The sequence below is a fragment of the Grampus griseus genome, assembly GCF_964374135.1.
Source record: "Grampus griseus genome assembly, chromosome: 11".
NCBI classification, from domain to species: Eukaryota; Metazoa; Chordata; class Mammalia; order Artiodactyla; family Delphinidae; genus Grampus; species Grampus griseus.
The window spans coordinates 97,122,322-97,384,256 of NC_139005.1; the positions used below are offsets into that span (position 1 = coordinate 97,122,322).

The following is a 261,935-nucleotide window of genomic DNA, read 5'->3' on the forward strand; positions in this document are numbered from 1 at the left end:
GCTGCCGTGCCCACAGCCGAGGGAGGCTGAATGGTTCACAGTCGTGCTGCCATGTCCCTGGGTGCCAGTCGGCGGCCCCCACGGGAAGGTGGCACAGAGACAGAGATGGGCTTCGGTTCCGGCAGCTCCACCCAGGGCGGGCTTCTTTTTCTTCTTTAAATTAGGACTGGGAGGTTGGGCTGTCTCTGATGGACAGAGAACCAGCAGGGCCTCGTTGGGGTGAGGCCAGTGAGGCAGGATTAGCACGTGCAGGGTCAGATTCTGCCTTTATTTAAAATTTGGATATTTTGTTCATCATAGATTTTTTTTCCTGCATTAATTTTGATTTTTTAAAACATTGCATTAAAATAGTATCATTTATCTCCATCTATGAGCTTTTTGGCGCCCCTTAAGTTGTACACTTGAGAGGAGGGCCCTGCTCACCTCCCCTTAGTCTCAGGCCTGGGACCAGCATTTAATGAGCCCTTTGCAGATATGATCTCATTTCCAGCAGTCTTGCAACGTGGGTACTGCTGTCTCCTTTTGGAGATGAGGAGATTGAGATCAGAGAGGTGAGGTAACCTGCCTGAGGGTGCACAGCTCAAAAGAGGCAGAGGCAGGATTTGAACCTTGGTCTCTGGCTTCACAGCCCCTGCTCTCCCACCACTCAGAGCTCCTGCCCTACGAGGCACTGCACGGTCCAAGGCTCTTTTTTTTATTAAGGGTCCTATTCAGCACCTGTCTGGTTCATTTCTCATGGAGAGCCCCTGGAGTCTTGGAGGACCCTGTTCTCTGTGCCCAGGATCCCAGGAGACCATGATTCCTTTCCTACTCAAGTGGGGCTCCCCATGGGGCGAGGGGCACCATCCGGGGAGCCCAGTAGCAGCACCACGTTGGCCGAGGCCGGCTTTGCTCCGCAGGGTGCAGGGTTTCAGGAATCCTTTTTGGCCCAAGTGGTTCCTGGTAGCCGGGGATGTTTACAGGGTCTCTGGGGACACCTCTGACGCACGGCATGTGTGTGAATGCGTGGGGGGAGAGGACTCCAGGCCCTTTCAGTAACCTCTACTGAATTTCTATGCGGACCAAGAACTATAAACTTAAAAAAAAAAATGTTTTTTTTTCCTAAGGTACCTTCAGAATATGGTGTATTTTTATGTGGAAAATAAAAGTTATGAAGGCAGCTGTTACTTTAAAAGAAAATTCATTAAAAGTCCTTGAGGTATGAAAGATGATGGCATGCTCCTCAATCATTTCGGCATAACTTGATTGTGGCTGTAATTTTTTTGTCAAGCATGTCAGACAATAAAGTCTTTGTAAAAAGAAGGAGAAGTCCTCCGGGTGCCTCTTCCTCTGTGTCTCTGGGTGTCGTGTGGGGCATGTAGGGGAGGAGTGGCGTCCTCCCGGCCAAGTCCTGAGTCCTGGACTGAGTTCAGAGGCCAAAGACCTTCCGTGTGCCAATAACTGGCATCCTTCTGCTTGCTCCAGCTTCCCTCAGGGGTGGCTGGCACGTGCAGTTCTGTGCCTTGTTGTGTTCAAATTGCCGGAGCACCTCGTCCCCCCAAAACAGAATATCTCGAAATGGCCTTAGCTCTGGCCTCTTCTCGGAGCAGCAAGTTCCAATCCAGCCCTTGTCCAACTAAGGGTCCTGGTTTTGCCCAAGAAAAATACTGGCAGGTATAACAACTCCAGTTCCAAAGCTCCCTGTGCTGTAGCAGTTCTGCCATTTTCATCCATCCATCAACCCATCGATCTATCCACTCATCCATCTGCCCAACTGTTCACTTACGCATTGATCAATCTGTTGATCCGTCCATCCATCCAACCACCATCCCTCCAGCCACCATCCATCCATCCATCCACTCACCCACCCCTCCAGCCAGCCCACAAACATTCACTGAGCACCTCTCCTGGACCTGGCTTGGAACAGGGATGTGGCAGTGGTGGTAGTGATAGATTTAGGAGGTAGGGGCGTGGGGAGACAAGGATGGTAATGGGTGTTGGCTGCCCGTCATGGAGGAGGCACATGGGGCAGGAAGAACAGGTTGGAGGAAGGGTGTTGAATTCTGTTTGGGATTCATGAGCTGGAGGTGCCCTTGGGATATGCAGGGGGAGGTATCCAGTGGCCGGGGACGGTGGTGGGGGGGGGGTGATAAATGGGCCTGCAGGGGAGGAGCCTCTCTGGAGACCTATATTTGTGGGTCATAACCAGAGCCATGGGGCTGGGGGAGCAGGCTGAGGGAGCCTGTGATGGCGTCAGCCCTCAATGACCTTCTCCTGTCCTCAGACTGGCCCACCTGTAATACGACCTTCCAAAGAGTTCCCCTCCACCAGAGCCTCACAGGTGCCTACAACGACCGGTCCTGGGCCTTGGGTCCCCGTCCATAGCCGGTGGAGAGGAGCTGCTCTATTTGAGGCACCCCTTCTGCTGCTCTAGGCCATTGTGTACCTGAGCAGGGGTCCCGGGCAGGGGCAGGGACGCACCGTGGCTGCTGCCGCCTCTGGTAGTGCTGTCACACTGCAAGCGCTGCTTAAGCGCCTGGTACCCGCTCTGCTGACAGGCGGCAGCTGCTAAGCTCTGAGCCGTGTGCTCCTGCTGCCTTCAGTGTAGACGGGCTCTGATGTGTCCGGGGTTTCCACAGTGGTGCAGGTGGTTCAGCACTCTGGCCTCACTCATGCTTTACAGCCATCTTTCCCCAGGTGCCCCCGTGGCCCGATGGGACGATACAGGATGTGTCCCTGGTGACGCTCCTTTTGTCCCTGGGAGCCCGGTGGGCAAATCCAGCGAGCTGCCTCTGCTCCCTCTGCCTCCGCCCTTATGGGGAGCTCGTTCTCAGGGAGCCCAGCCCCCAGCTGCTTTTTCTTGCAGTTCAGCTTCCATGAAGCTGGGCCTTGAACCTCCACCGAGACCAAGTTGCCAGGCCTTTTTCTTCCAGGAGACCCCTGCTGCACCCTCCTGAATAAGCTAGGAGAGGTGACAAGCTCTGTGGACCCAGGCTTCATCCAGTGCTCTCCCCTAACGCCACCCACAGCTCCTAGCTGGGCCCAATCCTGCCTGGCCAGCTGGGGGTCTCGTCACGGAAGATCTTAGACCCTCCAGGGGGCCCTCAGCCCCACCCTCCCCTTGAAGGCATGGGCTGCGAAGTCTTCCAAGATGTGAGAATTAGGCCCTGCTGTCTGGAAGCTCGAGGAGTACATTGGAAGGCTCATCTGATCCCAGGAAAGAAGCCGAACCCTTCAGCTGTTACATGCTTGGGGTCCAGTGAGCGGCAGACACAGTCAGGCTTGAGGGCCCCAAGGAAGATCAAACCCAGTGTGCAGGGGAGATCAGGGAAAACCTCCTGAGAGGGAGCCTGGCTGGGCCCTGAACAACAGGAAATGATTTCCCTCTTTAAAAAAAAACTTTTTATTTTGAAATAATTTTAGATTTACAAAGAGCTGTAAAGAGGGTACAGAGAGTGCCCACACACCCTTCACTGAGTTTCCCCTAATGTTAACATCTTATATTCCTATGTTACATTTATCAAAACTAAGAGATTAGCAGTGATATAAGACTATTAGATCTTCATTTGGATTTTTTTAAAATAAATTTATTTATTCATTTGGTTGTGTTTGGTCTTCGTGGCTGCACGCGGGCTTTCTCTAGCTCCGGCGAGCGGGGGCTACTCTTCATTGCGGTGCGCGGGCTTCTCATTGCGGTGGCTTCTCTTGTTGTGGAGCACGGGCTCCAGGCACATGGGCTTCAGTAGTTGTGGCACGCGGGCTCAGTAGTTGTGGTGCACGGGCTTAGTTGCTCCGCGGCATGTGGGATCTTCCCGGCCCAGGGCTCGAACCCGTGTTCCCTGCTTTGGCAGGTGGATTCTTAACCACTGCGCCACCAGGGAAGCCCCTGGATCTTTTTCATTAACGTCCCGTCCACGAGACCATGTTGCATTTAGTCATCGTTCTTCCTTAGCCCCCTGTGGTCGGCGATATTTTCCCCGCCTTTCCTCAATTTTCATGACCTTGAAAGTTTTGAAGAATACTGACTATTTTGTAGACCGCCCCTCAAGTTGGGTTTGTCTGATGATTTCTCATGATTTGTCTGGGGTTATGTGCGGAGGTGATGTGTCCTTCTCGAGGCATCGTATCTGGGGTAACATGAGACCACCGTGACTTACCACTGTGGCTGTTAATCTTGATTGCATGGTTACGGGATTTCTGCCAGGTTTCTCCACTATAAAGATACCAGTTTTCCTTTTCCATACTCAGTTTGTTAGAAACGAGTCACTAGCCCAGCTCACACTCAGGAGAGGGGGATGAAGCATCCAAGAACGTGGACGCATGATAAGATCACCACAGTAATTAGCACCTATTTGGGGGAGACATTCCGAGGCTATGCAAGCCTCCTAACGTTTTGCCCACTAATTTTAGCATCCATCCGTGGACCTTGCTTGGATCAATGGTTACCGTGGTGTTCTCACAATGATTTTCTATTTCTTTTTCCCTCCTACATTTATTATTTGGAATTGTTCTGTAAGGGAGATTTGTCCCTTCTCTGTCATTTATTTATTTACAGCAGCATGGGTATTCTTTAGGTTAGAATCTCATGCTAGCATTTATTTCATTGGTCAAATTGTTCTAACTTTGTCCATTTGGGAGCCCTTTCGAATTGGCTCCTGTGTTCTTTGGACATATTCCTATTTTTTTGTTTGTTCGTTTCACTCTCTTGCTTTCTGCTCCAGGCTCACCTTGTGTTTCTCTCACCCCAGTGCTAGCATCAGCCATTTCCCCATAGAGTTCTGGCTCCTTTTATTTAGAAACTAAGATCTGGATTGTAGATGGACTGGTTGCTACTCTCACTATTTCTAGACCCTCTTAGTGGCCAGAGCTAGGAAATATTTGTAGTATACTAATCCATGTATACATACACTTATCTACCCCTGCCTCTGTATCCTTCCGTCCATCCATCCAGCTATCAGCTATTTATCTTAAAATAAGCATTAGTTCATACTGACAGCCTCCCCTCTGACGCTAAACCAACAATGCAGAATTTACTCTTGCCTTGCTGCCTTGCCCATTTGTAACTTTTTTCTTTGACAATCAGAGCCTGGTTCCCATATCTACAATCAGTTTAGGTATTTGTTTGACCCTAGGATACCTACAAAGCACATAGTCTCAGAACTGCAGATCTGTACCCCTGTAAGAAACATCGTTACCAACCAGAGAACAGGGTTCATGTGCAATCTTTTTGTCTTTAGCTTTACGGTCTAAACTCTGCTTTCCAAGGTTAAACTGGTCAGCTCCTTTCCCCCCACCTAATCAGTGAGGTTTTGTCATATACCTGCAATACAATTAGATCCTTTAGTCACAGTCTGCATTCCATCCTGAGACTCCCTGACACACTGATTGGCTGTTTCAAGTTTGCATACAATAGAGTTCACTCTTTGTAACGTACAGTTCTATGGGTTTTGACAAATACTTAGAGTTATGTATCCACCACACCAGTACGCTAGGGAATAGTTCCGTCACCTGAAAAATTCCTTTATTTGGCCCCTTTTTAATCACACCGTTTTCCAAAATAGCTGTATGCTTTTGTAATCTGACGGGCAGTAAATGAGTATTCCTGTTGGTCCGCATCCTCACCGGAATTTGGTATTGTCAATTTAAAAATTTTAACCAAATCTAAAAAAAGGCTACAAATGAATCTAGCTACAAAACAGAAATAGAGTTACAGATGTAGAAAATAAACTATGGTTACCTGGGGTTAAGGGGGAGGGAAGGGATAAATTGGAAGATTGGGGTTGACACATACACACTACTATATATAAAATAGATAACTAATAAGGACCTACTGTATAGCACAGGGAACTCTACTCAATACCTGTAATGGCCTATATGGGGAAAGAATCTAAAAGACAGTGGATATATGTATATGTATAACAGATTCACTTTGCTGTACACCTGAAACTAGCACAACATTGTAAATCAACTATACCCCACCCCCAATTTTTGTTTAATTTAAAAATTTTTAACCATTTGAGTATTGTTATATCTCATTGTGGTTTTAATTTCCATTTCCCTGATGACTAATAATGTGGAACATCTTTTTATATGTTTATTTGCCATATTTCTTTTGAGAAGCACCTGTTCAGATCTTTTGTGCAGCAGCTGTTCAGATCTTTTGTGCCCTTCTTTAAAAACTAGGTTGTTTTCTTTCTTGTTTTTGAATTTTGAAGTTCTTTAGGCACTGGATACAAGTCCTTAATTGAATACGTGATTTGCAAATCTTTTCTTCCAGTCTGTAGGTTGTCTTTTTATTCTCTTAACAGTTTCTCAGAGCAAAAGTTTTTAATTTTCATAAAGTCCAGTTTATCGATTTTTTCTTTTATAGATTGTGTTTTTGGTGTAGCACATCGACAAACCCAAGGTCATGCAGATTTTCTCTGACGTTTTCTCATAGAAGTTTTGTTTACATTTGGGTCTATAATGCATTTTGAGTTAATTTCTGTGTAAGGTGTGAGGTATGTGACAGTTTCATGTTTTTTCAAATGGACACTATGTTTCCATGAAATTGCCTTTGCACATTTGTCAAAAATCAGTTGAGTATGTTTGTGTGGGTTTATTTCTGGTCTGTGATTTTGTCAAAATCATATTCTCCTGATTACTATAATTTTATGGGTAAATCTTGAAGTTGGGTAGTATGGGTGCTTCAATTTTGTTCTTTTTCACAGTTGTTTTGGCTAATTTAGCTCCTTTACATTTTCATATATAAATATATATATATTTCTTTTCTTTTAATAGATCTTTATTGGAGTATAATTGCTTCACAATACCGTGTTAGTTTCTGTTGCACAACAAAGCGAATCAGCCGTATGCATACACGTGTCCCCATATCCCCTCCCTCTTAGCCTCCCTCCCACCCTCCCTATCCCACCCCTCTAGGTCATCAGAAAGCACCGAGCCGATCTCCCTGTGCTATGCTGCTGCTTCCCACCAGCCAACTATTTTACATTCGGTAGTGTATATATGTCGATGCTACTCTCACTTTGCCCCAGCTTCGCCCTCCCACCCCGTGTCCTCAAGTCCATTTTCTATGTCTACCTCTTTATTCCTGCCTTGCAGCTAGGTTCATCAGTGCCATTTTTTTTTTAGATTCCATATACACGCGTTTGCATACGGTATTTGTTTTTCTCTTTCTGACTTACTTCACTCTGTATGACAGACTTTAGGCCCATCAACCTCACTACAAATAACTCAATTTCATTTCTTTTTATGGCTGAGTAATATTCCATTGTATATATGTGCCACATCTTCTTTACCCATTCATCTGTCAATGGACATTTAGGTTGGTTCCATGTCCTGGCTATTGTAAATAGTGCTGCAATGAACATTGTGGTGCATGTCTCTTTTTGAATTATGGTTTTCTCAGGGTATATGCCCAGTATGGGGATTGCTGGGTCATATGGTAGTTCTATTTTTAGTTTTTTAAGGCACCTCCATACTGTTTTCCATAGTGGTTGTATCAATTTACATTCCCACCAACAGTGCAAGAGGGTTCCCTTTTCTCCACACCCCTTCCAGCATTTATTGTTTCTAGCTTTTTTGATGATGGCCATTCTGACTGGTGTGAGGTGATACCTCATTGTAGTTCTGATTTGCATTTCTCTAATAATTAGTGATGTTGAGCATCTTTTCATGTGTCTCTTGGCTATTTGTTTGTCTTCCTTGGTGAAATGTCTATTTAGGTCTTCCGCCCATTTTTAAACTATATATATATATATATTTTTTTGATATTGAGCTCCATGAGCTGTTTGTATATTTTGGAGATTAATCCTTTGTCAGTTGCTTCATTGGAAAATATTTTCTCCCATTCTGAGGGCTGTCTTTTTTTCTTGTTTATGGTTTCCTTTGCTGTGCAAAAGCTTTTCAGTTTAATTAAGTCCCATTTGTTTATTTTTGCTTTTATTTCTGTTACTCTAGGAGGTGGGTCAAAAAAGATCTTGCTGTGGTTTATGTCAAAGAGTGTTTTTCCTATGTTTTCCTCTAAAAGTTTTATAGTGTCTGGTCTTACATTTAAGTCTTTAATCCATTTGGAGTTTATTTTTGTGTATGGTGTTAGGTAGTGTTCTAATTTCATTCTTTTACATGTAGCTGTCCAGTTTTCCCAACACCACTTATTGAAGAGGCTGTATTTCCTTCATTGTATGTTCTTGCCTCCTTTGTTGTAAATTAGGTGGCCATATGTGCATGGGTTTATCTCTGGGCATTCTATTCTGCACCATTGATCTGTATTGCTGTTTTTGTGCTGTACCATACTGTCTTGATTGCTGTAGCTTTGTAGTATAGTCTGAAGTCAGGGAGCCTTATTCTTTCAGCTCCGTTTTTCTCTCTCAAGATTGCTTTTGCTATTCAGGGTCTTTTGTGTTTCCATACAGATTGTAAGACTTTTTTGTTCTAATTCTGTGAAGACTGCCATTGGTAGTTTGATAGGGATTGCAGTGAATCTGTAGATTGCTTTGGGTAGTATAGTCATTTTCACAATATTGATTCTTCCAATCCAAGAACATGGTATATTTCTCCATCTGTTTATGTCATCCTTGATTTCTTTCATCAGTGTTTTATAGTTTTCTGAGTTCAAGTCTTTAGCCTCCTTAGGCAGGTTTATTCCTAGGTATTTTATTCTTTTTGTTGCAATGATAAATGGGAGTATTTCCTTAATTTCTTCTTCTGATTTTTCATTGTTGGTGTATACAAATGCCAGAGACTTCTGTGCATTAATTTTGTATTCTACAACCTTACCAAATTCACTGATTAGTTCTAGTAGTTTTCTGGTGGCATCTTTATGATTTTCTATGTATAGTATCATGTCATCAGCAAATAGTGACATTTTTACTTCTTCTTTTCCAATTTGTATTCCTTTTATTTCTTTTTCTTCCCTGATTGCTGTGGCCAGGACTTCAAAAACTATGTTGAATAAGAGTGACCAGAGTGGACATCCTTGTCTTTTTCCTGATCCTAGTGGAAATGCTTTCAGTTTTTCACTATTGAGTATGATGCTTGCTGTGGGTTTGTCATTTATGGCCTTTATTATGTTGAGGTAGGTTCGCTTTATGCCCATTTTCTGGAGAGTTTTTATCATAAATTGGTGTTGAATTTTGTCAAAAGCTTTTTCTGTATCTATTGAGATGATCATATGGTTTTTATTCCTTAATTTGTTAATGTGGTGTATCACATTGATTGATTTGCATATATTGAAGAATCCTTGCATCCCTGGGATAAATCTCACTTGATCATGGTGTATGATCCTTTTAATGTGCTGTTGGATTCTGTTTGCTAGTATTTTCTTCAGGATTTTTGCATCTATGTTCTTCAGTGATATTGGTCTAAAATTATCTTTGTGATATCTTTTTCTGGTTTTGGTAGTGTGATGGTGGCTTTGTAGAATGAATTTGGGAGTGTTTCTCCCTCTGCAATTTTTGGAAGACTCTGAGAAGGATTGGTGTTAGCTCTTCTCTAAATGTTTGGTAGAATCTGCCTGTGAAGCCATCTGGTCCTGGACTTTTGTTTATTGGAAGATTTTAAATTACAGTTTCAATTTCATTACTTGTGATAGGTCTGTTTATATTTTCTAATTCTTCCTGGTTCAGTCTTGGAAAATTGTACCTTTCCAAGAATTTGTCCATTTCTTTGTGGTTGTCCATTTTATTGGCATATAGTTGTTTGTAGTAGTCTCTTATAATCCTTTGTATTTCTGCAGTGTCAGTTGTGATTTCTCCTCTTTCATTTCTAATTTTATTGATTTGCATCCTCTCCCTTTTTTTCTTGATGAGTCTGGCTAAGGGTTTATCAGTTTTGTTTATCTTCTCAAAGAACCAGCTTTTAGTTTTTATTGATCTTTGCTATTGTTTTCTTCATTTCTATTTCATTTATTTCTCCTCTGATCTTTATGATTTCTTTCCTTCTACTGACTTTGGGTTTTCTTTGTTCTTCTTTCTCTAGTTTTTTTAAGTGTAGGGTTAAATTGTTTATTTGAGATTTTTCTTGTTTCTTGAGGTGAGATTGAATTACTATAAACTTTCCTCTTAGAACTGCTTTTGCTGCATCCCATAGGTTTTGGGTCGTCGTGTTTTCATTGTCATTTGTTTCTATGTATTTTTTATTTCTTCTTTGATTTCTTCAGTGATGTCTTGGTTATTTAGTAGCACACTCTTTAGCCTCCACGTATTTGTGTTTTTTTACAGTTTTTTTCCTGTAATTGATTTCCACTCTCATAGCTTTGTGGTCAGAAAAGATGCTTGATATGATTTCAATTTTCTTAAATTTTCTGAGGCTTGATTTGTGACCCAAGATGTGATCTATCCTGGAGAATGTTCCATGTGCACTTGAGAAGAAAGTGTATTCTGCCACTTTTGGGTGGAATGTTCTATAAATATCAATTAGATCTATCTGGTCTATTGTGTCATTTAAAGCTTGTGTTTCTTTATTTATTTTCTGTTTGGATGATCTGTCCATTGGTGTAAGTGGGGTGTTAAAGTCCCCTGCTATTATTGTGTTACTGTCGAGTTCTCCTTTCATGGTTGTTAGCATTTACCTTATGTACTGAGGTGCTCCTATGTTGGGTGCATAAACATTTATAATTGTTATATCTTCTTGGATTGATCCTTTGATCATTATGTAGTGTCACTCCTTATCTCTTGTAACAGTCTTTATTTAAAGTCTATTTTATCTGATACGAGTATTACTACTCCAGCTTTCGATTTCCATTTGCATGGAATATCTTTTTCCATCCCTTCACTTTCAGTCTGTATGTGTCCCTAGGTCTGAAGTGGGTCTCTTGTAGACAGCATATATATGGGTCTTGTTTTTGTATCCATACAGCCAGTCTGTGTTTTTTGGTTGGGGCACTTAATCCATTTACATTCAAGGTTATTATCAATATGTATGTTCCTATTACCATTTTCTTAATTGTTTTGGGTTTGTTTTGGTGGATCTTTTTTTTCTCTTGTGTTTCCCTGCTTAGAGAAGTTTCTTTAGCATTTGTTGTAAAACTGGTTTGGTGGTGCTGAATTCTCTTAGCTTCTGCTTGTCTCAAAAGCTTTTGACTTCTCCATCGTATCTGAATGAGATCCTTGCTAGGTAGAGTAATCTTGGTTGTAGATTCTTCTCTTTTGTCACTTTAAGTATATCCTGCCACTGCCTTCTGGCCTGTAGAGTTTCCACTGAAAAATCAGCTGATAACCTTATGGGATTCCTTTGTATGTTATTTTTGTTTTTCCCTTGCTGCTTTTAATAATTTTTCTTTGAATTTAATATTTGTTAGTTTGATTAATGTGTGTCTTGCTGTGTTTTTTCTAGGGTTTATCCTGTATGGGACTCTCTGTGCTTCCTGGACTTGGGTGACTATTTCCTTTCCCATGTTAGGGAAGTTTTCAACTATAATCTCTTCAAATACTTTCTCAGACCCTTTCTTTTTCTCTTCTTCTTCTGGGACCCCTATAATTTGAATGTTGATGCATTTAGTGTTGTCCCAGAGGTCTCTGGGATTGTTTTCAGTTCTTTTCATTCTTTTTTCTTTATTCTGCTCCTTGGCAGTTATTTCCACCATTTTGTCTTCCAGCTCACTTATTCGTTCTTCTGCCTCCGTTATTCTATTATTAATTCCTTCTAGTGTATTTTTCATTTCAGTTATTGTGCTGTTCATCTCTGTTTGTTTGTTCTTTAGTTCTTCCAGATCTTTGTTAAACATTTCTTGTATTTTCTCAATCCGTGCTTCCATTCTATTTCTGAGATTCTGGATCATCTTTACTATCATTACTCTGAATTATTTTTCAGGTAGATTGCCTATTTCCTCTTCATTTATTTGGTCTTGTAGGTTTTTACCTTGCTCCTTCATCTGTGATATATTTTTTTGCCATCTTATTTATTTATTTATTTTTATGAGTGGGATTGTGTTCCTGTTTTACTGTTTGTTTGGTCTGAGGCTTCCAACACTGGAGTTTGTAGGCTGTTGGGTAGAGCTGGGTCTTGGTGTTGAGATGAGGAACTCTGTGAGACCTCACTCCAATGAATATTCCCTGGGGTCTGAGATCCTTGTTAGTCCAATGGTTCAGACTCGGAGCTCCCATCACAGGAGCTTCCGCCCAAACCCACGCTCGCAAATCAAGATCCCACAAGCCACGTGGGGTGGCAAAAAAAAAAAACAACAATAAAAATTTAAAAATAATATTAGACTAGGAAACTAACAGATATGTTAGAAAGAATGTAAAAATAAAAACATACATGAATCAACAACCGGAAGGTACATCAGTACCACAACAGTAAAAATGAGGAAGAGGGAAAAGGGGAAAAAAAAAAAAAAGGAGGGGGGAAAAGACCTTGGCTGTGGAGGGCAGGGTCTAAGCAAGGGTGAGGTTTGGGCAGTGGGCAGGGCCAATGCTCAGGACCCACAGGGCCGGAAAAGGCCCTGGGGGCTGTGGGGGGTGGCGCTTAGACTCAAGGAACAGAAGGGGCCCAGGTGTGCCCCCCACCCCTGGCCTCAGAGGGCAGAGCACCTCACCTGGGAGCCCAGCAGGCTTCCTGTGTCCAAATGGGCGGGGCAATCACCCTCTGCTTCTCTCCTGCTCCTCCTGCAGGGCCCCTCCCACAGGGCTCCTCCCACCTGTCTCCTCTGATCTCCCCAGTCTCCCTCCTATGCCCCCAGGACCCACACAGCCTGGAGGGGGCTTGGAGGGCAGGGGATCGGCCTGGGAGCTCAGCAGGCTCCCCATGCCCGAGTGGGCAGGACAATGGCCCTCTGCTCCTCTCGTGCTCTTCCTGGAGAGTCCCTCCCACCTGCCTCTCCTGATCTCCCCGGCCTCAGGGGTGCCAATGTTGTCTGGCTTCCACTTCTCCTCCCCCCTTGGTCCCCCTACATCCTACCCGTTCACTGTGGGGTTCCTCCCATCTACTTGGGGGTTAGAGTCCCCACTAGCAGCCAGCAGGCACCCTAGTTGTGAGGAGACTAACTCCTTGTCTTCCCACACCGCCGTCTTGACTCCATCCCTCATATATATTTTTGGACTGACTTGACGTATAAATCTTGCTGAGATTTTGATTGGGATTGCATAGGATCTACAGATCAAACTGGAGAGAAGAGATATTTTAACAACACTGAGTCTCACAATTCATGAAAACCATTTATCTCTCCATTTATTTAGATTTTTGATTTCCTTCATTTATGTTTTGCAGTTTTCATCATACAGATCCTATATACATTTTGTTAGATTTTTATCTAAGTACTTAATGGGGGGATATTATAAATAGTACTGTTTTTTAAACTTCATGTTTTGATTGTTCACTGTGGGTACATAGGCATATAATTAACTTTTGTGTACTGACCTTGTCACTCACTTAGTTAGCTTATTTAGCTTGTTGGTGAGTTCTTTGGAATTTAACCATGTCATCTGCAAATAGAGACAACTTCATTTCTTCCTTCCCATTTTTATTTTTCTTACCTTATTGCACTGGTTAGGACTTGTGGTATGATGTTGAATAAAAGTGATGAGAGAGGACATTCTTGCCTTTCTCCTGATCTTAGGGGAAAACATTCAGTTTCTCACCATTCACTGTAATTTTAGCTATAATATTTTGTAAATGTTTCTTATTCAGTTAATGAAGTTCCTTCCTGTTCCTAGTTTGCTAAGAGTTTTTTTATGAAATAGTGCTGAATTTTGTCAAATGCTTTTTCTGCATCTACTAAGATGATCATATGTTTAAAATGATAGGTATATGTGTGGACTTTATCCTCCTTGGAGTTCATTGAACTTCTTGGATATGCAGATTCATGTTTTTCTTCAAATTTGGGAAATTTTTGGCTATTGTTTCTCCAAATATTCTTTCTGCCCCTTTCTCTCTATCCTCTCCTTCTGGGACTTCCATTGTGTGTATGATACCCTACAAATCTTTGAGGCTCTGTTCATTTATCTTCTTCAAGAAAGAATTTTGTTCTTCCTTTATTTATTTATTTATTTCTGTTCTTCAGACTGGATAATCTCAATTCACTCATATTCAAGTTTTCTAATTCTTTCTTCTGCATCTTCTTTCTTTTTTTTTTTTTTTTTTTTGCGGTACGCGGGCCTCTCACTGCTGTGGCCTCTCCCATTGCGGAGCACAGGCTCCGGACGCGCAGGCTCAGCGGCCATGGCTCACGGGCCCAGCCGCTCCACGGCACGTGGGATCCTCCCGGACCGGGGCACGAACCCGCGTCCCCCGCATCGGCAGGCGGACCCTCAAGCACTGTGCCACCAGGGAAGCCCTCTTCTGCATCTTCAAATTTGCTGTTAAGTTCTTCTAGTGAATGTTAAATTTCAGTTAAACTTTTCAAACTCTGGAATTTCTTTTTGGTTCTTTTTAATACTTTTGATCTGCTTATTTAATACTTTTAATATCCTCTATTTGGTGAGATATTGTTCTTGTACTTTATTTTTGTTCTTTACACATGGGTTCCTTTGGATATTTGAATATATTTAAAATAGCTGATTTAAAGTTTTTGTCTACTAAGTCCAATATTTGGGCTTCCTCTGGGGCAGTTTTTATTGATTACCTTTTTTCCCCTGTGTATGGGCCATACTTTCATGTTTCTTTGTATGTCTTATAATTTTTTGTTAAACACTGGTCATTTAAAATAATGTACTATAGCAACTTTGGAAATAAGATTCTCCTCCTTCAAAGGTTTACTGTTGTTGCTGCTTATTGTAGTTGTTTATTTATTGACTTCTCTGAAATAATTCTGTAAAGTTTGTATTCTTTGTCATGTGTGGCCACTGAAATCTTTTCTCAGGTAGCTTAATGGTTAGCTAATTATTAGGCAGAGATTTCCTTAAACACTTGGAACCAGTAAATCTCCCAATCTGCTGCTGAGCTCTGTGTGCATTTTGAATCATGCCTTCAACACTCAGGTAGGCAGTTGACAACTTTGCTTTAGCCTTGATTTCCTGCTTGTGCAGAGCCTTAAGGTCAGCTAGAGATGACAGCTTAGGGCTTTCTCATGTCTTTTCTGAGCAAGCACACATCCCTGGGCATGTGCCCAGCCCTACGCACATACATGGCCTTCTAGATTCCCAGGAATATCTCGGGAACTTTCCAAACCCTCTTATTCCTCAGCTTTTCCTTTTAAGCGTTCTGTGTAGTCTATTGGTTACCCCAGCTGTTATCTACTGCCTCAAGCAGCCGCAAAGTTAAAACATTTGTGTGTAATTTTTTTTTGACAAACGTCCCCTCCCCTACTCTGGGGGAAATGTTTTATCATACCTGTAACTGTGCAGTCTCTGAGTCAGTTCATGTACAGACAGTCTTGCAAATGAGGTCTTCCAGGGAATCACTAGGCAGGTCAAATAATGATAATTCTTTGGGAATGAGGCTTTGAAAGAGGTCCAGCTCTATTTTGCTCCCTCCCGTGACTGCCACTCTGCACTGAGAAAGCTGTTATTTCTCAAGGCTACTGTGGAGCTGGAGGTGGCTGATTGGGCTAGGGCAAGTTAAAATGCCACAAAGCTTGCTGTCCTTGCTAGGTTTCAGCTGCTTTTCTTGAATAAATGTTCCTTGGGTTCTTGCAAATCTTCGGTTAAGTTCTAGAATTCTGAAAAAGTTGATTCTAACAATTTGGAGGAGAGACGTGTCAGAGGTTCTTATTCTTCTAATTTCGCCTCTATGATTCCATCTTATCTCCTGTATTGACTTATTAACTTTTGAAAGTATATATAACTTTTAAAACTCTCCCTCCCTCTCTCCCTCTCTCTCTCTCATATGCATATGAGAATCTTATGTATATAAAGGAATCTTGCCTGGTCCAATAAGCTTCTTTTCTCTGTAGTTTAGGGTCTTTCACTAATTTTGGAAAATTCTCATCCATTATTTATTCAAATATTTCTTCTGCCCCATGTTCTCTTTCTTCTTCTTAGTTTCCAATTATGTATATGTTAGGCCATTTTATATTGTCCCACATCTTTCTGATATTTTGTTATTTTTCCCATTCGTTCCTTCTCTTTGCATTTCAATTGGGGTACATGTTATTAATCTATCTTCAAGGTCACTCATTCTTTCCTTGATTGTGTAAGTCTACTGATGCGTCTGTCAAAGGCAATCATTATCTTTGTTACTGTTTTTCATTTCTAAGATTTCAATTTGATTCTTCCAGTTTCCACCTCTCTGCTGAAACTTCCTGTCTGATTATATGTGTTGTCTACTTTTTCTGCTAGAGCTTTAACATACAAAGTTATTATTTTAAATTTCTTTTCTGATAGTTTAAAATCTGTGCCAAATCTGAGTCTCATTCTTTTTTTTTTTTTTTTTTTGCAGTACGTGGGCCTCTCACCATTGTGGCCTCTCCCGTTGTGGAGCACAGGCTCCGGACGCACAGGCCCAGCGGCCATGGCTCACGGATCCAGCTGCTCCGCGGCATGTGGGATCCTCCTGGACCGGGAAACGAACCCGTGTCCCCTGCGTCGGCAGGTGGACTCTCAACCACTGCGCCACCAGGGAAGCCCCTGAGTCTCATTCTGATGACTGCTTCGTCTCTTCACTGTTTATTTTTTTTCTTTTAATTGCTCTTTGGTATGCCTCATAATTTTTTATTGAAAGCTGGACAGTTGTATAGCAGAGGTCAGCAAACTTTTTCTGTAGAAGGTCAGACGGAAAATATTTTAGGCTTTGTGGGCTACATACAGTCTGTCGATTCTTGTCCTTCTTGCTCTTATTCTCTTTCTCCTCCTCCAACCTTTTAAAAATGTGAAAATCATTCTTAGCTCATAGACTGTATGAAAATAAGCCACAGGCCCTATTTGGTCCACTGGTTGTGATTTGCTAACCTCTGATACAATAGAACAGTAGATGCTGAGGTAAGTATTCTTTACGCTTGGAGAAGACTATGTCTTTCTTTCTGTTAGGACTTTAGTGTGGGGCTTGGGTTGATCTTGTCAGGAGTTGGGCTGCATTGAATTTTGCTCGCAGCTTGCCTTTGGGTCTTCCTTTGTGCTGCTCCCTGGAGCGATGGGCTCCTGTGGCTCTCCTAGCTGTTTCACCTTTCATTTTATTTGATGATTGTTGGTGTGGTGGTAGAGGATGGTGTGGGGTCTTCTCTGAGGTTCTGATTCGGCCTTGCAGACTGTGAGCCTTCATGAGTGCCCTGCCCCTCCTGCAGATGTAATACAGGGCTTAGCATATATTTCTGCCCCCCTCCACCTCCAGGAGTAGAGCTTGTTCTGCCCCCTCGCCTGCAGTGGGTTCTGGCCGGTGCCCTCAGACTAGGGTTTGCTGTCCTTTTCTCTGCATAGCGAGCTTTCTGCTCCCTTCGAGGGATGGGGAGATGGGTTCTGGCAGAGTTTCAGCAGTGGCTGCTGGTACCCTCTTCCGGCCACACCGCTGCGGGGACAGGGACAGAGGAAGCTTTCTCTGGATCCTCCCTGATCTCTGTGAGCACCTGGTGAGGTTCCCGGAGGATGCAAACTCCTCTGTGTCAGAGCCCCCAGAGCCTTCACATTCTCAGGCTAGCCCACATTTGGTTTTGAGCAATCTGTTAAAAATGTCCAGCTGAATCCTCTTACTGGCTTATACGGTATGCTGTGATGTCTATCCCAGGTAAGTAAATGCTTGGGTCTTGTTTCTCCCTGCAGGCACCTGTCTATCTCTAGACTTTAGCTCCATTCTCAGGTGGGTTTAAGAAAAGCTGTTAACTTGCATTTTGTCCAGCTTTTCTCTTCTCATACAGGTGGGAGTGACGCTCTTTCCAGCTCTCTGCATCTCAAAGCCCAAAACCACAGGTGCTTCTCAAACCTCTGTTGTGTCACGCTTGCTAACAGCTCATTGTCCAAAACAAGTCACGTGGCTGAGTGTGGGTTCAAGGACTGGGGAAATAGACATTAGTTAGTAACAGGAACTTCAAGGTCAAAAGCAAGGGACATGGATACATGACGGGGAGACAAATAGGGCCATTTGCTTTAATATGAGTTCTACTGGGGTGGAAAAATGGGCACTCAGTTCTTTCAACACAGTAGGATCCAGAAGGGCTGTTGCTCCCCGCTGGGCCTGGCTCTGGGAAGGGTGCCCACCTGAAGACACCGGATCGGGATACAAGGACCCAGGAAAGAGGAGAGGGAGGGGACGGGTGGTCCCGGCTGGGAGCACGGTACTGCCTTTGGGAAATGGCCCAGCCCTCTTGGCCTCCCGGCATTGACTCTGAGGGCACTCAGCTGAAACCCTCCCTCAACCCCTTGCTGAAATTCTGTCCCGAAGTCCAGCTCTAGGTGTAGGGCCAGGGCTCTTCGGGTTCCCATACCTAGGGCTCCCCCCACCAGCCCTGACCGCCTCTCTTTTGATTGTCTCTGACCTACCTTGTTGGGGGTTCTAGGAGACAGGTTTGTGTTTGACTCGTGGGGCTGGGCACAGACCGACTGGAGGACGAGCCCGAGGGAAGCGGGGTTATCTTCATTTTGCAGATGCAGAAATGGAGGCTCAGCCAGAGAGGGAAGTTGCACAGGGGCCAGGGGATGAACAGGGGGCAGCTGGACACCCTGATCCTCAGTCCAGCCCTGCTCTCTTGACTCAAGCTTGAAAGGGCCAGGCATTGGGAAAGCAGCTGCCCCACCTCTTCTGGGGTTAAGGGAGAGGGTGGCTAACAGCTCACTCGCCTGCAACCCTCAGCTCGGAAGCTCTAACTCCGAGAGAAAAGCCCACTGCAGAGCCAAACTCTTTCCACATGTGGTCCTCACAATGTCCTCTGAGAGGGGGTTGTGATTGCCCATTTTACAGATGTAGAAAGTGAGACTCAGAGGGGTGAAATGACCTGGCTGAGTGTCATGGTAGAGCTGGAACTGGAACCCCATCTCACTGACACCAAAACTACTCTGAGAATGTTTCAGGAGGGCTGGTGGCCAGTTGTGACCCCACTGAGTCCCGCTTCTGTGCCAGGATGAGCCACTTGCCTCTTGAGCCCCTTCTTGACCTGGAGGCCCCCTAAGTCCCTCAACGGCAGACCCACAGGCTGCTGAACAGCATCAGACAAAATGCGCAGCTCAGCCTGGGGAAGTCAGGAAGGCTTCCTGTAAGAGGCAGCTCCGCACTGAGTTTTTGGGTTTTTTAAAATTAATTACTTACTTAAGTTTTGCTGTGTTGGGTCTTCGTTTCTGTGCGAGGGCTTTCTCTAGTTGTGGCAAGCGGGGGCCACTCTTCATCACGGTGCGCGGGCCTCTCACTACTGCGGCCTCTTTTGTTGCGGAGCACAGGCTCCAGACGCGCAGGCTCGGTAGTTGTGGCTCACGGGCCCAGCTGCCCCGCGGCATGTGGGATCTTCCCAGACCAGGGCTCGAACCCATGTCCCCTGCATTGGCAGGCAGATTCTCAACCACTGCGCCACCAGGGAAGCCCTGCACTGAGTTTTGAAGGACAAGTTAGCATTCCTTGAGGAGCAGGTGCACAGTGTGAGCGGCATCTCAAGAAGGTTGAAGCCAGGCACACGGGGTGGGGGCTGGGCACACGGGGTGGGGCCCCGAATGCCGGGGCAGGGGCACAAAGGAAGGGCATCCTCCCACCCCCGCCCCTTAGAAAGAAGAGCTGCTGGGGCTGAGGGCGTTCCTGTTCCACAGCACCGACTTGGGGCCAGCAGGGACCACGGCCCCTCCCTCCCTCCTCCCTGAACTCAGGCTGCCCTCAGGGCAACCCCTCCCCCTTCACACACGCCCCCCCCCCCGCCCCCCGCAGTGGGCATCTTCATCCTCTGAGCCTCCTCCAGGGCCCCCAGGTTCTCTGGGATCTGGGGGCCTCCGCAGTCCTGGCCCAGCTAGACCTCCTCAGCCTGGTCCCCGATGCCCCCTGCCGGGCTGCGGGGTGCCTGGCTGAGGGGCAGGAAGCAAGGAGCCATGTCCTCACTCCTCAGGCACCCCAGAGGGCGTCCTTCCCTCCTCCACCTGGGCCTCAGGGTCTCCATCTCTCCACTGGGGACGGAGACCCCACCCGGCCCGCTGGAGTGGCTGTGCAGCCAGCAGGGCTCACAGGAGATCAGCTCTGGTCTGGCTTCCTAAGAGCTCCCGTGGTCTCCGGTTGAACATTTGACTCCTTCCCTGGTCAGCAGCCGTGTCTGTGTCCCGTGGGAGCAGGGAAAGGAGGAGGCGTGGCCATGGCAGTGACAACAGGAAAGGGAAGGAGAAGCCAAGGCCGCTGCCCAGGCCCTGGGGAACCCGCCCTCCAGTGGCTGGGGCCGCGGCGGGCGCTGGCCGGGCGTCCCTCTGAGGGACATGAGGTCCGCTGGCCGCGTGTTGCTTGTGTGTTGCTCAGGGTGACAGTGGAGGCTCCTTGCCCCCACCCCTCCCTGACAGCCCGGGGTCACACAGCTCAGGGGCAGCTCTCTTGCCTGCCTCTTCTGTTCCTTCCAGAACTTTCCAGGAGGCAGCAAACTGTCTCCCTTCCATCTTCTTCGTGATGGGTGGAAAGGACTGCGGCAATTGAAAACTTCTCTCAGCTTGTCACACCCTGCTGTGTCCAAGCAAGAGTCCCTCCCGCAATGGGCGCTGGTGGGTGGCTCCAATCAGCGGTCAGCTCAGCCGGGCCCTGGAAAGGCTGAGCCCCCAAAGAACACATGGGGCCTGACGCAGATGCCGGCCGCTCCTCCGTGACGTCAGGCTCCGTGACGAGAGGCGGCCCTGTGGACAAGCCCAGCAGGGGCACAGATGTGACCCAGGTGTAGGAAGTGCTGTGGCGGCCCTGAGGCACCCAGCAAGCTCTTGTGAATAAAACCTTCAGAAAGTCTGAGTTTTGAAGTTTATCATTGGTGGTTCCTTTAAAGCCTCAAGCATCATTCTTGCAGAGACTAACATTTTAATTTGCTCAAACTAACGAGGGTCCCGAGGCTCAGCGGGGCAGCCCCGAGGCCCTCTGGAAGGCCACTGCTGACGCTAGAGCCCAGCGCTGGGCCTGGGATGACCTCGGAAAGACGCAGGCCGGGCGTGGGTGTGGGCTCTGTTTTGGGGACACTCTGGAAGTTCGTGAGACAGCCCGATGATAGATTTTACTAGTCTCGGGGACAGGCCCTGCGGTCCCCGTCTGTCCATGCTGGGCTCGCAGAGCTGGCCCCCTACTGAAGGAAGGCGTGGAGGAAGTCGTTGTAGGAGATTTTTGAAGACAGCGTCTTGTCATAATACTCCAGGATGTGGAAGAACTCCTCCTCGGAGAGGTTGATGCCGTACTGCCTCAGGACCTGCAGAAGAGACGGGGATCCCCCGCTGGTCTCGGAGCCCCTCAAGGAAGCATGTGCCCACCTCTCCTCCCGCCCCGAGCCTGGACCGCCCACCTCCAGAGTTGCCCCCAGCAGCTCTCTCTCCCGCTTCCCTTCTCCCCACCCCTCTTCTTTGCCCACCCCCCGCCCCCCTCCAACAGGGCAGCTCCGTCCAGCAACACGGGTGCGGGACACGAAGACCCCTGGACTTCCCTTCAGATGGGAGCCGCTGGGGTTCCCTACCCCTAGCCGGCCCTCCCACAATCGCCTCCCCGAAGGGTAGTGAGGCTGGTCTACATGGAGGATGAGGAGGATGGACGGAGAGGAGGGGACTGGAGGGGAGACCTGGCCACAGGGCCTTAGCTAGGGGGGCCTCGGGGTGCGGCCCACCCGGGGAGGAGGGCAGGCCCGCAGGTGCAGGGTGCAGGGAGTCGTTATGACCCAACAGTAATACAGCCCAAGGCAGAGCCTGCTATTGCCCAACCAATACTGATTGCCCTTTCCCCTTCTGTTATCAGAATCCTGATTTTCAGGCTGCTGGGATCCACCTAAAAAAGGCGACATTTCTTAGCTTCTCTTATAGCTAGGTATGTTCTGGCCAGTTAAAACTAACTGAGAATGTTATGCGGGACTTCTGGGAAGTCTCTAAAGAAGAAGGGCGTGCCCTCTTTCTCTCTCTTCTGCTGCCTGGAATGTGAAAGTGATGCTGGGGCTTTAGCAGCCATCTTGGACCATGAGGCGACCTTGAGGCAGGAAGTCAGGTGTTGAGGAGAGCAGAAAAAAATACAGATGTCCCCGATGACTGTCCGGCCACCACGCCAGCTCTGGACTTCCTACCTCTGAGATTCTTTTATGTGAGAGAGAAATAAACTTCTACCATGTTTAAGGTGCTGTTATTTTTTTTTCACCTCTGTTATGTGCAACTGAGACAAATTTTAATAGATAGATAACCTATTAGATAAAGATTAGGTTATACATTCCCCATCTATGTTCTGTGTTATAATTTGTTTCTCAGAGGGGGCTAGAAAGTGGGGCTAGAAGAGCCCGACGTTCCTCTGGGGCCGGCAGGACAGGCCCGGGACCATGGGGCTGAGGTCAGCTGGCCTGGCTATGGGGCTGATGGGCTGAGAGCAGAAAAGGCGACTGAGCCTGGGTGTCCAGAGGGTCCCAGCACCCATCTGGTCTCGGGCTCTGGCTCTGCTGAGGGCATCGTCTCCGTTTCTATTGCCCTCTCCCTGCTGTCATCCACCCCGAATTCCTGGGAAGTTACCTGAAGACGAGGAGACTAACAGAAGCTCACCCGCTTCCTTCCCTTCTCTGGCTGAGAATTTTACTTGCCCCCAAAGTAAAGACAAATGCTGTGAGCTGGCTGCCACTGTGGGGCACGGAGGCCCCGGCCCAGCGACAGGCCTGGCCCCCACCCACCGTGCGCGGCACTGGGGCTCTAGGGGGCCCCTCGCCCTCCAGCGCCTTGCACGAGGCCCTTGAGAATGCAGCCCCGCCAGGCCCTCCAACTGCGGTTCATCTTCCTACATTATTATTTAAGAAAAGCTTTTTTACTTAAACTTTTTTCTAGCTGCTGAGCACAGATAAGTCTAAGGAATACATTTTTTGTAAGTGCCTTTTGAGGCCATAACCCCTTGTCTCTGTGATGTCCTGACTGAGTTTTCTTCCTGGCTGTAATATTTGATTTTTAATCTAATGCTCTAGACCTCAATGATTTTCTGAACCTCAGTGGCCGGGGTGGGGATGCAGAGAGGAGAGGAGAGGGGGGTCAAGAAACTGCCAATCCGAGGAGTTCTACGTTATTCTGAACGCGGGAGTTTTAAGTCCCCCTCGAGGGCGGCCGCTTCTTTCCTCTGGGAGAAGCGCTCCCAAGGTTCTGCAGGGTAAAGCCAAGCGAAGAGGTTCTGCTCCAGAGGGGCGGCTGCGGCGGGCGAGGCGCTCCCTCCAGACCACCTTCCTCCGTGGATGCTGGACTTGCGCGGGGCAGGAAAGGCACCAGGGTTCAGGCTCTGTCGGGAGAGCTGCTTACCAAACCGTGTGGTGCGCGGTGGGCAGCCCCTCCACGTGAGGGCGGCTGCGGGAGAGGGGAGGGCCGACCCCGGGGCTCCTGCGAGGCAGGGCTGGGGTCTGTGGGCCCTGAGTCGCACACCTGGGACCCCGCCTCGGTCCCCCGATGCTGTCATTCTGCTCTGTGACCCTGCCGGCTCCCCCCATAAAGACCTGGGACGGGGGCTGGGGAGGAGGCCTGGCCTGGCGCGGGGTGGAGTGCAGCCAGGGCTCCGCGAGACGCAGCAGCTGTCGTGCTGCCCCGAGGGCAGCGGCACTCAGGTGTTGGCACCGGGACGTCCCTGCAGGGTTCTAGAAACCTTCAGGGAGGAGAGCCTGGGGTCTGCAGCACAGGGACACGTGCACTCGGCCCTTGACAACCTGGGGGAAGTGGGGAAGTGAGGTCTGGGACAGCTGCCCACACCCGGGCCTTCCGCTGGGGGCCGGCGGATCCTTTCTGGAGGTTTTCTGGCCATGGGCCTTTGGCAACTGCTTCCTGGTCAGAGGTCACAGCCGCACAAGAGCTGTGCTCACCATCCTGAAATCAGCCACGCTTAAAAGCCCCGTCCTTCCCTCGTCGTAGGCCTTGAGTGTGCGCAGCATCGGCCTCCAGCAGCGCACAATTTGGGGTTGAATCCGCAGCAGAGCGGCGTAAAAGGAAGAAGTCTCAGCACCGCATTCTTTCTGGGAAAAGAACCAAAAACCAAGAGGAGGTAAGAAAGGAGCTTTCGGATGGGAAGGATGGAGCGGACAGGCCATGGCCCGAAGGGAGGGAGGAGGGCTGCCAGCTCCTGTCGTCTCGGCCCCCTGCTCACTCCCCACCCCACGCTCCCAGCTAGGATGGAGTCAGCAAGCGCACATTTCAAGTCTATGTGTGGGCTGATCACAAACAGCATCGCCTGCGCGCCTCCTTCCGCTCCTCCCCCACCCTGGGAGGAAGGTAGGTCTCCACAGCCCCATTTCCTGGATTGGGAAATGGAGGCTCAGGGAGGCTCCGCTTGACACCAACACCTGCCAGGCTGCCTCCCGGGGAGCCCCTCCCCACGTACTTGAGGGGAGAGACAGGCAGATAACCGGCCAATTTCAAAACAGTCTGAGGGAAAAAAAAGAGATTCAGCTGGGGTCTTCTAGTACGTTCTTAAAATGAACAGAGTTTTTTAAAAAAATCACAAGGTTGTAATTATATCTAGTAATTAGATAGTACACTACCCTACGATTATTTCATTTAGATGCTATTTATTAGATTGGAAACAAGATATTTTAGCACGTTTTAGCCCCAAAGCACATCTGAATATCACAGAGGTGGACTTTAGGCAGTCATGTGTAACACATTTGGGGGAAGTTTAGTTTAGTTTTTTTTTTTTGCGGTACACAGGCCTCTCACTGTTGTGGCCTCTCCCGTTGCGGAGCACAGGCTCCGGACACGCAGGCTCAGTGGCCATGGCTCACGGGCCCAGCCGCTCCGCGGCATGTGGGATCTTCCCGGACCGGGGCACGAACCCGCGTCCCCTGCATCGGCAGGCGGACTCCCAACCACTGCGCCACCAGGGAAGCCCCGGGAAAGTTTAATTTTTAACATGGCACTACATGAAACAAATTAGCACAAAGTTAAACTGCTTTCAATTTTTGTATCATTTAGCACCTATGATAGAAACCAGATACCCTATAGCTTCGTTAGCTGCCAATTTATCCAATCAGCTGGTCGGCATGCACGGAAGAGAAGGGATTGTATGCGCACTTGCCCTTCCCACACCCAAGCTTGGCCTGAGAAAGGGTTTCCCATCCCAGCCCTGTACACCAACCCCTCCAGAAGTCCTCTAGGAGAGCCCCCCAAAGCAAAGTCCCAGCTCCCTCCCACAGAGGGTGTCTCTGCTGTCAAAGCTGCAGAAAGCCCCCAAAGCACTAGAAAAGGCAACGGCCCTTTCAGCTACTCTGCCGGCAGACAGTTGGCACGGTGGGGCCTGGACAGCCTGCAGACGGGACGGGGACTGGCACGGGGACCAGAAGGGGCAGGAGCAGGGCAGGCCCTGGCCACACTCTCTCCTGGGAAAGGCGCCCGGGGAGTCTCACCTCCTTGTCAGTCATGCCCAGGATGCAAGACAGGACTAGCCTAAGCCGCAGAGCGCAGGCTGTGGGCACGTCTGGGTGAAAGCCCGGAGCTGGGGGGCGAGGCAGCGGCACACGGAGGCGAGCGGGGACATCTGCCCGGGGGCTCAGCACGCCTCCCCTCATTTACAGAAGGGGGAGCTGAGGCCCGAGAGGTGGAGGAGGGCCAGAGCTGGGGGGGCCTTGAAGGCTGTGTGGTCTCCAGCTATGTTCCTGTGTCCCCTGACGACCCACCAAGGACAGTGTTTTCTCCACTAACAGAAAAGCTGAGCTAGAGAAAGAATTGTCTTAAGGTTAAGTTTTACTTCCTTAACTTGGCCTAAGCCTTTGCTTGGCTAAACTAGAAACTATGCTAAGATGGGGCCCGATTTAGCACAAAATGACAAATTCGGCTGCATGGAAAGTTCTGCGATGGAATCCACTGTTTGCTGGGCTAAGCCGCCAGCAGTCTTAAGCCGCCACCTATGCTGTCAGGTCTGCCCCACACCTCTGGTCCCCGCAGCTGAGTCCTACAGCAGCTGGTTTCAGCTGTGTTTGCTCCCAGGTCGACAAGGCCGGTTGTACTTGTTTAATTCAATGTAACTGAATTCAGCGTTATAGGTGATGGAATATGAGTGTGAAAAAGGCTTGTTCTACTTCATGCTGTGGAAAGACTCGAGAAAGGTGAGTCCGTGAACAGCGTGGCTGAAGTGGGTGTGGGTGAGAATCATAAAATGACAAACGATTAAGAAAAAAGGTAAAAATCTAGGGCACAGGCCCTCCAGTTGCCATTTAAGCATCTTTAGGGTCTCATTCCTCTTCAAGGAAACGAGAAGAGAACGGTAGACATGCATCACGGGTGTAGTTTACGCAAGAAAGAGAAAGGGTCTGCGACTGGCCGCCCACACCAGGAGCAAGGCCAGCCCGTCTCAGACAGTTGAGGAGTGAACCGGCGGTGATGCGTAAGTTACAGGCGCTTCCCTTTGCTGTGGTCCCACCCCACCTGCCTCTCCAGTGAACTGACCGAGACCCCCCGCTCCTGGTGGCCGTGTGAGCCGCTGACACTCTCCCCGACGCTCGCCACACAGAGGTGCCCGCGGGCACGTGCCACCCAGCCAGTTTGAGAACCTGGGATCCAGGCTGCTGGTTCCCAGTCTGGGGTCTCCAGGCCCTTATGGGGCCACCATTTGTATGAAGTGAGACAATGGGATGTAGGCGGAACTGAGAAAAATGAAGGAAGCCCGTTCAGCCCCAGCCCCACCCCTTTCCTCTGGACGATCCACGTACCATTTTAGTCGCCTTCTGCAGTTTCATTCTCTGCATCAGCGAGGTTTCCTTTGCTTTTAACAGGAGGACGTAGCTCTGAATGAAGTTACAATAAGCAAACCTCCCATTGTTCTTTAAGTCGTACTTGTCGATGAGCTGCCGGCACTCATCTCTGTTTACGTCCAGGTTGAATTTCTCCACGAGAGCTAAAGGCAAACATGTCAGTTCAGTTGGTGGCAGTCGGTTCACTCATTCATTTGATCACGCCTTCATTCACTCACTCATCACTGGCTGAGACGCCCTGTGCCTGCTTCACAGGCTCATGGTTGGTGGCCGGACAGATATGGAAACACACAGGCATGCGACGAGGTAAGTGCGGCAAGGAGGGAGGGGACCCGCGTCCTGCTGGGCCCCCTCGGTCCAGGCTTTGCCTGCCGGCCTGGCTTTGCACGGTCACCGTCACTGTGGTCACGGCAGTACGGACACGACACCGTGGGGCTTACGAACGCAGGCGGGGAGAAGGCAGAGGGATGGTCCCAGCAGACGGGAGTCGGGGCAGAGCCGGGCAGGAGGGGAGAAGGGAAGGTTCCATGTGCTGGGGTTGAGTCCGGCAGGGGCCCGACTGGGGGTCAGGGATTCAGACTTGGCCCCCGAGCAAGCATTTTCCAACTGTGCTTCCGAGATACGCTCCCAAGGGTCTCCCAGGCTACACCAATTTATGCATTTTGAGTTTTCACCTTAATGATCTGAAATGTGTATTCTGGAACACATGGACCTCCCGGAAGAGACAACCGCCACGCGATTTGAGGGTTTGTGTCTGGCTTTCTGACTAGGGTCACGTCGATGCCCCACTGGGGAGTCCTCCTGGCTGCCCTGAGGTGGCAATGTCAGGAGTCAACACCCCCTTGCTTTGCACTCATACATGTGCTCAGTCTTTTACTAGGTATACAGCCGAAGCTTCCTTTGGAATCACGACGCGTAATTGGAAGAGAGGTAGGATAAGGATTTTAGTTTAAGGTGAATGAGCTGAGACTTCCACTGGACATCACGAAGGCAACAAGGTTTCTGGGAGTGGAACACTGTGCTGCATTAACTGTAGAGGTTAGTGAGGAAAACCAGTGGATGTGGGATTTATAGACATGATGTCTTCAAACCAGCGCAGCCCAGAAGACGCTGCTGTGCTTGTGCAAACAGGTGTCTTTGCCTTTGCACAGAGGAAAGCAGTAGGAGGGCACGGTGCACCCAGGACATGGGCGGGGGGACCCAAGGGAATGGCCACTAGATGCCTTGGAGGTTCCAACTTGCAGAAGGCCATCCAACACGTATAGAAAATACAGAATGACTTCTGAAAATTAATCAGTGTGTTTCTTTTTTTCAGAGCACTGAACTTTGGATGCACTGTCAGAGCCGTGGATGGGGTGCTTACGGGAGTTCACGGTTAAAAAGAAAAACAGTGATGATGGTGATGATGATGAAGAACCGCAAGTTAGGGTTCATCACGCTCAAAATCAAAAGAATTAACTAAAAAGCAAGGGGGACGCCAACGTGCATTGAAACCCACACTGGTGATTTCGTTTCAGCGAGACATGTCACATCAAATCAATGTCACATCGTTTAATTATAACTGATTTCAAATTTTTATATTTAACTCATAAGAGTTTTTTTAGGGGGGGGCGAGGTAGGAGCTGTTCACTTAAAGAGTTTACACCATAGAAGTAGTTTATGTTGATATAGGAGGTTCTCAGGAAAAACGCTTTCCTTTAAAAGGGGTCCATATATTAAAGACGGCGGGGGTGGGGGATGGGCTGAGGGGGCTTTTAAGCAGAGGAGTGACCTGGCCAGGTTTTCCTGTAATGTGAAAGGTTGTGTAAACAGTATGCAACAATTAGTGGGAGTGTACGTCTAACTGGTCTTATTTCAAGACTACCCAAGTGCTACACGGCGAAAATCGAATCAATAGGGCAGAGCTGGGTCCCCAGCTGTCCCCTGCGCCCCGCCCATGTCCCACCTCCCTCAGCTCTCCAAGTCTGTCACCATTTACAACCTGCCCAGAGACCACAACCCCCCCACTGCGGTTTCGCGTGCTGACCTGATCGGGAAGGTGTGGACCTGCCTGCTAGGGGCTGAGGCGTTAGGAGTCCTTGTCCCCCATACTGGGGGTTTATCGAGGTGCTCCCCGCCGGGCCCCTGTTGTGTCACTCCCCTGCCGCCACCATGAGGAGTGGACTTGTGCTGGGAGATGACCCTGTATCCCCAGGGGGAAAGGGAACGGGACGCACCCTGGAACTCCGTGGCGGGGATCTCGCCCTGCTTGTTGGCGTCCCTCTCCTGGCACTCTCGCAGGAACTCGCGCCAGCAGCCCTGGATCTTCTTCCGCAGCTTATTCTCCACGGGCTCGCAGTTCTGCAGCGGCGGGGTCGTGCTCGCGGGGGTCTAGCAAGATAGAAAACCGTCTTGTAACCTGAGATTCCACATGGAAGTAATAAGAGAAACTCACAGATAGGACTCAGGCGCACAATTTCACAGGCAGCATTTTTTTCAGAAATAAAATGAAAAACAAAACAAAAACGGTAATGTTACCATTTTAACAGAAATAGGTTTGGAAACAAATATATAGCCGGCCCTTTCTGGCTTCTGGAGGCCTCCACATTCCTTGACCCGTGGCCCCGTCCCTCACCTTCAAAGCTGCAACGCCGGGTGGGTCTCCCCCAGACTGCATCTCTCCAGTATGACCCTTCTGCCTCTGTGTCCCCAGTGACCGGCCCGTGTGATTACCTCGGGCCCTCGGACACTCCGGGACAATCTTGTCTTGCAGTCAGCCGATTAGCAACTTTAACTCCCTCTGCAACCTTGACTGCCCCTCGCCATGTAAGGTACACATGACAGGCTCCGGGGACTGAGGCGTGGATGCCTTCGGGATGCTTCATTCTGCTCCATACACCCTCTTTAACTCACTCAATACTTTCCTTACATGTTCACTACTCTTGCCCATCACCCCCAAGGCCGTAAACTCCACAAGGGCAGGGACCTGTGTTCATTCTCCGCACGTACTAGGCGTGCGATAAACACGTGTTGACTGAAGGCCCAAGGAATGAATGAGCGCTCACCGTGCACGAGGCTCGGCGGTGGGCGTGCGCCTGTGCCCGCCGGCATCCCCTCAACAACCCTCCCCTGGAGACACCGTCAAGCTTCTTGCAGAGGAAGGGGAGCCTCGGCGAGGCTGAGCCCCTCTCCCCATCCCAGGCCAGGGCGGCTCGGCCCAGGTCCAGGGCCGTGCGGTCAGACAGGCCTGGGTTTGAAATCAGCTCTCTCTGTGTCTAACAAGCGACCTGAACTCACGAGGACCCTTCTTAGAGCCTCGTATCTTCAACCGTAAAACGGGCATGACAATACTTACCTTGCGGGTCCTGTGGCCCACGGCGGGGCTGTCCGGCCCGGGGCATCTGCGTTCGTCCGAGATGATGCCCTCCGTGTGGCTGACATGCCGCCCCCGCCCCCAAGGTCCCTCCCTGCTCTGAACCCTCTTTACTCTTCCCTCCCACACCCCCGTGCCCACAGCTACCTCCCCTCCCAGGCAGGTGACTGAGAGGACCCACCAGTGGCTCTCCTCTGAGCCCCCCGCCCCAGGCTCACCCTGGCCACCTTCTCGGTCACCCACACCCTGTGGGGACACTAGGACCCCAGCCCCGGCGGGACGTGGACCCAGTTAGATGCTGCGAGACGGGAACTCACGCAGGGGTGACTCCGCGGTTTGGACCCTGCTTTCAGGTCTCGAGTGGGCGACGACCCTGCAGACCTGCTTCTCTCTGAGACCTCGGGGACGCCGCACCCTCTCTGCGCCTTGGCCGAGGCGCCCGGGGCCGGCGGCGGGGCCGCCTTCCCCGAGCTGAAGCTCCTGAGGAAGTCCAGGTATTGCAGCCTTCCCTTGGCGTCGACGGGCATCTGGTCCCAGAGCCTATCAAACTGGCAAAGAAGCAGAGGTCATCTCCCAGGGTTAGTGGCAAACCCTCAGACGTGGGGAAGAAGCCAGCGAAGAGGCGCTCTCCTCCGCAGGGGTCCAGGGCCCACGTCAAATGAAAAATTGAAAAAAGAAAAACGCCCATCCGGCTGCGGCTTCCCGGGAAAGCAGACGCGGGAGGATCGTGGGTGGCTTCTGCAGGACACTTTTTAATTGAATTGGGCCCTTAGCGAGCACGTTAAGGCCATTAAGTCTTGTGAGTGGTCACAGAGACTGAGCTGCAGGACAGAAGAATGTTTTAGGAGAAAATGCAAATCAAGCCGCAGCCCACCTCGCTCAGGGAGCCCAGCCAGGCTCCTTCCTGCTCCTCGAAGGCCCCCTGAGCCCTGCGAACAACGCACAGGTGCTGCAGCCCTCAGCCGCCGCAGTTTTTCTCACCCTCAGGGCAAACAATGTCTTCTCGCAAGATGAAAAGGGAGGCATCTGGAGAACAGCAGAAGTTTACGGTTTTGTGTCGGTGCCGTGTGATGTCACGGGCTGGGTCAGGGCCACACGCGGCCCGGCAGGGATGTTGCAAAATGACTCAATGCCAAGTGAGCCGCCCTTGATGACTCGGGGGCTGTTCAGGGGGCCGAGAAGATGGCAATTTACTTCCAATTTGCTTTTCCACAGCCCCCGAGGCCCAGTGCAGCGGCCTCTCCACCCCTGAGGCCATGGGAGGGATGTTCCTACCCTGTGCCTGAACTTGGTCAGGAACCGGCTTGGCCTGTGGGCTCCACTGGGGTTTTCCAGAAGCATATTAAAAGGGACCACGTCCGGCTCTACTTGAAATTCTGGAAATGAAGTACTGAGGGGTGAGAAAGAGAGGGAGAATATTCCAGGCCCTGAGAAGGGAAAACGGCTTAGTTTGGGACAACATTCTTGATGTGTTTTAGCTTTTATTTCGAAATCATTATAGATTTGCAGGAAGTTGCAAGAATGGTACAGAGAGGTCCTCAGGGACCCTCCACCCAACTTCCCTCCAAGGTTACATCTTACGTAACAACTTCATGTGTGTGTGTGTATAGTTCAGTGTCATTTATCACACCTGTAGTTTTATGTTGCTTTAATTTTGATCAATGAGGGAAAAGTACTCGGGGGAGTGGAAGTGAGGGTCCCTGAGAAAGTGCTCACATGGGCTCAGACAGGCCACAGCATCATCACCAAGGGCAGTAACCCCCGCACCGGTCTCCTCCAGAGAAGTTTTCCAGAACCACTGGGCAGACCGGAGCCTCTTCTCTCCCTTCTGGCATCCTGATGAAACCACCCATGAGGGGACACCTAGCCTGGCTGAGAGACTCCCCGAAGGATCCTCTGAGCTTCATCTTTGAATGCCAACCATCTTGCAAAGGTGCTAGCACACAGTAGGTGCTCAATACATGTTTCTTTTTTTAATGGCTGAAGATCCGTATCACATGATAAGACTGATCAGACAATGGGAAGACCCTTTAGAAATGAAGAGGGATTGGAGGCAAGGGCTAAACCGTGTTCCGATCACAACTCTCAGGAAGGGCTTTAAGGAACAAAGATGTGGCTTAAAAGAGGGTGGGCTGCTGGTGGGCTCTCATGCTCTCGTATCTTAGCAAGACTTGGGAGGCAAGTGGGAGGAAGGCCATGTGATTAAGGACAGATACAAAGGATGGGCATGAATGCTTCAGGAGGCAGTGAAGAGCTGAAGCATGGAAACGAGGACGCCTGCAGAACGGCCACGGACAACAAAAGGGGCTCGTTCTCAGGCAGGTGAGGCAGGCGCCCACCACCTTCCTAATGAAAGCCTGTGAGGCAAGCGGGGTCAAGGTAGGACCGCGCAAACCCTATTCTTATCCTATTTTAACTAAAGGGGCTTCAACGGGCAGAATACACATTGCTAGGACGGGCCTGGGCGGGTGGGGAAGTGGAGGCCCACGTGTGGCTCTTCAGCCCTGATGGGTTACAGCCCAGGACACTGATGCAGCCTGGAGATGCAGCACAGGATGGTGGCTGGTGTGGGCTGTGGGGACAGGAGGGGCATCAGAAGACTGGAAATGGGTACCACAGAAGTAGACTCTGGAAACTTATGGGCCTGTGAACTGGACGTGAGACCCGGGTAAAATTCCTGTGGTTTGTGAAGGAACTGAAAGGCAAGTTCATTGCATGTCAGCAAGTTTCCAGGTCACGGGGCAGAATGCACGCCTGCTGAAAGGTCCCCTGGAAACGCAGAGTAGCAGACAACTACCTTCTAACTACTTAAAAATTCACCACTTCGGGTTCCACCTCTGCTTGTGATGTGGAAAGCGGCAAGCGAACGCCACTCCCATTCTACCAAGAAAAAGCCAAATACCTACAAACTCAGAACTTTTCCTGAGCCCATGAGACAGTTGAGGTTGCAGGAGCCGAGGGGACTGGACTCCACGGAGCCCCGAGGCTCCAAGGAGAGCCCGACGCGCCAGCTCTCATGCCTGGTGGGGCTCAGGAGGAAGTGCGAGGGCGGGAAGAAATCAGCCGAGATGTTAGCAAATTCCTAAAGGCCAAGCTGGGCTGGCGCTCAGGCTAGAAGAGCTGGGAGTCACGGGCACAGGGAACGCTCACACTCACAAGCTCTCCTCTGCAGCCTTTGCCACTGCTCCCAAGAGGCACGTGAAGCCACTGGTGGGGGATGGACCGGAAACACGGCCCGCTTCTCCAGACCCTCCTCTACTGAGGAGCAAAGCCATGGGCGGAGCCATAGCAAACCCACTCAAGCCCGGGGGCCCTGGGCAATCTTCTGCTGGAGGGATCTGACGCTGGGGAGGAGTAGCAACAACAAAATTCAAATGTAGCTCAATTACCCACCAGACTGATTCAACAACGCTCCCACACTCATAGCCTGACAGAGAAGAGGTGCGCCCATTTCCGGGCATAAATACCACTGATGCCACCATCTCTACTATTCTTCTTCGCACTACGTCTGGCATTCAGTTTTTTAAAAATCTTGAGACATACAAACAAAAGAAAAACCGACCCATTGCCAGGAGATACAGCTATCGACAGACAAGAGTCAGATATGAGCCCACTGTGGGGACTGTCAGACAGGAGCATTAAAACAACTGTGGCTAATACGTTAATGGATCTAGTAGAAAAGGTACCCAACATGCATGACCAGATGGGGAGTTTCAGCAGAGAGGTGCAAACTATTTTTTTAAAATGCATTGTCCCTCTAAAGAAGATATACAGATGGCCAACAAACACATGAAAGGATGCTCAACATCACTAATCATTAGAGAAATGCAGAACAAAACTACAGTGAGGTACCACCTCACACCAGTCAGAATGGCCATCATCAAAAAAGTCTACAAACAATAAATGCTGGAGAGGGTGTGGAGAAAAGCGAACCCTCCTGCACTGTTGGTGGGAATGTAAATTGATACAGCCACTATGGAGAACAGTTTGGAGGTGCCTTAAAAAACTAAAAATAGAACTACCACATGACCCAGTAATCCCACTACTGGGCATATACCCTGAGAAAACCATAATTCAAAAAGAGTCATGTACCACAGTGTTCATTGCAGCTCTATTTACAATAGCCAAGACATGGAAGCAACCTAAGCGTCCATCGACAGATGAGTGGATAAAGAAGATGTGGCATATATATACAATGGAATATTACTCAGCCATAAAAAGAAATGAAATTGAGTTATTTGTAGTGAGGTGGATGGACCTAGAGTCTGTCATACAGAGTGAAGTAAGTCAGAAAGAGAAAAACAAATACCGTATACTAACACATATATATGGAATCTTAAAAAAAAAAAAAAAAAGGTTCTCAGGAGCCTAGGGGCAGGAAAGGAATAAAGACACAGACGTAGAGAATGGACTTGAGGACACAGACAGGGGGAAGGGTAAGCTGGGACGAAGTGAGAGAGTGGCATGGACATATATACACTACCAAATGTAAAACCGATAGCTAGTGGGAAGCAGCCGCATAGCACAGGGAGATCAGCTCAGTGCTTTGTGACCGCCTGGAGGGGTGGGATAGGGAGGGTGGGAGGGAGGCGCAAGAGGGAGGAGATATGGGGATATATGTATATGTATAGCTGATTCACTTTGTTATACAGCAGAAACTAACACACCATTGTAAAGCAGTTATACTCCAATAAAGATGTAAAAATAAATAAATAAAATGCATTGTCCTTATTCAAACACAACAGGGAAATCGGATTAAACAGAAATGGAGAAGAAACCCATGGCATTCGAGGCATGGTATGATGCAGGTGGAGGGCGGTACTCTCTCAGGAACAGGGACAAGAGGCCCCCATGTGAGATGGGCAGTTAGAACCAAGCCATCACCCACTACCTGACGTAGAAACTGGAACTGGCCTGTGCTGCTAGTGTCCACAGTCACTGAGGACAAAAGCCTAGAGGCCAAGGCAGGAGGAGTCCAGTCCCTAGGACCAGGCCCAGACAACTGTAGGACCACCCGGCGGTGGCGACCACGCTGAGGAGACCCGCCTGGGCGAGCTGCGTGGGGAGCATTTGGGACTTATCTGAACAGCCCGGCTGGCTCCTCTCTCCTCACTCACTCCTACCTCACCCCTTGTCTCAGAGCAGCATTCTGGTAAAAAGGAAGTGGTATGAGTAGCTCAGCCCCTGCCTTTCTTCCCACTGGGATCGGGGCCCTGCAGAAAGCATGTGATAATTAGCAGATGTCGCATCAACACCGAGAGATGCTGGAAGGCAACTGAGAAACCGCTTGAAAGGGTCAGGGAGAGAAAACTTGGACCTAGAATTCTATCCCCAGCCAAACTATCTTTTGAGGACGAGGGTGAAACAGTGAAGCTCTCGGGCTTCCTCTCCCCTGAAAGAGCAAGTAAAGATGTACTTGAGCAAAAAAGAAAGTGAACAGGAAGGAGAGCGGGACAGAAGGTGTGACTGTGGACAATGGACCAGTGAGGCGCCCCACGCCCACCCTCCCCTCCCCCCTGCCCCCCACAGCACCCCATCCACGGCTCCTTTGGCTTCCCCATCCTCTACTCCCCTTCTCACGCTTCCACCCACATCCATTAGCAAATTCTGCTGCTTCCAACTCTGAAACGCATTCATGATCCAACCTCCGCTGTTCCCAGCCATCACCTGACCCAGGTCTTTAATCAGATGTTGCCTTCTCAGGGGCCTCCCCTGACCGCCCTACTCACAACACACCCTCCCAATTCCCTAGCACTGCCCTCTTCCCTGCTTTTCTTTTGGCCTAGAGCAATTGTCACCATCCAACATACACATATTTTGTTCACTGTCTGCCAGCCCCTCAGGGAACACAGACCCCACGGGCAGGGTGTGTCTCTGGTGTCCACTAGCCGCTGGCAGCATCACCATCTAAGCAGCGTGCCCACTGCGCCTGCTTCGAGGATGCTGCCTCTGCCTGCATTGCTCTCTCCCGTCTTCTCTCAGAGGCAACGCCCACATTCCAGCATTGTGTCCTCAGGGAAATAGCCCTGACCCCTCGGTCCAGGTCAGCCCCCAGCTCTGCTCTCCCAGCACGCTGCACGTCCCTTTGCACCAGAGAGCGGTGTGCAGTTACAGAAATAATGTACCGCAGGTGTTTAACCTCTCTCTACCCTCCCAGGATGCAGACTCAACGGAGGCAGGGAGCAGGCCCGCCTTGGTTCCCTCGGACCTAACATCACCACTCTGAGCTCAGAGGGCCCCCAATAAGTGAAGGAGTGGACGCGTGCACTCACGGTGCAGCCAACACAGGAAGCTCTGTGCCCAAGAACACGCAAGGTGTCCCAAGGGCTCAGCCAGATGATGGAGAGCTCAAGGTGGAGACAGGAAGCTCTGTGCCCACGAACATGCAAGGTTGTCCCAAGGGCTCAGTCAGATGATGGAGAGCTCAAGGTGGGGGGGCGGGGAGGGCAAAGCGGGGCGTGGCCAGCTCCAGCAGGTAAAGGTGCGGTCAGAAAAGGCTTCGCTTGGCTCGAAGTGAGTCTGGAAGAGGGAGTCGGTGTGGCCAGATACAAGGGGGCGGGAGAAGGGGCAGGCAGGGACTGCACGGGCAAAGATGGGGAAGGCAGAACAGCAGCCTGGGCAGAGCGGAGGGCACCTGGGTCAGCCTGGGGAGCACTGTCCCATTTCAGAGGGAAGGACATTGAAGCTCAGAGAGGTTGAATAATTCTCCAAGGTCACACAGCTGGACGGGTGCAGAAGCAGGGTCGAAACCCAAGTCTGCCTGCATTTTTCTCTCTTCCTGAAGCTGTCTGTTTTAGAAATATCACATCTGGAATGCTCAGCAATGTTTGCTGGTTACTTCTCCTAATATAGCTGCACAATCAAAGTCCTCATGCGGTCGCTATGGACTGACCTAAGTCGTCTCACCAGGACAGGTTCTCCCCATGGGATCTCTATCTTAAGCCAGATCCAGGTGGACCCAGTTCCACAGGCTTTTATAACACGCTTTATGCAGAGCCATGAAGACCTGTCAGTGTCTGGCTGCATCTGCTCTGAAAGTCGCTCTCCTTTTCTGAAAGGTTAATTGTGCCAAAAGGTTTCCAAAGATGTGGCGCTTCCCTACTTACGGAGCTCTGTAAGCCAAGAAAGCTGGCCCCTCAGATTCACGATGATCGGAATTTTAGAGATAAGTCTTTAGAATGTAGATAAACGAAGTCATGGAATCTGTACCTGAAAACTGTTTAACGTGGTCGGAACTGTCCCAGTATCTCGGGTGAACTCTTCCCCATGATGGCATGAGGGGTCTAGACATGTCAAGAGTGCAAATGACTTCTGTGTCTTACTGTGCCAGACACTGTGCCATCCAACCAAGAAGGTCGCTGGCTAAGCAACTCATGCAAGGAGAAAGCAAGTGGATCTCTGGGGCTTTTGTTTTCTGTTTACTAGCCTGTATCTAGAAGCATCCTTCCCAAATATAGCACAATTTCTGTTAATCATCACCCAACTTAAACCACGGTACTCATGCCAGACTTTGATGTTCTCAATGGTGCAGACTGTCTTTGAGATGTCCGTGTATTTTTAGAAAGCAGCATTCAAAAGTAAGTGCTTGATTTTTTTGCAGGGGGTGGGGGGTGGGGGGTGCTGTCTGTGACGGGAATGGTGAAGCTTTCTTAGTGGGCAATTAGAATCAAATTCTCTGTTATGAATGCCAGATATGCCGGCATGTCATTAATTTATACCTATAATTAGAGTAAAATTTTGCTCATTTAGATGGAATGAAAAATCTTTATTACTAAAATCTTTATTACTAAAAATCTTTATTACCAACCTTTATTAGTTGGCCCCATAGAATAATAAATGCAACTGTACTAATTTTAAAGGCTTCCATCCATTTGTAGTGATGGAGAGAAGTATTGATATTTGCAAATACAGAGCTCACTTGGCTTGGAGGCTCTGTGGGACAGAACTGTTTGGAGATAGGGCATTGTTTTTGCTTAGCAGAAATGATCATAATGCCTAAAAAAGGTGATATTTTAGGAAAGTGAAATCTGATGTTCATATTACTAATATCTTTAACAAATTCATTCTTTAGGGCAGTGAGTTCAGAGGCCTAAGTAGGGATGGAGGGTGGACGTGATGATCACCCCTCCCCGTGAATACTTCCAGTCCTTACCCTAAAACTCTGACAATGTGAGACTTGAGTTTGGAGTGACCCAGCTCTGGAGGGGAAAGAATGACATTTCCACACGGGGAGCTGTAGGAAGCCCCCTGGGCTGGGCCTGAGCAGAGCCAGGAGGAAGAGGGGAGGCGGGGCTGCTTTTGTGAGTATTTTGGAGTTCCTTTCTCATCTGAACTATTCTCTGGGAATGGATGGGGCATCAATTCACCTGAGAACTGAAGAGGGATGGTAGCAGTGCATTTTCTGGGAAGAAGGGAAATCTGCTTCTGGGACTGGATCAGTGGTGCTTTGTTATCGGCTGTTCAGCCCCTGGACTGCTGGGATGGGGATGGGAACGTGGACACTGTCCGCTCACTGGGACATGCTGAGCACCTGCTCTGTGCCAGGCTCCGTTTCAGTGCTGGGGGCACAGTGAGGACCAAGCAGCCAGGGCTCCGCTCCCCACTGCGGACGTTCAGTGAGATTATCGGCTGATGCCAGTGACCAAGGCAGGCCCCTGGAACGCCGTCCTGCTGGGAGGTGCTCTTGCCCTAGGAAAGCCACGAAGGGCCAAAGAGGCCAGGGCAGCAGGTTGCTAGAGCTCTGAGCTAAAAAGAGCCAAGCTCAGTCCTTGGGGAAGAGACCGCAGAGAAACTCTCGTGAGGGATCTGTGATGGGCAAGAGGCCCTCAGAGAGGGTGGCCTGTGTCCAGCCTGTGGACAGTGGAGAGGCCCACTGGGGGTGGGCGTGTCACCAGCATGCTTGGGGCGGTAGCTCCAGAGCATCCAGAAACGCCGGCAGCAGAACCAGGGAGAGGCCGGGAGCCGCGAGGTGGTGGGAGCGTCAGAGCAGCCTACCGGCTCTACATCCGCCCTTAGCCCCGCACTCCCAGCTCAGATGTGGGGAGACACTGGCCCCCTCTTAGGATCACTTAAGCCCAGGAATGATCTGGGGAAGGAGGAAGAAGGACAGTGGTAGCTGGAGCCGAGTTTAATTTGATTTTAAAAATAAAAGTGATATCATTTGCACCCTGATTGAAATGGTGCGATTCGTCCCTGTTACATAAACAGAAAGCTCCATGAGTCTCCAGTAAGATTTAAAACTAAATAACAACAAAAAACGTTCAAGTATTTAAAAAACTAGAGAACAGTCTTAAACTCTTTACGCATCGCTTAGGAGGCGAAACGAAATGCGTTTCTTACTTGCTCATCCGTCAGAACTTGGACGTGGCGAGTCCAAATGGACCGGAACTCGTCCCTGGAGACGGTATTGGTCCGCATGGTGTCGAAGTTCTCAAACTCCTGGGCGATCGTGTTGTAGTGGAAGGTCACAGCTTTGTGGAGCCGGGCCAGGACCTCTTGGTTTGCCATTTCCTTGGGAGATACGGGCGGCGGGCCTTTGGGCATCTTCTCAGCCCACTCAGCAGCAGCCTGGGCAAAACAGAATGGAAAATTGATCCATTTAATAAGTAAAGAATCATCTTGGCTCCGCGTGCCTCAGCCAGGGCACGTCCTGGGAGGTCCAGCTTAGTGAGGAAGATGAAGAGGCAGGAGACAGTGTGACCCAGAGGCCCGACTGCAGGGGCAGATCTGGCGGAAGGGGAAGCCTGGGCTGACCTGCCACGGAGGAGAAGCAGAGCATGTCGGCCCCCGTGGGGCAGGGCAAGGGGCCGGGCCAGGCCTGGGGAGGGCGCACCTCTTCCCCTCGTCCCTTCACTCGTTCAGCCTGTCCTCTGGTTTGTGTAACAAGCACGCGGTGAGTGTCTGCTCTGAGCGGTAAGGGAATCAACAGGGATGTGGATCCAGACTGCTTTCATTTTCCGAACCTCAGTTTGATTAATTTACACTGCCAGCAGTTGGAATGTGAAAGGCGGTTTTGGATGGCTGCTACCGCATTGTGCTGCAGCACCGCTGTCGGCTAAGTGTCCCTTTGGGTCTGAAACTTTGAGACCCGCAGGGATTTGATCCTGATGAGCGCAGGTTCCTGCAGTTGGAGGCTGTGGGGACAACGGAGCCGCCCGCTGGCCTGAAGCCCGTTCAGCACCCCTCGTAGGGCAAGGACAGCCGGGTGTTGGGAGGTGCTTTCAGGGCCTGGGGGCGCTGTCCAGGGTGCTGAGAATCCCCGAGGAGGGACAGGCCCTGTCTGCACCCCAGGACAGCTTTCTGCGGGGAGGAGTGAGCCACGAGGAAAGAGGAGCAGAGGAAGGATCTTTTTACTGGATGTTTAGGCTGACGTGCTGGCAAAGGGCTCGTGGCCAGGTGAGCTGCAGGGGCCTTCAGCCCACGTTCAGCATCTCAGTGTGCATCGGCTGACGATCCGTGTGGTGGACAGACCACAGGAAGAGCAGGGAAGTTCCTTAGTGACCATCGGCAGCCCTGGAAATGACAAGGGCCTCTGTCTATCCTGGGCACTAAGGAGACTGGAGCTGGAAGGGCGAAGCCGGGGTGGGGGGCGGCTGAGTCCCCAGCCTCCTGCGAGGGCAGTGAACAGGGCCAGGGCTGCAGCCCTGATGTGCCTCTACTTGCTGCAATTAGGAAAAGGCCCCGAAGCTACACCTGTGGTCACTGCATCAGCAGGTCGGCTCCTGGAGTATGAGGACGGGATGGAGCCCCGGGGTGGGAGGGGAGACCGGGCTCCGTGAGAACCCAGGGGTAGCGGAGGCATGCATGCTGCCCCCGTACCAGAGTGGATTCTCAGATACACTGGGTTTCTCCACATCAAAACCCTTCATGACTGTTAGCTAGGATAACAGTTCTTTCAAAGCACCAGCACTTTACCAGATGATCGATCTAATCCCCCCAGCCTGTATTAAAACTTGGTCATGATTCAGGTTCAGCAATTCCATAGCAATATAGGTACTATATGCTACTATCCTTCAGGACAGAGTATAACGTTACTTTATGAAATTGTATCAAACACAAGATGCTGCTGGGAATATCCCCCAAAACGTGAACATACACACGCTCAGACCACAGCCCACCACATCCTTGACCACCCACAGGTTAACAGAGGCTTTTAAACATGTCCATTTGGAGCCATCTGTAAAGCGAATGAACGCCTTTCTTTCTTCATTCTAGAAAAAAAGTGATGTTACAGACACAGCTTACACTTGTTCAAACAGTTGAAAATGCACCCCCTGTATCTAGGTAGGAGGGCCTTTCCCTAAACATCGCAAGGGGTGTTGGTGCTCAGAGAGTACAGGGACCTTTTCTGGATGGAGACTCAGTCTCGAAGTCCATCCTTACACTTGTCACACCTTTGGGGCCTGAGGAGGACGCACCCCAGGTGAACATAACTGGAAGAAGCACAGGTGGTCGTGTCCCGCAGGGGAAGGCGGGTCCCCGGTCTGAGGCCAGACTCTGCCTCTAACCGGCTATGCGACCCCGCAAGCCACTTAACCATGCTTCCCTCAGTTTCCTTATCTTTCCAGGAGGAATCAAGGCTCCCCCGAGACGGTGTGTGTGACTGCTCTTTGAAAGCGTTAACACACAAAACGAATCGGAAACACTACTATTTTAACAACAGATATGGAAGAATTCTAACAAAGTAGGATGGGCAACCTTAAGTTAATATGCTTTAAACTCTGGAGGAAATTGAATCATTTTCGAGCAAAATATAGATTACTAAATTTAACTTAAGTAATAGGAAAGCCTGAATAGACAGGTAACCACCAAAGAAATTTAAAAAGCTCTTAAAAGATCTACCATCTATCAGTAAAAAGGGGTCAAGCCTAGATAATTTTTACATTAGTCAAATTATTCCAGATATATATAGTATTCCAGTTCATTTTATGTTACCCTAATACAAAAGTGTGATAAAGAAAACACTTGGAAAGAAAAATATAAGCCAATCCAGTTTATGGATATAAATGCAAATACATCAAAAAAAGAAAACTTTAGGAATATTTAGTGCCATATTTTAAAAGGGCCTACCAAGATCAATTAGGGTTTATTCCAAGAATAAGAATCCGTCAAGAATTAGCAAAACTTCAATTCCTTATATTAGCAAAGGTCACATATCAACAGATGGCAAAATGGCATTTAACAAAATTCGGCAGTCGTTCCTGACTAAATGGTATAGAATAGAACAGAACAAATAAACTACATGGAAATAAAATGAACATCCTAAACACAAGAATATTAACAGACACTATCTGCAAATATGTTACATGGGTGAAACACTGAAGCACTTCCATTAAAGTCAGAAACAAGACAGGCATGCTCACTGTCAGTTCTGCTAGTCACATTTTTAGAGGTTCCAGCTTTTGAAATAAGACAAGATGAAATAAACAGTATAAATGTTGAAAAACAAGATTTATCATTATTCGGGATACGATTTTACAACTAGAAAATCTCAAGGCAATGAGGAAAGTGGCTGGATTCAAGTAAAAAATACCAAAAAAAAAATACTTCTTTTTTAAACAGTAAATATAACTAGTTAGAAATTGCATTGTGAAAAAAAATCCACATTCACATTAATGACAAAGCTACTGAATACCTTGGGATAGATTACATCTGAAAGGCATAAGACCTATACAAAGAAAGCCATACACATTCTACTGAAGGTTATTAAAGCAAGACTGGAATGAAAAGAGACACATACTATGTTCCTGGATGTGAAGACTCTACTTCCAAAGGTAAAACCTTTCTCAAATTATAAATCAATAAAACTCTAGTAAAAATCTCAATGGCTTGGGATTGACATATACACACTAATATGCATAAAATGGATAACTAATGAGAACCTGCTGTATAAAAAAATAAATAAAATTTAAAAATTAAAAAAAAAGAAAAAATATCTCAGTGGATATTTGGGGGACTCATTAGACATAGATATTAAAGTTGGTAAAGAAAAAGAAATATGTGAGATTTGCCATGGAATTTTTGGAAACGGCTAGCAATGATGTTTTTGAGCCACCAGATATAAAAACACCATAAACTTGATATAATCAGAATAATAGAATCAGAAGAGCTAGGCCCAGAATATACAAATAAATCAGTGGACACGGCTGGCTGACTCCAAGATAACCTTGGGGGAGAGAGGCCCTCCCAAGCGAAACAGAACATCCGAGTTTCACAAAGGAAAATTCTTTCTTCTTTCGAGTCATCAGCTTCAAAACACAGTCCTTCTGAGGTCCCCAGCTCAGCAAATGGAAATGGTCCCAGTGGCTCAGAATAGAGTCCTCTGTGACAGATCTTTCTATCACTCATACCCAAACCACCCGCAAATCCCAGGGGCTCTGCTCCCAGTGCATACCTGGAAGCTGACCGCTCTACCCTCACCCCCTGGTCCAGGCTGCCATCGTCTTGCACGGATTATTGCATCAGCCTCCCTGTTTCCACTCTCAGTCTTTTAAAGTACACACACACGTGTCAGCACTTGTTCTCTGGATGGAGGGGTAAGGGAGGGCAGAGCCATAATCAAAAAGCCATAGTCATTTTCCCCTGAGGACGATCTCTTTAAAGGGCAAATCAGGTCAAGCACAACTCTCAAACGGCTTCCCATGTTGCTCAGAGTAACAGGCAGGGTGTCACAATGGCTTGCCCACGACTCCCTCTGACCTCACTCTGTGAGAGCCTCCTGCTGTGCTTCATTCACAGCAACCTCCTTCCTGCCTCAGGGCCTTTGCACTTGCTCTTCTCGCCCTTCTCTCAGGGTTTTTATCACGTTCCCGAGCCGAACTCCAGATTCTCTCTCGCGTTCCCTGCTCATTTCCATCCCACGTATGACTCTCTGATCCACCTCATATTTACCCTAATTGTCTTTCTCATCCCGACAGAAAATAAACTTCAAGGCAAGTCTAGTCTTTTGTGCACTGCTGAATTCCTGAGTGCTTAGAAGAACCTGGCACACAGCGGGACCTTGCTATTTGTTCAAAGAAAGAGTGGATAAACAGTGTCTCCACACAGCCAATCAAATGAATGATTGCTCTGGGCAGCCACCCTGGGTCTTCTGTTAGAAAACTCTGACCTGGGGGCTTCCCTGGTGGCGTGGTGGTTAAGAGTCCGCCTGCCGATGCAGGGGACACGGGTTCGATGCAGGGGACGGGTTCGTGCCCCAGTCCGGGAGGATCCTACATGCCGCGGAGCGGCTGGGCCCGTGAGCCATGGCCGCTGAGCCTGCGCATCCGGAGCCTATGCTCCGCAACGGGAAAGGCCACAACAGTGAGAGGCTCGCGTACCGCAAAAAAACAAAAAACAAAAAACAAAAAACTCTGACCTGGTCATGCTGCAAAAAAAATGGAAAAGAAAATAAGATTCCACTTTTTTCTTCTAAGAAATGCAAATTTCTTGATTGACAATATCAGTGCTGGAAAAGGGGGAATAAGGTATCTGGAGACATAAAAGTGCCTATCCTTTGACTTGGTACCTACCCTTTGAAGACTTTCCTTGAGGAAATAAACATGGAATTATCATTACAGTATTATTTACGGAATTCACAAAATTAAAAAAAAATTAGCAACACTTTAGATGTCTAAAGTAGGAGAATGGTTAAATAAAACACGATATTTCTAGAAGATGGATGACAGTGCAGCTATTTTGAATGTTTCAAGAAATAGTTTAACAATATGGTAAAATGTTTGCAGTGCACTAAGTGGAAAGGGGCCACAAAAGGGTCCAAATGATCACACGAGCACACACACATGCACACACGTGTATATATACACACCCCAGTACTAACGCTTGTTCTCTGGATGAGGAATAAGCGAGGGCAGAGCCAGGCAGAGGACTGGGTGGGGCTCCCAAGCCGGGAGTCTTGCCTGCCCCACGGGTCACGGTCCTGAGGCTGCAGGGCCGGGATAGCCTGCTTGTGAGCGACGTGGAGGAACGGCTGGTCGGGGAGCCCTGCTCGGTGTGACTGCCCTGGATGTGAATCTGCCCCCTCTCCACCTGCGCAGGGATCAGAGTGACACCCGGGTCACACTGAATCCCAGAGCCCTGGGGGGAGGGCGAGCATCTCTGCGGGGCGTGTGACACACGCACATGCGACGCACTTACAGAGGATGAACACTCAACGCACGCCCGAGATGACTGTATTGAGCCATCCACAGACACCCCTGGAATGTCTGCTGTGTGCCAGGCTCCTCGTTAGATGCTGGGGAGACAGAGGTAACAAGTAATCCTTAAGTAGTCTTGCCTGGGTGGGGTCTGGGGGGGAAGAGAGATGAGGGCCAGTCTCACAGGTGAGCAGAGGTTATAACGGGTCGTGTGCTCTTGACACAACTGATGGAAACAGCCTCCAGAGGAGGAAACCGCTGAGCCAGGAGGTGAAGGAGGTACAGGTGCAAATCCTTGAACACTGGCACCCGGGGTGCTATTATCCTTACTCGACAAGCTGGCGGGAAGTTCAGGAGAGCAGCGCCGGCTTCCTGCACCACCAGCGTTTTCCTCAACATCCCCAAAGCCACAGCCAGAGGCCAGGCTGTGGACACCGAGAGGGAGGGGACTATGTTTGTCACAAAGGTGGTTTCGCTGCCAGTTAGAGATATTCTTTTGCCGCTTGCAAAGATAATTATTGCATGTTCACTGTAGAAAACTACAAACAGGGCACAAATTGAAAACAAAGATCACTCATTACCCCGCCCCCAGCAGCACCACGGCCATCGCCTTTGTGCACAAGGGACCAGCCCTTGACCAGAAGGTCCCCAGGCCCCAGGGGACGCAGCCGCGCTGCTCCCCACCCCGTGCCACCCGGAGAAGCCTCTGGCCTCTGGAGGGTAGGGCCTCCCGGCTCTCCCATCAAGGGCAGTTGGGCTCGAGGCTGTTAGGCGCCCACATTCTGGTTCCCATCCTGCTCTCTGCAGAGCCGCTCAGCCACCACCGCCAGCCTAGCTCTGAGTGACTGGAGACGCCAGGGAAGAACAGATGGCTCCTGGTCTGGCGCTTTTGTGTCCCCAGCACTTCTCACGTGATCGTTATATCTGAATGGGGAAAAATAGTGCTTTTTCTATAACTAGAAGAAATGTTTCTCCTAATCAGAAAAGACACCACTATCTTCAGATGCAAATGTCACTTTCCAAAACTAACTACGCTTTACATAAAAGGTCCCCTCAGGATAGGAATCACAGCTGCAAGATGGAGAGGCGCCCACTTCCATCCCCACTATTCTTTGGAGCAGGAGACGCTGGGCCTGCGTCCTCAGCGCTCCTCCCCGCAGCCCCCCATCTGACAACTGCGCACACCGGTGACTTTTCAAATGAAAAAAGAAAAAAACAAAGCAGACTCTTATGCACTACGGGTCTGACGCAGTTAGAGAATGATTTACATGTTTTGAAGGTATCTTCTCGCATTTATTCAAGGGTATTCATGGAACCTTGTTTTACTAAACAATTGTCCCTCTTGATGTCGCAGAGAAGTACAGGTCGCCTGTCCCAAAAGGAAGATTCCTGGTCCCCTTTGTGACGACACGACAGTGTTGGTGAAATACATAAAAGAAATAACGTCCCAACATATGGAGCACACAGTCATCAAAGAGCTGACTAATAACACCTCAATTTTATGGAGTTTTTCTCAGGCTCAAACGTAGCCACGTATGTCATTTAGTAAAAAGCAAGCTTTACAGTGTAATCCAGGGGTTCTGAATCCTGCCATTGCTTGGACTCACCCAAGAGGCCGCCCCAACCAGTGGGGGGTCAGAGGGAAGAAGCCCGCGTGGGAGGGGCCCGGGGGGAGGTCTGTGCAGAACTCACCCTGAGCCCACCCCTTCTGCCCCAGCTCAGGGCTCCTCGCGCCCCACAGCCCAGTGTCTCTGAGGCCGCCTTCCGCCCAGACTGGGCTGTCTCCCAGCGCGCACAGTGCCGGCTGATGAACTGGGGGAGCCCTGCAGGCACAGAGCTGGGACCCCCAGCCTGTGTCCCGTCCTCCTGGCGGCTCAGGCCAGATCCACCACCATTCTGCGCCTGACACCAAACGTGAAGAAGGGGCAGACCCACCCGGCCTCGAGAGCACAGCCAGGGAGCAGCAACCCAAGTTCCGCCTGACTGGGACCCAGCAGAAGTCGACCAGGGGCCAGACTGGTCAAGTGGAGGGGCCGGGCCTGGAGGGCGAGGACAGCTCGCCATCAGCTGAGGGCTTTGGGGCTGCTCAGGGCTGAATGGAGCTCAGTTCTGCTCTTTCTTGTGACCTCAGGCAAGACGCACTCCCCTCTGCCTCACTTTCCTCATGAGAATAAAACCCGAACCGTCTCAAAGGTCAGGCCTGGGATCTCAACAAGAAAACCCTCGCAGTGCTTCGCCCAGTGCCCGGCAAACATGGGCGGCCGTTCTTGCTGTTCCTGCCGGTTGTTTTAATAGACATCTTTGCCTGAGTCAAGAGCTCGGGCAGAGCTGGGCTGAGTCCTGGTTCCTGGCCCACGCCGGCTCTATGGTGGGTCATCAGAGGGCAGAGGCATGTGGCGCCCGTTGTTGCCTGCAGGTCAAGCCAGCCTGCTGGGGAGGGAAGCCAGGTCTGAGACGTGGTCACGCACCTCGAGAAGGGCCCTCCGCAGGACCCGGGCTCCTGACCGGCTGCTTCGGGCCCTGCAGGCGGAGCCGAGGCTTAGATTCAGGACAGCTAGGCTAGAGCCCTGCCATCTTCTGGCTGCATCTCAAGCAGTCACCTCACTTCCCTGGGCCAAGGTTCTCAGTCTGTAAGGTCGTGACAGCCACACCAGTCAGAGGGAGCTGCCCGCAAGAATCATCCCAGGAGACAGGGGACAAACAGGGAGCATCCTGTCCTCTCAGGAAGGCACTGCACCGACCTGTCCCCCACAAAGATGAATTAACCCATCTCTGCTGCAGGGAACTCATATTTGAAAGGGGTTGGGGGATCCCCAAGTAAGAAACTTGTGACCCCAACCCAGAGCTGAGAGAGTGAGCCCAGGGCAAGAACAAGCCAGAGAGGGCAGGGCGCCCCAGGGGGTTCACTGACCCTGGAATTCTGTTAGCTCATATTCAGTTTTATTGTACTCTTGTTTCAACAGCTCTGTTACGGGAATGCTTCCATAACAGAGCCTTCTAGTGTCCTGTCAATAAGTTATGTCCAGCCACGTTCTTGGCTGACTTATAAAATCAATTTTCCATGAAATCGTATCCTAAGCAACTTCTCTAGGTAACCTGGAGGAGAGAACGTGGTAGGGAAGGGGTGGAGGGGTGGGCTGAGCTGTCAGATGATCTGGTAGGGCTGGGGACAGAGACACGCCATGTATCTGTTTGCTGGTGGCATGCTGCATTCTAGGCCCATTTCCTCAACTCCCCTGTCTCCACATCCTTTGCCATGGGACACTGGGGTTCCTCCCACTGAAGAGCTGAGAATATTTCCCTATCCTGTGGCTTTGGATTCAGCCATATGACTGCTTTGGCCAAGGGAACGTTAGCAGGTACAACGTGACCAAAGAATTAAAAAGTGCTTGTGTGATCTGCAAGCCTTCCTGTGTCTGTCGTGCTGCCTTGAGAGGAGCCCACGTGACTTCGCTCTGGTCCAAGAAGCAGAGATATCCCAGTCAGGCCACCAGAGCCGAGCCAGCCCAGATCAGCCAGCCCACAAGCAAAAGCCAAACGAATGCTCACAGTCCTGGAGGTTCCGTGGTTGTTTGTTACACGGCGATAGCTGACCACTTCAGTTCTGAATTTCTAGTTAGTGAGAAATAAAAGGTACTGAGCTCAGAGTACAGAGACGAGAAGGTGGCTTTTTGGCTGTCAGTGTTCCTTGACGATGGGCACTTTGCAAAGGGACTTTGTGATACCCCTCCTGTGGGTGTCCAAGGTGGCAGTCACCTGGCTGGGACAACATGGTTTAGCAAGGTCCATTCCAGCTGTCAGATTAGAAACATGTTAGTATATCAGTCTAACTATTACGAAGGTTATAATTAGCTAATCAGACTGCATGATTCTTCCACTAAGTTTTGTTCTGAATACTTAGGGATTCGATTATACAGTTTTTCCCATGATTCCTTACAGGAGGAAGAAAAAACAATCCCAAAACTTCATACAGAATAAGAATACAGCAGGTAGCAAAAACTCCTAATTAGAAATACTCAGTAATGAATTCCTCTACTTCCTTTTAAAGAACAGTATAATTACTTCTAAGAATTGAAAAATTGCTTCATTTGATCAAATATTTTGATTAGCAAAGAAATTAATTGCACTGTATCTTCATTTGTATTTACAGTGAATTAATGAATGCTAAAAATAACAACAGCAGCAAAACTGCCTGTCAAAAAAAAAGATAAAACATTAAAAAAAATCCAGTTGAGAATAAAGTGAAAGCTCTGTGTGCAGACGTGCTGCTACAGATGCCTCCCGCCGGATCAAGGAACCAACTTTTGCGACTCCCAGAGCCCAGCACGCGAGGCCAAGGGTAGACGCTCGTCTGTCGGGAGGTCTGGAGGTCTTAGTGATCGATGAATTGGCCTCAGCGATCCAGTATGCTGTTTGCAGATTCAAAAGGGTGACACCAGAACTGCAGGCACAACCCAAGTTTCCCGGTGGCGTGACCGCTGCCCACACTGGGATCTCTGACCACGGAGGGATTCTTTCTAGGCAATGCATGAAGGCAGATCTGGAGATTCCAGGTTCCTTTTCCTTTGGAAAGGCTACAGTCAAGTCAAGCGTCAAGTCAACTGAACCAAGGCTAACTGACACCCAGTCCTGGTGGCCGTCCTTCCCTGTGTCTCCTTCACCCAGGCGCTGGGCTGGGGCGTTGCAGAAGTTTCTCTAATCCTCTCATTGCCCTTCGAGGCAGCCATGGTTCTCCCTATTTCTAGACAAAGTAAGTGGGTCAGGACTCGGCCCAGTCCCCAGGCTATTCCCCTGTGAGCTGATGACTTCAGAGCTGTGCTCTCCCATCCTTCCATGATCCCAGCCCCACCACACGCACAAGTACAGAGCCCACCCAAGAGAGGAATATGCGAATTCATCAGCACTGACTGAGGGCCTACCGCGTGCCAGGCTCCATGCCAGGCACGGGCAATAGAGCAGTGAACGGCAGAGACAAACCCCTGCCTTGGAGAAGCTGATGCTTTGAGATGCCCATGGAGGCAAGCATGGGGGAGACCCACCCTAACAGCCCTGCCCCTTGGCCTCCCTCGCAGATCCTCTGCCCCCGGCCTCTCAGCCCACCTGACCCATGCTCTAGCCATGCCCGAAGTACACGTTTCCCATCTTGGGTCTCTGCACATGCTGTCCTTATGCCCGGGAAGCCTGGTCTCCCGGTGTCCAGACACGGTGTAAGCTCATCAGAGAGCTGATTATGCCGTCTCTGCCCCTGACCATGCAGACTTAGGTCCTCCCCCTTCGGCTCTCCGAGCTGACTCCCACCATACAGCTCGACCTTCACAATGGATCCATCCGACACCTCTGCACACACCCCGTGCACAAATCCTTTGGTAGCACGAAACTGCCACAAAATGCTGAGAAGTAGAGGAAACATTTAAGCTATGCCTTCAACCCTTTAATGTTCAAGAAACTCATGGCTGAATTCATGTATGAAACTATGAGACGAATTCTTCCACGCAAATAAATTACACACCGTATAATCACATCATTACTAAATATTATACAATAACCACGCACTCACTGAAGTAGGATAGAATAAAAACTAATAATGCAAACATTTGGTGTTTGCTATGTTCGGTACCATGCAAAGCTCTTTCTGCATTAACTCGCTTCATCCAAACACCAATCCTGTGGGGGGGACACTCGAGACAGCTCCCACTGACAGTAGGAAGCTGAGAGCAGGGGCCTGGCTCTGGTCTGAACTCTAATCCCAGCTCTGGCACTTCTAGCTGTGTGATCAGGAACGGATGCTGTGACCTCTCTGTTCCTCGGTCTCCCGATCCTTAAAAGGGATCTTAGGAGGGTTAGCTGAGTTAATTTAGGTAAAGTGCCTAGAACAGGGCCTGGCTCACAGCACGTGCCCAATGCGTACTAGCCACCGTTTGGATGTTGGTGACTGACTGTGGGTGACAAGAAGATGACGGTAACTGGCTGGGCAACATCACTAGGTAGGCCAGGGTCTGGCACACGCTGTCACACATGTGCTGAATGTGGGAAGGTAAGATTCTCCCAGTCAAACGGGGCAGCTAAAGCCAGAACGTGAGAGCTCACCTCCAAGCGAGACATGTAGGTATGTGGTAACAATCAAGAAACTGGTGCTGTCTGCAGCCTGGATTTGCTCTGCGAGGCTTGTTCGGAACAATGACTTCTTGGATTGACTCCTGGCTTCCTGATATGGTCATGACCTCGTAGAATCAACGGTACAGCTCAACTCTGATGTTTAATTGACCCAAACACTGGCAATTGAATTAGACTGCAAATCAGACTGCCATGGCCCTGGAGGGGGTCTGCGGGGATGGGCTGTGTCACAGTCCGCTTATTTTGAACATGTAGAGAGCCTGTACGTGAATACCCTATACATGAATACCCTATACATGAATACCCTATACATGAATACCCTCATGTATTCCCACTGAGGGTAGGAATCAAGAGAGATCGCCAGCCCAGATTCGAGGCAAGTGCTGGCGAAAGCATCTGGAGAATGCGAGAGTGAGTGACAAATACAAGGTGGGACATCGGAGGAGCTGTACAGCATTCCCCAGAGACGGGCTGAGGCCCGGCCCTGCTGGCGCTGTACAGGGGTCAGGTGGAAGCAAGCCTGGCACGGCCCCCTTTGCTTTTCTGCAAGAGGCGTGGAAACCAGGTGGCCAAGCCCTGTCCTAATTCTGGCAGGGGCCCATCTGGCAGCTGCTAGAGAGGTAGGTGCCCAGTCCCTCGACTGTCCACACCCCTGGAGGCTGGGGAAGACGGGGGGACCTTCTACTCCTTCTGACTGGAGGCTCCAGATCCAGATGGGGCCCAGGATGCATGGGTGCCTCGACGCGCTCAGATTTGGGAGAAGCGTGTTAACCTCACGAGAACGGCGACGCGTCATGCTGGCTGTGGTCAGGTACCTTGAGCAGGTTGGCCCCTAACTGCTCCTCCGGTGTGATGATGTCATTTTCATACAAGGCGGTGGTTGACAATATTCCTTTTCCTTTAGCTCAGGCACGGCGGGCCCAGCAGCCCCTCACCCTGCACTGTCACCAAGGCCACCGCAAGTGTCCAAGCGGCCTGTGTCATCCCTCCCACCCTGCCATCTACTCAACCGTCTCCAGGACAGCAGGTAGTAATTATCCCATTGGCAAGTGGAAAGTGAGTGAAATTTAGGGGAAACATTCAAAAATCACCGAAACTGTATCAAGAGGACTTAGCCTTTCTCGCCATCAGAGGCAAGAGTAAATAACGGGGATGACATTTCTCAATAATTTCCTTAATTTATTTCCAGTAACCTTCGAGGCTTTTCCTGAAAAGGAAACGTCCCCATTCTTTATAATGTTCATTAAAAATACATGGACACCATTATGTTTACAATAAAAAGAAAGATAAATCAAAGCAGCACTGTTGGCAACTAATATAAATGTAATGTTCATAAAAGATTACAAACATTTTGATGTGCTTTACGGTCCCTTGTTCAATGGAAAACTACAATCTTAAATTCTCTCTCGGAAAAAAATCATCTTCAAGTTACTCAACATCTCACTGGATGACTTTAAAGACAATATATTATAAACACGAGGTAAGGACAGATCTCATTGGCTCTGTGTTAGCTAGAATGGGACAAAATAATTACTCTGCATTGAATAAGGATGCGTTTTGTTAAAAAAATTCCATTATTTCCATGATAATAAAGTAGAAAGATTTTATATGGGTTTCTACCATGTCTTTTAAAAATTCTATTTCTGCTCTGAGCATTATTTTATATTCACGGAAGACACTGAAATTGCACTTTAAGACTTAAAAGAAATGTTAAACAGCAATGATTTCTAAAAACAAGTAGTGATACTCTATACAGTTTGCACGTAGCATTTTGAATGTAAAATGTTTTTCCCAGAAGTGAAAAAGAGGTATTTGCTGAGGGCAGACATTCAGATAATGTTTTCACCTCGTTTGTGAGAATCTTATGAAAAAGGTGTTACTGCTGACGTCCAGAGCTTGTCTTGTTTTTTCTTTTTTACTCTTCAACCAAGGCTCTGGTAGCATTTCAGTTTTAATACCTCGTTCCTCTTCTTTTGTGCCACCTGAGCTAGTGTTTCTTGTCCTGACTCGGGTGTGATGCTCCCGGTGGCACCAGGCATGCCCTTTGCTCCTGTCTGCAGAGCCTGACGGAGTCTCGTCGTCCACAGCTCCCCGGGCTCCAGGCCGAGCTCGGTGTCCCAAGAGTGACGTGCGGCCCACGCGCTGAGCCGACGGTGCGCGGTTGATCTGCGCCAGCCCGTGACCCCCACTTTGAGAAACGCTTCAGTGGGGCAGCGGAAAGAGCCAGCAGCCAAAAAGCCAGGGCCGAGCCACACGCCAGGGCCGATCCGCACGCCAGGATCTGAAAGTAACGCGGCACCTGTTCTGAAAGCAGCCGAGATGCTTTTCCCCTGCTGTGCGTGATGGACACGCGAGACACAGAGCAATACGAGTTTTGGGGGGCAGACTTAGCGGTGCACCCCGACTGAGAACCGGATCATGAGCAGGGCTAAAATCGTCATCTTTGTGCGCTCCATCTCCTCAAGCCTTACGGGACTCCTTAGCTACCTTTCCAGCTGTCCCTGTTCCAAGAACGGATTCGGTTTGGCTGGCGATTATTCACAGCAAACTTCCTTTGCGAGAAGAGGTCCCGACTGCCTTAATTACATTTTGGTAATCTCCTTTTAATTACTTGCCACCATGCATCCCCTAGAGGAAGGGATGGCTGATGTATTTAATGAGCTCGAGGAGGAGGCATTAACTCTTCCTATTGTTTGTGACTTCTTTTCCTTCTATTAAGAACATCAGCTCAGGACTAAACTTCCGGAACCATCACTATGTACACGGTCACGGCTCTCACACAGCCACTTTGCCATCTCAGCCTCCCTTGAGGAAGCTGACCCAGGTCCCTGCTCAGAAGTCTTAAGGAGTCTCCTGCCGCTCAGAGAAAGGGACCTGAACTCCGGAGCGAGGGACGCAGGGCCCCGGTGGTCGGCCCCTGCTGCCCTCCTCCCTCTTCAAAAAAACGGGGCAGAAGAAACCCCCAATGCACCCTGAACAGTATGGTCGCCCCACACTGAGTCTTCACACCCCACATCCTTTCAAGCTGGAAGTCCCAACCTCAACTTGTCCTTCCGGTAAAGGCACCTCTGCTCAAGCACTGGCTTCTCAGCAGGACTTCCCACCCCCAGGCCGGTGTGGGGCTGATGCCACTTAGTCCCAAGCACCCACTGCACACGGACAGCGAAAGCGGGGGGTGAGGGCAAACAGTGGGCCAGTCTGTGCCACCTCTGAGTCCCCGCTGCCCCGCCAGCCTCCATGTCCCCTCCTGTCTCGAAACACATCTCCCACCGTCATTCACGTTGCAATTAATCCTAGAACCTCCTTGCAAGGACGTTCAGCAAAGTGCTTCCAGAGGCAAAGGGGGCTTTGCGAAGAAATCAGGTAGGACGAATGTCAGGGGAAGCGCGTGGCAACGTTTGAAGCTTTGGAGACGTTCGCCCCTGGTTCCGGGAACTCAAGGGTCGGCAGAGATGCTCAGAGTGACCGTGAGTGAGGACGAGCCGCGTCCTCTGCCTGCAGGCTGCGTGACCTCTGGACACAGCCTGTCAAGATTCAGCGTGGCCAGTGGAGTCCTCCAGTGGGAGCCGCTGGAAGGGTTTGGGCACGTACTTATAGGTGCTCGGCAAGGACACTCTACAGTAATTAGAACTCGGAACACTGGAAGTCGCTTCAAGACCAAAGACGGGGCATCGGCGAAGCCAATGAAGCTGATTGCTGACCCAGGACACCTGTCTTCCTGCTCCCTTCCCCATTCAAAGGCCCAAAGCCTGGGCCACTCCTGACTCATTCTCTTACCTTCCCCTTTCCAAATGTATCCAGAAGCAGCCACGCCAGCAGCATCCCTCCCCAGGGTGCTCCCGCCTCCCTACTGGCTCTGGGCGCCCCCGGGCGCCCTCCCCGAGCCTTCCCCACCTGGTGTCCACCGTGACTTCTCTAAAATGTTAGTTGGTCATGGTCACGACGCTCCTCTCCCCACACCTTCCCTGGGTCTCCATGTTATTCAGAGTCGAAGTGAGCTACAGGGCTGCCCCCCTCATCCGTCCCTCCTGCCCACCCAGGCAGCCACACCTCAAGCCCCGAGGGCTCCCTCCTGCTGGGTCTCTGCAGGGTTGTGCTCCGACAGCCCCTCCCTAGAGGTCACTGAGTCCCTCCCTGCCCTCCGCTGGGTCTCAGCTCAGATGTCCGCTTCTCACCAGGCTACCCTTCTGTCTGGGTTTATTTTATCCCACAGCACATACTGGCTTCTGACATCTGGTACGTATTCTCATTTCTCGTCCGTCTCCCTCGCTAGAACGCAGGCCCCTGGCTGACCTCAGGACCTGCTCAGTGCTGGGTACACAGCGGGCGCACAGGAAATGCTGGCTGATGGACAGAGTGACTGGGATGGTACACATCCACCCCACTTTGTCTCTAAAGCAAAGTGATTTGCGTTAGAGACAAATCACTGACGTGGAAATGCCCGCGATATCACAGGAAGTGAAAAGGCAGCTCCAGAGGGACATGCAGGGGTCCCAGAGGAGGAGCTGGGCAGCTGGGGTGGGAAAGCCGAGCCCTCTCTCCTATTTGGGGGTGGTTAGGGAATGGAGGGGAGGGGAGGTGCTGAGAGACAGGAAGGTGCAGCTGGAGAAACAACAGGGGCTTACAGTGGCTGCCTTTGGGAAGCAGGACTGCGGTGAACAGTTGATCAAGTGATCTCTGCTTTTAAATCTTTTGCAACAATTCAATTTTATTTCTATATGGGCATATATTACTTTGATACAAATAATAAACGTTTGTTTAAAAAAGAGTCTTGGGACTTCCCTGGTGGTGCAGTGGTTAAGAATCCGCCTGCCAGTGCAGGGGACATGGGGTCGATTCCTGGTCGGGGAAGATCCCGCAGGCCACGCAGCAATTAAACCCGTGCGCCACAACTACTAAGCCTGCGCGCCTAGAGCCCGTGCTCCGCGACGAAGAGTAGCCCCCATTCACCACAACTAGAGAAAGCCCGCGCACAGCAACGAAGACCCAACGCAGCCAAAACATAAATAAATTAATTAAAATTAATAAAAAATAATAAAATAAAATTTTAAAGTTCAAAGAAAAATAAATTTAAAAATATTAAAGAGTCTTTTAAGAGTTGTGAGAATCCCCAACCACCCCCTAATTCAGCAGCATATACTCTCTGTCCTTGACCTCACCCCCAAAGGATATCTGTATAAAAAAGAGGATTAGAGATAAATATACCAACATGTTAACACTGTTCGTCCCTAGGGCTGACTTTAATTCTCTCCTTCAAAATGACTGGTATATTCCTAATCATGTAAAATGGACACAAATTACTTCTACAAATATTAGCTTAAACCATATGAAATTGTCAATATTCAATCATTTAGGACTCTAAAAATGGTGATTTCATATGATTCAACCTAATAGAAAAAATTATTTTTTAAAAATGGGGCTGCTTTCAAGATCAATAAAAGTATTCCTATCCTTTGAGCCCAGTTATTTTATTTCTTGGATTCTTTCTTTAGGAAGAAGGTCCAAAATGTGTACATAGACTTGCATACAAAGTGTTCATGGCCCAGCAAATTACAGTGGCGGAAGCTGGAAAAAAAACAAAACGCTTAAAAATAAGGAGTTGATGGAATGTTATGCAGACATTTTAACTCATGTTTGGAAGAACTTTAAGTGACTTGGTGGAATTTAATGTTAAAGGAAAAACAGCAAGATACATGATTATATCTAAAATGTTATCTCCACTATGTAAAAACATGCATTACATCTGTACACTCACGTTCATGGCGGCATTATTCACAGTACCGTAGCTAAAACGTGGAAGCAACCCAAGTGTTCACTGGATAGGATAGAAATAGATGTATCCATAGATCAATGGATACACAAAACATGGTCTATCCATACAGTGGAGTATTATGAGACTTAAAAAGGAAGGAAGTTCTGACCGTGCTACAAGAGGATAAACCCTGAAGACATTACGCTCAGTAAAATAAGCCAGACGCAAAAGGACAAGTACCGCAGGTTTCACTCGTCTGAGGCACCTGGAGTCGTCAAATTCCTAGAGAAAGTAGAACGGGGGGTGCCAGGGGCTGGGGGAGGGGGGTTGGGGAGTTAGTGCTTAATGGGGACAGGGTTTCAGTTTTGCAAGACGAAGAGAGTTCTGCAGGTGGAGGGTGGTGATGATTACACAGCAACGTGAATGGACTTCATGCCACTGAGCTGTGCATTAACTTAAAAAGGGTTAAGATGGCAAACTTTATGGTTTGGGGGTAAATGCATTAAAAATAGACGAAGAAGCTCTCCGAGGCAGCGTGGCCCTTGGGAAGAAGACAGCTCTGAAGCTGAACTGCCTGTTTTCCACTCCAGCTGCGGAGGCGGGTACCTGACTTTGGGACCCACGTGTTCCACCTGTATCCCCTCCCTCATCCGGGCAGCAAACCAGGTGAGCAAATGCCAGGGGGAGGGCCCAGAGCTCAGCAGGTCTCACTAAACCGTATGGAGGTTGTTCCTGTCATCACGCCATCATCACAGGGTTAAACGACTATCTTCTTTTTTCTACACTTTCCTGTATTTTCCAAATTTTTCACAATATGTATTTCTTTTAAAATCAGAAAAAAAGTATAATTCACATAAAAATAGTGACAGTCACCACAGACAAAGAGAAAAGACAAGTCACAGACCAGGAGAAGACACTTGCAACGCCCATACCAACACAGGAGTGGAATCCTTTCAGACGAGGGAGCCTGGATGGCTGATAACATTTGAAAGCCTTGGCAGAAATGAAACTCCCGATAACACCAAGGGCTCCGGGATGCGGCGCGTCAGCAGCCCTCCCACGTGGCTGGCGGGAGCGTGCGCTGACTGACAGGTGCAGCCACCGTGGCGGTGTCTGTGGAGTTCAACTTGTGCCCCCGCCCCCTCCCGCAGCCGTTCCACGCAGAGTGACCCCGAGTGTGCAAAGGACACAGTCACAGAAGGCTGACCGTGCCCTGCTCGTAACGGAGAAAACCGCAAACCGCCTGTATGCCATTAGCAGGAGGACGACGACTGAACGGAGTTTGTTCATTCAATAGAATATATTCATTTATCATTTAATTGGCTAATTTTATGGCAGCTTGAGCGAGTGAACTAAAGCCAACGTAGCAACACGGACCAATCTTAAATTCACGATATTAAGCGAGAAAAACACAAGTGCCGAAGACAGAATTGGGTACAATATCATATATATAAAGTTTTGAAACAGGCAACAAAATAGTATATTTTGTTAGGAAATGTCCATCTAAATGGCAGAGATGAAAATGCTCACACGCCCCAGAGGAGACGGCACAGCCTTCAGAGACCTGGAGTCGGGAGCCAGGCTTCTGGGGCCACAAGCCAGCTCTACTGCCACCTTCGGGGTGACTGTGGGCAATGACTTGCGTGTGCCCCAGTCCTCGTCTATAAGATGGGATATTACTAGCATGTGCCTCGTAGTGATAGCAAAAGAATTAGACCCGTTAATATCTATATAGGACTAAGAATGGTGCCTTGCCCTCAGGAAGCACTATATTGAGTTTGCTGCTGTTATTATTACTACAATGAGTCTCAGACCTTAAAAACGCTCATGCCATTTGCTCTAGCAATCTCGTTTCCAAGAACGTAGCCCAGATCAAGGATTTATGAACTCGGGTGTTCACTATATACAAAAGTGTGCAGTTGGAAATGACGCCAGTGTCCAGCTACAGGAGGACAGTTAAATACATTTCAGCACAAGCCTGTTGTGACTTAGCTGCTGCACTATGTTTGGATTTTTCCTATTTGCTTTCATCTCCCTTTCCATGGCGGCAGGTACACCTGTGTGTCCATTCTCACTCAGCACAGAATGGTGACCAAAGAGATCCAAGTTGGCTGAAACTAGATTGTAATTGGCGCTAATGCTGTAGGTCCAGTTACATTTAGAAATGGAGAAACAGCCTAAGAAGGAACAGCTCGTGCTGCCAGAGAAGTGGTCCCGGGAAGGAACGAGAGCCCTGTGGCCAGCCACCCACCCTCCTCCAGGAAGCCCTCTTAGACTTCCCCCAGGACTCTACTAACTCCATGATTACCCCTACCTCAGGCTTGGCTGACACATGGCCCAGGGCCTGACACATAGTGGGTCCTCAACAAATGTCTCCCAAGTGGGTCCCAATTCCCCCATTGCTGGTTCAGGGCCTGACGTGTAGTGGCCTCACTTCTCTCGACACTAGGTCATCTACAGGGATCTAAGATTCTTAGAACTCATTAAAACGACCAGACAAAAGCAGGCTCTCCTAAACTTCTTTGAAAATAAACAAAATAATAGAATAGAATAGAATAACTTTCTAATGAATTAAAGGATACGTATTTACCTTCTAACACTACGTAGAATTTATATCAATTTTTCATTTAGAATGAGCTAATTAACTGAGGTGATGGCCAATTTATCTGTTGTGGTTTTAATCAATTATCTATTTTGCAAACACTAATTTTAGCCCATTTTCAAAAAGAAATGCTTATGTGCTGCATACATTCTTACCTCCTCAAGGTAACTGTTGAAGTTCTGGAGAAAATATTTCCAATTTATATACGGGGTGAGATGAATTCTTAGTTTTCTCAAAAAATAATGATACTGGGTATCTGTTAGTTTGTAACAAAAATCCTTAAGAACTTGTCCAAAATCCGAAGCCTTTACAAACCCAGTGTCCTCTTTATCCAGTGCAGAAAATGCCTACAATTAAAAAAAAAAAGGCAGATGTTACTGTCAAGTGAATATTTCAAAAATATTTTTCTTAAGTATTGCTTTTCTGAATGCAAATGAAATCAAGTGAACGTGAGTCCCCTGCAGATTCTAAATTACTAAATAACGCACGAGGACTGAAGACAGACAGGTAGGATGTGCACCCCGTCTGAGAGTTGACGTGTCGTTGAGGAAACTCGCCTTAGTCCCTCCTCTTTGGATACGAAGACGAAGAGGTGTGAAAGAGGAGCCCCGGTCCTCGCAGGTCCCGAGGAGGCTCCGAGGCACGAAGGCACTTGCCCGAGGTCTCTGCATCATTAAATTCTACTCCCCAGTGAATCACCTGTGAGTGAGAAGCTCAGGTGCTACCCCACTGCGTCCAGGTGTGGGGCAGGGGTCTCACGATAGGAGCCTGACGTGGGAAGCGGCCAGGAGGAGGAGTGAGGGACTGCCCCATCCCACCCACACCCCAGGGCATGAACACCGAGGCTCTGTCCTTTATGGTGGGGGAGACTCCCCTGCCCGCGCCTGTGCAGAGGGGCTGGGGCAGCCGGCGCCAGCCCAGCAGTAAAGCAGTCAAACCGAACTGCAAACATTTGCTATAAAAAGAAAGCACATTTTTCCCCATCTGTTGAAACAAAATCATTCATTTCTATTGCACTAGAAAATCCACATCAAGGGGTAAGTTAAGATCTTAGTTTTTTAAGAAAGAATTTAACGTGCCTGCAGACCCAAGCCCAAATTCCCTTGCGGTTAATTCTCACTCAGGACTAACGGGGCACACCCCACCCGTCCACAAGGTGTTATACAGGTAACCAAGTTAACCTTAATACTGTCTGGCTTCAAGCTTTCATTAGCCTGTGTAGATACGACACAGCCAGGTACAGTGGGAAACCTCTGGCTGCACAGCCAGGTGGTAGACTCTGAACCCTGGCTGTGTCGCCCACCATAAACCCTTAACCTCTCTGAGCTTAACTTCATCGGTATAAAAAGAGGGACAACAGAACTCGTGTTGGTCCAAGTTTTACTATGGCAACCTGAAGACGCACCTGTCCAGGTACCCGGCGCACAGTGGATCTCGGCATATGTTCAGGAGAATGGCGGTCAACATGAAGGGAGCTGACCGAGCATTCTGTTCCGAGGGCGTTAGAAGGTGCTGCGGTGCCGCAAGGCTCAGTGGACCTAAGGGCTGAGCTGGGGTCCGGCTCGCTGTGGCCACGGGACCTGCACTTCCCTGGGGCTGTGTGGCTTCCCCGTGTGTCAGTCCAGCCTGACAAGCCACGGGGTGGGTGGAAGAATCGAATATGCCAAGGCTTAGGGATCTATAAAACTCTACATAAATATGAGGTATTGCTGTGTCATTTCAGAAACAAGACGCTGCATTGAGACGTGTCTCCAGTGACACAAGGAGCTGCATCATGTGTCTGGTACCCTTTCGGACAGCCATCCTCAGACATCGTCATTCCCTCCTCGCCCCGCTGCCCCAAATGCCCTCCCCCTCCAGGCCACCTGCCAGCCTCTTGGCCAGAGAATCTCACTCTCTTGCTTAAAACCTCGTCTCCTAAGGAGTATTTCTCAGAAATGAGAACCGTGGTTCCTCCCACAGGTTCTATGGACCTCAGTCTGAGAAACATCCCGATAGATGTGACGTGGTACCACCCTAAACTGGAACGGGGCAGAGCCAGCCTGCGCATGGATGTATCTGGCCCGCACGGTGCTTTTGACGAATCTGAAGCAGTGCTGACATTTAGAAGTCAGGAGGCTTCACAGCTTCTCAGGAAAAATACAAAGATCTAGCAGAGCGGGGACCATGTTTCAGCTCAGCAGCAGTCGGCAGGGGCTGGGGAGGAGCTGCACTCTACACAGGGCTGTGCCTCTGGCCTGCTGTGGCCGCGGCCTGGCCCCTTCATCACTTTTGTACTTCTGGTCCCTGTGCCCATCCGAGTTTGCAGTCCTCACGCGGTGACCACTGGGCCAGGACAACCTGGTGTCGAAAGGGGTACAGATGGTCTTTCTAGATGGCCTGCAATGTGTTCATACTAATTTTTCTTTGATCTTTAGATAGTCATTAAAATAAAGACACAGAAAAAAAAATAAAAAATAGAAAAAAATAAAGACACAGATACGCTAAATCCTCACAGAGAATTCCTGCATGCAAACAATGTCTGCTGTCGGGAGGAAGGCCAGGCTCGCTGGCATTCCAGAACGTTCACGAGCTGGCTGGGCTGCCCTGCCTTTCTCCTTGTCTCCCACTGAACCTTGGACTGCAGGGCCCAGCTTGCCTCCCGGTGCTGAGAGGATGCAGGCCTTCAGCGAGGTGGGCCTCGGTGTCAGCGTGGGGCTGAGGGTCTGCATGTGGCAGACACAGAGGCAACCCTGCTGGGACTGTGCTGTCTGGACAGCACGCGCCCAGCATCACCCGGGAGGCCCTGTGTTCACCGTCTCATTAGGCTGCAAGGCCTGTCCTCTGCACACAGCGTCTCTCTTCCCATGGCTGCTGCAGGGGGAACTCACGTGGGGACCCGCAAAGGGGACCAGCACCCGGTGGGGAGCGCGGCCCGAGCACTGTCTTCCGAGGATGGGCCCCGCAGTGCCATGCCCACGTACACCGGGTCTCGGCACGCCCCCCCGGGGTCACACAGACGTCAGCCTAAATGTCAGTGTACTCGGGGGACCCCGTTCTTACACCCCCTGCCCTGGGCTCCCAGTCACGGTGAGGCTTTGTGCCACTGCCTGGCCCCGGCCAACATCTTCAAGGCCACCTGGCGTCACTCATTCCCCACTGGCCCGGGCTGCCCTGAGGCCTCTGTCCTCTGCCCTCTGCCCAGAACCCCTTGCCCTCGCCGCAGACCCAGCCTTTGCTAAACACCGAGCACTTTCGTCTCACAGAACACATGCTGGGCACGCTCGCGGTAGCTCTGTACAGAGCAAAAGCGGACACACGTTTCCTCCAGTGAACAATCTGTTCCCGACCAACCATCGAGTTCTGATGCCCCAAGGAGAGTGGCGAGAGGCGGAGGGGCCCAGGATGAGGGGCAGGGCTGGAGCTGGTTTTAGGAATTGGCGTGAACCCCAGAACTTCAGTTTCCACAGTAAAAAGCATGTGCTTTCTCTCATACCGTTGACAAAGCCGGACTGGAGGAGGCAACGACCTCCTGGACGTTCTTCAGAACCTCCTCTGGACTTAGGGTCGCAAAATTGATCGGCACGCTCTCCTCCTTCTCTTGTGGCTGAGGTTTTGTCGGCTTGCTATTCTCCACTGCTCTCAAGAAGTCGAGGTAATTGATGGAATTACCATGCCAGCTGATTCCCCAACTTGTCCCAAAAGAAAGAAAACAATATATTAATTTAGAAAAACCCACTTATTCATTCAACAAACACTTGCTGAGCACAGAACAGTGTGGAGAACATGAATAATGTTGAGACATGGTTCCCTGGCCTGTAGGTGCACGCACACCGGTCAGCTATGCTATTAGACGAGCACACACGAAGACTGCAGTCTAAGGGCACAGGGGACGGGCTATGACAGGAGAGAGCGCGGGGCCACTGCCGGCTGGGGGGGCCACAGACTGTCCTGCCCTGAAGCGCTGAGACTTGAAGGCTGGACGGTGGGCTCATGGGCTTGAAGAGCAGAGGATGGAGGAGGAGGCCTGGCGGAGGAACCTGGCCCCGTGGCGGAGTCAGAAGAAGGTGCTTCAGCAGGGTCGTGACATGGGCAGAGTCGGGTCCTGGGGAAATACCTGTGATGGTGATGGCAGAGCTGGTCTGGGGGCAGGACTGTGGGGTCGGCGGGGGGGCCTGCGCTGCGGAATGGGAATCTGACAACAAGGGAAGTACAATAAAGACAGTGAAAAGGAAAAGAGGAACTGAGTAAAATAGATGCTAAATCCTTTTTCAAGAATGGTTGAAATTATGCTGTCAAGCTGAAAGCACTCAAAACATATTTTTACAAAACCGACATCGTTTAGTATTTTCTCAGTTAGAAATTCCATCTGGGTGTGTGTCTCTGTGTCTCAACAAGGACATCCACGCAGAAAAAGAGCACTCCGACACAGAAGAAAATACCTTTACCTTCTACAAGAATACATCGCGAGAGCAAATCCACGTTTCGTGAGAATATAGAGCATATTTATGAAACATGTAAAATAACTCCAAATAAAGCTTAATTGCATTCAAAGTTCACATCTCTGTAGCTTAGATTCCCTGAGGATTGCTGGCACCTTGACCCCTGAACTTTCTTTCATCAGGATGGAGCGTGTGTCAAAGAACAGCTTGGAACGTCGGGAAGCCGGAGAGGAAAGTTTCCAGCGACTCGGGTATCTGCTCCTAGAGAGAACAAGCCAAGGGTTGTGCTTCTCCAGCCCACAGCTGCAGAGCTGCCATCCACAGGCCCCGCGTTGCTGGCTTACACGACGGAGACACGGAGGAAAAGGATAATCAGCTCTATTTCATCAGCAGGATAAATTGCCAACTTGGTATTAAAATTTAGTAATAAAATCAAATGCATATGCTAATCTCAGTATTATTTAGAAAAGTCTATTTTGGATCTAGGAAAGAACAATCTACATATAATTACAAATAACAGAGATGTTTATCATCAAGAGGTCTTTGAGAAGAAACAAGCGGCTGAGCGACGGATCCTTATTAAGGTTTTGATTCGTAAAAAAGTTGATCACCCCACTGACAGGTGGACTACAGAAATTCCACAGCCCTTGTGTCGTTGCTTATAAAAGTATCGAGCCTAACTACGTTTTAACAAGACTCTCTTGTAATCATTTAGTTAATTATTTATCTGGTGCTATTTTTCCATGGTTTATTCACTGAATGCATTTGAATTCTTGTTCAGCTGGAAACAGATTTAGTGAGAGGAGACCATGTTTAAGGAAGAAAAGAACATACAGGCATTTGAGGATGAAACGGTCCTCTTTCCCCTATACACCCATTCACACACACACAACACACTCACATACACACTCATACACTTGCACACACTCACACATACACATACACACACACAGACAACGGGGCACTGTCCTTCAAAGCTTTACGGGAAAATGATTTTCTCCCGAGGAGTCTATGTTCAGGCGAGCTAACAATGTGTGTGAAGGAAAATAAAACATAGTTTCAGACAAAGAACTGAGAAAATTTATTTCCTGTTCCCCCACTTTCTTAGGAAATTACTCCAGGAAGTACTCCAGCAAAATAAGAATGTAAATTAATAAATAAAAAGATGTGGGATATAAGAAACAGGGGATCCAGCCCTGGAGAATAGTGGGGACAGCCCAGGACACTCTTGGGTGACAGACCTGGAATGGGAGAGTGGGGAGCGAGGCTCTAGGATGGAGGACAGCAGGAGAAAAATGGAGAGAACAGAAAGTGGTGCAGAATTCCGGGGAAAGCTGAAGGTTGACGATGTTGAACTTCACCCGAGCCCCGTGTTCAGAAAACAGCAATGGTTAAAGAGATCACCCTACTCTCTATGTCCTTGGAAGCAGCTTACAGTGAAGAACTGCCTTTCCCCAAATGGCTTAGAAAAGATGCAGGGGTACCCCCAGGTTTGCCTACAAAAAGGTGGACACAGAGGCCCGGGGATAGTGCCACTGAGAAGAAAGCTAATTTTCATTCATTACCCGGACACTGAATATTATGAATTATGAATATGTACATAGTCATAATTATGAAATGCCGTTTAATGGTTTTTGAGTTTTATAATCAAGCAATGAACCAAGCAGAGAGGACCTGGTTGTGGCTGTAGGACATTTAGAAGTTAAATTTAACTAGCTCTTCCAAAGGAAAACTGTAGCTGACAAAAGATGGGACATGGAGAGGGAAAGTGATAGGAAGGGGGGGAGCTCTGACACTTGGAAGTGTCCCTTTCATCTTCACAATAAGAAAGAAGCTGAACAAACTGAAAACCAATGGTTTTTCTTGGTCCCATCAGAAAATTGAGGTCACAGGGCAAAACGTCACCCCAAAATCTGGAGAGATGGGTGAACATAGAGAATTACAGCCAAGATCTGCTCTTCCTGGAGCAAAGGCCTTTGGAGCTGGTAGGAACACTTAAGTGGTAACTTGAGCAATGGTGGAGGCTGTGTGTGGACTAGTGTGAGGCTGAGAAACCCCTGGGGGCCCAGTCTTAGGGACCCCTACGTTCATGGGCTTTACCGTCAAGAACCCCACGAGGTTATCACAGTGGAAATCTGAAGATGGTCTCCTCTTGGCTCTAGCCGGGGAGGGAATAATAATCCTTAGGAAGTATGCCCAGAGGCTTCGGCGCGATAATTTTCCACGGGAAAAGAATTTACCAGAGCCTTAGCCCATCCGGGGGAAAGTAAGAGAGCCAACTCCAGCACACTCTAGACTTCCTGTCTCATCTGAGGGAGAAAAAAAAGCTAAGAAACATCTCTGAAGGTTGCAGCCCAGGGACTCAAGCCCACTGAAAGACTGAGATTTCATCATAAGAGTACAGAATCTTTCCCCTCCCTCATACCTTACCACCACATCAAGCCAGCTCCAGCATAACAACAGTGGGTTACAAAGGAAAGAGCTGCAAACACAGACTCTATTTAAGGAGGAGTTCCCAGGGAAGCCTAAGGAAACAGGAGGGACAAAAACAAGGACACTCTGGGAAATCCAAGCCCTTGGCACTGACAGCTACAGCAGCACTAAACACAGCCCACCTCCTGCCCGAATTAACATACAACCTCACGTGAAACGCTTGCTTACCTCAGTTCCTATTACCCAGCGTGTCATGTCTGGCTTTCAACAACAATACAGCTGCAAGGCATGCTAAAAGGCAAGAAGAAACACAGTCTGAAGAGACAGCAAAGCAAGCATGGGAACCAGTCTCAGACATGATGTAGTTTGGAATTATCAGACAGGGAATTTAAAATGACCAACTATGATTAAATTGTAAAGGAGTCCAATGGCAAAAGTGGACAACACATACAACAAATGGCTGATGTAAGCAGGGATGGGTACTCCTTCTTAGGAATCAAAGGGAATCCTGGAAATGAAAAACCGCGTAACAGAAATGAAGAATGTGTTTTAATGGGCTCATCGGTAGACTGGACATGGTTGAGGAAAATATCAGTGAGCTTGAAGTATGTCAATAAGAAAATTCCTGAATTGAAATGCAAAGAGAAAAAAAGAGTGGAAAAAAAAAAACCCCAGAGCAGAACATCCAAGAACTGTGGGACAGTTTCAAAAGTGGAACATACTCATAATTGGAATACCAGAAGGAGAAAAAGAAAGAATCAGAAAAAAACATTTGACGTAATAACGGCCGAGAATTTTCCAAAATTAATAATAGACACAAGGCACATTTCCAGGAAGCTCAGAGAACACCACGCAGAAAAATACCAAAAACTACACCCACTTATATCATACTCAAACTGCTGAAAACCAAAGACAAAGAGAAAATCTTGAAAGAAGCCAGAGAGGGGGGAAAGCATGTACAGAGGAAAAAAGATAAGAATTCCATGGGGCTTCTCATCAGACATCATGCAAGCAAGAAGAGAGTGGACTGAAATATTCAGAGTGTGGAAAGGAAAAAATCACCAACCTAGAATTCTATAACCAGTGAAATTATCCTTCAAAAGTGAAGGAGAAATAAATACCTTCTCCGACAAACAATCACCGAGGGAATTCATCACCACAGCCACCCTGCCCCTCAAAACATGCTAGAACACATTCTTCTGAGAGAAGGAAAATCAGACGGGTCAGAAACGTGTATCTACCTAAAGGAAGAAAGAGCATAAGAGAAGGAATAAATGAAGGTAAAATAGTATCTTTTATTCTTCTTATTCTTAGTTGATCTAATAGATCATTGTTCAAAGTAACAACAATGTATTGGGTGACTACAGCAAATGGAAAAGTGACATGAGTAAGAGCAATGTTACAGGGGACAGGAGAGAGGATTCAGGAACACTTAGTTTGAAATAAGGCGCCTGCACCTCCCGTGAAGTAGTAATGTGTTACTTGACAGTGGACTTAGGCTAGTTGTTCATGTGCACTGCAAACCCTAGAGCAACCGCTAACATTTTTTAAAGGGAGGGGAGGGGTGCTAGTATCCTCACCTCACAAAGAGAGGAACATAAGACCCATGCACTTAGTCATCGAACTTCCAGCCAGCACAGCTAAGGGACACCGCAAGTCAGAAACTGCATACAAAAGCAGTCCGAGGAGGACCAATCAACTCTGAGTTATTTGGGTTTAAAATTATAAGAGGATAGGACTTGCAGTTAAAGTGGCTTGAACGCACGTAACTAGCTCCGTTCCTTCTAAAGTGACAGAAGAAGGCGTTTTTAAAAGGTGTCAGACAGTGGTTCTTGGGATGCTCTAGTCCAGCAGCATCAGCATCACCCAGGGCCTCGTTGGAAATGCAGATTCCCAGGGCTGCTAAGTCAGAGAGCCCGAGGGAGGGGCCCAGCAAGCCAAGTTTCTGATGCTGGCTGGAGTTTGCAGGACACCAGCAGAAAACACGAAGGATGGAGAGAAAGTGGAAGAAGACAACAGCTGCTGGGAATTTGATGGATGAGGGAGAACAGACGCGTCAGCTTCAAGAAATCTCCTGGAACCAACAGAAGGAACACGGAAGGGTATCCAATACACCCTGCAAACCCTCAGAGCCTCCAGAAGTGGGCTCCAGGTACACCTAGACGTAGGAATGAAACTGAGGTTAAAAGAGAAGGATTGGCTAAAAGCCTGTGTGGGACGCAATTCGACCCCGTGCCCCTCCTCAGACTCCCCAGGCTGGGTGCCTGGCCCCCACCCGCCCACCACACACAGTGGAGGACCTGGAGGGGTGTTCTCTGCAGATGGTAAGTGTTTGTCACAGTTCAAAACAGGGAGGGTTCTTAATGAAAAGAGGGGAGTTAAGTGAAAGCTTTTATACTGACTCTTAGTTTCCTGTGACTCTATAACACGATGCCACGAAGTGGGTGACTTTAAACAGCACACATCTATTCTCTTACTGTTCTGGACACCAGAAGTTGGAAATCAGCTTCCCTGGGCAGAAATCACAGTGTCAGCTGGGCTGTGCTCCCCCGAGAGGCTCTAGAGGATAATCTGTTCTTTGCCTCTTCCAGCTTCCGGTGGCGGCTGGCGATCCTTGGCTTGTGGCCACATTGCTCCAATTTCTCCCTCTGTGGTCACTTCTGGGTGAAATCTCTCCCTGACTCCCTCTTATAAGGACACTTGTGATCACACTGGGCCCACCCATATAACCCAGGATCACCTCCCCTTCTCAAGTTCCTTAACTTAATCACATCCATAAAGTCTCTTTCCATATAAGGTGACGTTCACAGGTTCCAGGAATTAGGACTTAAATATCTTTGGGGGCATTATTCGGTTTATCATGCTGACTGTTGAAACTTCCAGCCTTCTGTTCCCAGTCAGCTCCCAGAGTGCTGGCAGCAGGAGACCAACAAGTCTTCTCTGGTTGGGTTGCCAGGTTTAGAAAAACAAAGAAACAAACAGAAGCCTAGAAGGATACTCAATTAAATTAGAATTTCAGATAAACAAAAATAATTTTTAGTATAAATATGTACCAAATATCGCATGGCACACACTTACACTAAAAAAAATATTGTTTATCTGGAATTCAAATTTAAATGGCCACTCTATGTCTTATCCGGCAACCCTAATCCCTGGGAAATCTGACCAGCCCAAAAGAAAAGTTTTAAAGGTTCTGACATTGGGAGTCTTCCAAGGAAACTACCTGCCAGATTACCCTGCCAGATTACCCTGCCAAAGCGGTTCAAACTGAAGTTGACTAGCTCTCCCCATCTGCGCAGAACTTTTAATCTATCTCTTAGTATCTCATTCTTAATAGGAGCATATTTTTGAGGAAAATGTCTAACATGGAAGAGAGCAGAAAAAAGCAACACTGAGGAGAGACTTCTCAAGTGAAGAAAACTTTAAAAAAATCTATTCTAAATATCTTCAGAGACATGAACTAGTATATCCATGAAACAAGAACAGGACGCTATAGAAAAGGAATATTCTGAGAATAAAAACAAGTTCTGGCAATTTAAAATATGATAAGTATGATTAGCAGAGACAAAAATCTCAAAAGAAGGGTTGCGAACTAAAACTGAGGAGGTCTCCCAGAAGGTGGAGCAAGAAGAAAAAGAGATGGAGGACAGGGAAGGTTTAAAATATAAGGAGACACTTTGGGTGGCTCACTAATCAGTAACAACAGGAGGCTCAGAAAGAAACAAACAGGAGAGGAACTCTTTAATGAAGTAAATCAAGAAAATTTCTGAGAGTTGAAGAACATGAAAAGGGACGTCCAAGAAGACGAAGCTGACAGATCAGCTGAGGTGTCTGAACATACTGGAAAGAGACTTCAAACGCTGGGGTGAGTTGGGGGTTTAATTAGTGATAAGAACTACATGGAAACTGAGCAAACAGAAAAAATTATTATTAACTCCAGGGCAAACAGCATGTTCTACGGGAAAAGAAAAGTGATCAGCTCGTCACAGTAATAGAAAGCCTGAATATTGAACTACACCAAACTGCGACACAGCAATATGGGGGGACAATGGGGTAAGTTTGCGTGTGTCTCCACGGGGTGGTGGAGGCTGCGGGGTGAGGTGGTTGGTGGTTATGTGATGGGTGAAAAAGAGTTCAATCTGCATCTTCCTGGTAGGAAGTTGATAGACACTGCCTAGAAGTGAAAAATCAAGAAGTAGCTGTATAAGTTTGTCACTTAGAAGTACTGAGTTAAGTACCAAAAGATATGAATTAAAGCATTGGAAGTTATTGACTCTGGGCAGGAGATGGGGAAGATGGCAGGGCAGGGGGCTGCTGTTTTTAATAAGCCTTGCAGGACGACTTGACTCCTGCCCAAGTGCATGAATAACGTGGGTGAAATGAAAATAACGTTAAAAAAGGATGTTAATGCTGCTGAGACGCACCAGGAAAAGTTACGGATTTGTCAAGTTGCTTTCTTTTTGCTTTGAGTTGACTCAAACCCATTAGAACGTAGCCCAGCCAGAGGAGTATTTGAAGATTCATTCTTTTTTTTTTTTTTTAAATGGAGGTCACATTGGTTTATAGTACTATATAAGTTTTATGAGTACAACATTACAGTTCTACTTCTGTACACAGATAGAGACTGAGTTTTTGGTGGCATGGAGGTTATTTCAATGCCAAAAGGCTGTTTGAGCGGACGGGAAAAGAAGAAATTCACGAAAGCAATGCGACACCCTGATTTTCAGTGCTGTTAGAAACGTATTGCCTCACCATAGAAAACCTGGTGAGAAGATCGGCCAGCTCCTCTGCCTTCAGAGAACAGCCGCACTCCTGCAGCGACTTCTGCATCTTGCATAAGGATATGTAGCCATTTTTGGATTTATCTAGTTTGGTGAGTGCTTTGCTGATATCTTTTTTTTTTTTTTTTTTTTTTTTTGCGGTACGCGGGTCTCTTACTGCTGTGGCCTCTCCCGCCGTGGAGCACAGGCTCCGGACACGCAGGCCCAGCGGCCATGGCTCACGGGCCCAGCCGCTCCGCGGCATGTGGGATCCTCCCAGACCAGGGCACGAACCCGCGTCCCCTGCATCAGCAGGCGGACTCCCAACCACTGCGCCACCAGAGAAGCCCCTTTGCTGATATCTTGATAGTGGTCCTTAAGCTTATCCCTGAAAGAGAATGCATTTGAGACACACACTAAAACCGGGAAAACAAATAATTTCTTTAAAGCAAGAGTTCCATGATCATTCTAATGTGATGAGTTGATGCTTCATCTGACAACGAATTTTGAAGATGCTTTGCAGCCTTGATGTAACATTTACATTGAAAGGTATTCTGGAAAAAAATAATAAGCATTTTTATCATTACCATTTTATTATTATTATCATTAGCAAAACTATGTTAGAGAAATTACAACCTTGTCTTTTTACTAGAATGGGTACTTTAAAAATGGAACCAAACATTTAAAAATACAGTGATATTACAGACACGGGAAATACACCTCCATCCTCTTGCTGCAGACTCGTTGAGCACCTATCACGTGCCAGGTACTGCTCTAGGTGTCAGGATACACCTAGTGAATGAGAGAGGCCTCCCTAGAAGAATCTACATTCTCCCTGGGGCAAGGCCAACGATAAACAGGGGACAACAGTGCCCTGCACAGCGGGTCAGGGGTTAGCTGAGCACCCACAAGCGGGGCTGAGAATGCCCATGGTAGGGGGCGCTGCAATTCCCAGTAGGGGGTGCAGGGGGACCTCACTGGGGAAGGTGACACTTGAGCAGAGATGGCAGGGAGGTCAAGGACCCAGTGGGGATTTACCCCTGGAAGACCTCTCTGGGCCCAGGGACAGCCAGCGCCAAGGCCCTGAGGCAGGAATGCAGGAGCAGGAGCCAAGGAGGGCAGAGAGTCTAGTCAGTGAGTGCTGATGGGGGCGGGGGTCCAGGTCCTTTGTTCTTAAGAAGCACAGCCCATAATTTGCGTGTCTGAGTTGGGAAACCAGAAGCTGTTATGTCTTCATGTACCTTCTCCCATTTATTTTTCTCAACAGCCCTACAAGGGAGGAGGGTAATTATCATCCCCGTTTTATAGGAAGAAGACAGTGCCGGCCTGTGCGGCGTCCGGGCTCAGCCAGCTCTCCCCTGCTGGGACAGAGGCAGCGTCCGACTGTAACTCCTGATCGTGTTCGAGGGCTGATTTTCTTAGGAATGTGTTCAAGTTTCTGATTCAGTCTTTCAGGAAAATTCTTCCCAGACTTAAAAAAAATTATTGATAAGGGAATAAAAAAGTGTGGACATTTTTAGGAATAAACAGTCTTACACCTGACCTACAGGGGGTGAGTTATATTCCATGAACTCGTTCATCCAGGCCCCAGGAAGCTCGTCCTACCACACTGAGCACTGTGTCCGTCTGACTTGAGCTCGGCTGTGAGGTTCCTACTCAGGGAAAAGGATATGCCAGAAACTCCAAACACGAACTCTTTGCTGGTAATCGTCTACCACCTCCGATGTGTATTTGTGGATACATGTCCACAAACTGTTCCTTGAGTGCCTGGAAGAAATCATCCATGGCAACAGAGAAGTCGGAAATCAGAAGAGGGGAAGCGGAGGGAATACTTGGGGGGAGAGGGAGGCTTGGACCCTGAAGCTACGTGGGTCACCGTCTCCCTCCCCTGCTGGCCTCCGGGTCCGAGCTGGCTGGTGTGAGTCTTCGAGAAGCTGATACAAATGAGCTGCAGTAACCGTCCGGGGAATGTATCCCAAGGGGAGCAACACCCTGGATTCCCTCACAGGTGTACTTTGAATTCCGTCCCATCCTACAACATGATTACTCGTGATCACAACTATTATATTCCACTTAATCCTTCAAAATGAAAGTAAATGAAGGTATAAAAAAAATCAAAACTTTTTTTGAGATACATATTTTTAGAAAATTGAGGCGTTCAGTATTTCTTGGACTGGTTTCCAGGCAGTAATTATTTCCCTCGCAGGGTAAATATGTGCTCAGAATAAGTGAGGATTCGGAGCTCTGATCACGCCACGCTGCCAGGCAGAACCCACGTCAGCCCACACAGTGTCTGGTCCCTGGTCTGGACCACGAGACAGAAGCCCGAAGAGGGCAGTGGCACGGCCGGTGGACGGCCGCAGAGTCCCTCACACACAGCCCGGCCGGCACGCTGGAGAGAACCCTGTGCAGCCCGGCTGGGTTTGCTCCTGTGTCTCGCAATTTGCATTTGAGAACAGCCGGCTGAGCTTCCGCGGCTAGTTCACTATTGCTGGTCTGACTCTGGAAAATAAATAGGGGTTTCGAAAAGGATTCTTCTGAATTTTTAAAATGTATTCAGGCCATTGCAAACAAAATTAAACCTCTTAGATTTAAGAGGCAAACATAAAATTTCAGTCACTTGAATGAACACGACTCCTGTTTCTTAATCTTATCAAAGCTTCAGTATAAATGAGGAGGTTAAAAGTCCTGGAAACACTGCATCTGATGGGTTATCTGGAAGACCCACTGACACCAAAATTGAAAAGTGGGCCATCCTGAAGGGCAAAGTGACTTGACAATTTCGGAATCTGACATCTTTGAGGAAACAGAAGCCCGTCATGAATTTTTACGCATTGGGCTTGATTTCTTTGGTAAGAGAGCGTGATGGTGGGAGGGGACCGGGTGAGTGTGAATCAGTTTTCGGAGCTTGATGATCTGAAACGCTTCGTCCAGTGGCACGTAGTTCTCCCAGCTACAGATCCACGATCGCACAATAAACAGAAACAAGAAGAGAAAGACCATGCGGACGATGCTGAGGATGTGAGATCCCTCCCAGAGCCTCGTTACTCACAAGTGGCAGGAGAGAGGGAAGGGGAGACACGTGTGGGTAATGAGGCCAGCCCTGTCTGGGAAAGATAAATTCCACGTTTTCGTTACTTTTATGGCATATTTGATATTTATACCAATCTTGCGCATATTTTTACTTGAAATTTCACCAACTCCATTCTCTGCCTTCGGGCTTTATAACTCAGTAACTTAGACATAATTCAGGGGTGTGTTCAAACTGCCCTTCTCTTAAACCCCATTCAGCCATTGCATTTCGTCCCTGTGTCCTTGGAGTGCTTCTTTCCTCTGGGGATTCGTTAGTAACAGCTCATTCACTCATTCAGAGATGATGGGGACAGAGAGGTGAAGTGACAGACGGGAGATGGACAGACACACAGATGAGAGTGCCAGGGAGGTAAGCCTCTGGAGCAGGGAGCAGGGTCCCAGGCCTGGGGAGTGCTGGTGGGCGGCCACCCAGGACCGAGACTGATTGAGAAAGTCTGTCCCATCCCTTTAGGGTCACATCAAATGCAGCAACATTTTCTCCTATGTTCCTTTTTTTTTTGAGGCATAATTGACATATAACATATTAGTTTCAGGTACACAACATAATGATTTGATATCTGTATACACTGTAGGATGTATAGTGACCGTCCATCACCATCCGTAGGATGAGAACTTTTAAGATTTACCTTCTTAGCGCCTTTCAAATACGCAGTACAGTATTCCTAACGATAGTCACCTTGCTGTGCATCACACCCCCAGGACCTATTTCTATCCTAATGGAAGTTGTGCTTTTTGACCCACTTCACCCACTTTGGCATCCCATGCTACCCTCACCTCTGGCAACTGCCAATCTGTTTTCTGTATCTATGAGCTTGGGTTTTTTTTTTTTTTTTAAAGATTCCACATGTAAGTGAGATCATATGGTTTTTGTCTTTCTTTGTCTGACTTATTTCACTTGGCATAATGCCCTCAAGGTCCAGCTGTGTTATCGCAAATAGCAATATTTCATTCTTTTTTATGGCCGAATAATATTCCATTGTATATGTATGTACCACATTTTCTTTATCCATTGTTTTAGAATTTTAAAATACGGCATTAGTGACTAGTTTCATTAGTGACTACTTTTAAACTTTGAAAGGAATCACGCGCAGTCCCACCATCCAAATACAACACGATACCTTCTGTACAGCATCTTGTGGACAGGCACGTACATTTGGTGTAGCTCCAATCATGGTATACAGACTGTTTATTTATTTATTTTGGCTACACCACGGGACACTCGGGATCTTAGTTCCCCAACCAGGGATCGAATCCGAGCCCCCTGCAGTGGAAGCGTGGAGTCCTAACCACTGGACCGGCAGGGAAGTCCCTATACAGACTGTTTAAAACTTCATTGCCAATTAGCCTTCTATCAGACATTCCCACAGTGTCTGAGGCGATGGTTGAAACTGGCATACACCACCTCATATTCCTTGGGGCCACGCTCTGTAAGCCAGGCCCTCATCTGGGATGGATTTTTTTTTTTTTTTTGCGGTACGCGGGCCTCTCACTGCTGTGGCCCCTCCCACCGCAGAGCACAGTCTCCAGACGCGCAGGCCCAGCGGCCACGGCCCACGGGCACCAGTCGCTCTGCGGCATGCGGGATCCTCCAGGACCGGGGTACGAACCCGTGTCCCCTGCATTGGCAGGCGGACCCTCAACCACTGCGCCACCAGGGAAGCCGACAGGTGTCCTTTTGTTGCTGCTGTTGAAAACACACTGCAAGTCATACCTTCCACCTGCTAAACTCCTGGCCTCTTCCGCATTATTTCTTTGGGATAAAGTCCCCAAAGTTGAACTGCTGAGTTAAAGAATGTGTCTGTTCCTTCATTCATTCGCTGGACAAATACTCACTGGGTGCCTACTAGGCGTCAAGCACTGCTCTGAACCGGGTAGAGACAGCATGTCCTCGTGGAACCTGCATTCTACTTGCCCAGAGGAGGGGCCAGGGGCTTAGGCTAGTAAACACCTCAAAGGTTCAGTTCTCAAGGGTGACCTGAGAGTGTGACTGGGTAGGGTGGCGTAGGCTTATAGCTCTTTAACTCCTTTGTAGCTTTGTGACTTAGCGCCGATTTCTAGAATCTACAGCAGTGAACCAGTATTACAATTTCACGGCAGCTTTGCCAGCACCGGGAGGTACCACTTCAGAACAAACAGTGCTGCAAGGGTCAACGAGGAACGGACGCCGGCCCCCGGGCCGTGTGCTCACAGACTCACCCGGCCGGCACGGCCCTCTCCGTGCTCTGCTCCTTCATCTCTTCTTGCACCTGCTGTGGCTTCGTGAAATGACCCATGAAGTTGAAATAATCCTCTGCGTAGGGCTGATGAATAGCCGCTGAAGAGTTAACCCCCAATTTCTGTAAAACTTCTTGGTAAGTAATGTGCCCTCTTCCCTCGGTGTCGTACCTTTAAAGACAAACAAACAAAACTCTCACCAGTGCGAAGTGCTCAGGGCTTTAACACCGTCTGCACTCCGTCTGCCTGGCTCCTCACACCCCGTGTACTCTGCAGGCCTGCAGCACCGGCCTCCCCGGGGGTCAGGAACGCAGGATCCTGAGCCTCACCCCAGACCTGAGCTGGACCTGCTCGTAACAAGACCCTCAGGCGATCCACAGGCTCATCAATCAACAGGAAGGTCACCTCACACAAGGTGATCTTGGACCACCCCAAGAGAGCAACCGGATTCATCCTCTGTCATTCTGTTAGAAATCCGATTGTGACCACGGAAAATTAAAACCAACCCTTCCTTAATTCAACGGTCTTTTATTGAGCACCTACATGTAAGAGGAACTATGCTAAGGTTCAGAAGAAAATCCGTCAAAAAGCATATTCAGGGGCTTCCCTCGTGGTGCAGTGGTTGGGAGTCCACCTGCCGATGCAGGGGACGCGGGTTCGTGCCCCGGTCCGGGAAGATCCCACGTGCCGCGGAGCGGCTGGGCCCGTGAGCCATGGCCGCTGAGCCTGCGCGTCCGGAGCCTGTGCTCCGCAACGGGAGAGGCCATGGCGGTGACAGGCCCGCATACCGCAAAAAAAAAAAAAAAAAAAAAAAGCATATTCAATCTTAAAACTCAAATAAATGAATGCCACTTGATTCCAATTCCCCATTTCCTCTTTGAAGAGATGCCAATTACACACAACCAATGAGAGAGACTAGTAAGGAAAACAAGATAAGAATTATGTTATGTACCTTTTATGTCATTTTCTATTATTGGGATTTTTCTAAATTGTAATTCATTTTAAAAAAGGCATAATGGAGGGTTTTTATCTCCCAACATCATTCAAATAGAATAGAATTACTTCAATAAAAATTTTTAAGGCAAATTGCCAATTTTCTTTAAAGAAAAGAAGCATTTATTTTCACGGAAAGATCTCGGTCCTCCTCTAACCGATAAAAATGGCATTTCCGGCGGTGCTTTTCCCAGATGAACTCAGCGTTCCGAGGGCTGAGGCGGTATTTGCACAATGTCTGGGGCTTCACGCTGCATCCGGCTGCTGTCGGTGCCTGTGGGACGGAGCCAGGCGCCCTGGGCTCTCCTGTGTGAAGCAGGGCCCCCTCTGCTCTCCGCCGCCGGCCAGATGCTGCAGGACCACACGCTGGCCGCCGCCCCAGCACTGGGTCCCCTGCGACCCTCCCAACTGAGTAACGATGAGGAGAACGGATTTATTTACCCGACTTTCCTGTCCTCAAGGGCTGGGGTGCTGGGTGGAGGACGAGGGGTGAGAAGTTCCCGAGGCCCCCCTGCCCACCCCTCCCCCTGCGGCCCCCCTGGGCCTCGCGTCTCACCTCCGCCTGCCTCCCAGCATCCAGGCCTGCTTTCATCAGGGACTCCGTCCTAGAAGGTGAGGAGAGTCCCCTCCTGCGACGGAGGGGCAGGGAGGGCAGCGATGTCTGAGCCGCCAGCTCACCGGCCTCGAGTCGCCGGCCAGGTCCCGCCACCCGCCCGGGCTCGGTTTCCTCGCCTGGCCTGCAGCACGGAGGGGGAGGGCACTCTGAGACCTGCTGGCTGGAATCATGCCCCCAGTGGCGTCGTTGTTACTAAGGGTTTGGGAAGCCCTCCCAGACCTTTCCAGGCGTCTGTTATTAGTACGACCTTAGTGCCTGCAACCCCCAAAAGTACCATTCTACCTTTATTCAGTGAATTTTCCTTCTAAAACAAAACAAAGCGACCCACCCACCAGAGGAAGCCCGAGGCTTGTAGTGGCTTTATGTGCCAGGCGGCATGAAGGGCCAGTGCCTCTAGCAAGTGGCTTCTCCTACTGCTGGTGACGGGACAGCTGCAGGAAGGAGAGTCTAGTTCTCCATCAGTGCACCTGGGAAGGGGAGGGTTGCCATTTCTTGAGCTCCTAGGGCGATCCCAGGGCCGTGGGTCTTTCCCTGAGCTGCATCAGGCCTGTGACCAGCCTGATGCCACCAGAGTGCTGCTGTGATGCAACTCTATAAAGACACCCCTAGAAGAAAGCTCCCCAAGGGGGCTCCCCACCCCTACAGGGGGCTCCTGAGAGAACGTGCACAGACCACCCGCCTGACAAGCAAGGCCTGGCCAGCAGGCACCTCTTCTGGGACCTCTCTCTCGTCCTGAGGCAAAAGCACTGTGTCTCTGCCTCCCCTGGATCCCTGTAGCCTGTGGTGAGGACCGGGGAGCGGGGTGAGCGCGGGTGGAGGCTGGGACCAGGGCCTGGTGTTTGCCGCTGCCATTCGCCACCCAAAGGCTCAACCACATCCCACCTCTGCTTCCCCCGCTTCAGTCCAGGTCTTCCCTCCCTGCTTGACGGTGGGTTTCTCGAGGAGAGACCATGCCTCGTTTATCCTGATGGGCGAACCCACAGTTCCCAGCAACATGCCTCGCAAAACTTCCTTATCGATACCTGGTTGCTGAGCAATGAACGTGAAGGGCACGTGTCCCTAAGGAAGGCCTGCCATCCCCGCGGGCAACGCTCACGAGATTCCCAACAACAAATTCTCAATCGTGACACTTGAACTGAATGGAGAGACACTTCTTAATTACTTCATTAATAAAGATCATAAACATTCTATTCACATCTCCAAGGAACAGAAGACCAGATTGCACAACTGCAACTAAAATATTGTTATGAATGTGAATAATAAGAGAGTTAATTCAGCTTACATAACCTCACCCTTCATCATATAATCCTTTGTGTCACATTAAAAAAAATCAACTTGCCTGTAAAGGTTGAATTTTAAAAGGGTTCGGCAACAGATGTGCCAAGAAAAATGTGCGCATAAACAGAGGACCCATAAAAACTGGCATTTGCATACGGCAATGGCCACTAATTTATGACATAATCAGATTACTCTGCCCATCTATTGTACACACAGCAATTTGGTTGTACACATGATCTGAATATGTTCACATCGATTGCTGTGCTGTGAAAGTCTTACCCTTTCATGCTCAGTTTAGCACTTGATTCTTACATAAATGACAGAAGAATCTTCCAGCACCATTGACCCCAGATTTAGAGGGTCTGGTGCAAGCCCTACTGACGACCCAGGCCTGCAGCAGAGGGAGACGTGGCCCTTACGCAGCTTGGACTGAGGGATTCTCTCGGGGACCACCATCTGTGAGGGTGGTCCGATGGCTCAGAGAGCTGCCCTTCAGAGCACACAATGTCCAGCTGCCCAAGGGGGCAGTGCCCAATGGCACATTCAGCCAGTCCTGGTGGAGCCACAGATGAGACACCATGGGCTCCATCCCCATCCAGGGCCACAATCCCGCCCTTACGCTCCCCAATAAGCGGCGGTCTGGCCTTGGATGAAGCCACGCCAGAGATGGGAAACCCGCTCCTTCAGGGACTGCCCAGTGGAGTTCTAGACGACGTTAGTCACGAAGGCGTCCTTTATGCGGAGCTAAGGGCCTGTCCATTTAGTCCCTCCACGTGCAGCTCTTCTAACTCATCCCCGACCATCACGTCCCATTCGATCCTCTCTTTCCTGAACTGTTCCTTCAACCTTTTCAAATCCTTTCCCACCCAGAGGCTCTCCTGGTCCAGGTGTTCCACCAGCAAGGCACAGGGTAGGTTCTCTCTAGACACTGCGTTGGTTGAGGCAACAGAGATGACCCAGCTTCATGTTAACCGACAGTCATATGTCTTCCCGTGGGCCGATGCACATGACACCGGGACTTTTTAATAGTCTTTGCCTTTTATATTGGAATACTAACATACAATTACCTACCCAAACAAGAAATGTGCATAAATTGGGCATTAATTATCTCCCGAACATTCTGCCAGGTCTGCGTGATCAGCTGGTTGCACACGACCGGCATCTATACGCAAGTTTCCCAGGCTGCTGCTGTCCTACCTGAGTCGTCTGTGCATTTTTATAATACACTGGCTTCATAGTTTTTCAGCAAAGTTGGTTTTAGATCTAAAATAGTGGAGTTCTACCCAATGGAACGAGGCTACAGAAGGGGCTCAGGACACTGAGCGCCCCCGAAGGGTGTGTCCCCCAGGGCTCTGTGCCCTGGTCCTGGGGTGCCCTGTGCCCGGCAGGCTCTGGGTCTCAGGCTCTTCTGATGGAAGCGGCATCCTTCCTCTTCCATCCCAGGGACCTCCCACTCCCCTGGCTCTGGGCCTCTCTGCTCACTAGGACCCCCTTTCCCCACCTCTGGCGAATGACTGTTTCTTAAGACTCAACTCAGGCATCGCACCTCCTGGGGGTCTCTCTCTGAACACCCCCAGCCCGGGCTGCCCAGCCTCTCCCTCCTGGCACGCAGCTGCTGTCTTCCCGGCCGAGTTGCGAGCAACCTGAGGGTGGAGGCTTCCTTCATCTCTGGAGCCCCAGAATATAGCACAGGGCTTGCAACTTAGAAAGTTTCAAGAAAATCCTGCTCAATGATTGCTCCGATGAATGAATGGATGGCTGGATGCACTTTCATCTTGTAATTTATTCTCTGCAGTCTCTCCAAACCAAGCGCGTTGCTCCTGAAATCTTGTGCTGAAAGATCCTGCCTGGCTTGTTACCCGGTTTCCTTTCCCAGCGGCCTCCTTCAGCCTTGACGGTTGTGGACCTTTAACCCTCAGTGAGCCAGGCTCGCTTAACATGCACGTGCTCCCCACTCTGTCCGCCCCTGTGCAGTTAGCTGGGGCCACGGGCTGTGGGCAGAAGTGTGTCCTTCTGGGCCGAAGCCCGCCGAAGCCCGTGTGCGGTCCTGTGCTCTGCAGGTCCCGGGGGACCCTGCTGAGGGATGAGGCCACAACTGGAAGCCAGATCCCGAGTCACCACTTGGAAGAGAACCGTCCAGAAGAACCGCTAGACATGCTAGACTTCGTGTGAATAAGAACTAAGCACGCATGTGCCAGGTCACTGAGATGTGGGAGTTAATGCACTAATTTACTTCCAGCGTAAACGAGACCTGCCAGGCTAACCCGGAGCTCTGAAAGCGTGAGCTTCACAGGTGCTTCGTAAATGTCGAGTGAACAATGGATGCTGACAATTTCTTGTCTATATTCTCCCTATTTTCTAATCTGTGTTTTCGAAAGAGCTGAACGTTATTTTCCTACTCACTTCCAGCTACCCAGTTTTGGGGGGGGGGCTTTCCTCGTCTCACTAGCAGACCCCGGGAGCTGGCAGAGTGTCACGTTGGCCCCAGCTGCTCCCTGCCTTGCCGGGGGTCCCTGTCACTCCCGCCGGGTGGGAGAATGCCTCTCCCCCTGTACGGGCGACTGCAGGAGGCTCCTGGTGCCTGCGCAGCCTGGCGCGGGCCACCACCTTGCTGCCTAGCCCTCCTGCTTCGTAGGGCAGGCGGGGACTTGGAGGGAGTGGACCAGGGTAAGTCAGGGTCAGCAAACGCTGAGCCATTGAGAGGAGCAGGCCAGGAGGTGGAATGAGGGTGAGGACGGCTAACCGAGATCATGGAAACGCCTAGAAAATGGATGAAAAAAACCACACCACCAAGTCTATCCTCTCTGCTGAGTGGGGTACGGCTGCTTTCTTGCTGTTGTCTTTTCTTTTCCTTTATGCTTCTCCGGATTTTCTGAGTCTTCTAAAATGAGTGTGCATTAATATTGTAATCAGAAAATAATTTCAAATCTATATGATCTTTTTGCTACTAATTTTTATGCTTATCTATGCCACGTACCCTCTTTATATCATTTGGTCCCCATTGCCATCCCACTGAAGAGATTACTGAAGCTCAGAGAAGGTGAGCCACTGGCCCAAGGTCACACAGCTCAGTCTGGGCGCCATGGGTCAGGGTGCAGGCCCCCTCAGAGCACAGCCCCTCAGCTGCGGGTTCACTTCCTAAATCTCTCTCACACCTGTCACTTCCGTCCCAGTCCTCCAGGCACCACCCAGGGAAGACAGCCCTGAATTCACCTCTGTGCCTCCCTCCCCGTCTCTGGCAATTCATCCTCCTCCCCGTGGCCAGAGTGATCTTTCTGGAACGTGGACCTGCCTCCCTCTTTCCCCACTAAACAGTTGGCCTTCAGGATGGGGTCCCCACCTCGCCCTGCCCTTCATGATGTGGTTCAGCTGATGTGCAGCCTCCCCTTCTGCCTGGCCACCCAGGTGACCCCGCAGCCCTGGAATGTGACACACCCTTTGCCCTTTGGCTGGACGTTCATCTGGTGGCTCTCGACCCCGCGCTTGCCCTTTGCACATCTTCCCAGCTGCCCCCCGGCTGCGCCCAGGGAGCTGTGCCCTTGGAGGTGGGAAGAGGGCAGGGCCAGGCTGTTCCCAGGGGACCTGCTGTCATGGACCCGTAGCTCCGGCTCAGCACAGCAGTCGAGGTTCCCGCAAATTCCGAGACAGCATCAGGAGTGGAGGCAATTTCCTGGTCTCCAAATAATACCGCCTCCCCTTTGCCCTGCAGTCGCTGGTGGGGAGCAGCTCCCTTATCTCTGTGTAACCTCCCCCGCTTGCTCTTCCAGCCCGGGGCGCAGCAGCCTCCCGGCCTCTGGGTAGCAGCGCAATCCCCTTGCAGACTTCTGGTCTCCCCAGCCTCCCTTGCAGGGGTGCAGCCATCGAGGGATTCTGGCCAAAAGAATTTGGGCAAAGTGACGGCCATGTTCCCAGGCCTGGTCCTTACAAAGCTGACCAGAGGGTCCTCTGTGCTCTGTTCCCTTCTCTGCTGGCAGACACATAAGATCCAGGGGTGGTGGGACTCCTGGTCCCTGAATGACTGTGAACACAGCTCCCCAACACCCACACTACATTTTGACATCATTATGGGGCAAGCCCCTGGGATGCTGGCCTTGTTTGTTACCGCAGCCAGCCTACCCTGATCCATACACCACTTGAGCTAACTCAGCAGGGCAGAGTGAGGCACAGAGAAGTTAAGTAACTTGACAGGGGCCACACAGCTATGAGGGGTGGAGGCATATCTGGCTGCAGAGCTCTCAACCACTCACCATCCATGGCAAACAGCCGGCTAAACAAAAGTAGATGAAATTCTCATCTCAAACAGTTTTCAGCACAGGGTAGATATTTGTGTATTTAATCATGTTAATACGTGTATAAAGAAACTTTAGCCAAAAGCAACAGTGAGTGTCTCCCTCCCATGAACATGGAACCTTGCTCTGTCCCCCATCGGGAAGAGGGTTAAGCGTGCTCTCCTTCCTCACGGGGACACCTGACTCCTACACCCCTCATTCTTGCAGCTCGCCCCGTCCCTCCCTGATGGAGACCACAGTCTCCCAAGGCCCACACCCCACCAACCCCTTTTCTGAACGGCTTCCTGACTAGTCTTCCTAAAGCATGGCTTGACCCACATCACATTTTGTCGTTTCCGAATGACTCGTTACTACTCTGCCAGAAAGGGAGGACTGCGGCCAGGTGATCAGCCTCGCCTTTCCTTCCTCAGCCTGGAGCCCAGGCACTGCTTGGAGAATGCCTCACCCGTCCTCCTGGCCCGTGGGTCAGGCAGCCCTCCTTCCCCATCTGGACCTTTGGAACAATTTCAGCTTCTCTCCCACCATGACAGCCTCCTGCTCTTCCACGGCCCCCAGCACCCCTACTTTTGTCTCCCTTTCTGCTCGACATGTCCCTCCTCTGGCATTTATAACAGGCGACTCTGCACCCTGGTATTGGGGTGAATGCTTCCTGCCCCCTGACAGCTCCCCGAGCATCAGGACCACACAGTCACCTCCACATCATCCACAGGTCTACATGGTGAGAGCTCCATGCATTTGGCCGCTGCACCCCATCTTCTGATTACTCAGATGGACCCACTCATCTAGTCCCTCAAAAGAGAAAACGGGCAGGGAGACCAAATTGTCCCTGAGTTGGAACTGACCTAAAACAAAACAAAACAAAACAAAAAAGAAACCAAGGATTTTGTAAGAACTTCAAGTTGCTTTTCTAAATTAGACACAAAACAGCCTAATTCTAAACTCGGCCAACATTGCAGCTTTCCCCTTTGAACAGATGAAAAGCTGAAATACTACACGGACTGCTCCATGGGCTTGCCTCTGAGAGGACATGCAATACTGGGGTACGATCCTGCAGGGATGCAAGTGGCAGCTAACATATAATGAAGAAGGAAGTAATTCAAAGACAGAGCTGGAACTTGGAAATGGACCGCATTGTCAGTGCACCTTGAAACTTAAACATCTACACAGGGAATGTTGTAACTGGGGGCCTGGTTCAAAAACAGCTAAACCTAAAGCACATTTTGAAAAATGTAGTCAACGTTAGGTACAATTTTCAGTTTAAGACACTCTTGGGAAACCACTCCAAGGTACCAAAACTTTGGTGATTTTCTTCCAGCAAATTACTGATCTATAAAACAGTTGTGCAACATTGATTTCCATCTTTAGGTGATGGGGAGAGACCGCTTTTCCCTTTACCCATTGCAGATCTGTCTGCTGAGCTACTTGTATTAGAGTTAAGTCTTTGGGGAGGGACTTAGTTCTCTGAAACAGTAAAAGGATGTGGTTGAACTCCCGGTTCCTTGGAAATGCGAAACTCTCAAGTCTAGTATTTAATACTGGTGACAAGTGTTTACCTGGCTCCCCATGTTCCTGAAGGCCAGCCTGTTGGCCAAGGCTTCTTTCTACAGGGGAACAGGACAGATACAACCGCAGGAAAACCACTCCTGGTCCCACCTGACCCCTGAGGAGTGACGAAAGCCGGTGCTGAATTTGGCCATCCGGAATGAAAAGCCAGTCTTCAGACATCACTCACCTCATCCAAAGCTTCTCACATTCTCTGGGTGTGAGGGGAATATCAAAGCCATACAGCGCGTTCTTTACATCCCGTCGTCGAAGAATGCCGTTGCCCTCATTGTCGGTTTCGATAAAATTCTACAATATTCCAAGGCGGCATTTAGTAACATGCATAATTGCTCAGACAGTAAACAAGCTTTTCAATAGTCAGTATCTGGAACAAGCTAAGACATTTTTCTCCCATTCCTCCTGCTTAAAAACCTTTTAATCTATGTCCTAGATACCCTCCAGATTCCTCTAAAGAAGGTGATCGAGCAAAACACGAACAAGTGTTAACACCTAGGAGGGGCTTATTTCTGGGTAATGAGTGGTCTCAGGTGTGTGGCTTGGATTCTTCTCTGACCAACAACTTGGGATCAAACACTGTTAGAAATAAGAGTCAACCAGAGCCTGGGAAATGAGGCGTAGCCCACACTGCTGAGGTTATCACAACTGGGGACCAAACACTGTTAGAGATAAGAGTCAAGCAGAGCCTGGGGAGTGAGGCGCAGCCCACACTGCTGAGGTCATCATCTCCACGATGCAGCGAAGTTGGCTGCCCGGCTGTCTGTCAGAGGGGAAATGAGGGACGTGAGACTCTGGTTGTTGTGACAAGATGGTATGGTACCATTTTAATATCCCCGAGGGGTGCAAAAGGCATCTGGGGATTTGTCACCACAGACTAGAAGAGCAGGTAGCACAGGGCGTTCCACTGTGTCTTAAATTGTTTCCGAACAATAGCTCATTCGCTCCTCCTTCTAATACACTGTGAGGGAGACACAGTGGGTCCATCTCCCAAGTCCTCTGCGAGCATCATACCTAATGGTGAAACCACGAAACATTCCCTGTAACATCAGGAACCAGGCAAGAATATCTCTATCGCCCTCTATTCATCATTGTACTGGAGGTGCCCGCCAGTGTAGTTAGGCAAGTTAAAATTGTTAAAAGGTGTAAAAATAGGGCAGGGAGAAATACAATTGTCATTTATTCACAAATGACATGACTGTATATATAAGAATACAAGGAATCCATAAATAAATTATTACACTAAGAGGCTTTGGCAAGAAATCTGGATTCTATATCAATACATAAAATTATCCACATTTTTATATCTCAGACATGGAAAATGAATTTAAAAAATAACATTTACAGTAGCATCAAAAATAGAAAGTTTGAGGAATAAATCTTATAAATGATTGTAAGACTTCTACACAGGAGTGTCTAAAACTTTTTTGAAAGAAGTCAGACAGGGAAAGACAGATACTGTATGGCTTCACTTCAATGTGGCAACTAAAAAATACAAATGAACAAACAGAACAAAACAGGAACAGAGTTATAGATGCAAAGAACAAACAGGTGGTTACCAGAGAAGAGGGGGCTGGGAGGAGGAAAGAAATAGGTGAGGGCGATTAAGCGGTACAAACTTCCAGTTGCAAAATAAATGAGTCACAGGTATGAAAGCTACAGTGTGGGGAATACAGTCAATAACTAAGTAATATCTTTGTGGTGACACATCATAACTAGACTTATCCTGGTGATCATTGTGAAATGAACAGAAGAAAAATCACTATGTTGTGTAACAGGAACTAACATAGTGTTTTAGGTCAATTATACTCTAAAAACAAAGAAACAAGCATACAAACAATTCATAGAAAAAGAGATCAGATTTGTGATTACCAAAAGCAAGGGGTGCGGGGAGGGGGAATTGGATGAAGGTGGTCAACAGGTACTACAAACTTCCGGTTCTAAGATAAATAAGTACTAGGGATGTAATGTACAACATGATAAACATCATGAATACAGCTGAATATAATGAACACAGCTGTACGTATAACATATATATAATATATAACACATCTGTATGTTATATACGAAAGTTAAGAGACTAAAACCTAAGAATTCTCATCACACACATTTTTTTCTATTTCTTTAATTTCATATTTATATGAGATGATACATGTTCACTAAACTTATTGTGATAATCATTTCACAATATACGTAAGTCAAATCATTACGCCATACACCTTAAACTTGTATGGTGCTGTTTGTCAATTATATCTCAATAAACTGGAAGAAAAATTAAATTAAAAATTTTTTTAAAGGGTGAAGACTGAACACAAACTGAGAGAAGATATCTGCATCACTTACCACTTACAAAAATCTACTGGCCAAACCAAAGTAAGCGTTCCCACTGACCAAGGAAAGAAAGACAGACGAGCCAGTGTGAAAACTGTAAAAAAGTCTCAAGCAGGCACTTCGCAGATAAAGAAAACTGACTAATGAATAAACAAATGAAAAAATGCCCAATTTCATTAGTAAGCAACAAATGCTAATTAAAACAGCAACGAGTTACTGCTACACATCCACTGGAGGGGAAGAAAGTAAGACGTCTGAGAGTCCCAACAGAGCCCTGTGACCCACAGTGTCGAAAATATTTACTGTCTTGCCCTTCACAGAAAAAGCGTAGCTCCCTGGTCTAAGATACTGTTAACATTCTATTCCTTCATCTGGATGGTGGTTACATGGTGGCGTACAATCTGGGATACACGGTGACTACACCGTGTATTTAAACTACACATATACATTATACATATAATACATATATATTATAAAACATGTATGTTAAATGTGCATATATACATACATATTACATATACATAGTTACATATATATATTATTTTTATATTCCACTGTAGCGTCACAAATTAAAAAACAATTAAGCTTAAAAAAGTTAGGCCTGGGGCTTCCCTGGTGGCGCAGTGGTTGAGAGTCCGCTTGCCGATGCAGGAGACACGGGTTAGTGTCCTGGTCTGGGAAGATCCCACATGCCGCGGAGCAGCTGGGCCCGTGAGCCATGGCCGCTGAGCCTGTGCGTCCGGAGCCCGTGCTCTGCAACGGGAGAGGCCACGGCAGTGAGAGGCCCGCGTACCGCAAAAAAAAAAAAAAAAAAAAAAAAAAAAGGTTTGCTGAAGAAACCAATGAACTTATTTTCCAAAAACACCTAAATAGCAATGAGCATATTAAGCTGCCCCCAAATGGGACGACTCCTGTGTACTTCTGAGAATGCAGCTGGAGGTGTCCCCAGCAGCGCATGGGGGAGCGGAGAGCCCCGTGACTCTGTGTGAAAGTCACTAGATGACTAAACGCTGAATCCTTGTTCAAGTTCAAACACGGTTTTACTGGAGAATACATCGTTTTGGATATTAGCAGGTCCTGTTTGGCAAATTCCCAACAGAAATGCGGCAGAAGGGAGACTCCACACCTTTGGTCACCTTCACCATCTCTAAATGCTGGGACCCAGAAGTGAAGAGCTGGGATGGGTGCACCGAGTGAGAACAGCCGTCTCATCTTCAGTTGGTCCGGTGGGAATACTGCTGATCTTATTTAGGTATTAAACTTTCTGCCGGTTTAGAATTCAGAACTAATTCCTTCAGTGCTTTAGTTAAAATAAACTGAGAGAGTGGCAGAGATGTCCACATGCGCAGGATCGTTTAGTCCTGTGGGGGCCAGTGAGGTGACACGATGCTTGATTCTGGACAAAGCGCGTCCTCTCCCCGCCAGGCTCAGTCCTAGAAGAGCTGGAGGAGGTCTCTGCCCCATAGACGCAAGGCTCCTGGTTTAGCAGCACAGCACCCTGGGGTCCCCAGGCCTCCTCCACACATAGTTTGGGGTCCCGCACGACATCAAGGATGAAGGTGGCTACGAGAGGCCATGGAATCGAGGTGGAGTGAGAGTCCACACTGACGGGGAGGACGTCACCCAGCCAGGAGGCCGGGACAGGAGAGGAGGGGGCCCTGCAGAGTGTCGTGGTGCCAGGGGTGGAGGCGTTTCAGGAAGGATGGACTGAACAAGGCAGAAACAAAGGCCTCCACGGCTTCTGGCCACTCCCAGAGGTCTGCTCCTTCCAGCGCCCATCTGCTTTGTTAATAATCTGTCACCTCCCTGGTTCGTGAGCTCCACCAGGCAGGAGCAGACAGGCCTTGGTTACCACTGAACCTGGCGCACAAACCCCTGCGCAGTGAGTCTGTGCTAAGTCAAAGCGGGGTCGGATGAAGCTGCGAAGGGCCCTGGCCGTGGCCCTCAGGAGTCCCTGGAGTCAGACCACAGGGCGGGGCTGCTCCCATGAGGGGAAGGAGGGCAGGGCAGCTGAGAGGGGAGGCACGCTGGGGAGAAGGGGCTTTTTCTTAAATAGGCTTGAGGGAGTTTGAAGGCCAGAGAGAAGCAGGGATGGGGCGGGCACGCGGTAAGGCGGTCAGGTGGCCAGCTCTGCCCCCCCCAGCGCTGGCGCTGCTGTGGCCTGTGTGGCCGCTGCTTGCAATCCAGAGCTTGCCCTGCACTCCGCGACCCGAAGACTGCTCTGGAAGGGGCCTCGATCTGTGCGACCCAAAGGACTGCTCTGGAAGGCTGGCCCGGCCTCGATCTGTGCGACCCAAACGACTGCTCTGGAAGGCCGGCCGGCCTCGATCTGTGCGACCCGAAGGACTGCTCTGGAAGGCTGGCCCGGCCTCGATCTGTGCGACCCAAAGGACTGCTCTGGAAGGCTGGCCCGGCCTCGATCTGTGCGACCCGAAGGACTGCTCTGGAAGGCTGGCCGGCCTCGATCTGTGCGACCCGAAGGACTGCTCTGGAAGGCTGGCCCGGCCTCAATCTGTGCGACCCGAAGGACTGCTCTGGAAGGCCGGCCGGCCTCGATCTGTGCGACCCGAAGGACTGCTCTGGAAGGCTGGCCCGGCCTCGATCTGTGCGACCCAAAGGACTGCTCTGGAAGGCTGGCCCGGCCTCGATCTGTGCGACCCAAAGGACTGCTCTGGAAGGCTGGCCGGCCTCGATCTGTGCGACCCGAAGGACTGCTCTGGAAGGCTGGCCCGGCCTCGATCTGTGCGACCCAAAGGACTGCTCTGGAAGGCTGGCCCGGCCTCGATCTGTGCGACCCGAAGGACTGCTCTGGAAGGCTGGCCGGCCTCGATCTGTGCGACCCAAAGGACTGCTGTGGAAGGCTGGCCGGCCTCGATCTGTGCGACCCGAAGGACTGCTCTGGAAGGCTGGCCGGCCTCGATCTGTGCGACCCGAAGGACTGCTCTGGAAGGCTGGCCTCGATCTGTGCGACCCGAAGGACTGCTCTGGAAGGCCGGCCGGCCTCGATCTGTGCGACCCAAAGGACTGCTCTGGAAGGCTGGCCCGGCCTCGATCAGTGTGATTTGCCGGCCTGGGCTGGCACAGTCAAGGCTGTGAGGCAGCCCGGGTGCTTAACAGGACTTAAAAGCGGGACTTCTCATCGGGCACAGGCCAAGACAGAGCAAACATAGATAGAAAATGACCACATGAAACAAAGTGGAGACATTCTTCAGAATAGTGTGAAAATACTTCCGTAATGCAGGATACAAATACTTTTTTAAATGAAGTTTTTGTGTCCTTGTTGCATTGAGAAGTGGTGACCCCATATCCTAGACCTCAGGATGACCCACGCTTGCATTTCAGATCTACTGTCCTGCAGGTACAGCTGCCATTGTTAAGAGTATGTTTCCCATCTTGACACCATCATCACAGTTTACACAATTGCACATGGAGGGTATTCACCTTCAAACTATGCTTTCTATAATTTTAGCAAGACAGGAAGAAATACCTCTTTAAAAAGCATGTTTATAACTGTGTAAAAACAAGAATGATAGCATCTTACATTTTTCATTTAAATTTTTAACTCATATCAAACCTGAGATAAAGCCAGCAATTTCAGTCCATGTAACTCTTAAAATTACTTATTTTTCTAAAGATCAATTGACCTTGAATTTGAGAATTTATTTTGAAAAAGTATTTTACGAAGAAAAGGAGTCCCTAAATTGCTATACAAAGTTGCTTTGCCATCTTAGCGACTGGATGGAAAATAGCTCCCTCATCACAACGATCCTGGAACATTGAAATCGATTCCCTTTCCTTTTAAGGAAATAATCATTTTCTTACCTTAGACAAGTCTGACCATCTGGTTTTTGCTTTGGTAACAAGATACTGATGAGCCTGTTCACAAGCTAGTTCTGAATCTGCAACCTTCTGTTTTGGTCTTAAAAGAAAAAAAAAAAAGAATCTGTTTAAATTTAATGGACTCATTAATCTCCCAAGGGATTCTCCTACCCCGGTTTGTTTCACAGATAGCATTAAAGTCTGCTATTTCACATCTGGTCTAACTTAATTCTTAAAATACAGTCTTATTTCCCCAGCTGCATGGTAGGGAAATCTTAAATTTTAGGAGTACTTGCTTATTTCCAGATAAATGCTGTTCAACTTTTCCTGCAGTTCACAAAACAAAAAGGGCTCATTTATTCCCAGAGGGATAAAAAACACACTATAACATTGTCTTCAGATGAAGACAACTAAAGACTTTTATTTCTGAACGTACATGTTGGCGTGATCACGCAGACCAAAGCTAACAGTCCAGGAACACTGTGGGAACGTGACCTACAGACTCAGTCTCAGCTCATGTTCAAAGGTTAGGTCTATGGGATGTAAAATGATCAAAACTCTGTTTAGTCACAGAACGATGGGCGCCAAGGACACTTTAAAAAAAGACTGTGGCTAGGCCTCCACGGGGCGCAGTGAAGACTGTGGCTGAAGGAGTTTGGGGTGCCCTGGATTCTTCCAATCACTAAAACAAATTAGGGGCGCGTGAAACCCTGTAAAACCCTTTGCCACTGCTTTCTCCGCGGTCGCCTTGCTCGGAACCACGCTTGCGCACAGGCACGTGGGTGATCAGTGCATCTTGCCTGAGGGTGAGTAAGGGGGACACCTGAGCGAGGCCCCACAGGGACCCTCACAGGAACTTCCCCTCAAGGGAACCTGGAAAACCAGGGTAGGGACAGCACACAAGCCCCATGTCGCCCTTTTAAAGAAGTGGCGTTATTCATGCTCCAGCAGGTGAGCTGCTCGTAAGGAAAAAAATCTAAAGTCAACCAGGAGGCCGCCAGTTGAGAAAATGCAACAGTCAAAGGTTTATGTGATCCCCAAAGACGCGGCTTTGTAGCTGACCCTTTGTATGTGATGCCACGTGGGGAGCACTGTGGTTTTAGGGTAATCGTGGCCTCCACAAGCTCTGTGACCAGTCAGGCTGGAACTACCGAATCTGGGTTTTCACAGCAGTGCTGGCATTGCCACCCCAGTTTGCAAAAGGGGATGCTGTGGTTTAGAGGGGAGAAATCGCCTGCCAAAATTGCACAGCCAGTACCGGGAATCCTGGCACTGAAACTCAGGGCCCTCCCATGCCAGAGGAAAGCCTTTCTCACCGTTGTCATTCCGTCTGAAGCTACAGTTTTGGTGGCCCCTCTACCTTCACTCCTCAGAGGAAAGGATCCATTAAATATTACATTTCACAGAGGTGAGGGCCGCCCATGGTTTTTACACGCGCAGGATCTTCTTTTCACTTAACATGTCTATTTCAATTCAACCGGAGCAGTTCTGCTGAGCACCACTGAGTGCCAGGCACTGTGTGAGGTCCTGGGGAAGGTGAAGCCTGCAGCGTCCCAGAGAAGGCCCTCCTGGAACATTGCACTACTGTCCTACATTTTAAAAGCAGACAGCAGGACACAGCACTGCAACCAACAAGTTAAGCAGTAATCATTGCTCTTCACGTGGCTTCTCCTTTAAATTCTTCCTAAGAAACTCTGCTGCTGGTCTCAGCTATCCTGGACCCCTCCTCAGGTCCCCTGATGACTGACAGTGCTCCGTACGCACTGATCACCAACAACACCGTGGCCCTCGTTACCCCAGAAGCCCACACTGTGCTGTTGACCCATGTGTCACACGGAAAGGGTCTTATTCAGACCAGGGCTTCTTTGGTGATTTACATAAACTTTGACTCCTGTGGTTCGGCAAACAAAAATTCTTGCATTTCCTCAGTGGGCAGGTGCTGAGGACCCGCTGCAGCTGGGCGGGGTCTTCTCCCTCTTCCCATGTCGCTGCTGAAATGGACCAGATGAGGTCATGCCCACTTTCATTTTCTCTCCTGGCAGATGCCAGCTTGTGGGGAACACAGGTGAACTATGGTGGCACACCTCCCCTGACTGAGACCCCCCCAAATACACACAGTCTTTAAATTCTCCAGTTGCTTCTATATTACCAAGTCCGGGGTCTCTGCTGGCTTAACGTGTGATGCTGTTAACCATCGCCCCCTCTCTAGTCACCGTCATGATGCTGCTCTTTAAATGACACCATGGGTTGGAACACCCACCACCTGGCAAACGTGTGCCCTCAGTGAGTGACTCTCCCTCTCTGCCTGCCCCCTCGACCACTCCTCTCTCCTTCCACCCCAAAGCTTATGTACTCTTCTGAGAGGTCATCCCCGCTCCTGTCCCCAGCTACCACCTGGATGCTGTTTGCCCACACTTCCGTGCCATGAGCACGGTAACCTCACGTGCTTCCAACTGTCTACCGGACTTCACAGAATCATGGACTTTCAAGGGTGGAAAAGGATCCAAAGATGAAGCAGTCTAATCTTCTATCGTTACTTTACCACTAAGGTTTTGGAAGGTTGGGTGGATTATGTTGCATTTTCACAACTATTGTTTAAAAGGACTGTAGGTCCTCACGAGGCCTATTCCCCTGCCTTCACCGTTAGGTGCCTCATAAATCCTGTCTGAACCCAGAGGACGCACCTGGGCTTCCCTCAGAAGGATGGAGATCCTGAGAGGCGTGTTCTGTCTCTGCAGAGTCAACTCACTCTCAAGCTGATCTCACTGTCCAGACACATGTCCAAGCAGCCTCCCTACCCAATTCCTTTTCCAGGCTATGAGGTTGCATTATTTTTCTTAGTGACTCGTGCTCAAACCAGGAGCTCCTACCTGTTTCCCATTCATTTCTCCTCTGTACCATTTTATATCCTTGTCTCCTCTAGAGAGATTGGAAGGTTTTTCTGTGGCCTTTTCCAGAAGTTACTTATTTTCTCTCCTATTGTCTGCCTCTTTAGATCTTGACAATCAGTCAGATCCAGCCTTCCTATCAGCCAGACTGTCAGTCACAAATACATACAACGTGCTGCTCTAAGTCCTACAAACACAATGCTGAGCATGGTGAACAGAACCCACGTCCTCAAGGAGCTCATCCTGTGATGGCAGGAATGTGCAGCAAACACATGGAAAAATAAGTGAATCAGATAACTTCAGCTACTGAATGTGACTGAGAATGATGGACCAGGGCGGGGTCCGGGGCACTTCAGCCAAGAAGACCAGAGAGCAGGGACTCCTTGAGGCATGAGTGATGACCCAGTTAAGATGCAGTAGACACACATACTTACTTCATCCTGTCTTCCACTGGTTACAACCAAAAACTCTAGACAGAATACAAAAAGCAACTCTCTGAAGAGACAGTAAAAAGTAAATAATAGGAGGCTTATGGAGAGGGAAATCAAACCTTGAAGAACGACTTACCTCATGGTGAGGTTCATGGGCTTTTTTCCTCCCATATTTCCAACTTAAGGGCTGCTTAAAGGCAGTCCTAATTCTGGAACTGTGCAGTGGATATGGACAGAAAAATCTCCAAAAGAAAGTCTGTTTTTCTGACCGAAGAACTAGGAAGGTGAGCCCCTGAAGTACAAAGAGCATGGGGGAATCCCCCCTTTCTTGTCTCTTTTTACTGTCTCATTCCTGATCTGGGGCAAGCCCAGTTACAAAAGTGCACTTCTATGGTGGTGCCAGCAATAGTATTGGCCAAGTAGGTGCCCACGACTGAAATTCTTCTCCCAACCAGAGGAGATGGTAAAAGGCGTCCCTGTGCTCAAGGAGGATTGGAGAAATCCACATGACCTTCTCTTTCTCGTGTTTATCTCACCATGTTGGCCTGGAGGGGGCCCCAGTCAAGAGAAGCACTCAGTAGCACAGAATGGCTAACACCTAAGATTGTCCAACCAGAAGAACAAAAAAGGGGTCCCTGAGTGCTGGAGAGTGTGGGGAGAAATCATAGAGAGAGCTAGAAAAAGGGACGCCCAAATGAATGAAGGAAGTTCCAGGTTCACCTGTGATGTGCACATGTGTGAAACTAACCCAGAGCAGCACAGTGAAAGCTTTGAGAACTTTACTACAGCGTAGTTAAGACTGTCTCCTGCGTGCTGCACTCATGGGCTCAGCTGATAGAGCTACAATGGCTTTGAAAACTGAACCGATGTTGAAACCACAGAAGGCAGGTCAGGACTTGCACTCTGAAACTAAATGGATTGATTGCCTGCCTAAAAAAGATCAATCAGTCAACGCATTACCAAGGATGTTAACAGGACCAGAGTGTCACAAACAACATTAAAAATGTCCATGACACAGCCCAAAATTACCCAATATACAGAGGACCAGGAAAATCCCAACAATTTTCAAGATAAAAGACAGCAAGCACCAACTCCAAGATGACCCAGATGTTGAAATTATCATATTTTAAAGCAGTTATTATAACCATGAAGTAAGAGTACACATTCTTAAAATAAATGGAAAGACCAGTTCTGAGCAAAGAAATTGCAGTCAAAAAAAAAGAACCAAGTGGAAACTTTAGAACTGGAAAAAACAACAACTGAAATAAAATTTTCACTGGATTGGCTCAAGGACAGAATGGAGATGACAGAGGAGTGAGTCAGTGAACTTGAAAATAGATGACTAGAAATAATCGAATCTGATCAACAGAGGAAAAAGAAAGAATATATCTCCAAGGACTATGATAGAGAGACCTGTGATACAAAAACAAAAGGTCTAACACCCATGTCACTGGAGTACTGAAAGGAGAAGAGAAAAAGATTGGTACAGAAAAAAATTTAAAACTTCAGGAAATAATAGCTGAAACCTGCCCAAATTTGATGGAAAAACAAATTTACAGATTCAGGAAGTTCAGCAAACCTCAAAAAAGATAAACTCAAAGAAAATCATGCTCAAACACATCATACTAAAACTACTGAAAACCAAAGCTAAAGAAAAACTCTTGAAAGCGACCTGAGACAAATGACACATTACAGAGAGAAAACCACTTGAATGACCGAGATTTCTCCTCACAAACTGTGGAGGCCAGAAGACAATGGAACAAGATTTTTAAAGTGTTATAACAAAAGAATTGTCTACCCATAATTCTATATCCAGAAAAAAAAACTGTTAGGAATGAAGGAGCAATAAAGATATGCTCAATGAAGGAAAACTATGATAACTTGTCTCCAGTAGACATGCTAAAAGAAGTTCTTCAGGGGAAGGAAGATGACAGCAGAGTGAGACACTTTTGAGCTTGAGAAATAAAAGAAGAGAAGCAGAAATGGTAAATACAAAAATACTTTTTCTCAGAGTTTCAAAACACATGAAGCATAAATTGATAAAAATGGAAGGAGAAATAGACAGATGCAAAATTATTGGTGGTGACATCAACACTCCTCTCTCAGTAATTGATAGAACAAATAGAAAATAAGCGAGAACCTAAACACTATAACCAACTTGATCTTATTGACATTTATAGAACCCTCCACCCAACAACAGGCCAATATACATTCTTTTCAAGATACATGGAATGTTCACCAAGACAGGTGATTTCTAGGGTCATAAAATGAACCTTACCAAATTTAAAAGAATTAAAATCATACAAAGTATGTTATCTAAACTGAACAGAATTAAACTAGAAATCAATAACAGAAAGATAGTTGGAAACCATGGAAATATTTTGAAAAAAAAAACATACTTCTAAATAATCCGAGGTTTCAAGAAACTGTCTAAAGGGAAATTAGAAAATATTTTGAACTGAATGAAAATAAACACTATAACATATCCAAATTTGTGAAATGCAGCTAAATCAGTGCCTACAAGGAACCTGATAGCATTAAGGGCTCATATAGAAAAGAAAGAATTCAAATAAAAAATCTGAGTTTTCAGCTTAAGAAAATATAAAAGGAGGGCAAACTACAGTTGATCCTTGCACAACACAGGTTTGGACTGCAGGGGTCCACTTATATGCTGATTTTTTTCAATAAATATATTGGAAAATTTTTTGTAGATTTGTGACAATTTGAAAAAAATTCACAGATTAACCACATAGCCTAGAAATATTGAAAAAAATTAAGAAAAAGATATGTCATGAATGTATAAAATATAATATACGTAGATACTAGTGTATCCTTACATAGGCATAAGGTGAGTGATATTTAATATAAAATTAATATGTTAGTTTTCTTCCTGTTTTATAACTTTGCTTTCAAAGAATTATATTACCGTACAGTGTGCTTCTCTCTCTCTCTCGTATTGGAGAAATTGTGTATCAGCCTATCATCACAGGCAAATGGGTTTTTTTTAGAGTAACGATTCCAATACTATATTATGAATATGATTGGAATACTGTATGCTATAAAAATTTTATGATTCATTCTTTACTGTATAGGCCAGGCTACCATGAAGCAATTATATCGATTACACCACACTCCCATAAAGCAATAATACTGCTGCTTCTTTGTTAACAATGCATGCATCATTATACCTCTAAACAAATATGAATTTCTTTTTCACATTATCTTTCCAGTTTTGATGTCCAGAGTTACACACCAAAATGTATGACGCCTGCAGTGTTTTGTACCATATGAGACAATATTGATATGGGTACTGACAGACAGATGATTTATCTTGTAAAAGACAATGTAAACTTACAGTATTGATAAATACAGTACTATAAATGTATTTTCTCTCATGACCTTTTTTTTAACATCTTTATTGGAGTACAATTGCTTTACAATGGTGTGTTAGTTTCTGCTTTATAACAAAGTGAATCAGCTATACATATACATATATCCCCATATCCCCTCCCTCTTGCGTCTCCCTCCCACCCTCCCTATCCCACCCCTCTAGGTGGTCACAAAGCACTGAGCTGATCTCCCTGTGCTATGTGGCTGCTTCCCACTACCTATCTATTTTACATTTGGCAGTATATATAAGTTTCTTATGACTTTCTTAATAACATTTTCTTTTCTCTAGCTTGCTTTATTGTAAGAATACAGTATGTAATACATATAACATACAAACTATGTGTTGATTGACTTTATGTTATTGGTAAGCTTCCAGTCAACAGTAAGCTGTTAGTAGTTAAGTTTGGGGGGAGTCAAAAGCTATACACAGATTTTTGACTGTGCAGGGGGTTGGCGCCCCTAACCCCTGTGTTGTTCAAGGATCAACTGTATACTTAAAGCAAGAAGAAAGGAGAAAATAGTAAAGAATAGAAATCAATGAAATCGAAACAGAAAAACAATAGAGAAAAAGAAATGAAACATAAAGCTGGTTCTTTGAAAATATCAATAAAATTGATGAACCTTCAGCTAAATGAATCAAGAACAAATGAGAGAAGACATCAACTACCAATACAAGAAATGAAAAAAGGGACATCACTAAAGACCCCACAGATATTAAAAGAATAGTAAGGGAATACTATGAACAACTTCATTTTTATGAATTTAACAACTTAGATGAAACGGACCAATAGTTTAAAAGACAAAAATTACTAAAACTCGGTCAAGAAGCAATAGAAACCCTGAATGATTCTATAACTATTAAAGTAATTAGATTTGTGGTTAAAATTCTTCTGACAAAGGAAACTCCAGGACCTGATGATTTCACTGGTGAATTTTATCAAATATTTAAAGAAGAAATAGTGATTCTGTATGATCGAGAAAATAGAAGAGTGGCATCATGACTTTTATTCTTTCTTAGAGGTCTTCCAAAAAAGAACAAAAAATGTATTTATTTTCTTTATGAAATAAAACTCCTATCTTGCAATTACCATGTGGGTCCATTGAAACCTCTTAGAATATGATAGATCATGGGATCTTAGTGATCTTGATTTAATCATACTAGATCTATTTCATTATTCTAAGAAATATTCAATCATTGCTCATTAATTATTTCCAGCTATGCTAAAAAAAAGGAGACTAAATAATAAGAAGAAAACAAAAAATGATGGCATCTCCTAGCAGGATGATACAATATTGAAATGAATCACCACTATTACATCATCCTTCAGTTTTCTGATTGCACTGCTCAAAGTGTAACAGCATCTTTCAAGAAGATAGAAAGAAGACAGTGACACCATCCTTGTCGTCTTATGTTAGCTTTCACTGAATGTAGTTGAAAATTGAGAATTCTTATTTCATGCGCAAGTGGCAAAGGGAAGAAAACTGAGATCAGGAAATGTTTCACAATTATTAGATGAACCAGAAGATGATGGTGAACTTGATCATATAAGCCAAATCTCTTGATGACTGAGTAAGTGATACGTGTCTAAGAACAACAAGGAAATTTGTTATTTTCATTTAGTTAGTCATTCATCAGGAACGACTGGATCGTACAATGTTTTGTGACAAGAAGCTGACCATCTAATTCTGCTAAAAGGACACTTGACAGTATTCTTTCATCTCTGATGATGTACATGTACCAAAATGTACTTGATGTGGGTTGTCAGTAGATAAATGGACAAGGCCCGTGTGTTTTAAACGAGGGAATAGATTGGGAGGGAATAGATGGTGTAAATGAAACAGGTCATTGGACCAATCACTCTGACTGGTATTTACACATTTAAAAATGATGTGCAGTTATGAAGCAAACGAAATGGTCTTCCTCTCTTTAACAAAATTATGAACCTTCGAAGTTTTCAGAAGTAGTGCATTTTGATGATGCAGGTGGAAAGTGAAGGCCCGGAAGGCAGAGGGGCCCCACTGAGAGGGCAGGATGGCTTCCAATAAGGCAAGGCATCTAGGTTTGGCTGGTGGAGAGTGAGGCTGGGGAGGGTGAAAGAGGCTGAGCTCTCCAGGCAGAGGAAGGGGCCCCTCCCCAGAGGCATCCTGGGTTCCAATCTCTGTCCACCGCCCCATCACCTGGGTCCTTTTGGACAAGTCAGTAACTTTTCTCTAGGCCCCAATTCCTTCAACTGCAAAGGCAGGAGGTGATGCCTCCTTAAAGGGCTGTGGGGTATGGAAAGATGTACCTTCATGAAACACAGGTATGGGGTCCGGCCATGGGAAGGCTTGGCTTTCTAAAGCTGTGCCTTGGTTGGGGTCTCAAAGCTCACTCTCCACCAGACCCTTGGAGCCCCAGCTGGGCCTCCCGGGAGCCCACCGCTTCCTCTACATCCATCCTCTACTCTGGGGCTGCTGAAGGATGTTTCTACGGCACGATGTGACCCACACACTCCACGGCATAAAATCCTCTCCTGCCTACTGACCAAGCCTGGCACTCGAGCCCCGTCACATCTGGCCCTCCTGCATCTCGAGGCCTCCTCTCCCACTGTGCATGCCACTTCTGAATACGCATCCTCTCCCCATTCCCTCAATGTGCTCCACACTCCCACCTCTGTGGTTTTGCAAATGCTGTTCCCTGGCCTTGAACCACGGTCTGGTAACCTGCACCAGACGAACTCCTACTCACACCTCAAGACCCAACTGAAATGTCCTGCTTTTTCTGTGCACCTCAAGCAGGCTTAGCCTCTTGCCTCCCTGTGGCACTTCAGACATCCTTCTATTTCTTTATTTTTGTACGTGCCGCAGTTCAGCCCCGAGCCCCTCAAAGGGAGTGTTCATCTCATCCATCTTTGTACCTCTGAGTCCTGGGGCGACACTGAGCACACAGCAGACCCTCAGTAAATGTGTGATGAATGAACAAATAATACAACTAAGAAGGTGGAATCATTTGGATGGGAAGATTGCACTTTGTGGTTGAAATTTTCCATATCCATTCTGCATACATTCTCCAGAAAGTTCCTTCTGAAGGATATTTTTGTGCTTTGTTTTACCATTAAGCAATCAAGTCTCATATTAAAGCTCCTCATAAATGGAGCAATTGGAAGCAGGTGTTCAACTCACGTGTGACATGATCGTTTCACTTAGAAAGAGACTACCGTCGTTTTCTTTCTCACTGGCTTTTTAAGTATAGACAAAATAAAACCAGCAAATTCAGAGGGAAAAACTAAAGTGCAAGATCAGAGGGCCTCTGCAGCCTAGCCAAGTGCCACAAAGTCTGGCTCAGTGACAGGGGCTTCTGGGGGTTCCCCCTTCCAGGGGTTGCCCTTGCCGGGTGGAAGGGGCACTTGCCTATAGCGCCTGGGGGCTGGGAGTACCTCAAGGGCAGAAGGATCCAGTGGACGCCACTACTGCGTTGTATCACTGTAGCAGCAAATGCAGTGGATGGTAACGTTTCAAAAAATATTAATAGTGTACTTATAATAATTGGTAAAGGAGTGGCTGAATGGCTACTTCATTCATGCCTGTCAACAGATCTCAATGGAGAGCAGACTGTGACACGTCCCGGTAAGATGGGAACCCACTACCGCTTCAAGGAGCAGATGCTCTTACTGAGAGAAGCCAAGGAGTCAAATGGAGTCACAGCTCAGCTGGACGCAGAGATTTTCCTGCCGTGAGTGAGGCCAGCATTGGGTGGCCGGGGGTCTGGTGGGGAGCACTGCCTAGGAAAGGGCTGGAAGGGGTCCTCGCACCTCCCAAAGCAGCTGGCACAGCTGAGCCCAAATTTATAAAAAGAAAACTATACAAGTATATGTGTGTGTTTATGCACATAGAAAAAAGACTGAAATGACACTCAGTATCCATCAGTTACCATAAGGTGTTCTGTGCTTCCCCAGTTCACACCTACTGCCCAGGTTAACGTCTCAGGCCTGGAGGAAGTCCACGTGTTCTCCTGACAAGCACCGCACCTCCCTCTGCATACGGTGTCCCCAAATGTCTTGGAAGGCTGAGCAACACGTGTATATATCTGACCCAAGGCTCATAAAAAGAAAAACAGATATGCATATATTTATGTGCAAAGCAACAAGACCAGGATGATACACTTTGAAATACCAAAATGACGCTCACAGGTGCTTAGATCAGGTGTATCTTCTAACCTGTATCTGCATTTTCTAGTCTTTCTATACTGTGTAATTCTGAATGTGATTTTTCTTGAACTAAGGAAAAGGCAAAATAAACAGCTCCTGGGGGGCAGCTCCATCATCTGCACCCGTGCGTGGACACGGCGTTAATGCTGGCCCATGCTGCTCTCCTACCTCATGAGTCTCTGAGGCGCGGTGTCTTCTATTCTGAACGGTCTCTTCTCACACAAATTTCGAAATTCATGGAAATTTAACGTGACGCTGAGCCTCAAGCCAAGAAGGCCCAGGAATCGCTCGAAATCCTCGTCCTTCAGGTTGAAGACCAGGTGCTGCAGCTGATGAAGGTCGTGCATGGTGACGATGCCATCCCTGTCCGTGTCCATCTTAAAGAAGGCCGCGTAGGGCTCCTAGAGTCAAAAACGCAGCGTCAAAGCCTGTCCCCCAGAACCTGACGTCATCCCCCCACCCCTGCCCCCCGCGCTGTGGACTCATCTCCAAAGTGAGGAAGGAACCGTGTTTCGACTTGGCATCTTGGAGATCTCACTGCTCCAGGAATATCCTTGCCATGATTTGCTCTCCCCGGGAAATGATGAACTATGTCCTCAGGTACCCTCTTTTAATGCAAAGAGTTCAGGAAAAGGGACAAGAAAGGTGTTTCTTTCCCTTCTGCTCCCTCGGCTTCTGGGACCGGTACTTCTAGTACCAGAAGTAAGAATGAGTACGCTGGAGCTTTCCAGGACATATAAAAATCTTGCCCTCAAGTTTTTATATCACTTTCATAATGTCTGGCAACTTCTGTCCACGGGAAAGCCAGTGCTGTGCTGACCTCACCCTGAGTTGCCGCCCAGAGGCTGGGCCCTGTTTTGATGCCTGTGCTGAAGGCCCCGCCTGAAATCTGCCTCTGTGTCTGCAGGTCGTGCTGCACGAGCGCGGTGATTCCCATTTGACAGATGGGGAAACAGAGGCCTGCAGGGAACCTGTGCTCGAGGCCAGGCTGCACAGCTCAGGGCACACACTGGAGGCGGGCTGCTTAGTTTCAAAGCTCAGCTCTGCTGGCTACTAGCAGAGTGACCAAGGGCAAGAGACTTAACGCTGCCAGGCTTCTCATGTGTAACGGGATCCGGGGTGGTTGTGAGGATTGAATGTGCTAACGAGGTGAAGCACTTAGGAGGTGACTGACAGGTTTCCTAAGCGCTCTAAAATGTTGTTACTATTACTGCTGCCCGAGGTCGGACAGCAAGTGCCCGGCAGCGGGATCTGAAGCAGGTCTGTCCGGGCCAACACCCTGCGGCCCCCGCCAACGCCCCTGTCTCAGGCTAGGAGAGCTGCAGCTGCTGTGGTCGCAGAACCCCTGTTGCCATCAGCCCCTGAGGCAGTCCCACCCACGGATCTCTCTGGGTACTTCCGAGGCCCCGCCTGTACCTTCACGTCCCAGGACCCTCCACAGAGGTCATGTAAGGCAAGCCCTGCCGTGACTCGAGTGTCCACTTCAAACCTTCTGGGATTTTGTGGCAAGATCTATCTGTACTCACTCACTTCTTCTTTCACCAAAAATTACTCAGCACTGACACATGCAATCACGGCACTAAATACGGTGGGAACCGACTTCAAGGGCTGCCCCTACCTCTCAGAGACGCCACTGTCCAGCGGCCTCTTCTCCAGGAGCACAGCCGGCAGGGGCTGCAGGCCCACCTCTGTGCTGCTGATTCCCTCCACGTCACAGCTCCAAGCCCTCGCACACCTCCAAATCCCCGTCTCCAAAGGCTGTGAGGTGACTCCCCTTGGATGTCAAAACAAGCAAGGCCGAAATCAAACTCCTGGCCCACGCGAGACCCAGCTCGTCCCCCATGTCCTTCCCGCTCGTCCTCCGGGTCCTTCCCGTTCGTCCTCCGGGTCCTTCCCGCTCGTCCTCCGGGTCCTTCCAGCTCGTCCTCCGGGTCCTTCCAGCTCGTCCTCCGGGTCCTTCCAGCTCGTCCTCCGGGTCTTTCCCGCTCGTCCTCCGGGTCCTTCCAGCTCGTCCTCCGGGTCCTTCCCGCTCGTCCTCCGGGTCCTTCCAGCTCGTCCACCGGGTGCTTCCAACTCGTCCTCCGGGTCCTTCCAGCTCGTCCTCCGGGTCCTTCTAGCTCGTCCTCCGGGTCCTTCCAGCTCATCCTCCGGGTCCTTCACAGCTCGTCCTCCGGGTCCTTCCAGCTCGTCCTCCGGGTCCTTCCCGCTCGTCCTCCGGGTCCTTCCCGCTCGTCCTCCGGGTCCTTCCAGCTCGTCCTCCTGGTCCTTCCCGCTCGTCCTCCGGGTCCCTCACAGCTCGTCCTCCGGGTCCTTCCCGCTCGTCCTCCGGGTCCTTCCCGCTCGTCCTCCGGGTCCTTCCAGCTCGTCCTCCTGGTCCTTCCCGCTCGTCCTCCGGGTCCCTCACAGCTCGTCCTCCGGGTCCTTCTAGCTCGTCCCCCATGTCCTTCCAGCTCGTCCTCCGGGTCCTTCCCGCTCGTCCTCCGGGTCCCTCACAGCTCGTCCTCCGGGTCCTTCCCGCTCATCCTCCGGGTCCTTCACAGCTCGTCCTCCGGGTCCTTCTAGCTCGTCCTCCGGGTCCTTCCCGCTCGTCCTCCGGGTCCTTCCCGCTCATCCTCCGGGTCCTTCACAGCTCGTCCTCCGGGTCCTTCTAGCTCGTCCTCCGGGTCCTTCCCGCTCGTCCTCCGGGTCCTTCCAGCTCGTCCTCCGGGTCCTTCCAGCTCGTCCTCCGGGTCCTTCCAGCTCGTCCTCCGGGTCCTTCCAGCTCGTCCACCGGGTGCTTCCCGCTCGTCCTCCGGGTCCTTCCCGCTCGTCCTCCGGGTCCCTCACAGCTCGTCCTCCGGGTCTTTCCAGCTCGTCCTCCGGGTCCTTCCAGCTCGTCCTCCGGGTCCCTCACAGCTCGTCCTCAGGGTCCTTCTAGCTCGTCCTCAGGGTCCTTCTAGCTCGTCCTCCGGGTCCCTCACAGCTCGTCCTCCGGGTCCTTCCCGCTCGTCCTCCGGGTCCTTCCCGCTCGTCCACCGGGTCCTTCCCGCTCGTCCACCGGGTCTTTCCAGCTCGTCCTCCGGGTCCTTCCAGCTCGTCCTCCGGGTCCCTCACAGCTCGTCCTCAGGGTCCTTCTAGCTCGTCCTCAGGGTCCTTCTAGCTCGTCCTCCGGGTCCCTCACAGCTCGTCCTCCGGGTCCTTCCCGCTCGTCCTCCGGGTCCTTCCCGCTCGTCCACCGGGTCCTTCCCGCTCGTCCACCGGGTGCTTCCAGCTCGTCCTCCGGGTCCTTCCAGCTCGTCCTCCGGGTCCTTCCCGCTCGTCCTCCGGGTCCTTCCAGCTCGTCCTCCAGGTCCTTCTAGCTCGTCCTCTGGGTCCTTCCAGCTCGTCCTCCGGGTCCTTCCAGCTCGTCCTCCGGGTCCTTCCCGCTCGTCCTCCGGGTCCCTCACAGCTCGTCCTCCGGGTCCTTCCCGCTCGTCCTCCAGGTCCTTCCCGCTCATCCTCCGGGTCCTTCACAGCTCGTCCTCCGGGTCCTTCCAGCTCGTCCTCCGGGTCCTTCCCGCTCGTCCTCCGGGTCCTTCCCGCTCGTCCTCCGGGTCCCTCACAGCTCGTCCTCCGGGTCCTTGCCGCTCGTCCTCCGAGTCCCTCCCAGCTCGTCCTCTGGGTGCTTCCCGCTCGTCCTCCGAGTCCCTCCCAGCTTGTCCTCCGGGTCCTTCCAGCTCAAGAAGTGGCAGCGTCTTCCTTCTGTTGCTCAGACCGCAAACCTAGGGAGCGTCCCCGGATCCTCCCTTTGCCTCACACCCTGCATCCAATCTGCCCACACAGCCATGGGTTCAGAGCTTCACTTCTCCCACTTCCACTGCCTCCACCCGGACCCAAGGCTCCTGGGCTTCCCGGCTCCCACCCTCGCCCAGCCCCCTATTCTCACAGCAGCCAGTGATACCTGCACAGCTCAACCCAGTGCACGTCACTCCTCTGCTCCACCCACGGCACTCGGGGTCCAATCCTCAATCCTGACTGTGGCCCCAGCCCCCTACCCCTCTGCCCTCATCTCCTCCCCGCTCACCCTTGCTGGGTTTTTTTTGGGGGGGTGGTGCACAACTCTGTCAGGTACACGACTTTGATCTTCTTGGGGTCAAACTTGGGCAGCATGGTGGAGGCGGCTGGTGTCAGATGAACCCGGATTCGGGGCAACTGAAGAAAGTTGCACCTTGGCCCCCCCGAGCCGAGAGCCGGAAGCTACTTGCTGCTGTTGGAACATGCCAAGCCTGCCTCCGGCACTCCAGGGATTCTCCACCAGACCTGCTGGGCCTTTGGTCTCTGCCCGAATGCCACCTCTCCAGGGAGGCATTTCCTGTCCCCTCTGTCCAAGGGCACCACCCTGATGGGTCTCCGGCCTCTCACCCTGCTTTATTTTTCTTCCTAGCCCGTTTCACCACCTGACTCTCTGGAGACTCACGTGCTGTCTGCTCCACCTCTAAAGGTAAACGTGGGCTCTGATCCATTCCTCGTGACAGCTCCAGTCCAGAGAGCAGTGCTTAGGAAACACCCGTGGAGTGAGGCTGGGTACGAACGATGCAGCAACTATTTCCTGGGTACCTATGATGCACGAAGCACCCTGCTAGGTGCAGGGACGTACTGATAACTGGCCCCTGACATCAAGGTTCTCCGTCCAGTAGGGAAGAAAGATGTGTAAGCAAATGACAGCGAGTCAGCGTGATAAGTGCAGCAAAAGGCGGGGGGAGAAGTGCTCTGACGCAGCCCTAATTGCTGGACTACAGGAACAATCTAGATGCCATGGAAACCCATATTTATAATCTTCACAAATTTAAAACATTTACTCATTCCCTGAATCTCAGTCTTTGACTTCCCAGCATGAAGACTCCTAATTTTATTGGAGCCAATACATGTTGGAGTGAAAAGGATATTATTTCAATTCCTGGCTACGACAGTTACTAGGTATGTGGCTTCGGGGAAGTCTCTCCCCATCTCTGACCCTCCGTTTCTTCATCTATAAAATGGGAACGCTAGCGCCTACTTGATAGGCTAGTTGTGGGGACTGAAACAACTGAGGCCGTGTAGGTTCACTGCCTGGCATGTAAAGTGAATTCTCTTATGCATTTAACAAATACCTATTTGCATGGTACGCACCGTGGTAGCCAGTTGTGTTATCGTGCCTTGACGTCTCATGGAATTACAAGTCCCCCACATTGCATGCCGGAAGGTGAGTGGACAGCAGCAGACCTCCCAGCAGGTCTGAAGGGCCGGAGGGAGGACTAAGAACTTAAGAAGGACCAGCGCTTTGGTAGGAGTTAGCTGGTCACAGAGAGAGGAGTGACAATCCAGGCAAAGGAGTAGGATGTGCAAGGCCAGGAAGGGGAGGCTGGGTGCTGGCCGTAGTGTGACGGGAGGAGAAGGGGGGTCGAGAGGGGCCAGAGACAGGCTGCAGACCAGACAGGCAGGACCCGGGCTCATCCTAAGAGAAAGGGGACACTCTGACCAGAGCTGCGTGTTGGGATCACCCTGCAAGGTCAGGTGTCCAGGACAGACTGTGAAGTGAAAAATGCAGCGGCAGAAGCATATGTATAGGAGACCCTATTTGTGTGGGGACTTTGATCCTGCTTGTTTTTTTAAAATAAACATGACTTCACAGACATGCACCTGAACCTGCACGGACGCTGTCTAGAGGGTGAGGTTGAAGGTGAACCCACAAGGGCCACAGGAACCTGTCCCCAGGTCATGTCCCCAGGTCACGCAGGGGGTCTCTGTGCCTGCTTTCCTCACCATAGTCAGGGACGGGGGACGCCCCTTGTTTGGTCACAATGAATTATCTCCTTCGACTGTTCGTGGTCTTTGGCCTGGGCTATGAGGTTGAGGCTGCCTTGCTCAACTGTGCTGTTGCCCGTAAACCTAACTGTGCTGAGATGGACTCATCTGGCTACAAAATCGCTGGGCAGACAACAGCGGCAGCAGGATTAATAGCATTTTCAACTAATACAAAATCGTTTCTTCATTATTGATGGACAGAGAGATTCAAGAATTTCTCATGAATAGGAGCTCAATAAAAGAAATAAAGTGACGGTACCTTCCCACTCAACAATCAATACACAGTCTTTGGGACTTCCCTGGTGTCGCAGTGGTTAAGAATCTGCCTGCCAGTGCAGGGGACATAGGTTTGATCTCTGCTCCGGGAAGATCCCACATGCCGCAGAGCAATTAAGCCCGTGCACCTCAACTACTGAGCCTGCGCTCTAGAGCCCGTGCACCACAACGACTGAAGCCCGCGCGCCTAGAGCCCATGCTTTGCAACAAGAGAAGCCACCGCAATGAGAAGCCCGTGCGCCGCAATGAAGAGTAGCCCCCGCTCTCTGCAACTAGAGAAAGCCCACGCGCAGCAACGAAGACCCAACGCAGCCAAAAATAATAAATAAATAAAATGAATAAATTTATTAAAAAAAAATAGACACACTCCTTGTCCCGTTTACATATACACGTGAGGGCAACGAGCAGCCCCCCAGGGAACCTGGATATAACCAGCACCCGAGTCTGTATCACGCAAACCCTGGCAATTAGGGGTTCACGTCTTTGTCTTATCTACTAGGTTATAAGTTCTTTGCAGGATGGGTGGGTGTTGGTGAACGTTTTTAGTTAACTATTTAAAATAAAGACCATCTTAGGAAATACGGGCCATCTGAGTGCCGTAACCAAGCTACACTGATAATTAACGTAGCAAGGCGGTGGCGCCAGCAGGGAGCTTGGCCTCCCCGCGTCCCCAGGGGAAAGGAGAGTTGGGAGGAGACAGGCGAGGAGGGGCCAGAGCAAGGGGCCTGGGCTGCCATGGGTGAGGCCGCAGGACAAAGGCAGCAGCGGGCGATGGCCACCCGGCCCTGCTAACCAGCACGGAGGGGCTGCTGCCCCCGTGCCTCTGCTTCCCCTTCTGCCCTCTCTCCCTCCCGCCAGGCTCTCCACCCCGTAAACGACGCCCGCCTGCTCCGTGCTCTTCTCCGCTGGGCATCACATTGGATGAAATAATGAGGACTAACCCTCCCCCTATCTGCTTACGGTGACCATATGTTTTCAAACCAAGAATTAGGACGTACAGTCTGATAGCTGGACCGAATAGTCAAAGTCAGAACCATGCCGCAAATCTGAGCTAGACAGTCATCATAAGTATATATTTTAAAATGGGAGCTCAGTAATAACCAAAATGAATCTCCAATTGGCAGTCCACGCGGGGAAGATGTTTCAAGCACAGCAAACTCTGGATGCCCTGCCCCTGGGGGCTGGCTCCACCCACAGGGTGCTCCCCACCTCTCCTCCCCTGGGCTCACTGGATTTTCAGCTACTGAGGTGTTTGCCCCTGCACACCCTGGGGTCTCCACACCCTGGCGAGGACACATTCTAACTCCCTCGTGCCCTCTGCCCCATTTCGTAGCTAATGTGGTCGATTTATCAATTTTCCTTCCCACTTTAATGACCCTCTTTTACTTCTCAACACAAAAACATTTGAGGTCATTCCTGCCTCTGTGTTTGAATGGCTGCTCTTTCTCCTGTCTTATCCATTACAGCTTCTGCATGCAAACCATGCCTCGGTCACACAGACCTGGGAGCTTTTCCCTAAAGCACATGACCTGTCTGCCACCCGCCTTAAGCAAGCCCACTCTTCTATTTTTCACTCCCTTCTTTTTCTGGCCAGCACATGCTGAGGGTTTAAGATTAGGTTCAGGGGTCACCTCCTCCAGGAAGCCCTCCTTAATGGGTTTCTTCCCCTGTGCTCCCATAGCACAGTACCGGTCCCTCTACGGCAGCCAATCATGATGTGTCGAATTGTCTGTTGACCATCTGTGTCTTGGGCTGGACTGAGCTCCCTGAACAGGGCTCCCATATTTCAGCCCTAGCTTTTAGCCGAGAGTCCAGCTTATGACATGTAAGTGCACAATGCTTGTTTGGTGAGTGCAGGAGTAGAGTAGATGGAATGCCTGAAAGCATCCTGAATTCACTGTAATTTGGGTTGTTATGCCCCTTCCCACCCCTCCCTGTCTTGTGAGGAGGGTCTCCTTACTTCTCCAAGGCCTTTGAGGGGCAGAAGGCAGACCCAGCAAAGTGTCAGCAGGGAAGGGCCTCGGGGAGGGGAGGGCATCGCAGAGTTAAGCCCTGTCCCGGGAAGGGGAGAAAAGGCAAGCCCGAGTCTGCGGACGGAGCGCTCTGTGTCCCGACGAGCAGGACGTGCTGGGGCCGCAGGGCTCACACCCGCTACTGCAGCTGAATGGCTGCGAGCGAGGAGAGGGTAGGAGGGGTGTCTGGAGAAGCCAAGCGGCACGGAGGTCATGATTTACCCGGAAGGATTCCTTCAGTCTCCGGGGGAACTGTCTCAGGCACTCTTCAGCAGTTATAAAGTAGCCGTCCAAGTTCCCTTTGGAAAGAACTGGAGTCTGAGATGAACTCACTTCTGGCCCGTTCATCTTAGGATCTGAAACAACGACATCAATCAGGGGACTTCCCTTAGTGGCGAGCACGGCTCTTTATTTCTATGTCAACACTTGACTTCTTCGGTCCCCAGGCCTGTTAGAACACTATACAGTACTACAACCCCGCGGACTGAACCTAGCATGAACTCTCTTATGGTCTTAGACATGTCCCCGTCACCACGAGAAGAACCTGTTCTCCAGACCACCAGGGCCATGCTCCTGCCCAGCACGTTTCCTGTCTGGCTCCTCTGTCCGTCCTCCAGGGCAGGGACCACATCTTGCCCATCTCTCCATTCCCAGAGGCAGAGAATGAGGATTCCTGCCTGTTCTGTTTCCTAGAATCAGGTCCTAAACACAGGAAAGTGTAATTCAGTCATGAGGCAGGTCCTGACCTCCTCTGTGCTAGAGGTCTCTGGACAAGTCCTGGTCTTTTCAACAACCCTAAGAGGTAGTCTCTTCTTGAGCCCAGTTTACACACAAGGAAACCTATTCTTATGCCCATTCTCCAGATAAGGACATGGAGGCTCGCCTCCCCAAGGTCACGGGGCTCACAGACTTCACAGCTAAGCCAGGCCCCTCGGGTTCCAGAACCCAGCTGGTTGATTACTGCATTAGGCCCTCTCTCTCTCTTAAAACGGAGGAAGGAGGTGTAACCTCCACCTCAAAACCAACCCATTTCCATCAGGTTGTGACACTTTGAGTGTGGCCTTGTCTAAAGCCAGGCTACAACCTGGGACTTGGTTTTGGACGTGAATCTCTGCACATGTCACACCCACAGCCCCCCTGCCCCCCACATGGTCTGCAGGATGGGCAGCGGGCAGGGCGTCTGGAGCTTGTGGGCATCCTTGAGTCCAGCCCAGAACCTGGCCTCTGCCTTACCCCCACCTGGGCCTGGAGTGGCCTCCCTGGGCTTCGCTATGCCTGGCAGATAACACGCCCCCCCCCACCCCGCTGCTTGATCCCCTCTGCCGTGTCCATCCCCAACCCCCCAACGGCCTGGAGCCGCCATCTTCCCCCACCCTCAGCATCTGGCCATATGTTGGGGGGACTGATGGAGGGCAGAGAGGGGGAAGGAGGGTAGGGAGGAAGCTGCTGAGTGCAGTGCTCGCTCTGTGACAGGCTCACCACCCTGGGACCTCAAGCGAGTGACCACTCACCCTGGGCTCCAATGTCCTCACCTCAGCGACGGATGCACCCGGGCATCGGAAGCACTCGCTAAAATAAACGGGGGTTCCTCCAAGAAAGTCAAAACACGTAGCCAAAGAAAGTGTCAAAATCTTAAATTCCATGGCTTCCGTGTTGTCTTTTTGGGGGGTGTGGGACCCCTCTCCCTTAGGATCGGCAAATGAAATCGGTGGGGGGGGGCGGTGGTGTTGGATGGGTCCCAGTGGCCAGCTTCTCTAGCGAGGCCCGCCGCACCGTCCAGTCATCTCCCAGGCTAACCCCGGGGAAGACGGCAAAATGCAAATAGGGCTCTGGGTTCCGCCCCATCCAGCCTGCAGTGCATTGATATATCCATGGAGTCATGCATATATATGTGTGATTTCTGCAGCTTTTCCAGAGGGCTTATTTGTCTACCTAAACTTCAGTAAGGGTGGAGACAAGGGAGGGGAGAGACGACAGAGCCAGGAAGCGGGAGGCTGGGTGCTGGTCATCCGCCTGCCTGGCGTGCGGCCGGGAGAGCAGATTACAGAGCAGGTGGCGAAGGGGAGGCCCCGCCTCCAGCCCGGACTCCACGGTGCCCAACAATCTCCTGACAACCATGTGGGTCCGGGACGGGGCTGGGGCAGGAGGGGAGGGGCGGTGGCCGGGTGATCCTGGGCGGGTCACTGGATCTTTCAGCACCTCTGCTCCCTTATCTGCAAAAAGCGAGGAGGAACATTTGCCTTGCTGGTGCGTGGGTGTCACTAATCACAGATGACCAGCATCTATGCTTAGGAGGAGAACCTTAAAGGACACGAGGTGTGACTGGAGAAGCACAGGCTTGGGAGTAAATTGTAGAAACCATTTGGGCTCCTACTATTTGCACGAGGCTCTGTCCGACAAAATTCTGCACTCACGGTGCGGCTGAGTGAAAAAAAAAAAGGCCAAAACACAAAGAAAAAGTTTTTTTTAAATGTCTGTTTCAGTCTTAGGACTCACACACCGTTTCAACATCTTAGCTCACACTACTTCAACCCCAGCAGCCTAGTGGCACCACTCGGAAAGACCGGCAGGGCCACGGGTGGGAGACAGGTTTGCACTTGGCCATCAGCTACCTTCAAATCCTGTTGCAAAATCAAGATAACTCATCCCTTCTTTCTTATATCCTAATTTTGCAGTCAGCAGAGCATACTGATCGTCATCTATCGGCATTCTGTTATCTTCCAGGACCTGACAAGGAAGACAAGCTAGGGGAGAGGCCGTTAGGTGGTCCCGGGGTCCCTGCCAGCTGAGCCCCTCCAGGCCTGCGGCAGGCTCACCACCATGGCCCCTGTGCTCCAGCCTGTGACTGTTACTTGTCTGCCTCCACCCAAGGCCTCCCTGCGGGCGAGGCCCAGTGTCCTGGGGTTGGGGCCCAGTGCCAGGCTTGTCTGTTGAGTGAATGAGTGAACAAAGAGACGGGCGGGTGGCCGGCCTGGCTTTGGTCGGTCGGCACGGCAGGCACTCGGGGCCGCAAGCGTCGCTGCAGACCTTTTCCCTGGCCACGCCGTCCAGGTCTTCAGATTCACACTTGCTGTGACAGCAGTGGCTTTCAAGGCTCATAAGTGAGATTTATATTCACATATATCCTCGGAAACATGAACAAGATAAAGCAAGGCGGCTTGAGGAGGGAAAACTAGAATTTTGATCGAAGTCTCATGATGGTCCACAGTTTAAACAGTAAGTTACTATGTTTTTTTGCAGGGGGATCCATGGACACCCCTTTTTTCCTCTCCTGGTGTGATCCACTCACTGAAAGTTATCTGTGATCCCTTCATTCCAGTGCACATAACCTACTTTTTTTTTTTTTTTTGCGGTACGCGGGCCTCTCATTGCTGTGGCCTCTCCCATTGCGGAGCACAGGCTCCGGACGCGCAGGCTCAGCGGCCATGGCTCACGGGCCCAGCCGCTCCGCGGCATGTGGGATCTTCACGGACCGGGGCACGAACCCGCGCTCCCTGCATCGGCAGGCGGACTCCCGACCACTGCGCCACCAGGGAAGCCCCACATAACCTACTTTTTACCAACGGTTTCTACTTTGTGTGAATAGAAAATTCACACCCCTGGTGGGCAGGGGGTGGGAAGCAACTGAGGAAACACACTTCCCTACATTGCAAACTGAAGTAGAATCATCTAGATGACTCTTCCCAGGAGACGACACCTTCCTAGGAGAAACTGATGAGGTGGGCTGTTTGAAGGGCACGTGATGCTGGCATCCCTTTGCCAGCAGTCAGTTAGTCAACAACCTGGGCAGAGCTGCCTGCCTGGAGGTGAACCTCCCGGAAGGGATGCTGAGGGGAAGAGAGGTGGGACCAAAGACAGCACCCCTGCTGTTCTCACGGTATTCACGATTTAAATGAGAAAACATGGCTGTCCTTCCAGAAAAGGATACTGAATCACAATTCAAAATGTGTCCATGCATCTAAGGGCCAAAGACACCCAGGAAGACTGGATTCTCCCAAGACAGATGCAAGAAAGCTGTGTGGGACAGCCAAGTCTGGAGATGGGTTAGAAGAAAGGCTGTGCCTGAGTGTTGGGGAACACACAGATCAGCCATTAACACGGGGATGATCAGGGGTTGTGATGGCACAGGGAGCCAGAGTAAGTTAGACAGCAGAGGAATAGCGGGGTTAGCACCACACTGACTGCATTCTGTGCAGGAAGCTGAATAGGGGAAAGGGAGCAGGAGAATGGGATGAGATAGTACCCATCACCACCACCACCACCATCATCACCAACCGTCATCACCATCCTCACCACCACCACCATCATCATCACCACCACCACCATCATCATCACCACCACCATCATCATCACCACCATCACCATCATCACCACCACCACCATCATCATCACCACCACCACCATCATCACCACCACCATCATCATCACCACCATCATCACCATCATCATCAGCACCTTCGTCATCACCACCATCATCACCAACCGTCATCATCATCATCACCATCACCACCATCATTACCATCATCACCATCGCATCATCATCACCACCATCACTCACCATCATCATCATCACCACCATCACCATCATCATCACCATCATCACCAACCATCATAACCATCATCACCATCATCATCACCACCATCATAACCATCAACATCATCATCACCATCAACATCATCATCATCACCACCATTACCATCATCTTCATCATCACCACCATCACCACCATCATCACAATCATCACCAACCATCATCATCATCATCATCATCACCGCCATTACCATCATCATCACCATCATCACCATCACCATCATCATCACCAACCATCATAACCATCATCATCATCATCATCACCGCCATTACCATCATCATCACCATCATCACCATCACCATCATCACCATCATCACCACCATCACCATCATCACCACCATCATAACCATCATCATCATCATCATCACTGCCATCACCATCATCATCATCACCACCATTACCATCATCATCATCATCATCATGTAGCAGTGCCTATGCCTATTACATGCCAGACATTGTGCTGAGATCTTTACAGCTATTAACGTCTCATTTAATCCTTGTCATAAGCCATGAGAAAAGCACTCTTACTAACTCCATTTTAAAGATGTGGAAACTGAGGCTATGAGAGCTGCCCCAGTCACATGATTAGAAAGTGACAGACCTGGGGTTCCAACCCAGTTCCTCTTAACCCCTATGATGAACTCCACTGTTGGAATAAGGTCACTGGGGCCCAGGCAAAGAACAGGGCAGGCGGAAATGGATAGGAAATGACCGTAGGAAGTGTGGGAGGTGCTCCTCCATGGCGCGCTGGCACTCTCACATGTATCCGAACAGGCCACACAGGCAAAGGCTAATCTGGGTCTCGACAGAACACCTTGAGATGCCCTTGGGACACCAGTGGGTGGGAGGCCTCTAAGAAGTGGCTATGAGGCCACCTCCCACATTCCCTTATGCCCCGGGAGCAGAGGAGAAACTTCTGGGAAGCTGTCAGGAGACAGTTTCTCCTCTGCTCCCTGGGGTCTGACAGGACAGGTGGAGCCTTGTGCCCCGGCCTCTGCAGACTAGGTCTGCAGAATATAAACCTACTTAGCAGCAACAGGGTACCCACAGCAGCAGTAGAGCCATCAGCCCCTGCTTTGGTGCCGCCATTTCTGGCGTGTGGGCTAGGACCAGGGAGCTGGCACCCCTGGCCACCTATGTCAGTAATGAGCTGAATGTGACAGCAGCTCACTGTCTTGCCCGCCCAGTCGGTCGGGCACTGGCCTTGGCTTGTCTTGTATGTGTGGTGAAGCAAACAAGCTGCAGAATGCGCTCGGTGCGGGATTGGTAGCTGAGCAAAAGGGAGGGTGATGCAGGTGCTGCGGTGCTGCCGGGGGCTCGGTGGAGGTGGGGAGCGGCGCTGGATTCCAAGGCTGCCCCAGGGGCCCGCCTGGGGACCTGGGCAGGAGTGCGTGGCTGGGAATTCTGGAGGCTCTGCGCCATCTGCAAACACAGCCAGCCCGTCCCGCTCTGTGCAGGAGCCTGTCCCAGCTCGGGATGGAGCAAAAGCCTTCAGGCAGACTGCCGTGGCCCACGCACAGGCACCCAAGCAGCAGTGGGGCTCTGAAACGGATAGATCGGTGGCTTTCTTTGAAAAATTACTTTATATTTTGAAAACAATTATACATGAATTATTCATTGCAAATTCCTCCTGCTCAGTCCTTTCATAAAAACATATGTAATAAATAGTAAGAAAATGTCTGTAGGCAAATGTTTCACAGCCTGGAGGGAGCACTGAGAAGCACGGGGGAGGCTGGGCATGCCTTAGGCAGCCTGTCCGGAGGTTGCAGGCGTGCCATCCCCTGTGGGCACAGAGCACCACCAAGGATACAATGCCCGGGAGCGCAGTCCCCTGACAGGCACTAAGCATGTCACATACATCAGTGTGCCTCCTGCCCCCACCTCGCACCACTCATTCCTAGGATGAAAAGGGCAGCGAATCAGCTACACTTATCACAACCTTGGAGGCAATTTACAATACAATGTAAGGCGAATCTGCAACATTTATAAAACAGATTTTCAAGTGTTTAACCATTCAAGTTTTGTCCTTTGGTCTTTTCTAGGAGGCATTTCCCTAAGAAAGATCCTCAAAGAATAACAAACTGTGACCTGGCATATTCTGATTCACCAAACTGTCACTTCCACCATTCCCGGGACATCACTTAGATCGTAGACTGATTCTTCCACATTAGGCCACACCATTTCACGGAGTTGTTGCTGGGCTCTCTCTGTGAAGGCAGGTGCTCCCCGGTAGGTGCCCAGTAACTGGAAGTTGAGTGAGTGATTCAGTCTTTCCAAGTCCAGCTCCTGCAAAGCACCTCGTGCTTTGGGGATATATCCACCAGTCTCTATGTGAGTAATACTTGTTTGCTATGCCTCTGACATCATTTTTGTGGTAGTTTATCTAGGGAGTATAACACACACCCTTAACTTTTAACAGTCTATTTAGTAATACTGAACCACGTCACCTGAAATGTAGGAACCTTGCAACCATGTAGATTCGTACCCTGCCCCTGTCCTTTAAGCTGTAATTGTAGGTTTTTTGACATCTACATATATTCTAAACCCCACAAGACAATGTTAAAATGGTCGCTTTAAGCACTCACATGCACTTTTTAAAATTAATTAATGAACTAATTAATTTTTGGCTGCGTTGGGTCTTTGTTGCTGCACGCGGGCTCCCTCTAGTTGTGGTGAGTGGGGACTACTCTTCGTGGCAGTGCACGGGCTTCTCATTGCAATGGCTTCTCTTGTTGCGGAGTACGGGCTCTAGGCGCACGGGTTTCAGTAGTTGCAGCACGCGGGCTCAGTAGTTGTGACTCGCAGGTTCTAGAGCGCAGGCTCAGTAGTTGTGGCACACGGGCTTAGTTGCTCCACGGCATGTGGGATCTTCCCGGACCAGGGCTCGAACCCGTGTCCCCTGCATTGGCAGGTGGACTCAACCACTGCACCACGAGGGAAGCCCTTAAATGCATTTTAATTAAGAAGAAAATAACCTTTTATATTTAATTGGATAGTTACCATTTCCAATGTTCTTTATTCCTTCAGGATCATCTGAGTCTCCATCTAGTATCAAATTCCTTCCCTTCCTTTAGCATATCTTATAGTGAAGATCTGTTTGCAAGGACTTATCTATGTTTTCTTTTAATCTGAAAATATCTTTATTTCACCTTTATTCTTAAAGGAGACTTTTGCTGGATGTGAGAGGTTTTTGTCTGTTTTTGTTTCTGCTTTCCTTTCAGGATGGTAAAGTTTCTGTCCCACTGTCCTCTGGCCTCCATCGTCTCTGATAAGGTGATGGTAATTCAAATAATTGTTCCCCTTTTAATGTGTCATTATTCACATGCTGCTTTAAGATTTCTCTCTTTGATTTTGGTTTTCAGTTTATCTATGACTTTTCTTTGTATTTATCCAACTGTGGGTTTTCTGCATTTCTCAAATTTATACATGTAAAGGTTTCACCAAAAATTGGGAAATTTCAGCCATTATTTCTTCACATATGTCTTCTTCCCTGGTCTTCCTTTCCTTCTGTGACTCCAATTATACCTATGCTAGACCTTTGATGTTGTTCCACATGTCCCTGAGGCAACTGTTCTATTGTGTTTTTTTACCTTTTCCTTTCTCTTCTTCAGTTTGTGTAACTTCTGTTGATCTATCTTCAAGCTCACTGACTCTTCCTTTTGTCATCTCCATTCTGTGGTTCAGCCCTTCTGGTGAATTTTTATTTAGGATATTCTTTTTTTCTTCAGTTCTAGAATTTCCATTTGGTTTTTTTCAAAAATTCTATTTCTCTGCTGAGATTTCCTATATTATCATTCATTATGAGTATACTTTCTTTTGCATCACTGAGCATAGTTATAATAGTTACTTTAAAGACTTCGAGTGCTAATTCTAACATCTGGATCATCTTAGAGTCTTTTCTCTTGAGAAAGGTCACGTTTTCCTATTTCTCCATATGTTGATACATTTGGATAGTATCTTGGACGTTATGAATGTTATGGTGTGGAGATTCTGGGTTCTGTTACATTTTGTTTATTTGTTTGAGTAGGCAGTAGACTTGGTTGGATTCTGTCTGCTGGGCAGCGGTTTAAATCTCAGTTTGGTTCTTTTATCCTTAGCCAGGCTCCTTTCAGTCTGCCCCACTCTTGTTTCATTCAGGGTCAGCCAGAGATTTGGGCAGAATTTATAAACAGAATTTGGAGCATCCACTCTCTGGCTCTGTCCTTTACAGAAATCCCCCTTTACTTCCCAATGGCCTTAGTCACTCGAATCTCTCTCTGCTCTCTGGTTCTTCAGGCTGGAAAGACTGCTGGTTTCCTATCAGTGTTTTATCTACCTTATGTGGCACCAACTTTAGCCTTCACTCAGGTGAAAAGCTGAAAACAATGGGAACATTTCCCCATGCTATTCCCGTTTCCATGGGAACATTCCCCATGCTATTCCCGTTTCCATGGGAATACTCCCCCATGCTATTCCCGTTTCCATGGGAACATTTCCCCATGCTCTTCCCACTTCCAAGAGTTGACTCCTCTCTGGAATCTGTTTGCTTAGCTTCATCCTCCACAGCCTTCAGGTACTTGATTATTTATTTACTAACTTGTTTCACATCGCCCAGTGTTTATAGTTGACGTTTCTGGGAAAGTTGGTCTGGTAGGAGCTTATTCAGCCACACAGGAAGCAGAACTCCCTGTAACGCTTGCTTGCATGCTGTAGCAAGCGCGTCCTTAAATCACAGCTGTCACCAGCTCAGGGAAAGCCTTCCCAGTCCTTAGAGACAAAACTCTTTTTTGAGCGTCCACAGCCCCTCTGCTTGCTTCTATCATAAACAGTTGCTCATATGGGACCTACCACATGGCAAGCACCTGACAAACTGCCGGTGGATAGAGAAATTAGCAGCACTTCTTTTTCACCTCTGTACCCCAAAAGTACCCAGTAGATGCTCAACAAATGCTGAACGAGAAGAAGAGGGGGGATGTCAGTGTAAGGGAACCCTGGACACTCGCCCAACTCCTACGGCATGAGGATGAATCTTGAGTCTGACGTGAGAAAGTCCATGTGAGGCAGATAAGCGTGCAAAGTGGTCATCCAGCCTTGGCTAGGAAGTAGTTAGACTATCAAGAATATCGTGAGGCAGGACAAGAAGACGTTGTCCTGTGAGACGTACAAAAGGAAGCAGGAGGAAAGGGAGTCGGGCGAGGAACTGTGAAGTTGAACTTGTCCTTGAGGCCTGACCTACAGATGCTTCACACTCGGGTACTTCACTGCTTTGGTGCTGGATCAGCCATGATATCTTTATTGTTCTCCCCTTAATACTATATTTAGTAACATTCTCTTTTGAAAATGTCAGTCTGCCTCGGTTAAGGGGAACCAAGGAAAAGACTCATGTTTATACACAAGCCAGAGGTTTAAGGGACACGGCCCAAGGAGAAGGTAGAATTCACGTGCACAAAATCTGGAGACGGCTTTCTTAGCCATTCCTCCCTACCTGGAGATTCTCTAACCTAAGTTATTTGTGATAAAACCAAAGAGAGTTCTGGGCTTTCTTTTTAATAAGTAATATTACTTGTATTTCTTCACATACCCATTCATAGTCAAAATGAAACAGGCAAAAAAAGTCTTCTCAAGAATTTCAGACTTACTCCATCTCTCCACCCTCCATCCCCCATCCCAGTGATTCCTGCTCTTCCAGGTCCTCTCCCACTACTAGCTGCCACAGTCGTCCAGAATGTAGAAATAATCAGAGAATTCAATCAAGACTATCTGGTCACATGCAAACCTGGTACTAGGGATGAGAGTACCATGGCTGCAAGAGAACACGGAACTCTCAAAACAGATTTGTACTTGAATAGAGAGTTGAAATTCTTTTAGCAAATGCTTCCTAGAATATTCAGACACACACATCTGATTGTCCATGTGGCCCCAGCAAGACAGAGTGTTCAAAGCTGATGCAAACCTACATGAGAGGCAAACATGATGCTGTCACCTGCACAGGTCGCAGTGTATTTAGTTTGAGATGCTGTTGCCTGTTATGAGTGCAGTTAAAGCAACGGGATTTCCTTTTTGTTTCTTAAGGGGCAGGAGGACTGTGGAGAATGAAATGGATGTTCAAAGGAGGTGGAGCATCTTAGATAAAAGCCCCTTGCTTGAGAACACTGATGGTGGCCGGGGGCAGGGGGGGCACTGTTCCGGAGACAGTGGCTCAGAATTGAGAGTTAAAGCTGGTGAGCATCTCAAGCACAGAGTCCCAGCATTAATGGCCTAATGACAAGGGCCAGAGCTGACTTCAGAGCAGTGAACATGGACTCCCGGAAGTAATAGAAGCTTTGCAAGTGTCACTGAGAACGAGAACTTGACTGAAGAGCTACTAGGTGTCAGCCACGGTACACATTATCTCATTTAAACGTCGCAACAACTCCTCAACGGAAATATGACTAAGTCCATCTTACAAATGAGAAGACCAAAGTTTAGGAAGGCTAAATAAACCAACAGTTTGCTAGAAAGACCCAGCTGTAAGCAGTGGAGCAAAGGTTTGAACACGTGTCATCCTGTCTCAGCAGTGGGGGAGCCTGGCGCATTGGTTGCAACATTTACAGAGTCACCCACAGATGAGGAGCCTGAAGCCCAGAGTCACTGGCACCTGTCCCCAAGGACATGCTTGAGCACAGAGACACTCAAATAACTCCACTGGGGGTACTGCCAAGGGATGCTTGGTAGCCAATGACAACAGCCCAGCACTGGTGGCTGAGTCTGGACTCACAGTTGAGGCTCAGACTCTACAAGCAATGGACAGCCACACACTGGGAGGTGAATCACTCCCCACTCCAATGAGCTGCCCGGCAGTCTGCAGAGGACACAGTTCAGACCGGGTTTGGGTGCTCCCCAAGCCTTTGTGGACCACATGTTTGGAACAGAGCGACACCAGGGACAGAGACTCTGAGTCAGCTATCACATAACGACCATCCAAAATTTGGTGGCCGACAACAAAACAAACATTTATTCTTGCCCTAGTGGATCTGCAGGTCAAGTGCAGTTTGGCTGATATAAGATGGCTAGATGTTTCTGATTCAGGCTGCAGGTCGGGTTTAGGCCTGTTTCACACGCATTCATTCTGGGGACCAAACTGAAAGGACAGCAGCTGCCCTGGGCAAGCTCTTCTAATAGCCCATCACTGGAGCCCAAGGCCAAGCCAGACCACACAAGCAGATTTAAGGTTGATGCTCAGGTCACATCTGCCACACTCCGTGTCCAACATCACTGGGTAAGGGAAGCATCCCCTGAGGTGGTGAACAACGGAGAGGGAGGATAATGAAGAGACAGTGATGGGTGGTAGGTGCATGAGCTCTGAGCTCCTTTCCAGCTCTTTGAGTCTATGGGATTCTGTAAGTTTGGTGGCAATGCTGTGACCTCTAGAAAGATACCATGACCACAATCCAACCACTCCCCCAAATCTAGAAATGTCTAATCCATAGGCTAGATCTATCCAGTCCACCTGATCTAGTTCCACCCAGTCCATGGGTGATGGTGCTGAACCACATTTCCAAAAACAATCCGTCCTCCAACCATACTGCCCAACTCTGGACCTTCAAGACAGACTGATGGTTTGGTAACAAACAGGAAGTTGTAAAACAGTAGGGTTTTTCTCTTCTTTTTTGCTGCAGGCATGATGATGACAAAACAACGACAATGATGATTTGGTTTAGTGGGTTTTTTTTTTTAATATATTATCCCTGTAGAACACAACAAGACTAAACTTGTGTTTAGATGGCTCAGAATGACAAAATGCTGAGCCTAAATGCAGCCTTCAGAAACTGTGCAATGAGAATAAAAGGCCAGGTGACCTGACAGCCTTCAGTGTCAAGGGGAATCCCAGGGGTGACCTGCAAATCGACCAGACATGTCTGACCTTGGAGGCAAATACCCAGAACCTAGTGCACTTCTGCACACATGTAAAATCTTAGCATATTCCACGGGCAGATGAAACCAGTACTTCAGTAACAAATCGTGAAGATTGCAGATGAAAGCAGACAAGCCAGTCCTCCTTCAGAGGAGGCTGTTCTCAAGTCCTGGAATCACATCTGTTGTTCAAAGGGCAGGTGGAGACAAACCACGGGCCCAAAGCCAAGCATAAGGTCAGGTGCGGCAGGAGAAGCTACCACTGAGCAGCCGGCCACCCTCTGCTCTGTGCGCGTCTTTCTCTCTCTCTTCTCGATTACAAAAGCAGATATGTTTTCAATATATAAACTTAATGCAAGTCCAATTATGACCCTAATAATGTATTTGGGGGTAATGCAATAAAGCTTATATGTGAAAATATAAATCTGGCCTGAGAGTAGCCAAGAAAATTTAAAAAGGAAGAAAAATAAGGAACGATCTGCTTTACTAAACTAAAAAAAAAAAAAAAATTACATTGATATAGAAAAAGATGTATAGATAAGTGTAACAAAATGGGAATTTTCAGATGTACACCCTACTATAATGAGAATTTCACAAATGACAAAGGAAAATATAGAAGAGCCCATCTTACACAATTAATTCCATACAGATTAAGCATTCACATTTAAAAAATAAAGCAGTAAAAATTCTTGCAATAAAGTCTAGATTATCTGCAAAATATGACAGAGAGCTGGGTGCAGGGTGGGGGGCGTGGGGTGGGGAGAAGAATGAAACTTTATTAACCAAGACTTCAAGCCTAGAATTTATTTAAAAAAAAAAAAGAAAAGAGGAAGAAAGGATAGAAGATATTGGGTTGTACAAAATCTTAAAACATTTTAATGGCAAAAGATATAATAAAACAAAAAGGCAAATGATAGATTGTAAAATATATCTGTAGTGCAGAAGACGAAGGGTTAATAAATCGTTAGTTAATTCAAGGTATATTGAGGGACACCGATATGCCAGGCACTATTCAAGCTACAGGAATACGAGAGCGAACAAAACAGCGAAGTTCCTGGCCTCTGGTGCCAGGCCCTACCGAAAGGGTTCACGCATTGGACTGAGTTGATTGTGTCTCCCCAAAAGATATGCTGAAGTCTTAACCCAGGCTCCTGGGAATGTGACCTTTCATGAAAACAAGGTCTTTGCAGACGTAATCAAGTTAAGTTGAGGTCACGCTGGATTGGGTGGGGGCACTAGATCCAATGACTGGAGTCCTATAAGAAGAGGGAAACCTGGACACAGACACAGGGAGAGGAGAACATCAGGCGAAGACACAGAGGCAGAAGGGAGAGGCCAGAGAGCAGAGTGGTGGCAGCTAGCAAGCCAAGGAACGCCGCCAAGGATTGCCAGCAACCGCCAGAAGCTGGAACAGGCAAGGAAGAGTCCTCCTGTGCAACCGTCGCAGGGAGGACTCTGCTGACACCTTGCCTTCAGGCTCCTGGCCTCCAGAACTGTGAGAGAAGAGATCTCTGCTGTTTAAACCACCCAGTTGGTGGGAATTTGTTACAAATTCCTAGGAAATTAATACACTCAGCTTAATCAGCTCATTTAATCCTTATAACAATCCTACGGTATAGCTACTAAAACGATCTCCATTTAGGGATACGGAAACCGAGGCACAGAGAGGTTTGCCCAAGGTCACATAGTTGTTAAGGAACGGAGCTGGGATTTGAACCCTGGCAGCCTGGCTCAGAGTGGGCATTTTAAACCACAGTTCTACAATGCTTCAAAATTGATGGGCTCATTCAAAAAATATCGAACGCTTGTTTTGTGCTGGGTCCTGTTTTAGAGGCTGGGGACAGGGCAGAGAATAAAAAAGACACAGATAACTGCCCTTGTAGATGTACACCTCAGGGAGGGAGGGAGGGCTGCAGGGAAGCAGTGCCCCTGGGAAAGAACCAGGCTGGAGTTGATGCAAATGGAACAGTGTCAGAGAAGAGCTGTGGCAGCTGGGAGGGGAAAGGCTGAGGTCAGGTTAAGGGATACAGAGCCATATGGGGAGAAAGTCCCCGCGGTGACAATCTAGAGGATGGGGGTAAAGTGGGAGGCCCGGGCTTCTTAGGAAGACAGGGATAAATAATTATGTCTAAACCTCTTATAAGTTAACAAGAAGGCAAAGGATGTAAATAGGCACTTGCAAAAGAACAAATTCTCATGGCAAAAAACGAAACAAAACATACGCTCACTAGTCAGGGAAATAAATGCAAATGAAATTTAAACTGAGGTATCATTTTAAAACTATCAGAGCAGCAAAAATTAAAAAGAGCTATAATGCTACATAACAGGGGTTAGAGAAAAAGATACTCTCACACACAGCTGTTAGAAATATGAAATTCTGTATTTTTTTTTTTAAAAAGCACACAGACAACATGTGTTAACATTAAAAAATATATTATCTTAGACCAAGCACCTACTCCTGGGAATCCTTTCCATAGAGATGAAAGCATCCGTATGTAGAGATACATAAAGAACAATTGTTTAAAGAGGAAAAATAAAAGAGAAAAAGAAGTGAATGCCCATCAAAAAGGGAAGGGCTGGTGTTCAGCTTGCAGACCTTTGCTTCTACTGAGAAAAAACAGAAAAGCCAGATAAAATACAGCAAAACATCTGTTTGACATATAGATAGCTGCTGAGACAACCAGGACTCAAAGGGACACAAGTCTGAGCAAAGAGGGACCTCAGTACTCAGAGGAAAAGTAGGTCATGGACCCATTCTGGGAGCAGGGCCAGGGCTCAGGACGGGGGCTGCTGGCCCAGGCAGACAGTCACTACCAGCTGATAGAGACACAAGTGGCACTCATGGGGCCACAAAGACCAAAATTAGAGACTTGAATGGTCAGGTTCCTGGCAAGAAGGGAAAACAGAGAACCAACGACGACACTGCCAGTTTTTCCCTGATACTTGCTGAATTCAGAAGCCATGTGGGGCAGAAGACTGAGGAATCAAGGCAGAAAGACCAGAAAAGCTGAAGAGATTTTTTTTTTTTTTTGGTCACCTTTTTGGGTCCTGAGGAAACTAAGGTTAGATGGAGTTCAGGACTTCTCAGGGGTGATGGCTCAGAAAATAACCCACACTCTGAGTTAAAAACTTTGATGACTATACCCTAAAAAGGAGTTTAAAAAAAAAAAAAAGGCAATTGGAGCCTTGAAAAACTGCAATCCAGCCTCAAATTGATTCATTCCCTAACTGGATTAAGGGCATCAGTCCCCAGTCCATCTGACAAGCAAAGGAAAGGGTGACCCATTATCTAGAGCCTCTCAATTTTCTTAACACAATATCTGACATTCAATGAAAATCTGTCCAGCATGCCAAGAGCCGGGACCATGTGACCCTAAATCAAGGGGAAAAACAGACAATAGAAAAAGTTCTACAGGTGATCCCAATACTGGAGTTAGCAGGAAAAAGATTTTAAATGGCTATAAATACGTTTTTAAAAATTCAGGAATATTCTGAGACAACAAAAGTAAAGACACAGGTATGGAATATATTTTAAACCAAATGAACATCCCAGAACTGAAAAAAATACTAAAATTAAGAACTATATGAATAAAACCACAGATTGGAAAAAGCAGAACAGAGGATTAATGAACTGGAAGACAGGTCAATGGGACTGAAGCACTGAGAGAGAAATAGTGGAAAATACATAAAAGAATGAAAGAGACCCATGGGATATTGTGACCAGGACTAACATACACAATTGGAATCCAAGAGTAACAGAGAGAACGGGGCATAAGCAAAAGGAGAAGAGATAATGGCTGAGAATTTTTCACAAAAATTTTTGATGAAACACAACAACTTACAGATTCAAGAAGAACTGTAAACCCCAGCAGGATGCATACAAAGACAAGCACCCTTAGACACATTTCTAAAATGGATGAAATCCAAAGACAAAGGGAAAATCTCAGAAGGTTGTAGAGAAAAAAAGACACACTACATTCAAACAAGCAACAATAAGACTGGTGGTTTATTTAACAGCAGAGCTGACAGAAGCCAGGAGACAATGCAGTGATATCTTTAAAATGCTGGGAGAAGATAACTGCCAACGTAAAATGCTACTCCCAGCTAAAACATCTTCACAAAGTAAGAGTGGAATTCTGCTTTCAGGTTCAACATGTAAAGAGCTTTGAAGTAATCACATCCATCCTTACAACAAGAAAAAAGCTGAACAAATGAAAAATCAATGGCTTTTCTTAGAAGCATCAGAGAAATTTGAAATCTAGAGGGACAGATGTACACAGAGAATCATGGCCAACATCAGCTTACCTGGAGCAGAAACCACTGTGGCCACAAACTGGAAGGAACACTTGAGTGGTGATTCTGACAAAGTGCTGGAAGCTGAGTGAGGATTAGCTTGAGAATGAGAAACTCCTGGGGGCCCAGTCTCAGAGGTGGGCACACTTTCCTGGATTTTACCACCAGGTTCACAAGGTGAACATTCTAAGGAAGATCCCCTGTGTGTCAGACAAATTACAGAAAAAGTAGAAGGAAATAAGTAGAAGAAAAGAAATAATTTTCCAAGACTGAACCAGGAAGAAATAGAAAATATAAACAGACCAATCAGGAGCACTGAAATTGAGACTGTGATTAAAAATCTTCCAACAAACAGAAGCCCAGGACCAGATGGCTTCACAGGTGAATTCTATCAAACATTTAGAGAAGAGCTAACACCTATCCTTCTCAAACTCTTCCAAAATATAGCAGAGGGAGGAACACTCCCAAACTCATTCTACGAGGCCACCATCACCCTGATAACAAAACCAGACAAAGATGTCACAAAAAAAGAAAACTATAGGCCAATATCACTGATGAACACAGATACAAAAATTCTCAACAAAATACTAGCAAACAGAATCCAACAACACATTAAAAGGATCATACACCATGATCAAGTGGGATTTATCCCAGGGATGCAAGGATTCTTCAATATACGCAAATCAATCAATGTGATACACCATATTAACAAATTGAAGAAGAAAAACCATATGATCATCTCAATAGATGCAGAAAAAGCTTTCGACAAAATTCAACACCCATTTATGATAAAAACCCTCCAGAAAGTGGGCGTAGGGGAAAACTACCTCAACATAATAAAGGCCATATACAACAAACCCACAGCAAACATCATTCTCAATGGTGAAAAACTGAAAGCATTTCCTCTAAGATCAGGAACAAGACAAGGTTGTCCACTCTCACCACTATTATTCAACATAGTTTTGGAAGTTTTGGCCACAGCAATCAGAGAAGAAAAAGAAATAAAAGGAATACAAATTGGAAAAGAAGTAGAACTGTCACTGTTTGCAGATTACATGATACTATACATAGAGAATCCTAAAGATGCTACCAGAAAACTACAAGAGCTAATCAATGAAGTTGGTAAAGTAGCAGGATACAAAATTAATGCACAGAAATCTCTTGCATTCCTATACAGTAATGATGAAAAATCTGAAAGAGAAATTAAGGAAACACTCCCATTTACCACTGCAACAAAAAGAATAAAATACCTAGGAATAAACCTACCTAAGGAGACAAAAGACCTGTATGCAGAAAACTATAAGACACTGATGAAAGAAATTAAAGGTGATACAAACAGATGGAGTACCATGTTCTTGGATGGGAAGAATCAACATTGTGAAAATGACTATACTGCCCAAAGCAATCTACAGATTCAATGCAATCCCTATCAAATTACCAATGGCATTTTTCACAGAACTAGAACAAAAATTTCACAATTTGTATGGAAACACAAAAGACCCCGAATAGCCAAAGCAATCTTGAGAAAGAAAAATGGAGCTGGAGGAATCAGGCTCCTGGACCTCAGACTATACTACAAAGCTACAGTAATCAAGACAGTATGGTACTGGCACAAAAACAGAAATATAGCTCAATGGAACAGGATAGAAAGCCCAGAGATAAACCCATGCATATATGGTCACCTTATTTCGATAAAGGAGGCAAGAATATACAATGGAGAAAAGACAGCCTCTTCAATAAGTGGTGCTGGAACAACTGGGCAGCTACATGTAAAAGAATGAAATTAGAACACTCCCTAACACCATACACAAAAATAAGCTCAAAGTGGATTAAGGACCTAAATGTAAGGCCAGACACTTTATAAAACTCTTAGAGGAAAACATAGGCAGAACACTCTATCACATATAACACAGCAAGATCTTTTTTGACCCACCTCCTAAAGAAATGGAAATAAAAACAAAAATAAACAAATGGGACTTAATGAAACTTAAAAGCTTTTGCACAGCAAAGGAAACCCTAAACAAGACGAAAAGACAATCCTCAGAATGGGAGAAAATATTTGCAAATGAAGCAACTGACAAAGGATTAATCTCCAAAATTTACAAGCAGCTCATGCAGCTCAATAACAAAAAAACAAACAACCCAATCCAAAAATGGGCAGAAGACCTAAACAGACATTTCTCCAAAGAAGATATACAGATTGCCAACAAACACATGAAAGGATGCTCAACATCACTAATCATTAGAGAAATGCAAATCAAAACTACAATGAGGTATCACCTCACACCAGTCAGAAATGCCATCATCAAAAAATCTACAAACAATAAATGCTGGAGAGGATGTGGAGAAAAGGGAACCCTCTTGCACTGTTGGTGGGAATGTAAATTGATACAGCCACTATGGAGAACATTATGGAGGTTCCTTAAAAAACTAAAAATAGAACTACCATACAACCCAACAATCCCACTACTGGGCATATACCCTGAGAAAACCATAATTCAAAAGAGTCATGTAACACAATGTTCAATGCAGCACTATTTACAATAGCCAGGACATGGAAGCAACTTAAGTATCCACTGACAGATGAATGGGTAAAGAAGATGTGGCACATATATACAATGGAATATTATTCAGCCATAAAAAGAAATGAAATTCAGTTATTTGCAGTGAGGTGGATGGACCCAGAGTCTGTCGTACAGAGTGAAGTAAGTCAGAAAGAGAAAAACAAATACTGTATGCTAATACATATATATGGAATCTAAAAAAAACAAAAAAAATGGTTCTGATGAACCTAGGGGCAGGACAGGAATAAAGACACAGACGTAGAGAATGGACTTGAGGACACGGGGAGGAGGAAGGGTAAGCTGGGACGAAATGAGAGAGTGGCATGGACACATATACACTACCAAATGTAAAATAGATAGCTAGTGGGAAGCAGCTGCATAGCACAGGGAGATCAGCTCGGTGCTTTGTGACCACCTAGAGGGGTGGGATAGGGAGGGTGGGAGGGAGATGCAAGAGGGAGGAGATATGGGGATATATGTATATGTATAGCTGATTCATTTTGTGAATTAGCAGAAACTAACACACCATTGTAAAGCAATTATACTCCAATAAAGATGTTAAAAAAAAGAAATAATGAAGATAAGAGCAGAAAACAATGAACTAAAACATGGACAAACAATATAAAATAATCAATGAAACCACAGCTTATTTGATAAACAGAGAAATAAAAGTGATGTCTCTAGTTAGACTATTCAAGGAGCAAAGAGAAAAGATTAAAAATCACCAATATCAGGAGTGAAAACGAATACATTATTGAGGATCATATAGACATTTGAAGGAAAATGAGGCATGAGTCCATACTGATATAAAGAAATAATTGAATAAATTCATAAATGGGAGAGAAGAGACAAGTCTCCCTTGCAGAAGAATTCCAAATAATTTATGTAGATATCCTGCCCTTAAAGAGGTGGAGCATAATAATTCCCCACTCCTTAACTGTGGGCTGTACATAGTGACTTTTTTTTCCAAAGAGTGCAGTATGGAAAAAGAGAAAGAGGAAAACAAAAAATTAAGTTTATAGAGGAGAAGCCTGACAAACACACCTCAGCCAGGTGATCGAGGTCAACATCAACAGTATAAGTCATGTTGACAGCCTCTGCCTGATGTGATGTGATGAGAAGGGCACTTTATCTCTGTGGTCTTCCTCCCCAAAGCATCGCTCCAGTCTAATCATGAGAAAAATATCAGACAAATCCCGATAGAGGTACATTCTACAAAATATCTGAGCAGTACTCCTCAAAACTGTCAAGGTCGCCAAAAGCAAGGAAAGTCTGAGAAATTGTCACAGCCAGGAGGAGCCTACAGAGACATGATGATGAAATGTAATGTGGGATCCTGAATGGAATCCTGGACAGAAAAACGATGTGACGTTAAAACTAAGGAAATCTGAATAAACTATGGAAACCCAGAGAGTTAGTTGCCAGTACATTTGCGTTAAAAGAAGGACAAAGGGTAAGTCTTCAGGCAGAGTAAAAATTAGTCCAGGTGCAAATACACAAAAATGTAAGATAGAAAGAATGACAACAAGGGTAAATATGTAGATACATATGACATCTTATTTACCATAAAAAAATAGTCTTGTGGGATTTAGCATAGATGTAGAATTTAAATGCATGACAAAAATAATGTAAAAGATAGAAAGGGATAAATGAAATGAAGGTATTTTTATATCTAGCATTGCTAGAGAAGTGGTAAACATAATTTCTATTTAACTACATACAGTATGAGAAGGATGCATGTTGCAATCTCCAGGGCAGCCTCTAAAGACTGACGGAGGAATGTATTCACCAATAAGCTGATAGAGGGGGAAAAGAGAATGGTAGGAATAGTTAAATAATCTAAAAGAAGGCAGAAAGGACAGAAAAAGAAAGGTCATGAGACAGCTGGTAAAAAAGAATTAAGATGATAGAATTGAGATGATAAAATCAACTATATCAGTAATTAAATATAAAATGGACTGAATACTCCAAGTAGAAGACTAAGACTGTCACACTTTATCTTTCAAAATATCAGCTATATCCTGTCCACATGAGACTTAATTTAAATATAAGTACCCAGAAAGTCTGAAGTAAAAAGATAGAAATAGATATACTATGCTAACGCAAATCAAAAGAAAGTTGAAGTAACTATATTATTATCAGACAAAAATAGACTTGAAGGGAAGAAGCATTACTCTGTATCAAGAAGGCATGTCATATGAAAAGGAGACAATTCACAGGAAGTTTCAGCATTTCTAAGTCTATGTGTACCCGATAACTTAGCTTCAACGTGAATAAGGCAACAATCCACAGAATTAAAAAGAATCTCACTAGACAAATCCACAGTCAGATGATAGACTTCAACACACTTCTCTCAACAGCTAATGGGATGAGCAGGCAAAACTGTGATAAGAATATAGAAGTTCTGAAAAACACAATGAATACAATCAACCTCATATACATACTTAGAAAACTAAAGGTCCATGATGGAGTACACGTTCTTTTCAAGTGCTTCTGGAACATTTACCAAAATTGTCTCTATGTTGGGTCATAATCCAAGCCTCAATATATTTTGAAGGATCAGTTGAAGTCATTTAGACTTCACAATGGAATCAACTTCAAAATCAGTAATAAGAGGTAAACTAGAAAATCCCAACTGTTTAGAAATTAAACAGTAAGCCATTGGAAAAAAGAAGAAATCACAAGGGAAATTATAAAATATTTTGAACTGAATGACAATGAAAATATGATAAACTGAAACTTGTATGATGTGGCTAAGCCTGCACCTAAAGGGCAATGGATAGCCATCAATTCATACATTAGAGAACTAAAGGCTGAAAAGCAATGATCTAACATTGTATCTCAAGAAATTAGAAAAAGAAAAGCAAATTAAATCCCAGTCAGGTAGAAGGAGGAAAACAATGGAGGTAACAGCAGAAATAAAGAAATATAAAACAAATACACAAGAGAAAAATAACAATAAAAGTAAAGTTGTTACTTTGAAAAGACAAAAATGACAGACCTCAACTTCTGCTTTTGGATAGGATGCAGTAATTCACAGCAAGCAAATATTCCCAATGAAAACAACGAGAAAAGCTCAATCAATTAAAAATAATAAAAAGGCATCAGAAAGCCATGAGAGACATGAGGTTTAAAGAGACCAAAATTCCAAGGTGGGAAGGACCGACCCTTCAGAGGCAAACCGAGGCTATGCAATTGCATTTTCCCTGGGAACAGCTGATGATTCTGGGAGTGGACTTTGGACTGAGAAATAGGCTTGGGCCCGGCAGAGGGCCACTCCAGCAGAGCTAGTTATGTGGTGCTGGAGTGGCAAACTTGGAGATGTGAGGGGACAGGCTTAAAGCATGACTGGTTTCCCTTTCTGGACATGTGCTGACCTCTGGAACTGCTCAGGGCTGGAGTCTAAGGACCTAAACTGAAAACTTTTAAAAGCAAGATGCAAGTTCCCACACAGTGGTACTTAGGAGACAAAGGCACACCTGGGAGGAAGGCCATGAGAACACAAAGGCAAAAACGAAGCCCTAGAGGTATGGTCAACTGACATTGAGGGTCTGCAACTGCCCCTGCCCTGGAGGAACTGGCCAGCTTGGGTGCAGCCAGAGGCCGAGAGAGTCCAGTTTTAGCCTCTGGCCGAGGGTTGTTGCCGGAAGATGCAGAAATAAATATAGACTTTTGATGGCTGTGTGGAGCTTGGACCAACAAAAATGAAGACGTGAGGGACCTCGAACACACAACTGGTCACCTCCTTAAGACATCTGCAAGATTAGGACGCTGTAAGGAACAGCTGTGAGATGCTCAAGGGTGTCTGTGGGGCTTGGTTTACATCGGGGTCCCTGTCCCTAGGTGAGTAAGACTGCGTGGGATTAGGAACTGATGGTAGAGGGTGGGGAAGGTGCCAGTTCCCCAGATGTGTGAGTTTGACCAGCACCCAGAGGGCATAAGGTGGTCTGCTGGAGGGAGGAAGGAAAGCTCACCTCCTACGAGGCAAGGTGAGATGCCCTTGCCTTCAAGCAGGTGCAGAAGCAAGGGGCTGAGGCTGCTAAGGGCCTGGGATGCTGGGCTGGGCCACTACAGACTCCTGCTTCCCTTACCCACGTCTCAGGGGCTCTGTTTGTGTTAGCTGATGAGCTCTGCAGCCCGTGTCTGTCTCCAGAGGCCTCTGCTGGGATGCCAGAAATAGGACTAAGAATAACAGTGAGCTAAACAATGTTCAGTGTATTTACTGAGTATGAAGAATAACAGTTTCCCATTAGGAACAGCCAATTACAGGGAACTGGAATTGTAAAGCTGCCCTCAAATTCCTGATGAATGGAACAGTTTAGTTAGTCTAATTACACAATTAGGCTAATCTTGACTTATGTGTCCTTGGGTGTTTAGTCATTTTATGTTTCCCATGGGTCACTAGTCCCAAGCAATGAAACTCCTGCTTTATCCATGTTCCCCATGTGGCTTAGTCCTATTCCAAGTATGCAACAGGCACCCTCAAAATGTTTACTGAGGGGAAGGATAGCAGAGACTGTTGTACTTGCCTGCCTAATACATATTCTCTCCTTCTCCCATGGGGACAGAACCTTGCTTTTTCTGTAGTGTGCCCAGCCAAAAAATTATATATATATATATATATTTGTATTTATACTATTTCCCATTCTTCTCTATAGATCAGTATGGCCATATAACACAGTCCTGGTCAATAAAATACAGGTGGAAGCTTACAATACATTACAATAAAATGTAAGTGGGAGGAGCTTCCAAGAAAGCCCATTAAAAAGGAAAGACTTCTATGGCTCAAGCCTTTTGCCCTTCCCTTTTCCCTTTCTTTATGCCTGAAACATGTGTGTGATGGCTGGTGTTCCAGCAGCTATCTTGCATACTTGAGGATAAGACCGGAAGAGTAAAAAGCTAGAAGCAACCTGGGTCTCTGAAGACACTGTAGAGCTGCTGCACTGGCCCAATACCAACAACCTCTGGACTCGTTGTTATAGGAAAAAAAACAGCTACTTTTTCAATTTAAGCCACTGTTTTGGGGGTTTGCTGCTAATTCGTCAAATGAAGGACAGGGAAAGGGGAAGAGAAGGTATCTACAGAAGGAATATAAAGATTCCAGATTACCTTAAAACTCAAAAACAGTTTTCTTGCCACATTACCAGTTCTTGACTCATTATTTAAATAAACTGACACATTTAAAAATGCGTGATAGTCACAGGCTTTGCAGTGCAGTGGTCAGAGCAGTGAACTGGGAGAGGGGGATTTCCTGGGAGAAAGAATATGTGTTACAGGGTTGTTGTGAATGCTGGTTTAATGTATGATGCAAAGTACGCAGGCCAGGTCTAGTACAGTTCCAGAAATTCCTTTCCCCTCCACCAGTGGGAATTGTACACTTAACCATGAAAAGCACATTGAGTTCATGAAAACCCCAACTGAGTTCATGAAAACCCCACTCCTCTGTCAGGGCTGTCAACTCAGTGTGGTGTCCCTGGTTACCCCACACTAACCAGAAACTCTGAGATCTCTTACACTCAAGAGAGAAAAAGGGGAAAGATCAATTATTAGTTAACCAATAGAATTTGTATAGCAGACAAAAACTTCCTGACCATGGGGGTGAAAACCAGTAACGGGGTCTCAGCAACGGCAATGCAGGGACTTGTGGACTCACTGGCCTGGAAGCCCGTGCCGGGCTCTGGATTCCATTCTTACGGCTCTCCCTCATACAGCCTGTGTAGCCAATCGCTTCCCGCCCCCGCCACAGGGAAGGCGATGGCTGGTGAGAATAAATAATTAGCACTTCTCATTTAGAGTGCAAGGTATGCAGGCCAACGGCCAAGCGGTGCCTATGTTCAAACGATGAACAAGTGCATGGACACAGAATTGGGCGAGCGGGTACATGGGACTTAGATCTTCACTCCCAATTCCCCGGGCATGAAACCCTGCAGCCACGGCAGTACTAACTGGTGAGATAGAGATTTGGGAGAACAGAAGGGCAAGAACGTTGCCTCTCCACAACCGAAATGGTAGGAAGAAGTGAAGGGGCATTGTTATTGAAAGCAAAGTCCTTCCCACCAAACTCTGAGGCTAGATCCAACCTCAAAGCTGCCATCAATTATACCCAGCTAGCCTGAATTACACCCACCAAGCCGGTGTCACACCTAGCAAGGGTCTGAGGCTGATACAGACCAGCGTGGATTCAAATCCAAGTGCCTGAATGGCTTACCAGCTGAACAACGCTGAGCCACGATCTTAACTCCTAAGCTTTGGTCTCCTCATCTGTGAAATGAGCATAGTGTGATCTATACCTCACGGGGCTCCTACGAGGATTATAAATGAAGTATGTGAAGCAACTTCCCCAGTGCCTGTACGTTGGTGGGTCAGCGAATGCTGCGTGTAGTGAGCGCCAGCACCATGAGCATCACTGTTCCCACGATGGTTGGTGTTACCATGGTTGGCGTTATCATGGTTGGCGTTACCAAGGTTGGCGTTATCGTGGTTGGCGTTATCGTGGTTGGCGTTACCGTGGTTGGCGTTATCATGGTTGGCGTTACCGTGGTTGGCGTTATCGTGGTTGGCGTTACCGTGGTTGGCGTTATCGTGGTTGGTGTTACCATGGTTGGCATTGCCATGGTTGGCGTTATCGTGGTTGGTGTTACCATGGTTGGCGTTATCATGGTTGGCGTTACCAAGGTTGGCGTTACCGTGGTTGGCGTTATCGTGGTTGGCGTTATCATGGTTGGCGTTGCCATCCTGGCTATTATTACTGCTGTTATTACCATTGTGGAAGTATCGTCATCATTTATACTTAAAGCTCTCTAAAGGAGGCGGCTTCAAAGGTTTCCTTTTGCCACTGAAGTTGGAAACCTTTAGCCTCTGGATGCCCTGCTTTACGTCTAATCTAAATTCTTGTTTCTTTCTACAGTAGAAGTCCATGATTTTTCCAGCTCTGACTTCACCAATAGTAGAGTCACTCTGATCTATAAATACTTTATTTAACAATGAAAACATTTATACAATGCTTTGAGGTTATCAGCTTATAGAGTTGAAATCTGGGTCCCTAGTAGACTGTTTATAATCACCCCACGGTTACTGATCTTCAAGTTAAATGGTTGGTCACGACAGGATGTTTCCAAAGGTTAAACCTACCAAGTCACTAGAAGGGAAACCAGTAGACTATTTGCCTAACTGTGTTCACAGGGAACTGACTGTTAGTCTCTTGAAATGACAACAAACGTCTTCCCCTGCATATCGGTCCTCTAGTGGCTTCTGTTTCCTTTCCCCACCACTGGCACATCTCGGGAAAGCCAGGAAACAGGGAGGCACCACCATGAAGCAAGGGCAGAACGACCATTCCTGTGGCTGCCCCTCAGGTCGGCTGGAATGCAGACAGTCAGGGGGCAGAGAAGGGAGCTAGGGTGGGTTTGCCACAGAGAGGTACAGGAACCAGCTTCATGTTCAGGGATTCCAACGGGCTTCTGAAACACCTGCTTCCCTCACTCCTTAGGTTGCCACCTGAGTCCATTCAGGGCCTGCTGGGGATTCTAGTTACTCAAGTTCATCAAGTGCATCCGTTCATTCAGCAAACGCCTGCCGGGCCCTACTATGTGCCAGACACTTGGGATGCATCACTGTCCAAAAGAGATAACGATGTCTACCTTTGGAGCATGCGTCTTAATGGAGGAGGACAAGCAAACAAGCAAAATAAAGAAAGGAACTAAAGAACTGTAAGTACAACGTGGGTGGCAGCTGGTGACAGCGCCGTGAAAAGAGAGAGAGGGTAAAGGAGGCCACGGGGGTGGAGGTCAGGCCGTGCTCACCACGGGGACGTCCGGCTCGGACCAAGGCTGGCAGGCGGTGAGGGGAGAGCAGGAGGCCGGTGTGGCTGCAGCGTACGGACAAGGGGGGCGGTGAGAGTTGGGGTCAGAGAGGTGATGGGTGGCTGGGTCGTGGGCCTTCTAGGACTCCGGTTTTTATACGAGTGATGGGGGGAGCCATTGGAGGGTCCCGAGCAGGCGTGGCCCGCTCTCACTGACTTGTTGGAGGGTCCCCCGGGGGGCTGAGCTGCGACTAAGCTGTAGCGAGCAAGGCAGGAGCAGGGGAGGGCGGGGGGGGGGGGGGGCGCTGTAACAGCCCGGGAGAGGGCGGCTGGCTGGGAGCGGGGCTGGCGAGCAGGTGCTGTATCCTGGGGCGAGTTCAAGGGGCCGAGAGGCACGGGTGATGCACTGGACGTGGGTGTGAGAGAAAGAGGACAGTCAGGGAGGACTCCGAGACTCCAGGCCTGAACCACTGGCGAAGAGGCTGCCCCAGGCTGAGAACGGAGCGGCTGCTGGCCGAACTTTCGGGAGAGTGCTCTGGGGCAGGAACTAGCCACGTGAACGAGGGAGCCCCTGGCTCATCGACGGCCGACGAAGCCTAAGGTGGAAACCGCTCGGCTCAGCTGACGGACCTAAAGGTGCTCTCAGGTGAGCAGGTGAGAAGCTGGCCTCAGAGTCGCGGGTGTCAGTCCCAGCTTTGCTGCCACCTACGGCCCTTCTCGAAGGCAGCCGCTTTCCCCCTCTGGAAAGTCAGAGGCAGACGGGTTGATGCCTGATTTCCTGTGAACCTGTGAACTGACTCTGTGAATCAAGACCGCTGAGCGCCGTGGTCATTCGAGACTGTTGTGAGTCGGGGCCAGGACCGCTGCCAGGTGGCTCGGGGCTTGAGTCTAGGACCAGGCGCCCTGGGAGAGTTCCATGATTCCCGTCCATTTAGCACCCTAACCCCACTGAAGTTGCCCCCATCGGAGTTAGCAGTGACTAATTATCAGCCCTGGTCCCCCAAACCGAAATCTAGGAACCATCCTTGAGTCTTTCCTCTCCCTTACCCATTACCCCCCTTTCTCCTCACCATGCCCCGTATGCTCGCAAACATCAGATCCTCCACTTGGTGTATTTTGTGTGGGGAAGGGGAGGTCTGGACTGTTTCGACAGCCATCTAATCCCATCCCTGTGCCTCCAGCCGGCTCCCTCATCCATCCATCCTCCACGCGGCCGCCGTCAGGAGGCTTGGAAATGAGATAGGAAAGAGGCTAATACAGCGCCTGGCATGGGGGCAGGCGCTAGATAATTGCAGCTACTAATATAATTGTTCTCTTCTTGGAAATACATTTCACTGCCTTCTTCTAAATTTGTCCACACGGACACTGCTACCTATTAGCTGCAATGCTCCTCTTAAAAATAGCTGAAGATGATTAGCTAGAGGGACCGTAATAGGAATTTTAAGCAATCATTTAAATTAGTTCCTGAGAAGTCTACGCAGAACCCTTCAAACGGAGTCCTTTCTGGCAGAACCTCGCCAGTTCCCACAAGCACATGCAAATCAGCACTCTGAGCCTCGCATTTTCCCTGCCAGGATTTTTCCCCACTTTCTGCAGGAACAAACCACAGCTCTGTTATCACAGCATGGCGGGGACCCCTTGCTGGCAGGGATGGGGGCCCGAGCAGCTTTGCTCCCGCCTGCATGCTGCCCCACCACACGCAGGGAGACAGGTACTCAGCGGATGGCCAAAGAATGCAACAATGAACGCTGCGCTTGGAAAGTTTAACTATCAAAAGCCGGCCACATCCACAACAAAAGCATGCTCTGAGAAAGTTGCCAAAGACATTTTTGGCCAGAAGAATCCTTTTCAATTGTTGAAAGATGCCTAGAAATGAATCTGCTTTGCCCTGGAATAAAGCCTTAATGAAAACACTTAATGTCTATCCTTTAAAGCATGTTCGTATAAGAAAACGGCTGAACTTCTTCAGGAAAGGAGGAAACATAGAAACACAAAGAAACCCATTCTCCTACCTTCTTGAAGTCATGCACATTCATCTTGCCATCAGGCTCCTTGCTGAAGTCCAGAAATCGTTTTCTGAATGCTGGGTACGGCTGCCGTATACAGTTTTTGAGTTTTTCAATAAGCACATCCTTTGTCATATTCTCGGTCACAGCACTCTTACTCTCAGTGGGCTTGGCTCTAAAATCACAAGCAGGCACACAGATGCAGCAACACACTTCCTGTAGACCTCACCCATGTACGCTTCAACCCAGGACAACAAGGGGGTTTACCATCCCCTTTTCACAAAGGAGGAAAGAGATGCTGAGGTCGATGGAGTGACCTGGGGACTTCTTACACACCCATGGCTTGCACGTTCAGAGACAGGCCAGCAGCACTGTGTCAGGTAAAGCTCTGCCTGAGATGCCAGCACGTGGCAGCAGGCCAGGGTGGGGAGCTTCAGAGAAGGGGCTGCTGTCATCCTTGTGCTAAGATTTTCAGCTGTGCTTTGAGCTGGCTGAATGTGGTGTGTGACTGGGAAGACATGGCCGAAAAAAGATATTTTTGTGAACTGGGAAAATGAAAAGTCAGAGCCTATTATAGGCCTTACATTAAATAGGCTGTTTTGTGGTAACTAGATCAAAGAGGCCATCAAACAGCCGTGGGAAGGCAGGGACGTCCACAGTTAAACCAAGCTGATTCACAAAATCAACTTAATTTAAAAAAGACAGATCTTACGTGATGTGCTCTGGGTCTGAGCATGAGAATGTACGTGTCATCGAAGGATAATTATTCTTCAGCTCTCCAGAAGTCTCCTGGACCCCGTTTTGACAACCATGAGACAGTCCTGGAGAACAGAGTTCTCCTCCTTTCCTGCTGCTTCTGTCGGCTTTAGGAGCTCTCCAGGAATGCCCACATTTTATGAAATGCTTAATTGCTATTACTTCTTTCACTGGTTTTTAGGAGGCAGACATATCTCATCAGAGAATATTTAACCTTTCTCTTAAAATACCATCTTTCTGCCCATTCATAAAGCAGGTACTACTGAAGTGCCCAGATATTCAAATTTCATTAGCATGGCATTAAAATATTCCCATTGCTCTACACTTAAGAAGTTTTTAAAGGGGATATGACAACGTGAAGCTGGCTGAATAGTTCTACATTGTACCTCTCCTTATGGATTTTTTATAAGCTATGAACAAGCAAGTTAAAATAATATCTTTTCATTAGATGAAACCTATATTTTTCAAAATGAAGAAGAGCTCGAATATTCATCAGTCTGACTTTTAATAGATTTACTAAGTATGTTTTTTGTTACAATTCAGTTCGGCAATCATTTAAATAATTCTATCATTCATGTTAGAAAATGTTAACCAGTTTAACGAGTATATTTTGCAATAAATATTTAACAGTGGTAAGGAATCTAAGTTTCTGGAGAAGAATAAGTGTGAACGCAGGTACGTAATAGTTGAGAGGCAGGCGGGTTCTCTGGGAGTTGAAAGTCCTGGGTCCTTCCCGCAGGATGAGCACCATGCTTGTGAATAACCCGAGGTAAGTCCCCAAATCTCTTAGGTCTCAGTGCTTTCAATTCTAGAATTAATAGGTCAATGCAGTAATTCCTAAGATCTCTGCTGCTTGCTCTAAAACCCCCTGACTTTAATCACTGTTTTTACAGTTTGCCATCTTTCTTATTTAGATCATAAAATATTTAAATACTCAGTCAACAAATATTTATTAACTATCTACACTGCAATAGGCACAGTGGGGTTTTGTTTGTTTGTTTTGTTTTGTTTTGTGGTACACGGGCCTCTCACTGCTGTGGCCTCTCCCGTTGCGGAGCACAGGCTCCGGACGCGCAGGCTCAGCGGCCATGGCTCACGGGCCCAGCCGCTCCGCGGCATGTGTGATCTTCCCGGACCGGGACACGAACCCGCGTCCCCTGCATCGGCAGGCGGACTCCCAACCACTGTGCCACCAGGGAAGCCTGGCACAGTGGTTTTAATGAACACTTTCATTTTGCTTTATTTTACGTCTCAGAAAGATCTGGCTGCTGCCGCTCCCCTTTTTGAAGATGTTCATTTAACAGCTGATCCTTTGGAACAGGAACTGGAGAGACAGTGGGTGGGCCATTAATTCCTAGGCATGCCAAAAGTTTCTTGTAAAGGATTCTTCCTGAAGCAATATCCTGAAACTTATTGCAGAGTCTGAATTTCAAAACTAATTAGAACACACCCATTAGAATGGGGAAAAGAAGACTGACCCTACCAAGTGCCACAAAGGTTGAGGGTCACTATGACCCTCCCCCACTGCTGGTGGGATGCAAAATGCTGCAGCCACTTTGGAAGATGCTTTGGCAACTGAATAGCCACTCACCAGAGGAACCAGCTGTTCCAGCCCTAGGCGCTTAGCCGAAAGAATAAAAACGTACGTCTACACAGAGACCTGTAATACATGTGGCTTTATCTGTAATAGAAAAAACTGGAAACAAACCAAATGTCCATCAACAGGTGAATGGATCCACAAAGTGGGGTAAGGCCATGAAACAGAATTTTACTCGGCAACGACCAAGAACCACACAACAACGTGAGTGAACCACAAAATCATTACGCTTGGTGAATAAGGCCTAACAAAAAAAGAGAACATCTTGTAGCCTTCCATTTATAGAAGATCCTAGAAGATGCAAAGTCATCTGTAGTGACATGGTGCTAGGTGGGTGGAAGAGAGGAAATGCAAAAGGGCACAAGAAAGCTTCAGGGGGAATGGAAAAGTTCGGTATCTGGATTGACAGCGTGTGATGGGTTCACAGAGATATATACACATGATGGATTTCCTCAAATTGTATTATTTAAATATGAGTAGTTTATTGTCTGTAAGAATACTGCAATAAAGATATAATAAATGTAAAATAAAGAAAAAATTTCGTGAGAAATTTGGTATGGAATTATGGAAGTACTTTATTGGAATTTGGGGATATGCAAATATTTGAGAAAAACATAGGAAACCACTAATATGGCAGGATCTTTTTCTTTTCCAACATTTTGTTTGTTAATATTTTTCTAATCATAAACGTTGTACGTGCTCATTGTTGCAAACTTGGTAAAGGCTGAGACCCAAGAAAAAATTCCACAGATCCGTTAAAATGCACAAGGCTTAGAGCACAGTAGGTGTGGGCGTGAGCCCTGGATTCTGCCTCCCGGGGTCTGGATATCGGCTCCATGACTGAAGGCGCGATTCACGAGGTCTGGTCCGCGGACACTTCCCCGGCACAGTGAGGCCACGACTCTTTTCACATGAATACACGCTGTCATTTGTCTCTTCCGCCCTGAGTCTCTGGTGCGTGTACAGCGGACCTTCCAGAGGCTGCAAGGCATGTGATCATTCCTTGCTCCGACCGCTGGTGGAGTGTGTGCTCGTGTGGGCTGTGCTCACTAACATGGTCTGAAGCTGCAGAATCGTGTAGGGTTTCCATGAGGAGCTGGAGTGAGCTTTCAGAGCTCAGCTCAGCTTTTTTTTCTTTTTTTTTTTACATCTTTATTGGAGTATAGTTGCTTTACAATGGTGTGTCAGTTTCTGCTTTATAACAAAGTGAATCAGTTATACATATGTTCCCATACCTCCTCCCTCCTGCATCTCCCTCCCCCCCACCCTCCCTATCCCACCCCTCCAGGTGGTCACAAAGCACCGAGCTGATCTCCCTGTGCTATGCGGCTGCTTCCCACTAGCTATCTGTCTTACGCTTGGTAGTGTGTATGTGTCCACGCCACTCTCTCGCCTCGTCCCGGCTTACCCTTCCCCCTCCCCGTGTCCTCAAGTCCGTGCTCTAGGAGGCCTGCGTCTTTATCAGATCAGCTTCTTTACAGCACTTTACTAGCTCCTTATGAGCTCGTGTTGTTTATCCCTGCTCTAATTTCTGTAACCTCTTTATTATCCAATAAATCCTTATTTTGAAATCCCGAAGTTTTTCCTGAGCCTACAGGGGAACACAGTAGTAAGTGCACTCTCATCTTCTGCAATGACAGGTTAAATGCCTCACTTTAGCTTCTCATACAGTACGTACTGGTAGACACACTTCATACAACAGAAACCCTCTGAGGTCCTCGATAACTTTTAGGAGCATCAAAGGGTCGAGAAGCTCTGACCTGGGGCACGTGACCCTTCCTATGCTTCAGTCTCCTTGTCTATAAAATGCACATAATGAAAGTCCCCACCTCAGAGGATTACTGTACTGTAAAAATTCCATAAGAGGATCCACGTAAAGCTGTTAGCACTGGGCTGGCCTGCTGCATGTATCTGTGCTCAATAAACCACAGCTGGGATGCCAGGATCACAATATCATGATGACATGCATGTAGCCAGCGGGCAGAGCATGAGCTCCAAACTACGCTTTGCTCAGTAAGTACCAGCAACTGTTATAATTGCTTCAGTAATACTCTGTGATGAGCACTGTGTTAAGTATTATAGCCACAACTGTGAGAAAACCAAAGCAATGCCCGCCTCATGGAGCTGCAAGAGGCTGGGAAAACGCTCATTCTGAACCGAGGGAACAGATCACCGAAAAGCCCAGAGGCAACAGAGAGCCTGGTGTTCTCAAGAAATAGGAAGCCAGTCAGCCCAGCTGAGCTGGGACCTGCAGGAACAGCCGCCGCACACGAGAGCTTCCCACGGGCTTGAGACTGGCTGAGAGGCTTCATGCCTATTACCTCATTCGGTCCTGACCACAACTCTCTAAGTAACATTTGCAGGAGGGGAGAGGCTCAGAACTTGCTGAGTTCACAGCTAGCTCGGGCCGAGCTGGGGTTTGAACCCAGGCAGTTTGGCTGCAGAGCCCGAGCTCTGGGGAGGCTTTTTTCTTTTTTCTAATTAATTAATTTATTTTATTTATTTACTTTTGGCTGCGTTGGGTCTTCGTTGCTGCATGCGAGCTTTCTCTAGTTGCGGCGAGTGGGGGCTACTCTTTGTTGCGGTGCGTGCGCTTCTCATTGCGGTGGCTTCTCTTGTTGCAGAGCACGGGCTCTAGGCGTGCGGGCTTCAGTAGTTGTGGCACTCAGGCTCAGTAGTTGTGGCACGTGGGCTCAGCAGTTGTGGCACGTGGGCTCAGCAGTTTTGGCACACGGCTTTAGTTGCTCCACGGCATGTGGGATCTTCCCGGACCAGGTCTCAAACCCGTGTCCCCTGCATTGGCAGGCGGATTCTTAACCACTGAGCCACCAGGGAAGCCTCTCTGGAGAGGTTTGAGGATCCTGGCAGGCTGGGAAGCCACGCTCTGTTAAAGCATCTGGTATTTCCCTAATGGCAAGAGGACACCCAAATGCTTCAAGCAGGGTTTTAACGTGATTGTCTTTGCAGTTTAGACAAAGACTGGCTACGTAATGGAGAAGAGAATACAGGGGCTTCCATCTCAAATATCCAATTGCCCGTGCAACCAGTTCACTTAAGTTCGCTCATTCATTCATTCATTCATTCCGTCGCTTGACACTTAAGATGCCCTGTCCATGAGCCGGGTACGGTTCCACTGCTAGGTACCGGGACTTTGGGAGTGAAGAGACAAAGTCCCTGTGCTTTACATCCTTGGTGGGTGGCACAGGTAATAAACATCAACAAATGACAAGAGCCATGAAAAATGGAGCCGGGTGACACGTAGAGAGTACCTGGGAGGTGGGGTGGAGGGGAGGTGGAGAAGAAGGTGAATAGAGTGACCTGTCACTCTGGGTGGTGGGGTGTCACCAATCTCCTCTCCAGGTTAACATGTCCAAAATGGAACTTCTGATTGTCAGCCCTGAAACTCCCCCAGCTCAGGTGACAATCCTGAGTACCCAGATGCTCAAGCCGGAAGCTGGGGCTCATCCTCGCTTCCTTCCCACCCCACCCCAATGCACGCCCCTGGCCGTCCAAACGCACCCTGAACCTCCACGTGAGCTCACGGTGTGTATTCGTAGGAGAAATGCAGAGATAAAGGGTAGCTCCATCGGTGGGGGTGTGTGGGGGGCTGATTTCCGAAGGGACTTTATCATTTACACGCCCACAAGGCACACATGGGAGGACCAGTTTCTCTACCTCCCTGCTCTATCTTTTAACGTGTTTGCAAACTTACAATTCTTTTACTTCAAGTGATATCTAACGTAGTTCGTATTTCCTTCTACTTATTAACCTATATTTTAAAGCGACAGCAAGTCTCAGGCTCAGAGTCCTCGGCAGATAGAGGCATCTCGTTAGGATTTAATCATATTTTTTTCATGAAATGCAGTCTTAGTGTAACGTCTTTATAGCAAGTGAGGATGTTTTTACATGTATGGTGGTAAGAAAATCCTTTAAAAGAATTAATACACTTCAGAAAAAGAGGAGTTGATATAAAGAAAATAAAATGTACTCAGGTAGAACATGAATGCCCGAAGTTTGGGCGACATCTTCCTTTTTATGGACAAGTAAACAGAGACCCCCAAGAGGGTCCCCCCTCTTGCCCCTTGGAAGTTGCAGTTTCCCAGGGTTCCTAGTCCTTCTCCAACCTTCCCCTCAGCCGATGATCTCACCTCCCCCTGCACCGAGGAAACAGAAGTCCGGAGGGCGGGACTCCTAGGTTAGCGCCCATGCCCGCCCCTCTTCCTGGCCTGGCTCCATCTATCAACACTTTTTCTCTCCAGTCTCTGGCTTTCCACTAACTTCTCCTCCCAGCCCACAGACAAGCACAAAGCCTGTCTGTGAGGCAGGTGAACCCTTTCTCAGCACTGCATCCTCCACTCCACAAGCACCCCTGGCACCTGCTGGGGGGTCCACCCGCTCCTCCCAGCCCTGGCCCCTGCTCAGCCCACCTGCTTCCCGTGCGACGTGGGACCTGGCTGGCCTCCTCCTGCCCCGTTAGCCCCAGGCACCGCCCTTCCTGTCCCCTTGCCCCAACCTTCTCGGCCTCCTTTGCTGCTGGACCAGCCAGGGCCCTGGTTGTCTGGTGGTGCTCTGCCAGGTCCCACCTGCAGCCCTCTCACCTCAGACGGTCCCCCATCCACCCCGGACAAATGCTTGCTGAACGAATGAACCAACCGTCGGTGTGAGGACGCTGGAGTCTCATCACGGCCCAGACTCCTCTCTGAGCCCCACGGCCTCCTGGAGATTTTCCCGTGTTTTCACCCCGACTGGCTGACTCCTTCTGTGTTCTCTCACTGGCCAGCAGCCCCTGGCATCATTGCAGACTCCTTTCCCTCCTCTGCCATCAGCCTCCTGGTCCAGAGTCACCAGGTCTGTCCTTCTACTGCCCAGACCTATCCCAAAGCAGTCGCCCCCTGCAGTCCTCTGCTGCCCCCTCCTTTCATGCCCCTTCTTTCCCTCTCTCCCCATTATGTCTGCTCCCCTCACCGGAGCCAGAGCAATCTTTATCTTTATCAACTATGTTTCAGGTCACTTTAAGTCAATGTAATGTAAAGAAAAACAATAAGATTTTTAACGTTCCAGTTGGAAGGAATGAGAGAATCGCTGTGATTCCCCTGGATTTCCACCCACAGTGATCTCCCAGATCACTGCCCACACGCTGGGAAACACCGTCCCCTGTCCCTGAGGCCGTGCAGCTCTGAGTCCTGGGACAGCAGCAAGTGGGTGGCAGGTGGCGTGTCGGAGGCGTCATCCCCTGCAGAGCGCCGGCTCGGCCTGCAGGTTGTCAAGGTCATCTGCAGAGAGGGAATGCCCCAAGGGGTGAGCCCCTCCGTGTGGAGGCTGAAAGGGACACCAGGCAGGGGACCCCTGGGACCTTCAGGACACCGTTCTCTTCTTTCTCTAATATCCCTGTCCCCCCACCCCTGCCCCCCAGCTTCAGCTCATCCACCACAAATTGAGTTTTAAACTAAAACGAAAGAAAAGTATAATTCAAGTTACCATTTATGGGCTGGCTGATCATAGCTAGACACCCTGGGAGGTTAAATGGCATAACGACTAAGGGCATAGGAGTCATGCAGACCAGAGGTAGAACCCAGGCTCCACTGACTAGCTGTGTGACGCCAAGGAGGTGCTTAACGTCTCCAGGCCTCCATTTCCTTACCCACGAAAGGAATTGTCACAGCTGCCCTACACGCTTGTGGTGAGGACTACATGACAGCATATATGCCAGACTTTCAACCAACGCCCGATGCTCAGTACAGACTCAATACATAGGAGCTATTATCAGCACTACCTACTAACATGGCAAAAAAAAATACGTAGAAAAAGGTTTAAAACTGTAAAACAGACTTTATGGAAAACACGGCATGAATTAATTTCGTTACCAGAAAACTTACTTTACTAAATGCTCGGCTGTTAAAAATGGGCAGAAAACGTGCATGATTTTCTTGAAGTTGTTTCGCCCAATGAGCCCTGTGTCTCCAAGGTCATGTGACCGCAGCATATTATAGAAAACTTGTAGGTTCCTGGAAATGGAGTCACGAACAATTTCTTCCACCTAACAGAAAAAACAAACATATTCACCAAGCTGCACGTCTGTAACCTGGGGTGGTAGCATCTTGGGGCCACACAGGAAAGCGTTACTTACCGAATCCCAAGCCAGGAAGAGAGGTGCCTTGGTGTCTTTACAGGAGGATGTTTTGCTTAGCTAACTGGGAAAGAGAAAATATATAAAGACACATCACTCATAAAGGCAGTAGGAGCTTTGGAGGCAGGTGGACTTGGATTGGCAGCTTTGTCCCTGATTATTAGCCAATAGCTTTAGACCTTGAGAAGTGAGTTTGCTCCCCACCCCCAATCCCCATCTGGAAATGGGATAATAACATTTAACTTGGGCTTATTTTTAAGAAGTACAGGAAACATGAAAAAATCCATCACCTAGAAATCAAATAAATGCAAAGTGAAAGGATGATGAGGTGACATTTTGCCCATCAGAATGGCAGAAATAAAAAAGGAAGCAAACTGCTAGTGTTGAAAATGGATAACATCAGACAATCTGATAATCTACGGCCTCTAGAGTAACAGTGACTGTCTCTGGGGAGTGGCTGGGGACAGAGGTAGAGGGAAAACTCACTTCCACTGGATTCCCTTCTGCATCTTTTGCATTTTGTACTTCATACATATATTCAACTTTTAAAATAATTAAAATATTTAAAAAATATATAAAATTTTTATTCCATTTCTGGAAATTTATACTAAAGAAATTATCATAGGATGATTTAAAAAAGGAGGCAATACAATATTCCTTGCAGCAAAATTTATAAAAGGAAGAAAAATGAACACCCAGATGATAAGAGCAGGGAATACGCTGCATCTTTCAAGATCACATAGCAGAATTTTTACTGACACTAAGGGTTAACAATACGTTAATCAATGACAAACTAAAAAGTCACTAATTATATGGTCTCATTTTAAAATAAAATAGATACTATATATGAAAGTATACATATATCCAGTTCATCAAATTATATACATTACATATGTGCAGTTTTTATATATCAATTATACCTCAATAAAGCTGCAAAAAATCATATGCCTGTGTAGGTATAAAGGTTTGGAAGAATATGCAACAAAGTATAAGAGTGAGTAACAATGTAACACAATTCCTCAATGTTAGAATTAGCAGTGATCTTAAGTTTCTTCTATTTGCATATCTCTGCCTTCTAACGTTTCTAATTCACTTGTTTATATTAACATTCACTCAACAAACTGCTTTGTGAGTGCTGCTGGCACTGGGCTATGCCTGTGGGTACAATGGGCAGTAAAACCAGAAAGGCCTCCGCCTTCCTGGAGGCACATTGTGACAGAAACGTGACCCTGTGACTGGCACAGGTGTGTGAGGTTGATGACTGCAAGACAGGCTTCATCAGAGGGGTCAGGGAGGGTCCCTGGAGAATGGGCCCTGGACCAGGGAGCAGGAAGGAGATCCTGGCAGGAGCTGCACTGCCGAGGATGGCGGCGGGAATCCGGGGAGCCCGAGGACCCGAGTGGTGCAGCGGTGAGGAGACCCCGTGAGAGGTGGCAGGCCTGGACCACGTGGCACCTCATCAGCTACGTGGGGAAGTTCTGCTTTATCCTGCGGGTCCCAACGCCATTAGAGGGTTTGCAGCCTGGAGGCTGACAGCATCTGACTTAAGAGTAGGCAGAGACCACGCTGCTGGCCACATGGAGAGCAGACTGCTCACATGTCTGTATTTCTGTTTTTAAAGAAAAAAAGGCGGCTATGTGCAGGGCTGCTGTGACAGTCAGAGGTGATGATTTACAAAAGCTAACAGAGGGTCTGTCCCACAGCAGAATTCGGGAAAAGTTGCAGCTCTTCATTTTTGCGGGTAAAAGGGCTCTGGGACTCACTTTTGAATCAGAGTTCAAGAAGGATTGAGTGACATGGTTTAGGATGTGCACAAGGTGGGCATTCAGGAAGCCATAATTTTTTTTTTTTTTTTTTTTTTGCGGTACGCGGGCCTCTCACTGTTGTGGCCTCTCCCGTTGCGGAGCACAGACTCCAGACGTGCAGGCTCAGCGGCCATGGCCCACGGGCCCAGCCACTCCACGGCATGTGGGATCTTCCCGGACCGGGGCACGAACCCGTGTCCCCTGCATCGGCAGGCGGACTCTCAACCACTGCGCCACCAGGGAAGCCCAGGAAGCCATAATATTGAAACCAAAAGCTAATCTGTACCTGGTAAAGAAAGTCTTTAACAAACATTTCAACGAGACTCTGTTAGTGCTTACTGCACGCATTATCTGAAACTAATCTGATTTTTTAAAGTTCTTAAAATGTTAATAGCTATTAAAGTTATAGAAGTATTTTTAATAATAAAACCATCAACTTTTCAGCCAAAAGAAACAAATACTAAAAGTAAGTGTCACTAGAGGCAATAAGCAGTGTTTGTTTTTGTTTCTACTGCAAGACATGATTGCAAGAGCAGTGCCTTTGCAATGCTGGGAAAAGGAGTCACATCCAGCATATAAAGTGCTGTCACTCAAGGGAAAGTTTTCAGAAATGTCAAAGAGCATCCTTCAATGAGATTTAAAAACTCAAAGTTAAGCAACTTTTAAACACAACTCTTACTTAAAAATTAACGCAGCTGAAAAATGTGCTCATCCATTTATTTAAACCATATTTCACCTGCATCTCTTATTTCACGAAGAACACTTAAGTTGCCTGCCGTAAACAGAAAAGCGAACGTGAAGTTGTTGTAAAACTCACCTTAGAGTTCTCTTCAAGCAGTTCAATAAACGTGCTGACGTTGACCCATCCGGTGCACCCAGGGTCAAGCGTTTGCACTAGTTCTTTGAATTCTGAATCACTTATTTTTACAACCATGCAATTTAGAATATGTCGCAATTCTTCCCCGTTATATGTCCATCAGGTTTCTGAGCATGAGAATATATAAGGGAATTTTTTAAAAAGAAAAAAAAGGAAGCAAGAGCATTACGTGTATTTAGCAGCACTTAATAAAGCATGAGTTTGGGCCAGATAGAATTATGATTTGAAACACGAATACCTCAACGGATGGTCATTACTGTATAACCCACGTGCCAAGAGCGGTGGGGGGAAGGGAATCTAGAACTTTGCAAGTGCAGGTCCTACAAGGTTCTCTGCCAGGACACGGCAGGAGACAGGCTGAAGAGAGGAAGGAGGCTGACCCTTTTCCCAGGGCAGGAGGTCCTACAAGGTTCTCTGCCAGGACACGGCAGGAGACAGGCTGAAGAGAGGAAGGAGGCTGACCCTTTTCCCAGGGCAGGCTGAATGCTGGCACATTCACAGGGCACCCCAACCCACCTGAGGGCCCCGCGGCTCAGCCTCATGGGGCACAGAACTTCCTGGCAATTCAATTACAACTAGCCGATTCACTAAGAATGTTAACCATGCTCGTTTTCACTACCACCAACCTCATCACTTACATAAATGTACAATTACTTAGTAAGAAAAAATTTCAGCCATGCTGCATAAAGAAAACATTATGAGCAAAATACTGTGAGGCAAATTTCTTCCCCCAGAACAAAAAATTACCAATAAGTAAATTGAATATCAAAACCGAGAGAAACTGGGCTTCCCTGGTGGCGCAGTGGTTGAGAATCTGCCTGCCAATGCAGGGGACACGGGATCGAGCCCTGGTCTGGGATGATCCCACATGCCACGGAGCGACTGGGCGCATGAGCCACAACTACTGAGCCTGCGCATCTGGAGCCTGTGCTCCGCAACAAGAGAGGCCACGATAGTGAGAGGCCCGCGCACCGCGATGAAGACTGGTTCCCGCTCACCGCAACTAGAGAAAGCCCTCGCACAGAAATGAGGACCCAACACAGCCCAAAATTAATTAATTAATTAATTAATTAATTAAAAAAAAAAACTGAGAGAAACTGTTTACTGGAAAAGCAGGGGAAATGAAGAACCCTACCTCTTCATAGGGAGATATTGTGAATACCAGTGTGACCAAAGACTTGTGAAGTAATAAAGCCATGTATAAATGTCAACTATGACTTTGGGGTCCAAAATCTGAAAAGGATATAAGGTCCTCTTGGAGAAAATTAAGTAATTTAGAGGATATGTGCAGGGCACTTTTTGGTTTGGGAGTGACAATTGTTTAATGTCCAAATGGGAATCATTGACAACTAATATTTATAATTTTTAGTAAATTTATCAACGATCACCACTATCTAATTCCAGACTATTTTCATCACCCCGAAGAAACCTTGTGCCCATTTGTACTCCCTCTCCATTTCCATCTCTATCCTAAGGCAACGAATCTGCTTTCTAACTCTCTGCATTCGCTTTTTTCTGGATATTTCATGTAAACAGAATCATACAGTATATGCCTTGTATGCACCTTCCACCTGGCTTCTATCACCTACTGTAATGGTTTTGAGGTCCATCCACGTGTTGCGTGGATCAGCATTTTGTTCCTCTTTATTCCTGATATTACTATTCCACTGTATGATAGGGCACATTTTGTTTACCTTGTCATAAGCTGATGAACATTTTGATTGTTTCCAGTTTAGAAATTATGAAGAATGTTACTATGGACTCTTGCACACAAGCCTTTGTGTGGACACCTGTTTCTATTTCTCTTGCACAGATACCTAGGAGTGGAACTGCTGGGTCATGTGGTAAATTTCCACTGAAATTTTTAAGAAACGACTATGTTGTTTTCCACAGCAGTTGCACCATTTTCCATCCCCACCTGCAGTGTATGAGTTCCATCTCCACAATCTCGCCAACACTTCCTGCCGTCTGTCTTTCTGATAGTAGCCATCCTAGAGGGTGTGAAGTGATATATCTCATTGTGGTTTTGAGTTGCATTTCCCTGATGACGAATGACGTTGAGCATCTTTTCATGTGCTATTTGGCCACTCCTATGTATTCTTTGGTGAAATGTCTATTAAAATCTCTTGCCCATTTAAAAAATCAGGTTGTCTTCTTATTGAGTCCTAAGGGTTCTCATATATTCTAGACACAAGTCCTTTACCAGATATATAATTTACATATATTTTCTCTCAGTCTGTCATTAATGGTATCTTCTGAAGCACAAAAGTTTTAAATTCTGATTAGTCCAATTTACAGATTTTGTTCTTTTATGGATCATGCTTTTAGTGTCACATCTAAGAAATATTTGCCTAACACGAGGTCACAAAGATTTACACATGTCTTCTTCTAAGACTTTTACCGTTTTAGCTCTTATATTTAGGTCTATCGTCCATTTTCAGTTAACTTTGGTATATGATGTAAAGAAAATGTCTAAATTCATCTTTTTGCATATGGATATCCAATTGTCTCAGCACCATTTGTTGAAAAGATCATCCTTTCTCCTACTGAACTGGCTGAAAATTAATTGGCCATAAACGGAAGTGTTTATTTCCGTACTCACAATTATGCTCTGTCAACCACTAAGTCTATCCTATGCCAGTACCACACTGTCTTCATTACTGTCGCTTTATCCTAAGATTCAAAGTCTGGAAGTTTAAGTACTCTAACTTCCTTCTTCTTGTCCAAAATTGTTTTGGCTATTCTGCCACCTTTGCATTTCCAAATGAATTTTTAAGATCAGCTTTTCAATTTCTGGGAAAAAGCCAGCTGGGATTTTGATGGGGTTTGCATGGAATCTACAGATCAATCTGGAGAGAATTTCCACCTTAATACTATCGATTCTTCCAATCCATGAACATGGAATGTCTCTTCACTTATTTACGTCTTCTTTTCCTTTCAACAGTTTTTTATAATTTTCAGTATACAAGCCTGGCACTTCTTTTCTTAAATTGACTCCTAGGTAATTTATTCTTTTTATGCTATTGTGAATGGAATTGCTTTCTGAAGTTCATTTTCAGATTGTTCATTGCTAATTTATAGAAATATAACTGATTTTTGTATGTTGATCTTGTATCCTGTGACCTTGATGAGTTCATTTATTAGTTCTAGCAGTTCGTGTGTGTGTGCGTTCCTTAGAATTTTCTATTACAATATCATGTTGTCTGTGAATAAAGACTGTTTCATTTACTTCTTTCTTCCCAATCTGTATGCATTTTATTTCTTTTCTTTCCTGATTACACTGTCTAGAACTTCAGTATAATGTTGAAAAGAAGTAGCTAGAGCTGATATCATTGTGTTTTTCCTGATCTCAGGAGGAAAGTATTTAGTCTTTTACCATTAACTATGCCGTTAACTTTGGGTTTATCGTAAGTGCCCTTTATCAGGTTAGGGAATTTCTTTTCTATTCCTAGTTGGTTGAAAATTGTTATCCTGAATGAGTGTTGAATTTTTCAAATATTTGTTTCTGCATCTATGATCATGCAGCTTTGTCCTTGTTTCTATTAATATTTTGTATTACATTAATTGATCTTTTGGAAGTTAAACAAACCTTGCAGTCCTGGGATAAATCTCACGTGGTCGTAGCATTTAATCCTTTTTACATGTTGCTGGATTCACTTTGCTAATACTTTTTTGAGAATTTTTGCAACTATATTCACAAAGGATATTGATCTGTGATTTTCTTTTCCTGTGATCTCTTTGTCTGGCTTCGGTATCAGGATAATATTGACCTCAGAGAATTAGCTGAGAAGTGTTCCTGCTATGCCTTCTGAAAGTTTGTAAAGGATGGCTGTTTGTATAAGCAATCTTTCTAGCCTTCAATGTAGAGAATTTTGCACATTTTTCGTTAGATATATTTCTAGGTATTTGGTTTTTTAAAATATTTTTAGAAATGATATGTTAAAACTTCTTTTTCTAATTGCTTACTGCAGGTTATAGAAATATTATTGATCTTTGCATATTGACCTTGTATCCAATGACCTTCTCAATTCTATTATTACTTCTAATATTTTTTGGAAGATTCTTGTGGACTTTCTATGTATAAAGTCATGTGAGCTGCAAATAATAACACCAAGAATAAGAGTACGTGAACAGGTAGAGTACAGATTGCTTCCGGGTACAGGAAAATGAGCCACAGCTGATGTAAATGGAAGTGACCAGGGTGATGGGCCCGCGTGGAGGGAGGATGCCAGTGTGTGGAGGCAGCACACACAGCTTCTTGGAGTGGCTCTAAAGCATCTTCTAACAGCTCTGCGCTCCTCTCTACATCAGGGGGACCTGCTTCCCAGGGCTGCCCTCTCTGGCTAGGCAACATGCCATCCCTGCCCACTCCTGGCTCTCTCCCTCTGCTCTCCTTCTCCTTCCAGGTCCCAGAATGTGGCCAAGACCCAGGTAAATGGTCAGAGGGGTTGGAGCGGGCATGTCAGTTGGAAACCATGCCCTCTGCAGCCCTCAAGTATCTGACGGCCGTGGGTCTCGTGTGATGCCCCAGAGGGTAAGCTCACTGTCAGCAGGGACTTCACCTCGTTCATCTATGAGTTCGACCTAAGTGCCCATGGCCGGGTCCGGCGTGGGGCAGAGGCTCAATCGCCCACCTTCTCAGGTGTGTCCGTCAGTCTGTCTGCCGAGCGGTACATCAGTGACTTATTTGGCACGGTAAGCATTATTACAGTCCTCCATTAGCGGAGATGAAGATTTCACTATTTTTAATTAAATTACTTCTTCAATATACTAATACAAGCTGAGGGGGATGGACACACGAAAGCCTTCGTTTATCTTAAAGAGGTGGCCCACCCGACATGCTAGCAGGTGGCTCAGCGCAGGGCGGAACGCGCCCGCTCTGGAGCAGCCGGTTCGAATCCTGGCCCCATCACTCACTAGCTGGGAGCCTCAGGCCGGGTACGCGCCCCCACGTTCCTTTCCTCAGCAAATGAGGATGAAATGAAAGAACTGAATGAAGATGATGATAGTGTCCACCTCACAGAGGTGCTGAGAGGCCGAAGTGAGCGAATACGAGAAAATCACTGAAGACAGGGCCCGGCACACAGTCAGTGGCACTATTCCTGTCCATCCTGAGAGAACAGGTCATATAGGCATAAAGATTAATGACAGCTGGTGTACCAACTAAAGCGTCTCCGCCACGAAAGCAGGACCCCAAACCTTGGAATCCACACTGTGCAGTGGCATTCTAGATGGACGGAGGTGCGGCGCTGCAGCCTCCGGAGCAGAGAGCAAATCCCGGACCCATAGGTCCACCTCCAGGCCCTGGGAGCCTCCCCAGAGCCCTGCCCCGCAGCGCAGACTGCCCCTCGCTCAGTGGACTTCGCAAGGTAGACACTGAGGCCGAGTAGCTCCGCTCTGGTACTCGCTCATGTATGAGTCTGAGGCAAAGTAATTCATCGCACTCCTGGTTAGTTACTAGAGATTCAGTTATTGGATGTGCTCAGTAAATAACTAACTTGGGAGATATTGCTATGTACCAAAAGCATCCGAATGCTGCTTTCTAAAATAAACATGAAAGTGGGACAGGAGCTAATGTTTCAAGCAGAGTCATGAATAAGCCTCCCTTTGCAGTACAACTAAGTAAACAGGCTATTTTGGAACTAAGAAAATGTTCCTGTCACGGGCTACAGTTGGTTATGAACCCATACACTCTAGGGTGGGACGTGGGAGGACGGGTCAGCAGGCCCGGATTAGTCCTTAATTAAACAGCTAATGATGACTAGTCACTCCATTCTTTTTTTTTTTTTTTTTTTGGAATTTTGCCTTTTTTTTTTTTTTAATTTTATTTATTTTTTTTATTTATTTTTGACTGTGTTGGGTCTTCATTTCTGTGCGAGGGCTTTCTCTAGTTGCGGCAAGTGGGGGCCACTCCTCATTGCAGTGCGTGGGCCTCTCACTATCGCGGCCTCTCCTGTTGCGGAGCACAGGCGCCAGACGCGCAGGCTCAGTAATTGTGGCTCATGGGGCCAGCTGCTCCGCGGCATGTGGGATCTTCCCAGACCAGGGCTTGAACCCGTGTCCCCTGCATTGGCAGGCAGACCCTCAACCACTGCGCCACCAGGGAAGCCCGTCACTCCATTCTTAACAATCTTGACCCACGTTGTTCTCACCCCCTGGCATTTATACTGCAGTAAATTTTATGTCTTCTGTCCTCCCAACTAGACCCAGCTCTTGCGGTCAGGCTTTGTATACCTAAGGACTCAATATTTCCTAGCATGTAACAGGAGCACAAAAAATATTTGCTGAGTGGATAAATGGACGAATATACAGTTTTTATTGGTCCTGTTTTGAGTATTAGCCTTCTTTGAAACAATGAATTTTTCACCAGAGAAGGGTTTCAAAGTCTTACAGAGTTGGGGCTTCCCTGGTGGCGCAGTGGTTGAGAATTTGCCTGCTAATGCAGGGGACACGGGTTCGAGCCCTGGTCTGGGAGGATCCCACATACTGCGGAGCAACTAGGCCCGTGAGCCACAACTACTGAGCCCGCGTGCTACAACTACTGAAGCCCACATGCCTAGAGCCCGTGCTCTGCAACAAGAGAAGCCACCCAATGAGAAGCCTGTGCACAGCAATGAAGAGTAGCCCCCGCTCGCCACAACTAGAGAAAAGCCCACACAACAAAGACCCAAGGCAGCCAAAAATTTAAACAAATAAATAAATTTTAAAAAATTAATAAATTAAATAAATAAAAGCAATGGGAGAGGGACTTCCCTGGTGGCGCAGTGGTTAAGAATCCGCCTGCCAATGCAGGGGACATGGGTTCGATCCCTCGTCTGGGAAGGTCCCACATGCCGCAGAGCAACTAAGCCCATGCACCACAACTACTGAGCCCGTGTGCTGCAACTAGAGACGAAGCCCCAACGCGGGAAAAAAAAAAAAAAACCGCACTAGCCAATGGTAACACGTGGGCTGAAAGTGCTTGTTTTACCCAGGACAATGGAAACACTGATTAGCTTTAGGCTTTACAAGTTTAGAACACATGTTAAAATTTTAAGGATAATCAATATAAGAATAGAAATAAAATATTTAAGTCTCAAGGCAGTGGAGGAAAAAAAAGAGTGATAAGAAAAACTCAGCCGAACCAAACATGACGGAGAAAAAAGAAAGAACCAAGTAAATCATAGAGAGTACAAAGTAAAGTGGTGGGGACGATCCAAATACATCTATCACAACAAACGGAAACAGACTGAACTGGCTCATTACAAAGGTAAAGATGTTCATTTTGGAATTTTAAAAATACAGATATATGCTATTTTACAAGAAATACACTGAAACCATGACAATAAAAGAGTGAAAACGAGAGGTTGGGAAAAGAGATACCTGACAAATACTAATCAAAAGAAAAGTGTTATGGGTATTTTAATAGCAGATAAGATAGACTATAAAAGCCAGAGGGATAAAAGGGTAGTGATATAATTACAAAGGGGACAGTTGGCCAGGAAGATATGACAAAGCTTCACTTCCAGATATGTGCACCAAGAGGCATACCAGATTTATAATTCCTTATATTAGCACTTGGGAGTTCACCCTGCTGTTGTCTCTTGCGCCCTGTTCCACTGGGAATTCTGGGTGGGTGACATGACAAAGGTCATGACTCAGAAATCCCTGGATCCCTGGCTAGAACACGTGAATACCACCACATCTCTGGCCGCCCTCAGCCTCCTAATACACTCACTCTATGTGCCCATCAGTCTTCACAGCCATCATCCCCTGGCAGCCACTCTGGCCAGGAACTCTTTGTTATTTATTTCTGCACTCTTAGCACCTCCCACAATGGCCAGCATCAGCAGGCATCCATAAAATTATAATTATAATTTTGAAGACTATGAAGCCAATGTGAAGAATGGTATAATATGCATATTCCCATTTAAAAAGCGTGATATAAAACTGTAGGTGCATTTTGATTACAAATATGTAAAAATTACATATGTATGTGGATACAAAGTGGAAGAGAATGTGGAAAAATGAAAACAGTCATTGCCTATGTAAGGTGAATGGTGACTTTTTGTTTTTGATTTCTATTACTGCTACCACATTATTACTTGTGTCATTTTGAAAATGAAACAAAAAGAAATGGCTATACAACTCTTAGCTATCCAAGAAAGTAATTCCTAAAAGATTTCACTATGTACAGGCAGGAAAATAGAGCTGTTTTCTGAGCCATGGAAATATTTATGCCCTTCGCTCTAGAAGCCATGGTGGTAACACACAGGCGACTCTCTCTGGACACACAGGGTGCTGAGAAGGGAAGGAAGTGCTATGGGAAATGGGTCCAGCTGGTCTAGCTCAGTCCTATTTTTTCCTTCTCGTTCTCTAATGCCCCTCCTTTCTAGGTAACCCCAAGGTGTCCTCCAACTATTCAGAGTTTCACAGGACAATCTTTCTATCAGCCTCATTCCCATGTCCCCTGAGAAAAGGTTCTCTGAGTTACCTGGACAGAAAACCAGGTAAATTAAAGACAGTATTCCTCACCCAAAGTTTGGTCTATATATACCATTTCCAAATAAAAGTAAACAGAAGTCCTTGGAGAAATGGCTGATTCCAGGTCTGAGGCAAGAGATGTACCAGAAGAGCCTAGAGCATTTCGTTATACCAAGAAATGTTATCAAAGACTACTAGGGTCACACCAGCGGGACGCCGGAGCCAACACAAAAAGCCTCCCAGTGGCCAAGACAGAACAAACTGAGTATCAAGGAGAATAATAACTGTAATGAATTGAAAGGCATCAAATACGTTAACATTCATGAGCTCATAATAACATTTAAGAAAAGTCACTCATTGCTCACTTCTGGAGGATGCTAGGAAACCAATTCATTATTTTGAAAAATAGTAAGTGAAGGGAAAGAACCAAGGAGATCCTACCTTTTCTACACTAACTGTGTCTCACTGTTACCAAATGGTTGGAAAGGGGACCTTTGCATTACAGAAGTACTCCAACTAATAAAGGAGCAACAGCAGACACAGAGCATCACCACCTTACATCCCTAGTGAACTGACGGATATAGGGGTGATCAACAAGCGCTGCTAACATCACAAGAAGAAAGACAAGCAGTCCATACATGCTTGCTACCACCTATGAAGTGTTCTTGCCCCCCAAATTGAACCTGGATCTGTGCATGTATCAATTCAGGGGCAGGGACTGGCGGGGAGGGAGACAGGAGAGCACATTACATGTCACCGTGGGTTGCAATCAGTCAGATTCAGATTGTAAGAAACTCTACATAACAAACAATCCAGACTTTTTCTACAAATGCATCTTAAGGGGGGAAAATTAACAAATGAGAGAGACCCTGCAGATTAAAGAAGAATTGTGGCAAATCAATCAACTGCAATGTACAGATTTGATTTGGATCTCGACTCAAATAAGTTATAAAAGAAAATGTGAGACAATCAGTTAAATTTGAACTCTGACTGGATATTTATTAATATTATTGATAATTCTATTAGGTGTGAAACAGTATTTTCACCATGTTTCTAAAAAGAGTTCTTATCGAGAGACATAGATCTTTTCAATGAAATATGATGTCTGGTATTTGCTTCAAAAATATCTGAGGTTGGGCTTCCCTGGTGGCGCAGTGGTTGAGAGTCCGCCTGCCGATGCAGGGGACACGGCTTCGTGCCCCGGTCCAGGGGGATCCCACATGCCGCGGAGCGGCTGGGCCCGTGAGCCATGGCCGCTGAGCCTGTGCGTCTGGAGCCTGTGCTCTGCAGCGGGAGAGGCCACAACAGTGAGGGGCCCGCGTACCGTAGGGAAAAAAAAAAAAAATCTGAGGTTGAGGAAAAATGGGCAGGGATAGCAATGAAATAATTGACCATGAGTGAGTGGGAAGTTGCAGACGGGTAGTGGGAGCATTCGTGGATTCGTTACATTATTCTCTTTACTTTTGCATGTGTTTGAAATTTTCAATAGTAAAAAAGTCTAAAACATTCATAAAAAATAAATAAAGCTGTTCCCGATCCTCACAGTTGACATTTGGGGAAAAAAACTGTCAAGGAAACAACGGGACTCTTACCTTTTCATTAACCGGATGAAAATTCTTCTTGGTAATCGGTATACAAAGGCGTCGAGGACAACCTTTAGGTAATTCAAAGATACGTATCCACGTTTGGACGGGTCCCCTGCACTCAGGGCCTTTTCAACCTTTTCATAGGACTTTGAAAGCTGCGGTGAATTAAAATTAGAGTACAGCATTCACAGAAATCAGCGGCACAGAGCTGCTCAAGCACTTTATTTTCACCAAAACCTCTTCACATTTTCCTTTCCAAAACTGATCAAAAAGGTTACTATGGCATGTACTGAACTTCAAATGTTTAATTGATGAGCTCACTACAAAACAGTATCCCCAGTCACAGCTACTCAACTGACAAGGCAGACAAGTTTCTCAGGGAAAAACAGCACATACAATAGCTCTAACTCAAATTTCAGAGCTAAAAATACTTGGTGGATCTGCCAGTTTGATACATCTTTCTTAATATACTTTCAAGCCATCCCTACTGTGAGCCCATGCTAGGCTGCTCCTGATTAAGTCAGGTCAATCAAACAAAAAGCTGGTGACATTTTATTAAAAAGAGAAGTAGCTTTGACTGTAAGGGAAATCGTTAGGATTTCATAAACATCGTACACATTGGACATTTCTTTAATTATCCTTTTTTTTGGCGGGGGGGAATTACAAAGAACCAGGGTGAATCAGCTTTGCTTATGGGACTTCTAAAATGCAGTAAAGTAGGTTAACCACTGATTTTTGTATGACTCATAAAAATGCTGTGAAGATTGGTTTTATTTCCAAAGGTTTTCCTGCTGTTTATTACTGAGTAATAACAATATTCTTCGATATTTCCAACCCTCTCCACGTTGTCCGAATTCACTTTTTTCCTGCTAACTGGGATACGAAGATAAACAAAAGAAACACCAACTTGGTGCAAAAGGGGACGTTTAAAAAGCTGCTGGAGCATGGAAATATATGGACAAGCGTCTCTCCCCACTAAAGGAATAAGGAGCACATTCACTAAGACTTCCTGAAGGTGCACAGGAATATCGGAAATCTAAGGGGAAATCTTGAAAAGAATCTAGAGACTTACAGGGCCTAAGCTTCTTAGAAAGTTGCGTAAGATTAGCCCAAAATGTGGCTAAACGTGCCCATCTCTCTCTCTCGGGGAGGTGGGCTGCCTGGGGGAAGCCTCTAGTGGAGGGAAGCCAAAGCCAGACATGGAGTCTGGTCTCAGTATATTTATTGGATTAATGAAAACTGCTTTTAATATCTTAATGGCGTTTAGTCTCCAATCAGGTTTTTTTCAGGAGAGTGTTTTGACATAATCCAGAGCTCTTAGAAGAAAAGCAGGAATGAAACAAAAGTAATGTCTTTGTTTTTCTGGTTTTTTTTTTTTTTAAGACTTTATTGAATTTGTTACAATATTGCTTCTGTTTCACGTTTTGGTTTTTTTGGCCACGGAGGCATGTGGGATCTTAGCTCCCTGACCAGGGATCGAGGGACCTGATCAAACCTGCACCCTCTGCATTGGAAGGTGAAGTCTTTACCACTGGGCCCCCAGGGAAGTCCCCAGAAGTAATGTCTTTGCGACACGTAAAATTTTTTAGGAATTTTCATCATTACTGTTTATAATGAAACAAACAAAAACATGCAAGCAATTCAGCAAAGTATAAAAAAGGACATAAAGATACCGGAAGTCTCACTACCCACAGGTTTTTATATGGTGTTCCAAAAACTCCAACATGATCACATAAACATATATTATAATTTTACAAAAATGGGACCATACTACACTTTCAGTTTTGACAAATGCTTTTTTCATTTAACGACATGTCATGAAACTTTCCCCACAAGAACTAGTGTGTATCTGCATCACACTTTGGAGATGATACAGGGCAGCCATCATGTTAGGGATGGACGAGTGAAAGGTACACCATTTCCCATGTTTAAACACTTGCGTCTTATAAATGTTCCCCTGGCCCCCAATCTAAACGAGGCTCCCTTGTTATTCTCTCCTATAATACTCCGTCCTTTTCTGTCATACCACTCTAGGAAAATGGTAGTTACGAACGTGTATTTGTTTAACATCTCTCTCCCTGATGTAAGGTCATGCAATCTCCATGAGAGCCAAGATGGTGCCCTGTTTTGTTCGCTAATAATTATCTAAAATGAAGCACAATTCGGCATGCGGTAGGCACTCAATAAATATTTGTTAAAAATGGATACATTTTTACCAAAAATGTTCTAAAGAAAGGTTGTAAAATGTAAGGAGCTATCTGACACATCAGTAAAAAGAGAAACGAAATTTAAATTATAGCTGAAATGCCATTTAATCCGCATCAGACTGGTAAAAATGGACAACTCTAATGATACCAAGAGCTGGTGGGTACATTGGACAACAGGAATTCTCATAGGCTCCCAATGGGAGTGTGAATTGGTATTCTGAAAAATAACTGGATACTGCCAATGAAAGCTGAGGAGCATGCTCCCTACAACCTAGCAAGGAATGCTGGGTGTAATTCAGAGACACCTTAGCAGGCATGCACCAGAAGATACGGAGCCAACCACTTACGGTGGCATCGTTCGGATGAGCACAAAACAGGGAGCAATCCAATGCCCATCCCTGGGCAGCGCATTATCTGTGCATATATATAGCTAATGGAGAACTGTACAGCAGTGAAAATGAAAATACAGCTACCTCCATAATATGAGTGGATCTCAACCTAAGCACAAGCAGGATGAAAATAAATGGTTTTACAGCTATGCAAACACACTACAGAAAAAGAAAGAAACAAACGAACATCAAGCAAAAGACAAAGAACCCAATCTGTAGGAGAAGAGGATACAAAAAAAAAAAAATATATGTATATATATATTTTTTTATATATATATATATCACCAGCAAAGCTTTCATACTACAAAAAGGAACTAAATAAGAATATAAATTCATTAAAAGAAAAGCTTGCAGACAAGATGATAAAACAATGAAAGAAAGAAAAAAAAACAAACAATGAAAGAGAGTAGAAGGATATTTCAAAGCTAAGAAAATAGAAAACAAAAACAACATCATTACAGGAACTAATAACAAATTAGAAACAGCAAGAATAAAAGACAAGGCTGAAATTAAAATTAATAGTAAAGGAATGGCTTGGGAATTCCCTGGCAGTCCCGTGGTTAGGACTCAGCACTCTCACTGCCAGGGCCCTGGGTTCCATCTCTGGTCGGGGAATTAAGATCCTGTAAGCCGTAAGGTGTGGTCAAAAAAAAAAAAGAAAAAAAAACAATGGCTTGAAAGATTCCCAATAAGGCGGAGGAAAAGGACAAAAGTATTATGGCATTTTGGGCTTCCATGGTGGCGCAGTGGCTGAGAGTCCGCCTGCTGATGCAGGGGACACGCGTTCGTGCCCCGGTACGGGAAGATCCCCCATGCCGCGGAGCGGCTAGGCCCGTGAGCCATGGCTGCTGAGCCTGCACGTCCGGAGCCTGTGCTCCGCAGCGGGAGAGGCCACAGCAGTGAGAGGCCCGCGTACCGCAAAAAAAAAAAAAAAAAAAAAAAAGTATGGCATTTTGAGAGAAGATGATTACCATCAAGGACAGACAAAGATGATCCAATATAAGGATAACTGAGGATACCACTGAAGGAAGGAAAGATGGAAGGAAGACAGAAGGGAGGGAGAGAAGGATGCAGGGAGAAGGTTTTAGTGACGTAACACAGGGAAAATTTTCCTGAAGTGAACGAAATCTGTACGTCAAAAGAATATACTGTGTTCCAGGAAACTTTGGCAAAATGCTCCATGCCAAGACAGTCTTCGTTCTGCTTTTTAATTTCAAGGATTAAGAAAAAATAGTTGAGGCATCCTGGTAGAATAAAAAATTATCTACAAGGGGGAAAAAATCAGTCGACCTCAGGATGCTTCTCAAGAACACGCAATGCCAGAAGGCAATGTAGAAAAACAACATTTTGAGGAAAAGAAAGAATGATGGAAGAATTATACCCAGCTACGTTGTTGTTCTAATAAAAAAAAGGGAGAGATAGTACGAAAAAACAAAAGGAATAAAGCACCCATGAGCCTTTCTTGAGGGAATTACTTGACAATGAAATCCAGCCAACCAAAGAATAAATCAAAATAAAGAACTCTGAAAGGGATAAGCTATGGTAGCACTGGAGTAGAGTGATGTGCATTAAATCCATGTAGATATAAAACGCAGGCAAAACAACTGGGGGAATTACAGTAAGAGAACAAAATGCAAATATTATAAACTCTGACTGAGAACAAAATATAAACAGCAAAAATTGTGAGGTGGGAGGGGATGGGAAGAAACACAGGAAGTGCCAATCACAAGGAGTTTCATAGCCAGCCTGCGCTGACTGTAACTGAGACATCCTTCAAAACACCATCATTTCTCCAACTCTTCACGGCTTTCTTAATCTTTTTTTGTCTCAAAACTCTTTATGGGACCTGGTATCTCTTGTGGTAAAGAAATATTTATCCAAAGTTCAGAAATATCTTTGGCTTCACTTGAGGACATTATATCATGTGGAGCACCCGGGGTTCAGACTGGGCCCCAGGACTCTCTGGCGGGGTAACCTGGGGCAGGTCATTAAGTCTCCTCGTGCTTCAGGTTCCTCATCTTGAACCCGGGATGATAATGGTGCTTAACTCCTGGAGTTGCCGTGAGGACTGAACACCTGAGGGGCGCTTACAACACTGCCTGGCACAAAGGCAGCCCCATAAAAGGGTGAATTATGAGGGTGATGATGATGATTTATTTTTTTACTTCTGGTAAATTAAAAGAAATTTAAATTAAATATGATTTATTTGTAAAAAGGAGCATGATTCTCTTCCTATAAAATTATTTCTATCTATGTATCCACCCACCCACCTGCCGATGCAGCAATCCTTCTATACATAGAATAAAGACAGGCCTAGAATTATGTTCACCAAATGTTGCCTTTGATTATTTCTGGGTGGTGGATTTTGAATAATTTATTACTTTCTTCTTTATACTTTTCAGAATTGCTTACATTTTTTGGAATGGTCATGTTTTCATAAAAACAATAATTCATTAACAACAAGAGAAAACAAGTTTTACCGATTTACCAACAGAATATTCATGTGCTCGCCCTCTAACGCCCTTATCAATATTGGCTTCTGTGTTAATTTTTTCCGCATTGATGATTTTCTACTGAAAGTTTTATATTAATAATTTATAAAAGTTCTACATATGTTAGGAACAGTTATTATTTATCTGTCATTTACGTGGCACATGCTTTGCCAAGTTTATCATTTGCTTGTACAAAGTTTTGCTGTACAAATACTTTTTCATTTTAATATAGTCAAATTTATCAGTCTTTTTCTTTATGGCTTTGGGGCTTTACTTCATGCTTAAAAGTCTAAATTTCAAGATTAAAAATTTTCACCTAGATTATTTATTTTTAAATTTAAATAGTGGGGGCATACCAAATTTATTTTGGTGTGGAGAGTGGAAGGTTCCAAGCTTTCTTCCCCACATGGCTGGCTAGCGAATTATCCCAGTAATAATTACTGAATCTTCTCCTCCCTCGTCCCCACCATACTTTATTGGAATGCCTCACATCATATGCTAAATTCACATATCAAGATTGGCCCACTACCCAACTACTGTTTTAAATCAATTTGAATGTTCACTGCTGCACCACTGTCATAATGTTTTAATTATTATACCTTTAAAAATATTTTATATGTGATAGGATAAGCCCTCTATTGTAACTTTTCAAAAGAAAAAAAATATATATATATATATCCACCCAGATGTAGGGCGAGAAGGTGTTAATACTAAATCTTCCAGTCCAAGAGCTAGAAAAGCCCTCTTCATTTTTCAGATTTTCCTTTATTTTACTCAATAAAGTTGTATCATGTCGTTATATAAGTCTTAAATTTTTCTTATTACATTTAGTGTGTGAGTAGCACCAAGGAAGTACTTAATGTCTCATCATCGTTACCATCATCCATGCATTGTTGTTACGAGAAGCTGGAGGAGGTCCCAGGGCTTGAGGAAGCAGAGGTGGTTCAAAGCAGTTTAGAAATAACGTCTAGACCTAATGGTCTTGCACAGCCATCTACTCTCTCTGTTCACACTTTAGATAACCCTGGCACTAGGAGAACGTTCTTACCTCTTGGCAAAAGGTCCTCTCAATTTCATCTAAGGAGCAGTTTTTCCAGATATCTTCAGATGAAACAGGACTGGGGAGGTAATCTCTTTTGGAACTTTTGACGCATTGGTCCTCCCATGGGACCTCTATTAAGACAAAAGAACCCCAGTTTATGAAGACTGTCAAACGTACATTTGAATATTAAGTGTTTCCTTTTCATCATCACCTGTCTGGTAAAAATTAAGACTCAAATAAACCAAAAACATGAACTATATAATAAGTGCTGTTGAAATAACTGGACGGACATATTAGAAAAAAATAAAATTAATCTACTTGCTACCTTATCTAGGCTAAATCTGGATAGAGTAAATATATACTAAACAGACTAATAAAACCATAAAAGTAGTGGAAGAAAATTAAGATGAATATACATAATACATGTAATACATAATCACTGTGTGAAAAGTTCCTTCCAAAGAACACATTAGAGCTAGAAATCATTTAAATAATGGATAAGTCTGACAATATAAATATTTAATTTTTGTTTGTTAAAAAAATACACAAATAACAATGACAGAAAAACGAGTGGGAAAAACTATTGTTAATATATGTGAGAAATGCAGGTTAATTTGCTCAATATATGAGTAGCTCTTAAGAATCAAAAGGATAACATAGATCCCCAATCACACAACAGACTAAGGTTTAAAGAGGTAATTCACATTAAAAAAGGTTTTTTAAAAAGCCAAGAAATGTATGAAAAACTGCTCAAACTCACTGGTAATTTAAAAGGTCTAATTAACACAAGTTAATTTTTCCCTACTTGTCAAATAGGCAGGGATTAAGGCAAATGACAAAGAAAGAAATCAGTGCTGGCTTGTATACAGAAAACGTGGTCCTTGAATATTCTCAAATCCCCTTCTAGAACTTTACACTAATGGAATAATAGGACAGATCCATATGTGTAAGGATCTGTTCTGTCCTGTTTATAAGAAGGGAAAAAATGGAACAATTTAAATGCCCATTAATAGAAGACTGGTTTTATAAATTATGGTTCATAGACATTAAAAACAAAGGGCCTGTCTAAATCATGAATGCAAGAAGTTTTCCTTGATATTGTTTCATGATTGAAAGAACAACTAGCATGATTTAATTTTCATTTTAACACTTATTTTGTGTATTTGCTTATCTATCCATCCATCCATCCATCTATCTATCTATGCACCAGAAACAAAACCTGGGAGGATAATAACCAAAAGAATACAGTGGTAGGATTATAGGGAAGTGTGATTTTGTGTTTTTGTGTTTTCTGGCCTTTTTGCAACGAGCACTTATTACTTTTATAATAAAAGAGAATAAAACAAATCTAAGATATAGTCATTTTCTTCCTCAAAGTCAACTGCAAAGAATCACAAATGATTTCCCAGATTTATTTCCTAAAATGTCTGCAAATAAGCTCCACTCAAATTAAGCACACTTGTAACTACTCAGCTGCAGTTTAGTCGTCTGGAATTCTATTTCCTACCTCAAAAAAAAGAAGAAAAAGAAAAGAAAAGAGAAGAAAAAAAGTAAGTCTCCCCCGGTGGACCCCCTCTGGCTACATGATAGAATACAAAACCAGCCCTTTAGAACGCAGTCTGGAGTTCCGTGGCTGCAGAGGGCCTAGCATTTGAAACATGGGCTCTCAGAGCATAGAAGCTGCAAGAGCCTCACTGAGAGACAAGGGAGCCACGCAGGTATCACTTGGTGAGGCAGGTCTCAGCCCCAGCTTTCTGATGCCTTGGTCCTGCACTTACTCTGCGCTGGGCACTGCTACTCTAATGGGGGCTTAGAGGACACACACAGCACGTCTAGGGAAACCCCTTGGTGCTCCGTAAACAGCACGCCAGGGTGGAGGGCGGAGGCGGGGCCGAGGCGTGAGGCCCGCCCTGGGGGAGCTCACCCCCAGTGCGGGACCTCCTCCGCCATACGGCTCTAGCTGCTACTGCAGGCTGGCCAACAAACTCGATGAAGCCACGTCCAGCGACTCCGCTCACATCACAGTTAGACCAGCTTTCGCTCTTCTGTGCAGCTGAATAATTCCTGCCGCCTTCCGATTTCCCCAAAATTTCCTCTGAAGGATTCTAGCTGATTTGAAATGGAGTAGAGAGGAAATCCAAAACTTAAGGGGGCAAGTATGTATTTCATAGGTGCAGCAAAAGGGATTCAGCCCTTAATGTCATTTCTCCATGTGCCCAAAGAGATGGTGCTTTTGACAAGCAAGGTCTTGGTGGCGTCTTCAGAACAAAAGCAGCAAAAACAGAAATATGCAAAATTCACAGAAAACAAATATTGTCCCATGTATAGAAAAGTCACAGATAATGGGCTGCTGCAAATGAATGGAAACTCCCTTCTTACAGTACTTAATAAAATACGCAAAAGAAAAAATAATAAAAATTAGTAAAAATAGTAAAAATAAATTTATTTATTAGCAAAGCAAATAAATAAATAAATTTACTAGCATAAACTGAAGCAAGAAGAAACTTAATATGGGCAGCCAGAAAGTTTTGCTTCCAGTTATGGTGGATTTGCTCATATTGAAGCAAACCTCCCAGCAGATAACAATTATAAACTCTAGCCAAAATATAAACAAAAAACTCTCTGAAGGCATTGGAGAGCAAATGACATAAACTGGAGTCAACCCTTGGAAAGATGGAGTTTCCTGTTATTTGGCCTTTTGCCTGAGGGCAGGCTTCACCTGGAACCTTACGCTAAGTGGCTAGAGTTTAGATATAAACCCAGGATCTTACTGGTTTTAGGAATCAAAAAAAGAGAATTCAGGACTACCACAGCAGCTAGAAAGTAAGGAGGGAAAGCACAAAAAGAAAGGCATAGCAGAGGATCTCCAAAGCCCGTGAATAAACTCTGCCAAAATCACCGGCTAACCCTGGGGACTACAGATGTGTAGAGCAGAAAACAAGAAGCCCAGCTAAGGCTGAAACAGCAGAAAAAGGATCTCGGGTGTTGACCCCTCAGGGAAGACAAAGATTAGTCTTCTACTAAAGTAAACTGGCTACTGAAACAAAAACTTAAATTCTTCAGAGGAACGTAACAGACTCCATAGTCTCTACAATGCAAAATTTACTATATCCAGGATAAATTCCAAAATTACTAGACATAGGCAAAAAAAAAAAAAAATCCCACAGGAAACTATGATCCATATTTTTTTAAAAAGGTAATCAATAAAGACCAAATCCTAAAATGACCTAGATGTTGAAATTAGCGGTAAAAATTTTAAAGCATTTTAAAATTTAGATTTTTTAAATAACAGCGTTTGAGAATATGAAGGAAAATATACTACTAATGAAATGAACAGATAGGTATTCTCAGAATAACAGAAGCTGAGCAACATATCCTGTATTTTCTTTGTTTGTTTGTTTTTTGGCCACACCACATGGCTTGCCTGTGTTTATAGTGTAAGTAAAAGTATGATGTATGACAGCACTATAACAAACGACAGGAGAGAAGAATTCAGAAAATGCTGTTTGAAGTCTGTAATTCATGTGAATTAGTATAATATTATCTGAAGATGGATTCTGATTAGCTAAAGATGTATAATGGAATAAAAATGCTCAATCAATCCAAATTCCTTAAAATTACACAAACTCTACAGGAAGAAAGTTGCGGGAAGGGGCTGGTGGATAGAGAAGGAAGGAAAGGAGCATAACACAAAAAGGCACAGATCCCACCTTGGAAGAAAATGTAATTCAAGGCACAAAATTACTTTACAGAACATTTTAATGAGAACACGAATTCATTAAAACAAGAGCTCAACAACAGATGATAAAACAATAAAATGAGAGCGGAAAACAATATAGTAGGCCAAAGGAAACAACATTACAGAAGTAATTAATAAAGTGGACATAGCAAAGAGTAGCATAGACTAAAGTGAAAATCAAATTACAGGTATAGCTAAAAGGCCTAAGATGATCCTTGTGAGTACAAAGGAAAAAGACAAAGAGAATAAAGCACTTCAAGATAATTTAGTCAACAGAGAAAACAAAAACAACGCAACATAAGGGTAGTTTGTATCACTGAAGTTAATCTGAAAAGTGGAACAGAAACTTTATTCAAAGATGTACAGGGCTCCCCTGGTGGCGCAGTGGTTGAGAGTCCGCCTGCCGATGCAGGGGACACGGGTTCGTGCCCCAGTCCGGGAGGATCCCACGTGCCACAGAGCGGCTGGGCCCGTGAGCCATGGTCGCTGAGCCTGCGCGTCCGGAGCCTGTGCTCCGAGAGGCCACAACAGTGAGAGGCCCGCGTACCGCAAAAAAAAAAAAAAAAGATGTACAATATTACTAAAAAACAAACAAACGAATCCTTGAAATGAAGAGAGAATTGAATTTTCAGGTTGAAAATATACTGTGTTCTGGAAAATTGATGCAGAAAGCTGAACACCAAGACATTTCCTAGCTAAATTCATTTAGCACCCTGGAGTCAAGTTTTCTCATTTTAAAAAACGGGATAATAATACCCACCTCACAAAACTGTTGAGAGAAATAAAATTAAAACTAAGGTTTAAAAAGTAACTACACAGAGCACAATAAATAGATGTGTTTTAGTGTTATTTTTTATGTGACTTGCTTTGTGTCTTACTGGTCCTATTAAAATATATATACATGCACACATACATACAAACACACACACATGCACACACGCACACATGCTTCTTAAAGTCAGATTATTTTACCTGGCTTTGTACCCAATGAAGGATCTAGCAGTACAGGGACTTGCACATGAACTAACAAAATGTAAGGGATGACAGCATCCTTGCAAGGTCATATTGTCTAGTAATTCCCAAAACTTGGAAGGCTTTGAAAAGTAGAGTCCTGGGGTCTGCTCTAAGCTATCTTGGTTAGTGAAACTGAGCTGAAATCTAAGAATTTGTAATTTTTAAGTTTGCTAGTCAGGCAGATCTGGGAATCATAGAAGGTATTAGTACATACTTGCTGCAACAAATTGCACTGAAATCAGACAGTGACAACCCATCTTGAATGAGCCAGTACACACGTGGTAAACCCCTGAGGCAAGAAACTGCTTGCCTCAAATGACCAAAGGCCTGGAAGGGAGACTCTCCGATTGCATTTTTCATATACCCATCCACGAGGAACTGGACCCCTGCTCTCTCCAGAACTGTGCAACTCTGGGCATTATGTTCTAGAGGCTGGGATAAAGAATATCAGTACGAGGAAAGTTTTTCCTTCTCAAGGTTGTATGCCTGCGTGAGCCCAGCCTTACATGTCCGGTATAACCATACCATCTACTCAACTATTTGCCCTTTTGTATCAAGATTGTTCCCATCGTTAAAGGAGTAACATGTTCATTAACAAAAATTTTTGAAAATACAGAAGTAGCAGAAAGAATCAAACACCCACTTATCACTTAAAGACAATCTATATTTTGGAATTTCTTTCCAATCATTTACTGATATTCCACATACAGTTTCCATGTTATGATTAACTTTATGGAAATCATTGCTTGTGGATGCACATCTTACCGTGTCTATAGGCTGTGACTCACTTAACCCTTTTCCTGTTGTTAGGCATTTATGTTATTCTTATAAATAAAGATACCATGACAGTCTTTGTGGATAATGCATTTTCCATATTTGAAAGTGTTTCCTTAGGACAGATTCACAAACGAGGAATTACCACGCCAGAGGATACTGAAATCATACTTTAAAATACTTACCTTGACTTCTCATAGAATATTTAAGGTTCAAGCCATTATTTGTACTGAGGTTCTTCAAAACAACATTATAATCCACTGCAGTATCTTTATCAATGTTGTAGTGTTTTGCAAACCTAAAATAGAACTGTTCATTAGTATTCAGAAATTATGATACAGAGAATCTAAATGAAGCAAGTTTTTTTTACTAAGGTATCCTTTACTCTGGGGTTGGCATTAATTTTAATGTGTGTTTCTAGCTAGAGCTGGAATAAAGAAGTAAACCCCACGAAATGTTACTGTAAGATTTTAAAAAGGCAGATACTCCTGAAACTAACACAATCAACTATACTTCAGTTTGAAAATTAATTAATTAATTAATTAAAATGCAAATATTTAGGAGGAGATCACTTCACTCTCTCTCTAGATGGCTGTGTACAGATCTGCGTGCAGAGGTACGTCTCAGGACCCGCTAAGGGAACGCCCCCTGCCTGTACCCCGTAGGGTCTTCTCCCTTCTCCGGTGGGGGTGAGTGAGGAGCACCCCTGCAGTCAGACAGCAAAAGCAGTTCCCCACTTCCTTTAATAATTGGGGGGAATGGATCTGGGCCATGAGTCAGCATAAAATTGCTATAACCAGAGAAATCTACAGCCGGTGGAGGAGAGAACATAGCCCACCTTCTTGACCAAGAATATCATTTCGCAGAGAGAAACTGTGCCCAGGATGGCGTATCGTGTTACAGCAGTCGATGGTGGGAGCGGGGCAGCTTTTCTCGGAGCATTCTAGGCTGTCTATGCATAAAGAGAAATTTTGAAAACACTTAACCAAGGTCTCTCCCTGAAATGCACTGAGATACTTTTTTTAAAGTTAAGATAAATACAATGTTTGGATTCTTTTTTCCTCTAAAATGAAACTTCTACTATTCAAACCTGCCACTTGATAAATGGTTTTCTAGATGATCTCTGCATTATTACATTTATAAACAATTGACAGTTTTTAAATGTTTGGTTATATTATCTCCATATGTGTTGGTTTCTATAATTATCTAATTTCACGCTGCTTTCTAAAAATTTAGTAATTATCACTTAAAGTAGTTGTTATTTTTCTGTTTCCAAATTTAACAAAGAGTGATGTCATGTATTCATTTCAACGCATACCTTTTTTTCCACTTTGATGAATCTTGCCTATTGTTCTAGTAAGAAAAATTATCTTGAGATATGATAGCTGCCAGATGTTAATCTTGAAACTCCCTAAATAGCTCCATCTTTCATCCACAGACTCTGTCTGGCAAAAACAAGCTGTAAGCACAAGAATCCAGAAGGCGGCACCTAAAGTGTTCCTTTTTGAGTTGCCGTCCTACAGAAAGTCCCGGCCACTCTGCAGCTCCAGGAGAATGTCAGGATGCCGATAAAAATCTCATCACCAACCTTCCTATTTTTGGTAAAAATTCAGCATCCCTTCAAACTGGTATTGGCTCATAAGAGAATCCTGACCTTTCCTAATGCCCAGCCCACCGCATTCATAATACCTGCTACACAGTCACTGAGAACAGACAGACACAATTCCATGGTAATATTTCCTACAGATAAAATTCAAAAATGAAGCCTCAGTACTTCTCAAGGATGCAGCATCTCAAAAGGCTTTTTTTAACAAGAATCAAGGCATGGGAGACAGAACCATTCTTAAGACACAGCAACCAAGGCCATTTCCCCAGGGACCTGAAGTGTGGGCAGGAGAACTCACACATGTGCGGACACCCAGGGCAGGACGGTCACATGGGAAAGCTGACTTCAGATGCAAAGGGAATGAGGCCAATTGACCCACAAACCTCTCCAGCATCACCACCCAGAACAGTGCCTTGGGCTTCATTCATCTGCCCAGGCAGCAGGCTGAATTCTAGTGCGTTTGTTTGTTTGTTTCTTTGTTTTTCAAGGTCGCTCATAAATTATTTTACCCGGATTCAAATACTTTGTCCTGCAGGGCAATGGAGAGGAAAGTAGGATGGTGTGAGATGGAAAAGGAAGAACAAAACCCGGCAGGTCTCGGGACACTGCCTAAGTATGGAACTTGGAGATGATCTTCTCCCCCGCTCCTTGCTTCCATAGGCTGCATGGCATTCTGCAGCCTGAAGAGAACTGTTTCTCCAAGAGTAAAGGACACTCGTGGAATCTGTACTATTATGATAGCATCGATGTGAAACGAGCACCTACTGCCTGTCAGGTACACTGCAGGCGCAGAATCTTCACGCCAGCCTTGCAAGGTGGGCTCCTCAGTCCCCATTTCTTTAAGAGAGAGCCGAGTCTGAGAGAGGCCCAGGAGCTTCCAGAGGCCCCGCAACTAGGGAGGGCAGACACAGACCTGACCCCAAGCGCGCCTGGCTTCAAAGCCCAGGCCACTCCTACCTCGCTGCACGCCGAAGACTGATATTAAATAGAAAGCTGTTAGATAAAGAACAGGATTCAAAACTGCATTGTGTTTCCTGCTCAAACACTAAAAAGGCGAAGTTAATACTGAAGCAGCTACTCAAGAATATACTTGAGCAGGCAGGTGACTTGAGCTTCGATAAGAAAAGCATTACAGCAATTGAAGAAATGTTACTTTTGATCTTCTGCTTTTCTATTCTGAAGGAAAGCAATTCTATTGCGTTAAGTTCCTCAAGCCTTATCATGCAGACAGCATTGTTTTTAAGGCTTAAAAAAATATCTCAAATAAAAATTTGTGGAGTTCTTTACTATTCAATACTTGTGAGATGGGGAAACAGACAGTAACATTTTTTTATAGATTTACTAGGTTGGAAACTAGTGCCAAACACAAGGTTTATTGTCAAATAAAACACTGTTTTGCTTTTTGATTGCTCGTTTTAGAAGAGCGCTGCTTCTGTTCTATAATCGCGTGCACAGAATTATTTAATTTGTTTTGTTTGGATCTTATTCTGGACATTTTCCCAGTCGGAAAGATGTAAAAATTAAAACATCTATTATGTCTTTTATATTCTGAGATGGGTTATAAGGAGGAAAAAAAAAAAAAAGAGGAAGAAAATATTCAAAATACTGGGAAATATCCATATTTCAAAAGTCTCCTTGTTTTTCAGACCCTGCAGTGCCTGTGAGGTTGGCACCTGCCCTCTAGACTTGTTTTTGCTCCAGAAGCAGATTCTTCCACTAACAGAGGCAACGTCGTCTTTATAACACTATGGACGCAACCACAAAGACCCATGTCAGTGGCGATTTATAACTGCGGTGTGATGTGAAACTCTGAGGCTCAGGGTGAAATCATCAGGCTTGGTACTTTTGTTAATGGCCCAGAGGATATTCAGAAAAGTGGGGAAAGGCAGGAGGACGAGGAGGGCCTCTTGGCTGAGCACCTTCCGGTGGCTTCCATTCAATACTCAAGTAGCCACAGAATCCAAGCATTTGGCTTTTCTGAACGATCTGGAGTTTATTGGAGGCTCAAAAAACAGTCTGTGCAGGCTTCCCCACACCGCCCTCGCGTCAGGGGCAGGTGGCGGCTTTCAAACGCCAAGAAGCAGCTAACGGCCCCCTGCTGCAATGCCCACCCCAAACTCAGCAACAAAGTCCTCAAAGGAAAATTAAGCTTCTGTTATTATGTCAGGATGGAGAGCCAATAGGGAGCACATCAACCAACAAATAAATCCTGAAATTTTTCATTCTTCTCTTAACCCCGGGCTTTGAGTAAAAGTCAACTGTGAACTGGAAACCCATGGGGTGGTGGGCGAGGTCCCAGGCAGGCAAAGGGAGACCACTGGTGATGGATGACTTAAATCGTCGAGATGCGTTCAAAGCTGCAGGCCAGATGACTCTCACCCGCGGGGACTGGAGGAATTAGAACCGTTAGCTCTCACTTTGGAGAATTCGTGGAGAGCTTCACGAACATGGGAGAAATGCAGATTGAGGACCTCTTTTAAAAACAGTCAAGACAGAGAAGGCAGGAGGGAAGGACGCTGCCTGGATCCAGTGAACCCAACAGGTCCCATTTTGAAATGGGCTGAAAGTCCTACTGAGCAATCTCTCCCCATACCTTCGTTTACTTACTTTTTGTATTCATCATCTTTCATCTTCAAACAGAAGGTCTCCAGAACCCTCCTCAGTGCATGTGGTTGGACCAGACCCGTCTTGTTAACATCAATGAGCTTAAGGGCTTTGATAACAGTTTTAATGTTTTTGAAAATCTGTGTATAAAAAGAGATTTAGGAAAAGTCAAAAGATCCAGCGTCAAAAATCAAGATGGTAATAATAAAAGTGAACGTGTTTAAATACTTCTTGTAAAATAAAATGTTTTCAAAGACTCACAGTCGTAGGTACTGCAAAATGACGTATCTATGGAAAAAGGGTCACTTTACATTTCTTGAATGTTTTCAAAGCAATTTTCTCTGTCTTAGTAAGTCTTAGTAAGTTTCAGTAAGGTCTTAGTAAGTTTAAAAAAAAAGAACTTTTTCTGATGTAAAGCAGTAAGTCTCATACACAATTCATTGCATTTTAGAGCCATATGAAAAATCTTTTTTGTTAATTGATACTTTAAAACCGTAATTCTGGCATAGCTGGATCTGGACAATTCTTATTTTTCATAGCCACATGCAAACCATTTTTACTAGGAGCTGAAAACTATGAGCGTATATTCCAACCCCTCTGAATTTTTGAAAGATATTACGGAAAAGCTGTACAGCGACCTTTCCCAAATTCAGCAAAGGCATATTTATTGGGCACAGAGACCTGGAAGGCACTTGGTTAGGTCCCGTGGAGACGCGGGGCCGTGCGCCTGCCCTGAGCCACTTCTATGTAAAGGAGAGAAACATCCGCCAGGGCTCACCCGTGCCAAGCGCAGAGCCCTGTGACTGCACTCTCCCGAGCCACACGAAGGACGTACCGTTTCCCCACTTTTAGATAAAACCGAGGGTGGGGGAGGCCACAGGAGTCGCCCGTCATCACCTGGTTAGACGATAATGATGCTGGGGTTCAAACTCAAGTCCACCCCCAAACTGTACCTCCCGCAGAACAGATAAGGCATGTAAATAAATATTCATAAATATTCACCAAGATAGGAACCATGGGAACAAGAGCCAAACACCAGAGACAGACAAGCGAGGAGCTGTGGGTCTTCACACAAGAGAACAACACTTCCAGCAGAGCCACCTGGGAGGCTTCCTGCAGGGGGTGGCATCTGAGCCAGGAGGGGGCCGGGGCAGGACAAGACAGGAAGGCACTGAGTACAGCTGGGCGTGAAGGGGGTTGTGGATGAAGGGTGATGAATGTCTGGTATGGCCAGATCCTGGAAGGTCTGACTCTGCATCCTGTACTAGATCACATCCAAGTCCAGCCCAGACTCGGAGGGAAATTAGTGCTCCTTAAGGAAGGAGTTTAGGGAAGACTCTAAGATGAACAGGCTTTTTCCTAGTTTCCTCAACACCTCCTCTGACAGGTCCCTACACTGTCTCTGACCTGAAGGAGCTGCCAGCCCCCTCCCAGGGTGGCCGTCTTAGGGATCACGCAGGAGGAAACACTGAGCTGGCCTCTGCCCCAGCTCCTCCTGGCTGGGTCATCTGAGACCCTCCTGCCTCCGCCCCCGGGGCCCCCGGGGACGTTAGCAGGCCTCTGACTCAGCTCCTGTCCTCCTCCCGTCCAGAGGTCACCTGCCTGCTCAAACTCACGCCTCGTCACCACTAACTGCCGCTCTCCAAAACGAAGTCCCACATCCAACGCCCCCCGTCTTTCAGCCCGAACCCCAACACCCTTCTGCCCTCCGGGACCCCGCCTGCTGGTCCCTCTCCTCCGCACGCCTCCCCACGGCCCATCTTTACAGTGACCCGGTGCCTGTGTGCTTGACCGCCACCTCCCTCCTCCTGCCTCCCCGGTCTTGGCTAGACCCTAACCCTGGTCAGATTCAACTCACCGCCTCTTCCAAGCTCCTGATGCGGCCGGAGAGGACGGGCCATCGAGCACTCACCTGGGTCCCCTCACTCAAGACCATCAACCCTGCCAGCAGGCGCGCGTGGTGATGCTCGCCTGGGCGGTCCGCTCACCCGCCACCGGGCACCTTTCCCGCCTTCTCCGCTCTCCGCCTCCCTTCCCACCCCGCCTCCTTCCTCTCCGCTGATAACCTTCCTCCTCACTTGCAGAGAAACCAGAAGCAACTGGACGGCAAGGTCCCGTGCTCCCCGACACGCCCAGCTTGTGTGCCTCCACACCCGGCCACCCGGCCACTGGCCTCCGGTCCTGCGCCGGGCCGCCGCCGCTCTCGCGCCCATCAGGAACTGCTTGTGCCCCGCTGTGCCCAGCTCTGAGCTCGTGTCCACAATGACGAACCATCTGAGAGGTGAGCCCTCCCTCCTCACCCCGCCTCGCCCCTGCCCCCAGCCACTCCTTCCCTTTTGCAGAAATCCCCCCTCGAAAGCTGTCTGTGCGCCCTGTCTCCAGCCTATCTCCCCACACACCCGATCAGTTCTGTCCGCACCGCTGCACAGAAACTGTGACCTTGTCAGGGCGACCTTGCCAGGCCCAGCGGCTCCTGGGCGCCCATCTTGCTGTCTCTGCAGCACCTCCTCCCAGCTCACCGCCCCTTCTTCCTGGACGTAGGCCTCCCCCCCGGCTTCGACACTCCCGCCTCGGGTTCTCCTCGGCTTTCTGGCTCGGGCTTGGCCTGGTCCCTGCCGGTCCCTCCTCATCTCCTGGCCTCTGAGCTCTGGGCACCTGCGGACTCGGGCCTCGGGTCTCCTGGCTTGTCTAAGCACACTCCGTCCCGGGCGGCCCAGGCCTGTAGCCTTAATGAGCAGCTGAGGCCTCTCAGTGTCTGTCTCCAGCCCTGGCTCCTTCTCGGAGCCCCAGTCAGGACGTCCAGCTCTAGAGGCCAGCAGACGCCCAGCTCCGCCCCGTCCCACCGTGGCCGGGCATTCCCGCCAGATTCTTCACTCACATCCCACGTCCGGGCCAGCCCGAGAGCCCAGCGGCCCTAGCTTCAGAACGTTTCCAGAACCCAGCCCAGTCTCTCCGCCTCACACCCTACTGCCTGGGCTGGTGCGACGGCTTCCCACTTGGGCCCCCAGTGTCCACGTCCGACCCCACAGCTGACGTTCCAACAGCAGCCAGGGTTCTGTGTAGCTAAGGCTGAGCACGCCCTCCAGTCGCTCTCGTCCCCTCCAGGTCAAAGGCCAGAGCCCCGCAGACCGGCTCCCGCCGGCTCTCCATCCCCCCAGCCGCCCGCTGGCTCACTGCCTTCGGGCCACGAAACGGTCTCTCTGCTTCTCGTGGGTGCCAGCCAGGCACCTCCTGCCTCAAGGCCTTTGCATTTGCTGTTCCTTCTGTCTGGAAACTTCTTCCCCAGACGCCCACTGGCTCTGCCCTCACTTCCCGCAGGTCTTGGCCCAGATGTCATCTGATCCAAAAGGCCTTTCCTGATCCCACCCGCAGCACGCATCTGCAGGGTACTTCTCACCAACGAACTTCATGCTCGTCTTTACTGTCTGTCTCTCCCTCTGGCAAGTGTGCTCCCTGAGAGCGGGGCTCTGTTCACTGCTTCACGCCAGGGTCTAGAACAGCCTCTGGCAGAGTGTACATGCTCAGTAAGCATGTGCTGGAGTAAATGAATGAGTGAATCCATCTTCTTTTCACCTGCCTGGAAAAAAGCCACACTCTGAGGAAGCCTTGTTATATGTTGACGAACACACACCTCCTCGGGGCCTATCCTGAATGTAACAATGATTACATTCAATGTAATAAAGATTACAATAATATGGTAATTGAACAAATGTGAACTGGATGTTTGCAAGGCCCTGTGCTGAACCGTATACACATCTCCCACTCCCACCGACTAGAGAGCATTGGCTGAAACGAGCTTAATATTCAAAACCAGGAAGACCAAGCAAGGAAGAGCCGGGAGAGCATGAGCTGGAGCGAAACCGCTCGTGCACGTCCACCCTCAGCTCCACCCCTTTGTCTAAAAGCACAGGGCCCCAGCCACAGAGAGCGCTTGTGCCCGTGGCCAAAAAAAACCCCTCGGTACCTCGTCTGCTGCCAAACCCTGATTCACCTCTTCTGGGAGCACATGAGGCGATGCGCTTTTTTAAAACCCAAAGTAACCCAGATGGACCCAGCGTGGAAAGCAGGGAAGCAGCAAATCTGGCACAGAGCTCACACCCACCAGAGGTATGTCTCCAAGTTTCTTATCATTTGTCAGACTGAAGTTTGGCAAGATCTAGATGGAGCTGCAGATGGTGAGGCTTATCAGAGGCACCAGAGTTAGGGCCGTGGTGTGAAGACTTGTCCTCCCCGTGACGGTGACGGGAAAGAAGAAAAACACAAAGGAGTAAAAGGACCTGCCCCTGCCTCGCCCCGCTTCCCTCTCCCTTGAAAAGGGAGAAGAGGTGGGAGAGGAAACGCAGAGAGAGAAATCGGGATGGTGTGGGCAGCATCCGGCTCCTCTCTGGGCCAGCCCAACGTCTGCCATTTGGCTCCAACTGGGACACGTGTGCGTTTAGAGCCACCGGCTCTGAGCCTCCTGTTCCTTCCACCCCAGCCCCAGCTCTCACCCAGCAAGGCCCTGGGCTCCAGCCACACTGAGCTCCCTCGCTTCCCAAGCCCTCCGGGGTCTCTTCACCACGCCCAGAGCCCTGGACGATCTGACCCCCCCACCTCCTGACCTCACCCGCCAAGTCCCCTGGCCCTTTCCTGCTCCAGCCACACAGGCCTCCCTGCGCGTTCTCACACACACCGGGCGCGCTCAGCCATCAAGGCTTCTGCACGTCTGGCTCCCTCCGCTGGACGGCTCCCTGAGGCCCTCATTCAGGTCTCGGTCATGTGCCACCTGCCCCGAGAGGCCTTCCCGATGACCTGCGCAAAAACGCATCCCGTCCCTTTTCTCCTTCGCGTTCACCCACACCTGCACATTGCATATTTCTGTGTCTGTTTATTGTCTTTCTTCTTCCATTGAAATGTAAACGCCACGCAAGGGGATTTGGTTTCATTTGCTGCTGTATCCTTAGGCTTACAACAGTCCCTGGACAGAGTGGATGCTCATAAATATTTGCACAGTGAGTTTACAGCCGTGTTGCTGCCCAAACGCCTTCCCGTCCGCTCCGGGGCAGGAGCTGGCGCCGTCTCTCCTGCTCTTCTGACTGCACTTCCATCCCGACACTGGCCCCCTGACCTCCATCTTGACATTTTGGTGAATTCCTGCCTGAAAGTGGTACCCAGCTCCTCCCCTGCAGGAGGGGACCTCCCTACTCCCTGCCTGGCATCTGCTCTCCAGGAGCTCCATCCCCCTTCACTTCCCCACTGCTTCTCGGGAGGAGGGCTCAGAGAGGGCCAAATCCACGGAGAGAGGAGAAATGCTGTACAGCCCACGGGAGGAAAGGGGCCTCCTCCCAAATCCAGCTTCTCAGAAAGGAAAGCGTGGTCTTGCCCTGTGAGGGCCCAGAGACCAGCTTGAGAAAGGTGCTCTCCTGGCCCGGCTCCAGCGCCTGTGGTGGCTGAGCTCCCTTTCCTGCGTTCCAGGTGATGCAAACTCCTGCCTGCTGCCTGTTTTTATATGCCTGCAAGCTGAGAATGGCTTTTACATTTTTAAACGGTTGAAAAAAATCAAAAGAAGGATAATTTTGTGACGCGTGAAAGTTATCTGAGTTTCAAATTTCAGGATCCAAAAGTAAATTTTATTGGCGCCCAGCCACGCCCCGTTCATTTATGTAAATAAGTTGCCTCGGGCTGTTTCCCCTACAGGGGCAGAGCTGAGTAGTCAGACTGAGCAGTCTGGCCGGCCAAAATACAAATATTTACCATATTCACAGAAAAAGTTCACAACCCCTGTTCCACTCCCTCCCATGCAACCCCAGATATCTGAGTGGGTGGTAGGTGTCATGCAGCTTCAGGTGCACAAACACAGAAGCAATGAGGATTTAAAAAGAAAACCAAAACAATAGCTAATTATGACGTTAAGGCTCGAGAGCCAGGAAATGGCCTGAGGCCCTCTGAAGACCTGCCCTCAAGTCTTCTCTTCCCCGCCACCTGCCCCTGACCCATGCTCTGAGCCCTGCGCTAGGCTTAGGAGTGCTCCGCCCTTCCCCGTCCCCTGCTAGACCCCCCAGCTCCCCGCTGCACACCAGGCCCCCACAGCCCCCAGGCTCCCCCTGCAGCACCACAGACGCTGCAAGAAGGGCAGCATCTGACCCTCTTCTTGTCCTCAGAGCCCCCATATGGAGAGATGACTGAGCCCTGGGGATGATTCAGAACCAAGCAACCTAGGGAAGCGAACCACAGTGAAGATGCATTAAAAGGTTCGCTTCTTCCGTCTGGACAGCAGGGCGAGGAAAAAGCAGGCTACAAAGCCTAAAAGTTCTGAAGTATGGCTACATAAACCAGGACTCGCTCACCTAACATTTCAAGAAAGGAAAAAAAGCCCCGTTTCACACAGGAGTACAAAAGGAGGAAGTGATTACTGAAAAGGAAGTGATAGGACCAAAATTAAATTAAAACTTTCCCCAAAAGATTTAGATGAATTCATGGAGGGCAGACTCACAAGTGTTACTACATGGAGCAGAGAATATCTGTCCTGAAGAGTAAAGCCAGGGAGGGAGTAGGGAACAGAAACCTCCTCCAGATACAGAAAACTACAGAAAGTACCCCGGGCTGCCATCGTTTGGGTAACCTTGGAACAGTGACCTGACTCTTCCTAACTTCAGTTTCCTCATCTGTTAAATGGGAAAGAAGAAGGGCACTGTATCAGCGTGTGCAGGTCAAATGAGCTCACGTGGACTTCCCTGGCAGCGCAGTGGTTAAGAATCCGCCTGCCAATGCAGGGGACACTGGTTCAGTCCTTGGTCTGGGAAGATCCCACATGCCGCGGAGCAACTAAGCCCGTGCGCCACAACTACTGAGCCTGCGCTCTAGAGCCCACGAGCCATAACTACTGAGCCGGCGTGCCACAACTACTGAAGCCCGTACGCCTAGAGCCCGTGCTCTGCAACAAGAGAAGCCACCGCAATGATAAGCCTGCGCACCGCAACGAAGGGTAGCCCCCGCTCGCCACAACTAGAGAAAGCCCGCGTGCAGCAACGAAGACCCAATGCAGCCAAAAGTAAAATATAAATAAATAAATAAATTTATAAGAAAGAAAGAAAGAAAAATGGGTAGATATAGTAGAATTTCATCAAAATTTATTAAAAAAAAAAAAAAAGAAAGAAATGAGCTCATGTGTGCAGGTACCTCCCAGGGAACATACTCAATAGATGGAGGTCTGATAGGAATTGCTGATCAGGACCAAAGGCTGAGGACAAAGATATAAATAGCCAGATAGCTACACACACATGCTGGAGAACAGTAACTGGCAGAACCAGCACTAATCCCCCACACCAGCCAGCGCCTCTACCTCTTCCAGAAAGTCTTGAGTGGACAGGAGTCCAGGGCCAAGAACAGGGCCTGGATCAACGAATAAGTGTTAAGTGGACGAATGTATGGATGATGGATGGATGGATGGATGGATGGATGGGTGGATGGATGGATGGATGGGTGGATGGGTGGATGGGTGGGTGGATGGGTGGGTGGATGGATAGACGGATGACAGATGGACAAATGGACAGAAGGAAGGATGGATGGATGGATAATGGATGGACAGATGGAGGGATAGATGGATGTATGCATGCATGGATAAGTGATAGATGGATGAACGAATGAACAGATGGATGGATGGGTGATTGATTGCAGCATTCATGGGGAAGAAGCTTTGGTGAGCCAATGAAATCCTTGTACAGACAGGACTGGTGCCTGCAGAACGGCAGATAGGCATGTCATTTCTGTGGACACAGTGATCTGCTCTACACCTTCCTGGGGGAAGAAACTGAGAATTGAACAGAAATAGCAGAGCAGGAGGGGAAGATTAGAGTGGTCTGCACGCCTATTATTGGCATGGACAGGACACGTGAATTTTCCATGAGTTAAGTGGAGAACAAGAAAGGTAGAAGGCTAACAACGAAGTATCAGAAAGAGAAATTAAGGAAACAACCCCACTTACCATCACATCAAAAAGAATGAAATACCTAGGAATAAACCTATCTCAGGAGGCAAAAGACCTGTACTCCAAAAACTATAAGACACTGATGAAAGAAACTGAAGATGACACAAACAGATGGAAAGATATACCATGTTCTTGGATTGGAAGAAGCAATATTGTTAAAATGACCATACTACCCAAGGCAATCTACAGATTCAATGCAATCCCTATCAAAATACCAATGGCATTTTTCACAGAACTAGAACAAATAATTTTAAAATTTGTATGGAAACACAAATGACCCTCAAACAGTCTTGAGAAAGAAGAACAGAACTGGAGGAATCATACTCCCTGACTTCAGACTATACTACAAAGCTACAGTAAACAAAACAGTATGGTACTGACACAAAAACAGACTGATAGATCAATGGAACAGGAGAGAGAGCCCTGAAATAAACCCACACACTTATGGTCAATCTATGACAAAAGAGGCAAGAATATACAGTGGAGAAAAGACTGTCTCTTCAATAAGCGGTGCTGGGAAAACTGGACAGTTACATTTAAAAGAATGAAATTAGAACATTCTCTAACACCATATACAAAAATAAACTCAAAATAGATTAAAGACCTAAATGTAAGACTGGATGCTATAAAACTCCTTGAGGAAATCATAGGCAGAACACTCACTGACATAAATTGCAGCAATATTTTTTGGATCCATCTCCTAAAGCAAAGGAAATAAAAGCAAAAATAAACAACTGGGACCTAATTAAACTTAAAAGCTTTTGCACAGCAAAGGAAACCATCAACAAAACAAAAAGACAACCTACTGAATGGGAGAAAATATTTGCAAATGATATGACTGATAAGAGATTAATATCCAACATACATAAACAGCTCATACAGCTCAACATCAAAAAAACAAACAACCCGATTAAAAAATGGGCAGAAGAATTGAGTAGGCATTTTTCCAAAGAGGAAATGCAGATGGCCAACAGGCACATAAAAAGATGCTCAACATCGCTAATCAGCAGGGAAATGCAAATCAAACCCACAATGAGAAATCACCTCACACCTGTCAGAATGGCTATCATCAAAAAGAACACAAATAAAAAATGTTGCTGAGGATGTGGAGAAAAGTGAACTCTCCCATTGTTGGTGGGAATGTAAATTGGTGCACTGTGGAAAACAGTATGGAGGTTTCTCAAAAAAAAAAAAAAAAGAAAAGAAATAGAACTACCATATGACGCAGTAATTCCATTCCTTGGTATATAACCCAAAAAAACCAAAAACACTAATTTGAAAAGATACACGCACCCCAGTGTTCATAGCAGCATTATTTATAATTGCCAAGATATGGGAGGAACCTAAGTATCCATCAACAGATGAGTGGCTAAAGAAGGTGTGGTATATACAATATATACAATGGAATACTACTCAGCCATTAAAAAGAACGAAATTTTGCCATCTGCAGCAACATGGATGGATTTGGAGGGCACTATGCTAAGTGAAATAAGTCAAATAGAGAAAGACAAATACTGTACAATATCGCTTACATGTGCAATCTAAAAAATACAACAAACTTGTGAATATAGCAAAAAAGAAGCAGACTCACAAATATAGAGAACAAACTAGTGGTTACCAGTGGGGAGGGGGAGGGGCAACACAGGGATAGGGAAGTGGGAGGTACAAACTATTGGGTGTAAGAGAGGCTCAAGGACATATTGTACGACACAGGAAAATAGCCCATATTTTGTAATAACTGTAAGTGGAAAGTAACCTTTAAAACTTGTATTAAAAGTTTTTTCAAAAGAAAAAGGCAAAAGGCTTGAGATGTCCTGCTCCCAGAGCTGCTTCTCAAGTGAGGGGACAACACACAGCATGAGAAGGCGAGATGGACCACCGGCAGGAGGGCTGAGGAGGTGCAGGGGCATTAGGCCAGAGCTGCTCGTCACCAGAAAACCACCGAGTTCAGAGGCCGCCAAAGCACTGTCCTAGTAACTCCCCATGTGCCCCATGAGAGCAGCCTTTACCTGCTCCCCACAGAGCACACCAGTGAAGGGGGAAGGAGGCCAGCTCCCCTTCCTCAGCCCTCATCACGGATCCCACGAACCGGGGAGGAAGGAAGCAGAAGGAGGGAAAGAGTCGCCAACGAGCCGGCAGCCCCCCTGGCCCTCCCCCTCCCCCCGGGGCCCGTGGAGCTGGAAGGAGGGAGGAGCGGCCAGCTGAGCTGCATCTGAGCTCCGGGTTTAAAACTGGACTAGGCTACGCTGGGCTTGTTCTACCTGAACGTGACCAGAGAGCCGTGGGATCTGCTAAGACAGCCTTCGGGGACGAGGAAGGCAGATGCACCCACGCCCGCGTAAGAAGCAAAGAATCAAACTGCCTCATGTTTGTACCCCACTGAGTTCAGATGGTTCAATAAACTGCTAACAGTGGATGTGATTCTTACTCTATAGTTCTTTGTTTAAAATTCTTTTTATAGCACTGGGAGCTCCAGGAAGGAAAGCTGTGAACCCAAATAAATATGACCACCCAGACTTGAAAGGAGGTGAGAAAAGGCCTAAGGTTTCCTCCCTGGAGCCCAGAATTCCCCCTCTCCAGGCCTGGCTCTGGTGGGGCCCCTCCCGGGGGAAGGCAAACCTTCCTCGGGCCAGAGGGCAACCTGCACCATGCTATCCAAATTAGCTCCCGATTCGCTGTTTTCTGTTCCCTCCTCACCTGGAGCCACCTTCCTCACCTGGCTTCTAGCAGCAGGGGGTCGGGGACGGCAGCCCACCCGCCTGCCTGCGGACTGAGACGCAGGGGAGGGGGCCTCTGGCCGCCCCTCTGTCTTGGCTCCGCAGCAAAACGCAGGGTTCGGCAGCCACTGCTGTCAGTCTGGCACCTTTCTGTCACCACGACTAAACTCATTTTAAATTTAAGGAGTACATTTTAAAAACTGAAGCCAAGAAAAAGGATTTCTCTTACAATAAACACATCAATGCTCATTTTCCTTATTATTCTACTTTTGGTTATTTCGTATAAAATCTTTAATTAAAGTTTTTCTTTGAAATTGTCATTATCAACCCAGAAGAAAGGAAGGGGGAGAAAAAGAACAACACAGCTGTGCAGATATGAAGCGCTATTCAGGACTAAATGAACTGGAACGGAGTGAGTAGCCTGACTGTTACGTTCTTGGTTTTGGCTCTGTAGTCTCAACAGCAGTCTAACTTGTCACTTTATATCGATTCCATCTGTTTACACTCTGCAGAGTATTGGCTTCCTACCGTGAACATTTCCTATTTACCAGCTGGTAGAGATGGTCCAAACCAGATAGGGAAAAATGAGACTACATTCAGAACCTCATAAACACAAACTTTCAATCTGGCGACGCCGTGTGGAAGGAGCGGAGCTGGCGCTGCTCCCCTTTCACAAAGGGGCTGACTTCCGCTCCCGGCTCCGGTGCTGACCCCCCAGGCCGAGGAGTAGGCCTTGAAGCATTGAACAGATGCAAACCCTGCCTTTACCACAGACTGAATAAGCTCACATAAAAAGACATCTAACGGAGACCCACAAAAACAGAGGAACAGGGAGCAGACTAAAAAAGAGCTACAGCAACCTAAAAGTCAGAGTTGCTATGACAGCAAAAATCCAAAAATCTGATTTGGGGTTTCCTTGCAGCCACAGTGAAAAGGGAAACTTCCTGTTCTATATACCACAGGCCACAGGTACCTCCCCCTACATTTGATTTTCATTTTTAAAATGCCCACCTGCCACAAGTAGCTTAAAGTCGTCTAATAAGAAATTCTAGCTACTCACTGAGCTTCAGACACAGCTATGAAAACAGGCCCCACGTCTAAATACCTAGGGCTTTAGAAAGGCTGCCAATTCAAGAAATGTTTCCCATCTCTCCTTCTTTCTAACCGAGCCCACACTCAGAGGATGGAAGCTCCTCCGCAGGCACCACAGGCCAAGAATACTGAGGCCCCTGTCACCCCGACCCCTGACCACTCATAGAACAGAGCTGCACACCTGGAGGGGCACGCCGATCCCCTCCCAGGAACTCCATGGCATCCCTCACACAGCAGAGGCGCTCAGCAAATGCAGCCTGATGGTGATGGTGAGGGGCTGACTACTTCCAGGGCCTGGGGACAGGTACCCCTGATTCCAGCTGCTCTCCCATCAGGTGCGTCCATTACTCTGCTGACACCATCTCCTAAATTCCTCCTGTCTCGTGTCATCATCCCCCATCAGAAGCCTTCAACGCACTGCCACCATCAGCACCACCCTTTGCCCCACGCTTTAGGGTTAATGCCTCCACCTTCTTCTCCAGCCTGCATCTCAAAATGGCTCTGTCCTGGGGCTTCCCTGGTGGCGCAGTGGTTGAGAGTCCGCCTGCCGATGCAGGGGACACGGGTTTGTGCCCCGGTCCGGGAAGATCCCACATGCCGCGGAGCGGCTGGGCCCGTGAGCCATGGCCGCTGAGCCTGCGCGTCCGGAGCCTGTGCTCCGCAACGGGAGAGGCCACAGCAGTGAGAGGCCCACATACCGCAAAACAAAACAAACAAAATGGCTCTGTCCTCTGTTCCATCTTGCCTTGAGAAACAGAACTCCTCACAGAAGCGTCACAGAGTTGGTGTCCCCGCCCCGGCCACATCTCCACTGCCTTCAGCTCCGCGTCCTGTCCTTCCGCCAGGCTGCAATCCTGAAAGCTGTCCCAAGTCCCACCCTCTGCCCCGTCCTCAGCACGCACTGACAGCCCAGCCACGGTCCAAGTCAAGCTCCAGTCTCACCTTTCTCGTCCAGCTTTTCCTGGCTACTCCAATCACTGTGAGCCTTTCCTGCAGAGCCTTATTTACTCATCCTGTAAATACTTACTGAGCTCACATTAGGTGCCCAACATGTTCCGTTTGAAAACATAGGATCTGTTTAAGGCACTAAAGTTCCAACAGTGAGCAGGACAGAGAAGGTGCCCACTCCCAGGGAATGTATTTCCTAGTAATGAACAAGTAAACAAACAAAACCTCAGGATGTTCTAAGTGCTGAGGAATTTTAGATAGTGTAGTCCAAAGAATTTCCAGGGGGGAGACCTCTCATGCTGAGTGCCAAAAGCCAGGTTTTTGTCTGACGTTTATTCAGCAGGTGACCAGAAGCCACAGGGCATCTTAACCAACGGGGTCTGATGAGATCTGACTCATGTTTTGAACAGATAGCTCTGATGTCATGTGAAACGGAGACTGTAAGACGCAAGAACAGGAACAGGAAGGGCAGTCCAGGGGTTACTGACAGTGCACATGGTGGAGACCCAGTGGCAGTGGGGATGCAGAGAGGTGGATGGGCTCAGGATACGGCACAGGATGCAGCCAACAGGACTTGCCGGTGGACTGGACTGGGGAGAGGGGCCGGTAAGGGAAAGATGGGAATCAAGGCTAATCCTGTTTCTGCTTGAATGACGGAGGGAGGTCCGGAGAGGAAGGCTTCTCGGGGTGTGGCAAGGAGGGCCAGCAGCAGCCCTGGTTTGGTCTGTGGACAGTGGTGAGTCTGGGGTCGAAGATGGAGATAGAAACATGGGCGCCATCAGCACACAGGCCTCTTCGTAGCTTTAAATCGTAAATGACCACGTACTACCATTTAATCTCCCACACAACAGCTCATTTGTCATATCTCCCCCAAATGTGAACTCCTAATTTTTTGAGTAACTTCTACGGGCCCTGCACTATGGTAAGTTCATTTTATATTTATTCTCATAAATAATCTCAACAATATTGGAAAAATCTTGCAATATTGCTTCCCCATTTCACAGCTGAGAAAAAAGTTTCCAGAGAGACTGGTTTGCTCAGGGTCACTCAGTGAGTGTCCCAGTTCAGATGCATACTCAGCCTGCGGAGTCCACGGGCGTCAGCCTCCACCATCCCGTCACCCCCACTCCACCATCCCGCCCCCCACTCCACCATCCCGTCACCCCGACTCCACCATCCCGTCCCCCCACTCCACCATCCCGTCCCCCCACTCCACCATCCCGTCCCTCCAACTCCACCATCCCATCCCCCCACTCCACCATCCCATCCCCCCCACTCCACCATCCCGTCCCCCCCACGCCACCATCCCGTCCCCCCAACTCCACCATCCCGTCCCCCCCACTCCACCATCCCGTCCCCCCACTCCACCATCCCGTCCCTCCAACTCCACCATCCCGTCCCCCCACTCCACCATCCCGTCCCCCCCACTCCACCATCCCGTCCCCCAACTCCACCATCCCGTCCCCCCAACTCCACCATCCCGTCCCCCCCACTCCACCACCCCGTCCCCCCCACGCCACCATCCCGTCCCCTCGACTCCACCATCCCGTCCCCCCACTCCACCATCCCGTCCCTCCAACTCCACCATCCCGTCCCCCAAACTCCACCATCCCGTCCCCCCACTCCACCATCCCGTCCCCCCACTCCACCATCCCGTCCCTCCAACTCCACCATCCCGTCCCCCCACTCCACCATCCCGTCCCCCCCACTCCACCATCCCGTCCCCCCACTCCACCATCCCGTCCCCCCAACTCCACCATCCCGTCCCCCCACTCCACCATCCCATCCCCCCAACTCCACCATCCCGTCCCCCCCACTCCACCATCCCGTCCCCCCGACTTCACCATCCCGTCCCCCCCACGCCACCATCCCGTCCCCCAACTCCACCATCCCGTCCCCCCACTCCACCATCCCGTCCCTCCAACTCCACCATCCCGTCCCCCCACTCCACCATCCCGTCCCCCCCACTCCACCATCCCGTCCCCCCAACTCCACCATCCCGTCCCCCACTCCACCATCCCATCCCCCACCCCACCATCCCGTCCCCCCACTCCACCATCCCATCCCCCCACTCCACCATGCCGTCACCCCCACGCCACCATCCCGCCCCCCATACCACCATCCTGTCCCCCCACTCCACCAGCCTGTCCCCATGACACCGCACTGTTTTAAACACTCAACCCTGCAATCTCACGTGTACTATTGACTTGCCACATGCAAGAAGGTTTTTTTTTTAAGAGAAACTTACTCTGAAATGATATAAATTCTGACATAACAAAACCTTTGCTTTAGTTTCCTGATGAAGTCTTCAGTAAATTACTAATAGAGCAACCAAAAATAGGTCCTGGGGTAGAAGCATTTTCAATATCATTTCTTTATAAAATGGCAGCCGATTATTTTGTTTTGTGAAATTCTCTGGATCTAGTGTGAGCACGACTCTTCACTTAGCTGCACACAGACACAGGAATAAGAGCTGTGACATTATTAATCACTATACTCAGCTATGATTGATAGTCTTTTCTGCAGAGGAAGAAGCGCCTCAGATACAATCTGTCCCAACAGCTCTGCGATATGCTAATATTTTCTGCAGACGAAAGAGAAGTTGTGTTCAAATACCTGCTATAATAGGTAATTAATACCAAGTGCACCAGAGGAGAGATGATAAAAGTGGGATTAGGAGAATATTACGAATTAACCAAAAGCTTGTACGTTTTAGTAAATGGCCTCGTTTTGAGTTTGACACGGTCTTTTTATTAGGCAAACAGACTGTATTCTGATACATTCGTTTGTGCTAATGTGGTGTTCCAATGTTAAGGTATGTTTATGAAATGGCTGTGATCCTAACAACTGTTTCTTATCCCTCAAGCAATAATTTTTTTAATTTATTTTTAAGAAAATTCACCTATTTAAGAAAATGGATATACCCATCACTTGTGTCTTCACTTTTGTGAAGCTATGACCGACCAGGCAAGCAGCTTAGTACCTCTGATTATTTACTAATTGCTTCTGAAATGACCAAGGCTGCATCTACACAACTCCAAGGCACCAGGGTAATCCCATAACGACTTGTGTCACTTGGCGTCCAACAGACACACTAGTCACGGCTGACTGGGCAGACCAGGTATTCTGACAGCACAGCTCCCAGGCTAAAAAGAACAGCCCTGATTGGGGCAGTGATGTGTGGTACGAGAGCAAGCAGCCTGGGGCTTTGGGTGGGTTTGTTTATTTTCCTTTTTTTAATGTCTTTAACTGAACGGCACATTCTTGAATTCTAGTCTTCAATTTAAAACGTTTTTTTTTTTTTTTGCATGTTGGGGGAGAAGACTAGTCATGCCACTTCTAAACACACAGTGTTCTGATATGACAGAATAGCTTCCTGTGTCTCGGCAATTCTCCGGACATGGCTTACAATGAGCATCCCCTCACCTCCAGAGGCAGGATGAGATCCTCTTCCTTTGTTAGCCTCTTCTTTTACTTCCACCTCACCCTCATGTGGGGAGTTGACAAAGATAAAACAGAGTAAAAACACCCAAACTTTGTTAACCTGGAAACACATGGAAGCTTTGCTTTAGGTCCTTTTTTCCTGGCAGACTCCTCACCTGAAGCATGTGGAGAACCTAAGTCTTGGGCCTTGGAAGGTGCTGTGGCTCCAGGATGGGGCTGGGGCCCTGCGGGACAGGCAGAAGCATAAGCGTCTGAGGAGTTGGGAAGAAGCATGGGAGGGCAAGATGCCAGAGATGGAAAAGGAAAGAGAATTCCCAAATCTGAAGTAGATGCTACACGGACAAAGAGATGACCCTGTGGCTAGAAGACAACCTCCACTCATTCATACGGCTTCCGTGAGCAGAGACGCTTCTCTGCGATGCACTGGGTCCACCTCCAGGCACAACAAACAGTCACATTTGCTGCAGGCAGCCGCCTAAGGGGTCCTCCCAGAGGCAGGGTGGCCTGAGGCTAAGAGCCAGGACCCTGGAGCCAGCAGCCGAGGCGGGGACTGCAGCTCCTCTGCCCCCCAGCTGTGCACACTTGGCCCAACTGCTCAGCCCCTGTTCTAGTTTCCCTCCATATCGAGGTGGGATAACAAGGGCACCTGCCTCAACTGAAGACATACACACAGTAAAGCACTGAGAGCAGCTCCTAGTGAGTGCTCACTCCATGCTAGCTCTCGTTGTCATCAGAGACGGCAAAATCCAAACAATCACACCAGCGTCCGAAGGATGAGGCCCAGCCGGCGGGGGTTCTTTCGCTGCGAGGCTGAAGCAGACACTGTCGGTCGCTTTCTCCAAATCCACTGACCTCTAACCCCTTCTCTTTCTAACGAAACCCTCCACTTTCCATTTGGTTCAGATAGCCACCCCCTGGGTGGCCCCGTGCCTAAGGGGAGGGAGCCTAGCCACCACACCAAGGAGTGACCAGGGTTGGTCCAGGCTGCTTGCAGCGGCCAATGCCACCGCCAGTGACTGGTTTGGGTGGGGACAAAATCCTGGCCTGTGAGTCACAGGAAGAAGTTTCCCCGTGTTTATATAGAGTCATAGCGGAAGAAACAGCATGCTGGAAAAAATCCGACATCCCGGCATCTGCGTGTCGAGCCTGGAATGCTGGCCACTTCCCGGTGACCGGAGGAGATGCGAGTGAGCAGACCCTGACCTGCCCTCCCTCCGGACTTCTCAGACGAGATGAGACGTTCCTTATTAGCTCAGTTGGGGGCCTCTGCTTGTCACAGGGTAGGACGACCAGACACCTCGGTGGCTGACGGGGCACCACCTGGTGGCGGGTAAAGCTACCACAGGAAGGGTTTCAGGAGCGCCTGACAGGGAGGACCACCCTCGCTGATGGGTAGAGGAAGGGACGAGTATTTACTGAGCATCTGCTGTATGCAAGGGCGTCACTTACATTATTCTCATTCATTCTTGTGATCACTCTGATGGGTAAGTGCTGTTGTCTTGCCTCCAGAGATGAGGAAAGTCAAAGCAGTGGGAGACCTGCCCATGGCCCGTGGGCCGCTGCAGAGGTGAGACTTCAGGCCAGGTGCGCCTCCTTCCCACTAACTCCCTCTGCCTCCCGGGAGATTAAGAGAGCAAGGAACCTGAAGACCAGAGAACGCAAGGGCAGCCAAGGAGACGCCCCGTAGAAGGCACAGAAGAGGAGCCAGAGGGAAGCACAGTCCTCTTTGTGAACAAGGAAAAGCCGGGGCCGAGAGGATGAGGGCAAGGGAGCTGCGCACCAGACTCAGAGCACCCACTGGGTGGAATCCGAGTGCAGGTTAAAGCAGGAACCAGGACCAGCGGGAGCCTGAGACGACACCCTGAGGACCACCTGGGGCCCCACGGCCACAGACAGCAGGCTCTTCACGTGAAGCCACAGGTCACAATCACCAAAGGACGGAGAGATGGGCCCCGGAGACCACCCAGTCTGCCTTCCCCTCGACTGACGGAGAAAACGAGACTCAGGAAGCCCACGGTTTCGACTGAACAAGGAGCGTGAATGTGAACACGTGCTGGAAGGTCTAAGTGCACATGAATTAGGGCGAGGCTGAGGAGCCAGCCACCAGACCAAGCTCACTGCAGAAGCAAACAATTAGGAAACCCAAGCCCCGGGGTTCGGGCAGTTTGGGGTGCCAACTGCTAACTACTTGTTGGTTTAGGAAGGCTAGACCACACACACATTCAGCAAAGTCTGGCTCCCAAAATTCAGAGAGCCATTTGCATGCATTCTTGGCTCCAATAAGCCATGTGGACTTATATTTAAAACAAAAGAATTAGCATCTTTCATTCCCAAACTGTGTAGATCGCCCAGCAATGACAATGTATGTCTGAAGACAGCATTCTTTTACTGATCGCTAGGTGTTCCTCTCTGTCTCCAATGTTTGAGTGTGGCCCGTTTGCAGGACCAGAGTTGTAGCTGGAAACACGCTACTGCACACAGCCAGCAGCTGAGGAGTGGATTTGGTTTGTTCTGTTTACTTTGGGGTCGGTGGGAAGGGACGACATTCATTTAAGGTCCTACCTATACCTCAAAGGAAGCTGTAGTAATAACCATAATAATGATAGCTGGCATCACCTAAGTGTTCCAGGTGCTTTATGCTGGATACCTTTAAGCCACGCAACAGCACTGTGAGGTGGGTGTTCTTATCCCCACCGACAGATGAAGAAGCCCAATGACGAGGACTTTGCCCAAGGCCACCCGGCTGGTAAATGGCAGAGTCCGTCCACGCCACCTGCCTGCCCAGCGCCAGGGTGGCAGGCAGAGCTGGGGCTGCAGCTTGTGCTGGCCAGACTGCACGGCAGAGAAAGCCTCGGAGCTGCCCTGTGGTCAGGCGTTACCTCTATCACACGTTCCTCAGCCTCTCGCCGTCACCTTTCTGTTTAAACCGCGCTGCTTTAAACTCACTCTTAGTGAGGGGGCTTCTATGGGAAGGAGGCCAGGATGAAAAAGGACTGAGATGAAAGGGCGCCCAGTGGTGGAGTTCCCCTTCAGCTTTCCTCTTCGAAGCCTCACTTTCAGTAACTTACAAGCTAGGCCTATGTCCCTCCCCTCCCCTAACTGTAACGTTGCATTACTGACCCACCTATGTTGAAAGCATGATTGTCATAAACAGCTGACTTTCCTAGGGTAACTTCATGATTAACCAAGTTTGTGAAGAGACAAATTAAAGACATATACCATAAATAATATCTATTACATATCAATTACAAATATTGCATATTTCTTACAGAATAACAAATGAACCACAACAGAAGCAGCAAATCATGACACCAGGGTTCCTACTAATATAAACTATAGTGAAAGTAGATTTTTAGGAGCACATAATGCTAAAAAATTATCACACTAGGAAGAATTTTCTGGTGTTAATGGCATAAGCCAGGGAAATTTAGACAAACATTTTGTGGGTTTCTAGCTATTTTTGATTCTGAAATGTTTGACAATCTCAGAAGAGTTCAAAAAGGAAAGAAAATTTGTCACATTTCAAACCAACATATTGAATCAAGTAAATTAAACTATGATTCTCAAACTGCTCGTGTAACTGACAGGCCCAAATGCATTTTAAAAAGGGGTCCGATTCCAGCCCCCGAAGGGCGTGAGCATCTCCTCCCTCCCTAGTTGTGCGCCCTGATAGCTACCCACAACCGGCAAACAGGAACAGAGCTATATGCTCCTTTTTAAACACGCGTAGTAGCTTTCGTGGCTAAATTACTCAATTCTTAAATATGTATCGCTCTGAGTTTCACCAGTTATTTTTACCACGCCGCTCTTGATTGGCATTTACTGCCGAAAAGCAGTAGTTTTCTCTTTCTAAAGAAAACCCTGCCTCAGTCGTAGACAAAAACCAAAAGGGCAGCCCTACTAATAATGATCTAAAGTTAATACAAAAGTAATTAATATTCCAGGACTTCTGCTGGTGTCATTCATCAAAAAGGATGCCATCCGGGCAGGCGAAGTCATGTGAATACAGGCTTTCATGTGAGTTCTACTGGGTGAGGCACGAGAACGCGGACGACAAGACACAGCTCATTCTGCATCAGCTCCCTCTGCTAGCAATTACTTTTCTTTTTTTTTTTTTTGGCATTTTGGGTTTTTTAATTAAGAATTTATTTTTAAGAGCAGTATAAGGTTCACATCAAGATTGGGGGAAATGTACAGCAATTTCCCGTATAGCTCCTGTCCCCACACATGCATGGTGTCCCCCATTATCAGTATCCCCAACCAGACTGGGACATTTGGTTCAACTGAGGGACCTTCACTGATGCAGCGTAATCTCCCATAGTCCCTAGTTTACATTAAGGCTCACTCTCGGTGTACGTTCTATGAGTTTTGTCAAATGTATAATGACACGTAGCCATCATTATGGTATGAAACAGAGTATTTTCACTTCCTTAAAGATCTTCTGCTTTCCACCTAAATCATCTTCTCTCTCCACCCTCTGCCCTTCAACCTCTAGCAACTACTATACTTTTAAATTTTCCATAGTTTTGCCTTTTCCAGAAAAATAGCAATTACTTTTGACGAAGGGTGGGGATTGGGGGAAGAACTCTGAAAGCTCTCTATTACCTTTTCTCCTACTTGGACTTCGAGTTCTTTTAATGTCCGACAGCAATTCATTTCACTCTCACCTCCCCTTAAAGATAACAATTAAAAATCTTTTGTTAAAATGTTTTAACTACGTTAATGCTTACATAGGACACACAGAGATCAAAATTATAGGAATTTCTAAATTATGTATTTTTAAATGCAAGGTCTTTCTTACGCCATCCGCCAGAAGCGTGAACTCGGGCCAGTTACTTAGCTTCTCCGTGTCTCGGGTCCCTCATATGTAAAATGACACACGACATCGACTCCTCCTGGGGTGGGGTGGGAATGGAGCGATTACGGCCTTCATGCAGAGAGCCCTCACGAAGGCCAGGCCCCGTCTCACATGACCCTCACTCCATGGGTTAGCGGCCACCACCATCCCGCTTTCCAGAGAAGGCTGGGGGAGCCGAGGTCACCGTGGGGAAGCCACGGCACCGGCTTCAGACCCAGGTGGCCTGGCTTCACGGGCCACGCCTAACACTCGGCTGCAGCACTGTGCTCTGACCCCTGCAGGCTCCCGCTCGCCCCGCGGTGCGCACCGAGCCCCTCTGCAAAGGGCTTAGGATGGATGTGCGTCTATACCAGCCCCGTCTCCAGCCGCTTTTATTAACTATTTTTGATTTTGCATTACCTGTGTATCTATAAACCGCTTCACAGCCTCTCTTTGGAACTAACCATAGGGCTAGCGTGAGGATAAAGAACAACAGAGGCCACTTCAGAGTACTTACCCAGTGCCTCCTACACTCAGGCCTGGGCGTGGAGTCGAGCAGGACAGCGTTCCCAGGCTTGAAGAAGCTTAATGCTAGTGACAGTGACAGACTGGAAATAAGTAATGTAAGCTGAAGTAATAACAAGCGCTCTGAAGCCAGTAAAGATAGGTGGGGATAGGCTGGACACTGGGGTAAGATGGGCCGACTCTCCTGCATGGGGTGGACGACGGGGCATTTGAATAGAGACCCACAAGCTAATAAGCCAGGAGCCACCATCTCGAAGGAAAAGCTCTCCAGGCAAAGCAAAGGGAACATGCCACAGCTTGAAGCCCAGAGGTCGCAGGAGCCTGGCACGTCCCAGGGCTGCTACTGCAGAGGCCAGGGGGACCAGAGCCCACCAAGCAGGGCCAAGGAACATGGGGTAAGTCCAGAGATGGAGGCTGACACCAGCGCCATGGTGCGGGGGCCGTGATGAGGAGACTGGACTTCACACTGGGGAAGGGGAAGCCACTGGAGCGCTTTAAACAGAAATTAACTTCATTTTACATACGAGGAAACAGGCTCAGAGGGGTTAAGTGCCGAGCCCAAGTTAGAGAGGAAACCAGGAACCCAGCCTTATGATTCTGTGTTAAATGTAATATATTTAATATGATTTTTTGGGGGGGGGTTTGTGGGTTTTTTTGCGGTATGCGGGCCTCTCACTGCTGTGGCCTCTTCGGTTGCGGAGCACAGGCTCCGGACGCGCAGGCTCAGCGGCCATGGCTCACGGGCCCAGCCGCTCCGCGGCATGTGGGATCTTCCCGGACCGGGGCATGAACCCGTGTCCCCTGCATCGGCAGGCGGGCTCTCAACCACTGCGCCACCAGGGAAGCCCTTTTTTTTTTTTTTAAATATGGTTTTAATTATGTATTGAAGAGATACAAAACACTATTTGTAACATATGTTTAAGATTTAAGGAATAAAAATCATACATACCTGACTTTGTACAGCTGTGTGCCCACCATCAGCTGAAGAAATGGAGAAGTGCCACTGCCCCAGGGGCACAGGAGGCCCCGCCCCTCCCAACCTCAGCCCCTCCCTCCCTCCTCTGCATTTGGTCAAGGCTTCCTCAGCCCCAGTGGCAGCTCCTCTGCACAGTCTGGCTCCAGTCCTCTTCCCTTTTCAGGGAAGTGTGTACCCCAAACTCCATCTCAGTATCTGCCTCAGGGGAGCCCCGTCTACTGTCTGACATTAACTTAGTGATGCCTGCTTTCTTTAGATTAGTATTTATTTGAATAGTATGTCTTTTTAAATCCTTTCACTTTTAACCTTTCTATAAAACTATGTTTAGGTTTTTCTCTTAGTGGATTTTACTATCTGTTATCTTTGTCTTTCAAGTGGTATATTTATTATAATTACTGACATATTCAGGATTTCTATTTTTCCTGCCTATTCTGCTGCTTCTTGCCTTCTTTTGGGTTGATACCATTTTTATCATTCCATTTCTGTGCCTCTATAAGTTTGGGAATTATACACTCCACTTTTAGACTTGTAGTAATTGCTCTGGAAATTACAACCAGCATAATTTTCAAAGACTCAAGTTAATCAGAACTTTCATCTTCCGACTGGACAATGTACCAACTCCAGAACATTTAACTCCAGTCCCTCCTCTCAATTTATATATTACTACTATCATGTGTTCTAATTCTAACCTATTTTTAAATTCCAGAAGCCATCAGTATTCCCTACAGTCATGAGTGTGTCCTGTACTTGCCAGGTGTTCAGCCATCTTCCCTCAGCATCCCTTCTTGCATCATCTCAGACCTTCCACCTGGGATCGCTTTCCTTCTACCTAAGGTATACCCTTAGAGTTTCTTCTTCTGGACCTGCTGGGGGCCAAATCCATTTTTGTTTGAGAATGTCTTTACTTCAATATTTAAAATAGTGAAAGGTATTTTCTTTAGATACACAGTTCTAGGATGGCAGTGATTTTCTTCCAACACATCGCAGTTTTTATTTTTTTTTATTTTTTATTTTTTTTTGCTGTATGCGAGCCTCTCACTGTTGTGGCCTCTCCCGTTGCGGAGCACAGGCTCTGGACGCGCAGGCTCAGCGGCCATGGCTCACGGGCCCAGCCGCTCCGCGGCATGTGGGATCCTCCCAGACCGGGGCACGAACCCGTGTCCCTTGCATCGGCAGGCAGACTCTCAACCACTGCGCCACCAGGGAAGCCCACATCGCAGTTTTTAATCCACTCTTCACCTGGCTCCCATTGTTACAACTCAGAAGTCACTTTTGTGTACATGTTGCCCTTTGGCTGCCTTTAAGATCTCTTGGTCTTTGGGGTTCTGCCCCCACCCGTTTTAAATCCTTTTTGAGATCTGCCTTCTTGAATCTGCAGGACAGCACTTTTCATCAGTTCTGGAAAATCCTCAGGCATTGTTTCTTTGGCTATTACCTGTCCCATCTCTCACTGCTCTCTTTACAGAGCTCCAATTACATCGTTTATGTCTCTGCTACATTCTGGCTAATGTTTTCTGACCCATCTTCCAGTTCACTTATTTCTTTAGCTGTGTCTAATACGTTTATTAAATTCATTGAGTTTTAAATTGCTATTGTGAGATATAACCTTTACGCAGAAAAGTACATACAGTACATATGCACAGTTTACTTACAATTAAGGCAAACACCTGTTTAACAATTACTCAAATCAAGAATTAAAGCCAAACAAAAGAGGCTCCCACTTGCCCTTCTCCAATCATAATATTCCCTCTCCTCCTAGCACTTAAGATATCATTTACTTTTATTTTGTTATAATTTTACCACCTAGGTATGTATCCCTAAACAATACAGTTCAGTTCGTCTGGTTTTGAACTTCACATATGAACAGAAGCATTCGTATGTTTCTTCCTCCTTCACTAGATATTATGTCTGCGAGAGTCATTCAGGTTGCTGACTGTACGTGTCGTTCGTTGGTTGTCATTGCTGTTTTTCCATCCACTTAATTCAACAAATATATATTAAGCACCCACTATGTGCCAAACATGGTCCTAGGGGCTTGGGATACATCCATAAATAAAACTGATAAAGCTGCCTGCCCTCGTGGGGCTCACGTTCTAGAATGAGAAAATCACATTTGTGTGTTGACCTCATGGGTGTGAGCCGAGTGACCTACAGCTTTATTTGGGGGAGAAGCGCTGCGGACACTGGGGAACCACCAGTCAAAAGCCCTAAGACGGGAGCAACAAGAAAAGGACACAGTGAAGAAAGAGGAGAGCAGAGAGCGCCTGTCAGGGAGGCCAGCCAGGGCACAGAGGGCCTTGTGTGTACCGGGTACCGTAGGGTCACTTGCCTTCTGCCGTTTAGCATACCTTTTATGATTTCCTTTAGTCAAGATCTGTAGGAGGTAAACTGTCTCAGTTTTTGTCTAAAATGTCTGTATTTCACCCTCCGTCTTTATTTTTTTAAATGTTCCTCAGTGACTTCTATCATGTCTTTAATCTTCAGAAATTCAAAGACGCCGTCCACACTGAAATGACCTTCAGAGGCATAGAAATTCAAGATGTGATGCAGAAGGCTTCTTTTCTTTTGTTTGAATTGGTTCCTTTACTGGAGTTCCTTTAGCTGCTTGTTTCTTTGTAGCAAACAATTTTCTCCCTCCAAATCCTGCTTCTCTTGGCCAAAAGCCTTCTTTCCTCCTTTTTTCTCAACCTACCCAGGCTACCTGCCTAGAGTCAACTTCACATCTGCTCTGTTGACGGACGTTCTATCGCTGTTGTTTGCTTTATCCACTTGAATTTGTGGTACCTGGCCTGGCCTAGGAATGTTGCAATACATGGTCTTGTGAATGAATGTTTTTTTCAGCATTGTCAGAGCAATAATAGATCTACTTAGAAACTTTGTGGGAGGAGGGAGGGAGGATTCTGAAGCCCCGGAAACTTGGACAAATAAAGCTGGTTATGGTCATCAGGTAACCAAGGGAAGATTTTAGAATAGAAAAAGAGAGCAAAAACTCAGTTATCAGCTTTGAGACTTGAGGGCAAAGTACATGGTCACAAAATGGCTAATAAGGGAGAGGAGGGAAATAGGGCATCAGTCTGTATCTGACACAGTCCACAGTCTCCTTTTTATGTGTATTGTTTTTTTAACTTCTTAGAATCAGATCCATGCAGTTTCTTTCTTCTTTTACACACTCTTCCATAGTTCAGTTGGCCCTACATGTTGATGTGTGAAATGTGACATTACACAGGAAGGTCGGTTGTGTTCTACCTCACATCTAAGCCATAGTGAACGATAAGTTTTCACAGGTGACACCTAGTTGTAATATATGCCACATATGGCTAAAGGTTGATATTTGAATGAAGGAAATATTGATGCTGAATTAAAGAAACTGGATGTAAGTACAGGGAAAAATTCTTTGATTCTTGTTGCTTTGCCCTATACACAATGCACTGACACCCTGCACATATGTGTGAATGAATTTTGTTTCAACGTAATTCTCAGGCTCCTCAGTAAGTTCTTCAGAACTCTGTCGTGAATCTTTCTGGATGGTGCTCAGAAAGCTTTCAAAAACTTCTGCTAAGATCTGTTTCGATTGCTTTGTACGTGGAGGGCTGTAGTTATTCTTCAGGGAGGTAGCATTGCGCTGAGTGCCACATGGATTATCGAAGTGGGAAACACTTTTGGTCCATAAGCAGAAATGTTCGACATGTCCATCAGAAGCAAATCTCAAAGGTTCAATTTACTCATTTTAAATAGAATAATTCCTTGGATGTTTCTGAAGGGTTATTGATGATACTACCATTATTACAGATGATGTGAGGTCATCCATGGCAGATGCAAGAGCAGTTCCACATTTTGTCCTTACCAGCTCTCGTACACTCAGAGGCACAGACTTCTTGATAGCATTCCAGGTCCTAAATGTCTTCTGATGCAAAATAGCCTCTTTAATCTTCATGTTGCTCCCAACTTAATCAACCACTGTAGCACCTTCAGTAACTTCCTCATATTAGACAGTTCTGGTGAGGCTGAGATGGCCAGGACAGAACAGACGGCATACCTCTTCTGTGTTGTGTTCACTCTACGTTGTCAAGGGCATCAAGCTTTGGCTGATACAAAATATGACCTCTTGAACCAAGGGAAATGCTGTGACCACAATAATAAGTCCCCCCACCACCAATTCAGGGAATTTGAGCTGCAAATCTGTCAATGTCCTGAGATTTAGCCCAAGTCTAATGACCGGATAATTCAATGCACAGGCTGCCTCATTTTCATACAAGTCAGTGTGAAGAGAGTATACAAGAGCTAGGTGAAAAGTAACCTTGAACACCATAGGCAAAGGTGCCAGATGTGTCTTCCTTTTCCAAACACTCTGATACCAGTGGATGAGCAGATACCATGGCAAGAAAAGGAGAGGCTCTCAGGGGTTCCCACAGAAAAAGTTCTCTTCCTTATTCTTACAAACATAGTATAAAATTCTAGGATGGCAAATATCTTAGCTTCAGTGCATTGAAGACGTTTTCCCACAATCTCATACCTTTCATTGTCACTGTTGAGACCATCAGTGTCAGTCTAACTGTCACTCCTGTGAAGTCAATTCCCTTTTTCTTCTCACTGCCTTTAATATTTTCTCTTTGATGCTGATGTTCTGCGGTTCTACCATGATATGTCTAGACAGGCATTCCTTTTTATTTATCTGGCTTGAGATTCTAACCCATTACCTTTTCAAATATAATCTCTGTCCTACTCTTTCTCTTACATATCTGGAAATCCAGTAAGAAGTATTGTTGGGCCTTCTCTTCCCTCCTCCCATGTCTCTTATATCTGTTCTCCAAGCTTGATATCTCTCTCTCTTTCTGTGCTGCATTCTGGATAATATCTTCAGATCTATTTTCCACTCCACTAATGCCCTTTTCAGCTGTGTTGAAGCCACTGTTTTCACCCATCTGCTGAATTTTATTCTATAATGATTGTATCTTTCAATACCAAGAGTTCCATTTTGTACTTCTTCAATTGCCTCTTGTTTTGCACTCATATATTGAATCCATTCTTTCATTTCTTTAAAGATATTAAAACACTACTTTTAGATTCTGTATCTGATAGTTCCAATATCCCAAGTGTTTGGAGGTCTGATTCCACTGGATATGATTTCCATTTGTTTGCGGTCCTCATTCTTTGTCTCTTCATATGTTTTCAAGGTTTTTTTGTGTGACACTTTATCTGTGGTCTTCTTTAAGGGCTATGTTGTAGATGTATTCCTCCACAGAAGGGCACACCCAGTCCAGGACCAGTAAATTTTAAGTAAATTCCTAGCCTGAGACTTTTCAGACCACACAGGTAACATTATTTTAGACACAGATTTTCATGAATTGACTTGTGATTACAATTTTTCCCCTATTCACCCAATGCCAGTGTTGAAACCGGTAGGTTTCCTTGTGCCCTTCTGCCATGCAGGTTTATATTTTGTAGATTATCCTTACAAGAGCGTATAGGGTCTTCCCTTAGGTTTCTCCACCTTGGGCAGACCCTGCAGGTTTTGACTCTTGTCCCCTTCACTCCAAACAGCCAACAAAACTGAAACACAAATTCACCAAGATTTGGCCAATACCTTCAGGGTAAAAACTGGCTTTATAGAAAGCTCCCTTCTCTGGATTCCAATTTTTACTGCATGCTTAGCCTCTGAGAATTACCTTCTTGCCAGCTCAGTAATGTATTAAAATATTTTACCTTTTATCCATCATTTTAGTAGTTTTCAGTGGCAGTGTTTTTCATGGAGGTAGCCTCCCATAGTACTAGAAAGAGAAGTTTCTATTCACCGTAATTCGTGGTCTTCAACAATAAAGAGAATTTAGCTTCATGTGTAAGTCAGAAATCTTCCAAAGTTAGTTTAAATATTTAGTCTTTTATGTTTAAGGAAGTAACTTATGATACTTTTCATATCAAATTATTAGCTTTTCCAACTGTTGAGTTGTAGCATTTCCAACTGTTGAGTTTTTCAGCAAAGAATATTCAACCTAGATTACTTATTCCACAAGTGTGGATGGTTTTAAGTCAAGAACATGAATATAGAGCCTATAAAATGACCAGTGGTCCTTCTGAATGAGCCTGGAAGTTATCCTAGTTCACCACTTATGGAACATCAACTGATCAGAGCACAAAGAAGTCCCACATCGTGGAGCGGATAATACCTTGCCATTCTTGTTGGAGCTGCTGCACTAATTCTTTTATTTTTTTAATTGTGGTAACAAAAAAACCACATAAGTTACCATCTTAACCATTTTTAATATACAGCTCAGTAATGTTAATATATTCACACTGTTGTGCAACAGATCTCTGGGACTTGCTCACCTTACAAAACTGAAACTCTACACCCAGTGAACATCAACTCCCCCTCCCCGCTCCACACTGCTGCACTAAGTCTTACATGTCAGCTGCATCCAGGATGGGTGCAATCACGAAAGCTGTAATACCAAAATTTGCTAGTATTTCAGAACCAAATTTAATTGTTTACACAATTCCTGAGAAAATGAAGCTTACCCATTTAGAGTCAGATAATCTGAGTAAATAATTTTTTTACTAAAATAATATTTCCTACATCATACACTAGAATCAAAGACCTTTACAGCTGATAGAGACATTAAAGTTCAGACTTGAACTCTCTCATTTTGCACATAAAGCAAATGAGCTTCATGCTCATGCTACAATTATGAAATACAGAGGAGCTCATACAAAGATCTTTTTAAAAATACTTCATTTCTAGCTACCAAAATATGATCACTATCCAATGAAAGACATTAAAATGTATAAAAACAAACAAATTTAAAATTTGGCATCTTAATACGTCTACTTCGAAATTTAAATTCCTTATTTCCAGGGAATTCCCTGGCGGTCCAGTGGTTAGGACTCAGCGCTTTCATTGCCGGGGCCTGGGTTCAATACTTGGTTGGGGAACTAAGATCCCGCAAGCCACATGGCACAGCCAAAAAAAAAAAAATTAAATTCCTTATTTCCAAATATGAAATGCATTGCATATGAAATATGTTAGTCTGGTTTTAATCTGCTATGCTTCCAATTTTAATACAATATTATTTCTCTTATTCTGAAATATATCTCATTTAGACGTTAGACTCTTCTCTGAATAAAATTTTTGACTGAGGATTGTATCTGTTGACATGATTTATCTCTAATGACCTTGTGTCCTATTTCTTATCATTTCAAGTTTCACATTTGCATATGAGGAAAAATAAACTTACCTCTGTATAACATTTATATTCAGGTCAATTCCACCAAATCTGGACAGGAATACAAGGTACGGAAGGGCACCAGAGCTGGTGAGGGGGATCTACGCCCAAACAAGAAGAATAACCGCCCGTTAGAGAATTCAGATCCAAGCAGTGGACAGCACGGCAGGTTTCATGATGTAAGGCAGGACATTCTTAGTGGTATGGGCATTCCAGTAACAGTCACAGCTACTCAATCCAGGTGTCTGAGTTGACATGCACCCTCAGCAGACTAAGCAGAAGCAGCATGAACGCCAGAATGCCAATCTGTGCTCAGTTAAAAGCCAACAAGTTGTCTACAAAATTCTCTAAAATCTAGGTCTATCTAAAAGATAAGTACAATTAATAGAAATATATTCTAATATATATGTTAATATATGTATATGTATTTATATATATGTGTATATGTATTTTTATATATGTGTATATGTATAACTATATATATATATATATATATATTTCCCAAAAGTCTGAGGCATAATTAACCCTCTGAGTGTCATGTGTACTTACTGTACATTCATATAATTTCAAGGTAGAAAAAAATCATTTTCAAATCTAAAATTCTATAAAGGACATCATTGGGTCAAGTGGGTTAATATGGACTATAGGTTAAATTAAAGTATTACTATCTCAATGTTCAGTTTACTGAAGTTGTTAACTGTACTGTGATTACGTAAGAGAATAGTTCTTATTCTTAAGGAAATACACACTGAAGTATTTAGAATTAAAGAACCATTAATATAAGCAACATCCTCTTGAATAGTTCAGGAAAAACTATGTACACACTGTGTATTTCGCATATATTATTTGCAGACATGTATGAACGAAAGATCACGGAAGAAGCAAACGAGGCTAAATGTTCACAACTGTCAAATCTGGGTAAAGGGTATATGGCTACTGTTTGTACCACTCTTATCCTTACAAATTTTCTGGAGCTTTGAAATTATTTCTAAATAAAATGTCAAATTTTTTTAAAAGTGAAAATAATTATTTCCCCCAAAAAAGCATTATGAAATTAAAATTAAAATAAATATATAATCAATATAAATATATTTTATTAAGCTTCATACAAATACACAAAGTACAATTTCCCATACAGCTGAATGGCTCCCAAGCCTATATAACCAAGTTTGATATTTACTTAACCCTTAAAATTCCAGTCTCAAAGCCTAGCACGGTTATCTCAGTCTTCCCCAAAGGAAGACTTGCTGTTAAATTTCTCCTTGCTGTTAAAAACATGTATAACTAGGAAATGGGCCCAGAGGGAGAGTGGCTCACAGGGCAGGCCTTTGTGAAGCCTTTTCCTGGAAAGGACACCCAGGACTTGGATTTCTGACGGGGCATTTTTTAGTAGATACAATTTGGGTAGACGCTTCAAAGGTTCCCTAGTTTTACAGAAGAAGGTCAAGAACAGATTAAACGTGCAGTTTCCCAGACTGGATGCCCTCCTGGTCTTGGTAGTGATAAGAGTTAACATGGAAGGGAAGAAACTTACATCTGGAGAGCTCATACTTTATAAACGGGTACAGGCACTGCTCTTGGTTTTAACTCATTTAGCCCCAAACTACCTTCTGAGGAGGTTGAAATTTTCCACATTTCACAGAGCAGAGGTGTGACCTCCCTGCATGGCACTGCCATTAAGTCATTTAGTCACAGAAATCTGTGACTCCAGAGCCCAAGTTCATCTCACTACACTAACCACCCTGCCTTAAAATCCATCAATCTTTTGAAGCTGGGACTTCCCTGGTAGCACAGTGGTTAAGAATCCACCTCCCAATGCAGGAGACACGGGTTCGATCCCTGGTCCAGGAAGATCCCACATGCCGTGGAGCAACTAAGCCTGTGCACCACAACTACTGAGCCTGCGCTCTAGAGCCTGCGAGCCACAAGTACTGAGCGCGCATGCTGCAACTACTGAAGCCCGTGCATCTAGAGCCCGTGCTCCGCAACGAGAAGCCACCGCAATGAGAAGCCCGCACACCGCAATGAAGAGTGGCCCCTGCTCGCCGCAACTAGAGAAAGCCTGTGCGCAGCAACTAAGACCCAACGCAGCCAAAAATAAATAATAAATAAATATTTTTAAAAATCTGTTGACGCTTTTGTCACATTTCATATTGCTACTTATGGTCTAATGCAAATTCTAATGTGGCAGATACACATTTCCAATGACTGGTCTACAAAACTAAGCGCTTAGACAACCCAAATCACCTCTCCAGTATTTGCTATTCTGGCAAAAATGGAGAATCAAAACCGTCCACTGATGAATCACTGAAAGCAATTCTTAGACTGGGGCTGGGGGAGCGTAGTTTGTAAATCCACATCCAGTATGTTGATAAGTACCTTCCAAGACTTCTCTTTCCCCAACCCAGCACAACCACCAGGACCAGAACGGAACTTAGTTTTCCTTCTCTGGAATCCATTTACCAATTCAACTTCTTTTAAAATGTTTATATTAATATTCAGAGACTGAAGCCACATTTTTTTTATTGTACTGTTTAAAAATTTTTTTAACATCTTTATTGGAGTATAATTGCTTTACAATGCTGTGTTAGTTTCTGCTCTATAACAAAGTGAATCAGTGATACATATACATATGTTCCCACATCTCTTCCCTCTTGCGTCTCCCTCCCTCCCACCCTCCCTATCCCACCCCTCTAGATGGTCACAAACCACCTAGCTGATCTCCCTGTGCTATGCGGCTGCTTCCCACTAGCTATCTACCTTACGTTTGGTAGTGTATATATGTCCATGCCACTCTCTCACTTTGTCCCAGCTCACCCTTCCCCCTCCCCATATGCTCAAGTCCATGCTCTAGTAGGTCTGTGCCTTTATTCCCGTCTTACCCCTAGGTACTTCATGACCTTTTTTTTTTTCTTAGATTCCATATATATATGTGTTAGCATACGGTATTTGTTTTTCTCTTTATGACTTACTTCACTCTGTATGACAGACTCTAGGTCCATCCACCTCACTACAAATAACTCAATTTCGTTTCTTTTTATGGCTGAGTAATATTCCATTGTATATATATATACCACATCTTCTTTATCCATTCATCTGTCGATGGACACTAAGGTTGCTTCCATGTCCTGGCTATTGTAAATAGAGCTGCAATGAACATTGTGGTACATGACTCCTTTTGAATTATGGTTTTCTCAGGGTATATGCCCAGTAGTGGGATTGCTGGGTCGTATGGTGGTTCTATTTGTAGTTTTTTTTTGTTTTTTTTTTTTTTGCGGTACACGGGCCTCTCACTGTTGTGGCCTCTCCCGTTGCGGAGCACAGGCTCCGGACGCGCAGGCTCAGCGGCCATGGCTCACGGGCCTAGCCACTCCGCAGCATGTGGGATCGTCCCAGACCGGGGCACGAACCTGTTTCCCCTGCATCGGCAGGCAGACTCTCAACCACTGCGCCACCAGGGAAGCCCCTCATTGTAGTTTTGATTTGCATTTCTCTAATGATTAGTGATGTTGAGCATTCTTTCATGTGTTTGTTGGCAATCTGTATATCTTCTTTGGAGAAATGTCTATTTAGGTCTTCTGCCCATTTTTGGATTGGGTTGTTTGTTTTTCTGTTATTGAGCTGCATGAGCTGCTTGTAAATTTTGGAGATTAATCCTTTGTCAGTTGCTTCATTTGCAAATATTTTCTCCCATTCTGAGGGTTGTCTTTTGGTCTTGTTTATGGTTTCCTTTGCTGTGCAAAAACTTTTAAGTTTCATTAGGTCCCATTTGTTTATTTTTGTTTTTATTTCCATTTCTCTAGGAGGTGGGTCAAAAAGGATCTTGCTGTGATTTATGTCATAGAGCGTTCTGCCTATGTTTTCCTCTAAGAGTTTGATAGTGTCTGGCCTTACATTTAGGTCTTTAATCCATTTTGAGTTTATTTTTGTGTACAGTGTTAGGGAGTGTTCTAATTTCATACTTTAACATGTACCTGTCCAGTTTTCCAAGCACCACTTATTGAAGAGGCTGTCTTTTCTCCACTGTATATTCTTGCCCCCTTTATCAAGATAAGGTGACCATACGTGTGTTGGTTTATCTCTGGTTTTCTATCCTGTTCCACTGATCTATATTTCTGTTTTTGTGCCAGTACCATACTGTCTTGATTACTGTAGCTTTGTAGTATAGTCTGAAGTCAGGGAGCCTGATTCCTCCAGCTCCATTTTTCATTCTCAAGATTGCTTTGGTTATTCGAGGTCTTTTGTATTTCCATACAAATTGTGAAATTTTTTGTTCTAGTTCTGTGAAAAATGCCGGTGGTAGTTTGATAGGGATTGCATTGAATCTGTAGATTGCTTTGGGTAGTAGAGTCATTTTCACAATGTTGATTCTTCCAATCCAAGAACATGGTATATCTCTCCATCTATTTGTATCATCTTTAATTTCTTTCATCAGTATCTTATAATTTTCTGCATACATGTCTTTTGTCTCCTTAGGTAGGTTTATTGCTAGATGTTTTATTCTTTTTGTTGCAATGGTAAATGGGAGTGTTTTCTTAATTTCACTTTCAGATTTTTCATCATTAGTGTATAAGAATGCCAGAGATTTCTGTGCATTAATTTTGTATCCTGCTACTTTACCAAATTCATTGATTAGCTCTAGTAGTTTTCTGGTAGCATCTTTAGGATTCTCTACATATAGTATCATGTCATCTGCAAACAGTGACAGCTTTACTTCTTCTTCTCCTATTTGGATTCCTTTTATTTCTTTTTCTTCTCTGATAGCTATGGCTAAAACTTCCAAAACTATGTTGAATAAGAGTGGTGAGAGTGGACAACCTTGTCTTGTTCCTGATCTTAGTGGAAATGCTTTCAGTTTCTCTGGAATCTATTTACCAATTCAACCTCTTTTAAAATGTTTACATTAATATTCAGAGACTGAAGCCACATTTTTTAAAAATTCATTTTACTATTAATGAAACTAAGGTATAAGGCAGGTTACAAGCAATGCCTCCTCATCACTCTTGCCCTGATCAATCATCAAAACACCCTGACGTTCAAACATTCTTGACATGGTTCTTGAAATAAAATTAAAGGTAAAGTAAATTCACTATAACTGGAAAAATTCTTTTCTAATTTTAAGGGTGAGATTCCCATGAAATATTTTACCTGTTTTATGTATTTCCAGTTAAGCTTATATTAACTATTGAAAAAGAAAGTCTGTATCACCACCTGGATTAGTCATGAAAAGATCTAGAAAAGGGACACACACTGTGAACTCCAGGGATTAGGATGAGAACCCCTCCTCTTCATTCCCAATGAACCTGGCCTCCTGAAAAGGCACCACACTGCAGTCTCTTTGGTTTATACAGGAGGGGGTCACAGGAGCTCAAGGTTCTAGAAAAACGTCCTGATTATAAGATAGACTATCAGAACCTGTTTTTTAAAGTCTCTTAAGTTCTACAGTTCTCAGTGACTTCTTTTAAAAACAGATGTAGCTTTTAAAAAACGGATGCACATTTCACATCTTCTGTACTTTTCCTCTTCCTGCATAGCTGATTAGCTTGGGAAGGCTGTCAAAATTTTAAATTAAGATTAGATCATGAATATAGGGAGATATCAGCAGGAAATAATATTTTAACTTTCCATTTGGTATAAAGAAAGGAACAGTTAAATCAAGGTTATGAGGAAACATGCGATATTTGTGAGGACAAAGGTTCTTTAAAAGCAAGAGAACATTACCATATGACACAGCAATTCCACTCCTAGGTATGTACCCGAGAGAAGTGAAAACATATGTCCACATAAAAATTTGTACATGAAATTTCACAGCAGCATTGTTCACAAAAGCCAAAAAGTGTAAATAACCCAAAGATCCATCAGCTGATGATAAAGTGCAGTGTATCCATGCAGTGGAGTATTATTCAGCCATAATGAGGGATGAAATACTGATTCATGCTATAACGTGGATGCTTAGCATAACTAAACATTATGCTTAGTGAAAGAAGCCAGTTACAAAAGATCATATATTACATTATTCCATTTTATGAACTCTCCAGAAGTGGCAATCTGTTGTGACTTAAGGTATCAATAGATTAATGGATGTCAGGGATTAGGGGAAGGGGAGTGGGGAGTGACTGCTAATGAGTACAAAGTTTCCTTTGGGGGTGATAAAATGTCCTGGAATTAGATGGTGGTGATGGTTGCACAACTCTGTGAATATATGAAAAACCAGGAACTTGTCCATTTTTGAATGGTGAATTTTATGATATGTAAATTATATCTTTATAAAGCTTTTATTTAAAATGCAGATACAATAAAAGGTGACATGTAAAAGAATCAATATATACTATTTGTGAAATTCTGGAAGTGAATAAAGGGGATACATTTTTTAAAAGAAGAAGAGAAAAGCTCTTCATCATTCCTCCCCTTCCCTCCTTCCCTGTCTGTTCCCTCACAATTCAGTCCTACAGTCATTAGATGGGGCAGACAAAAGTGGCGTCTGCAACATGGGGGAACCGTGCTCCAGAGCAGGGTTGGAGGAAGAGGGCATCCACCCGGGGGTGGAGGTGCTGGACATGGGAGATGAGTCACAGGCCAGGGAGGCTGATCAAATAAGTGAATATACTCAGAACACAGAAGCCAAGTGGCTCATTGTCTAAAACGGTAGTTACAAACATAGAAAGTGAGAAAATTACAATGAACCCTGAGGTACTGGGTTAGAATTGGCGGTATTGGTGTGAACTCACGGTTTTCAATACATAGATTGGTATAGAAATACACGTAGATGTAAGGGTAGGTAACTGTGCATACATGTGTATATATGGACTATATCCCCTAGGGCTCTGCCCACTGAGAGGGCCTGGAGCAAGGAGCAGCTCTGGTATACTCAGATCCCAGATTCTGGTTACTTTCGTTCCATTAAAAGGAACCAGAGCTCTTTGGAGAAATGGACGATTCTGGGACCGAGGCAAGGAAAGTACAAGTGAGTTTATAATATCTTGTATCAGAAAGTAAGGAAGTGCTCAAAGAATGATGGGGACATGTCAAAAGGACACAGAAACCAGCATGAAGGGGCTCCTACTGGCTATATTAGGGACAATTGAAACATCAAAATAAATAATGAAAATAATGGATCATAAGCCACTTAATAAAACAGGAAATCTTGAGTCCCTGCAAACATATAAACAATAAATGAATACATGAAAGTTTGGTGAGGAATGGCATATCTACATAGTTTCAAAGTTTCTCCCACAAAATGCTTATTAATTACAAAGTAGATAAAGAGCACTCCACCAGGAAAAAGACAGATGGGTCTGATAGATTCCACCTTAATCAAGTGACCGCAGTGAACATCAGCAGTAATGGGACAGACGGAAATCACCTGTAAGCTAAGAAAAGCATTGAGAAGAGCACAGCGTCATTTCTGTGACATTCCTGCCAAAGACGCAAGCCTGAATCTAGTCATCAGGAAACATCCGATAACTCAAGTCAGGGACACTCTACAAAATAACAGGTCTGCAATCTTCAAAGTGTTATGGTCCTCAAGACTTAAGGAAAGACTGAAGAAGTGTTCTAGACTATAGGAGACTTGCCAAATGCACTGCATGATTGTGACCTGGGGCCTGGGGCTGAGACGGCTGACATGAGTTGACATTACTATCCTTACCATGACGGCTGGACTGTAGGTGTACAGAACAGGGCTCTGGTTTTAAGGAAACATACACTGAAATATTTGAGGTAATGGAGCAGCTTACCCTCAAATGGCTTACGAAAGAGAAAATTGTTCTTTGCACTATACTTCCAACTTGTCTGTGACTTTGTGATTGCTTTTTTAAAAACAATAAAGCAGGGCTTCCCTGGTGGCGCAGTGGTTGAGAGTCCACCTGTCGATGCAGGGGACGCGGGTTCGTGCTCTGGTCCGGGAAGATCCCACATGCCGCGGAGCGGCTGGGCCCGTGAGCCATGGCTGCTGAGCCTGCACGTCCGGAGCCTGTGCTCTGCAACGGGAGAGGCCACAACAGTGAGAGGCCCATGTACCGCAAAAACAAAACAAAAAAACAAAACAAAAACCAATGTGAGAGGAACCTGAAAGAGGAGGAGCAACAATTTCTGTGTACGCACTCTGTCCACACTTCCAGCTGGCGCTTGAACCATGTGTGTGCAGGTCAGACTCAAGAGTCCCGGCAAAAGACCAGAAAGCTGAATCAAGATATGAATGACTGCCCACTGCAGGTGAGGGAGAATTTGCAAGTTAACTGCCTGTCAAAGCAAAAGTATCAAAAGTCTCAGAGGAATATAACAGAATCCAGAGTCTCCACAGCACAGCATTTGTGACGTTTAGCGCTGCACCGTTTAATGAACAGCCAGAGCCGTATGTGACTCCCAAGCACTGGAAATGTGGCTAGGGCAACTGATGAGCTGAACCGTTTGTTAAGTTTCATGTTAATTGATTTAAATTCTAAAATTAACTTCACTTTGGGAAAACTTTTAAGTTTGGAATGACCAAGTATATGAATCTAATATTTCAACAGCAACTTTTATGAAATCTAAATACAGATAAAGTATTTCCAATGGAAATTTGGTGTCAGCATTGAGGTCTTCTGTAAGTGTAAAGTACATACCAGGCTCTGTAGACTTAGTACACAGAAAAGAATGTAAAATATCTTATTACCAATTTTAAATAGTGATTACATGTTGAAATGAGATAATATTTTAGATACATTTATTTGGTCAAATAAAAATATTATTAAAATTAATTTCACCTATTTCTTTTTATTTTTGTAATGTAGCTACTGGAAAATTTAAAATTATTTATGTGACTCACTTTATATTTCTATTGAATAGCACTAGTCTGGGATATTATCCAAATATGCTCAAAAATGAAGAACCAGAGAAATGTGACCCTTCTCAAAGGAAAAAAATCAAAGCAGGCCAACCCTGAGATGATCCAGATGTTAGAATTACCAGATAAGGACTTTTAAGCAGCTATTTTAACTACGCTCAATGTAGTCAAAGAAATATGCTCATAATTGAAAGGAAAACCAAGAAATCTAAGCAGATAAACAGAAATTATTAAAAAAGAACCAAATGAAAACTCTAAAACTGAAAAATACAATGTCTAAAATTAAAAATTCACTGAATGGACTTCATAGCAGAATGGAGATGCTAAGAAAGAGTCAGTGAATTTGAAGACACATCAATGAAAATTATGCAATCCGAAAGATAGACAGGAAAAATATTTTATAAAATGAACAGAGCCTCAGGGGTCTGGAAGACAATACCAAAATGTCCGAGAGAGCAGAGGAAGAGGTAGAAAAAAATATTTGAAGAAATAATAGCTGAAAACTGTCTGATTGCTCTGCATTGGGTTGAGCATACAGTAGATGCTCAATAACCACTTCAGGTAAGAACAAATGCAAATACTAAGTTTCAAAGTACATGTTGACCAAATACTCTTTATATGGAAGCCTTAAAAAATAAACTAATATGACTATAATAGTGCTACACACAAAATATGACCCAAGCACGTGATAACTGTCCCAAACCTGCCAGAATTTAATTGAATTGTGACAAACAAAACTCTATTTGGGACAGTGGGGGAAAGCCAGACGAGGTTACATGCTCCTGTAATATACTGCATCCCCCCCTCCATACTGGGTGATTCTGAGTCTTTTCCGCACTGTACCTGAGTCAGCACATCTTGAAACTGTTCTCTTGTGAGAGGCAGCAGGAAGGTTGTGATGACTCTTCGCAGTTCATTCTTTGTCACTGTCATGTTGTTACTGATGTCGAGCAGGTGAAAGGCTTTCTTCAACTCATCTCCTTTATCAGTAATTTTTTGAAATAAAATCCGTTTTACATCTAAGGACGACAGTATTGGATGTGCAACAGCTGTGGCTATAAAAGAGAGACAGCTATTTATTAAACGCTCTTAAAGCTAAGACAATAAACAGCATTTCACTGTGTACTAGAATCCAACAAACTTCTAAACAGTATTTCTTCCACTACATCTAGGGTTACAAGTAGATGACCCACAATTGCAAATCTGCAGTCATTTGTGGCACCTCTGAAATTTACATTTCAATCAATATAAAGTAATAGTAGTAACATTAGAAAAAAAGAGCGGAGATAATCTTCCCTATAAAGGACCTATGTCACAAGTGAAAAACATGGATATTGAAATAAAACTTAGTTAAGAATCAATTTTATCTCAAATAAATCTTCAAAATATGATATTCACTTTTCATCCCCTTGCCAATTTTTGAGGGGAAAACATGTAATTCTTAAATCTACAAACTTTTCCTTTCAAAGACAAGGAAGAGGTGAGTGTCACTGGATACTAAAGGATAATGAAGAATGTTTAGTTCCCGAATGAGCTTGCAGGGCGCCTGCACTTCCTGGTGAGGAAAGGGGTCCCAGCTCTAAGGGTTTAGGTCCCAGAGTCCCCGTGTCACCAAAGGGCAGCTGACACCCTACAAACACAGTAACTACAAATTAACTCATGGTGCCAATCAGTATCATAAACATGAAGATGTGATTAGTCCCTTTCGATATTTTATAACCTAGTAGGTAAAGAGGAGGCTAAGAACTATGGTAGCTTGGTAAATCTCTTATATCTATTAATGAGATTGCAAAGGCTTGGTGACCATCATTCATTTAGGATGCTCTGCTCTTGGAAAGCTTAGACTCTGGAGGGGGAAGCAAAACAAGAAACAGACAAATGAATGATGAGGTAACGGTAGATAGTGCCAAGTGCCGCAAAGGCAGCAGGACAAACCAACGAGGTGGGGGGCAGCCGGGGAGCTTAGGATGGGGGTCACAACGGAGCTGCTGTTTGTTACGGGTGGTGTTTCGGGATGTGGAACCAGATGTTCACCTAGGAGAAGACAGACAGGCAGAAGAGGGCTGGGCACAGAGCCTGGGGGAGAAGGGTCTTAAATCTCCCACGAGAACTCCAAGGATGCTCAATGTGCAGGAGTGGCTGCCTGCATCCCTCTGCCTTTCTGACTGTCGCTTCAAACCTCAGAAGCAGCTGATTCACGTGGCGGAGCTGCAGGGCTCCACATCAGCTGGTGAAGAGTATTTCTCCCTCTGCCCGCCCAGCCTGGAATTCCTCCTCCTGAACCCAGCGTCACAGAGGGACCCCTTTATGTCTTTATGTCTCCATCTTGAAATCTTTTTTTTCAGAATTTTCATGCGCATTTTCAGGTGCTTTCCAAGCAGCCCCATCTTGGCAATCAATAATTCTAATTTTGGGGCTTCCCTGGTGGCGCAGTGGTTGAGAGTCCGCCTGCCGATGCAGGGGACACGGGTTCGTGCCCCGGTCCGGGAGAATCCCGCGTGCCGCGGAGCGGCTGGGCCCGTGAGCCATGGGCGCTGGGCCTGCGTGTCCGGAGCCTGTGCTCCGCAACGGGGAGAGACCCCAACAGTGAGAGGCCCGCATACCGCAAAAAAAAAAAAAAAAAAAAAAAAATCTAATTTTGAAGTATCAGAAATATTGCTTTGAAACTATTTGAGTTTACTTGAGGGCAGACTTTTTATTTCGCAAGCCTAATGCAACTTCTGGAATTTAAAATGAAAGCGGTAGCCAAACTTGCACAATCTGCTGGTGGGAGAGTACTAACTGATATGATCTTTCTGGAGGGGAATGTGACAAAATTTTCTACATCCGTTTAGGATACAGAAAGTCACAGCAGATTGTCATTCTGACCCTGCAATGAGAACAAGTAGGATAAGCTAAAAAAAGAGAGGGGTTTGAAACCCACCAAAGAACTGAGGGTACAAATAAACTAAACTCCAGAAAGGACGAGCCACTCCTCAGAGAGAAAACACCCATGACTCCTTTCACCCTTGAAGAGTCTTGGGCAGAGAAGCAGATTCATTCTACACAGGGGTATGGAGAAAACAAGCGATTGCTTAGTAGCCACGTGGACCGATCCCATGGATTTGCATCCCAAGAGCCTCAGTCACAGAGCGAGTCTGCACCCGTCCTCGTGGGCCTTCACACGTTGCACAGGAAGCACCCCAAAGCTGGGAGTGAGGCAGGAGAGCTGTGTGATATGCCCCGAGGGATGCAGGGTCTTCCCGAAGTGTCAGGCAGCTGCTCACCGTGCCTGAGTACAGACCAGCGGCAAACCCCTCTGAAGCGTACGGGGCCCTCACCGACTGCACCTCAGCAGCCCACTGCAATTGCAGGCAGGGCGGAGGGCGACCTCCTAAGGTGCACGAAGCTAGCAGCTGAGCTGGAGGACAAACAGAGCTCCCCAGAAACCCTCCAAAATTGGCAGGAGGGCTGGAAAGCAGAGAGCCCGCCACAGGATGCCAAGCTGGCAGCTGGACTCTGAAGCAGAGATGGCTGGAGTCTCAGCAGTGCTCAGCTCGCAAGGCCTGTTGAAGGGAAGCATTTGAAACAAGGGGTCACGTGAATCTAACCAAAACTGCAACCAGATCCAGACAGAGCTCAACTGAGAAATTAAACTGAGCCAGCCCACCTCACCAGCAGCCTGAGCAGAAGGGCTTTACCACCTTTTTCTGGTGGTAAATATGATTTACTTCTGTCTCTGCTCTGTTTTACACAAATGTCTGGTGTTAAATCCTTTTAAAATTGCAAGACAAGTAAACAAAGAAAAGGTGACCTGATCAAGAGCAAAAAAGAATCATGGAAGACCCACAGAGAGAACAGATGTAGAAACGATCAGGTATTTAATCCAAGAATGACAAATATGTTAAAGAGATTAAGGGAAAACTGACAAAATGCTGAACACGAAGGGAATTTCAGCAGAGAAGTGGAAACTATTTTTTTAAAGCACATGAAAAAGCTAGAAATTAAAAATACAATATCAAAGCGAGGAGCTCATTTAATTTGTTTAACAGCAGAACTGTACACAGTAGAAGAAAGGACTAGTGAACAGAAAGTCAGGTCAACAGAAATTATTCAAATTGAAACATAAACATAAAGCAAAACACATCTTAAAAGGAAACAGGGTGTCTAATACCTGTAGCTTACAGATTCACCCATGAATTGTGCTTTCTTTAATATGAGTCATATAAGTACATATCTACACGTGTGTGTGCATGCATGACGTGCATGAGAGACAGGCCAGCCAAACACTTAATGGTGACCAACTCTGGAGAGAAAAGGGGTGCTAGGAGACATTATATATGTATGTATATAATTTTTATTTAAATATATTTGTTTCTATATATATAATTTTTATTTAGAAAAGAAAAAAATAATTCAGTACATAAAAAACATAAATAAAAGGCAAATGACAAATGAAAAAAGATACTGATGGCACATAAGGCAGATAAAGGATTAATATTTTTAATACAGAGAGCTCATACAAATAACTAAAAAGACCAACCCACAGTGGGTAAATGGGCAAAGGACATGAACAGGCAGCTGACAAAAGAAAGACATAAACATGATGAACTTGACAATCAAAGTTAACCTCACCATTAGAGAAATGCAGATTAAAATCACAACAGAAGGGCTTCCCTGGTGGCGCAGTGGTTGAGAGTCCGCCTGCCGATGCAGGGGACACGGGTTCGTGCCCCAGTCCGGGAAGGTCCCACATGCTGTGGAGCGGCTGGGCCCGTGAGCCATGGGCGCTGGGCCTGCGCGTCCGGAGCCTGTGCTCCGCAACGGGAGAGGCCACAATAGTGAGAGGCCCGCGTACCGCAAAAAAAAACAAAAAAAAACAAAGAAAAAAATCACAACAGAATATTGTTTATGCATATCAAATGGACAAAATGTAAGAGATAATATTCTGTGTTAGGATATTCAGAAACAAGTACTTGTAAATATCACTTGTGGGGATGTGCAGTACAAGCTTCCAAAAGGCAATTTGGTGGCGCTCACGAGCCTTAAGGGTGTGGATGCCCTTTACTCCAGTAATCCCACTTCACTCCATTCTTCTTGGTACTGTCAGAAGGCTAGTTAAACTGAGATACATCCGAAGTATACTCTAGGCGTGGAGCTATTGGGCTGGAAGACATTTATTATGGATGATAAATGTTTGTGTTGGAAATTGCCAGTTATCCCTCAACATCCATTCTCCCTTCTTTCCTGAGATTTGGACAGACACATGGCCCACTTGAAATAGTCTCTCTGGTAGATGCCTGTGGCCTCTCACTGATGCAGGTGAGCACAGGTGGCGAGCGTGACTTCTGACTAGAATGCCTTTCTTCCGGTCCATCCTTTCACTACGTCCCACTGAGTCCTTCCCGTTCCCCTCAGGCTGTGCACTCATAGCGCTTTGTACGTGCTTCTGGACCGGCACTGGTATTGTTCTGCTGGAATTCCTCCTCTCCCTCTCAAGACTGTGGGATCCTTCAGGGCAGACCCTCTACCGGACCCGTCTCTTTATCCTCCGTCCCTGTGATAGTTCTTGTCACATATTAGGGCTCAGAAAATGTTTGTGAAGGAAGGGAGGGAGGGAGGAATGGACAAATGAAAAGACACATTTTTGGGAAATTATAATGTCAAATTTTGTTGCTTTAAAACTGAATGATCCAAATAAGTTAAAATTTTACGTCCACACAAAAATCTGCATGCAAATGTCTATAGCAGCTTTATTCATAATTGCCAAGGCATGAGAGCAACCAAGATGTCCTTCAGTAGTGAATAAACTGTTGTACATCCATACAAGTGATTTTTTTTTTGGCGGTACGCAGGCCTCTCACTGTTGCGGCCTCTCCCATTGCGGAGCACAGGCTCCGGACATGCACACTCAGCGGCCATGGCTCACGGGCCCAGCCGCTCCGCGGCATGTGGGATCTTCCCGGACCAGGGCACAAACCCACGTCCCCTGCATCGGCAGGCGGACTCCCAACCACTGCACCACCAGGGAAGCCCCATACAAGAGAATATTATTCAGAGAAAAAAAGAAATGAACTATCACATCATGAAAAGACATGAAGGAGCCTTTAGTGCATATTGCTAAGTGAAAGAAGCCAATGTGAAAATGCTATGGACTGAATGATTCCAACTAAATGACATTCTGAAAAAGGCAAAACTACGGAGACAGTAAGAAGACCAATGGTTGCCTGGATTGCGGCGGGGAGGGATGAATAGGCAGAGCACAGAGGATTCTTAGGGCAGTGAAACTACTGTGTATGAAGCAGTAACGGTAGACACATGTCATTATACGTTTATCAAAACCCAAAGAACGTACAACACAAAGAGTGTGAACTCTAATAATGTGTCAATAATGGCTCATCAATTCTAATGAATGTACCACACTAATGCCAATGCTGCTAATAAGGGAAACTGGGGATGGGGAGTGAAGAGGTGTATGGGAATTCTCTGCACTTTAGCTCAGTTTTTCTGTAACCCTAAAACTACTCAGGGAGTTCCCTGGCAGTACAGTGGTTAGAACTTGGCACTCTCACTGCCATGGCCCAGGTTCTATCCCTGGTCAAGGAACTAAGATCCCACAAGCCACACAGTACGGCAAAAAAAAACACAAAAAAAAACAAAAAAAAAACCTACTCGAAAAATATAGCCTATTAATTAAGAAAAAACTGAGGAGTGAGGCAGTATACTAGATAACATAGTAGTTAATTCCATGGATCCTGGAATCACACTGTCTGGGTACAAATCTCAACCCTGCTACCTAAAAGCTATACAACTTTTGGGCAAGTAGCTTGATAAACCTGTATCTCAGATTCCCCATAAAGAAAACTGGGACAATAACAGAATTTATTTCACAGCTTTACTGTGAGGATTAAATGTCATGTGAGGCCTTTGTACAGAGTCTAGTACATACTAAACATACGTAACGATATCTACTGTTAGCATCATTTGCTCAGGAATACTCACATGAAGAAGGTCTGAACACATTTTGGAAACCATTCCTTGAATACACTCTACATGGTGAAGAGTGGGGTCTGAAATGCATGAATTTTTGTGTGTGAGGATACCAAGTATGCCAATCTGGTACAACTGCCATTTTGCACGTTAAAACCCTGTGATATTAAAAAAAAAAATAGGTTACATTATCTTCAAGCACATCCTACAAATGTGGCCAACCTCCTATCTATTCCTCTTCTGAGAGGGCAGCTGGAGACTGTAGAAATGCCGCTAGTCATGACCTTCATGCCAATATTTCAAAGACTATTCTTAGAGGGAACACAGAATTGTGATTTTAGACTCACTTTTACAGCAGATCCAATAATCTTCAAAAATGGGACAACAAAGAGGTATTTGGATAGGAAAATCCACCTGCACCTCAACTACCAGTGACTCATTTCCTGGGGGGGTGGGCAGCAGGGGTGGAAAGTGTGGGTACTCTGAGCTCTCCTGAAGTGCCTCACTGTACATCCAACACACAGTCAGAGGCACAGCTGGGGAAAAGAGCACCAAAAATGGTGGAGGAAGGACCTCTGAAAATCATCTCCAAAAAAGTAAGGAGAACACTGGCGAAAACTGTCCGAATCAGCTGTTTCACAACTCTGGAAATTAACCAAAGGTTTGCAGCAATCTGGGGGGTGCTTACTCATGAGAGATGCCAGAATCTCAGAATGAACACCAAGTGGTATGGCATTTTAACTTCTCCTATTCCCATCTCCCCTCACCCCCAAATCTGCAACAGCCTTGAAACCAACATCCTACAATCACAGTGAAAACCCAGCAGCCTGCCGGTCACTGGAAGGGAAGGAACGGGGTTGAAGCTCCTTCCAAGCCCCATTATCAGAAAATTTTCATCGTATGACTTACCTGATGGCTCCCTGAAAGACCCCTCTCACAAGGCTGTCTTTATTAGAACTGACTCAGAGCTTGCCCAGTGAGAACAAGCTATTGTCAAAAGGCATTTGTTGAAAAAAATTCAGGGGCAATTGTTTAAAATTTTAGCTGCCTGAACGGGTGGATAACAGACAGAGCAAATAATAGCCTAACCAAAAAGCTTAAACCGAAAAGCTGGGGAATGAGACGTCCGTAGCGGCTTTGAGAAGCTCCCACATATTCCTGGGAATCTAGAAGGCTGTGAGCATGCCTAGGAAAGACCTGAGAAGGCCCTAAGCTCCCAGCTCTGGCTGACCTTGAGGCTCTGCGCAAGCAGGAGGTGGAGGATGAGGCTGTAAACTGCCTGGCTGAGGGTTGACAGAATGCTCCAACACACACCAAGAGCCCCTCGGCAAAGACTGGAAAACTGCTGCGTCCAGGCGTTTAAGGAAAGCTCTGTCCCATCACACACTGACCAATAAGCTAACCCGTCAGGGACTTCAGTGGCCACACGTGACAAACAATACAGACCGTACCAAGTTAATTTAGAAAAGTCACTAAACAAACAAAACATGGAAAGGAGGGAGAACATGATTTTGAGAACTGCCACATTCTTAAAATGTCTAGTTTTCAACAAAAATTTTATGAGACGTGCAACAAAAAAAAAGTACGCCTACACATACGTATCTTCAGAAACCATACAAGCAAGGAAAGAGTGGGATGAAACGTTTAACCTGTCAAAGGGAAAAAACCCACCAACCTAGAATTCTGTATCCAGCAAACAGCCTTCAGAGTTAAAGACAAATAAAGACTTGATCATACAAACAAAAATCGAGGAAATGTCACCAGCAGACCTGCTTGTAAGCAGACCTGCTTGTAAGAAGTACTAAAACAACTTCTTCAGAGAGAAGAAAAAATCATATGGGTCAGAAACTCAGACCTACATAAAGAAAGAAAGAGCATTAGAGAAAGAATAAATGAAGGCAAAATAAACATATATGCACCTAATAACAGAGCCCCAATATACATGAAGTAAAAACTGCTGAACTGAACGGAGAAACAGACACTTCAACAGTAATAGCTGGAGACTTCAGGGCTCACTTTCAGTACGGACACAACAAGTAGCCAGAAGATTAACAAGGAAACAGAACACTTGAACAACGCCTTAAACCAATTAGACCTAACAGACATCTATAGAACACTCCACCCAACAACGGTAGAATACACCTTCTTCTCAAGTGGACGTGGAACATTCTCCAGGATAGACCATTTGTTAGGCCATAACACAAGTCTCAATAAATTTGAAAGGACTGAAAACATCAAAGGATGTTCTCCAACCACACGGGAATGAAATCAGAAATAAGTATCAAAAAAATGAGATAATTCACACATATGTGGAAGTTAAACAACACACTCTTAAATAACCAATGAGAAATTAGCAAATACTTTTAGATGAATGAAAATGAAGGCACAACATACCAGAACTTATGGGATGCAGCTAAAGCAGTGCTTAGAGTAAAAATTATAGCCGTAAATGTCTATATTAAAAAGGAAAATTTCAAATTAATAATTTAACCTTCTTCCTCAAGAAACTAGAAAAATAAGAGTAAACTAATCCCAAAGTGAGGAGAATGAAGGAAATAATAAAGATTAGAGCAGAAATAAATAAAATCAAATTTAGAAAAACAATAGAGAAAGCCAACAAAATTAAAAGCTCTTTAAAAGATCTGCAAACTGCCAAATTTTTAGCTAGACTGACCAGGAAAAAGTGAGAAACACTCAAATTACTAAAATCAAGAATGAAAGAGAAGACATTACTATTGACCTCACCAAAAAAAGGATTCTAAGGGAATATTATGAAGAATTAATTGTATGCCAACAAATTAGATAACCTACATGAAATGGAAAATTCTTCAAAAAATGCAAGCTACTGAACCTGACTAAAAAGGAAACAGAAAATCTGAATAGACCTAAAACAAAAGACTGAATTAACAGTCAAAAAACTTCTTGCAAAAAAACCCAGGACCAGATGGGTTCGCTGGTGAATTCTACCGAGTATTCACAGAAGAATAATTAAAACCAATTCTTCAAAAACTCTTCCAAAAAACAGAAAAGGAGAGAACACTTCCCAACACATTCTATGAGGCCAGTATGACATCAATACCAAAACCAGGCAAAGACACCAAAAGAAAGAGAGCTAAAGGCTAATGTTCCTTATGGATACAGGAAATATCCTCAACAGAGCACAAACATACTGAATCCAGCAACACTAAAAAGAATCAGACATAATGACCAAGTGAGATTTATCCCAGGAATGCAAGAATGGCCGAACATAGGTGGTCACAAGGCACCGGAGCTGATCTCCCTGTGCTATGCAGCTGCTTCCCACTAGCTATCTAGTCTACCAAATGTAAATTAGATAACTAGTGGGAAGCAGCTGCATAGCACAGGGAGATCAGCTTGTGCTTTGTGACCACCTAGAGGGGTGGGATAGGGAGGGTGGGAGGGAGATGCAAGAGGGAGGGGATATGGGGATATATGTGTACATATAGCTGATTCACTTTGTTATACAGCAGAAACTAACACAACATTGTAAAGCAATTATACTCCAATAAAGATGTTAAAAAAAGTAAAAAATTAAATTAAAATATATGCCCCTAAAAAACATGAATGTAATATACACCACATTAATAGAATCAAGAAAAAACGCATGATCAACTCAACTGATGCAGAAAAAGCATTTCACAAAATCCTACACCCTTTCACGATAAAAACACTCAACAAACTAGAAATAGAAGGGAACTTCCTTGACCTGACAAAGGGCATCAGTGAAAACCAATAGCTAACACCATACATAATGATAAAAGAATAAAGGATAAAAGTTTTCCGCTAAGATCAGGAACAAGGATGTCTATTCAACATTGTACTGAAGGTTCTAGCCAGGGCAACTAGGCAAGAAAATAAATAAAAGGTATCCAGATTGGAGACTAATAAGTAAAACTATCTCTATATGCTGATAATATGACTTTGTACGTATAAAATCCTTGGGAACACACACATAAACACACACAAAAACACACAAACACACACAACTATTAGAAATAATAAACAAGTTCAGTAAGGTGTAGGATACAAGATCAATACACAAAAATCATTTAAAACTTAAAAATATATATATACAAAAATCAATTGTAGTTCTACACAACTGCAATGAACACACTGAAAAGAAAATTAAGAAAACAATTCCATGTACAATAGTATCAAAAAGAATAAAATACTTAAGAATAAACTTAACAAAAAGTACACAATTCATACACTGAAACTACAAAGTATCACTGAAAAGAAATTAAAGAAGATCTGAATAAACGGAAAGACATCCCATGTTTACGAATAAGATTATAATACTCCTCAAATTGATCGACAGATTCAATTTAATGCTCATCAAAATCTCAGTTGCCTTTTTTGCTGAAATTGACAAGTTTAGAGTAAAATTCATATAGAAATTTAAGAGATTCAGTATAGCCAAAATAATCTTTAAAAAATAAAAACAAAGTTACAGGACTTACACTTCCTGATTTCAAAATTTACTACAAAGCAACAGTAGTCAAGACAGTGTGGTGCTGGCATAAGGAGAGACATGCAGATCAATGGGATAGAATGGAGAATCTGGAAACAAACCCTTAAATGTAGCATTAACTGATTTTTGACAAGGGCTGCAAGATCATTCAATGCAGAAAGAATAGTCTTTTCAACAAATGTGGATATCCACATGCAAAAGAATGAAACTGGACCCCCACTTCATACCATATAAAAAAATTAACTCAAAATCAACCAAAGACCTAAATTTAAGAACTGAAGCTAGAGAGATTGGTTCAAGATGGCAGAGTAGAAGGACGTGCACTTACTCCCTCTTGCGAGAGCACCAGAATCACAACTAACTGCTGAACAGTCATTGACAGGAAGACACTGGAACTCACCAAAAAAGATACCCCCACATCCAAAGACAGAGGAGAAGCCACAATGAGATGGTAGGAGGGGTGCAATCACAATAAAATCAAATCCTGTAACTGCTGGGTGGGTGACTCACAAACTGGAGAACACTTATACCACAGAAGTCCACCCACTGGAGTGAAGGTTCTGAGCCCCACATCAGGCTTCCCAACCTGGGGGTCTGGCAATGGGAGGAGGAATTCCTAGAGAATCAGACTTTGAAGGCTAGCGGGATTGATTGCAGGACTTCGACAGGACTGGGGGAAACAGAGACTCCACTCTTGGAGGGCACACACAAAGTACTGTGCACACCGGGACCCAGGAAAGGAGCAGTGACCCCAGAGGAGACTGAATCAGACCTACCTGCTCGTGTTGGAGAGTCTCCTGCAGAGGCAGGGGGTGGCTGTGGCTCACCATGAGGACAAGGACACTGGCAGCAGAAGCTCTGGGAAGTACTCCTTGGCGTGAGCCCTCCCAGAGTCTGCCATTAGCCCCATCAAAGAGCCCAAGTAGGCTCCAGTGTTGGGTCGCCTCAGGCCAAACAACCCGCAGGGAGGGAACCCAGCCCCACTCATCAGCAGACAAGCAGATTAAAGTTTTATCGAGCTCTGCCCACGAGAGCAACACCCAGCTCTACCCACCACCAGTCCCTCCCATCAGGAAGCTTGCACAAGCCTCTTCGATAGCCTCATCCACCAGAGGGCAGACAGCAGAAGAAAGAAGAACTACAATCCTGCAGCCTGTGGAACAGAAACCACATTCACAGAATGACAGACAAGATGAAAAGGGCTATGTACCAGATGAAGGAACAAGATTAAACCCCAGAAAAACAATTAAATGAGGTGAAGATAGGCAACCTTCCAGAAAAAGAATTCAAAATAATGATAGTGAAGGTGATCCAGGACCTTGGAAAAAGAATGGAGGCAAAGATCGAGAAGATGCAAGAAATGTTTAACAAAGACCTAGAAGAATTAAAGAACAAACAAACAGAGACGAAGAATACAATAACTGAAATGAAAAATACACTAGAAGGAATCAATAGCAGAATAACTGAGGCAGAAGAACGGATAAGTGACCTGGAAGACAGAATGGTGGAACTCACTGCCATGGAACAGAATAAAGAAAAAAGAATGAAAAGAAATGAAGACAGCCTAAGAGACCTCTGGGACAACATTAAACGCAACAACAACATTTGCATTATAGGGGTCCCAGAAGGAGAAGAGAGAGAGAAAGGACCCGAGAAAATATTTGAAGAGATTATAGTCAAAAACTTCCCTAACATGAGAAAGGAAACAGCCACCCAAGTCCAGGAAGCACAGAGAGTCCCAGGCAGGATAAACCCAAGGAGAAACGCACCGAGACACATAGTAATCAAATTGACAAAAATTAAAGACAAAGAAAAATTATTGAAAGCAGCAAGGGAAAAATGACATACAAGGACAACAACATACAAGGCAAATCCCATAAGGTTAACAGCTGATTTCTCAGTAGAAACTCTACAAGCCAGAAGGGAGTGGCATGATATATTTAAAGTGATGAAAGGGAAGAACCTACAACCAAGATTACTCTACCCGGCAAGGATCTCATTCAGATTCGACAGAGAAATCAAAAGCTTTACAGAAAAGCTAAGAGAATTCAGCACCACGAAAGCAGCTCTACAACAAATGCTAAAGGAACTTCTCTAAGTGGGAAACACAAGAGAAGAAAAGGACCTACAAAAACAAACCCATAACAATTAAGAAAATGGTAATAGGAACATATATATCGAGAAGTACCCTAAAGATGAATAGATTAAATGCTCCAACCAAAAGACATAGGCTCACTGAATGGATACAAAAACAAGACCCATATATATGCTGTCTACAAGAGACCCACTTCAGACCTAGAGACACATACAGACTGAAAGTGAGGGGATGGAAAAAGATATTCCATGCAAATGGAAATCAAAAGAAAGCTGGAGTAGCAATACTCAGATAAAATAGACTTTAAAATAAAGAATGTTACAAGAGACAAGGAAGGATACTACATAATGATCAAGGGATCAATCCAAGAAGAAGATACAACAATTATATGTGCACCCAACATAGGAGCACCTCAATGCATAAGGCAACTGCTAAAGGCTATAAAAGAGGAAATCGACAGTAACACAATAATAGTGGGGGACTTTAACACCTCACTTACACCAATGGACAGAGCATCCAAACAGAAAATTAATAAGGAAACACAAGCTTTAAATGACACAATAGACCAGACAGATTTAATTGACATTTATAGGACATTCCATCCAAAAACAGCAGATTACACTTTCTTCTCAAGTGCGCATGGAACATTCTCCAGGATAGATCACATCTTGGGTCACAAATCAAGCCTCAGTAAATTTAGGAAAACTGAAATCATATCAAGCAACTTTTCTGACCACAACACTATGAGATTAGAAATCAATTACAGGGAAAAAAACGTAAAAAACACAAACACATGAAGACTAAACAATACGTTACTAAATAACCAAGAGATCACTGAAAACATCAAAGAGGAAATCAAAAAATAGCTAGAGACAAATGAAAACGAAAACACAATGATCCAAAATCTATGGGATGCAGCAAAAGCAGTTCTAAGAGGGAAGTTTATAGCTACACAAGCCTACCTCAAGAAACAAGAAAAATCTCAAATAAACAATCTAAACTTACACCTAAAAGAACTAGAGAAAGAAAAACAAACAAAACCCAAAGTTAGCAGAAGGAAAGAAATCATAAAGATCAAAGCAGAAATAAATGAAATAGAAACAAAACAATAGCAAAGATCAATAAAACTAAAAGCTGGTTCTTTGAGAAGGTAAACAAAATTGATAAACCATTAGCCAGACTCATCAAGGAAAACAAAGAGAGGACTCAAATCAATAAAATTAGAAATGTAAAAGGAGAAGTTATGACACCGCAGAAATACAAAGCATCCTAAGAGACTACTACAAGCAACTCTATGCCAATAAAATGGACAACCTGGAAGAAATGGACGAAATGGAAGGTATAACCTTCCAAGACTGAACCAGGAAGAAAGAGAAAATATGAACAGACCAACCACAAGTAATGAAATTGAAACTGTGATTAAAAATCTTCTAACAGGGCTTCCCTGGTGGCGCAGTGGTTGAAAGTCCGCCTGCCGATGCAGGGGACATGGGTTCATGCCCCAGTCTGGGAGGATCCCAGACACCGTGGAGCAGCTAGGCCCGTGAGCCTGCGCGTCCGGAGCCTGTGCTCCGCAACCGGAGAGGCCACAGCAGTGAGAGGCCTGCATACCGCAAAAAAAAAAAAAAATCTCCCAACAAACAAAAGTCCAGGACCAGATGGCTTCACAGGTGAAGTCTGTCAAACATTTAGAGAAGAGCTAACACCCATCCTTCTCAAACTCTTCCAAAAAACTGCAGAGAAAGGAACACTCCCAAACTCATTCTATGAGGCCACCATCACCCTGATACCAAAACCAAAGATACTACAAAAAAAGAAAATTACAGACCAATATCACTCATGAATATAGACGAAAACATCCTCAATAAAATACTTGCAAACAGAATCCAACAACACATTAAAAGGGTCATACACCATGATTAAGTGGGATTTATCCCAGGGATGCAAGGATTCTTCAATATACGCAAATCAATCAATGTGATACACCATATTCACAAATTGAAGAAGAAAAACCATATGATCACCTCAATAGATGCAGGAAAAGCTTTTGACAAAATTCAACACCCACTTGTGATAAAAACTCTCCAGAAAGTGGGCATAGAGGGAGGCTACCTCAACATAATAAAGGCCATATATGACAAACCCAGAGCAAACATCATTCTCAATGGTGAAAAACTGAAAGTATTTCCTCTAAGATCAGGAACAAGACAAGGTTGTCCACTCTCACCACTTTTATTCAACATAGGTTTGGAAGTCCTAGCCATAGCTATCAGAGAAGAAAAAGAAATAAAAGGAATACAAATTGGAAAAGAAGAAGTAAAACTGTCACTGTTCACAGATGACATGATATTATACATAGAGAATCCTAAAGATGCCACCAGAAAACCAGTAAAGCTAATCAATGAATTTGGTAAAGTTGCAGGATCCAAAATCAATGCACAGAAATCTCTTGCATTCCTATACACTAATGATGAAAAATCTGAAAGAGAAATTAAGGAAACACTCCCACTTACCACTGCAACAAAGAGAATAAAATACCTAGGAATAAACCTAACTAGGGAGACAAAAGACCTGTATGCAGAAAACTATAAGACACTGATGAAAGAAATTAAAGATGATACAAACAGATGGAGAGATATATACCATGTTCTTGGATTGGAAGAATCAATACTGTGAATATACTGTGATTATACTACCGAAAGCAATCTACAGATTCAATGCAATCCCTATCAAATTACCAATGGCATCTTTTACAGAACTAGAACAAAAAAATCTTAAAATTTGTATGGAGACACAAAAGACCCCGAATAGCCAAAGCGGTCTTGAGGGAAAAAAATGGAGCTGGAGGAATCAGACTCCCTGACTTCAGACTATACTACAAAGCTACAGTAATCAAGACAATAATGGTACTGGCACAAAAACAGAAACATAGATCAATGGAATGGGATAGAAAGCCCAGAGATAAACCCATGCAACCATGGTCAACTAATCTATGACAAAGCAGTCAAGGATATACAATGGAGAAAAGACAGTCTCTTCAATAAGTGGTGCTGGGAAAACTGGACAGCTATATGTAAAAGAATGAAATTAGAACACTCCCTAACACCATACACAAAAATAAACTCAAAATGGATTAAAGACCTAAATGTAAGGCCAGACACTATCAAACTCTTAGAGGAAAACATAGGCAGAACGCTCTATGACATAAATCACAGCAAGATCTTTTTTGATCCACCTCCTAGAGTAATGGAAATAAAAACAAAAATAAACAAATGGGACCTAATGAAACTTAAAAGTTTTTGCACCGCAAAGGAAACTACAAACAAGATGAAAAGACAACCCTCAGAGTGGGAGAAAATATTTGCAAACAAATCAACAGACAAAGGATTAATCTCCAAAATATAAAAACAAACAACCAAATCCAAAAATGGGCAGAAGACCTAAATAGACATTTCTCCAAAGAAGACATACAGATGGCCAAGAAGCACATGAAAAGCTGCTCAACATCACTAATTATTAGAGAAATGCAAATCAAAACTACAATGAGGTATCACCTCACACCAGTTAGAATGGGCATCATCAGAAAATCTACAAACAACAAATGCTGGAGAGGGTGTGGAGAATAGGGAACGCTCTTGCACTGTTGGTGGGAATGTAAATTGACACAGCCACTATGGAGAACAGTATAGAGGTTCCTTAAAAAACTAAAAATAGGGGCTTCCCTGGTGGCGCAGTGGTTGAGAGTCCGCCTGCCGATGCAGGGGACACGGGTTCGTGCCCTGGTCCGGGAAGATCCCACATGCCGCGGAGCGGCTAGGCCCGTGAGCCATGGCCGCTGAGCCTGCGCGTCCAGAGCCTGTGCTCCGCAGCGGGAGAGGCCACAACGGTGGAGGGCCCGCGTACCGCAAAACAAAACAAAACAAACAAACAAAAAACTAAAAATAGAATTACCATATGACCCATCAATCCCACTACTGGGTATATACCCAGAGAAAACCATAATTCAAAAAGACGCCCCAATATTCACTGCAGCACTATTTACAATAGCCAGGTCATGGAAGCAACCTAAATGCCCATCGACAGACAAATGGATAAAGAAGATGTGGTACATATATACAATGGAATATCAGCCATAAAAAGGAACGAAACTGGGTCATTTGTAGAGACGTGGATGGATCTAGAGACTGTCATACGGAGTGTAGTAAGTCAGAAAGAGAAAAACAAATATCGTATATTAACGCATATATGTGGAGCCTAGAAAAATGGTACACATGAACCGGTTTGCAGGGCAGAAATAGAGACACAGATGTAGAGAACAGACGTATGGACACCAAGGGGGAAAAGTGGCCGGGGGGGGTGGGGGTGGTGTGATGAACTGGGAGATTGGGATTGACATGTATACACTGATGTGTATAAAATGGATGACTAATAAGAACCTGCTGTATAAAAAAAATTAAAAATTAAAAAAAAAAGAACCTTCTGTATAGGGCTTCCCTGGTTGCACAATGGTTAAGAATCCACCTGCCAATGCAGGGGATGTGGGTTCGAGCCCTGGTCCAGGAAGATCCCACATGCCGTGGAGCAACTAATCCCATGTTCCACAACTACTGAGCCTGCGCTATAGAGCCCACGAGCCACAACTACTGAAGCTCACGCACCTAGAGCCCATGTTCCGCAACAAGAGAAGCCCGTACATCACAAGGAAGACATAAATAAATCAATCTACTTCTTTTCTTAAAAAAAAAACAAAAAAAGAACCTGCTGTATAAAAAAATTAATAAAATAAAATTAAAAAAAGAACTGAAACTATAAAATTCTTAGGAGAAAACAGAGGTGTAAATCTTTGTGATTTGAGATTATGTGATAGTATCTTAGATATGACATCACAAATACAAGCAACCAAAGAAGGAATGTTAATTGGACTTCATCAAAATTAAAATTTTTGTGCTTCAAAGGACACTATCAAGAAAGTGAAAAGACAACCCACAGAATGGAATCAATTATTTGTCAATCATATATCTGATAAGAATTTAATATGTAGAACATATCAAGAACCCTTTCAACTCAATAATAAAAAGGCAAATAACCCAATTTAACAATGGGCAAAGGATCTGAACAGACACTCCTCCCAAGAAGATATACAAATGGCCAGCAAGTGTATGAAAAAACACTCAGCATCATAAGTCATTAGGAAAATATAAATCAGAACACAATAAGCTACCACTTTGCAGCCACTACGATGGCTATAATCAAAGTAACAAACAATAACAAGTATTGGCGAGGATGTAATGCTACTGGAACCCTCATACATTGCTGGTAGGAATGTAAAATGGTTCAGCTGCTTTGGAAATAGGTTGTCAGTATCTCAAAAAGTTAAACATAGAGTTAGCATATGACCCAGCAATTTTACTCCCAGGTATATAGTCAAGGGAACTGAAAATCTATGTCCGCACAAAAACTTGTACATAAATGTTCATAGCAGCGTACCCACAACAGCCAAAAAGTGGAGACAACCCAAAGGTCCATCAACTGGTAAATGGGTCAGTCTATTCATTCATGGACTATATGTAATTCAGCCATAAAAAGGAATGAAACACTGATTCGTGCTACAATAAAAGTGAATCTTGAAAATATTAGGCTAAGGCAGACCCAAAAGACCATATACTATATGATTCAATTGATATAAAACATGCAGAATAAGTAAATCTATAGAAACGGAAAGTAGGTTAGTGGTTACCAGGGGCTAAAGGAAGGGGGAAATGGGACTGCTAACGGGTATGCGGTTTCTTTGGGGGTGACAAAAGTCAGGTAGTGGTGATGGTCACACAACTTTGTGAATATACTAAAAGCCAGGAAATTGTATACTTTAAAAGGATTCATTTTATGGTATGTGAATTACATCAGAATTAGAAAGAAAAAGGAGGAGGAGGGGAAGAGGGAGCAGCGCTTGGTGGGCAGAGAGAAGCTGCTCCCCTGGACGCCTCTGGCATGGGGGGTGCCTTCTCAATAATTTTTAAGGTAATATGTTTACTTGATGGTTATTGAGAATGCGATTAAAAGACCTTAGAGGAAGCAAGGCCAAAGCCGGACACAAAACCAGATGCCTCCCAGAGACAGTCCCAGGGGATGTCCTTGTTTATCTTGGGCGCTGTGGGTCTCACCCAGGCTCACGCCCCCACTGTTAGAGCGAAGCTGGCCGTGCTCCCATGCCTGCCAGCAGAAGGCCCTGGCGCTCAGTGGTCACCACGTTATTACATGCAATTATGAATTTATGACTCATGGATTCTGCCGGTCTGTGGCTTATTGGCATTTCAAAAATCAGGGCAGATTTTCTGCTCATTCCTTTCTGGCCGCTCTCAGCATCAGAGCAAGAAACAAAACTCTCCCTTGCCTCAGGTGAATCAGGAAGCCTAAGTTCCAGCTCTACAGGGAAGTTTTACAGCCGTCAATCGTCTGAGGCTCCTAACTTGGCTATCCTTCCCAGCAAAAAAAAAAAAAAAAAAAATTCCCTACTGGGCTTCACGTTTAAACGCAAGTGTGTAATGAATAATATTCGAAAACAGTTGGATGTGCATGGCACTATCCGAGTATAGGAAATCAGGCTAGGCGACACCTCTAAAGCACTTGATCTGAAGAATCTCAAGTTTACAGGGTTGAAGAAATGAATCCGAATTTTTTCATGTACAGGAAATCCACATTGGCCAGTGCTCTGCTTCCCTCTCTTCGGGCAGCCCTGACTACCTGGCACGGTATCAGTCTGGACCTGTCTTATCTGCCACCATCCGTTGGCAGGTCCCTGTGGGCTGATGCCATGTGAGGCTGAGAACATCATCCAGAGTGCCAGATACATCCTTCTTCAACTAGGTACATTTAACTGAACTGAAACCTAGAATCACAACATAGGTAAATTTCCAGAAGAACGTGGCTTGGTACATGTTCATACAGTCAAAAAGTGTTTATTAATCTCCTTCTAGAAGCTTGGGGGTCAATGAACAAAACTGGCACAATCATGGACCTCATGGACCTTATATTCTAGTAATAGAAGACATACAGTAAATTAAGTAAATTATACACATGCGTAAGGGCTATGGAGGTAAATGGAGCGGAGGAGGAAAACAGGTGACATTGAGCAGAGATCTGAAGGGAACCAGAAGGGGAACAATGCCGTGAGGAGGACAAAGAGGCAGCAGGAGGCTAGGTGGAGGAAAACCACATGGGTCCCCGTGAGCCTTAGGCTGTGAGTGATGTGTGAAGCCGCTGGAGGGTTTTGTACAGAGAAGAGGGTTACACAAAGGGTTATGACCTGGACTTTGCATTTAAAGGAGCCCTCTGGCTGTATGTCAAGAATAGATCTACATTTGGGGAGGGAGGGAGATGCAAGAGGGAAGAGATATGGGGATATATGTATATGTATAGCTGATTCACTTTGCTATAAAGCAGAAACTAACACACAATTGTAAAGCAATTATACTCCAATAAAGATGTTAAAATACAAAGATCTACAGAGGCAAGAGAGGAAGCAGGAAGTCCAGTTACAAGTCTACTGCAATCATCCACGCAAGAGAAGCTGTGGCTTGGACCAGGGTGCTTTTGGAGAAAGTGTTGAAAAATGATCAGATTCCAGACACATTCTGAAGGAACAGCCAATGTATTTCCTTACAGACGTGACCTGGCAGGCAAGAAAAAGGCGGGATTGAACGGCTATTAACTGAGATGGGAGAGACCGTAGGTAGGTCAGGTGTGGAGGAGAAGATCAAGAATTCCTTCTGGACATATTACAGTTGAGATGCTTATTCAATAGCCCAATAGCCCTACTGAATAGGCAGTTGGATGTATGAGGGACGAAGACAGAAGTTTGGGGATTGTCAGCAAACAATGTATATAAAGGCATGATATCAGATCAGCCCACCAGAAAAGTAGGTGTAAAAAGAGAAGAGCTGTCAGGGCCGCGCCTTGGGGTATGCCGACATTCAGAGCTCAGGGAGATGAGGAAGAACTGGCACAGGCGACTGAGGGAGAGTGACCAGTGAGAGAGGAGAAAAACCAGGGGACTCGAGTGTCCAGGAAACCAAGTGAAGAAAGTGTGTCAAGGAGGAGGGGGTGATGTTGTGTGTCAAAGGTGACAGGGGTAATCACGTAAGATGAGGACCAAGAACTGCCCTTTGGATTAAGCCAGCTGGGAACCACCCATGACCCTAATAGTAGCCATACTGGTGGAACTGGGTGGTTAGGAGGAAGCCTGTCTAAGTGAGTTCAGATAAACTCAGAGAGGAGTCAGTGACAGCAGATAGAGATGCCTGTTTCAAGGAACTCTGCTGTAAGGCAGAAGGGTGGGAACCGGAGGAGGGATGGGGTCAGGAGAAAACCGTCCTTAACACAGGAGAATCAGTAGCACGTCTGGATACTCGCGATCGCGACCCAGCCTCAGGGCCAAGAGGGATGAAGCGGGAGAGAAGGGAGAGAATGGCGGGTTCCCATAGGTTTGCCTGCGGAGACAGGGTCTCCTCTCGTGGCCAAGCCTCCTCTAGGCGCATGGACCGTTCACGCCTCATGACAAGGAGAAGAGAGAGCGTGTGAACGGATGTGTAGAGGAGGGCGTGTGGCAGTTCCCTTCTGCTGGTGTCTCTTTTCTCTGTGAAAGCTGGGTCATCAGCAGCGAGTGAGGACGGGGAAAGGACATGGAATGAAACCGTCGTCTGGAAGGGAAGGCAAGCAGGAGAAGCAGCAGCAGTGCCGGGAGTGCTGAGCCCCCCGAGGCCCGTGGACAGGAACTCACGGGCCAGTACTCGTGGCGGTGCCGCGTTTCTCCAGCCACATTCAGCTGCACGGCAAGGCCACTGAGCTGGGTTTACCTGGGGTCAGAGTTTTGAAGAGCACATGTGATACGGCAAGGTGAGGGCATGTGCAAGGGACGCGATGACATGGCACAGAGGGCTCAGAAGGAGCACCAAGGATGGCGAGGATGATCGTGTACGTGAGGTAACTGGACCAGACTGAAGAAGAGACAAGGGACTCAGCTTAGGAAGAATTTTAAGAAGGGAAAAAAATGATTCAAATCCAATTAGCATTTAAGAGGGACTTACTTTGAACCAGGAAATGTGCTTAAGGTTGATGAAAAACTCATTTAACCCTTCCCAGGCCCAATCACTTACTGCTCTTCCCGTTTCATAGGTGAGGAAACGGGTGCTCAGAGCAGGCAAGCGATTTGCCCAGGAGCACAGTGCTAAACCCCGAGCTGGGTCCAGAGTCAGGCTCTTCCCAGGTATCAAGTTTGCATGGCTGTCAACAGCCAAGGCTTTCCTGCTGCTTTTTGCAAAATTCACAAGTTCCTTGAAGGCAGTGGCGAGTCTCTGGCACCCCCATTGCTGCCTGCACGGCTAAGGTTCTGGTCTCCTGCCTGGCCTGCTCTCCAAGCACGGGGGCGGGGGGATCCTCTGTAACTGCGTTCCTCGTTGTGGTTATTGCTGATGCAGTTAACCACTTTATTTTATCCATAAATTCCCTTCCTAATAACAATAAGGCATGCCAGGGCTTTGGCCTCATGCCTTATTGCACCACCTGAGGAGTGAGATAATCACCCAGAAATGTACTGCCTGTTGTGCATTTTATTACTTGAATACAAAGAGATTCAATTCAAGAAACACTTAGTTGAAGACAGCACACACACAAAAAAATAGTAATCATATGAAAAGTAATGCCTCCTAATGCTACTGAGTACACTGCAGGGAATAAGCCTCTTCCAGCAGGAGAACGGTCTGGATGACCCGTTGGGTCTTCTCCAGTTCTAATTTCTACCAACTGCAGGGTCATAAAAGCTAGTGAGACTTCAATTACAATACAAATACTCGGAAAAGCCAAATCTGGATCACTCTGAAAACGGAGCCTATGTGGATGTTATACCTAAACGTTCTTGGTGTAAGCATTTTCCAACCAACTCTGCTCTCAACCGCTCACTCTTCAGCGAATGCTGCAGGCCACACACTGGCGAGAGTGGAGGAACAGAAAGAGAAGTATGGCCCACCCAGCCCCCAGGAGTTCAAGACCTAACTTGGGATGTAAAGAAAATGGCACGTTTTAAAAGAACAGGAACAAGGTATCCCCACAGGACATCTAACTACCCTGACGTAGCTTACAGAAACTCAGTGACACCTGTCTTCCTAGAGTTGATGAGAGTTGAAGTGCATCACCCCATCGCAGGGGTTACGCTAAAGACTTTGCCCAAGAGATGTCCTCATCAGTTCATCTCAAGAGGACAGGAGCTATTATTCCATTTTTAGATTCCTCAAGCAGACATAACATGGTTTTCTATTGTTACGAAAACCATTATTTTCTACATGCATTTATTTTCTATTTAAAAGAATTAGTTTTGGGAACTTCCCTGGTGGCACAGTGGTTAAGAATCCACCTGCCAATGCAAGGGACACGGGTTCGAGCCCTGGTCTGGGAAGATCCCACATGCCGCGGAGCAACTAAGCCCGTGCACCACAACTACTGAGCCTGTGCTCTAGAGCCCATGAGCCACAACTACTGAGCCCGACTGCCACAACTACTGAAGCCCATGTGCCTAGAGCCCATGCTCTGCAACAAGAGAAGCCACCGCAATGAGAAGCCCGTGCACCGCAACAAAGAGTAGCCCCCGCTCTCCGCAACTAGAGAAAGCCCGCACACAGCAATGAAGATCAAACAAAGCCAAAAAATAAATAATTAAAAAAATTTTTTAAAAGGCTATTGAAGCAGACATGCAGCTTTGAAACAGTGGTTCTTAAAATGTGGTCCCTGAACCAGCAATATCAACATCACCTGGGACCTTTCTAGAAATGCAAATTCTCAGGCTCCAACCCAGACCAACCAACCTGAAACTCTGGGGTGGTGGCCCAGCCATCTGTGTTTTAACAAGCTGGGACCACTGCTTTAGAAGAAGCTGAAGTTGATTTCTAAGTACAAGTCTACAGTTTTTAAGGAGGCTCATGTGTAAAGTTCCCGGCTTGATATCAAAATGAAGCTAAAAGACCAGCACACGTGGCATTTAGGTGATTCTAGTAGCGTCACCTTGCAATAACCCATTTTGCTGGCCACTGGTTCATCATCAACCTTGTGAGTTAGACACCATTATCCACACGTTTAGAGGTGGAGAAATGAAACACCACAGGGAAAAGCCGAATTTACTCTTGAGGCCAAGACCCAAAGTCGCCTGAATTTAATCCTAGGCTTTTTGCCCAACTGTGCTAGGGGTCTGCACTCACCCAGGTACACGTGAGGGGTCTGTGTGCATGCTCACATCGACACATGGATAAGAACAATGAAATCTGCACACATTAATAGAGTCGTAAGAAAACCTGTCAATTCTCAAGAATGGATGCCTCGCACTTGCAGAACAGTCTAACAATTCTGCAACCTACTCAAAATAACATGTAGAAAATTAAAAGCAAGTCATCTACATACATATCTAATCAAATATTAGGATTCCGGGGCTCCTGACACCAGCGTGTGAAGCCCAGTCCGCCTCCCCCGTCTCGGTCTCACACTCCCTTAAGATCTTAGAATCGGCTGGCAACCCCTCGTTTACTGACCTAAACATAGGAATTATAAGAATGCAAGTTGATTTACAACTATATTCCAAATGATAGGGTATCATAAAAAACAATTTAGCCAGTCATCTGAATTCAATTTAGCGGAAAAATCCCTGGTTATAAACCAACCTTTTCCCCAGCCGGTGGCCCCTGGCATCTGAGCCTCGGCCTTCCTGCACCCAGGGTCTCCCCCGACGTCAGGGTCTCCTCAAACCCCCAGGCAGGCTCTCACCATCCTCCCGAACCGCATTTTCACAAATACCTTCTCTTGCAGCATAAATTTCAAGTCTACCCACATGCACTACAAGGCTCACCCACACCAGCTCAGAAATCAAACTCCAAATAAAACACAAGCCTCTCGAAGTCTGATCGGGTGATTATTTATCACTATTATAAATAACGATATAGAATACGTCAAAACAGAAAGACATGTTTAGCACAATGTTAAGAGAAAAGGTACAGTGAGGTATACGCTATAAACATGATATAAAAACGTATTTCCACAGGAGGCCAGGGTCTACAGGGCCTCATCTTGCAGACAAAAACAGCTATGCTGGGCTGGTGCGGACACTGAGCTTTACTTTAAATGTTCTCTAATAAACGTATCACAGCATGTTAGATATAACATGCCTGCCGGGGCCTACCCGGCAGCATGCGACCCGGCTCCTGCCTTCGCCACTCTCCCCACCTGCTTCCCACGGCCCCATGGGCCCCTCTGCCCAGATCCTCCCCTCCCCCAACTCCTCCCCCAGCTGACTCCTCTCACCGCCTGATCCACATGCGGCCATGGCCTCCTTACAGACAGCGCCCTGCTTGCCTTGCCTACATCCTCCTGGTAGAGTCTCTCATCACAGCCTGTCCTTCCCCTGCACTGCACTCACCTCAGTGAGTAATTACACTTTCATTTGGGAAACTATACACTAGATTATAGGCTCCATGAAATAAAAGTGTTTTTGCACTACTGTACCCCCTGCCCCAGAGCACCCAGTATCACTGGAGCTCCAAAAGCATTTATCAAATTAATCACAGCCCCGTCTTTCAAACAGCACTCTCCTCCAAAAACGTGCGCGCGCGCACACACACACACACCCTGCCACTCCTTGGTCTTGTTTAGGATCGTCACGCTCTTTCCCACCATCCAAGGTAGAAGCCTCGGCATCATCTGTGATTTCTCACTCTCATACCCTGTGCCGAGAACTAGTGACCAGGGTCAAAGGTTTTCTTAATTAACACCCATGACCCTCATGATTGTTTGATGTCTGTGTTCCCTGTTAGACCATCAGTGGCGCGAGAGCAAGGAGCACATCTGATGATGGTGGCCCAAAAAATAATGCTTACTGCATTTAACTGAATTGAGTGTTGTGGTTTGGGGATCGTTTATTATCAGCATGAACTCCTTGATGCTCCGGAACACAGATCCTGAAGAAAAGGCTTATCCTGTTTTGCCTGTAACACGCCTTCTCTATCATGGACACAGAAGTCTAGTTTCAGAAACTGCCTCAGAAATTCACTCCTGCCTAATGAATATTTTCAGACTCACCACCACACCTAATGTGATGACAGATACAGCAACAGGCAACAGAAAAACAAGCTGCGTCAGAGAAACTGACCACACGTCAGCTGTCAAGCAGCTGTTCCCAGCTCAGACTTGGTTTCACCGGCAGCCTTTTAAAATGTAATCCACGGAAACGACCGCATCCTCCCGGCTCCTGTGAGCAGACCAGGAGTGTCGAATGTGTCCTATTTATAGTGCAGCCGGGCCCCAGCAAGTCCTTGGATGCTGGCAAAGGGAAGATGAGACGGTTTCTCAGCTCGAGTTCCGTAACGGAAAGTCATGGGGCTGCCGCCACCTACAGCCAGACACGTGGACCTGCACTGTCCAGAGAGCCCTGCGGGCCTGGCGGAAGCATCTTCCGAGTTCACCGTGGCCAGCTAACACCTGTGATCACGTGCAGCACCAAACGAAGGCCATTCGACTTTAAAATTTATAAGCCGATGCTTGTTGATACGATATGTAAGTTCCTAGAGGACAACTGTGGCACAAGAATCAGCACTGAGCACACGCCTGCTGCGTGAACAACTGAAACAAACGGGATGGAAGTGATCGTGGTATCACCACCACTTTCTGAGCACCTTTGTCTCGAGGCCTGAGCCCAGCACCACACAGTGAACTCGCCAGGTTCCTCTGACCCGGCTGCTGACACAGGCGCTGGGGAGAGAGGAGCGCTTGCCTGGCCTTGGCTCTGCTCCACGTGGTGCTGGCGGCGGTGGCACTATCTGTTTTGGAGCTGTTTTGTTTCACTGCCTTCAAGATAAACTATTTCTGAATTTGTGAATTCTGAAAAGTAAGAGAGCAGTGGGGTTAGATGGATTTTCTTATTTAGCTTATCAAGCCATAGGAACAGAGCCCTCGGGTCTGCAAAATAATCCGATCTTGCGAGTTACTGGAAAATTGTGTCCAAAACCTTGGGCGGGTCCTTCATGTGAATTTCACACCAAATCTTAGGTTTCTCAGGTAGAAGTATTTTATGTCAACACAATGAGCACCACTTCTCTTCCCATAACTCAAACACACACACACACCACACACACACACACACACACACACTGCACACACACACCACACACCACACATACACACCACACACAGACACCACACACACACCGCACACACACCACACACCGCACACACACACCACACACACAAACCACACACACACCACACACACACACCACACACACACACCGCACACACACACCGCACACACAAACCACACACATACCACACACACACACACCCCGCACACACACACCACACACACACCACACACCATACACACACACACCACACACACCACACACACACACCACACACACCGCACACCGCACACACTCCGCACACACACACATACCACACACACCACAAACACATGCATACACACATACATACATACACACACACATCACACACACACACCACACCACAATCTCACACACACACCACTGTGGTTCCCTCCATTTTCCTCACATCAGCCAGAACAATCATTTTAAAATACTGATCTCCTCGCGTTACTTCCTTGCTTTAAAAACTCCAATTGCTTCCTATTGCCCTTAGAAAACTAGGACCAGAGTCCTTAACCGTGTCACAGGCCTGCTTCTTTCTCTACGACTCTGGCCGCCGGCGCGCCTTCTAAGCAGTCAGCAAGCGCTGTCAATGTTACTTGCACAACACGTCTTACCTCGACCCCCTGCCCTCTCCATCCCTCAGGCCACTGCCCACGCTCGTCCTCACCCATCTGGATTCCAGAAAGAGCCCCTTAGATGCACCCAGGTCTCCAACTCCTTTCTGCTCCATCCTCCTCTGTTGCCAGGATTTATCTTTCTAAAGCACAGATACAGTTACATTACTCCCTGGCTTAAAAAACGTGCAAGGCAAAACTACACACGTGTTAAAATTTCACAGGACTGTGCACCAAGAAATGAAATGAGTGCCTGTCAAAACCGGTGAAATCTTAATAAAGTCTCTATTTGTTACTAGCACTGTAGCAAAGACAGCGTCCTGGTTTGCTAAGTGTGCTACGGTTATTCCGTAAGATGCTACCACTGGGGGAAGCTGGGGGCACACGGGAACTCCCTGTACTGATTCTGCAACTTTTTTGTGAATCTACATTGCTTTTAATTAAAAAAAAAAAGCCAACCAAAAACATGTACTTGCACTACTTCTCCAGGGTGTACAGACTGAAATCAAGCTTCTAACTGTGGGATGTAAGATCATTCACATCATTACTAACCTGGCCCCAGGAGGCTCTTCCAGACCCACAGCTCCGTGCCTGCTGCATTTTTACACAGAATCTGAATGAATATACCATGTAGTCCCTCCCCTCTGAGTACGGGTTCATGCTTTTTCCTCCTCTGCCACCACACTCCAACTCATCTTTCAAGACTAAGGGTAGAGCCCCTCCTTCATGAGGCCTTCCTATCCTCCTTAAAACTAATCATGCCTTATATCTGGAAAAGGCGAAAGCTCTAATTCAAAGAGATACATGCACCCCAATGTTTACTGCTGCACTATTTACAACAGCCAAGACATGGAAACAACCTAAATGCCCATCGACAGATGAATTGATAAAGAAGATGTGGTACATATATTTATACAGTGGAATACTACTCAGCCATAAAAAAGAATGAAATTATGCCATTTGCAGCAACATGGATGGACCTAGAGATTATCATACTAAGTGAAGTAAGTCAGACAGAGGAAGACAAATAGCATATGATATCACTTTTATGTGGAATCTTTAAAAAATGACACAAATAAACTTATTTACAAAACAGAAATAGACTCAAAACAGACATAAAAAACAAACTTATGGTTACCAAAGGGGAAATGGGGGAGGGATAAATTAGGAGTTTGGGATTAGCAAATACAAACTACTATATATGAAATAAACAACAAGTTCCTACTGTATAGCACAGGGAACTATATTCAATATCTTGTAATAACCTGTAACAGAAAAGAATCTGGGGACTTCCCTGGTAGCACAGTGGTTAAGAATCCACCTGCTGGGGCTTCCCTGGTGGTGCAGTGGTTGAGAGTCCGCCTGCTGATTCAGGGGACACGGGTTTGTGCCCTGGTCCGGGAGGATCCCACATGCCACAGAGCGTCTGGACCCGTGAGCCATGGCCGCTGAGCCTGTGCGTCCAGAGCCTGTGCTCCGCAACGGGAGAGGCCACAGCAGAATCCACCTGCCAACACAGGAGACGTGGGCTCGAGCCCTGGTCCGGGAAGATCCCACATGCTGAGGAGCAACTAAGCCTGTGTGCCACAACTACTGAGCCCGCGTGCCACAACTACCGAAGTCTGCGCACCTAGAGCCCGTGCTCCGCAACAAGAGAAGCCACCGCAATGAGAAGTCTGCGCACCGCAACAAAGAGTAGCCCCCGCTCACCACAACTAGAGAAAGCCCGCACGCAGCAACAAAGACCCAACGTGGCCAAAAATAAATAAATAAATAAATTTATTTTTAAAAAAAGAATCTGAAAAAGAATATACATATATATATGTGTAATTGAATCACTTTGCTGTATACCTGAAACTAACACAACATTGTTAATCAACTACACTTCAATTAAAAATAATAAAATTAAAATTAGGGCTTCCCTGGTGGCACAGTGGTTGAGGGTCCGCCTGCCGATGCAGGGGACGCGGGTTCGTGCCCCGGTCCAGGAGGATCCCACGTGCTGCGGAGTGGCTGGCCCGTGGGCCATGGCCGCTGGGCCTGCGCGTCCGGAGCCTGTGCTCCGCGACAGGAGAGGCTGCAGCAGTGAGAGGCCCGCATACCGCAAAAAAAAAAAAAATTAAAATTAAATAAATAAAAATTTAAAAAAACTAATCATACCTTTACAGACAACTTGGTCTTATAGTTTTGCTTTGCCAATTGTTTTATTTAATAAAGAAAAGGACAGGGACTTCCCTGGTGGTCCAGTGGTTGAGACTCCGCGCTCCCAATGCAGGGGGGCCAGGTTTGATCCCTGATCAGGGAACTGGATTCCGCATGCTGCAACTAAAGGAGCCCGCATGCTGCAACTAAAGATCCTGCATGCCGCAACTAAGACCCAGCACAGCCAAATAAATAAATATTTTTTTTTTTTTTAAAAAAGAGAAGGACAAAAAGGTCAAAGGCACCCATATTTCCATGACCTAAGTAGTAATACCTCCCAGTCCATCCCTCTAGTCCCACATCTAGCTTCACTTTGATTCTCTGCTTCCAGACCTTTCTCTCGGCTGTTTATCTGTGCGCCCTGCTAGTTAGTCAGTGAGCTCTTCCAGTGGAGAGAATCAGCTGCACTCATCTTCCTGTACTCAGCACCTACCATGGGGCCTGGCACGCAGGAAGCACTCTATTAATCTTTGTTCTCAATGGACCCCAGTTATCAACACCTAACAGTGCAAGGGTAAGGAGCGTGGGTTCATTTTACCCTTGATCTCGAAAGCCAAGCAATGTTCTGAGTATGAGCGAGGCACTGTGATGAGCCCTTTAGGTCACCCCTGGCTTTGCACCATCTTCAGTTTAGGTTTTCTATATAAAGAGAATTAATAAATACGATTATATCAAAACTTGTATGGTAAGGTAGAAAATGGCAAGGATAATAAAACCAATGCCCCCAAACAAGCACCGAGTCATAGACCATCAGAGGCACTTACTAACCACAGGCAAAAACATGATTAGAAGGCTATTCCACTGATATATTTGTTTTACTTGCCAGATAAGTATTGATGTCCAGTTTCTAACAGATGCTATTTATATCAGAATCATAACAAAAGTGCCATCCATCTGCCTTGGCATCCAGAGAAAACATAATTCAACATGACAGTAAGAAACGTGCACAGCCAAACAGAAATGGCATCAGAAGCAAAAACTGTTGGAACTGGTATCATGGGGGGAAAACTATCACTTGACAAAACTGGAAAAAGTTGCAAGCAACACAAAAAATGTTGGCAGCTAAATCCAAATCCTTGAGAAAAATCTTCTCCTTGTCTATTCTGATATCAAATGGATGTTTGGCAGATTCTGGGGCACATACACTTTAAAGCTCCCTTTTTAGACCTTCGTACACTCACTCCCTCATTTACTGAGCATCTCTACTTTGGGACAGTGGAAAAAATAAAGGGCTTGGAGTCAAGAAGACACAGAGTCAAACTGGTCCCACTATCTACCAGGCAAATCTGCGAGTTAATTAACCTCCTCCTGACCCAGTTTCCTCAACTGCAAAATGGAGATAATATCTCTCTTTAAAGCACGTTATTCATAACCTGGAATCTAGGGACAAGGTACACATGTGTGCATTTTTAGATCTTCAAACTCTCAGAGGTTAAATGCCAAAGTGTGTGTGAGGTCATTCTTCTCGAGAGAGGATACATGGCTTCCACCAGGTTCTCAAGGGGCGAGTGACCCACGACGGTTCAGCGCCACACTCCGAAGGCTGTGCCAGGACTCAGATGATGCATCTAAAGAGCCTGACACACAGCAGGCTGTGCTCACTCCCGGACAGCTGTCCTTAACTTTAGGTCCTGGGAAGGCACAGAAACACGAATCAGCCAGAGCCCAGGGTCAAAGGCAGGGAGACCATTACGGTATAAGGCGTTGAGGGTCGTCTCCGGGTTTCATAGGACGAGGAAGAAAGGCAAACCAAAGTCTGTCCAGAAACACTCCAGCGGGAGAAAACAACAGGGTGGAGGCACCGGGCACATCAGGACAGTGACCTGACCATCACCGCAGTGTCCTCAATGCCTAGACAGGGCCTGGCATACAGCAAGTGCTGCATAAGTAACCGTTAAGTAAACAAATGACTGGGACCAACCCAGGGTCCAGGATAAGACCATTTACAAATTCCCAGGAGAAAAAACACAATTCAGAAGGTGTTCCTGAAAACTACTACTATTCAAAAAATTTTCATTTCCAAACTCCTACGCAAATACAATCATCCACATTCTCTCCCTTAACAGTGAGGACACACTGAGCCTACAGCCTGGTCACCCTGTAGTAAACCCGGCCACCCAGGGCTTGGTTATGAACCCCAGGAGAAATGTCCTTTAGATGGAGGCGTTAGAAATGCTTTCTTTTTTTTCCAAAGGAACTAAAATGCCTTATTTGCCTGGACAAAATGAATTCAATTGCTTTCTTTTTTTTTTCTTTTTAATTTTCTTCTCCTGGGTTCAAGAAGCTCACAGCTAATAAAACAAAAATGAAGCAGACTCACAAATATAGAGAACAAACTAGCGGTTACCAGTGGGGAGAGGGAAGGGGGGAGGGGCAATATAGAGGCGAGGGGAAAAAAGGGGTTATTATGGGATTATATGAACTCATGTGTGTGAAACTTTTGAAAACTATAAAGCACTACAGAATTTAAAGAATCTTTCATTCAATGAAAAACAAAAGAAGCTCACAGCTAAATTTGCAGCCCAACTATATTAACCATTACAGATGATCTGACTACTCTCTTTCCTCCTGAAGTTACTTTCCTATTTTACCATATTGTATATATTTTTAGAAGTCACCTCGAAGCCCAGTGGGACTTCTGGAGTACACACATATCTGAGAGTGTAAGAGCACTGGTCAAGAACACAGGCTCTGGGAATTCCCTGGAGGTTGGTGGTTAGGACTCTGCACTTTCACTGCCGAGGGCCCGGGTTCAATCCCTGGTCAGGGAACTAAGATCCCGCAGGCCGCACGGAGGGCCCAAAAAACAAAAACAAAAATAAGAACACAGCCTCTGTCACCAGGCAGTCCTGACGCAGAAGCCACACGTCACCATCTATCAGCTTTGTTGTCCCTTAGCTTCTCTGCATCCCTGCTGTCTCATCTATGAAATGGAAATAATAACTGTATTTTTCATATGCAGGAAGTGAGCACTAAATTAAAAAGGTAATGTGAGGTCCCAAACTGTGCCTGGAACACGGTAAGTGCTCAATAAGTATTAGCCAGGCGGAGCAGTAGTAGTAGAGACAGTAAAACTGCAGAAAAACAGATGAAAAGATAACAATGGCGCCTGAAACAAATTAAACAAAATAGCAGTACAAGATTGCAACCGGAGAAAAAAGTGGAAAACGAGGCTCCTTCGTGCTCGAAGTGCTTCATGTTCATATGTTATTCATTCACAGAGTTTTCTCAAATGCTCCCTCCCTTTGCATCTCCTCTCCTAAATGGCGTGGATATCCTAGATAGCAGTGCGTTGAAGGTGAATTAATATTTAACTTGTACAAGTATTCAACCTACACAGTTGCACAGCCTAGACCTGGGGTATTCTTAGATAAGTATGCTGTACAAAAAAGGTCAGCTCACTAGTGGTATTTAAAGGAAGGAAGCAACTGTTAGCTTCTTGCCTCACTCACACCTTCTCATCTGTACTGTACAGCTTGTTTGTCAATCCTGGCAGGGGAAAGAGTCATCCAAGAAAAACTTCAGTGACCATCATGATCTACTAACCTTAAACATTCACTCGATACCTGTAAAGACGCTTTATTAAAGCGACTGCCTGGTTAACAGCCAACGGCGTCCCGCTGGATTCCTGCTCTGGGCGGGCGCCAGACTCCTGAGCACCCTCCTGGAGCTGGTTCTGTCTCCATGTGCCACTCAGCTGCAGGGGTCACAGCATGGGCGCTGTAGAGATCTCTGCACAGGAAGAGGTGGACAGCTGGAAAAGGTCAGGGAAACGGAAGACAAAATGGACAGCAAATTTAAAGTCTCATGTAAGCATTTCTTGACAAATATCTACAAGCACCTGCCATGAGCCAACAACTAAACTGATGGTATAGGGAAAGGGAGAGCATAGGCAGCTGAAACAAATCCTTGCCCTCCTAAAGCTTCCAGTAAGGCTGAGTGGGAGACAAATATGTTCACGGAAAATCAAAATTCTTGCCTGATTCACTTTCGATTCCCCAGAACTTAGCCAAGTAAATGTTGAATTGAAGACAACGGATAAAAGAAAGAGATGAAGGAACAGCAGTATGTGAAAAGTCAAAAAAAAGTCTTTACAGCATTTCTGTAAGTCTACTCATTTAGGGGCACACAGAGCTTAAGAAACATTATTAAATTACTCCTCTCGAAAGTGAAGTAGGAGTCCTCTTAACAGGGGCAAGGCATCCTGAAAGGCAAAGATTTTCAGGAGAGAAGGAAAACGAAGTATGGGGTGATTTAACCTACAGTCTTAAAGAACCTCTGAAATTTCAGAGTGCTTCCAAACAACATTTCTGAGAGAGGCAGGGATAACTCGTGCGGCCTGAGGAAGAAGAATGTTCCAGAAAGACCAGAGATCCTGACATGCGACCTAAGTGCTGAGTTTGAATTCTGGCTCTGCAACTTCCGGTTGTGTGATTTGGGGACAACCCCCTTCACCCCGTGGAATTCAAGCCCTCATCTATAAGGCAGAGTTTAAAATATTCGAAAGACTGCTGTGGGGACAGATGAAATAAGGGACATGAAGCATTTTGTAAATTGGAGCGATGTAACCCTCAGAGATGCAAGGAGGCAGATTCGCCATCTTCCTCGTTGCTTTTAGTCGGTTTCCCCCACACAAATGAGACGGTACTATTCACTGCAGCAGCCCCAGGGCCGACAACGGCTCCTGCCACAGGCAGGCGCGCCACACACATGTGTGGAACTAGTAAACGGGTCACCAGCCCTATGCCACGGACGGGGAGGGGACGCTCCGCGTCCCGGGGCTGTGGGACTGCCTGAGCTGCCCGCCCGGGCCCTCCTCAGCCCCCCGGGCTCGCACGCACTCGCCGCCGCGCCGTCTTACCCCAGCCCCTTCTCAACCCTCCGCCTCGCTGGGCCCCTTCGGAGCGCCGACGCACTTCTAAGCGCGGACCCCAGGGCCCGAGGCCGCAGAAGCCCAGCCCACTCGGCGTCTCTAGGACGCTGTTGCCCGAGCGACGATGGCGCTCGCTGATTGGAGAACAAGTTTCCGCACCTGTCAAGAAGCGGAGCTCCTATTGGCCAAGTCGACTACGGAATTGGGGGGGCGGAGGGGTGAGCCCAAGCCTGCCGGTGGCTCCGCCCCCTCAGAAGAAACTTCCGCCGGAAATCCTTTCCCCCGGGCGCGGGAACTCGGTCGGAGTTCTGGTGGCCCGCGTTGTAGAAGCGTGTTTCTGTTAACGTGGCCTTCGCGCGAGCTGTCGGACGGGTCTCACAGAACCAATTCGAGCCGCGTGGCCACACAGGAGCCAGTCCCTTGCTGCGAAGCAGACTCCTCACTTGTAAAAACCGAGCTTACCCACTCAGGACCTGGTATCAGGATGAAGGGAGGAATGTATCTAAAGCCGCAACCGCGTGCTACGCCCTTTCTACATGTTAGCACTTAGGGCGATTGTGATCGTTGCATTAATTGGTGTGTCTGATTGTGTCCTGCTGGCCTCCAGGAGACCTGGTGAAGGCAGAACAAGGTTGCTCTGCCAACCCCTGCATCCGCAGCCTGCTCGGGGCCACACGTAGATAGTTAAGTAGATAGTCATCAGGTAAGCCAATTCTTACCCACACTCGCAGGCTGAGTGGAAGCTCAGTAAGTCATTTCGATAATAATAGTGGCAATGACAGTAGTTGTCACTGGCCCTTCGGGAGCACGTCCCTTATCAGGCACCCAGCTAAGTACTTTACATGTCATTTAATCTTTTATCTTCGTAACAGCCCTATGAAGTAGGTACTATAGTTATTCCCGTTTTACAGATAGGAAACCGAGGCACAGAGAGGGTCCAAGGACACAGCTAGTCAACGGCAGACCAGGATTAGAACCCAGGCAGGCTAGGTCCCACGTCCTGCTCTTCATCACCGTCATACCGCTCACGGTGGGAGAGAAGCAGTGGCCCAGAGGCTCAGCCTTGCCGAGGAATCCCCACCACTCGTTTCTGTCAGCAGGTAAGTTACAGGGTGGCCTGCTGAGTGCCCCAGAGAAGGATGTTTTATGGTCCCTCTTGGCAGTCTGACTGTCCGTCACTGGTAGGCGAGTTTTCCTACTCACCAAGGGAGTAAATTCATGTCCTCTCTCTCCTCAGACCTCCTGCACTGAGTGAATGACCTCACCTCAGTTCCCACTGAGAAAACCAGTCCATAAGAAGGGAACAGATGGGACTTCCCTGGTGGTCCAGTGGTGAAGACGCTGCACTTCCACTCAGGGGGCACGGGTTCAATCCCTGGTCAGCAAACTAAGATCCCACATGCCTCACAGTGTGGCCAGAAAAATAGAAGAGGAAGGGAACACATGGTTGCCTCACAACTGCTTTGGCGCCCATCTCTTCTGTTCTTGTTCCAAAAGGTGAAGGGCTGCTTTTCACAGAGGCTACTTCCGCCCCTTGCGTCCTAAACCCCATCACCATTTGCCATCTCTTGGACTTCACTGCTTAGGTCAGCAGTTCTCCAAGTGTGGTCTGGGAACCCCTGGGTGTCCTGAGACCCTTTCAGAGAGTCCATAATTGTTAAAACTATCTTCATAGTAAGATGTTACTTGCATTTACAGTCTTATTTTCTCGTAAGTGTACAGTAGGGTTTTCCAGAAGCTACATGATGTGTGACATTGCAACAGATTGAATGCGAAAGAAGATAGGAGAATCCAGCCGTCTTCTGTTAAGACAGATTTTAAAGAGATTTGTAAAAATATAAACTGCCTTTCTTTTCACTAATTCTTTTTGTTTTGGAAAACATAATTGTTCATTAGAATGTTAATATGTGATGGGTTTATTGTTATTTTAAATGAATTAGTGAACAAGTATTTAAATTTTTTTATCAGTTTCACTATCTAGTATGGTAAATAGTGATAGATGTAACTCACAACAAAGCAGAAGCTTTGGGGGACCCTCAGTACTTTTCAGGAGTGTAAATGAATCCTGAGGCGTGGTCCTGAGACCAAAAGGGCTTAGGCTAGGAGTCCCTAACCCCCGGTAGGGAACCAGGCTGCACAGCAGGGCGGGACCATCTAGTTGCAGGAAAACAAGCCCAGGGCTCCCACTGATTCTGCATTATGGTGAGTCGTATAATTATTTCCTTATATATTACAATGTAATAATAACAGAAATAGAGTGCACAATAAATGTAATGCACTTGAATCATCTGGAAACCATCTGCCCCTTTCCCCACCCTGGTCCATGGAAAAGTTGTCTTTCACGAAACCAGTCCCTGGTGCCAAAAAGTATGGGGACTGGTGGGTTAAGTTATTCCCTCTCTGTCATAATAGCCAACAATCTCATTCATTCATTCATTCTCTGTGTTTCTATCTATCTTTTCTTCCCTCCTTCCCTGTTGAAACATGTTCTGGTGTCCCACATCTTTAACAAAAAAAGATTCTTTTCTAGTTTCCACCCCATTTCTCTTCTCCCCTTTAACCCACTTCTCAGTAGAGTCATGTACACATGCTGTCTCTCTTTCAGTTGCTGTTAACTCTTGATCAGTCTTAACAGAGGCATGGCTCTATTACTCCCTGACACCTGGTCAATTTTCATAAATATTTCTATACTTGACTTTACCTTACTTGACCTCTTAGTAGCACTCAACGCAGTTAATCACTCCTTCCTACCTGAAACTCACTCTGATCAGCTCCGATAACATCACGTGGTCCTGGGCCTCATCCTGAATCACCAGCTACTCCACTCTCAGGCCCCACTGGTAATTTTCCTCCTCTGTATGGCCTTTGGACATTAGGGTCCCTCTGACTCCGACCTAGGTGGTCCTCTTATACTTATTGCCAGCCTTGACCCCCTCCACTGGTATGTATTGAAGGCTACCTGGACTTCAGCCATCCACACAGCCCTTGATCTGCCAACCTCCCTCACTCTGACCCATTTCAATAAATGGTACCACTCGATCCCTTAATGATCATTGCTTCCTCCCTCACGTCTAGTGCTGCAGCCACTCTTGTCGTCCTAATGCCAGAATTACCTACTCACATAACACCAGGACAGTTGTTTAAAAAAAAACAAAACACATTCTGTGGCTATTTGTTTGTAATCGCCAGGATTATCTCACGGTGATGTTTTTAGTTGCGGCATGCCTGCAGGATCTAGTTCCCCGACTAGGGATCGAACCTGGGCCCCCTGCATTGGGAGCGTGGAGTCTTAACCCACTGGACCACCAGGAAGTCCCTCACTGTATCTATTTTTTAAGTTCACTTTAGAAGGCCTATTTAAAATAACACCTAACACATCCAACACCAAAAAATGTAATGATAGGACATTAGGAATTTACTAAGTCTGTGTTAAATGTCTCTCCTTCTCTCCAATTCCATCAGGTGTCCTCTTGTTCAAATCCAGTAATAGTTGAGGTGATTTGTTGTTCAAAATAAAGTTAACTGAGATAAGCTGCTACATTAGAGTCTTTGTAAAGATTCTAGTTTTTAGTAACACTCTTTTCCGAGGGAAAATTGTAGGGGGAAAATGCTAATAGTTGGCTGTGTGAGCAAACATGGGACTTAATAAATGTCTTTTGAACGGATCTGAACTCAACAGTAAAGCATAAGTGGTGTATGATTGGGTCAACATAGCCTAGAATTGGCTCAAAATCCTTGAAACTCAGAATCCTTGCTTATTTCCTTGAAGAGAAGGATGATGTTTTCCATGTATTTAAACATCTGATTAAATCAGTCTGTTATGAGGTTTTGTCCTAGGACTCTTTTATTCTTTCTTTCTTTCTTTCTTTTTTCTTCCTTCCTTCCTTCCTTTTTTCCTTCTTTCCTTTCCCCCTTCCTTCCTTCCTTCCTCCCTCCCTCCCTCCCTCCCTCCCTTCCTTCCTTCCTTCCTTCCTTCCTTTTTCTTTCATCTTCACTCCAAAGTGTTTACTTGTTTATTGTCCCAGTAAAAGCCCATAAAGTCTATTAGATTAGGTTTGCTCTCTGATCAAACAGACCAGAGTTCTATAATGTGACAGTGGCTCCAAGGAGGATGCTGTGGGAGATAGTTTTCCTCCTTGGCCACACCTCCCAAAGAACACTCCCTTAGATGCCCTGAAGTGGGTCTGCTTCCAGCAGGGCTGAACCCATTACCTTGTCCAAGATACCCTGCAGTACCACGGAAACCAGAAACACTGCGCAAGAAATTGTTTCAGCCTCGACTACACAACCCATTGTAGGAACCTGCTGCTCAAAACCTTTGAGGATAATCTGGAGAAGCAAACCATGGAAAGATGAGGGAAATACTTTTACGCCTGCGGCAGCCAGCAAACAACTCATTCCCTCAGTGACTACGAAGAAACTCGGGATCATGGCGAGCTGTGTCTGCTCTGTGGGTTCTGAGTACTCATGGCTACATTTTCACCACAATTCAGTACACCTAGGAGACAAGGCTAAAAGATCAAGCCTGTAATTATCTCACGGTAATCAGCAATGATGTTATAAATGGAAGTTACGCTTTCATGTGGAGAAATAAGCAGCAGGAACTGATTAACCCCGCAGACGTTTCCACCTCGTCTATTCATAAAGAAGGAGGGAAGAGCCAGTGCGTGACATGGATACATAATGCACCTGAAGGGAAGCGGAGGATATCCCAGGGGAATCTGCTAGGAAGACTTCCCTGACTGCTGTGCTCCTGGTGGCCTCCTAAAATGAAGGCCAGAACCTCCTGAGCAATCCTCAGGCGAAAATAAAATTAAATAAGAAGAAATGAGGTCTAAGTCGCTCTTTTGGAAAAGCCACCGTGGTTATTTTTTCTCTACTAAAATAGGTCTTTCTCTCTCAGATACTTACCTTGACACGTGTCGCAGCTGCTCATTTTAGTTCAGTCAGCCAGCAACTAAATTGCAGATTTTAAACACTGTCTCTACAAATAATTGATTATCGTTTGTAAACAGGGGGCCATTTTTGTGCCTATTTTAGGATCGTCCGTGGAGAGACTACACAGGCTAGGAGTAGCAGCTCCCCCTTCATGTGCCAATAAATGAGGAAGCTCTTCATTTCCCTTCACCGTTACTGGTTGTCTCCGTTCCTGAAAACAGGAATCAAAATCCACTTGTCTTACCCCTGAACCAGATTCCATAGTGTAGAATACTGGCGTTTAGAATTTTAATGAATCCTGCCCTGCCCTCCGGATATTTTATTGCAGCAATCTGAGAAGAACGGCCCGCCCTCTGGAACAAAGAAGCAGTTAGAAAATAACAATTTCATGTTTCATACACCTGGGCAACTAGCAAACCCTTGACAATCACAAGTAGTTCTCTTTGCTGAGAGCCAGGATCTTGCAACAGCTTGTAATTAGTGCTGTTTAGCATTTAATTTGCCTTTAGTTAGGTAACAAGCATTTATTGATTACCTGATAGGATTGGAGCTCTGTGCTAAGCACAGGATGGGGACAGAGTGATGAATGAGGCACAGTCTCTGCTTATGGTCTACTTGGGGCTGAAAACACACACTTTGGAAAGGAAACTTGAAAACAAGTACAAAATGTTTTCTTAACAAACGTAAACCAATACCCTATTATAGGGAATTATTACTCTTTTGGAATTCAAGGCTCTAACTCCCGGCATACTCCATTCTAGGGAGAAATGTACTTGCTGTCACATATTGTCTCACAGCGAGAGTGGGGACACCCCAGTCACTCATTCTCTGGGCTAAGGAAGGTTCTGGCCTTCTCCTCCTCTGGAGACCCCCAAGTGTGGGAGGGACCCAGGAGAGAGGTAGCCACCAGCCCCTGAAAATCAGTCTGTCTGCCATAATTGGCAACCCTCCTGACGTCTTTGGTAAAAATGGAAACCTGGGTACCTACAGGACGGCAGCGTCAGCGAGCTAAGTTAATTCACGACGGCCTCCTGGAGACTGTTTTGAGCCCAGCTTGCGGCAGGTGGTGGACGTGAATCGGCAACACTTAGAAATAGCAAGGAAGGCTTTCCAAGAGGGCAAAATGGTCCAGCCGAGTTGGGGAAAAGCGCGTGAGGTGTGTAGGAGTGAGCTGTGTGGCCGGACCAGAGAGGGCCCACGTGGTGAGTCACAGACGATGTGCTTGCAGTTGAGATGACCAGGGGAGGCTGAATTCAACGGATGGTGGGACCATTCAGACCACCAACACGTCACTGACGGTCTCTTCTGAGCTAACTTCTCGGCAGCAAGGAAAGTGAAAGAGACACGGCCGTCGCCTCAAGAAGCAGATGGTCGCAGGGCCGGGGTCTGTTATGAGAGACACAGGAGTGGGCATGGGAGGGAGACTTCAGGGGCTTCTTGGAGTAGACCTTGCCCGTGCTGAGCTTCAACCTTAAATCACCGTAATCCGGGCTGAGCTGGGGACGGCAATCCAGGCAGAGGGCAGAGCCTGAGGGCGGCACAGAGGCCCAGCCAGCCAGTGGTTCTTGAGCAGAGTTAGATGGGCTCCAAGCTACCAGCTGTATTTGAGTAAGAAGGACTTTCTGGAAATCACATGCACTATGGATTGTAAAGGGGGGAAATGAGAGACAGCAGAAATAGGTGGGGGAGATTTTAACCAATTCACTTAAGTTTTTCGAGGATGCAAAAGATTGGAGAAGAGTCTTGTTGGCCTTGGGAGTCTTTCCTTCTGCAGAGATGGCCTTGCTCGTGATATTTTAAGACTTCTCTTCCCAGCTGGTGCCCAACACCACGGATACATGTAAAGATGACAACTTTAAAGAGGGGGGAATGCATTTTCTGGTTGATTTTTTTATATTTTAAACACACTTAGCATTCTCTGGTGTTTAAAGAATGCTTTTAATAGAGCACAGATTCCTTCCATCAGCGGTGAGGGGACAGATTTAAGGACTGCAGCTCAGACATCGGGTGCCAACTGGCTTACAGGGATCCGAGTGTGAGAATCAGATTGTCATTTGATGTGTAGATCTGGCAAAGGCTCAGCACGCCTTGGCGATGGCTGTGTGGGCCCAAGCTGTGTGACAGGTGCTTCTGTAACAAATTCTCTTTGCCCTCGCTGGCAAAGTCCATCACTGGCTAAAAATTCACGGTCTCCCCCATTGGTCAGCTCCTCTCGGGTTGAATTGATAAGACAGTTTGACCACTGAAGAGCCACAGCATGTTTGAGCTGCGTGGGTTTTCAAGACACCTGGCACGAGACCTCCTCATTGCGCGATGAAAAGGGACCTCCCCCTCGGTCCCACCACTGGTGGCAGAGCTGCGTTAGAACCGGTTGCCCGACTCATTTTAGTGCATCCTATTTCTTCCCACCGGGCATGCCCGTCTCTGGCCCCTGCCCTACCCACATCCCACCTGCTGCAGGCTCAGCTCTCACCCTAGTTCTTACATGTAGCAGTCTTCCTGCTGTCCGTGCAGTCACCTCTCCTTGCTCGGCATCCTCTGTACCATTCCTTTTGTTCCCGATTGGTGAGGGGGCAGGGCACCAGCCTAGTTCTTGCCTGGGAGGTTACGGCCCCCAAGGGCCGGACCAAGAACAGTGCATAGAAGGGACAGGGCAGATGGTTTTCAGAAAAAACAAAACCCACTCCAAGAATGAAAGATTCCACTCAGTCGTTAGGTGCTAACTATATGCCAAATTCCGACGTAGGGAAAGACTGACACAGCACGGTCCTGCTTTCAGGGCGTCACTGTCCACGTGGGGAGACAAGCGCAGGGCAGTGAGGCGGGCAGGATGAGAGGAAGGCAGGGGACGCCTGGGAGCGGAGGGGAACATTCGCCAGGTGAAGGCAGGGCTGGGCGTCTCAGGCGAGGGAGGCCAGAGACGGGGGCAGTCCCGGGCTTGGGTGGGGGTCTGCACAAGTGGCCGGAAAGGACTGCCAGCAGTGGAATGGCTGTCCCAGGAGGTGGTGAGCTTGACGGGGACGGATGTCCAGGAATGTCAGAGGGCATCCCTCAGCTGGGTGAGGCTGGACCATCTGGCCAACGTACCATCCCAGTCTGAAAACACTCATTCTACAGTGAAGGGCGGAAGATGATGCCGCACGGGTAGGGCGGAGGGCCAAACCCTAGGGGAGGACGGCATCCGCGGCCCAGAGTCCTCGGGGACACCCAAGGACTCCCTCCACCAGCTACCAACTGCAGTCACTCTGCTCAGAAAGGTGGTAAAACTGTCCCTCACGTGGGACCTCCCGGGACTGTGCACCTCGCCTGTATCCACAGGGCTGAGGGCCACATCCGGAGTGAGGGACCTCACCGTGGACCGAGGAGGTCGGCTGTCACCGGCGACTTGGCCACTAGGGGGTGCTCACCAGCAGTGCCAGGCACAGACCATCAATTCTGCGAATTTTATTCATGCTTTCAAAGCCACTGAGATCATGTAACGACCATCCCACGAGGTAAGCAGGATGAAGCTAACCTCCGTTACGTAAATTATGACACCGGATCAGAGAAATTAAGTGGCCTACATGCTTAGGTGGGAGGGCCACCAAATCTGAGCCAGGAAGGCCCTCCTGGGCCTTTCAGACAAAGAAACTGGGTGAGTGGGGGAAGGGTGACATGTCCCGAATGGCACAGTGTCAGGGCCAGGCTGGCACAGTGTCAGGGCCAGGCGGAGGGCACAGGGGTGGTCCCAGCTGGTGAGGGGCTGTGGCTGAATCCAGCTGTTAGTAAAGCCCTGTGCTGGTGCCCCAGATACTTTCTGGGATCTTTTGGGTCTGTGAAGTCAAAAGGCCAGGCCACCAGGGACTCACTGGAGGCCCCTGACGTGCAGGAACCCTGAGGGGTGTCTGTAACATCAGCCCTCTGCCCAGGCCTGTCTCCTCTCCATCTGTCCAGACGTTCCTCACCTCACGGCCCCTCAAATCCCATCCGGATGCTACCCATGGGTCATTCCACTCTCCAAACTGGCGCTACTCGTGGGCTCCACGGCACCTTCTGCCTTGAATCATTTCGCCCCTGACTTTGCTCCGTGTGCACGAGGTAGGAGCCAGTTCCCAGCACACATGGCCCGAGAACGCTTAGAGCCAGCTAAGAGTTGAAAATGCAAACCAGGTAGCATTCCTTCAGTTAAGCCCTCTTGTGCCTTCATTTCTTTGTACAAAATCCAACCCTCACGACCTGCGAGGACTTCCGTGAGCTGACTCCTGGCCTCCCTCCAAACACCGCCCAGTCTCTGGGCACTGCCCAACACACTCCCCCTGCCCTGCCCCTCCCCCAGGCGGCCCCAAGCCTGAGTCTCTCATGTCCTCCTGGTCTCTGCTCAAGCAGCATCTCTGCACTGGGCTTCCCCGGGTCCTTCAGGAGCACACTGGTCCCTTACAGCCTGCTTGAGCCTGTACTCACCCATGGTTTCGTGACGTCATCTACCCACGAGAGCATGAACGCCATGCAGGCCGGGGCCCTCTGCCACTTCACTGCATCCCCAGTGCCTCTAGCAGGGCTCCGTGCAGCGCAGGTGCTCAAGTGTGTACTCAGTGAGTCCATAGGATGTGGTGAAACATCAACTAGGCAGGGCCAGAGTGGACATTCACTAAATAGCACCATGACTGTACGGCACTGCCCTGCTTCTTGATCCAAGGGCTCTGCTTTATTTTAGGTGATTTGTAAGTGATCTGGGAGCAGACCCCCTGGGACATAGCAGACTGGAATATTCCTTTAACTAACCTGGGGCCTGGGGGTCTAGGGTCATCCCAGGTACCAAAATAAATTCCGGGATTTCACCTGAGACCTAAAGGAACTCGTCCATTTGAAAATAAACATGACTTTTCAGAAAGCCGAAGCTTTATTCAGTACAATGTTCTGGACTTTCCTTCCACAAGGAATCGGTTAGACGGACTCTGGAATTCACAGGGGCGAAGTGCAATCAGCCGGGTTGGTCTCTATACCACCGTCCACCTTGTTGAAAGTGGGCCCTTCCAAGACAGAGACTGGGACCCCTGGACCCCCAGGTGCACCAAAACCTCTCCCATGCTTTTCTCCTTTCTCCCCCACCCTTCCTTTCACTTCAGCTTTTAAAAGATACCAAAGGCGAAGGGACAAACAGTGAGGGAAATTCAACCCTTGGAACGTTGAGCCTTGAGTGACCCAGCCCAACACGGGCCCAAGCCCCTCTGAGCCCCAGCGACGGAGGTCAGCGGGACTCACTCTCGTTGCCCTGAAGCGCTGAGGGGACCACGCAGGGCCCCCGTCTCCACCTGTCAGCACAAGCTGGACACAAGGCATGGGACGTGTCTTTATTAAAGATGCAAGCAAGCACAGAAGTATCATGTGTGGAGCTCAGTAATATCCATACAGTACTAGAAATAGAAAAATAGAAAAGAAATTTCACAGAAAGCTGCCTCTCTCGCAGATACACAGAAAAGGTGCAGCTAAGCGCACCGCGAGACGCCGAGTACCACCTGCCCTACTGCAGCTGCTCTCCTTAGCCAGTAACAAAGCGCACGTCCACACTTTCCAAAGACACCATGCACAACAGACCCCTCGCGCGCGGTGGCGACCCCTCCGGCCACCACTCCGGGAACTTCCCAGCCAGACAGACAGCCGGGACGGCCCCGTCCCACCGCGGCGGCAGCGTGCGTACAAACTGGCCACTGGCCCTGCTCTCACTGGCTGCCCTTCCATCACTCCTCCGGGCTAACGTGGGCCAGTTAACGAAGCGAGTGGCGGGGCAGTAAAGACCGCACCTCCCCTCCCTCGGACACAGCACCGAAGGCGACATCGCCAGCCCCGTCTGGGTGAGACAGGGCGCTACGCTCGCACATTGGGTCTCTGGGGCGCAGAGTTGCAGGCCCAGATGGAATAAATGGTATGTAAAGACCCAGTAGTTCTAGAATTTACCATCAATCATCTGTTTGCCAACATAAGCAGGTTTCTGCTTTGGGGAACGAAAGTAAGACTGCGGAACGAAAAGTCAGGTTCCGAGTGGACTCAGTGTCTCTGTGGCAGGCTCTCCAGTCACCGCATCGCGCGCCCGTCCCGCTGGGTCCTCTGCATCAGCCTCGGAGCCACTGGCCGGGGGTCGCTGGTAGGAGGGCATCCTCTCTGAAAACGCCCCAGTGAACAGTTCCTGCTGTATCCCGGGGCGACTACTGAGAACTGAACACCACCAGCAGAAACAAGGTCCCCCCAACACCCGACTCACCCTCGGTCCTCACCAGCGTCTCACAACCAGACAAGAACCGAATGGCTGTGCCTTACGGAAGAAAACTACAAAAATAAAGAGTCAACCCTGAGATCTTCCTACCATTCGGGTGTGGCTCGCTCCTGAGTCCCTCGGAAATGAACTTTTATTTGGTTTAC

The 261,935-nt window shown here is 46.6% G+C and overlaps 1 protein-coding gene across 1 annotated transcript; it reads right to left on the reverse strand.

Moving 5' to 3' along the window:
* Window positions 1–21,058: 21,058 nt before the first annotated feature.
* Window positions 21,059–197,454, reverse strand: EFCAB6 (EF-hand calcium binding domain 6; the record flags this gene model as incomplete). Its single annotated transcript, XM_082666200.1, is given in 27 exon segments — window positions 21,059–21,181; window positions 23,786–23,935; window positions 26,624–26,808; window positions 28,882–29,035; window positions 30,335–30,565; window positions 39,357–39,584; window positions 59,775–59,966; window positions 63,095–63,290; window positions 71,236–71,406; window positions 76,523–76,711; window positions 85,449–85,567; window positions 91,427–91,523; window positions 102,488–102,720; window positions 110,632–110,765; window positions 113,022–113,136; window positions 139,544–139,712; window positions 141,542–141,715; window positions 147,767–147,927; window positions 148,018–148,077; window positions 150,640–150,788; window positions 150,791–150,806; window positions 155,753–155,810; window positions 160,755–160,903; window positions 166,885–167,009; window positions 172,591–172,703; window positions 176,619–176,755; window positions 197,388–197,454. Coding segments are annotated over 27 exon segments (3,879 nt in total). The 5' UTR covers window positions 197,439–197,454.
* Between the last annotated feature and the right edge of the window lie 64,481 nt (window positions 197,455–261,935).